This window comes from Kogia breviceps, chromosome 8 (assembly GCF_026419965.1).
Source record: "Kogia breviceps isolate mKogBre1 chromosome 8, mKogBre1 haplotype 1, whole genome shotgun sequence".
Classification (NCBI taxonomy): Eukaryota; Metazoa; Chordata; class Mammalia; order Artiodactyla; family Physeteridae; genus Kogia; species Kogia breviceps.
In genome coordinates, this window is record NC_081317.1 from 5,370,215 (window position 1) to 5,658,572 (window position 288,358).

The window sequence follows — 288,358 nt, forward strand, 5'->3', positions numbered from 1 at the left end:
TTCCTGGGGCTAAATCCGCAGTCCTCATTTGGTCTTCAAGGGCTGCTGGGACCTACAAAAGGTTAAGGACCACTGTCCTAGAATGGCTAGACCCAAGTAATTTTCTTGGGCTCGGGTGACATTCATGGAAGATTCTCACTTCGGAGAAGAGTCTTCTAAGACCCTTATTTCTCACCGGAACGGCCGCCAAGGTGGCTAGCGTGTATACGAGGCTGCGTCCTGGCCTCACCGCGTGTGAGCTGTGGCCGGACAAGAAAACTCCAGTCACAGGGCGTGGGGAAAACGGGACGACGCACCCTGCCCAAGAGGCCGCGGTGAGGATGCCGTGGCGGGGCCTCACGCCAGGGTGGCTGTCAGCATAACCGCTCTACGCCTTTCAGATTGCGGGCCGTCACTCAAGGGAAGAGCGCGCTGCCTGTGGAAAAGCCCTGCAACTCGGGAGGCCTGGCGTCAAGTGATGGTTCAGCCACTAACAGACTCTGCGGCCTGGGCCTGGGTCCCGCCTCTGGGAGGCGAGGGAAGACATGGGTCCCGGGGGCCGTCGGCAGCTCCGGCTCGAGCGCGCCGCCGGATGTGCAGCCCAGCCCGCTGCCGAGGTCCCCGGGGAAGAGGCTTCACTGGACCGTGCTCTTCAATGTGCTTTGGTGGACGGGAACTGTATCCTCTGACAAGGCTGCTGGCTTAATCATTATCATTATCAGAGGGTGCTACTCACTCCCCCCGACTTCCACTTTCCGAGCTGCCAGCTGGCGTTAAGTGGAGACCAGGACGAGGGCTCGTCAGCGCCCTCCTCGACGGTCCCCTTGGGAGAGGTCGCAGCTCGGCCCGGGGCCAGCACACCCTGCTCTTCCTCATCCACGCCAAGAAATAAGATGGCCGGTGCGTGGGACACAAGCGAGGGGTGCTCCGGGGACTGATGACAGTGGCGGAAAGTGAGTTCAAAGGTAAAGAGAAAGAATGCACTCGGGGAGGGATTAACCCTTACAGGCCAGAGAGGAATCCGGGACGTGACCTCCTTCCCCCATTTCAGTGACGCCGTGACGGCCTGACAAGTGGCACAGCCCCACTCTCGGTGCCGCCGCCAAGAGCCAGGCTGCTGGCAGGTAGGTGTCAAGGGCACAGGAAGGGCCTGAGGACAGGCTTGTGAGACGGCCGATGCGGGATCGTTCTACTCTGTAAGACCCAACACGGAGACCCCGGCCCCTTCAGGAAAGCCCGACTCCTTCCCTGCCCACACGCTCGCCACGGCTCCGAGCAACAGGGAGGAACCGCAGACCAAAGCAACCTGCCCACGTGCTAGTGTTGTAAACATTTATTTAAAAAATACTACGGAGGAGAGACGTGGATTCAAATAACAGAGTCACATACAGAAACAAAATGTATTGGACTGAAAAAAAAAAAAAAAAAAAAAGACACCATAGGCATTCCGGAAGGGAGGACGGTGGAAAACTATTTACACGTCATTTATAAAAGAGCAAGTCTATAAAAAGAGTGTAATACCAAAGTATAAATGCAAAATATAGTGGCACATCATGTGAACAAGAAGAGACCAGTACCTCACAGAAACAGGCGGTGGAGGGAACCTGGGCGGGCTTTGTTTTTGCTTTGTCTGCAAGGCCACTGGCGGTGTTCTGGCACCTCCCTCGGTCTGTGTAGCACAGCAGTCTGGGGGGCAAAGAGGTGACGTGCTGTGAAAACAGCATAAAACGACTCGGGGGACACCACCTCTACCAGAGAAATAAAATACGAATTCAGGTGATGAGCGTAAAAATCGGGCCTGTGCAGGTCACGCGGGCCCTGGGAGGCCTGGGGAGCGGAAGGTGGTTTCCTCCTGGTTTCTCCAGGGGGCGCTCCTGAACGCGGCGAGGCCCAGACAGGTGCCCGTCAGCCTGTTCTTCAGCAGCCACTCTAGGTCAAGGTCAAGGACACCGGGCTCCTGCCCTACGAGCCTGGTCCTGGACAGCCTGGGGGAGATTACGCTGCTCTCTGAGACCCTTCCTGGGGGTTCGTGGTTTTCTTCATCCCTGATGAGCCCAACCGAAACATTAGGTTAAGCGTTGCCCGCGGTAATTAAATAAGACATGTGCCCGTCAGGGTGCAGCCGACGCTGGCTGGGCTTTGGTGCTCCAGCCCCTTTCCTCCTTTGCGCGCACTGGCGCCCAGTGGCAGCTCCTTCTGTATCGGAGGCAGCCGTGCTGAGGGCCGAGTTCTGAAAGGCTTCAGGAACTCCAGAAAGCTGAAGACTGGCTTGCCACCAGGGAGAGAGCCCTGCAGGTACCTGCTCTGCCTCAGAGGAGGACAACAGAGCGGAAAGAGATCAATCGGAAAGCGAGACCAAGCGCCTCTTCAGGGCACCTGGAAATTCGGAAGGAAGGTAGCCCTGTGCTCACTGCAGACCGGCCCAGCCCCGGGCTCCCTCGGCAGCAGCTGCTCCCCCACCGCCCCGCCTCCCACCTCTGGAGCCCCCCCCCCACCCCGTACGCTGACCAGCGACCCTGCTACCCTTCAGACTCAAGCTTTCTATCCAGGATTAGCAGTGCGTGTCACGAGAGAGCCGGGAACTGGGCTCTGAGGACTCGGAGAGAGCGGATGACAAGGAGCTTCTCCCACATCACGGGCCTTCTCGGCTTCCCCACCTGTCCCGGCACCCGGACGCTGGTTGGTTTTAGCACCCTGTTTTACCCCCCAAATCAAGAGCTGTCCTTCACGTGAGGAAATGGTGAGGGCACCAGCCCGCGGCAGCAGTGGAGGGCAGGGTGGCCAGCTGGCAGCGCTTCCCAAGATGCAGCTCTGGAAACGTTGTCTTCGGCACAGGAGGCGCGAGGAAGATGAGGGCACCACCTCTCTGCGCGGGGTGAGTGGAGGTGACAGTTCCCAAGGCCTTGGTGACCCAGCTCCCAGGCAGGGTACTCGTTCTTGGGGTGAAATGGAGGTGAAGGCATAGCCAGGGGAGGTCCTCCAGAAAGACGGATGAAAAGGAGGCGCTCATCTGCCTTCCCACCTGCCCCCGAGAGCTCAGTTTTGAAGCGCGATGTGGGAAAGAGGCTGGCGTGCAGTCCACAGAGCAGGAACTCCACAGATAGAACTCGGACAGATGGCTCAGGGAGCCCGGGCTGAGGGGAAGGCAAGTGCAGGAGAACAGCGGGGCCGTGGCATAGGTAGTAGGGCTGCACTCCACGGCAGCCTCAGCTCTGCCCGGCGCCAAGCTCCCGGGCCCAGGCCCCAGCTCGCCGGTCCTCTCTCAGCCACCGTCACGGGCACGGGGGGGGCCCTCACGCGCTGCAGGCTCCCGGCGCCCGGCTTCTGCTACCTCTGTACGATGTCACTGATCTCTTTCACGGAGCTGAGGAGTTTGCTGAAGTCCTGGGTGGCCGCCGGGCCACCCCCTGCTGTCGCCGGGCAGATCTGAAGCTCCCGAAGATTATTCTCCAGTTTGTTGATGGCCTCGCGGAAGGCGAATTTGTTCCTCATTTGCTGGATGGAGTCCACATAGCTCACACAGAACGTGTAGAGGTTTTTGCCGGCTTCCAGCACGGCGCTGTGGCTGGCCATCTGCTCAGAGTTCTTGGAGATGGCCAGGCACAGGGCCTCGGTGCCGTCCAGGACCATGCCCTTGGTGATGGCGCCACTGGCAATCCGCTCCGGAGGCTGGCGGGTTTTCCGAAGAGACACGCGGGTCGATATGAGAGGGATGAAGGCAGTGGAGGACGGCTGGTCCCCTGCCAGGGCAGAGGATGCTGACGGCAACGCGGAGGGCGCAGGGGCTGGGCTGGTCGGGGTCCCCGCTGGCTTGGCGGACGACTGGGGCTTTGGCATGGACGGGAGCGCGGGCTTCCTGACGCCCTCTCCCGGCTGGCTGGGTTTGGCAGTGTCGCTGTTCACAGCATCCACAACCAGAGCCGTGGGTTTTGCTTTCCCACTGGCACCTGTCTCCCCGGCTGCTTCCTGGCTCGGGCTCTGGGAGGCCTTCCCGGCTTTCCCAACGGAGGCTGGAGGCGGGGGCGGCGGGGCGGGTTTGAGCTTGGACAACTTCCCCTTGTCTCTCCCTGGGGACTCGGAGGAGGGCTTGGGCCTCCTCACTCTGGACTCCTCGGCAGGGGCCTTGCCGGTCCCTCCAGAAGCACCCGGCGCCGCCCTGCTGGCGGGGGGCACCGGCTCAGCAGGCGCCCCCGAGGCCCCGGACTTCCCAGCCTCGTCCTTGTGGGCAAGGCTAGAGGAAGGCGTGACCACAACCTGCCTACGGAGGAGTTTGGGGGTCAGGCTGGGAGGGCTGGAGCCCGGGCTGGACTCGGCCGCGTCTTTGAAGACCTCGTCGGCCGCCTCCTCGGTCTTCTTCACCAGCCTGGGTGGGGGCGTGCCCGTCGTGCCTCTGGTCGCCTGGTCGGACCTGTTCTCGCTTGCCCGCTTCCGAGGCAGAGCTGGCTTCTCACTCTTGTGCCCTCCAAACGTGGACGAGTCAAACTGTCTTCCCGTGGACTGCAGATCCCGAGGCAGCGTGACCGACCGCCACTCGGTGTCCCGGGCCCCGTGGGGCACGCAGGAGGCGGAGCAGGACCGCAGGAAGCGCTTGCTGGCGCTGCCGCCGCCCTCCTCCTCGCTGGCTGCTAAGCGGCTGCTGGTCAGCGTGCTGGACTTTTTCCACAGGTGGGGCGACCGGAAGCCTGTACCCCCTGACTCCCGGAAGGCTCCATTGGGGACGCCAGCCCCGCTGCTGGGCTTTAGGGACTTGGCTGGCTCGGCTGCGTCCGTGGGCGCGAGCGCCGGCGCCCCGTTGCTGATGTCTCGGCCTTCTTCCTCAGGGGCCCCCTTGCGCTCTGGCTGGCCGTCCATCTCCCGGAAGGAGCTGCTGCGTTTGGGAGGGGTTGGGGCTGTTTTCTTCTTCTTCTTGATCAAGGCACTGAACAAGTTGGTCTTCTTGTCTTTGGGGAGAAGGCGCTCGTCTTCATTTAGGCCACCATCCTGAGGACCTCGTTCTTTCCGGGGGAGCAATGGAGACACAGCAGGCTCGTGGTCCAGAGGATCTGAAACACATGGGGAAGAGTTTAATGACTCCAGGCCAAAGGCGACTGAGAGAGCAGGGAACCTGCCTGGACGGGCCGGCCTGTTCCTAGAGAGCAGCCACGGGTCTGGGCGCTGGGCTCTGAGAGGCCTGCCTGCGGTCCTCCTGCCAGCCGCCCGGCGCGTTAGTTCTCTGCTCGGCCGTCTCATCTACAACACGCAGGACGTTAAACCCATCCACAGCGCCGCTGTGAGAACGTAACGCGATGACGAACGTGAGGCCGTCACAGCTCTTGGCACGAAATTTCTTGGTAACTGCTGTCACTGTTGTTGGTATTATTAGGAAAAGCTTAGGTCTCTTCTCCTTGAAGACAGCACAGCAAAAAGTGGGGACACCCCCAGTCCCCTCATCTCTTTGCTGGTTTCCTTTAAAGTAGCAGAGTCCCCTCAACACCACTATCTGGAGAGTACAAAGCAGGACAAGGCCAAGCACAGGGTCAGAACCTGTGCCTCTCAGACCCGTCAGCCGCTGGAGGCCCCCACGAGGATGCTCAGGAGGGAAGGGGCCACACACCACAGGGTGCAGGGACAGGAAACGAGATGGGTGACCTTTCAAAATTTTTAAATGGGCGTTCTTGAAATATGAATAATAGCTTCTAAGAAATTTTTCTGCTGTTGCCAAGCTCCCCGCGAGTGAACGACAGAACTCTCCCTCCGAGGGCAGCTGCGAGCGCGGTTGCCGTCAGCGCCCTGTAACTCAAAGCTGAGGTAGCGGGGGCCTTTGTGCGGACGCCAGGCAGCACACAGGGCTTCTGAATCAGGGGGAGCCAAGGGCCTCCCCGAACCTTCATCCAGCGGAAGAAGGTGAAGAAAGTGAAATTCTAATGAATTATGCACAGCTCTGTTTCAGGGCTGAAGAGCTAATTGACACTCTTGGCTCACCATGAGACTACGTATCAAAATACCTCTCAGATGAATACTGATGGGCATAAATGAACACGATTGCTTATCAATCAGTGGGCTTTTAATAAGCCGCAATTTTTCACAGCAGCCTCTCCTCCCCACACCGTTCCACGACCTGAAATCAGGACCGCTAACAGAAGGACGCAGGGGCCAGATTCTGGATAGTCTACATGCTATCAAAGCGGGGTGAGCAAGACGGTCCAAGGGCGCAGCAAGAACGCACTCTAACTTAGATTCATTTCTTATGTAAACCTTTCAAGTGTCTATATTTTTGCTATATTTTATGGTATACGTGTCTGTGCAGTAGTACATACACATCCCTATGTATAAGACCTGCACACTCAACTTTTTTTTTTTTAACATCTTTATTGGAGTAGAATTGCTTTACAATGGTGTGTTCGTTTCTGCTTTATAATGAAGTGAATCAGTTATACATATGCATATGTCCCCATCTCTCTTCCCTCTTCTGTCTCCTTCCCTCCCACCCTCAACTTTTAAGAATTAATATGGGTACATGATGAAAAAAAATTGGGAACCATGGGGTCTACAGAGCCTGGCTCTGTCCTGCCCCTTCCCATTCACCCAACGTGCGGTCCGTCTCAGCATCACCCAGATGCCGGGCCCACCTCAGACACCCCCATTCAGTTGGTCTGCTGTAGAACCGAGGCTTCTGTATTTTTTCTTTTTCTTTCTTTCTTTCTTTTCTTTTCTTTTCTTTTTTTTTTTTTTTTTTTTGTTGGAGGAACTGCTAAATCATAACAGTCTCGCTCAGAGTCAAGCCCGGCACATAGGAAGCACCGGATCAGTGTTTACTAACGTTACTCCGGATAACATCTCAAGAGCCCTTTTTCACCACTCCCACTGCCCTCGCTAGTCTAGGGAACAGCACCAGAAACAGTCTCTTCTCAGAGACCACGAGGGGACACCAGCTCCCCAGCTCTCCACAGGTGTCCCCTGGCTCCATCAGTGCCAGTGAGTTTTTCAAATCAGTGCTTTCACAACGAGCTGCTCTTCGTTTGGTTCAATGTTATTATTGCTGCATCTGCCACAAGAGCAACCACAAATGCTGCGAATAATACCTGAAAAAGTGGGTTTGTTCTTAGTAGGTTTCATAAGCACCACTGCCTAAGCCAACGGCTCCTCAATGATGGGGCAGGGGGTGGCGGTGGGAAAAGGAGAACCTTCCTCTTTCCGAAGCTGGACCACTAACACGGGGTCTGCCTGTCTGTCTGTGCAGTTTCTGCTCACTGCTTCCCATCTGCCTGCACTGGCCCTGAGGGTTGACTCCCCCAGGCTTCAGGCGGGTGCGGGTGGCGAGGACGTACCGGTCTCTCCTGGGCCCTTGGAGTGGGGCATCTCGGGCACGTCGGGGGCGTCTTTGTGTTCGGCAGCTCTCCTGGAGGTTCTCGTCTTGGTGGGCAGCTCTGGGGCCTGCAGCAGAGTGCCTGCAACCCCTCGCATGCCTTTCTTCCCCAATTCCTTTTCCACTTCTAAGAACCACCAAAAAAATCAACAACAAAACCAGCAGTCATCAGTAACGACGTCACTTTGGTATGTTGGTTTTCTTTTTCTTTTTAAGACAAGAGTAGTCATCTACACACAGTTACAGAAAAGAGATACACATCCTGAGGAAACAGTACTTGAGCAGTTTTCAGAACCCTGGCTGCAAGAGACAGACGGCCACCCGCTGCCTAGCTTTCTGGTCTCAGGTAAGCTGCTGGCCCATGCACTCTAGCAGGAAGTGGACTCAAGGACTGGGCTGGGGTCCCACACGGCCGCCCCTCCCATCCCAACCTCTCTCCGCACTGCAGGCACCCTAAGGACCAGCACTTTACCATCTGATATGCTGGATTCCTGGAACATTGTCTCAAAGGCTTGGTGGATTTCAGCGAAGGAGGGCCGGTCACAGGGATTCCACTGCCAACCTGGACAGATGAGACCCAAGTCAGACTACCCATGAGGCCTTGCTAACAAGCAGGGGATGAGAAATTCTCAAGGAAAAGCCTGGAAATTAAAGCAGCATTCCAATCCTGCTAACCATCTTTTGCTATGACAAGTCAAAGTGACGAATGCCACTGTGCCCTGTTGCAGACGATAAGAATTTGGAAAGACTTTAGATACTGGCAGGAATATGGATTATAAAATCCCAGGGACACGCTGACAGCAACAACTACGTTTGCAGATATATTCTTCCCAACCTGCCTCCAGCAAATGCGGAAAATTACTCAACCAAGTAGCCTGCTTCCTATCTCACCCTTACTTCATGCTTATCGAAGTCCGAATCCCTCATCAGTAAAGATGTGCTAATTAAAACGAGATTAAAATGAGGATTAAGGACTGACTGATAAGCCCAGTGTAGGTGAGGACGTAGGGTCCCTCTCACATGTTTCTGGTGAGAATACAAATTCACATAAACTTTTTGGGAAAACAGTTTGAGACAATCAAAACTTAAAATGCACGTGGCTCTCTGAACCGACAGTTCAACTCTGTAAGTACTAGCATAATATGCACAGAGGTAAGTATATATGAGGGTGCCGGTTCCCGTCTTGTTCATAATGGCAAAAATCAAACAAATGTTCATCAAAAGAGGACTGGATGGATGAATCAATCATGTAACAGATGCCAGTCAGCTATATAAAGAAAGACACGAGGCGAGAAAGCGGGAGAGAGAGCTAGAGAGACAAAGAGCACAAGCTCTAAATTACGGACATGGAAAGACATGCCTGTTAAACTGCTAAGTGCAAAAAACAAACAAAAAAAAAGTTGAGGGAATAAATTTTTATACATATACATTAAAAAACGAGAGTGGATAGGGCTTCCCTGGCGGCGCAGTGGTTGAGAGTCCGCCTGCCGATGCAGGGGACGCGGGTTCGTGCCCCGGTCCGGGAAGATCCCACGTGCCGCGGAGCGGCTGGGCCCGTGAGCCACGGCCGCTGAGCCTGCGCGTCCGGAGCCTGTGCTCCACAACGGGAGAGGCCACGACAGTGAGAGGCCCGTGTACCGCAGGGAAAAAACAAACAAACAAACAAAAATGAGTGGATAAAAGTCACCTGGAATATTTGCCTACTATACCAGAAATTTGTATTTATTAATAAGAAACCCAGGTTTGGTATCTATCAATCTCAGTCTTGCATTAAAAACAAACAAAAAACACTCACACATAAAATACTATGGGTAAATAAAGGCATACTGAAAAAAGTGGGAAAAAAAAAAGGTAGCAAAGTGTTACATCGGTTGCTTCTGAAGAAGGGGAATGAAGAGAGGAAGTGGATTACTTCGATCTTTTAACCTTACACACTTCCTCCCACCCTGGGTATAGGGAAAGTGCCCACAGAGGCTTCTAGAAGCAGCGGGGGAGGCTCACATGCGCGCATGAGCTCGTAGACCTTCTCCGGGCAGCCTTCCGGGCGCTCCATGCGGTAGTCCTTCTCTAGGAGCTCGTACACCTGGGACAGGTCAATTCCTGGGTAAGGTGACATGCCGTAGGTAGCAATTTCCCAAAGCAACACTCCAAACGCTAAAAGAAAAAAGAAAGAGCAGGATCGTTCAAGTTGTGTAAGATTTAACTACACTGCATTTAAAACTGCTTAACTGTGCAGCAGACATCAGAAGTTACACCCTCAGAAGCAGGTCAGAGACTGACGTTTTACCCGGCTCTTAAATACCAACAGCCCCGGATAGAACAGGACAGAACGAGGCTTTCCGTTTACTCACTCCCACCAACTAAAACAGAAGGAGAGAAGGGGCCTGCGTTGATCAGCCCCTCCAGGGTCTTTCAGGTAGCCTCGGCATCTTGTTGGGAAATGTGGTGGAAGGAACCTAGGACTGGAATTGAGGAGGCCATTACTACTCACGGCTCTGTGAGCCACTGGCCACGTGCCTAAGACAAGCCGCCTCTCCTTTCCGGGTACAAGACATTACCTCTCAGGGCCCTTCCAACTCCAAAAATTTCATTAAAATCTTATAGAATCTTTGAAATTCCAGGTCCCATTAAGGAACCAGAACTCCTTGGAGAAACAGGTGATTCAGGTCTGGGGCAGAGAATGAACCTGGACTATTTTATCACTCCGGATAGCAGAGATGCTATAGAAGACCACAGAGTTTTGTCAAAAGGACCAGGAACAATGTGAAGGCCCCACTGGCCAAAGATGAGACAATCTGAATATCAATTTAAAAAACAACCGCAGTGGATTAATCAATAATATACTCAAATATATTTAAATCCAAGAGCCTAGAATAATATCACAAAAGACAAACAACAAACACCTGGTCACCATTGGAGGGTATTCGGAAACCAATGTGTTATCGTGGAAACCGGTAAATAATGGCAAGGAAGCAAACATTTATCCTATCTTTCCTGTATGAACTGTACCCTCTACGATAAGCAAACAGTAGGGGAGAAGTTTCTTCTTATAGAAGTATTGAGCTAATAAATGCATAAGGAATGAGGATTAGAGAATTATCATTTGGCAACCCCTAATAAATCAGCAGATCTAGACAGAGAGAGAAAATCAAGAGTTATGGGCCTACTGATGAAACTGTACACCCCTTCCTATGAAGTGCTCTTGCTAAAAGAAAAACAAGTCAAACTTGAATGTGATCAAGCTGTCTCGATCCAAATACCCATTTTCTAGGGAGAGTGAAGACTGAAGAACATGACAAATGTCACCACAGGGGCACCGTGAGCAGAAGCCAGAGTGTGGGAGACTTTAAAGGACAAATGCCGGGATTTCTTCAACAAGTAACTAGCAAGGGACGCAGAGGGATAAAGAAGGAATTTACACTGTAGAGGAGACCTAAGGGCCACTGTCAACTAATAGCACTGTGAGATTCCTACTTCCATCCCAATTCAAACATACTGTTTAAAAAAAAAAAAAGGGCTTCCCTGGTGGCGCAGTGGTTGACAATCTGCCTGCCAACGTGGGGGACACAGGTTCGAGCCCTGGTTCGGGAAGATCCTACATGCCACGGAGCAACTAGGCCCGTGAGCCACAACTACTGAGCCTGCGCGTCTGGAGCCTGTGCTCCGCAACAAGAGAGGCCGCGACAGTGAGAGGCCCGCGCACCGCGATGAAGAGGGGCCCCCGCTCGCCACAACTAGAGGAAGCCCTCGCACAGAAACGAAGACCCAACGCAGCCAAAAGTAAATAAATATTTTTTTAAAAAAGAAAAAAAAGCATGACTTCTATGATTTCATTGGAAATTTGAACACTGACTAGATATTTGATAATATTCAGAAATTAATCTCAACTTGTGGTTATACAAATAAAAAAGTCATCTTTAAGAGACTTACATGAAATATTCACCGACAAGATATTATGCTGTCTGGGATGTGCTTTGAAATAACAAGGGGCGGGGGCGGGGCCGGGGGCGGGGCCGGGGGCGGGGCCGGGCAGGTGTACAGGCTGAGCGGCACCACGAGGTGAGGCCTGCAAAGCTGGGTGATGGGCGCCTGGGGCGCGCTAGGCCACTCTGTCTTCTTTAGTGTATATGCTTACAACTGGCATAATAGAAAGTTCTTTTCAAAAAAGTAAAAATAAAATACTGTTACACGAGGCTTCAGATGGTAATATTCTATCTGAATCCCAAACCAAACTATCCAGCATTCCCTCCACAGAGGAAGAGTCCGGGTGCCTGCAGGGTGGTCCGGCCGCCCCTGCAAACCTAGGCGGCAAACTAAGAGTGAAGACATAAAGATGGTGAGTGGGGAAAAAAACTTAATCTGAATTATTTTGGAAGAAAAAAGCTCACTTTTACTTCATTTTGGACAGAAAACGGGGGAGAAAAGATTTTTAAATGAAGAAGTAAGAAAGAGAATTAAGTAGTGAAAAAGAAATGAAAGAGCAAGAAAGAGGAAGTGAAAAAGCAAGGAGAGAAAGAAAAACAGGGAAACAGCCCCAGTCTGCACGGGCGAGGACAAAACCGGAGCAGCAGCCCTTACCCCAGACGTCCGACTTGATGGAGAACTTGTTGTAGGCCAGGCTTTCAGGTGCCGTCCACTTGATGGGGAACTTGGCCCCGGCGTGGGCTGTGTAGGTGTCCCCTGTCATTAACCTGCTCAGGCCGAAATCAGCCACCTTCACCAAGTGGTTTTCCCCTACCAGGCAGTTTCGGGCAGCAAGATCTCTGGGAAAGGAAAGAGTTCATCTGTGAGAGTTCCCGGCCAGCTTTCCAGCTTCACAAGTCCACCACCGTTGTCTATAAAGGCGCAATACCGTCAATGGGAAAATGGAGTCCGGGCCCCCTGGGGAGCAGCGCCCGTCCCTCAGCACCCACCGTGCTCCCACGCGTAGAGGGTGGCACAGGCAGCAGGCTCCCTGGCCCCATGACCTGGAGCAAGTTAATCACCCTCGGATTCAGTTACGCCAGCCATAAAATGAAGGTGATAATGACGGCGCTTACTTCTTAGGGTGGTTGTGAGTGGTAGTGAATTAATAGGTAAAGCACTTCGACTGATGCCCGGGGAACAGCGTCATCTACGCGTCTGTTCAGTTATTACTGCTCTGTGCCAGGCACGGGGCACAAACGCACAGGCCAGGTCTCGATCTCGAGAAACTTACATCAGACTGAGTCTCGCTTGTCCTATTCAGACTTGATAGGACAAAATTTAAAAAAAAGCCCACGGCATCCTTTACCCAAACGTATTTCCCACTGTCCCATTTCTTCCTGATGCTTATCCAAATGTGTCCTATAAATTCTCTCCTGTGTAATCAGCTTCCTCTCGCCTCCCGATTCTCCCTGGGAAGCAGGAGTCTAATCTTTGGTTCACGGACATTAACCATGAAATCGCAAGGCAAACTGGAATGAGGGATGAGAAGATGCACCAGCTTAAGGCGATGGCTGCGTAGCCAGCCTGCTCATCAGCCATCAGAGGGGAAGGCAATACAGGAGAGCTGCGCCTAATCGGATTTTGGTAAAGCACTTAAAGTTTGCTTGAATGAAGAGAGAACGAACCTAGTCGTGCAAGGCAAACCAGGAGTCAAGAAATCTCAATCTGCAGCCTCAGAGGGTGCTCTTTCTTGAGTGACAGGAGCATCTGAAGCAGGCTCTCACGGAGCAGAGAAAATCTGTCTTACAAGGAGCCGCCAGCATTTCACACATGCTACTCTTACTCCTCACTATGAAGTCTCCTGTACGGTTCTCACACTTGAGTTAATTGGGTAGGAAAGGTCACCATGGTGGCGGGAGAACGTCTTGTGTAGAAGACTCCGGCAAAGCCCATCAGACTCCGTCCTGCAGAGGCCGTCCCTTTGCTAGGAAGCCATTTCCACCAGCAAAGAATGCAAAGACCAAGATAACTGTGGCACACTTGAAGGTCAAAACACTCCAGGCTTTAAAGCAGCGAAGACGCTTAATTCAGAACCACGTATACACAATTCTGACAATCGTGGAAACATCCCTGAACCAGATGACAGCAAGTTAAGTGGAGAATGAAATGATAATGAAGAGAAGGAAAAACATGCAGCACAGAAACAAAACCCACGCACGGCTGTTACTGAGCAAGCGCTTGTGTAAAAGCAATGCCAACGGCTCCCGGGAAGAGGCCATAACGGATGAACCCCGGCCCTGGAGGAGCAATGAGCGCTCTACTCCAGAGGGAGCCGTGAGGATTAGAAGGGGCACCTTTTATAAACTTCATTCAATATCCCTCTTAGCCCGAAGCGCTTCGAAGCGAAACATTCAATACCTCTCAGCCTGGGGATGAAGCGCCCTGGCGGCCCAGGGGCCGGGCCGGGCTGCGTTGAGTCCCGGGTGCGCGCCCGAAGCCGGCGGCGCCAGGAACCCGGCGGCTGCCTGTGCTCCGGGCTCCGATGAGCTGCCAGCACTGAAGTGACAGGCTGAGCCAGAAGACCTCGCGGGTTGGGGCTTTTTGTCGAAGGATGCCCGCGCCCCACAGAGCTGTCGGGGGGGCAGCCTGGCCGGCCTCCTACCTGTGGATGAAGTTCTTCTTCTCCAGGTACTCCATGGCCGAAGAGATCTGGGTGGCCATGTACAGCAGCACCACGGCGCCCACCTCCTGCCGGTTACACTCCCTCAGGTAGTCCAGCAGGTTCCCATAGGTCATGAACTCAGTGATTATATAGAACGGGGGCTCCCGGGTGCACACCCCTGCCAACGAGACAAGGCTTCAGGGTGCCGCCCCGCTCCCGACTGAACGCACATCACAGAAGATGAGCCCTGAAGAACAAGGCTTCCGAAACGGATTCGGACTCTGCCCCTGCGCCCTGGGCCCAAGTTCTAAGATGGTTCCACGCACTGGCGGGTTGAGATTATGTGCCCGTGGGAGGGACGTGGCCCCGCTCTTTCCTTCCTCTCAAGCCAATGTGAACTTCAACGGGAAGAGGCTGCCGCTGAGTTCATAAGCAAAGGCCGGGCCACATCAGACAAACGAAATCTCTGTTAGTTTAACGCCCGCCGCCCACCCCCGACTCCCCGCAATTGGAGATGTCTTCGTACAGAATCACTCCCGTGAAGGAACTCTTGAAATTCTTAGGTTTCAGATGCCGATTTGCATTTGACTGCTTTTGGGTATCAGTTTAAAGTAATAACGTTCTCCCGCGCTCACGTGGGCACACGGACGGACACACACACGCCCCCCTCCCACACAGGCCTCCTTTCACCCAGGGCTGGATGCTGCTGGGGGACAGACGTACAAATGAGAAAGCTCAATGCAGTGAGCCACCCACCTCTTCTCTAACAGCACCTGTATCGCCCCAGAGGGTTTAATTAAGAGGCCCTCTCTCCAGAGCCACACACACTCACCGAGTAACTGCACTAAATTGGGGTGCTTGATCTCTTTCATCACTGCGGCCTCTTTCAAGAACTCTTCCACCTCCATGGTATCCTCCTGCAGGAAGAAAAGAAGCGATGACATTATCTCGGCAAGGGAGGCACTGAAGTGGGGCAGTACGGCCTGAACGGTTAACACAAGCTGGAGCTTCCACGAACAGCCATCCCGGCCCACCGGTCTCAACCACGCCATCGCCCTGGACAGGTCCCAAGGCGTCCCGAGCATCAGCCCCAACGGCACAAAGACTTTTCCACCTCAGTGCTGAGCGCTGGAGCCCTCACCCCGAACACTACACCGAGGCTGGCCGCACGTGCTGGCGACTCGCCCCGGCGGCTCTGCGCAGACTATACTTGTCTCCATCGCCCGTGGGGTGTGTGGGGAGCAAGGGAGACGTGTACAGGCAAAGCGCACAAACTTGGTGCCACTTCCCTAAGCAACAGCTGGCTTCCAGGGCCTCCCCAAATGCTTAATATATAAAAAAAGAAAAATCACTTGAAGAATCCGAAATGTACTTGATTTAGGAGAAGAGACCTTGATGGCGCAAAAAGACGTACAGCACTGCCAAAGAAGGGTGCCTCAAGATACGGCACAAAGAGAGGAGGACGTTCAACTTCTTAAGAATGCGGTCTCATGGGGCTCTCAGTGAAGCAATCACCGCTACCTGTCAGGTCAATTACTCACAGATTCTAAAATAATCTTCACCAGCAGCTCCCCTAACGACGGCTTCACAAGTGTCATCAGTACACATCACGTTTTAGGCAAGTTCACAGTATTTAAATGTCAAGGGGTGACAAAGATATCAGCAAACGCCCAGAGCAAATGCGCTAATGTTTCTGCATTTCCTCATGCATCAGTCTGGAGTGCTGTTGTCGGCTCTGTTTTCAGGAGCCTGGCTGTGGGTTTACGTCGGGTAAACCTCTTTTTGACGTAAAGAACCCACTGTCCTCTCAACTGACCATCAAAGCAAGAAGCGGGTGGGTGATACGTGACACAGTCTGTTGCTACAAAAACCAGCAAGGGAAGCAGGACCCCACCCTCCAAGTTTCAACATGGAGTCTGAGTCCGTCTGAAGGGCAAGACCGCAGGGGAGACAGGGAGAGAGCGTCTTGAAAGCTAGATTCCCCAAGAAAAGCTTTATCAACTGTACTTTACGTGTGGAGCTTTATTTACACTGTACCTGCCCCTTGGGGAAACAAAGAGCTAAAGCGTCCTACTCACTGTGGCTAGCCGGTTCCTACCCTGGCACGTGGGGAAGACTTCCAGAGGACGGGTCACCCTTTACTTAGTGCCGTCTTGCTTTGGTCGATCATGTTTACAAGCGAAGCGTGACCAGTGAGGAGATGTGTCAGCCCACCATCACTTAGCTTAGGGCTCGATGGGACTGAAACTCAGACACAGTTTATTGCTCTTTAAAAATGGTGAGCTGCTCCTAATGTCAACTAACCATCTTGGGTAGTCTCTGTGTCAAGCTGCACGGGCGGGCGAAGAACACATCCCTGCCGCCACCTCACTGGCTGTTCAATTCTTCGGAGTCCTCCCTGCTCCCGGACGCGCTCAGCACACCGTACCGTTTCTGGCGTGGAGTGCTCTCACCTACCAGGGTGACACGCTGCTGCTGTCAACGGCCGGAGAGCCAAGTGCCTGCCAGAACGAGGGCGTTCAGTGCTGTGCACGTAAGGACCAGGGCCTTTAAGAATCTTGCTCTGCCAACAATATGTTCAAAAAGTAGCTCTCAAATGAAGCTTTCTAGATTTAAAGCACCACATAATGAAACTCGCACAGTGAAATGGTTTCCTGTATAACACTGCTCTTACAGCTATTGACTCTTTTCTACAAGGACCACGTTCTAGGTCTTGAGAGGCAAGGACATGCAAAAGGAACACTATGGCTTTCAAAGGCGTCCCTCTTCTGCTTTTCTCTCTTCATTCACACACACACACGCACACGAACCGCACGCCCATGATGTGTGGACAGTATAAATAATTCCTTGTTTTTTCTTTCAGCACAATCAGTGTGAACTTGTCTCCCCCTGCTGGAATCAGACCTGGTTCACTTTATAATTTAAACTACTAACAGCATCCTACATTTCTAGCTGTGTTAAACTGGAAATATCCCTGATGCTATCCCTGTTATATTCCTTTACTTTTATTTTAAAAATTTCCATCATCTTTTTGAAGAGGACTCTTCCATTTACATAGTAAAATAAAAGTAATTCCGAATGATTAGGGCAAAGGCAACGCTCTGAATAATAGCTGTGAATCTCAGTCTTGTCTGTGAAGGAGGGAGTTGGGTCAACTGCCCTCTCCTCATGAGGACTGACTGGCCTGGCCAGATGTGGACGAATGCTTTGGCTGGCACAGAGGTTAAGAGGACGATTGTGAGTTATACTGACCAAGCTCTGCTGCTGTGGAACCATGATAAGTTACCTACATAATAGATAACAGATTATCTCTGAACTGGTTTTCTCATCTACCAAATGGAGAGCACGGCGGTATCCGCCGCGCGCACAAAGGGTGCCCAGCGCAGCGCCCAGAACACGGTCAGCACCCGCTCAGTGGGACTCACTTTTATTATTATTAACACAGTTGATCTCTACTCCTGAGAAGCAGACTAAACATATTGCTTGTATGGAAGACAGGCTGGTTCTTTAATTAACGCTGGCTTTTTGGTCTTTCTCAAAGATACGTTCTTCCAGACTCAACATCTCACAGGTGTTTTCTAACCCGCTTCGTCCTTTTTGCTCACTGGCCTCATCCCCAAGAGTCGGAATTCTACAGCATGAAAAAGAACACTTTTTTTTTTTTTTTTTTTTGCGCGGTACACGGGCCTCTCACTGCTGTGGCCTCTCCTGTCGCGGAGCACAGGCTCCAGACGCGCAGGCCCAGCGGCCACGGCTCACGGGCCCAGCCGCTGCGCGGCACGTGGGATCCTCCCGGACCGGGGCACGAACCCGCGTCCCCTGCATCGGCAGGCGGACCCTCGACCACTGCGCCACCAGGGAAGCCCCAAGAACACTATTTTAAAATACGGCTCAGCGGCCCGCTGCTGCTGCACAGCTTTTAGAGCTCTCCATGCCTCCTCTCAGCAGGGACCCCTGGCCGCAGTGCTGGGCTCGTGTCTAAGTCAGATCAGTTTCCACATGTTTCCGGTTCTTACCCCATGTCAGGGGAGCAAGGTTACAAGCACAGCGAAGTGCCACCCTGCACCTATCAGCTCGACCAGGGTCCACACACTGGAGAGATGGGGCAGTTTCCGAGCTAGACCGAGGAAGGCGGATGGTTCACCAACCAGGTGGGGGACTTGAAGCTCAAGTGAAAAGTCCACAGGAAACAATCTCACAGAGGAGCCCCCATGACTCTGGTCCCCCAGTACTGTGGCCGTATCTAGCTCCATGGCCAGAAGGGAAGCCGCTGGCCGAGCGACTGCGACAGGGCAGTGGCCTCTCTCCCCAGCACACAGCCCCCGTCCCGCCGTGAAGTGAGAGCCACCGCGTGCGACAGCTCAGCGTTCATGCTGTCCTGGAGCCCTTTTTTCCTGCGGGGGAAAATAACAAACATAAGACCCAAACCAAAACATACTGTGCTGGTGAGGGCAGAGAAAACAGGCACCTCCTCCACACCAGTGGTGGAGTGCAAACTGGTTCGAGCCTTGATCCAGCAGTTCTACCCTGAGCTGACCTAACAGGACACCCTCCCACGTGTGCAAACAGGAGGATCCCTGGGCACTGCTTGTGACAGCAAAGTAGTGGAAAGAAGACAATACTGAAGGCTGGTGAGATATTACAACATATCCACACAAAACCAAGACCACCTTACACGTACTGTCAAGGAATAGCTGCCAAGACACCTTAAGTGAACAACAGAGGGTACAGAGCAGCAGTGTCTATAGCACACTGCCATACGGATAAGAAAGATACGTGCCGGTGGACTGTTTCTGGAAAGACACCAAAATCAAGGGTAGAGGAAACTATCTGTATATATTACCTATTGGAAAAACAGGTAAAGAATGGAGTACAGTGCTAAGTGTTAACGTTTTTCAACAGTGTTAATTTCTGCTATTTTAGTAAATTGGTCAGCGAGCTTGTGAGTCAATTTTAATAACACAATTAGATTAACAGTAGACCTTTCCAAGTTCGATTACGTACACAACTGTTTCAAGAAAGAGCACTGACTTACAAACTCGCTACACAGCTCATCTGAAACTTGGGGCTTCTTGTACTTGACGTCCCCTGAGGCACACGCTGCCTTTAACAGAGCGAGTGCCCGCCTGCGACCTGCTGGACGGTGTCAAAATTCATACTAGCCGGTCCCCGTCAGGTCGCCTTCGTTGTCACTCCAGTCTCCCACCCCTAGGGGCCAACCTAGAGCTCCTTTTCTTCTCTTCGGGTAACAGGGCCCAGCGGTGGATAAAAGTAGGGCCTCGCTCCGGCTCCCGTGCTGGTTAAGGAGAGTCTGGTCCTGACCGCTGCGGGCCCGCAACACCAAACGCCCAGGACAAGGAGGCCCGGCCCGAGGAGGGGCTCAGTGAGAACCGGCGGAACCAACGAAAGCCTGGGCCAGAACTGCAAGGATTTCCCAAGTAGTTTCCAAGAGGGAGGCGGTCGTAGCTACAGCCTGTGAGGGAAGTGAACGGGGGGTTGGGGAAAGGGGATTTTTAAAATGCCTAACTGTGGCTTATGTATATTTCTCATGGTATATGAGAAATCAGAACCTGAGTCACAATTTAAACAAAGACCTGGGCTTTGGAGCAGGATGCCTGGGTTCAAATCCTGGCTCTGTCACTGCTAGCCATGTAACTAACGCTAGGTCAGTTACTTAACCTCTCCCTGCTTCAGTTTTCTCAACCTTAAATGGTGGTAATATCAGTAGCCTTCTCTTAAGGTGGTTGGAACGATTAAACGAGATGCTCTATGTAAAGCACAAAGCACTCAGCCTCAGGCACGTAGTAAGAATCAATAAATATGAGCCATCACTGCTATTTAGAACCCACTCAAACTCTCAATGTCTGTAGTGGAGATGAACACCCCAAATGTTGATACTCATCTTATTTGCCAAATGGGAAACATACCGTACAGATGTTTTTTGTGCAGGGTGGGGTGGAAGGAGGGATAATTTATTTAACAGTTGCTCAGTACCTTATTTTGGGTTAATATACCTCTAGAAAATGACACAGTCCATTGGGACTTCCCTGGTGGCACAGTGGTTAAGAATCCGTCTGCCAACGCAGGGGACACGGGTTCGAGCCCTGGTCCGGGAAGATCCCACATGCCGCGGAGCAACTAAGCCCGTGCGCCACAACTACTGAGCCTGTGCTCTAGAGTCCACGAGCCACAACTACTGAAGCCCGCGCGCCTAGAGCCCGTGCTCCACAGCAAGAGAAGCCACTGCAATGAGAAGCCCACGCACCGCAACGAAGAGTAGCCCCTGCTCGCCGCAACTAGAGAAAGCCCGCGCGCGGCAACAAAGACAAAAATAAATTAATTAATTTAAAAAAAAAAAAGAAAGAAAGAAAATGACACAGTCCCTTTTCCCTAATTAGCTACCACTTGGAGTGACTATTCACAGAAACCTATGCAACTATATTCTGTAATTTCTTTAATGAACTATGGGATCACAAGTTAATAAGGTTCTTAGGAAAAATCATTAAAAGTATAATAAAAAGCTTAATAACACATCATTAGAGAAGGATGTTCTAGAAGGCACCCACTTCCAGATAATTCTGATGTACTGGTATTAAAAAAAAAAACACCGCCGAGCTCCAGGGGGTCCCTCCTCCAGAATCATCTTCTTCAGTTGTTCGGAAAATAATGGCACAGCATCAGCTACTGAGCTACAGTTTCCCCAAGTGCAAACTCGACCTCTTTTTAAAGTTTTCCAACAAGCCTTTCCCGGACTGCTATCTAGTGTATTTTGTGCTTTTACTCTTGTTTTGTTTTGGCAAACCCTGGCAAATGTGTGGGTAGCGCCTGAGCCTTTAACAGTTCTGCACGCTGGTCAAGGCCCTGTTTCCCTGGGCCTGGTCTTCGGCCGTGTGCCGCCCTGGGACGCTGGCGCGCACACCTCCCCCTGCCCTGGCCTGGGCTCTGGGAAGTGGGGCAATAGCTGTTCAGCTCATTCGAGGGCTCGCCAACATAGGTGTCCCCGAGAACAGCGAATCTGACCACCTTATTCCCGTGCATCAAACCCTTCAACACGCCCCACTGCCTCCAGGATGGCGTCCCAGCTCCTCAGCCAGGTTTAAGGCCTCTGTGACTCGGCGAGCCCTCTCTGCCCTCTACCTTCCTCTCCTGGACCCGTTCCCTTGGCCAACTCCTGCTCGCCCCGCTCACGACTCCTGACCTGCTTTCTCCCTGCTGAGCAGAGCTCACCGTCCCTCCTCTCATCCCCACGCGGTGCCACAGCTCTGAGCTCGTGCCTCTAACACAGCCCTTGTCACACCACACCGCAATTACTGTCATACTTGCCTATTTCTCCTACTAACTAGACTACTACCAACCAGATGATTCTAACCACCTAGACTAGCCTGAGGTGAAGAACTCTGTCCAACTCATTTCCACAATCCCAGTGTTAAGCTCAGGGTCTGGCAAATAAAAGTGAGGAGTTTGATAAATGCTTATTAAATTAAAGAAAATCCTATCTGGAAAATATCCAGGGGTCCTCAAAACACCCATGCCACCACCATTCCCTTCCCCCCTCCCCAAGCGTCAGTCCTGCCCCAAGGACCAAGCTAAGGGGACACAGTCAACATGAAGCGCAGGAAGCCACCTTTGGCTTCTGGGACTAAAGAATGCAATCTTTTCTCTAAAGTGTCACTTCATATCACTCAGAAATCACAATTTCCAGTTTACTGTGCCTCTGAGTGAGGGCAGCGGGGAAATGGCCGAGTCCGAAAAGGCGGGCGTTCTGGCCGCGTGCTCCTGAGCGACCTTCAGGAGGCACGTGCACACCCGGGTCCGTTTTTCCCAGCGGTGCGTGTTTCAGTTCTGCTTCTCTGTTAACAGCTGCAAAACGGGGCTCCCTCTCTCAATTCCTGTGCATAGGTCAACATAATGGGAGTTCATTTAAGGCAGGCGAAAGCCACACGGGGCAACACTAGGGGACACTCTCACCACAGCTAACCACGCGGCCTGCAAGCGGAACTTCCTCCCCTTGGCTCGCCAGCAACCGCTAGAGACCGCGGACGCCGGGCGCCGGCCGAGGGCGGAAGTCGCAGTCATCGACAGCGGCAGGCAGGCTGTATCCGAGGCCCCGCGAAGCCCGCACGTCTCCTTGGTGCCTTCCTAGAGGAGGCAGCCCACACCTGTGCTTCCAGAAGTTTGGACACACGGTTTGGGGAATGGGAACCTGCTAGAAACACCCAATGCGCTTGCCTCTCAAATCCACCAACAAAAATCCACGGAAGAGTCAGTCACATGCATTTTGGTTACATCTCCTACAACTCAGAGACCCGCCTCCCCCCGCCGCCCCGCTTCTCTTAACTCAGTAGGAAGCGATCCAAATGCCACACAAACAGAACGGAAACCCACGGCTTTAAAACACCCTTGCCACAGAATGAAAAAACTCCTCCAAATGGCTGATCTTTTCACACCAAAAATAACCACAGCACTTCTCAGCTCTCGACATATGCGGAAAGACACTGAGAATAAGAGTCAACCCGTCGTACACGGAAACACAGACGGCTCGTGCCGAAGAGCGAGGCCCCGGGCTGTGCGCACAGGCAGGCGTCGCTGCGCCCCAGGGGACAACAGGCCACCCGGAAGGAAGGCGGCGCGCCGCCTCGGGGCGCTGTGAGCAGCGAGGCCCCCACTGGACGGACGGCGGGGCGGGCCCGGGCTTACCTTCAGGGTCTTCACGGCCACCGTGAGGCTGTACTTCTTCCACACGCCTTCGTACACCTCCCCGTACTGGCCTCCGCCCAGCTTGTGCTTCATGGTGATGTCCGTGCGCTCCATCTCCCACTTGTCGTAGTTAGGGGACACGCCGTAGACGGTGGGCTTGTTGCGTTTGGGGGCCGGGTAGTGGAGAGTGGTGATGAGCCCGTCGGCCACCGTTGAGTGGTGATGGACCAGCTCGGCCAAAGTGCTGAAGCGGCTCTCTGAGGAGACGTAGAGCTGAGGGGACAGGGGCGGCCTTCAGCCACAGAGCGACACACACGCCACCAACTCCGGAGGCCAGCTTCGCTGAGCCTTAATTTAACGCACAGCAGAACCTCAGATAAACGACTCTCCACACAGGGCCGAGTGTTCCGAAAACCACTGATGATGTTGTGTTTCTCCATGACCTCCTCCACCTGCCTAATTTTCCCACGTCTGGTTCTCTGCAGGCATTCTGAGCCCACCGTTAAGTGTCCACGAAGCAGCCCCCGACCACCCGATGTAGAGCCACCACCCGGCACCACTTAGCCATCCTATCACCCGTCTTACTTCTCTGCACTGTACTTACCACTAGCTGACAACTCCTTGTTTACCTGCCTGACTACTGTCTGTCTCCAGCTACTGGAACGGCAGCTTCATGAGAACAGAGCCCTAAGCTGTGTGCTTTTATCCCGTATCCTCAATGTCCAGAACAAGAAATGAGCACAGAACAGGTGCTCAATAAATACTGTTGATTAAATTAATAAAGAGTAGAACTTAATAAGCATTTGCCGACTGGAAAAGAGTAATTTTTAATTATTATTACCTAAAACCTATAATTATATAATCATCTAGAACTGAACAGTGACCAGAGATGAACATCACTACAAAACATAAATCTCCTTCTCACTCCTGCTCCCTCGATTTGGGCTGAGTAAGAAGCATCAGAGGGCAAGGCCTGCAAATCCCAGCAGTATGCCCACGTGCGATGCCCTCGCCAGCGCTCTCCCAGAACAGGGTGGGGACTGGGAGGGCTGCACAGAGGCCGTACAGCCTCCTCCGGCACAGGGAAGTCAGGAGAAGGGCTATGAGACACAAGTGCACGTGAGTCTCTAACTGGGACCTACAGCGGGTGAGAGCCTCCCTGGGTCATTCACGTCTAGACGCTGCGACGGGCAGGAAGGCAAAGGTGCAGGCTGGCAGAGAGCGACAATGTGAATGGTGACAGCTATCTTCCTTCTCCTCTCTTTTGCGTTTGGTTCGGTGATGTAGTTAGTGAGGGGATACTTCCTTACCAAACCCAATTCACATTAAAATTCACATAGAACATCTGGACTCCAGGCACATAACTGAATCTGTTGGCTCACTAAGGGCAGCCCATGATTGCTGATGGTGGAAAGGATACTAAGAATCGTGACTAGGTGTTCATTTAAGACGTGCCCAAACTGCAAAGACACGGGAAGGAGGAAACAGATTTGGGACGGTGGTGATGCCTGAGGCCAGAAGGACAAAAAGGAACAGGAGCAGTCAGCTGTAGCTGTAATATCTTACTACTCAAAAAAAAAAAAAAAAAAAAAAAAGAAAGAAACAGGAAGAAAAAGCCTGAAACACATATGGCAGGGCCAAGGCCTTGGCTGTTGGCGATGGTAGGCTCCATTACCTTCTGCACGTTTGCAATGCTAGGTAATAAAAATACTTCAGAAGAAGGAAATAACAACAAATATACAATCTGAACCACCCGTAAGTCTCGAGAGGGTAAAGAGGAATCTTTAACGGGAGATGTGTTTTTCCTTTTTTGCTTGGGGAGATGACAAACAAATTTTTACAAATCATGCAAGCCAATGGCAAACTCTGGCTTAGAGATTTATAATTTACAATCTTTCTGTAGCAATCCTACTAAAATAAAATTCTGAGCAACCCAAGAATTGTCCGGAAAGATTCTGCAGCCCCGGGGACCTCGTCCCTCTGGAAGACGGTGCCTCTGAACGGCAGGACCTTTCAGGGTGAGGAGGCAGCCCGCCAGGAGGCCCTACTTTTAGACCTCAGGCCACCGAGGAGAGACCTCTAAGTGAACCACTCTAGGGAGAGGCCAAGAGTGTCACTCGGGCCCCTGAACGTGCCGGGGGCTGGGCCGGGGTGGGGGGCAGAGGCGGGCACCGCTGAACCTGCCCTTGGCTTAAGGCCCGCACACTGACAACACGGCACCCTCCTCAGTGTTAGTCACCAATGCTCGTGCAGTTCACAAAGATGATGGGGAGGGGGTTGCAGGGAGAGCTCCAAACCCTCGCCCTCCCCCGGAGAAGCGCCCGCTGTCCGACTGCTTCACTGCGGGCTGCGAGTGCCCCAAGCCCTCTTCTCTCTGGCTGCTCAGCTGCTGGGCACTTTTCCTACTAAGGAGGGACGAGAGGAGAGAAAACCCACTCCAAGAAGGCACCCCCCGGAGCCACAGCACCCCTCTCGCCTTGGAAATCACCGGCACAACACACGCAAAAGAGCCTGTTTCACTTGCCGGGCTCCTGGGGCAAGTCGCCTGGGAGCAAGGCTCATTACCTCTTTCTCCCTGTCAGCCTGAAAGGAGCACTCCCCAACCCGAAGATCAAGTTCACTCAATCGCCCAGAATGCGAATGGCTCCCCGAAGCCCTAGTTTATGCAGAATTTGTTCTTGGTCTCAGCTGATTCCCTCTCAGGCTCCTTTATTAGAGGTATCAGAGTTATGGGAGGTTTCACGGAACGGGCAAACTTTATCTTTTTCAATAATTAAATTTACAGACCCCAAAACTTGGTTCATTTTTCAACATAAAATACCAACATACCAACACATTAAATATTGAAACTCCCTTAAAGGTACCGCACAGCCATCGTCTAACAGTCAAGTCTGGTGGCTTCCTCCTGATTAGTGCTAGTTTGTGAGCAGCATTTTGCTAGCGAACTGGGTAATCTTCATCGGGAATTCACGGCATGTTCACAGAAGACAGTGCAATTAGTGCTATGAATGGCATGTCATTACGCTGCGCACCCAGGTACATAAACACTGTGGGTGCTCCGCCAGGGTGTGTCTCTTCCTAATCACGCAGGGACCCGCAAGATAGGACTTGTCAAAGAAACACCAGAAACAGCTTTCCTCCTGACAGCCAGACTCACAGGCTTATCGGACGTGTGCGACCTTTGGCCGCCTCAGACCCTGGAGTCCCACCTGGGACGTAGTATTTAGTCCCACCTGGGACGCAGTATTTACAGGTTGCAAGGCCAGGAAGTGACCCCCGCCCCCCCCCCCCACGCAACCAACCTCCAAGCTACTCAAATTCCAGCAGGAAGGCAGTGCTTAATAATGAAGCAGTACTTAATAATAATGCCCCCGGTCCCCTCCACAAGGGAAGATCAGCTATGGTCCCCTCCACAAGGGAAGATCAGCTATGGTTTGGCAGGCTTTTCACCAGATGCCTGCACCTGCTGAGCCAGTGTCCTGCCACCTCTGCTAAAGCTGATGCCCGAACTCCCCTCCTGTCAACCCAAACCTGTCACTTTAGGAGACCGTGAAAATAAACGTCAACTACATATCTTGGAGAAAAGGAAGGAGAGGAAAGACTCTATCAAGGGCTATAATCGTGGGGGTTGGTGGCAGCATCCCACCCAGGTACATAAGATGCAGGCACAAATAACCAGAACAAGTGAAGAATGACTGGGGGTGGGCGGTGGAGGAGGAAAATCAGTCTTTAATTCCACTACGTTGGCAGAGGATTCCAAACTTTAAGAAAGCAGCAGGAATGCAAACCAAATCCCAGGGTATCTGAGGGCTGTTGAGACTCTCCGGATGCCTAGGAAACAGCAATGGCTCAGTCTGGTACGGTGCTTTCAAGAGTCTAGCCTGAAACTCCCAGAGTCCTAGGCTCTGGGCCCTGAGCCGGTGGCCCCGGGCTGACTGACCAACTGACAATAGCTGCTGAAAGCTCAGGAACATGGGAGGGAGGTAAACCAGAGCCAAGAGGGTGGAGGCAGAAAGAAATCCTTTGGGGCCTTAGAGAAGAATCTTCTAAATTCAGTTGTTTTCTAAAGATTAGCTAATTTGAAAATAAGAATTAAAACTTATTCAACCCCAGCCGATTCCTCCCACCAAACTTTAAATTTTCCCCTTCGAAATCCAAAAAGGATTGCCTCAAAGCTCTGCTATGTGAGCAGCTTTTTTCAATGCCGAGCCACACTGTCCCATGCGTCGTTATAATACCCCCCCCTCCCCGATTCTGACATTGTTCCACTCATTCCAGGAATATAATCCCACCTAACAGAGCCCCCTCGAGTGTGGCCTGATGACCCCGTGGGTTGAGACGTCTCCAGGTGCTCGGACAGCTGAAGGGAGAGTCTTTGCCGGGGAGGGAAGGAGGAGGGCAAGATGCCCAGGTCACTTTGATGAGTAGCGGATACAGCCTGATCAAATGGGTTCCTTGTGCTCTACCTGGAATGAAAGGAACCCACCTGGCACACGTGAGCTTTGAAGACAGAGGGCTCAGCTTCCTCGTCAGATGACTCAAATTCTGCAAATCATGTATCCACATAGGCTTTGCTCTCCCCCTTTTAACCATATTTTAGACCAACCCCCAGCTGATGAGTTGTCAAACTAGATCATGCTTGCCTGCATCTGTTCCAAGGACGCTGATTAAACAACTCCAGGGAAAAGGAACCATTATCCTGTTCAGTACAAACCTCAACTGATTACCGTGGTGCAGCGGGGCTCGCCCTGGATAAACGGCACAGATGGGAAGCAAGCTGTCAGCTCCAGGAAATCACCCCTCATGGGCGGTGCACTCTGGTGTTCTAATTCATTAAAAAGGCACCCTTGTGGTCTGAAGGGCCCAGCCCTGTGGGTCACAGGGCCCAGCACCCTGGAGTATATCCCACAGAATGGAGGACCTAGTTCCACATCTGGGATGAGAACGATGACCTGAAAAGCATGCTGATGAGGCCGATCTCTGGTGGCACATCAAAGGCAGACTATGCTGTCTGTCCTACAGACTACAGTGCTGGTATAAAGACATGTGCAATGACGAAAAGGATCAGATATTGGCAATAAGGACTTTAGCCAGAAGACTTTGAGACATGCGGAAAAAACAACAGATAAGAACACTGAAAAAAGAAACGTATTGTGCATTTGTATGGTGCAAATGAATGTGAGAGGATAGCCATGAAAATGCTAGCAAGATCAAGAAATGGGAACTAGGGACTTCCCAGTAGTTAGGACTCCGTGCTTCCACTGCAGGGGGCATGGGTTCGATCCCTGGTCTGTGGTGGTGGGGGCTAGGATCCTGCATGCCACCACATGGTGCGGCCAAAAAAAAAAAAGAAGAGGGAACTAAACTAGCCCTACCAGATATTAAAACATATTATAAAGCCATAGCAATTAGAAGTCTGATTCTGGCATATGAACAGACAGACCAATGGAAGAGAACAGACCTAAATACATATGCAAATCTGGTATACCTCAAATACACAGGAAAGGATGAGTTTCGTAAATGGCATAGGAAGCACAGGTATAGTAAACATAATGAGATTCCATCTTTACCAGTCAGTGACAGGGATGTTTTTACAAGTCTGAGAACAGACTGCTGCTGGTGAGGGGAAGGGGAAACACGCACTCTCACAACATTGCTGGTGTGAAAACACATCTGTACAATTTCTAAAGAAAGTAATTTGGCAATACCTACACAAGTTTTAAATACACATAACCTCCCATCAGTTCTAGCAACTTACCTTGTATATGCTTGGACTGTACACAAAGAAGTATGTGCAGTGTATTTTCAAAATGCCAGTCGTGACCCACTAGTGGGTCTATGAAATAAACTCAATGCATTATGACCAGAAGTTTTTAAAAAAATGCAACAGAACAGAAAGGTATACAAACTATCAGAATGCATTACGTACAGTAAGAGTAAGTAGGGTTTCATGAACCTTCTGTTCCTAGTGTGTGTACTGGGTGGTGATGTACAACTTTTTTTTTTTTTTTTTTTTTTTTTACAGTGGGCTGGTTTTTTTTTAAAGGTTTGAAATCCACTTTACAACAGCATTATTTATAATAGCAAAAGATTGGAAACAGCCTACAAGTCGGCCAGCAGGGGACTGCTTAAATAAATGATGGTCCATCCACGCTAGGCAGCCCCTAATAAGAATGAGGCAGCTCTAAATGTGCTGCCGTAAGACAACCTCCAAAATATATTATTCGGTGGGAAACGCAAGATGCAGAACAGTGTAGATCATGCGTCACTTGTGTTTTTTAAAAAATATAAACATACATATACTGAGCAACTCTGGAAGAAACTGGTCACAGCGGTTGCCTCTGGGCAGGGGAACTGAATTAGGAGACAGAATTACGTTTCACGGCAATTCATTTTTTTTCTTTAAACCATGTGCACGCATTGCATATTATTAAAAAATACGTACACCATCTGGGCCCATCTCGACAATCCACCTATCTACACCCTCAATGACAGCGTGGTGCAGCGGAGCAGACAGTGGAATCTGAGCCTAGTTCCATCAATTACTCACTATGTGATCTTCAGCAAGAAATTTTACCCCTCTAAGCCTTCATTTCTTTAATGCAAAAATGCAGCTGAAAGCAGTATCTGCCCTGAGGACTAAGGTGAGGTTTAAAAGAAATGAAGATTGAAAAACGCCCCAGCAAACAGTAGGAACTCAGTAAATGTTAATTTCTCCCTTCCCTTCATGGACCCTTAATGACTCTTTATATGATGATCACAAAACCATATACATCAACTCCTTTACAAAACTACAATCCGGGTTTGGAAATATACGGGTATGACGTGATCCCATTTTTGTTTAAAAACTGTGCGTATACATGTATTATACACACGCGCGCGCGCGTGACTTCACCTACGGAAAGAAAGCCACGTACCAGACTTGTTTTGGGGAGGTGCTATTAAGGTGGTCTTTCACTTTAAAAATAACCATCTAGTGTGTGAATTTTCCTCACCGAGGATAAATTACTTTCCTAATAAGAGATTTGTTTTAAAAGGAAGAGTCTTAGTGTAAGAAATATGCCCGAAACCCAACAGACAATCCACTTATCTTATGAAACTGCTAACAACCAAACTCCAGCAGGACAATTGGAGAGCCGCGTCAGCCTGTGGACGTGGAAGGTCGCACGACCGGTCCTCCACGGAGGGTCTTTACCCAGGCTAACGACCTTGTGGGACGACGCCCGCTGTTTCAAACATCTTCTTGGTTGAGCTTTGTTGCAGAAACTTCTCAACCTGGCAGCAGGACCTCTTGGCCCCGCCCTGGCCCACAGGCCCCCCTGCCTGGGCCCCTACCTTGCCGTCCGAAGCAGTGTTGATCCTGTAGTGGTACACCCTCCCTTCGTATCTCAGCGAGATGGACCTCTGCCCAGGGCTGCTCTCGCTCTCCCGGACCAGGAAGCTGCCATTGATCCCGCTGCTCAGCAGGTACTCGGCGGCGTTGCGGGACACGGGCCCGTGGTACCAGGAGTGTTTCTCCAGACTGTTGACCGGCGTGATGTAGTTGCTCGGGACCCACCCTTGGCCATTTTTAGTTTGGGCTTCACACCATTCCCCGTTGTGGTTGTAGCCTAAGACCCGGAGCTTTTCACCTTGGAAGAAAAGAACCACATCAGACATATCAGTTTTAAAAGCTAATTCGTTCACTCTCGTGTACTCGTCTATGATTACTAAAGACCTCCAAATTCCTGAATACCTATTTCATTTTAACAAGTCCACATAAATGTATGTATTTACAAGCGTATGAGTATGAAGCTTCCTGTGTATACTGAATATGCAGACACATATACAGCCCCAGTTTTTATAAATCTGTTACTCAAGTGCTTTGTTTCTAATATAAGGAAGCTTTTAGTGGAAAGATACTTTCTCTTAAAAAAAAAAAAAAAAAAAAAAAGCGTTTTCAGTGTTTGGTCCAGATGTCTTTGTCAATATAAAATAGGGAAAGCTCTGTTTTTGCCAAGAACTATGCAGGAACTCTTCTCCTTAAGGAAAAGTGACTCTTTAAGGATGCTGTGAGTTTTTCGGGCCTCTATGCATTCCAAACTAAAGCTGTTCTTTCCGCCAGCAAAGGGGCAGCCAGTCCGGCTCCGGCTTCCCTGGATTTCTGTCTCTTGCAACGATCACCAGCTGCCCACAGCTCTTTTACCTTTAGTTATGCTTAAAGTGTTATCCCCACTGGCCACAAAATCATACAGTGCAACGAAAAGGTTGGGGTCATTTTCGCTGGGACCAGCGAGAAGGTTTTCCTTAGAGTTCCAACGAGCTGCTTCGCTCAGACCTTGGGGCTCGAAGTCAGATGCTACTGGCCTCTGAAGGGCTTCTGGAAGAGAAAGAGAGAAACAGAAGAAAGAAACAGGGAAGAAAGGTTTATTCTCAAGAGCAAAAAAGCCTGTGTATCCAACATCATATATATTCTTAATTTATTTCATTTCTTAACATCTGCACGTATTATCTATTAATCAAAGGTGATTTTAAAAAATGGACTCTTCCTTTCCCAAATCTTGTGAAAAACCCTAAATATTTACATTCCAGAGTGGTAACTACCGTTCCCAAATGGTTTAAACTTTTTAAGTTCACTAATTCAAAAAACTCAACTAGAAGTAGAGACAGTCCATCCTCACGTCTTTGGCGTTGCTTATGATATAACATGGAGCAAAAGTTTCTAGCTTTAAAACTTTTTTTTTTTTTTCGGTACGCGGGCCTCTCACTGTTGTGGCCTCTCCCGTTGCGGAGCACAGGCTCCGGACGCGCAGGCTCAGCGGCCACGGCTCACGGGCCCAGCCGCTCCGTGGCACGTGGGATCTTCCCGGACCGGGGCACGAACCCGCGTCCCCTGCATCGGCAGGCGGACTCTCAACCACTGCACCACCCGGGAAGCCCTAAAACATTTTTAAATGTATGAAAGTTAATAAACGTGCATAATTTAAAAGTCAAATAGTGCTGAAGGGCTTATAATGAAGGACAGTTTCCATCCCGCTCCCCTCTACACCCAGAGGAACAGCTGTTTTCTTGGGGACCACCTCCATCTCTCTGAACAGAAGCTGTATCATTATAATCGCTGTTCCCTTTCCCTCCATCTCTCCTGCACCCGCCTCTACTGGTCACCTGTGCATTTTCAGTAACAGACTTACACTTTTATTTCTTTTTCTTCCTGCTACAGACCGTATCTCTCAACTATTTACCTCACAAGGTAAGGATATTAACATCCTCCCCTTCCTTCCAGCTTTCCCCCCTCTACACACAAAGTATGGCCTTCTTTACATTTTCTTCCACTTTGTGTAAAAGACATTCTGTTCTTCTATTCTTTAATAAAGTCTGTCACTTTTGTCTACAGGTAGATTCTAAAAGTTGAAAACCAATCGACATCTTTGATGTTAGGGACGTGTGACTATTACTCACTACAGGGTTAAATACAGTTCAGTATTTTTTCCTGAAGTTTCTTTTCTTGTCTTTTCTTTTTTGAACTATGTTCAAACTCTCCATGGGTCCTTTCATGCCACCAAATCTACTCCAAGTAGATCTTAACAGTTATAGAATATTATGGCTAAGAAATCAAACTCTTAAAAAGGAGGAAAGGGGAAAATTCTAATTGGAGAAGAATGGAAAGACCTACCATCTGTTTACACCAAACATAAACGGCAACAGAACAAAATTGCTTTAAATTTCCCTTCTTATGGATTTCGAGGACCCCCAAACATCTTTTCTTGGGCAATAACACCCATCTCAGGGATGGGCGTGATTCTGCAGTACTCACTTCAAAAAAGACACTGGAGGCACCTCATACACCTGAGAGACTAGCCTAAACTTCCAGAAACGCAACTGGAGAACTTTCAGAAACAAACATTCTCTAAACTATCTCTTTGGAATAAACCAATAGAACATAAAGAAGAAGGCCTCTCCATTCTAGCTTTTGTACTACTGACTACAGTGAACCTTCAGGAATTGCTTTTCTAAAAGAGAAAAATCCCAAATTACGTCACTACTGTGCTTGGTAATTTCACTTTATGAATCTTGAGGGCAAAGATAATTTCAAGGAGGAGCGTCTTGTAACACTACCACTTCCTGGAATGTGCAAAAGGCTTAGTGATACGTTAGGCCCTGTTCTCTGAGTACTTACTTACAGCAGCTCTAAAAGTGTATCTAGCGCCATCGTGATCACAGATTGACTGATTAACCAAAAAAAGCTGGTCAAAGCAGGGAAGTTTTGAAAATTAAAATCTGTGATCCCCTAACCCCACCTGAGTGTACACTGATTTGCTAGTCTCGACGGCAGGGCCAAGGACTGTCCTTCTGAGTGTGGGTATGTGATTACAGTTGGATGCTGTCTTACCATCCTACCTATAATAATGCATCATCTCACTTTAGCTTCCTACAGGTGGAAGAAGAAGCTGGAGCCATTCGATATGTCAGCCCAGTACAATCCCTTCCAATGTTTATAGGTGTGTCACTCACATCTAGTCCTGTAGCAATTTTTTAAAAAATTACCTGCATTTACAGAGGCTATCTAAAACATTCACTTAAATTTTCATAGAGACAAATCTCTGTTCACATTTGGATTTCAGTGGTTTCATATTAACCAAGTAATTAAAGCCACGAGTGTATCTGAAATAAAGAGGTGTAGAAAGAAACACAAGTGGCTCTGGGTGTGGCCGTGGCTCAGGAGGTGGGAGCAATGTGTGGCTGTGGAGCGGCTGCCCTACCCCATGGGCACCAGAGACACATGTGTTATGAAGGAAGCCGAGCCGCTGGTCGCTTCAGCAAGCCCGTTGGGTGAAAGTAAGTCAAAAGAGCTTCTACTGTCGTTACATCGATATTAAGTAAAATTATTAGTCAAAGGTTTCTTTTTTTTTTTTCTTCTTTACTCGTTTTTTTTTTTTAACATCTTTACTGGAGTATAATTGCTTTACAATGGTGTGTTAGTTTCTGCTTTATAACAAAGTGAATCTGTTGTACATATACATATGTTCCCATATCTCTTCCCTCTTGAGTCTCCCTCCCTCCCACCCTCCCTATCCCAACTCTCTAGGTGGTCACAAACCATTGAGCTGATCTCCCTGTGCTATGTGGCTGCTTCCCACTAGCTATCTATTTTACATTTGGTAGTGTATATATGTCCAAGGCAAAGGATTCTTAACATAAAAGAACTCTTGCATATCAAAAGGAAAAGATAAAACCCTCCTCTATGGGAAAAACAGACCAAAACTATGAATAAGCAGCGCACAGAAAATTTAAATTACCGTTAAACACAGAAAGCATGTCTACCCTCCTAATAATCAAAGAAATGCAAATTCTCCATGAACTTGGGCAGGGACATTTTCTTGAGGCTAACAGGGTAAAACTTCAATAAAATGGGCACTCTCATACAGTGCTAATAGTTGGTATAGATATTGCTGTAACATTTTAGGAGAAAAACTGAAAATGTGAACCGAACTGAGTCTTTAAAGAATTCCATCACCTTTGACATACTGCTAGGAATTTATCTCAGGAGACCCACACAATGATTTGTATATACTGATTTTTAAATAACAGCACAGAAAAGGAAAGGTACACAATATTTATCAATACCAGATAAGTTAGTTCGTGGTCCATTGATAAAATAGAATACATTCGTAAAGCCATTCAAAATATTTTTGGAAAAAAAATATCTAATAACTTGGAAATATACTATAACAATCCCCCATTTCATAAAAATTGAAAAAAGTCCAGAAGGCACTATATCAAAATGTGAACAGTAGTTAATGCCTGGTAGTATGTTAACAGTACCATTAACAGTAATTTAACTTGGGGTGGTGGGATGACAAACATTTTAAGTTTTCTTTATTTTGGCATATTTCTCACAATGAACATGGATTGTTTTTATAATCAGAAAACAATTACAAAAATAAAAAAACCTGTCATATATAGAAGCCAGCGCACACTTATATAACTGATCATCTAACATGAAAAAGTACACAGGGTGGGGAGGGAATCTCCTCAAGCTGTCCTGAAAAAGCATGTGTGCATTTCCCTCCAGTGTCCCAACCTCGTGGCCGTGAGCACACGACTTTCGCGGACCAGGCCTACACAGGAAATTAAAACAAAGTCATGAATACGGAAATGCTTTTCTTCTCAAATGCCATTTGACCTCTTCTATCAAACATTCTGCAGCATCTGGATTTGATCAAAGTTACATAATCAGGGGAAGTAGCCTGGAAAACACCTGGAATAGGCAGAACACAGATACTGGCTCGGGGTGACTGTCGACTTAAAGTATGGGTTAAAGAGGGACTGTCCCTAACACGGAGACAGATGCTGAGAATTTCATGTGAGGGGGTGAGGCCTTTGTCAGGAAGGAAAGGGCCTCCCACAGCTTTTTGATTCAACAGGACGTCAGGAAATCCAAGGCAGCCTTTCAATTTTCCTCTCCAGTTCTTGCTCCGTTCCACAAACTAATGGCCAAAGCCCAAAGGGAAGTATTGCTCATGCTTGCCTCTGGATCGAGACACTGAAGTGTAGCCACAGTCGAACACCAAAACCTTCCAGTCAATTCCCAATCCAGGCTGATGTCAAAATTGACTCACAATGTATAAAGGCCAAGTTCCTTGCTTCATTTCACAGTGAACTATGCTTGTCAACCTTAAAAATGATCACAGTTTACAAGGCCAAAGTTGCAGAATGTACTTAAATCTTCCTTGCTTAATACATGAACTTCCTGCCAGTCCCAGGTTAGACCCCCTAAAGAAGGTCAAAGGGTTCATTAAAAAAGGATGCCCCAAACAGCTCCCCTCTTCTGTTCTGCCAATGGATAAAGAAATCTTAGCATCTATTATTCTTAAAAATTTAGTTAACATTTTCTGCAGCATCCTGAGTTATATTTTAAAAATATTTTTTATATCTTCAAAAATGTCTCCCATCTCATTGAAAATCCTTTTGTTATTTCACCATATCTTTGATGAAAAGGTTCCTGCTCACCAACAAAACTCAGGAAAAGTCATATACCACGAATGGTGCTCTCTAAAAAAAATGCCTCCAAAACTCTAAAAAGCTATGGCTCCAACTATGAGAATAACAAACTGAAAATTCTGTAAGAACAATGCCATAGAATTCACTGGATCTGTGCGTGATTAACTTATTTGGAGAGTATTCTAAGAAAATAGCTTGGGTCTTTAAAGTACAATGTAAAGAGCATTTTATACAAAGATAATCCTTTCTTAAAGTTGTGAGTCACTGATCAAAAATGTTGACAAAAGATTCTCCCATACGGCATATCTGTCTAGACTTTCAGGGGCTGCTGCCGGAGCTGCCACGGCAAGCAGGAGGAAGTAACGTGCTACCGCAGTCCCCAGGGGCGGGGAGGGGCGACTTCACCTCCAGGAAAAACATCCCTGGGAAGCGTCCTACCTTCCTGTTGGCGCTCGTGCCCAAGGTCACGCACGGTTCCTGCTAGAGTCCGAGCAGCCAGCGCTGTGGCGGTCATTACTATCCACGCTGGGGCTCTCGGGACAGTTCGGTGTGGGGGAGGGGCGCGAGGGTGAGGCGTGTCGCGTGTGACAAACATTCCCTTTACTTTTGCTCACATTCAAGTATTTAAACCCTGGTTGCTTTAGTCTTATTTCCTTTGTGGGCCCTTCATTATTATGCTCCAGCTCAAGGAATCTCTGTCATTTAAAAATCTATAAAACAGATCCTTCAAAAAAGAAGGAAGCCTTCGTGTTTTATTTCATACTCGGTTCCAACTGATGAGATCATGCTCCGACTATTCTCAAGTCAGTTTTTAACAGTCTAATACAACTTTGTATGATATGAGCTTAGAGGAGAAGTATTATTTCCCACAATTTGAACTCGATGAAAGCCATTTTATCTACATTCTACATGGTCCTTTATTTTGTAATTTACACCCTCACCCGGAGCAGTTAAAATTATTTTAAAAAACAAGTTGAGCTGAATATAGCCTTGGCATTAAGTTCTCACTCTGAACAAAATGTTCCCAGCACCCCAAAACACTGTGTCAGCTGCTGGGGAGCCAGGGTAGGGCAACGTGGTAACGATGCAAGGAATCATCACACAGCCTCTGCTCCTTGTGGGAGAAACACAGTTCCTGAAAATTTACACACCCTCAAAGCAAAAGTCTAATAGAAGATGGGCGCTGACCTGCGGATTAAACCATCAGGACACAGACACTGAGGGCCAGGAGTTGTGAGGGGGGCGAGCTCAGGAGGAAGGAGGTGGACCCTGAATGAGACCGTGCCTGCAAGAGAAGCAGGATTCACACAGGGACCCAAGGCCAGCCTGACACATCAAGGCTGCTAAGGGAGGGTCTTCAGTTGGGCTGAGTTGTGGACCCTCTGGTGATGCCCAGGGACTCCTTCTCAGAATACAGTTTGTAAATGCATCAAATACACATGGAGCAAAGGAAAACAACTCTATTTAAACAGTCCTCAAAATATTTTTTAAAAAGTTATTTGTGATACGGTGCTTCTTTATTAATGCGTTAAATATATGCTCCTTTATTAACACCTTAAATAACAAGCTCTAGTAGTAGCTACTGTCATTTCAAAGTAGTAATGAGTGTAAGTAATAATTACACTTGTTACATGATATGAAAATATCTGATTTCTACTGGTGGCAAAGTCACAAGTACTGCTAATATTACTGTGGTTTGTTACCTACATTCTTAAAAGAATAATATACTAATTTTCAATTATGTTTAGTGAAATAAAGTTTTAATATTTTTCCATCCAAGGGCATGGAGGCTCCGAATTCCATGCCAGACCCCGAGGGCCTTGCAGGTTCACAACTGCTACACTACAGATTTGGTTCACTAGAACCCCAGTAACCTGACAGGGAGAGGGGCCTAGAAAGGGGGCTGCAATAAATTAGTGCAAAGCCCGCATTATTCAGTTTTCTTTTTAGATAAATGAAGTTTCATTACTTCCCACTTAGGGGCATTGTAGGTAATAAATTAAATGGGTTTCTTAGAGAAATCTCCTTTAAAAAATAAAAAGTTAAAAAATAAAGTTATTTAAATTAGCCCAAGGTCTAACTATGTCTGGGAATCTTTCTACATTATAATGTTCCTAGCCAATTTTAGAAAACAGAATTCTCCATCCTAACCTCTGTCCCTATCAGCAGTCCAGATACACAGTGCTCCCTTCTGAAGATGCACAGTGCCTGCCCCCCTCCCTCCACCAGAAAGCAAAAAAATAAAAGGAATTTTGTGTCACCTTCTAAGAATCTACTTTCAAAGAAGTCTGCAGTTACTGAAAATGAAGTATAAAGACCAATATAAAATAAGACCCTACCGTCTTCAAACCACTCTGAACCCCATCATTCACACCCCCTCCCTCTCCCTCCCATCCCAGAAGGTGCACACCCGCAGCCTGGCCACTTTCCCTCCTAAACCTCCGATCAGTCCCGTACTTTCCATGCCCCCCCCTTCATTGCACCTCCACACTGCCACCAGAGCAGACGTTCTAAAATGCAGATCTGACCAAGTCACTCTTCTGTTAAAACCCACCGAGCCGGCTGCTGGCCAAGAGGCAGAACAGAAACCCTGGGAGGCAGCTCCGCCTGTCAACGCTCAGTCACGTTTATCAATACTAGCACTGTCACCTGTGGCAACAGAAGGAACGGTGCTATCGTGTGCCTTGCAGGAGAGCTGGCGGTTGGCGGATAATGCAGGCGACACCGCTCCTGGTGAGTAAATCGGGCCCTCAGAAAACGGCTGGGCTTGTTACCGCCACCACCTCTACAGGGGAAGTCCGCGCTCCCCGGAAGCAGCCTTCCCCCCGACACCCACTCTTCACCCAGCCCCCCCAAACGCCTTGCAGTTACCCGGCTGCTGCCTCAGCTGTGGGCACCTGGACAAGGGCCAGTCACTCCCCCTGGAAGGCCTTCCCAGCCCACTCGGTATCCTGCGCCCTCACGCCCTCTAGGAAACCTCTGCCGGGTCCTTCTGTCTCCCTACCGCCTCTCCTCCCACTGATGACTTGCCCTCCACCCTCATCTGGGGAGCGCTTGGTGTCTGACAGGGACACAGTAAGGAATCTGTTCCCATGTCCCTTGCAGTACAGTAAGCCTGGGCTCCAGGGTGGACAAGCGTTGTTCAAATCTCAGTCCACCACGTCTTTAAGATATTAATTTCTGAGCCCCAGTTTCTCAACTGCACGATGGTTTCAACCTAGCTGGACCGTCAGGAGGGGTCGACGCATACCGCACGCTGAGAATTTTTGCACGAATGCGGAGTGGTACCTGGCACCAGGGCACTGCACTACAGGATAATTATCCCTTCTCTTGTTATTGTTACGATGATGTGAATTCCTCTGGGGCAGAGACCAAGCATTCTTATCAGAGTCTTCAGCACCTGCCTAATGCAATGCAGGACATACAGCACCACCGCTCAGTGTTTCTTAAAATGAACTCAATTGTAAGAACACCCTGTACTTGTTTGTCTTTAGCAAGACGGTAAAAATATTAAGTCATGATTGAAGAGTGCACCCTAATTATCTGTTAACCTGAAATAAGAAAAGCAGAAATGACAGACAGTAAAGATGAAAAGCAAATGCAACCTGACCAGGAAAACTTTTATAAAGAGCTAGGAAATACAGTAACTTTTTAATGGAATGTAAACCACGGCCAAGGTCCTAAAACAAGGTGTCACAGGAAAGTACACTTCTCTGTGCTTTCAGGAGAAACAGGATTTGTTAGAGTCTCCTAACAGGCAGACCGACACCCGGTGACATCCCGATGCGTCCACACACTTCTTGTCCGTGGGCGAAGACAGGTTCCGTGAATCCCCGTACTGGCCCGCATGCGAACCGTCCACGGTTGAGTCTGCTAACCGTGAGAGCATTTGTGTCCTGTCACAGGCCATTTGCAACAGACTGAACGCCTTCCCCGCCGCCTGCCAGGTCCGGGGCGGTTTGAAAGCACTCGTTTCACAACGCCTGTTCTCTCCGGAAGCACCATCAAGGCTCCTGGGCCAGCGCACACCCGACTGACTTAAGCGAAGGGGCTGCCCAATGGCAGGCAGGTTCCCCAGAATGTCTCGTTAGCCATTACTATCCCTGTTGCTAATTGGAGTAAGTGAACATGACCCCCAAACGGGTATTTTGGCTCCAAAAAGCAATGGCTAATTCTACTCACGGCCCGCCTTTAAATTAAATTTTAAGGTATTCAACGTACAATGCTATTAGGTAAATTTGAGGACTGGTGAGACTGAGCAGGATTGGGTCTCCAAAGAGAATTTAAGAGTAATAAGGCTACAGTTTATGCCACTGAACGTGAGTGAGTAACAGCTAGTACCAAGTGCACCTGAGAGGGCAGGAAGTGGAAGCAGAGGTGAAATGACTCACCTGCTCTCCCTCCCGTTACCCATCCATCAGCCACCTGTCTGTCTGTCAGTCTGTCGGTCTCACTCAGCCTCCAGCACTGCTCTCTCACGATCTGGCTCTTTGTCCTTCTCATCTCTGGATCTCTTCCCTGCCGCCCCCCATCCCCCCTCTGCCCCTGTCCCAGCCCCCACCCCTTCCTTCCCTCTTATCTTGACTTTTGTCTTTGTCTCCCAGTCTGTCTGTATCTCTCCCTTCTGTCTGTCTTCTCTATCACCACCACCCAACATACAGTATAACAAAGTATCGAAGGTGTGGATTAAGAAAGAAGGATTTGAGGGCTTCCCTGGTGGCACAGTGGTTAACAATCCGCCTGCCAATGCAGGGGACACGGGTTCGAGCCCTGGTCCGAGAAGACCCCACGTGCCGCAGAGCAACTAAGCCCGTGCGCCACAACTACTGAGCCTGCGCTCTGGAGCGCGCGAGCCACAACTACCGAAGCCCACGCGCCTAGAGCCCATGTTCCACAACAAGAGAAGCCACCCCAATGAGAAGCCCACGCACCGCAACGAAGAGTAGCCCCCACTCGCCGCAACTAGAGAAAGCCTGCGTGCAGCAACGAAGACCCACCGCAGCCATAAATAAATGAATGAATGAATGAATGAGTGAAAAAGAAAGAAGGATTTGAAAACCAATTTCAGAGAATAACAAGTGTCATTATCTGAGGATGGAGTTAGTCTCGCAAAAGTCAGTAACTAGCAAGCTATTCTTCCAAATGGCTTAGGCAAGAAAACAAGACTGACCATAAGTGATAAGTGTTAAAGATGGGCGATGAGTACAAGGAAGTTCATTATGCTGTCTGCTTTTGTTACAGGTTTAAAAGTTTTCCACTAAAAAAAGTAAAAAACAAAACAAAACACAACTAACCTGAGGATTTATTTTATAAGTCATTCTTCTGGGAGTTTAATTATGATTCACCATTACAGAGGAAAAGTTAAATGCTTCCAATGTCTCATCGGATCTTCAGCTCTTGTTATACATACTTTTGGTTTTACTTTTTTCCAGTTTTATTGAGATATAATTGACATACAACATTGTATAAGGTTAAGGTGTACAAATAATGATTTGATATATGTATATATTGTCAAATGACCACCACAAAAAATTTAGTTAACATCTATCACCATACAGTTACAAATTACTTTCCTTGTGATGAGAACTTTTAAGATCTACTCTCTTAGCCGTTTTCAAATAAACAGTAGAGTATTGTTAACTATAGTCATCATGTTATACAATGTTATGGATTTTAAAAACCTACTCATCAATAATTTTTCCTGTTTCTATTTCAGACCAGTGATTACACTGGCAAAATTACTATTTGATTTTGCAATAAAGGTAGTAAGTAGTATGAAATTTTCAGTTTTCATATGTTTGGAGCTGTGGAAATACTGCCTCTAGAGAGAAGAAACAAGATGCCAACCATGAACCAATGGGATTTTTCTTCCACAATTAAAATATTCACCATGGGAATAAGAAAGGGTCAGAGAACTTCCCTGGTGGCGCAGTGGTTAACAATCCTCCTGCCTATGCAGGGGACACAGGTTCGAGCCCTGGTCCAGGAAGATCTCAAATGCTGCGGAGCAACTAAGCCCGTGTGCCACAACTACTGAGCCTGCGCTCTAGAGCCCACGAGCCACAGCTACTGAAGCCCACATGCCTAGAGCCTGTGCTCCACAACAAGAGAAGCCACTGCAATGAGAAGCCCGCGCACCGCAACAAAGAGTAGCCCCTGCTCGCCGCAACTAGAGAAAGCCCACATGCTGCGATGGAGACCCAACGCAGCCAAAAAATAAATTAATTAATTTTTTTTAAAAAAGGGTCAGAGGAAGGGAAGATACGTTTCCTTAAAACCAAGGACAGGAAGTAATAATTATATGCATCAAAGCAAACTTGGAAACAAACTGCTTTCTTAACAACAAGAAAAACTATGGGTGGGTTTAGCTCTATTCTACCATCACACTTCAGCCATTAGAGAAATTGGCAATGCCAACATTTTAGACTGTGAAATATTGACTTAAAATAACAACAGCTAACATTTGCAAACATCTTGCTCTATGCTAAACAATTTAACTGAAATCTCTCGTGTGAATCTCCCAACTCAAGAAGGTAGGGACTACTATGAGCCTTATTTTAAAAATGAGAACACCGAGGCTCGGGGGGCAACACGCCCGGGTCACCGGCGTCTGCGCCCAGGCGGGCATCTGGGTCCAGGCGGGCATCTGCGCCCAGGCCGGCATCTGGGTCCAGGTGGGCATCTGCGCCCAGGCCGGCATCTGGGTCCAGGCGGGCATCTGGGCCCAGGCCGGCATCTGGGTCCAGGCGGGCATCTGGGCCCAGGCGGGCATCTGGGCCCAGGCCGGCATCTGGGTCCAGGCGGGCATCTGGGCCCAGGCCGGCATCTGGGTCCAGGCAGGCATCTGCGCCCAGGCCGGCATCTGGGCCCAGGCGGGCATCTGGGCCCAGGCGGGCTGGCTCCAGAGCTGTGTGCTTCACGTGAGAATGGGACCTTGGCAATACCCTAACCATAACACTGCCTTGATTTAAGGACATCTCAAAAGAACCTCACGTCAGTATAAATACATACATTGGGCACTTTATTGGTCTCAACACTTTCCCTTGAATCATCTCCTAGATCCTCAAAACAATCCTTGAAGGTGGGCTGGACAGAAAGTTTGTTCTCTTGGTCTTTAGAGGTAAGAAAACAGAAAAGCTGAGAGACGAAAACTGGGATCGCCTGACTCCGAATTCAAAAGTATTTCCAACCGAAGTGAACTGGGGCCCTTCTTCCTCCTCTTCTCTAGAAACCTCATAGCGTTGGTATGAGAATGAAGTGAGGATATCTATGAAGTGCTTGGTGCCAAAGAACTGTCACATCATAAATGCTCAACAATTTCAACGTAACCCCAAATGAAAAGGACTGACTGGCTTTCTATTTGGTTACAGAAAGAGCTTCAGATTTTCTTTGTTACTAAACAAGGGAAGTATTTGATGACCTCAGAAGAGAGTATTTAGAAAGAGAGCATAAGCTTCTCTGAGGCATAAGTTCTAAAAGTGTATCTGTGTGGCTGGCACCACATAAAGCATTCGCCAGAAAGTTAACTGCTGAAAAGAAGCGTTTAAAAGTGGGCCCTTAAAATAAATTTTGAAAGTTCAGGAAGAGTTCACTTCACAGACATTAGTTTTTGATTCCACAGTACAGAACTAACATGCCCATGTACAACTTTCATGCACAATGCATGCAAATACAAATACACGAACAAATAAAAGTAAACTGGAAAAAAAAAAGAATTCAACTGGCTAATGTTCATGTTTTCTTTCACACCTCTAGGAGAGGGAAGAAATAATCAGAAAATTCAGTGCTTGAAGTAAACCTAAGATTGTAAAGCAAAAGGTGGCCATGGTGAGTAGTTACCGCTATAAATATACACTTTCACAAAGTTGGAGCACAAAATTTAAACGCTATAAATGCTTATATATGCATAAAATGTTTCTAGAAGGACACACAAGAAACTCAAGTGAGGCTTCTGGGTAGGGAAACTGGATAAAGGACAGCATTTTCTTTTCGCTCTCCTATTTAGAATTGTTTAGGATGTACGGCTATTTTAATATACATCTACTGCTCAAGGCAATCATTTTTACCAGTATTAGGCTTCTAGAAGAGAAAAAAAAGAATATCCTTGTTTCAGGCTTTAGAGTGTTTCTGAAGCTACCATTTCAACATCCACAGAGAGTTCCAAAGGATATAAACAGTCACAGCTGGTAAAGCATATACTGGCTAAAACTGGGCTCTTTGGAGCCAGACAGCAAGGGTTCAAATCCCAGCACCACCACATGCTAGCTCTGTGACCTTAGACATGTTTCCTAACTTTCAGATGACTCAGCTTCCTCATCTATAAAATGCAAGTAACCAAAGGGCCATCAGGAGAAATAAATTAAATCATATAGAATGCTGAAACAGTGCTTGTCACACAGTAAGCATTTAATAATTGTTGCTTTGACAGCTAGGCCCAAGTAGCAATAGATGCACGATCAAGTTGCTTTTTTTTTTTTTTTATGGCTGAACTTTCTCTGATAGAATGGAAAACTTGACCATATTCACTTTTCTCCGTGACTCGGGATGCCTGGGTCCCTAGTGCATGTCAATTAAACACTGACTGATTGATTGAGGATGTTAGTAAAAACAAAAAGCCTGGATTACTTATCCAGATGTTGGCAAGTGTTTTCCCCAAGCGACTAATAGCACATCCAGTCTTTAAGAAACGATCGCTGAGGTCTGTTAAATTCTCTCAACTACAAAACAGTAATTCCATTTACTTTCTCTGATTAACCATAACAATGAAAGAAGGAAAACTCAGTCACAAAAAAGAATTCCTAGAGTGATACCTTCCTAGATGAAGCCTTAATGCAAGGCAGTCTGCTGTAATCAGAATTTTTTTTTTTTTTTTGAGACTTGACAGTCAACATTATTTCAAGACATGCTGGAATAAGACGCATTAGATTTTGTCTCCCCTCCCCCAAAACAATAATTAGACCAGCCAGGTAAGAACTAAATCTCCTTCCTGTTTACTCCCAGGAAAACAAAACAATGTCACAGCATTGCTGTGCCCTAACCTTTCTTCCATCACTGCAGTTACAAAAGCCCATTCATCTACTCTGCCTTAAGTATCCATCTGCAAAATGGAGATGGTAATGCCTAACACTAACTCGTTACAGATGTAAATGAGAATGTGTCCAGAATTTTGAGCAACTTGGAAAGTAAGCAACCTATTAACTGAAGATGATTCTGGCTGCTCAGATGCCAACTTTTAGGGACAAATAAACCATCTTCCCCTCTAAATGCTAGATTTTGTGAGCCCACTCCATCTGGATGCATCTTCTCCAAGGGACTGACCTTGGGCTAACAGTACACACATCTCATGGTAAGAGGGGCACCTGTATCACTGGTGTTCATGGTTTGAGCCGCACATGTATGTGACTTCAGGCAGACCCTCAACTCAAAAGGTTGGAAAAAAACCCAGGTTAGACGATTAACAAGGCCTCCGTTTATTTCGCCTTCATTAAAAAAAAAACCACATTACAACTTCATGGCACTACGGCAGCAGAAATTCTACTTGTTCTAAAATGAGCTTTACATTTCTATTCCTACTTCAAGTCCTAAATGAAAATGACAAACAAATGCAGGCAGGATTGTATCTCTGAAGCACAATTAGCCTTTCTGCTGAAGGCAAGCACTCTGGGACGACTAGTCCCCAAATCAGATAAATTTCAGATTCATCCTGAAGCTACAAAATGAAGGTCACTCATCATACTCAATTGGCGCTTTTTTTTTTTTTTTTTCAGTTGTCACCTTACTAAGACAGAAAACAAAGACAAATAAACAGGAAAGAAAAAAATGGGATTAGAGAAGAAAAGGAGAGTAGAATGGAAAGAGGGCGAAAGCGAACCGCTCCGGGCTCTGAGGCTTTATCCAAGGAACTTAACAGGAGGTTATCCTCCCTCCCAAGTACCGTGGGACTCATTCAAACTGCCTTCTTAAAATGCGGTGTAACTTTTCTTTTCACCCCGCAAAAATGAGAGAATTCCTAAGACCTCTTCGTGGTCCGTAGATAAGGGGGGTGGGGGTGGGGGAGTAGAAAGATCACTTGAAATTCTGTATCCATAAATGGTAGAGCCGTGTTCTCTTTGTACACGATAGACTTAATGAAAATCATATGTTTCACAAACACGGGTTGACCTTTTTTGACACATAATTCCTAATTAACGGTGGAAATTCCACAACGTGGGCTCACAAGGCCGTTGAGGCCTGTAGAGTTCGCTTTCCCCAACTTTCGGGTAGAGCCCCGCAGCCCGGGGCCCGCGACTTCACCCTCCCGACATGGGCTCTGCCGCGGTGAGCGCGCGGGGGCCGGAGCCCCGCACCCTCCCGGCTCGCGGCAGCGCCCAGGGGCGGGCGAGGGAAAGAAAGAGAAAGAAAGAGAAAGAGGCAAAAAGAGAAAGGGCGAGAAAGGGCGAGGGAGGGAGAGGGAGGGAGAGGAAGAGGAGGGAACGCGCGCGGGCGGGCGGGCGAGGCCTAGGAAGGCCCCGCGGCGGACACGCGGCCGCCTCGACCCAGTCCCGGCGCCGGCCCCGCGCTTACCTTCCAGGTAACAGCTGGAGGAGGACGAGAGCCCCTTCTTGGATTTGCAGCCCACCAACTTCAAGCAAATTTCCAACATTTTCGCGTGCCGGCGGCGTCGAGGCCGGCGCCCTGGGCTGGCTCCGCGGCGCGGCTCAAGCCCGGCTCTCCCGGCTGGCCCCGCCTGCCCTCCCGGGCCCCCGCGGCCCCGCCATGCCGCCTCCCCGCCGCCCCGCGCGCCCGCCCGTGGCCGCGGCCGCGTCTCGGTCTCCGCTCCGGACGCGCCTGTTAACAAAGGGCCAGGAGCCCGGCCCGCGAGGCCCGCCCCCCACGCCTTAACCCTCTCCGCGCCGCGCCGCGCCGCGCCCGGACCCAGAGCTTCCCGGCGTTCTCAAGGCCTAGGCCGGCCCTGGACCGTTACCGCGGTCGGAAACGGAGGCCCCGCCAATTTCTAGACTAAGGAAAGAGAAGGTGGTTATTTTAAGCGCGGCTTTCATGGGTTCTCAACGTTGGGAAGTGCGGTCCTAACACCCCATGAAAGACACCGACAACTACGGCAGTTGGGGAGGGCAGGCCTGCATCTCTGTGGCAGGAGGTGCCCCCAACCTGCACCACTTAAGGCCAAGCGCGTTCCACTGGGCGCGGTGCCCTGGCGAACCCTATGTCCCTAGACTGCTGGTGAATAATGCAAATTCCTCTGGAATTATCAATTCTGGTCTCATTTATACTCAGTGAGCTTACTGTGATTCAGGCTAACTCAATGGGTGTCTGAGGAATGAATAATCAGAGAGCTGCAACCCACATGACAACGACACAAGTTTGCAACACATTTGTCAAATCGTACATCCAGACTAAGAGACAAAAGAGATGAGGGAGTTCAAATTCAAACATAACTTCTGATAATTTGTAAAGGGAGCTTAGTCTAGTCTCCACAATGAGATCTCATCAGGGTCATGGCCTGTGCCCCTTCTTTAAGAAGCCTCATTTTCTTTCTTTTTTTTTTTTTTTTGCGGTACGCGGGCCTCTCACTGTTGTGGCCTCTCCCGTTGCGGAGCACAGGCTCCGGACGCGCAGGCTCAGCGGCCACGGCTCACGGGCCCAGCTGCTCCGCGGCACGTGGGATCTTCCCGGACCGGGGCACGAACCCGCGTCCCCTGCATCGGCAGGAGGACTCTCAACCACTGCGCCACCAGGGAAGCCCAAGAAGCCTCATTTTCTTCAACAGAGAACTCTTCCCTTGTTTGGTGTGTGCCGTGGGGGGCCATTGTTTAAAATCCATTTCACTGCTGTACTTGGCTCAAATCTTTTTATAACTAATGATAAGACAATATCATAACATATAACAACATAATAAATAACAGTAATCACAATTATGTGTTCCTTGTCACAAAACCGGAAATCCAGATCAGTGGGAAACTGTATGGAATCCAATCATATCAAATAATTTAATAAAAATCAGATAGGGACTTCCCTGGTGGCGCAGTGGTTAAGAATCCACCTGCCAATGCAGGGGACATAGGTTCAAGCCCCGGTCCAGGAAGATCCCACATGCCATGGAGCAACTAAGCCTGTGCACCACAACTACTGAAGGTGAAGCCTGCACACCTAGAGCCCGTGCTCTGCAACAAGAGAAGCCACCGCAAAGAGAAGCCCGTGCACCTCAACGAAGAGTAGCCCCCGCTCACCGCAACTAGAGAAAGCCCGCTGGCAGCAACGAAGACCCAATGCAGCCAAAAATAAATAAATAAATAAGATCAGATAAATTTCAGTAACTATAGGAAAGTGAAGTTATCTAAATAGTGTTAGATAACTAAATTGCAATAGGGAGAAAAATTAAGTTGTACACATCTTAGAGAGCACGTGAATACTAAAAAGCTGACATGTATTGAGTCAGACTCTTGTGAGAAGCACCCTCTGTTCATTACCACATTGCATTTGCACAACTATCCTGTGAGGAAAACAGAATTATTATCTGATTCTTCAGGTAAAAATCCGAAGTTTAGAGAAGTCAAACACCTCACCCAAAGTCCTATGGCTGGAAGCAGGCAGAGCTGGACTCAACCCAGGTCTACCCAGCTCCGAGGATCAGGCTCCTAACCAGTGGATTATGCAGCCCCTTCCCACCAAGAATAAACTCCAAGTAAATTAAAGCTTTGGATGTCTATATCTTTGGTTAAATAACTAAGGTTGTCATATGTTTCAGAAGCAGCCTTGGTCAAGAGACCCCAGCTACGGTAATCAGCTCCAGAGGCAAAGCTGGACTCGTTCGTGGTCTAGCCTAACCTGCAGTGACAAAAACCTGGGTATCTTCAGTACACCAGGAATGGCCTAAGATCTTCACTCAGATCTGCCGAAACTAGTACAGGACAGTTCAAGATTGGACTGGATGTGACTAGTGTATATCACAGGGTTTCTCAGCCAGGGCGTCATTAACTTTTCAGAGATGTCCTGTCAGATTCTGATTCATGTACAAAATGTGTTTCTACTGCGAGTAAGGGACCTATGGTTTGCGTTATAGTACCAGGTCAGGCCTCATGGGCACCTAAGAAGACACAGCAGTTCCCATTGCCTGGAGACACAGGGCTACAGGGCCACCAGGTGACAAGTGACTGTGGATGCTATCTAGATTCTGGGAGACACTAACATTCTGCTAGAGAGCCTGTTTGTAATGATAGTAGCCAACTTGTTTAGTGCTGCTTGCAACTTTCCACCTCCAGTGTAATGCCAAAAATAAAATCCCAAAGGGTGCCACCAGTACAAATAAGCTGAAAACTACTGTGTTGGTGCCATTTTAGAAAGTTAAAGGTCTTTGGACCAGACTATAATAAAGTCTGTCATTATATAGCATTTAAGATTTAATGGGCTATATTCAAATAGGCACCTTAATGCAAAGGGTCATATGTTAATGGACATTTTTGCAATTCTAACCATATCCTTGAATTCTACCAACTAATACAGGCCCAGGTATTTGTTTGCATGTGCTATACTTTATGTTAGGATGTAAGTTTATTTTTAAAAGCTAATGACTGTTACTAATATTCTGCTCTTGAGTCTAAAATGACCATATCCCTTTGGGAACTTGCCTGGTGGTCCAATGGGTAGGACTCCATGCTGCCAATGCAAGGGGGCCCAGGTCTGATCCCTGGTCAGGGAACTAGATCCCTCATGCATGCCGCAATTAAGAAGTCTGCATGCTGCAACTAAGAGAAGCCCTCATGCCGCAACTAAGAAGTCCGCATGCTGCAACTAAATAGATGCTGCATGCCGCAGTGAAGGTCAGGCGCAGCCTAAATAAATAAATAAAATAAAATAAAATGACTTTATCCCTTTAAAAACTCTTAAAATGAGTAATGCTTATAAACTGTGTCCAAATCTTTTAAAACTTAGTTATAAAACCATACATCAACAGGTCTGGCAAAACCCTCTGAATTAGCAGCAACGAATACTGAAAACACCGTCAAGCTGCACACCACCAAATTAAACCAGTACTATTCTTTCCAGATCTGGCTTTTGATGCTCTTTGAAGCTTATTCACAAGATACAAAAACCATTCTGTTACAAGCAAATAAGACAGCTTCAAATCCCTTACTAGAATGAAGAAAAGGCCTGAGAAGGATTCCCTCTAAGCAACCTTAAACCTAAAAGCCATTAACTTAAAGAAGAAAAAAAAAAAAAAAAAAAGGAAAACAAACAAAGAAATTAAAGACTGTGAACTAACGTGTTTGCTACATTACACAGTTTGGGAAAGGAATAAACTTTTTATTTATTTATTTATTTATTTATTTATTTATTTGTGGCACGCGGGCCTCTCACTGTTGCAGCCTCTCCCGTTGCGGAGCACAGGCTCCGGACGCGCAGGCCCAGCGGCCATGGCTCACGGGCCCAGCCGCTCCGCGGCATGTGGGATCCTCCCAGGTCGGGGCTCGAACCCGTGTCCCCTGCATCAGCAGGCAGACTCCCAATCACTGCGCCACCAGGGAAGCCCAGGAATAAACTTTTAATATGTGCCTAATACGTGCCAGGCACAAGCCTCCCAAAAACCCTATGAATTTTGTGTAGTTTAACTTCATTTCACAGGTAAGGAAACAGGGGTAAGCAGGGATTGGGACAGGTAAGTATTCTGTCCAGGTTCACACACCTAGAAGTAGTAAGGTCTAAAGCCCTTGAACTTTCCAAAATGGACATAATTTGCAATTTAAGTGAAAGGTGGATAACTGTAGCAAAGCCAGAGGATGAAATAAAAATCATTAACTATTGAAAAATATGTCTTAAAACAATTCAGGGAATTAGAACTATTGATATTTAAGAATATTTTAAAATATATTAAGAAAGAAAGAATAAAGGTCCTTAATTACATTAAAGTATGTGATCTGAGCTGTGTGTTTCTAAAAGTACAGTCCATGGACAACCTATTTTGAATCGCCTGGGGTGCTTACTTAAAATGCAGACTCTTGATCTGCATTCTAGACCTACACAATCAGAATATATGGAGTGGGCTGTATCTTAACATGTTCCCCAGATGATCTGTGTGCATATTTAAGTTTAGACATTTAAAAAATTATATTTATTTGCTTATTTTCTTTCTTTCTTCTTTTTGGCTGCATTGGGTCTTCGTTGTTGCACGCAGGCTCTCTTGCTAAGGCGCACAAGCTCAGTAGTTGTGGCGCGCAAGCTCAGTTGCCCCATGGCATGTGGGATCTTAGTTCCCAGACCAGGGATCGAACCCACGTCCCCTTCATTGCAAGGTGGATTCTTTACCACTGGGCCACAGGGAAGTCCCCACACTTAAGTTTAAAAACCACTGTTTTGGAAGTGGGAAGAGCTGCTTCTTATTTTCCCTGGGAATAGGACAAACAGGGACGGATATTTCTAAAATTTATTCATTTGAAAGCAATTTTTGAGTTAAAGAAATTGTATAACTCTAAACAAGTTACCAAAAGAGAACTCTTCTCTGAAAAATTTGGATACAGATTGAATTTTTTTCAAGTTTGGAGTTCAGTCCTTTTTTTTTTTTTTTTTTTGGCGGTACGCCGGCCTCTTACCGTTGCGGCCTCTCCCATTGTGGAGCACAGGCTCCGGACGTGCAGGCTCAGCGGCCACGGCTCACGGGCCCAGCCGCTCCGCGGCACGCGGGATCCTCCCGGACCGGGGCACGAACCCGCGTCCCCTGCATCGGCAGGCGGACTCTCAACCACCGCACCACCAGGGAAGCCCAGTCCTATTTTTTTAAAAGCAGGGTGGGCGGGTGGACAAGGGCCCACCACAGAAGTTGGTCAAGGGAAGAAAGCAAGCAGGACACAGATGCAGGATGCGGAAGCTCCACCTGAGAGCAGCAGGATGGGCGTGGGAGTTTAAGGCAGACAGGTGCATCTGACATGGTGCCTGGTTTGGGGCCCCCAGGACCAGATGGTCCCACATCTGACTGATCCCTTCACTGTTTCCAGCCCAGTTAATGACTTTAGGAGGAAAGAGCAAAGATCTTGAGGTATGTGTATGCTATTTCACATGCCAACAAAGCCCACATCCTCTGATTCTGTAGACGCTGCTCAGTGAGAGACGACCAGGCTCCACACTACCAGTGATGTGGGCCCAACCCACTGGATAATGCAGCTTAGAACATCACATCAATCATACCCACTTTTGCCCCTGTAAAGGGCATACATGCAACCCTTTAAGCAGTCACACGTTTTCAGTGAGATAACACTGTTTATTGGTCAAGTGTCAGAAAGGTCCAGGGACTCTGGTATGGGGAAACCAGGTGAGACGGGGAGGCAGCACAGTGGAGACTGAGTGAGGTATGACATCTTGCAAACTTATCCTCAGACTTGCCACTCACTGTGAGAGCTTGGGCAAGTGACTCAATTTTCTCGTCTGTAAAATTGAGGGATGGTCTTAAGAGTAGCTCTCTCACTGGGTTATGAAGATTGGAAATAATGTATGGAAAGTGCCCAATGCAGAGAAGCTGCTCAATAAACAATAAGTATTGTTACTTCCAAAAGAGGCCTCTTACTGTATGTATCAGGTGATGGTCTGTTTACCTGCCTAAGTCTTACTGCCACTAAGTCAAGAGCTAAAATTAACAAATGTGATATGTGCAAATGATTCCAGAAAACACAGTCTGAGGGAGTGAAAGCAGTCTGGAAGTTTTCCAAGGGACAAGGAAATCAACTTATTTCATTAAGGGAAAGAAACACTAGCTGTGGGGTAGGAGTAGCAACCAAGGTTCAAATGTCACACGGAGTCCTATCTTTAATCCTAAAGCCAAAGTTTTACAACCACAGCTTTGTGGCAGAACACAAACTCCACACCCCACATCTTTAGTGGGGGCCTGTTTCAGGCCCAGAACTTGATGTGCAGGCCACACATAGGACTGTCTTTCATATAACACTGCTTGTTTTGTTATTCCCTTTGGTATTTACAGAGCTACAATTCTCAATTGGGGGGAGGGGGCAAATCTAAACTGCTTTAGAGTAATTACATCCACTTTCTAGAAAATCTCATTTTAGTAAGATTTTACTATATTTTTTATAATCAACAAGTCAAACATAATGATTAAACAATTTTCCTCCCAGAAGAAACTAATATTGTTGGTATGACCTAAATATATTTTATTAATTTTTCTTAAAGTAATATATCAATACGTACATGGTTAAGAATCAAATAGTACTAAAAGTCTTATAACAAAATCAGTAGTCCCCTGACTCCATCCCCTTGTCTGTTTCCCCAGAGGCAGCCTTCTTCAGATTTTTAATATCCTCATATTGTTGTTTCTGGATTCATCAGCTTTCCACATTATATATTATCTTGTTATAGTAGTATTATACTATCACCATCTCCAACCTCCCATAACAATAAAATCACAATTTTTGGTTAAATCATTGGTCACTGTTGGCATTATTATGATGATATAAATATTGTTCATTGCCCACTAATAATATACTATGAATGTCTCCTTTATTATATTACTTTGTTTATCCTGGAGATATTAATTGCCTTGATTTTTTCATTTGATTAGTCTTCTCTATGCCTATTACTGTTTTTTCCCCAAACATTTCAAATATCTGCCAAACACCTAGTAGAATTTTTTCCAAATACTAAGACACTTAAAATATCCTCAGTTCTGTGTATTGACTTACGTCCTCATCTTGCTGGAATTCATCATCCAGTAGCTTCCTGGGGTGGGTGAGGGGAGGTGCATGTCTAAAAAATTCCTTTCCATTCCACTCAGTTTGGCTGGGTACAGAATTCTAGGCTGAAAATCATTTTCCCCACTTAATTTCAAAGGCAGTTCTCTACTATCTTCTAGTTTTCAGTACTGTTGTTTAGAAATGCAATTCCACTCTGACTCCTGATCCTTTATATACCACCTGCTTTTCTCTTTGGAAGCTTTTAGGATCTTCTAATATTCTTGGTGTTCTGAAATTTTACAATGATATGGCTTGGACTCAATATATACATATATACATATATATATATACATATATATATATATATGTATATATATGCTGTGTACTCAAGGAGCCAATGCAATTCAAAGATTTGTCATTTAACTCCAGAAAATACTCACTTCACTAAGCTCTGGAATTTTTCTGATATTTATTGTCTCCTAAATTCTCCTCCATTTTCTCTCTTTCTGGAATTCCTACCAGATGTATACTGAAGCCCTGGGATTGAGCTTCTAATCTTCTTATCTGTTCTCTTTTGTTGTCTAAGTCTTTGTCTTGTGTTTTGCTTTCTGAGATACACTATTTGCCAAGTCTTGTGTTGAATTTTAAATTTTAGCTATCATGTTTTCAATATTAAAGAGCTCATTTTATTCTGATTGTGTACTTTTTAATAACACTGTTGTTTGATGTTTGCCGTTATTTTTCTCTGAGGAGAGCAATGAATAGTTCTTCTGAACTCTTCTTCTGTTTCCTGCATTGTCTTTATTTCCACCATGTTCCCTTTTTCTGTGAATTTGTTTTACCCTCTATCTATCATGTAGAGACTTTTAATTTGGTGGTCCATTCATTATACATGAAAGAGGAACTAAAAAAATATACATGGAAGTGGCACAACATGTGGACTTCAGTGAAGGGAGGTGTTGAGCTTACTTTTCCATCAAGAGAACCCCCAAATGGGCTTTTCTCTGGGATCATTCAATTTTATTTTTTTGTTCTTTTCTCTAGAAAAGAATCTTCCCATCTCTTCTCTGTTAGGGCTCTGGCTACCAGGTATTGGAAGAGGCCTGAGAATCTCATTATTCAGCATGCAGACTTAAAAAAAAAAAAAAATCTGCTCTTGCCCACCCCACTGTTTTCAGCCCAATGGCTTACCTGCACCCCAGTTGGGGGTAATATCACTGAGTCTGGAGCCTTTATAGGGCAATTTCTCAATAATACTTCTCTCTCATGTAGGTGGGAAACAGAAGTGGTCATCTGGCTGTACAGGGATGGGGAAGGGTGTGAAGAATATAAAAAGTCCTTTACAGACTTTCAACTGATCCCCTCGATTTCAGTTAAGGCCTCACAACCCCCTGCTTTCTGTGGTACTAATGCCTCTAATTTCTGACTTTTTCTCTCAGGTTCTTACAAGTAAACTGGCTTACTTCTAATCAATGTCTCTCTTAGAAGAGGTTAGGCTTCAGCTTCTTCGATTCTGCTAAGTCTATTACCACACTTTTGACTGCCTCTCATTTTCTAAAAATGTGTTCACCTTTCTTATCTACTTTTCCCTTTGGGTTCATTTTGTCCTTATGCATTTTCACTTTTCAAAAAATTTTTTCATTATCATTCCAGTGGGGCTTGGGGGAGGTAATAGAAATAAAAACAGGTCTGCAAACTTTAATCATTTTCAATTAGAATCTAGTTTGGGGACTTCCCTGGTGGTACAGTGGTTAAGAATCCGCCTGCCAATGCAGGGGACACGGGTTCGATCCCTGGTCTGGGAAGATCCCACATGCCACGGAGCAACAAAGCCCGTGCACCACAACTACTGGGCCTGCACGCTAGAGTCCACAAGCCACAACTACTGAGCCCGCATGCTACAACTACTGAAGCCCGGGCACCTAGAGCCCACGCTCCGCAACAAGAAAAGCCACTGCGATGAGAAGCCCGTGCACCGCAGCGAAGAGCAGCCCCGCTCGCCACAACTAGAGAAAGCCTGCGCGCAGCAAGGAAGAGCCAACACAGCCAAAAATAAATAAAAAATAAATAAATTTATTTTTTTAATTAAAAAACAAAAAAGAATCTAGTTCGACCATTTTACAGATGAGACAACTGAGGCACAAAGAGGCTAAGAAAACTTGTACAAGGTCTCATAGCAAGTTAGTGGCAGAGCCAGGAAAAGAGCCCAGATCTCCAAACCACCTTGCTAGATTTTTTCGATTATGTGACACCCACTAGGCACCCATAATTAAGAGCTGACAGACTAGTTTTAGGATACTAGGCTGAAAAAGTATTTAAAATTTGTTGCAAACTACAGGTCTCAAATCTTAATATTGCTGGTGGTGAAGAAACAACCAAACCCTGAATTCTTAAATCCAGTCACATAACTTAAATTATAAACAGTTATGTTATTAAACAGAAATAGTTTGAGATATTCTTATTAAAATCTAAGTGCTTGAATTCAACTTAAAGAGGTTTTGCATGATTTCATGAATTGTCTTTGTCCCTTTTACTCTGGTTAACTTTTGAAATGAATGCCACAGAATTTTATTTTAAATCGTGGAAAGTCTTGTTTGTTTGTTTTTAATCTCAATACTGAATGAAGATTAAGATATCTACAAAACAAACAAGTCAAAAGTAGCAATGTTGCAAAAATCTAAAGGCGATAAACTATCATCATTATAATAAGGTAAATTTAATCTCACTTAAGTAGAACTCCTTGATAAAAGAAAAGCCCAAGCACTGGTTATTTACAAACAACACTTTAGTTTTCATAAAAGAAAAGCCCAAGCACTGGTTATTTACAAACAATACTTTTACTTTCAAACACTGCCACTGCTTTTGGCTTTTATAGTTTTGTTAAGTCTGAACTGGAAAACCAATGGTTAATTTTTTTCCTCTCTTTCTCTAAGACTAAAAGAATCTGCCAAAGCAGCAGACCAGGGCTAGGAGATCACGTTACTTTGGGGGTGGGGGAAAGAAGGCAGCTGGAGGGGAGTGTAGAGAGAAGGGCCAGAAGGGAAAGAAAGCAAGTTGTCTAAACCTCCCCACAGTGTAAGACCCAGCAGGGATTAGGAGGTACGTGGAGGAGCCCATGTTTATCCAAGTTATCTCTGGGGCAGCTGAAATGGGCTGTAAAAGTATGGGCTCCTTTGATATTAAAATCTTCTCAGCAATAGAGCTGCACCCGGGAAAGCAGATTCCTTGGTAATGTTACCAAGGCCTGAAAACCTAGAAATGAAACACTCAGAGAGCGTTCATGTTTGTTTCTTCAAAACATTCAGTACCAATTTGTTTTGTTGTCAGGGTTTTAAACATACAAAGGACAAATGGATCCAGAAGATTGCTTCCCTACACGTGTTAGAAATTACTGTTGTCCTTAGACAAGTAATGACATCTCTAAATGAAACAGTACTGCTCTTTTTCTTCCTAAAGAGACAGATCTGGCATACTGATCCAGAACTACATACTAACCAGAGAAGAACAGCTACAGTTAACATTGGAGAAACTGCTCATTAAATGGCACTGTCAGGAGGACAGAGCCACCTGAAAAGAAAACTACGAAACAAAGTCAACCTGGCAGAAGCTGTCCTCTTGTTTGCTACCCTTCCTACGAGCTGGTATATAAAATCTGTATTCAGTAAAGCAACTCCAGAATTGTATTTAATCACTAAGGTATCTTCACATTCCCTAAGCAATAGTAATTCATATTTATGGCTACTTCACCATTAAGAACATTCTAGTGCAATTCTAAAACAAAAGTAAAATGAACTCCCCCAAAAGGTTTAGGCCAGTAACCTCGTATCAACTAGACTTTCTCTGATGAAAAGGTAATGGGAATCCCACACAGACTAGTTACAGGAACTGCCAAGCCCAACAATGTCCCCTAACATCTGTTCTCCTCTCTCACCATCAACCCTTAAGTTTTAGATGGACATATGGCCCCAGAATAAAGACTACATTTCCTAGTCCCTCTTGTGCCTAGTCACTACCATGTAACTAAGTTTTAACCAATGATACGGCGGCGAGCAGCACCGATGCATGCAACTTCTGGCTCAGGTTCTTAAAAGGAATGAGAAGGCCCTCCCTCTCTTTTCTACTTCCCACTGCCTGCAAGGGAACGGGCTTGCTGGGGTGGCCATTTGGATCCTGAGGTAGAATCCACACCTTAAAAGTAACAACATAGCAGGTGTCTGATTCTGTGGAGTACCTATACACATGCAGGCGGGCTAATGTCAGCCTGTCAACAGAAGCGAGAAATAAACACCTAGCTGTTTTAAACCGCTGGTATTCTGCATCTGTATAACAGCCATCTTGTCTTTCCGGTAATACTAAAAGACCAGTTTTAACTCCGTAAATCGATGAATTTCCCAAATCAATTGTTTCTTTTCTTTATCTATTAAAAACTGTTCATTGGGGCTTCCCTGGTGGCGCAGTGGTTGGGAGTCCGCCTGCCGATGTAGGAGACGCGGGTTTGTGCCCTGGTCCGGGAGGATCCCGCATGCCGTGGAGCGGCTGGGCCCGTGAGCCATGGCTGCTGGGCCTGTGCGTCCGGAGCCTGTGTTCCGCGATGGGAGAGGCCACAGCAGTGAGAGGCCCGCATACCGCAAAAAAAAAAAAAAAAAAAAAACTGTTCATTGAAGAGCAAGCGTTTGAAATTATCCTATAACCTTTAGAAAATGAGAAAGTGTCTTAAATAATCGCTGTGAAACACACAGTCCAGTATCCAGCTCATAACAAAGACTCAAAAATTACACATTAATTATTATTGCTACCTTAATTGTCCCTTCCCCTTTCCAGAGCCTCTGGTACTGGTGTGGGGAAGATTAAAAAATTCTGTGTTCTATCGTATATCTGATAAAGAATTTGTATCCAGGATACAGAGAACTCTTAACACACAATAATAAGACAGTAAGCAAACCAATTAAAAGATGGATAAAAGATTTAAACTGACGTGTTACCAAAGAAGAAATACGAATGGCTAATAAGCACATGAAAAGATGCTCAGCCTCATTAGTCATTCCAGAAATGGAAACTAAAACCACAATGAGGTACTTCTTCACAGCCACTCAAATAGTTATGATCAAAACGACAGACAAAACCAAGTGTTGGTGAGGATGTGGAGAAACAGAACTCATACACCGCTGGTGGGAACATAAAATGGTACAGCCTGAAAACACTGCGGCAGTTCCTTAACAAGTTAAACATAAACTTACTCTAAGACCCAACAACGCTACTCCTAGGAATCTGCCCTAGAGGAATGAAAACATATCCGTACAAAGACCTGTACATGAATGTCCACAGAAGCATTATTCATAACAGCCCAAACTGGAAACAATCCAAATGTCCATCAGTTGATGAATTAATAAACAAAATGTACATCCAAAGAATGGAATAATATTCAATAATAAAAAGGAGTGAAGTACTGATATGTGCTACGATATAGACAAACCTCGAAAACACACCGCGATATGAAAGAAGCCAGTCACAGAGACTACATATTGTATAACTCCATTTATAGGAAATGTGCAGAAAAGGCAAATCTATAGAGACAGAAGGCAGATGTAGCGGCTGCCTGGGCATGAGGGTGGACTGACTGCAAAGGGGCACGAGGGATCTTTTGGGGATGATGGAAATGTTCTAACACTGGACTGTGGTAATGGCTGCACACTCTATAAATTTACTAGAGATCGCTGAATTGTACACTAAAATGGTAAATTTTATGGCATGTAACTCTTACCTCAAAAAATGTTAATAAAAAAGGGAGAAAGCAATGTGTTCTAAGATTTTGACCCCATTTCCTGATCGGATGTCATAGAAAGGATGAGACAGAGGATTAGAAACGCAGTAAGTTTGGCTGCCCAGTTCCATGCCGTGAACCTAAAAAGACCATGCTCTATGTGTTGCAGGTACGTGGCATCTTATTTAGAGATGCTTCTAATGAGAGCCACATTCCCGGAGAGGAAACATGCAACAATGCCACCCGGCCCTGCCACCTCTACTGACTCTCAGCGAGCTCCTGGCTAAGGAGTGTCTGTGAGTGGGGGGACTGTACGTACAACTAAGATGATCAAGAGCTGGGTGGAGTGGGAGATGTAGCTCAGGTTGATTAGAATAGAGACATCTGAGCCAGCCTGGCACATCAAAGACTGAAAGGCACAGAAACACATCTCCCACTCATAGGAAGCACCTGGATACTGTCACAAGTAACTGCAGCTTTCCAGTCTGCAGCCTTCACAGAGGGGTCTGCAGGGCTGCAACTTTAAGGGTTCCCAAATATACACCCTGGCACCACTCATCTTCTGGACAGACAGTCCAAACTGCTAAACTTCTCATAGAAACCAAGAATCAGAGTAAATTAGTTGAGATCAAAATGTTAAGAAGAATATTTAAGCATCTATTGTAAGAAAATGTCTAGGTAGTAAAATTTCTAGGTGGTAAATATTATGTTTCCAAAGTACTAGGAAAAGGGGAAGCAACCAATTAAATACTGGAACTACCAATAAATATTTCATGAGTCTTAGGCTTCTGATAAACAAATGAATTGCAAAGGTTAATCAGTCACTAATTCTCAATACTGTCCAGCGTTTTCTCTTACTTTTTCTTGTCTGATCTCCAAAACAACTCAAGGGAAGTAGGGAGCTGTATTCCCAACAAAGCCACAGTGACTGAAGCCCAGCATGAAGGAGTCCCAAAGGAAGAGGGACTCAAGAAGCCAGGCAGGCTATGAAGCTGAGATTCCACCAATAACCCAAATGTGCCTGGTATGACAGACCCACCCTTCGCGTGCCTGGCAAAACAGAGGTCACACCAAAGTAGAATAAGAAACAGCTCCTGCTTTAAAGAGAACAGGGTCTTGGGCTTCCCTGGTGGCGCAGCGGTTGAGAGTCCGCCTGCCGATGCAGGGGACACGGGTTCGTGCCCCGGTCCGGGAGGATCCCGCGCGCCGCGGAGCGGCTGGGCCCGTGAGCCGTGGCCGCTGAGCCTGCGCGTCTGGAGCCTGTGATCCGCGACAGGAGAGGCCACAACAGTGAGAGGCCCGCGTACCGCAAAAAAAAAAAAAAAAAAAAAAAAAAAGGGTCTTTATCTTCACTTCTTGGTCCTCATCTGACTGGTATAGCTCTCACAAAACTCTTCACTTGTCATCACTTGTCATCAGAGATTTGAGAATGGGCCATTCATTCAACGAACATTAGAGAGCCGGTGGTGGTGAAGGTGATAAAAAAGGAAGAAGACAGACTTCTGGGCCTCCAAGGATGCTTGGTCTTGAGAGAGAGGTGGGAAGGAGAGAGGAGCAAACCCTGAAACAAGGAATCTCATAAGGGTGAGAAAAATTCCATAATAAGTGTGTAATAGCTATAGGAGCCCAGGGAATGCCCTGGCAGTCCAGCGGTGAGGACTCCGCACTTTCACTGCCGAGGGAACAGGTTCAATCCCTGGTCGGGGAAGTAACATCCCGCAAACTGTGCTGTGCGGCCAAATAAATAAGTAAATAAATAAATAACAAGAAAAAGGAGCCCAGAAGAAGTGGATAATTCTGCCTACAGACGTTAGGAGAGGCTTCCCAGTGGAGAAATCAGTAGTATAGAAAGACTGGAAGATTCTTCCTTTTACCATTGTCCTTTCAGAATTTAGCAATCAGTTAAAAGCATACAAGTAGCCCACTCATATGTGCTGAATTGATTCTCCACAAAGGTGCAAAGACAATTCAATGGAGAAAGGATAGTCTTTTGAACAAATGGTCCTGGAATATCGTGCATCCATATACAAAATGATGACACTTGGTCAGTATGCGCCACATATAAAATTTACTACAAAATGGATTATAGATCTAAATGTTAAATAAAAACTTATAAAACTTCTAGAAGAATATCTCTGTGATCTTGGGTTAGGCAAAATTTCTTAGGTACAATACCAAGTATGAACCTTAAGAGAAATAACTCATATACCGGACTTCCATCAAAATTAAAAATTTATGCCATTCTTTTTTCTTTTGGCCGTGCCATGAGGCTTGCAGGATCTTAGTTCCCCGCAACCAGGGACTGAACCTGGGCCCACGGCAGTGAAAGCGTGGAGTCCTACCCACTGGACCGCCAGGGAATTCCCAAAATTTATGCTCTTCTAAAGACACCGTTAAGAGAATGAAAAGAACAAGTCAAAGACTGGGAGAAAATATCAAGCACTGGTAAAAATGTGGAGCAACTGGCAGGAATGCACATTGGTGGGAATGCGAAATAATACATTCACTTTGTAAAAACAGTTTGGCGGTTTCTCATAAGTTAAGCAGACACTTAACATATGGCCTAGCAATTCCATTCCTAATTATTTAATCAAGAGAAATGAAAATTAATGTCTACACAAAAACCTATATGTGAATTTACAGTGGCTTTATTCATAATCATCAAAAACTGGCAAGAGCTCAAATGTCCTTCAACAGCTGAATGGATAAACACACTGGGGAATCTTCATACAACAGAGCGCTCCTCAGCAATAAAAGGGAATGGACCGCGTTGATTACATGCAACAACACGGACGAATCTTAAACGCACCCTGACTCAGAAGGTTATATACCTTCTAATTCTATTTGTGATATTCTGTAACAGACAAAATCCTAAGGACAGAAAACTGAAAAGTGGTTGCAGGGGCTGGGAGGGTGCACTGACGACCAAAGGAATTAGGACTGGCGGGGGAGGGGCAGGGAGTGATGGACAGTTCTAGACTTCAAGAGTGGTGGTAGGGGCTTCCCTGGTGGCGCAGTGGTTGAGAGTCCGTCTGCCAATGCGGGAGACACGGGTTCGTGCCCCGGTCCGCGAAGATCCCACGTGCCGCGGAGCGGCTGGGCCCGTGAGCCGTGGCCGCTGGGCCTGCGCGTCCGGAGCCTGTGCTCCGCAGGGGGAGATGCCACAGCGGTGAGAGGCCCGCGTACCGCAAAAAGAAATAAAAAAAAAAAGAGTGGTGGTAGTTACATGACTAGAAGCACTGTCAAAACTCATACTCTAAAAGGGGGCAAATTTGACCATATGTAAATTATACCTCGATAAAAACGCTGTTTTCCTTCTCCAAATGTCCCATTTCTCAGGGGAGTCCACTCACTGCCAGAGCCCCTGCTCGGTGCGTCCCTGTGAAGAGAGCCCCCTGGGGCTGTGAGGGGGCAGGCACTCCACGGCTGGACTTGATTTGGCCGGTGAGAATGTTAGTGGTCCTAGAGTGAGGACAGTCTATACAATGCGGTCCCTCTCCCTTTGCTCCTTCTGCCTTACAAGACCCCAAGTGGAATAGAAATCAGAAGTACAAACAGCACTGATAAGTAGCTTTATCCACTGTCATGCCAGGTGGTAGAAATCCATGCTAAAGGGTCGTCTTTCTCTAATGCAAACCTCCCTGTACCTGGATAGGAAAGCACTGGTGACCGTGGAGGAGAGGCAGCTGGGGGCGGGAGAGAGAAGCCCTGCAAGAGAGCAGGGCCCTGGGTTCCAGTGGGAGGCTCGGGGAGGCACCTCCCCCACTCTGAGCCTCGTGCACCTGCAAAACGGAGGCTGAGCCACATGCCTGTTAGCATCTGTCTAGGCTCTCAGTCTGTGAGCTGATTCAAGGTCTAAGGTAAATTTTTCTCTTTCTCCTTGTCAAGGGCTTTTTAAAAATGACATTTTCCTGACTAGAAAGAGTAAGTTTGCTAACTTAACAAATGCCAGCACTTGTACCAAAAAACTGGCTTCCCTTGTCTAGACTGTGCCCACAACCAACCGATCCTCACAGATGGATTTAGGAGCCTCTGGGCCACCGAAGGCTGAGGGGCAGGTCTCCAGCAAACCACATCAAGAACACGGACAGTCAGCCCTGGCTGGCTGCAGCTGATTCCTGCCTCAACATTTCCAGAGCAAGTGAGCCAGAAAGCTTCATGAAACACAGTGTCCAGAGCCCTGGGTGTTCAACTTCCTGCCAGTGAGTTGTACAAAGACAAGGGGCGGGGGGGCTTATCAGGTTTGTACATGGTCTCCTAAGGACTGAAAGCAGTGTTTAATTAATTCTGCAGCTTTCCACTATTTAAGGTGACAAAATTGCCTTTAACTTTGTCCTACAGTTGCTAGCTCTTGACTCTGCCTAGGATTTGCGTATCTGATTTCTGGTTCTCAAAAAGCCCCATAAGTGAAATTTGGCAATATTCAATATCTCTCAGAACCTCAAATTTATTTACCCTTTGACCCAGCAATTCTATTTCTGGGAATTTACAGACTTGCCTACACATACACATACAAGTGAATATGAATACACATATATTCACTGTAGATTGTTTAAATAGCAAGGATCTATCATTTAGTTAAATAAACTTTGGTCTTAGCCTTCAAAATGGGGTACATTGATGCCTGGATGGGGGTTCATGTAAGCTTTCCAAGAAGTATGCAAGTATTTATTTAAAAAGGAATCAACTTTCAAAGCCTCAATTTCATACATCATCCTTTCTAAAACTGATCTGCCTAAGAAATCCTCCGTCAGTTCTCCCTTCCTCATGTTGCTTTCGTAATTACCCCTCTCCTTCCCCACAAAGGCGAGGAACACCTCTCGTAAATCCCTGGGTTTAAAAATTCCTGGTCATCAAACTATGGGACAATCTGAGAATATATCGCTTTAGACAGGAAGGTGGTTTTCTTTTTCTTTCTTTCTTTTTTTTTTTGAGAACAAAGCAAAGAGAGCACCATTAAGAGAGAAATATTCTGCAAATGTTTACAGATTACATACTAAGAGCTAGGTACTGTCCTACGCTCTAGGGTTACAACAGGTAGAATATGGGGAAAAAATCCCTGCCCCTTGATAGTTCACTTTCCATTGGGGGTAGGGGAGACAGACAACAAAATAAATTATAGAATACATAAGAGGGTAAAAACTGCTAGGGAGAAAAAGCAGGTAAGAGGGATGGGGTTGCTGAGGTTGAGGAGTGGGGACTGAGATGATAATTTTAAATACAGTGGTCAGAAACACCATCACTGAAGATGACAATTGAGCAAAGACCCAAAGGAGGTAGCGTGAACTACGGGGGAAGCACTTTCCTAGCATAGGGAACAGCAATTGCAAAGTCAATGGGGCAGGGAGGATGACTGGGGGAGGTCCAAGGAAGAGCAAAGAGGTCAATGTGGATGAAACAGAGTAGGTAAGAGGGAGAGTAAAAGGACATTAGTCACAAGTGGCAGGGAGGTGGGGAGATCTTGTCTGCCTAAGGTGATTGCCAGGGCTTTGGCTTTTACTCTGAAGGAGCTGGGAAGGCACTGGAGGTTTGGGGCAGAGGAGAGACTGGGATTTGATTATATTTAAAAGGATTACTCTGGATGCACAGGGAGAAGAGACTAAGAGGGAGCATCTGCACAGTAATGCTTACCTTGAAGAATGAGCTGGGAAGTGTTTGTTCCCTCTTTTTCTAATTTCTGGAAAGGCTGTATAGAATTTGTAATATTTCTTTCTTTAATGTTTGGTAGTATTCACCAGTAAAACCATCAGGCCCTGGCATTTTCTTTGTGGGAAGGTTTTTAACTACAATACAAACTCAGTTTCTTTAATAGATTTGGGCCTATTCTGGTTGTTTCTTCTTCTTTTTTTTTTTTTTTTTTTTTTTTGTGGTACGCGGGCCTCTCACTGTTGTGGCCTCTCCCGTTGCGGAGCACAGGCTCCGGATGCACAGGCTCAGCGGCCATGGCTCACGGGCCCAGCTGCTCCGCTGGATGTGGGATCTTCCCGGACCGGGGCACGAACCCGTGTCCCCTGCATCGGCAGGCGGATTCTCAACCACTGCGCCACCAGGGAAGCCCGGTTGTTTCTTCTTGAGTGAGTTTTGGCAGTCTGTGTGTTTCAAAGAACTTGTCTGTTTTTTCTAGGTTGATATTTGGTTTACTTATTAAAATTTTTGTCTTCTCTTTTTTTCCTGATTGGTCTGGCCAGAGGTTTATCAATTTTATTGCTCTTTTCAAAGAACTGGCTTTTGGTTTCATATATTTCTTTATGGTTTTTCTGTTTTCCATTTCACTGATTTCCACATTGACCTTTTTTCCTGCTTAATTAGGGTTTCACTAGCTTTCATTTTTCTAGTTTCTTAAGATGGGATCCCAAGGTCAGTTATTTGAAGTTTTTTTCTTTTCTAATACAGGGTTTTAGTGTTAAATAAATTTCCCTTTAGCCCCATCCCCCAAATTTTATGTTGCATTTTTACCTTCATTCAGTTGCAAATACTTACTAATTTCACTTTTGAGTTTTTTTTTTTCTTTGACTAATGGTTTATTTAAAAGTGTGTTAGGGCCTCCCTGGTGGCGCAGAGGTTGAGAGTCCGCCTGCCGATGCAGGGGACACGGGTTCGTGCCCCGGTCCGGGAAGATCCCACGTGCCGCGGAGCGGCTGGGCACGTGAGCCGTGGCCGCTGCGCCTGCGCGTCCGGAGCCTGTGCTTCGCAACGGGAGAGGCCACAGCGGTGAGAGGCCCGCGTACCACAAAAACAACAACAACAACAAAAAAAGTGTGTTATTTCATTTCCAAATAATTGAAAGCTCTTCCAGATATCTTTCTCTTACTGATTCCTCATTTAATTCCTCTGCGGTCAGAGATCATACTTTCTATGACTTGAATCAGCTTATATTCATTGAGACTTTTTTAATGGCCCAGAAAATGATTTATCTTGGTAACAGCTTCATGTGCACTTGTAAAGAATGTGTATTCTACTGTTTGGGGTGGAGGGGGTAGAGTGTTCTATAAATGTTAATTAAGCCAAGACAGTTGATTATATTGTTCAAATCTCCCATATCCTTATTGATGTTCTGTCTATGTGTTCTATCAATTGAGTGAGAGGTGTTAAAATCTCCAAATATAATTGTGGATTTCTCCTTGCAGTTCTATCAGTTTTTGATTCATGTATTTTGAATCTCTAATACGTATATAAACACTTAGGATTATATATTCTCATTGGATTGACCTCTTTACCATTACGAAATGACTCTCTTTATCCTTGGTAATATGCTCTGTTTTGAAATCTACTTTGTCTGATATAGACATTTAAGTTAATCTTTTGATTAATGTTGACATGGTACAACTTTTTCCACCCTTTTGCTTTTAATCTATTTGTATCTTTATATTAAAAGTGGGTTCAGGGCTTCTCTGGTGGAGCAGTGGTTGAGAGTCCGCCTGCCGATGTAGGGGACACAGGTTCGTGCCCCAGTCCGGGAAGAACCCACATGCCACAGAGCAGTTAGGCCCGTGAGCCATGGCCACTGAGCCTGCGTGTCCGGAGCCTGTGCTCTGCAACGGGAGAGGCCACAACAGTGAGAGGCCCGCATACGGCAAAAAAAAAAAAAAAAAAAAAAAAGTGGGTTCATTGTAGGTAACATATAAGTGGGTTTTACTTTTTTATCCAATCTGACAGTCTCTGTTTTTTATTGGGACGTTTAGACTTTTATATTTAACATAATATCAATATGGAATTTAATCTACCATCTTGCTATTTTATATTTATCCAATCTGTTCTTTTTTAAAAATTAAGTTTCAGATGTACTGCTATGTAATCTGTTCTTTGTTCATTTTTCCAAGTTTTTCTGTCTGCCCTTTTTTGTATTAATTAAATATCTTCATTATTATAATTTATCCTGTTGGCTTATTAGCTATAACTTCTGCTGCTTTAGAGTTTATCATATATATCTTTAACTTATCACAATAGACTTGCAAATGATATATCACTTCACATACAGTACAAGAATCTTACAACAGTATACTTCCATTTTCCCACTCCCATTTGTGCTGCTGCTGTCATGAACTTTACTTCTACATAAGTTGTAAATGCCAGTGTGTTATTTCTGCTTTTGTTTAAAAGACATATCTTTTAAAGAGATTTAAATAAAGAGAAAAGGGCTTCCCTGGTGGCACAGTGGTTGAGAATCTGCCTGCAAATGCAGGGGATACAGGTTCGAGCCCTGGTCCAGGAAGATCCCACATGCCGCAGAGCAACTAAGCCCATGCGCCACAACTACTCAGCCTGCGCTCTAGAGCCTGTGAGCCACAACTTCTGAGACTGTGTGCCACAACTACTGAAGCCCGCATGCTTAGAGCCCGTGCTCCACAAAAAGAGAAGCCACCGTAATGAGAAGCCCGCGCACTGCAATGAAGCGTAGCCCCCGCTCTCCGCAACTAGAGAAAGTCCGTGTGCAGCAACGAAGGCCCAACACAGCCATAAATAAATAAATAAATAAATTTAAAAATAAGTAAATAAATGAGAAAAAATATTATATATTTACAAGGTAGTTACCCTTCTCCAGTGTATCACTTTCTTTTTGTAGCTCTGGTTTTCACCAGGTATTTTTCTTCTGCTTCAAGGACATTCTTATACATTTTTTTAGTGCAAGACTGCTGGTAATGAACTCTTTCAGTTTTTGATATGTCTGAAGAAGACTTTATATTGCCTTTGTTTTTGAAAGATATTTTCACCAAGAAAATAATTCTAGGTTGATGATGTTTTTCTCTTGTTAAAGATGTTGCTCCACTGTTGCCTGACTTATACTGTTTTCAAAGAGAATCTGCTGTCATCCTAATCTTCATTTTCTCTAGCTGCTTTTAACATTCTTCTCTAGCACTAGTTTTAAGCAATTTGAGTATAATGTGCCTTGATACCATTTTTCTTCATGTTTCTTGTGCTTGGAGTTCCTTGAGATTTTGGGATTTATGGGTTTATTATTTTCATTACATTTGGAGGTTTTTTTTTCAGTCATTTTTTTCTTCTGTTATTTCTTCTATCCCTCACACTTCCTTCCTCCTTCAGACACTCCAATTACACATATGATTGGCCCTGCCCTTCACTGATGCTTTGTTCATTAATTTTTTTCAGATTTTCTTCTTTCTGTGTTTCATTTTGGATAGTTTACATTGTCTTCAAAATCACTGATCTTTATTTCTACACTGTTTATTCTGACATCAATTTCATTCAATGTATTCATCTCAGCAATTGTAGTTTTCATCTCTAGAAGTTTATCTTCTATGTCTCTAACACAATCTTTCCTCTAGCTTCTTAAACATATGGAATACAATTATAATAATTATTTTAATGTCCATATTTACTAATTCTACCATCTGTGTCATTTCTGGTCAGTTACTGGAATATCTCCTACTTCCTTACATACCTAGTAATTTTTGACTGGATGCAGATATTGTGTATTTTACCATGTTGGGTCCTAGATATTTTTGCATTGCTAAAAATATTCTTTAGCTTTGTTCTGAGATAACAGTCTGGAAACAATTTGATCCTTTTGGGTTTTGCTCTTAAACGTTGTTAGGTAAGACCAGAGTAGCAGTTATTCTACCATTAATTGGGGCAAGACCCTTGAGATGGTTAATTTTATGTGTCAGCTCAACTGGGTCATAGAGTATCCAGATATTTGGTCAAATATTATTCTGGTTGTTTCCATGAGGGTGTTTCTGGATGAGATTGCCCTCCTTAATGTGGGTGGATTTCATCCAATCAGTTGAAGGCCTGACTAGAAAAAAAAGCACTGATCCTCTCCCAAGTAAGACAGAATTCCTCCTGCCTGACCACCTTTGAATTGGTATTCTAGCTTCTGTGTAAGAATGGGATTTAAAAGTATAAGAATTCATTTTTGCTTGTATTTGCACAAAGAAACAATGGAAAGACATCTAAGAAACTGATTATAGTGTTTACTCATGGGAGAAATGAGAATGCAATAACCAAGTAGATATGCACAAGGGTCAGAGTAAGACTTCTCAATCTACATTTTTATATATTAATTTTTAAACTAGTGAATGTATTATTTTATTTTAAAAAAAAGTCATCACAGAAAATAGGGCTGGCCTGGCTTACCAACGTAAGAACAGGAATCCTAATATTCTGCAGCATGCTGGAATCCAGTAGGGGGGTTCTCTGGAATTTAAGTCTTATTGGTGGAACTATTTCACAGTAATTAAATCACCTTGGATCAATTCCAAGGCAGATTTATCCTACCATTAAGGCAACAACTTAAGCAATATTTTGCTCAAAAGAAGAGCTAGACTGTAAGCTCCCTAGGCAGCTGAAACTATGTCTTATGTCTGATCCATCTTTGCATATACCTACAGCCAAGTCCTGTATACAGTCGCTCATTATTGATTGCTTGGGTTGGTTGAATTAAGAACCTAATTCCACCGTTAAGCAAATGGTGTTAAAGTGAATTTCTACAAGCCCTGTTTTCTAAGGGTAGTGATAGACATCAATTGTTGGGGGGGTTCATTGGGACTCCATTTGGTGACTCCCTGGCCTTTGACCAGATTCTGAAGATATGAGGCTTGCATAAGCAGCCAAAAATAAATAAATAAATAATAAAATTTTAAAAAATTTTGTCATCTATTCATAAACACATACCTAAGAAGGTATATTAATTAATTCAAATGTTTATAAATGATAAAAGATACCAGAAGACAAATTTTTTTTTTTTTTTTTTTTGGTGGTACGTGGGCCCCTCACTGTTGTGGCCTCTCCCATTGCGGAGCACAGGCTCCGGACGCGCAGGCTCAACTGCCATGGCCCACGGGCCCAGCCGCTCTGTGGCATGTGGGATCCTCCCGGACCGGGGCACGAACCCGCGTCCCCTGCATCGGCAGGCGGGCTCTCAACCACTGCGCCACCAGGGAAGCCCCAGAAGACAAATTTGAGGATAAACTATTAATGGTAAATTTAAAGGGTCTGAGGAAAATAAACTGTTTGTCTAGATTTATAATGCCTACAGATAGAGAATTTGAAGAAAATATTGAATTGTATTTAAAAATACTGGAAATCTTGGCTCAATGTTAATAAATTTATTCATTAAGAAAAGGACTTATAAATCTTTATTGCAAATTTTTAAATGAATGATAGACGAAAAGTAAAATCAGAATTTGGGTTTTCTTTCTGTAAAGTGACCAAGTTATTCCACTGCCAGATAAAAGATTCCTTTCCTTTTTATCAACAAAATATTATGTTAACTATCTGAATTTTCTGTCATTACTCAAGAATCATTTTGAAAAAATTTCCCTTTTTTTTTTAAAGTTCCTATAATCAACAATTTCTTGTCTTTGGATACTATGACATGACATGTCATAAACAGAGGGGGTAGGAACATGCATAGAGAAACACAGCATTTCTGACTTGGTGAATCAGAAAAGTGAAGCCAGGAAACTACGAATGCCGAAGAGTGTAATCTTAGAAGGGACAGAGACGGGGTGATCTCCAAACTCTGTACACTCATCTCTCACTGACCCTTGAACTACTCATACTCATATGTGGGACAGACTCAAAGCAACTCAGCTAAAGACAAAAGATCTAAAGATAGAAACAACAACAAAAAAACTCCGAGTGTTGGGAAAAAACCCTAAGCAACACACAAAAAAGCTACTAGGACTAATAAGTGAATTTAGCATATTGCAGGATACCAGTTCAGTATACAAAAGTCATTCTTACTTCTATACATTAGCAATAAAAAGTTAGAGGCTTCCAAGTATGGCCGGCGACATTGGCTAGCGCTCGGTCTACTCTCTCTAACGCGGAAACAGCAGACTATAAGAGACTCAGCTGTATCTGCCTCTATTTCCAACAGACTCACGTTCAACTTTCGCTCACACACACACACACACAAAAGCCGGGAAAATTTTATTAACCATTTAAAAAAAAGTTAATATAAAATTATAGCAAAAATGGAACCTGAACTTTAGTTAACACAGCTGGAACAATCTGCAGCTGCGGTAGCAGCAGCGGGTGAAGAGATTTAATTTAGTTGATTTTCTGTGGTTGTTGGTTGTTCGCTAGTCTCACAGTGATGGAAGTTGCACATTTTTTCGAAGGGACCGAGATGCTGCTGGAGGTTTGGTTCTCCAGGCAGCAACCCGGCGCAAACCAAGGATCTGGGGATCTTCGCACCATCCCGAGATCCGAGTGGGACATACTTTTGAAGGATGTGCAGTGTTCAATTATAAGTGTGACAAAAACTGACAAGCAGGAAGCTTGTGTACTCGGTGAGAGTAGCATGTTTGTCTCCAAGAGACGTTTCATTTTGAAGACATGTGGTACCACCCTCTTGCTGAAAGCACTGGTTCTCCTGTTGAAACTTGCTCGGAATTACAGTGGGTTTGACTCAATTCAAAGCTTCTTTTATTCTTGTAAGAATTTCATGAAGTCTTCTCACCAAGGGTACCCACATTGGAATTTCCAGGAAGAAATAGAGTTTCTTAATGCAATTTTCCCAAATGGAGCAGCATATTGTATGGGAGACATGAATTCTGATTGTTGGTACTTGTATACTTTGGATTTCCCAGAGAGTCAGGTAATCAATCAGCCAGATCAAACCCTGGAAATTCTGTTGAGTGAGCCTGACCCAGCAGTTATGGACCAGTTCTACATGAAAGATGGTGTTACTGCAAAGGATGTCACTCGTGAGAGTGGAATTCGTGACCTGATACCAGGTTCTGTCATTGATCCCACACTGTTCAATCCTTGTGGGTATTCAATGAATGGAATGAAATTGGATGGAACTTATTGGACTATTCACATCACTCCAGAACCACAATTTTCTCATGTTAGCTTTGAAACAAACTTAAGTCAGACCTCCTATGATGACCTGATCAGGAAAAGTTGTGGAAGTCTTCAAGCCAGGAAAATTTGTGACCACCCTGTTTGTAAATCAGAGTTCTAAATGTTGCACAGTGCTTTCTTCACCCCAGAAGATTGAATGTTTTAAACGTCTTGATTGCCAGAGCGCTATGTTCAATGATTACAATTTTGTTTTTTTACCAATTTTGCTAAGAAGCAGCAACAACAGCAGAGTTGATTAAGAAAAATGAAGAAAAAACACAAAAAGAGAACACACATAGAAGAAGGTGGTGGCTGCTTTTTAGATACTGATACCAAGGGCCATGCTTTCCATAACCACCACCTAGTAGTTGCAGACAGCCCTCGATGTAATGATAGTGTAATCCTTTTGAATTATATGCATTATTATTATCAAGGAGTTAGGTATCTTGCACAAATGCTCTCTTCTGTGTTTAGGTATCCTATGCCACTCTTGCTGTGAAATTGAAGTGCATGTAGAAAAAACCTTTTATTATATGAAACTTTACAACACTTGTGAAAACAATTCAATTTGGTTTCTGTACAGTGTAATATTTCTCCAGGTACCATCCAAAATTCCCCACAGACAAGGCTTTCGTCCTCATTAGGCGTTGGTCTCAGCCTAGACATCTGGGACTATTCTATTAAACTGCTACGAGGATTTTGCATCCAGTTACCTCCACTTACTAGAACATACTCTCTACTAATGTTATTGGAACCAATTTCTACTTCATACAGATGTTTTTGCAGCACCAATCAAAGTTCTTCTTCCACGAGTCGAGTCCTCTAATGACCGCAGTTATCCATTTTGTGTATTACTATCTCACTGCTTCCTATACTTGTGTGACTTTAATTGGTTCATTCCTCACCGTGGTGTCTCCCTCCCAACCACACCCACTCCATAAAGCAATACACTGTTACACTGTGGGTGTACACTAACCTTATACCCCAGAAGGGGAACGGGGGGATGGACCCTGGGCTTAATTTTCTTTTAAGGTCAAGGGAGTTAGGCATTTTTCGTTACCATGAGCTCTTTTGGAATAAGCTGGTGTTGATTAGCAAAGAAGGTGTGGATTGATACTAGGGCATATTGGCAGAACCGTATGCCATTCTGTGCCCCCCATTAAATGAGGTTAGCTCCTCATGAATACCATGCCTTTATTAACCTGCTAAGTGGTAGTATAAAAGAATTATCACTAAATTTGTTAGCAAGGAGATACTAAGACAAAGGTTGTATTGGATTCAACAAGTCAAGTCAGCTCAGATGATGCACCTTAACTTTTACTTTTGCAGCCATTTCCACCTATTTCTATTAATGGTAATGCCATAAACTTTGGTTCAAAGCAAAATCGATGTCTTTGCCATCTTGTGACTTAAAAAGTTCTGTGACTTTGTGATGCATGTGACAGTGTTCTGACGGTTCCTCTTACTGGTATTTCTTTCACCATGGAGTAACATCAAGTGATGAATGAGAACTGTTCAGATTATTCAGACATACTACACAGTGAAGCAGAATGCTATCCATAAAACATAACATACAAAATTCCCAAATGGTCAATGGGAAATGACTAGAAATACAGGCTTAAAAGAGTTGGCATCTTTTAGCTGTATTTGCTAATACGGACATTTAAGCAGCTGAGAAAAGAGCAAAGATGACTCAATTTTGCATTTCTTCTTGTCTTCAAACAATTTTTGATTCTTTCTGGATTGATGCAGTGATGTTTTTGTTCCTTCTGTATTTATAAATGAAACACTTTTTTTTTAGTGTTTCTAAACATAAATTCTACTTGGTTTGAAATCAAGTGGTTGGAACACTTTTGACTTTTAAACATGTTGTTGATTCAGAGCTTCATTGAAGAAGCTTTCAATCAATGGATCAGTCCGATTCTGTAATTAGCGCACAGTACCTAATGTTTTGGTGCTATTATGAGGACCAATGCTCAAAGTGGATTTTGTTCTTGAATAGCGTCCCAGTAGATTTGATGAACATTTATTGGCTTGAGGTCTGATTCCCCCCCCACCCCAATAGAGTTAAGATTTCTATTTAATGTTGAAAAACTGCACAAATTTGTATGGAACAAAGCCTCGAAAAATGAAAACTAGATTGAATAGTAATCTAAATTAATCCTAGTGTGTATGATAGAGGAGGGAAAATTTTGGTGCCATAATTTCTCTCTTCATGGTGTTGGACTTAAATCAGTTGAAATGTATTTCTGTACCACAATTTAAGCTTCAATGAAGGTTTGCTTAATTCATTCTCTAGAGGAAAAAAGAAAGTTAGAAAGATTAAATAACAATTCTATTTACAATATCGTTTAACAATACTTTTTTTTTTTTTTTTTTTGCAGTACGCGGGCCTCTCACTGCTGTGGCCTCTCCCGTTGCGGAGCACAGGCTCCGGACGCGCAGGCTCAGCGGCCATGGCTCACGGGCCCAGCCGCTCCGCGGCACGTGGGATCCTCCCGGACCGGGGCACGAACCCGCGTCCCCTGCATCGTCAGGCGGACTCTCAACCGCCGCGCCACCAGGGAAGTCCCAACAATACTTTTTAATATACTTAATGAAAGATGTGCAAGCCCTGTACACTGAAAATTATTAAGACATTGGAAAGGGAAATTATAAAATACCTAAATACACTGAGAGACATACTCATGGACTGTAGAATATTGATTCCTCATGAAGCCAATATTAAGATGGCAATCCCCCCCAAATGGATAATAGACAATGCAATCTCAATCAAAACCTTAACTGGCTTTTTTGAAGAAATTGACAAGGTAATTCTAAACTTTATAAGGACAGGCAAAGACCTAGAATAGCTGAACGATTTTGAAAAAGAACAATAAAATCTGATGATGTATCTTGTTAATTCAGGATACATTATACAGCTACAGTAACCGGGATAGTATGACATTGGTAGAAGAACAGACAAATATCAACAGAAGCAGAATAGAGTCCATCTGTGGGTCCACATTTACACTTGTCCTATGACCCAGAAATTCCATTCCTAGGTATTTCTCCAGCAAAAATAAAAGCATATGTCCACACAACAACAAGTATAGGACTGTTCATAGCAGCAGTGTTCATAAGAGCCCCGGCAACGGAAGTAATTCATATGTTATCCACTGATAAATGGATAAACAAACTTAGCAAGGAGAAGAAAAGAGACAGTATACACAACAACATGCATGAATACCAAAAAATCATGCTATGTGGAAGAAGTCAAATATAAAAGTCTATGGTTTTTGTATTATTCCACTTACATGAACTTCTTGAAAAGGCAAAATTACAGAGACAGAAGGCAGATGGGTAGTTGCCTGGAACCAGTGGTTGGAGAAGGGAATTAACTGGAAAGGGGCACAGAAAAAAATGTAATAACGAGGGAACTGTTTTATAATCTCAGTTGTGACAGAGGTTCCATGATTACGCACCCAAATTCATCAAAACGTACACTTAAAATGGGTGGACTTTATTACATGTAAAGAATACCTTAATTTTTTTTTAATTACTTAAAAAAAATCTCCCAACCCAGGCCTTAATATTCTACACATATCCTCCCCTGACTAAGACTCTGTCAAGGTACTGTTCAGTGCTCTCTATTACTTCACCAAGATTTCCTTCCTTGACAGGCTTCCATGAAGGTCTGTGAGGAGCTGACTGTTAACAAATTTCAACTATATTTCACTTATAAAAACCATTATGTCACAGATTTTATCATCATGATATCAATAATGGTTGACACATAACTTTTTACTTACTGTATCAAGCACTCTATGTGCAATATCCCATTGAAATCCCATCAAACCCTTTAGGGAGGTGGCATTATGATCCACTTTCTTACTGAGGCCTTAAGAGTAAAGTTATTTGTCCAGGGTCACAGCTAATACTTGATAGAATCTAGATCAGGACTCAGACTGCAGTACGTGTACCCCTTGGAAGTAAATGAAGATTTTCCAGGGGTTATTAGACACGGATCACTTTTAAGAGAATAAACTCCCAAACCTCAGCCTTCCTGTGTACGCTTCGTACAACCAATCTGCCTGAGCCAATGCACCTGCAACCCTCCCAGTAATCCTTTCCCATGGCCCTTTCACTATCACCCGCCATGCACTTTACAAAGGCAAAGCTCACTCTCACCATGGAGCACTGCTTACCAGTACGAACACCTCTGGGAGGAAAAACACAGCTCCAAACATTGGCGTTAGTGAAGCCTCCTTTCCTTATGGCACCTTAAACCCACAGTTTTATGACTCTCCTGGCTTCATTCACATTACTGTTCAGTGTGAAGCATGGGGCTGGAAGAGGGGCCTTTGAGGTTGCTCTGAACTCATGTACATCACAGAATGGGCTGGTATGTGTAAAGACAATTTTTGTTTAACCACCTTGCTTCTTCAATCCCCCTGCTATTCTTTTCTTTTTAACTTTTTTTTTTTTTTGGCTGCATTGGGTCTTTGTTGCTGCGCGCGGGCTTTCTCTAGCTGCGGCAAGCGGGGGCTATTCTTCGTTCCGGTGGGCGGGCTTCTCATTGCGGTGGCTTCTCTCGTTGCGGAGCACAGGCTCTAGGTGCACGGGCTTCAGTAGTTGTGGCACGTGGGCTCAGCAGTTGTGGCTCGCGGGCTCTAGAGCGCAGGCTCAGTAGTTGTGGCGCACGGGCTTAGTTGCTCCGCGGCATGTGGGAACCTCCCGGACCAGGGCTCGAACCTGTGTCCCCTGCGTTGGCAGGCGGATTCTCAACCACTGCGCCACCAGGGAAGACCCCCCCCCCCGCCCCCGCTATTCTTAAAGAATTCATTGTTATTATAGGAAGAGGCAGAGAACAAAGTCAAGAAAGGGTTGGTAGGGGCTTCCTTGGTGGCACAGTGGTTGAGAGTCTGCCTGCCGATGCAGGGGATGCACGTTCATGCCCCGGTCCGGGAGGATCCCACATGCCACAGAGAGGCTGGGCCCGTGAGCCATGGCCGCTGAGCATGCGCGTCCAGAGCCTGTGCTCCGCAACGGGAGAGGCCACAACAGTGAGAGGCCCGCGTACCGCAAAAAAAAAAAAAAAGAAAGGGTTGGTAGGAAATACCGAAGGCACAGGTTTCTCATTTCATCCAGGTAACAAACCGTGGCAAAGTACTGTACAATTTTCAAGAAATAGAAAAAGCACGCTGGGAAACACCAATCAATCTCATAGCATGTCTCCTCTGTATTTTCACTATTCTCAAGTAGTGTGAAAGAGCTTGGTAATTATTCTTTTTTTTTTTTAGAGAGATTCTTATTTTTACTTGAAAAGTAAAAATAAAAACAACAACAAAAAACAACTAAGGTACACATTGGGAATTGAACTACTATAGTTTTTCTTTCTAGAGATGTGACATCCATGTTTTCTGGTCAGTAATGTTCTAGCAAATATTGTACTAAACCAGTGTACTAAATCCAAGCACACAGATGACCAGTAAAGCTGTTTGCTATTGGTGATCATTCTTGATTTGCCAAAAGATTCTTAGATGTTGTAAATCCACATTTATTTTTTACTTGGGCACAAGTCACCTGCTCCTTGTTACTTATCTACCTTTTCTGATTATTGGAATAATATACTTAGCAATTTGAGATTAATTTAACAGGAATATGTTACAGGTTCCATTGCGAGCAATAACTTAGTAACAATCATTAATATATGTTTTATAAGTTCCACACTTAATATTGGACCCAGTGTCTTCTCTGCCTTTCATTAATAACATCTACAAAGTAAATTAAATTGTACTCTGAGAAGCAGAACATCCACTTTTACATATGGTGTAGGATACAGTGTTTTCAAATGCAACGTTCTTAAACATTCAAGAAGCCAGGAGAAAAAGGTCTGATCAATATTCAACAAACAACAGGGGTTACTCCTAAGGGGGGTGATCAAGAGAAAGAGACATTTACTTATTTTAAAATAATAAGTAAATTGATTACCTTTGTAATCAAAACAATTACAAGCAAAAAGTATTCATCAGAATAAGAATTAAAAGGTAATCATTTGTTTACTGGAAGCTTCTGGAAGCTGTATCAATTCTGACCTGCTGAAGAGATGAACACCAAAGGGGGGGGGGGGAAGGAGAGAAAAAAAAGAGGGAGAAAAGGAAAAGGTACCTGGTCTAATCTCTTGATGTAGTGTTTGAGCTTTGAGAACAGGTCCATGGGTCCTGGCAACAGAGATTTGCACCTGGAATCACAAACGCACTAGTCCTGCGAGCGCAAGAACATCCTGTGTTCTTTTATTACCAAAATATTCCTATATGGAAAATGCCTGGAATAACTGTCAAACACAAATAAGAAAGGTCTTGGCAGCAAGATTTAAATGTTCACCATCACGCTGTTGAATGCTTTGTATGCAGTGACCACCCAATACTTACGGAGTATAGAAACACTCAGAACAGGGTCTGACATAGTTAAGAGTAATGTAAGTTTGCTATCGTTATCATTATACTGCACTCTAGTAGTACAGAAGTGTGAAAAGCACTTCGCTGATTCATTCATTCACTCAATACGTTTCTACTAAACATCTACTATGTGCCAGGTAATAGAATATGTACTGAGATTTAATAAAAGCACAAGATAGGCATGCTCCTGTGCTAAGGGAGCTTACAGTCCAGGAGGGGAGGGGCAGTGAACAAAGTATCACATTAATTAAAATTAATTATTTAAAATTAATTTTAAAATTAATTAATTAAAATTAATTAATTAAAATTAATTATAAATGGAAATAAGTTCTCCAAAGACAAGAATAAATCCTACGAGAGAATACAACAAAATGAAAGTTTATATTAAAAGTTCTTAATGACTTGCATATGTTTTATAAATTCCTGTTTTTAAAAGATTCTCTCATTAAAATTGTTTTGATAAAGTAAAGGTTAGAGTAGAGACTACCAGTATCTTATTCTTTATTTCTATTCAGTCTTTTTTAAAATTTAATTTTAATATTGTGGTATCATACCTAAACTAGAAATTTATATCCCACTTGAAAATATACTGATTGCTTAATCAGCCCAGCCATGGCTTTTTGTTAAGTATTTTTCATGTTTATAAAGTGAAAAACACTTATTCTCTAATTTATCTATTTAGTCAGTCAGTTGTGATTTCTAGACATCAGAGTCCCTTTAAAGAGAAATATACCTAAACAACAAAAAAATGTGGCCAGTTACGCAAAATAAAGGTACCAAATTAAATCTTTAAGCTATGAATACGATAATCAATATATCGTATCTGGACACCACTCTATTCATAAGTGCAATAACTTTAAGCAAAATTTTTATATCTGTCAGGCTCAGGCACTTATGATATCGTTGGGAAAACATTTTTAAAAATAAGAGCAAAGGAACAGCTACAAGGAACAGACTATTCCGAAACCACTTCCAGGAACAGGGTTTGTTTAAACAAAATGTATTAAGTGAAACCAGCTGCATTAAGGGTTGATGCCATCTGAAATGGAATTCTAAAACCACCCACTTCATAATATCTGGGTAATTATTCCTTCCTGTTGCTATAAATGAAATACTCAATGGCCAACGAGCTATAAGACAGCACAGCATGGCAAGGAGCAGTTCACCAGTGAACAAAAGGCCCAATTGTAGCACAAGTGGATGCTCACAAGAAACCCTTGGGTCTTCTATAGCTAGTCCAACTAGCTTTATGCTTCCTTACCACACATCAGACAAAGTGCTAAAGAAATGTGAAGGGAGTCGCTCTTTTGAGGGTACCAGGAGAGAGGTGCCTACAGTCAGGAATAATCATATTCTGCCAGTGGGTCAACTGATGACGCTTTCACACAAACTGATGATTAAAAAAAAAAAAAAAAAAACACTCCAGGAATTTAAAATATGCTCTAGGGAATTCTAAAATGCATACTTTTTCCCAATCTGAAAACTAAAACAGATCTGAAGAAAAATGGAGCCTGAATCATAACCAAGGTTTCATTATTTAAAATCATTTTCCTTAACTTATAACAAAAGCATACGAAAGGACTTGCCCCTTTGAAGACTTCCTGGTGGCAACATATCAGGGGAACCCTTCGGGAAGTCATGTGACCCAGTCAAGAACATCACCCATTTTGAAAGTGTTTCCCAGTGTATCATCAGTACTGGTGGTAGGACTGTAATCAAAACAATGCAGTTGAGAAATGCAGCCCTTAATCATTTTACTTTGGAAACCAATTAGGGGATGATGAAGGAAGAAAAAACAGTGATTCATTTGTTTTGATGAAATCTGGCCTTCAAAAGATAGAATGGGCCAGGAAACACATATTTTTATGTTCTAAGGTATCTTAAACTTGGCCTTTAAAACAAGATTCTTCCCAAGCTCAGTAAATGAACAAAATCAATCAGCTAGTTTATGAACTTGACTATGATAGATTCTGCTAACTTTATGGATGTAAGCTTGCAGGTAAAAAAAATATATGACCTAAAGGCAGTCACAAACTTTGCTGTTTGAAGCACCAAACTCAACAAGATAGCGATGTACCATGATCCAGTGTCACCTGCAGGATAATGGTAGCTCAGGTTTGAAACTGCACTCATTAGCTGTGTTTACCTGACTCTTTAAAAAGCAGGCAAAGCTCAGTACTAAAACTCAAGTCAAGATGTGCAGTTCACAACACAGCTTGTATGGACCAGATTTGTTTCTTAGAAGAAATAGTCTGAAACTTCTAAAATGCACGGAGAGGATAATATCAACAATGTTCTGAAAGGTTTGAGAACATTCCAGTTACAGGAAATCCGGATTATTATGACTACCATAAGCACAACTACGTAAATAGACAGTACAGTATTATTTGAAATATCTCTTAAAATATCCTTTTTTAAAAAAAATATCCTTTTTTAAGTTTTATTGAAGTACAGTTACTTTTCTCTTAAAATATCCTATTCAACATTTTCCACACATCTTAACCCATCTTATACCCTCCCCCATTCAATACTTCCACTTTTTCTGTTGTCCAGGACCCCACATCAGAAATCTTATTTGACATGGTTACTGGTTTGTTATAGAGAAAGGGTGCAAGAGGAGGGCTGGGAGGATGAAGAAATTCTTGAAGGACCAGTCGGTGCAGGAGGTAGCTGATGGAAAATGGAAAGGAAAAAGAAGAAAATCAAGAGACAAGCAGTGACATGAAAGGGGTCACCTCCCTGGAGAGGCTTTCGGTTACTGGTGGCCACAGGCTACCATATGGCCTCTGGTGTCAAGACTCAACCTAAGTGATGGTGTGTCCTCACACAAATGTAGGGCTTATCTCAGAAGTGAACCCCAAGGCAACCTAGGTCTTCTTCCTAGATGAAAATGCTATTCTGTTTTCAACTTTATTTCTTACTTTCATTCTGTCTGGATGGAAGAAAGATGATTTGGGGGCTTAAGTCCTGGCTCGGTTCTAAACCAACTGGGATCTTTAGGCAAGTTAATCCACATCTCGGGGTCTATTTAACTTGTTAAATTCTAAACCTTCTTTCTTAGAGTCATTTCCCTTCTTGAAATATATCCTTGAGAATGTCCTTTCGTGATGAGTTCTCAGTGGTAAATTCTTTTTGTTTTTATTTATCTGAAAATGTCTTTATTTCATTCTCATTCTTGAAAGACTGTTTTATGACTATACAATTCTAGGTTAATAGTTATTTTCTCTGCCTACTTTGAAAATATTATTCTACCATTTCAGGGCTTCTACTCTTGCTGTAGAAAAGCCAGCCGTCACTCTAATCCTTTGTAGGTGATCTGTCTTTTTCTCTCTAGCTATTTGAAGAGTCTTTTCTGTCTTTGATATCCTATAGGTTCACTATTTATTTAGACATGGGTTTCTTGCCTTCTTTTCCTTTCCTTTTTGACTGTGTTGGACTTTGATGGGCTTCCTGAACCTGAGAACTTTTACCTCTCTACCACACTTAGAACTTAGGACAAGAGAGGACCCTGTCCTCAATTCCACAATTTAACAGACTCCAGCTCTCCCCACAAGGCAAGGGGTCTGAAGGCTCAGGGGATGTGCCCACCAAGAGCCTAACTACCATATTCTAGGTATCCAGGACCCTGGAATTCCCTACCTAATCAGCTCCAAGCCCACATTCAGGGCTTACATGGATCTCTTCCCAGGTCTACTCTGAAAGTGGAATGCACCAGTAGTGTGTGGGCAGATTAAACATGCCAGAGGTGTCCTCTAGTGGCATGTTTGTGAGAAATGTGAACAGAGATTATATAGGCAGGCCGAAACATCTATACACGTGTGCTTGAGGCCCCTCACAGTACACAAAAAAGCTGGGGGAAGAAAGAGAAGAGGGTCAGGCCATAGGTCAGGGTCTGGCTCAGTCTGTGCTGCTAACATGCCAGTGCAAAACTCTGTGAAGTTCAAACACTCTAAATTTCTAGGTTACTATGGTATATTCACCAAGGCAGGAGTATAGAACATATTTTATTTAGTAGTTTGTTACACTTGTAACTTTTAAATATTTAGACATATAGTTTGTGGGCCTCCATTTATACTGATACCCTAGCTTCCACAAATGACAAGGGATGGCCTGATGTTAATCAATTATAAAAATTCTCACCAGTTATCTCTTTCAATATTTCCTCTTTGCCATTCCCCCTAGCATCCTCTTATGTTCTTGGAACTCCAATTAAACATAAGTTGGATCTTCTCACTATATACCCTGTCTCTTAACCAATCATATTTTCTATCTCTTTATCTCTCTAAACTGCAAGCTGTGTTACTTCTTTAGATTTATCTTCCAGTTCATTAATTCTCTCTTCAGCTATATCTATTCTGATATTCCACCCCTCCTTGAATTTTTTATTTCAAAGATTACACTTTTCACTTCTTGACATTATATTTGGTTTTAAAAATAAATTTGCCTGGTTGTTCTTGATGATATCTTTTTCTTTACTCATATTTTCAATTCCTTCTTTTGTTTCCAAAAATTTCTAAGTGAATTTATTTTATATTCAATATCCAATATTTCCAATATCTGAAATCTTTAGATGTCAGAGTTTACTATGATTTCTATTGACTCTTGCTCATGATATCCTGTTCCTGTGTGTCTGTGTATCTGCCTGTCTCCTTTTTTGGTGTGTTCATATTAGTTGGAATGATCCATGGGAATTCTTTGAGTGCAGAGAAGGCTTCAATTTGCTTCTGTCATGTGCCCACGGACACTAAAACCCTAGGTCCACTTTAAATCAAGATTTCCAACTTGCAATTATGGGCGGGGGGCAGTGTCACACAAATAGTATAAAATCAATTTCCAAACCCATGTGCGAGCTAGCTGGTCAGTAGCCACAAGTTCTCATGTGACTTTTTTTTTTTTTTTTTTTTTTACTTTGTCCTCCACCAAAAGCCAAAAGTGAAATGGAAAATTTTCTTTGCTGCTTGATACTGTGTAAAGTACTCCTTTCCTAGTCCACCTTTTCTCTGAGAGTGTAACCTCTCTGAAGTCTTGGGCTTTACAAGAAATGGTCTTGGATCGGCGACCCCTTTCTCTACCCTAAGAGAGCCCAAGCTTGTCACAAGCACACTACTCTCCTCCCTCACCCCACCAGGGCTCTGGGTCATTTGAATCTGTATACCCAGGGTATCATCCATTTCTGGGGTTAAAGTTTTGTGAGGAGCAGATTATTTACATGGTCAGGGAATGTCTTCCCCACAGACTGCTTTTTAGTTGCAAGAGGAAAACTAGCAACTAATTATCCAATGGAGGAACCAAACCACACCCTTGACTAGATAATCAAAATTAATGTCACTAATGAGAAGCAGAAGGACACTGTGTGCACCTGGATGTGATACCATGAGAAAGAAATAACATTACTGCTGTAGTAGTCTAACCAGGAATGTGTAACCTGAATCTAATAGTAAGGAAACATCAGACCAATACTGAAAAACATTCTATAAAATAACTGGCCTATACTCTTTAAAAATATCAATGTTATGCAAGACAGAAATACTAAGGAACTGTTCCAGATTACAGGAGATTAAAGAACATGACAGTGCAATCCATGATCCTGGGCTGGATCCTACACTTGGGGGTGGAGGTGGGGGGGATGCTATAAAAAGCATTACTGTGAGAAAACTGGAATATGGACGGTAGATTAAACAAAAATATTGTTATCAGGGTTAAATTTCCTAAAATTGGTAATTATACGGTAGTTAAATAAGAAAATATCCTTGTTCTAAAGAAATACATTTGAAGCATAAGTGACAAAATGTTACAACCTCTCTCAACTGACTCAGAAAAATGAATTTTCTATCCACATACACATACAGAAAGAGACAGAGGAGGGGGGGAGAATGATAAAGCAAATGTAATGTGGCAAAATGCTAAAAGTTGATGACTCTAAGTAAAGAGAATGTGGGAATCTCTACTATTCTAGTAAATTTTGAAACAATGTCAAAATACAAAGTAAAAAACACGGGTGGTCAAACTTGAGCCAATGGTAGATGTGGAAAACAGAATAAACAAACACACAATGTTTGCATTAGCAAACTATACTGATCTGTGAGGAACCTAAAACTCCATTTTACCAAATATTTCTGCTGAGGAACAGGTGAAGAAATAATATAGACTTCTGCTCCTGTTTAAGACATAGAAAGCCGTAAGAGAACATCCATCCCAACCTAACAAGAAAAGTCTAGATAATCTATAAAATCATAACATTTCTTGAGCTAATCAGAGAGCTGAGGTCACAAGGTAACCAAGTGAACAGAATTCTAAAGAGTGACAAGTCCCTCTAAAGAGTGACAAGTCCCTCCAAAGAGAGACAAGACATACAATGTGACCTTTCACAGAGCACAGGAGGAACAGGTGGCTGCCATAAAATTAGGTAAGAGGAAAACAGCTTAAAGTTTAATAAATTCTTATAAAGCCGAGTGTGGCTTAGTATAACATATCGAATCCCTGGGAGTTCCAGACATCACAGCTGTCTGAACTGACTTGCAAGCTCTTTTCCATGGGGCCTCTACCAGATGCTCATGATAAAGATTGGGAGCAGAGAAGGAGACTAGAGAGATCCCCCCAATACTGAACTGGGATAAAATCTTGCCCACTTCCTGGACCATTCTCTCATATAGCGTGAAAACTTTAATCCATTGGGGGAAGGGCAAGAAACCCTCCCTGTCCCCCAGGATCCAGGCAAAGATCTACCGCTTCTGGGGGTGGAGGAGAAGCAAAGCCACTGTCAGCTGGATCATGCACTGATACAATATAGAGGTCTGCTATTGCTGGGAAGGAGGGGCCCATGAGAAATTCTATCCCACCCAACCAACACCCCGCCCCCAGAAGGTAGAGTTTGGGTGCCACAGAGCACCGGTGGAAGTGCTGGAATGCTAAGACAGCCCCACCACAGGACATGGCTAAGACTAAGGACTAAGAGGACCAAGAAATTCTCTGCCCCAACCAACCATGAGCCTGGCTCCAAGTAAAATGCTACAGCAATTTACCACTAGGGTAATAATAAAGGTAGGTTAAAAGTAAAAGAATGGGGAAAAAAATATTACGCAAGCACTGTTATCAAAAGAAAGCTGGACTGGCTATCAGAACAAGAAATATTACCAGGGATAAAGAGGGATGTTACATAATGAAAAAAGGGTCTATTCAGGGCTTCCCTGGTGGCGCAGTGGTTGCAAGTCCGCCTGCCGATGCAGGGGACGCGGGTTCGTGCCTCGGTGCGGGAAGATCCCACGTGCCGCGGAGCGGCTGGGCCCGTGAGCCGTGGCCGCTGCGCCTGCGCGTCCGGAGCCTGTGCTCCGCCACGGGAGGGGCCACAACGGTGAGAGGCCCGCGTACCGCAAAAACAAACAAACAAACAAACAAAAAGGGTCTATTCAAAAAAAAGTCTTAACAATCCTAAATGTGTATGTACCTAATAACAGAGCTTCAAAATATAAAAAGAAATAATATAACTAAAAGTAATTTAGTCTTCTCTTTAATTCTGACTAGTCATTTCTTTGCTTTTCCTCCATCCTTACTGGTCCAACTTTTATTACTTACCATTATATGATAACCAGCTTTTAAAGCTAATTATTTACATAATTGTTTACTTTTTATTATATGATAACCAGTTTTTTGTTTTGTTGGGGTTTTTTTGCGGTATGCGGGCCTCTCCCGCTGCAGAGCACAGGCTCTGGACGCGCAGGCTCAGCGGCCATGGCTCACGGGCCCAGCCGCTCCGCGGCACGTGGGATCTTCCCGGACCGGGGCACGAACCCGCGTCCCCTGCATCGGCAGGCGGACCCTCAACCACTGCGCCACCAGGGAAGCCCGATAACCAGCTTTTAAAGCTAACAACTCATTTCAAAATATGCCATATTTTCACTGCAGCACTGTTTGTGTTAGCAGAATAACTCAAATGTCCTTCTATGAAAAATTGGCAGAGATGTTTACTGCATTAGGGAAGAGGCAGAAAATTATATGAGAGGAGCTCCATCCCACCAGAATGAAGTAGAAGGTCCAACCCTTCCATCATATCAAAGTATGAAGAGAAGAAGAGAGGAAGAAGCAAATAGTCAAACAAGTGTCATTACTTCCCCTCCCTGCAAAATTTTGAGGGAAGAGATTATGTATCAGTCAGGGTCCAGTCAAGAGACGGAAACCAAACCAGTAATTTGTCCAGGGAAATTTTAATATAAAGAATTAACTAACAAAAAGTTGTTAACTAATAAGAGGATTTTCTAACTGTGTGCTCTTAAGAGTCCACATTTGTCTATTTGGCCTCCATTAACTACAGGGCCAACTTGGTTAGATGTGCCCTGTGATCCAGAGCCAACACTCGAGACCACCCCCTTATCCGAGTCTCAAACACTCAGCCAGTACCTCCCCTGCCCTCAGTCATCCCGGGCCAAGCGCCAGACAGCTAGGGCTGAGGGAAAGCAAACAAGGAAGGAACTAAAGAACTCAGAAGAACCTCCCCTCCACTCCAAAGACTAGGTTTGGACCCTGCAGAGAGGTCGTGCTCCACAGGAACACACAGCCTGCCGGCGGCAAGGACACCTGCCAGAGCGAGTAAGCCACAGAGGTCTATGCAAGTGGCCCACCGTGCAGCGGAGACATTTGTTGGAGGGTGTGAACGGGCTGCGCTAGTCCACAGTGCGGCCTCCTGGTGGTCTGTGAGGGACGCTGAGTGTCACCGGGCATAGCCCACTGAAGGACACACCCCACTGAAAGCCAGCACACCGGAAATAGGAAAGGAAACCCCTTCTCCCTCGATGGCCTTGCAGTGTCCCTTTAACATTGTCCCTCCGTTGACAAAGCCTAACATTAAGCCGGCTGGCAAGGGAGAAGTGCTTACAGAGTCCAGATCCTAGGTCACAAAACAGCGAAGACAAAGGGATTTGGAGATGAAGGGCAGTAAACCAGGCACTGGGCACTGGTACCGCGAGGGGAAGGGAGGGCAGACTGGTAGACTGGGGGGAAATAACGAGCTTTTGGCCCAGCTCCCAGCTGAAACTCTGAGAGAAGACCGCCTTGCGGGCTGCAGCCTCCCATGTGCACATGTGCACGGATGGCCGCAGAATAAAACCCGGAGTCGCACGGCAGCATAAGGCAGAGAGGGCTTGGTGATCGGCTAATTGACACACTTCTCTTTACTTCTCCTACTGCAACGTGGCAATCTATGCGGAAGGCAGATTGGTGATTGTTTTTTTTTTAACACTATCATATCTCTGCACGGTGGGTAGTAGAGTAGTACACAAACTATGACTCTTCTACATTACTATATGTCTTAAAAAAGAGGAAAACACCAAAAAGAACACACAAACTTATAAATGCACAGAATATTGTACTTCATCAAATCTAAGATGCCCCTGTGAGATACACCTTTACTTTATGTTCCATTAAACCATGGCACTCTATTATATTAGAATTATTATAAGATCCATCCTGATTTTAGAGATTTTTTTCTTCTCAATTTTTTATTTTTTAACTATTGTTTTAAACTGAAGTATAGCTGATATATGTTCCAGGTGTACAATTTCGTGATTCACAATTTTTAAAGGTTATATTCCATTTGTAGTTATTATAAAATATTTGCTATAGAGTTTTTTAAATGTGAAATAATGGACATTTTGGAATTAATTAAAGTAGCTTTGAAAAAATACAGAAGAAACCAGTAAGGTAGGCCTTACTTCTACTGAATGCCTGCCTTTGTTGCTTTAATTTTCTTACTGTGTGTGTATGTGTATTTAAAAAACACACATGTACAAACTTCCATACTATTCACCTTAAATTCTCTCCTTAAAATACATCCTTGTCATCCTCAATTTGAGGGAAGAACTTAAATTCCTACCTAGACACATCCTAATTCAAACAAATACGTGTTTCCAATTCACAGCCGTTTAAATTCAAACGTAACCTACTGCTCTACCGCTTTTCATTCTGGCGGGTGTCTTTTTTTTTTTTTTTTTTGCGGTACGCGGGCCTCTCACTGTTGTGGCCTCTCCCGTTGCGGAGCACAGGCTCCGGACGCGCAGGCTCAGCGGCCATGGCTCACGGGCCCAGCCGCTCCGCGGCATGTGGGATCTTCCCGGACCGGGGCACGAACCCGTGTCCCCTGCATCGGCAGGCGGACTCTCAACCACTGCGCCACCAGGGAAGCCCGCGGGTGTCTTTTTGGTGCCTCATTTTATTACCAGGACACATCTGTGTGAACTGGCAAAGTAAAGGATGCAATCTCTAAAGCGGTGTGTTGACCGTCCCCCACAGAGGAGACAACCACAACCTCCATCTCATCTCACCAGCTCTCTAAGGTTCCCATAAAAGGATGACAACAACTGATTTACTATTCCACATGAGAGTTACACATTTTTCACTTCACAGGAGTCTTCAGCTCCATGAGCAACTTCACAGGGCATCTAGTTCATCCTAAACTCTTTGAATGGTCCATGTTTAAAACAGTACTGAGAGCTGGGGAATTCTGAACATGGACTGCATGTTGAACAATGTTATTGGATTAATGCTGGTTTTCTTACGTGCGGCAACGGTGCTGCGGTGGTGTAAGAGACTGTCCTTATCCTTGGCTGTCATGAGTCTACAGCCAATTTCCAGGTGGTCTGGTAAAAGGGAAGTGTTTTATGTAAAGAGAGATGGAGAGCGGGTGGCAAGTGTTAAGAGGCGGGAATGAAGGTGAGGGATAGATTGGCAGTTCTTTGCACCATTCTTTCAAGTTTTTATAGATTTGAAATTTTTCATAATAAAAAATTAAGAAAATAAAATAAATGCTCTTGATAAATACAATCTATCCTTCTCAACATCTTCAGGAAAGGAAACTCCACGACTTCCCATGAAGCCAATACAGCTACAGCACCTTAGTAAGGACAGTCACAACTACCACTGCAGCAGCTACAATTACTGGGGGTTCTCTGCAGGCACCGTGCTAACAGCTTGAGTGCACTGCCTCTCCGCATCCTCTCAAAAATCCTTTGAGGTGGGTGTGGTTATCTCCATTCCTATCTCACAGGAGTCAGAGCCAAAGCTTTCAAGGGCTAATCCAGTAACTGTGTGATCCCACTCAAGTTATGGTAGAGTCAGGATTTCTGGATAGAGAAACTCTGGAGCCCACACTCTACACTACCATCTCTTCAAACCTACATCAGGACTCATTCTTGGTCATGAAATCCACTAGTAAGTCACAGCCAGCATTTTTCAATATGAAATAAAAAAGAACAATCACTGTGCTGTATAACGAGGGTATGTATTCATTCACAGACTTTCTTCAGATACACACACACACACACACACACACACACACACACACACAGAGTCATAGTAGAGTATGTATTCCCCACGCAGGCTACAATGCTTGAAAACCACTGCATTATTCTATATTGCCTCCTTCCACCTCTTTCATTTCCTGCCCAGAAGGCTCACTGTTTAGGAGACTAGAGGAAAAAAAAGCAATGCCGATTTGGATAGTTAAGGGGAAAATTCTACTGCGAATTCTCTAATCTCAGAGTAAGCCAAAGTAATATACTTGTAGTACACACTCTCGGATGATCATGCAGCTGGCAAATTTGCTAGGTATAAAAGACATTAGCAAGTAGGAATTTGGATAATCCCCTTGATGTTTGTTATAGTAAGATGTTATCTGCAATCCTATTAAATAATATAAATTTCAAATTCTGGCTGAAATAGTACATATAAATATGGTCAATTGTTAAAGTTAAGTGAAGATTCTTCTCTGGTGATTCTTCTCCACTGAAAATCCCATTGCACGTCAACATGACTGAGGTCAAGAATGACCAGGGAAAACTATACTGAGAAGTCCAAGTTGAGGAGTGTATGTATGCGTCTGTGCTGTTTGGGGGGGGGGGGGGAGTGGGCAGGGCAAGTGAGCGGTAGAGAATTATATCAATAGAGTCTCCCCAAACCAAGCACCCAACTAGACGTCCTATTTTAAAAGGTTAAATGACAAAAGTGAAGGAAAAAAAAAATTCCATATGTGTTTAAGGCCCACCGTTAAAGGAGGGTTATCTGAATTAATCTTACCATTACCAAATGAAGTCATAGGAAGAAAGTACTATGTCTTTAAATCCACAGCAGTTTTTCATTCCAAGTTTCTGTTTGAGGCCATTACTGCTCCCTTGGGACTGTGTTGACTCACTGCATCTTCAGAGTGACGCAAGTGAGCTTCTCTGTACAACTTGAAAACAGACTGTGAATCTACCCAGGCAAAGGCTGTCTTAGGAGCCAAGAGGTCAATCAGGCACCCATTCACAGAGCTGCTAGGACCGGGCAGGTGATGAGACGGCTCTGCTCCTCATCTTCAGTTTCATCATAGTCTACGCACTTTCTTCAACTTGTCAAATAGCTTGACCATTTTTTCTAAATCTTTTCTTAACTTGCCCATCCTCTCTGGGACCTCACATCCATCTTCACTGCCCATTTAGGGGCCAATCTACTTTCCTGGACTTACTTGATCATGTGGTAAGAAAAGAACGAAAACAAGAAATCCACTTCAAATTTCTCCAGTGCTGGGTATCTCACACATCTCCAGTTCCCTCCTCTAATTTTTTTTTTTTTTTAATCTCAAAAAAGAAAACTCATTGTGGGGAGTGGGAGAGCAACTTAAATTATCCATGCTCTCCTGCCCCATTATTAGAAATAACTGAGAGCTGGCTATAACTCAGTATTTCTTCCAGTACTAATAGAGATGACACTGAATGGCTCACCTCATCTCCTAAATCAGTCCCCATCTGCATCCACCGACCATGGGCATAGTGGCTAACGGAAAGGACTGGCAATGGCAGACCTCCACCCAGCCATTCAAAATGAAGAGCATCAGCCCATGGCATGTGCCAGGCTCAATGCAGGCGCTGGAGACAGAGCAGACTGACTAGACAGTCACAGCCCTTCCCTGCGCAGAGCTGACGGTGTAGCGAAGGAGGAAGGCTTTAAATACCTGCCACACTAACAGGGCTCATTATAAGTATGGAACATGCCAACACAGACTAACACGAGTGCTAGAGAATTTGACTGAGAGTGCAAAGGTCTCTGTGAAAGTGACATGTAAGATGAGGCCTGGAGGAAGAGGTGATGTTAGCCAAGGGAGGAAAGTGTGAGATACGGGAAGTGGCGGAACAGTTCACCTAGCAATAGCAGGTACAAAGGCCCGAGGCAAGGAAGGACCTACTATGAGAATCAATATGAGGTGAACAGAATCCAAAACTGAAGCTTCAAGAGGTTTCATTTGGGGATTGGTCAGATACAGACAGTCCCAAGATCACCACCAATATGACAAAGGCAAATAAGGCTACACCCGCATGGCCTGTAACCAGATAACTCTGGTGTCACCTGGTTCACCACATTTCCAGCCCTACAGCTTCCTTCCCAAAACACACAACCAAAAACCAGAGACTGAACCAACATAAAATGTGTCTGCTTTTTAAAAAAGTAGTTACATTTGGGGCTGATCATTTCCACACAGCGTTCTTTTGAGAACACTCAAATTATAAAAGGTATCATCCGTGGTGCCAGAAAGCAGAGTGGGCTCTATTAATACAATAGCTGAGGAGCTGTAAATAATAAAACCTCTAGTAATCAAGCTAAATGCCGGGCTTTGCCAGTAGTATCTCAAAATCAAATGCAACTTCACTGTATTTCTATTTTATCCTTACCAAGACATTAGCCACCTAAAAGTATCAAAGATATGACATTGTTTTAAACCCAAAGTAACTCCCCACGTAACAGATTACTCATATGATATACATATTGTTGGTTGCTTAGTTGAGGCATTTCACTATCAAACGCACCACTTCAAACTCATTTCTCTATATAAATTGATAAGCTCCCCCTCTTCAAGCATAAAGGGATAAACAGTACAAGATCCTTTCGTGATTTACTGTTGGGGACGAAAGTCTTTAATGTACCTCGAGACTTTACAGACTTTGTTTCAGAGGTGAAATTGTACCACATTATGCCATAAATCAGCAAGCTCTAACATAAAGTAAAAAATGGCGGAGGGCCGCAAAGAGGCAAAGGAGGATGGAATTTTTATAGTAAACAACTTTGCCATTGTGAATAATGACTGTTACTAAAATGTACTGCTGCTTTTCCAGTGTCTCTCTTTTTCCCTCTGTTGATCTCCGTTGCCATAACTACCATTTGAATCATCTTAACAACTGCAGACACATCTCCAGTGCTGTTACAGCCACTCTGTCACTCCAGTTCAGCTTTCATTCACCTGGCAGCTGCTTAGACCAGAGGCTGTTATCACATCACACGGGGTGGGGGGGGGGCTGTTTTGTGAACAAGTAATTGGAAATTAATTCTTAGATTTTTTTTAAAAAGTCGTAGTTCTCAATATATGATAATATTTAAATCTCAATTAATCATAATTCTCAATTAACTAGAAAGTTTTTTCCTCCCAAATTACCATAAACTTATTTTTTAATTTTCAAGGAGAAAATGACAAATTTTCAAAATATAAGGAACTTAAAAAAAAATTCTAAGCTCTGGATAATACCCTAGAGGTTAATATATATTTGGCTTCATGGCCTATGTTTTCTCTATCTGCAGTAATCCATAATCATCAAAGGTGTTAAAATAATGACTGGGTTTCTGGGGAAAGATGGTGGACTGAGCACATGTGCTTATCCCCTCTCCTGACTGTGACCCCTTTAAATTACAATAAAGGAATTTTTAAAGAGTCTAAACCCACAACAGTGAAGAGAAAAGAAAGGGGGTTGTCATCATACAACAAATTTTTTGGAATCTGAAAGTGGATGTGTGCACATTTCCTAGTGAAGCAGAGCAGAGGAAATCCCTGCTGAGGAGAGTCTTGAAAGAGTAGAGTGATAGAGGGAGCCCATGTGCCAGGAAGAGCTCCGAACATGAACACTGCAGGTAGAATGCAGGTGGAAGTGAGACATAGGGGTGAAAACTGATGATTCTACATTGGTACATGAAATGGTCGACAGCCAAAACACACACCTGACCCACCTCTGCATGCCCAGACATTTACCACTGGTAAGGAGGAATCTCCTCTAAAAAGAGGGACTTCCCTGGTGGCGCAGTGGTTAAGAATCCGCCTGCCAATGCAAGGGACAGGGTTCGACCCTGGTCCAGGAAGATCCCACAGGCCGCGGAGCAACTAAGCCCGTGCGCCACAACAAGAGAAGCCACCGCAATGTGGAGCCCGCACACCGCGACAAAGAGTAGACCCTGCTCGCCACAACTAGGGAAAGCCCGCGCGCAGCAATGGAGACCCAATGCAGCCAAAAATTAATTAATTAAAAAGAAGAAATTAAAGGAAAGTCTGGAAAACACTAATGCAGCATGTTGGTGCCCCAATGTCATATAAGCCATCTGAGAAGATTTCTTAATTCCCCTACTCGTTAATCCAGAAATGGAACCAGTCAAGCTACAATCCCACCCACATACATAGAACTCCCAATCAACCTTCCCATTTCCCACTTTCTTAAATAGGAAAAGACAACAAGGATCATCAGACTTTCAAGGAAAGCATAGAACATGACAGAGAAAGACCAAGACAAACAGATTAACCCTGAAGGAAACAGATAATTTCAGAAATTGAAGAAATTTTTTAAAAACCCCAAAAAACAAACCCCCACAACTCCTCTAGTTTATATCCTCAGAGGGACTCATAAGGATTATATGTTCAGAAATCAAGAATGTCATGTTCTGAGAAAGATTTTTTAAATTAATAATTTAAAAAAACTCTCTGGTAGTTAAAAATGTGACTGCCAAAATAAAAAATTAATTTAAAAAATGAATGAAAAGTAGTCAAGGAAATTTCCCAAACAGCAAAGGAAAAAAGGCAAAGGTCCAGGAGGGCAAATATTAAATTAATACAAACAAAGAGCGCCTTCTAAGACACATGACCCTGTTTCATTGCTCTGTAGCTGCTGGCACTATATCCCTGCAACTCTGCCCATCCCCTCCAGGGCCTTCTCCTGCGTACCATCCTTGGCCACCAATGCGCCTGAAAATCAGTTACCAAAACTTCTTAATGTGGGTTAACTTGAAGCTCACTTGATCCAAATTTCACAGCAGACACCTAGAGCAGACTGACAAGAGGACTCTCAGGTTTAACTCCTTTATCTCAGAGTGGCTTTATCATTCAAAAGCTAGTCTCCCGGGTATTGCACAGACATTCTCTTTTGCATTGCAGACATTCTCCCTTTTGGGGTCACTTTCCCTTTTTTTAAAGTATAAAAGTTCCTTTGTGAGTCTGTTGGAGGTAAAAGCTCAGTTTTTGTTTAACTGAAAACGTTATCATTCCCTCGTTATTAAATTATATTTTAGCTGAGTTTAAAATTCTAGGTTGGCGATAATTTTCTCTCAGCACTTTAAGATACTATTCCTCTGTATTCTGGTTTCCATCGTTGCTGCAGAGAAGTTTCCTTGCAAGGAAGTTTCCTTCCTTGTCAAATAACATTCCTTGGGAGGTAATCAGTTTCTCTTTGATTGCTTTAAGATCACCTTTATGTCTTTGGTGTTCTATTATGCTCCAGTTTGTCTGGATAAGGTTTTTTAAAAAAAAATTCTACTTGAGATTTACTCTGATTCCTAAATGTAAAGATTTCTGGTTTTCAATATTTTTGGAAATTTTTAGCATAATTTCCTCAAATACTGCCTCTCCCCTATTACCTCTATCATCTTCTGCCTCACCATTTAAAAAAAAATATTTATATATATATTTATTTATTTATTTATTTTTGCTGCGTCGGGTCTTAGTTTCAGCATGCAGGATCTTTCATTGTTGCGTGCAGGCTCTTCGCTGGGGTGTGAGGGCTTACTTGCCCTGTGGCATGTGGGACCTTAGTTCCCTGACCAGGGATGGAACATGCGTCCCCTGCACTGGAAGGCAGATTCTTAACCCCTGGACCACCAGGGAAGTCTCTCACCATTTATTTTAAATCATCTCATTCTGTTCTGTTTCTTTAGATTTAATTTTCATAGTTTTCATACTTTGGCTTTCTATACTGCATTCTGTGTAGTTTCTTAAGCTTTATCTCCAAGTTACAAAATCTCTCTTTAGCTGTGTCGAACTCATCGTTTGACCCATCCATTAGTGTTTAATTTCACTGATTATATATTTCTGTTTTCAATTCTTCCAGATCTTTCTTCATAGGATTTTAGCCCTTACTTATTTTCTACTTCACATTTTACTTATTTAAATGTTTTTAAGCCATTATTTTATATTCTGAACCTGATCATTCTAATATCTAAAGCTCCACTCTAGTTCTGCTTTTTTTTTTCTCTCTCTCTCTCATTCATGGTTGTTTATTTCCTTGTGTTTTTAAGTTTTGGATTATGAGCTCATGTTTGGCGAGGATTTATCTGTGGGGATCCTGGGCTAAGGCTGGATAAAGGCAGGAATATCCAAAAAGGCTATGTATTGACTTCTGCCAATATCTGGGAACTCTATCAACCTAGGATCTCTTTAAGATAATTTCTCTTCAAGATAATTTCTCTTCTCGGAAATACCCATACTACATAGGTCAGGTAAATTCAAACAAAGTGCAAGAGAAGGCAGACCTAGGGTAAAAACTACCTGAGGAGACTTTTTTCCCCCATTCAAAGTACAGGCCAAATCAGACAAATTAAAAAAGAAAAAATCTGCCAGTGGGCTTATTTTTTCATTCTACCATTTTGCTAGAGATATGGATAGCACTTCAAAAGTCCCAGCTTTATATGGTAGTCTCAGTTCCACCTCCATGTTTAACACAAGCCCAAGACTTTGTCTCCTGTGCCCAAATAGCCTTTAAAACCCAAGTCTCAGGGCTTCCCTGGTGGCTCAGTGGTTGAGAGTCTGCCTGCCGATGCAGGGGACACGGGTTCGTGCCCCGGTCCGGGAAGATCCCACACGACGTGGAGCGGATGGGCCCGTGAGCCGTGGCCGCTGAGCCTGCGCGTCCGGAGCCTGTGCTCCGCAATGGGAGAGGCCACAACAGTGAGAGGCCCGCATACCGCAAAAAAAAAAAAAAAAAACCACAAAAAAAACCCCAAGTCTGACAGACACCCACCATATGACTGAACCATTCCATTCCTAGCTCCTTACCAAAGGGAAATAAAAGCATATGTCCGCACAAAGAATTGTTCACAAATGTTCTGGCAGCTTTATCTGTAATAACCCCAAAATGAAAACAACCCAAATGCCCACCCACAGGTGAACAGATAAAGTATGGTACATCCAGACAATGAAATAGTACTTAGCAATAAAAAGGAACAAACTATCGATACACACAACAACGCAGATGAATCTCAAAATAATTAGATCAGGCAGATAAGAGTATATAGTATATGACTGCACTGTCTAGAATTTTATATAGACGAAAACTTATGTATGGGGATAGAAAACAGCTGAGTGGTTGACTGGGGATGGAGGGGTGCAGAAGGTCATAAACTTGATGATTGGTATTTTCATTATTTTAATTATGGTGATGATTTCATGGGTATACACACATCATAATTTATTAAATTGTACACTTTAAATATCTGCAGTTTATTGTATGTCAATTAACCTCAATAAAACTATCTGGGGGGAGAAAAAGCCTCTTGGTTACTGAAATAAGCAAATGACTCCAAGACAGCTGTAGTTTGAGCTTGCACCTCAAACTTCCAGTTTGTTCTCTATTTTTTAGGCCTTGAGGAGTTCCCCCTTTTCTTGCAAGTTCAGCTATTCATTAAAAAGATGTCATAGTTTAGGCATCACGTCTAAGTGTTTTTATCAGGTGGATTTTCAGAACGGTTAATCTGTCATATCGCCAGCAAAAGTCTCCCTCATAGCTGTGTTTGAAGGCAATGCTAAATTTCCCCGAAGTTCTGCCACACGGTCCCCATCCCATCTCAAATCCTTCAACAACAAAACCCCTTGGGCGATCATACAGAGTTGGATCACAACCTAATTCCTAAGCACCTTGTAGTTTCCTTTCCTCAGACTCTTGTACAGGAAGGATATGCCCTCTGCCCGGAATCTGTGTCACTGTCCTGTACCCTTTACTCCTTTCAATAGTCAGCTCTGGGGTGGGGTGAAATTCTACCTCCTTACTCCTGGCCTCTTCATATGCCCAAAAGCTCTCTCTCCTCATCTCCCCCCACCAAATACCACTCCCAAGTTTCTCCCTGACCATTCACCCTAGTGAAGAGCAGTCTCTCCTTCTCTCAACCACTGTAATTCTTCTTACCTGTATTATTAATGTGAACAAAATAAGGCCTAGCATTTGAATTAAACGTTTGGGTGTTTCATCTTCTCAACTTGATTCCTGAACATCAGGACCATCTTTGAATTTCCCACAGCTCTATAGCACAATGCCTTGTGCTCATGTGAGCAAACAATAAAAACCCGGCAAGTGGATCACTGAACACCCACAGGAATGAAAATCCTAAAGGGAAAGTAGTATAATGGGAGATAGCTCCCAAAGGTGCAAAGGTCAACCAGCCTGACATTCTGATGTAAATGTCCTAAATCCAGACAGTCACAGCAAGAACTGCTTAGAAGCATCCATTTCAAACCTACAAGGCACGTACACTTTGCTTCAAGAATATCACACCGAAAATGTTAAAACTGCACTCCCTACAGTAATTATCAGGCAGCATTTTTAATACCAATTTTTAAAGGAGAAATATTGGTGATATTTTCTTTACAGATGTATTTTTTTCCTGCTAAGCACACAAGCTTCTGAGTGAAGATATTTGCAACATTTTAAAAGTATAGCATTGGTTAATGTAACATGAATATGTCACACTGTTTAAGAAAGAACAAATGCTCCTATATTCTGACATCTGCATGATTTCCTGAGCCGACAGAATGAAAGGATTCTATGCTCCTATTTGTCCCCCAAAACTCAAGGCACAAATGTATAGAACATAAACTGGCACTCTAGCTGCCTGTACTCAATTCCATGCCCAAACCTGTAAAGTTTTAAATTTCATTTTTTAAGGGAGTGCCACCATGTGGTGACTAACTTTAGTACACTTTTAACATAGATACCAATAGGATGTGTTATGTACTTGAAACAGTAGGGGAAGGAACAAATTACCCAGGCCACATTTTATAGGATATTTTATAACAGATTACTTTCACAATGATCAAACTTTAGAGTTAAAATATTAGAGTTAAGATATTATCTGCTCCTTTCAGGAGGATTCAGATTGGGACACTTATTTCATGTCAGTGACACCCAGGGTCAATTAATCACCCACGGTACCAAAGCCTGCAACTGGGGCAGGGGTGAGATGGGGAAGGAATATCGCCAGGGCCTACCACCCTGGTCTCCCGCCTCTCTGTACTATCCCACAGCCCCGCTCTTCTATATAAAATGCAAGTTATTTGGCAACTTTAAATTTTTTTATTTATTTAACAAACATGTATATAGCACTTACTATGTGCCTGTAACTGCTGTAAGCACTATATGTGTCAAATAAACAAAAAATTAAAACCTCCAAATAATTTGTATTTAATGCAACTCTTCTCATCTGAGGATTCTGAAATAACAGCCTATATTATAAAATCTCAACAATCTTCTAGGGTTAAAAATATAAATAGAAAAGGAAGCAAAATTGGTAGAAATAAAGCTGACAGCGAAAGCCAGAAGTCTGTTTGTGCTCCAAAGGGCTGGAGCACTGTCCTTCAACTGGTGACTGGAGAAACAAGCAGTGGTACATCCACACAAGGGGACAGCACTCAGAGATATCACAGGACGAACTGTGATAACATGTAACACTGGGAATGACTTGCAGTGCATGATGGTAAGTGAAAGAAGCCAGACTCAAAAGGCCATATACTGCATGATTCCATTATATGTCATCGTGTACATATAAGGACAGAAAACTGACTGTGGTTGCCAGCAGCTGAGGAGGGATCGAGGAAGGATGACTATAAAGGAGGAGCATGAGGGAATGTCGGGGTGATAGCGCCGCTCTGTATCTGAGTGAGGTGGTGAGTTCACAAATGTATGCATTTGTCAAAGTCCACAGAACTGTACACTAAAGAGTAAGTTTTATACTATATAGAAATTATAACTCAATAAACCTGACTCTAAGTAATAAGATAAAATACAATAAAAGACTAGGTCCATAGTTTGGCTTTCCAAATTAAAGACTGGTTATGTTTTCAGAAGCTAAAGAAGTTGCATTCCATAAAAGTTAAACACAACCTGATTAGATTTTTTTCTCTGTAAGTGACCTACTCTAATTAGACCTCTAGCCTTTATTAACTTTATAACTACCCTTTATAATAGTTATAATTTATTGAGCTAACTATGTAACAAGTACTAATCTGTTTCTTTAGGTTTACTGCTTAATTTCTATGTCAGTTACAGATGTATGTAAAATAAAGGGGGAAAAATGCCCCCTCACCTCTCCACACCACACTCCGCCATCCAATCCACTCCCAAGAGATAACAACCATCAAGAGACTTTTTTCTACACGCGTACAGACCCACAGTTTCCCCTGTAGTACGAATGGGATTGTAGTACACTTGCTTTTCTATTGGATGCTTTAAACATCTCTCCGTGGCAATCCACATAAAGCTACCTTCATCTCTTTAACAGCTGCAGAATGTTACACAGAACCCTGGCCACAATTGATTTAGCCATTCCCTAATGATGAATATTTAAGTTATTCCAAATGCTCTAAGTTAGGTTCCTCACAGAGGGTTTAATTCCCCCAATGACCCTGTAGAGTGGACCTGTTACAGAGAAGCCCCCCGAGGCTTGGAAAGATGCATGATTCGTTCCTTCAACAAATACGACTCTGTGCCAGGAACACAGCGGTGCACAGGGTCAGACGCTCCTGGCCGTCATGTAACTCACTACCTTTCTTCTTCACTGGCTGTAACAGGCAACAACCCTCTCAACCCCCCTGACTGTACAAGTCCGGGTTGATGCGAGGAGGGCTCTGCGGGCCTGCAGAGGGACTCTCAGCCCGGACCGGGTGCAGAGTGACCACCGGGGGAGGGCTTCCTGTTTCCGCTACTTGGTGCTGCCTCTCCTCCATCCCCATCAGATTAAGGACACACCGTGAGAGTCAACACTGGCTGTATCCTAGAGAGCCTTTGCTCTTGAGACGAAAGGAAGAATAAGCTGCATGTTGCTGCTAAATGCCAGTTCACACCAAGCCTCCGAGGAAGCTGTACACTCAGCAAACCGTGAATTATTTCACGTGTTCACAAATGTAGCCACCAAGTAAATCCTTCCACCAATCTTTCTATCAAGAAGGAAACTTCCCTGGTGGTCCAATGGGTAAGACTCTGCGCTCCCAGTGCAGGGGGCCTGGGTTCAATCCCTGGTCAGGGAACTAGATCCCACATGCATGCCGCAACTAAGAAGTCCACATGCTGCAAATAAGAGTCCACATGCCACAACTAAAGATCCCACACGCTTCAACAAAAACTGAAGATCCCAAGTGCCACAGCTAAGACTCGGCGCAGCCTGCCTAGATAGATAGATAGATAGATAGATAGATAGATAGATAGACAGATATTAAATTTTTTTTAAAAGGACACAAAAAGAGGAGATCGTAAGCTCTGACAATTGTACACATGAATGAAATGTACAGGGAGAGTGCTCCCATTTTTTTTTTTTTTTTTTTTTTGTGGTACGTGGGCCTCTCCCATTGCGGGGCACAGGCTCCGGACGCGCAGGCTCAGCGGCCATGACTCACGGGCCCAGCCGCTCCGCGGCACGTGGGATCCTCCCAGACCGGGGCACGAACCCGTGTCCCCTGCATCGGCAGGCGGACTCTCAACCACTGCGCCACCAGGGAAGCCCGAGTGCTCCCATTTTAAGAGATGCTACTTAAGAGAAAAGCAGCCACTCAGCTCCAGCAGACAGCTGCAAGTAAAAATGCAGGCGATAAAAATCTCCCAGTTAAAAAAAAGGATTACGGAATTTAAAAAATATATCTCAAAGCAGAAGAGCATCAGAACCTCCATGCACTCCACATACCCCACGTACCCAGGTACCCACGTCCTACTCTTCCTGGCTTCAAAAAGCATCAACTCAGAGCTCATCGCCTTTCACCTAGACCCCCACCCACTCCTCCGGCCCAAATAATTTTGAAGCCTGTATCTAATATTATATAATGTATGGATTTCCACCACCCCAATTTTTGTACTTTGTTTGAATTCAGATCTTAATAAGCTCCATATATTGTGATTATGTCTCCTGTAATCCATAGGTTCCACTTAATTTCTTCTTCCAATTTACTCATTAATTAAACCAAGTCATTTGTTCCAGAGTTCCCCTCTGTCTAAATTTTGATAACTGAGCTTAACATGGTAGGAGCTATATTTTGATGTTTCCTTTCGTGGGAAAACTTGCTCGAATGCAGGTGACAGTTTCTGTTTAAAAGAGATGTCTTAGGGCTTCCCTGGTGGCGCAGTGGTTGAGAGTCCGCCTGCCGATGCAGGGGACGCGGGTTCGTGCCCCGGTCCGGGAGGATCCCATGTGCCGTGGAGCGGTTGGGCCCGTGAGCCGTGGCCACTGAGTCTGTGTGTCTGGAGCCTGTGCTCCGCAACGGGAGAGGCCACAGCAGTGAGAGGCCCGCGTACTGCAAAAAAAAAAAAAAAAAAAAAAAAAAAAAAAAAGAGATGCCTTACTTCTGCGGGAGGTGGTGGAGGAATGGGTGTATGTGTGCAGTTTATTTTGGAAGGCTGTGCCGTGGCTGGTTTGAGGAATCAAATGTGTTTCTCATACAACCTGCAGCTCTTCCGGAACTAAAATTTGGTATTTCCTCATAAGGTCAGACTCCCCAGGGCACTCTGAGGCCGAAGAACAGGAGTATGAAGGGATCCTCGGCATTCTAGTAAGAGTGCAAACAACTATATCCCTAACTAAACAAGGTGATTTCAGATGGCATGAACTGCGAAGAAATCAAAGGGGGAAAGCAGCGAAAGAGCTGGCGCTGGCATGGGTGCTCTGTCAGCATAGGTACTCTGGATTAGGTCGTCAGGGTAGGTCTTTCCCAAAGGTGTCACATGAGCTGGGGCTTGCACCAGATCTGGTGAAACAGTACCCAGCAGAGGGCAGGGCAGGGCCTGGGGTGGGCCCTAACAGAGAAGAGCACCCCAGTAAACAAAGGGAGTGACGGGAGGGGAAGTCCAAGAGGGAAACCAGGCCCAGACCACACAGGGCCAACAGGCTGTGGAGAGAAGTTGGGAATTCTATTCTTAGATGAGTACCCAATGGAGGCTAAAAACTGGGTAATGAAAAGGTCTGACATAAATGTCCGAGGAAAAGTCTCTCTGCGGGCAAGAGAGCAGACACAGATGGGAACAAGACCAGGCTGGAAGGCTGAGAAATTTTTCCGAACAGAGATGGCGGTGGTGAGGGGCCAGGGTGGTACTTATTTACTCTAGGGTTTTTTCTAGGACCCCAGGGTTATTCTAAGATTTACTGTAGGATTCATTATTCTGGAGTGTTTGTTGCTGCGTCAGATGTCGAGGAGGAGTCAAGGATGACACCTATGGGGGTGACAGGGTACCTGGGGATATGATGCCATGGTCACAGGCTGTCACCCTTTCCCCAGGTCCTAAGCCATCCAAAAAAGGACAGGATGACAATGTGAAGACCAGGTTTGGTGAGAACCCATTAATGCGGAAGAAAAAGCCCCTGAAAGATCCGCCCTTCCTCCTCGTCATAATCATAGGGCACGTTCTCATCTGTGCCCTAGTGAGCCACGTCCAACACGGCGGCCCCGGCAGCCTACCTACTCGGCCCCACAAGTGCCTGTCAGAAGCCACTGTTGGCTGGGGCTGCCGTTCACAACGGCTTTTCCATTCTGTTCTCAGAACTTTGTCTAGGATCATCCCTTCTCTCCCTGAGCCAACAGTAAGGCGTCTGTCCTGCCCGGCCGGACCCACTTTCCATGCTGCGGTCGCACGGCTTGCTCTGGTTATTCAGCCTGACCGTGAGCAAGTGGCGGGAGGCGCCGGGGGAGGCCAAGCACACTCGGCATGTGCGGGTGGAATGCCACGGCCACGGCCGCGTTCCTCGGAGCACACCAACGCACTGGAAGCCCCGGGCAGCCCTTTCTCCACAACCCTGGGAAACTTGTCGTGGGCGATGACCCGCACCCACTTGGTCTCCATGCTGCCAAATGCAATCTGATGAATTTACCCAATCCTTTGCTTTATCTTTTCTCTCCTCGGGGAAGTGCTCAAAAGGAGACCAACACCCAGTCCTTGTGACAGTCTCCTTACCTAACTCTGCTGACGAATGGTTTTTCCACCAAGCCACCTCATACAAATGATTTTTTGGTCAGTTTTTCCCAGGATTGGGAAAGTGTGCCAGACTGTGATGCCCTATTGCATTTATAAAACTTTCAAAAATTTCAACATTTGTTAAAGCATTAAGCTATGGTGTTTAAAAAAAAAAAAAAAAAACAGCAAAAAGGGCTCTTGGTGGCCTAAGAGACAGATCAGAAACACAGGGGCTGTCGGGTGGAATTATGGCTCTACGCCACAAACTGACTTGGATTTCCTCCTCGATAAAGAGAAATACATACTGATCTGTCCTTGTCAGCGTGCAGGTAAACTGTTCTACTAGACACACATTCCAGAGGGGCAGTTCGCAGTATGTCTCTAAATCCTTTAAAGTACCTATTATTTTGATGCAGAAATCCCACTTCTAGAAACTTATCCTAAGGAAATAATAAGAACATACAAAAAGGTATCATGAAGAAGATTCTGGGGAGAAAAACTGCAAACAACGTTAAGTGCTCATGAATAGGGGATTAGGAGAATAAATCATGATATATCCACATCTCTCACATGGCAGACTTCCATCCTGCCACACGTTTGTACGGCACTCCCTCCTCCTGCAAGAACTCAGCAGAGAAGCAGGTGAGCAGCACGCAGGTGGCCCCAGGCTGCTGGCGGCAGCGCGCCAAAACCTCGCCTAGGGGCTTCCCTGGTGGCGCAGTGGTTGAGAGTCCGCCTGCCGATGCGGGGGACGCGGGTTCGTGCCCCGGTCCGGGAAGATCCCACGTGCCGCGGAGCGGCTGGGCCCGTGAGCCACGGCCACTGAGCCTGCGCGTCCGGAGCCTGTGCTCCGCAACGGGAGAGGCCACAACGGTGAGAGGCCCGCGTACAGCAAAAAAAAAAAAAAAAAAAAGCCCGCCTAGCACCTCCAACAACCACCTTGAGAAGCCGGTAAAGGCTATGGACCTTCTCACCAAAAGAATGGTCAGCAACGGAGTTTAGTCTGAACCAGAAGACCCAGATATCCCCCCCCCCCCCAGTGTAATGAAACAAAACCACTTAAAGAGCTCTGGGGAGATGCATGGTACACAAGAACCTCACTTTGCAGGATAAATGCAATCCAGAAAGCTCGGCTCTTATTTTCTCCACTGGTTTCTGGATAGAGAAGAAAATCTCCCTAAAGAGCATGGTGATGACCGCATCCTGGCCTCGGCAGCTGGGCGTGACGTCATCTCTGCCCCCTCATGGCCACTCTGCCCTCTCCACTCAGCAGCCTGCCCACTCTGGACCTTCGCATATACTGCCCCTTGGCCCGGAACGTTCTTACTTCTCCAAAGCCTGCCCCTTGGTCCAGTCTCGGCTTAAATGTCTCCTCCTCTTCCCCTCCCCCCCCCCGACCCCATTATGTTAGGTTCGTTTCCCACTTGGGCCGGCAGAGGAGGTAGTGGTGACGGCAATGACAACACACAATTGCCACTAAGATTTCTGGAGTGCTCACTAAGTACCAGGGCTTCTCCTCATTCACTTTACATGTATTTCTCACTTAACCCTCCTTATAATCCAGGGCTGTGGGTATCACCATGGTGGTCACTGTACAGCTGCTATAGTAGTCAGCCTCCAAGATGGTCCCCAGTGACTCCCATCGCACTTGTCTGGTCCCCGCCCTCATTGACTAGGGCCGACCTGTGTAACCAATAGGATACTGCAGAAATGACAGTATGCCTTCTGCCGCCAGCTCGTAAAAGACATAGTGGTTTCTGCCTTGTGGTCTCTTGGATTGCCTGCTCTGCAGCCACTCAAGCAGCCTGTGGAGAGGGCCGTGTGGCCAGGCACTGAAGCCTCCTGCCGACAGGCAGCATTGCCTAGCCAGCCCTGCAAGTGAGCCTCCTTGGAAGCGGACCCTGCAGCCCCAGTCAAGCTGTCAGATGACTGCAGCCCCAGCCGACATCCAGCCTGCAATCTCGGTGAAGACCACAAGCCAGACCCAGCCAGCTAACCCACTTCTACATTCCTGGCCCACAGACACTGTGAGATAATACATATTTGCTGTTTTAAGCCACTACATTGTGAGGTGATTTGTCATGCAGAAGAAATAGATAATACTGATGGGAAAACTGAGAGTCAGAGTGTAACTGGCTTACAGTTAGTTACACAACTTATAAGTAGTGGGACCAAAATTTTTGAATCCTGCTAGTCTGACTCCAGAGCCTGAGTTCTTCACCATTACACCACGCAGCCTTCTCCACAGCAGGATTAATGCCCCAAAAGACCTCACAAGGCAAGAATCATGACAGTCATTTTAATGCTGTGACCTCACCAAACACTAGTACAATATACCTGGCATATAGCAGATATTTTGTCAAAAGAATGAATAAATGGAGTGAGTGAAATGAAAAGAATCACAGAAATGTTAAGAGTCAATGGTGGGATTATAGGTGACATGTTCTATTCTATACTTTGCTATATTTTAAAATTTTTCTACAAAGTACATGTATTATGGGGTTCACCTCACTTGAATTCAATTTGAACTGGGATCTGAAAGGAAAGAAAGTCAATCATCCAAATGCCCCAGGGCAGAAGAACTAGAAAGCAGTGCAAAGACCCTATGGCTGAAATAGATTTGTCATATTTAATGAATAGAAAGATGGGCCAACGTGGCTGTGAGGGGATGCCGGGGACATAGGCCAGATCTCAGTTAGGCGTTTGGCTTTTAGTTGAAGTGAAATGAGAAGCTACTGCAGCGTTTTTAGCAGAGGAGCAATATGATCTCATTTGCATTCCTGAAAGATTATTCAGGTTTCTGTATGAAAAATAAGTTGTAAAGCAGAAAGTCTGAAAGCAAGAGGAGGCCATTGCACAAGTCCAGATGAAGTGAGGATCTGATGAGATGATTCCTATCTAGTGCTTAGCACAAGGCCTGGCAGACTTTAGGCAGCCAACTGTTATTTTTTCTTTGCAAATGCGCTCAAGTTGAAAGTCACTATAAATGTATGCAATCACTATAAAGTACACATGCACAGAATAAAAACTTACCATATTCTACATTCAATGGCATGGAAAAATGTTTACAATATATTGTTAAAGGTTTTTTAAAAAGCAAATGAACAGTTTCTATGCATGAGGGGCATGGCTCTAAGCAGAGAAATAAATCTGAATGGTTTCCACAAAATAAACAGTGGTTATCTCTAAACAGGATTAGAGATCTCAGTGCAGTTGTGGGTGATTTTTACTTTCTTCGTTATCCCTTTTTATACTTCTGAATTCTCTTTTTAAATAATGAACATTTATTTAATAGAGATAAATATAAAATTGTTTTCATTTGTAGGAAAACACGTAACTTTTCTGTATACTTAAAGAAAAAGAAAGAAATCTGAAGAAATGGCTGGATAGTCCACTAAATGAAGATGTATATTATTTCAAAGGAGAAAGAATATTAACTGGGAGAATCTTCTGATCACATTGCAACAGCGAAATGCAACGTTCATGACAGAGCAGGGAAGAAATGATGCTCTCAATGTTGGATAACAGTGAACGGCTTCTTGTCTGTTAACGTCTAACGACGACTTTTTAAAAAATTAAAGGGGGAGTTGGTTAAAACAGGATATTTCAGCATTTCTTGATTTTTGTTCTCCTGGTCCTAAAAATGCTTCAGAACAAAGACCTTTCCTTCACAAAGAAAAGAGAAAAGGCTGTGAGAGGCTTCAGGGTGGGGAAGGTTGGAGAGAAGATAGATGTCACTTTGCTAACCAGAAGTCAATTATCAGATTTTAGTAATATGCCAAAGACCGTGACTAGTCAGAATAGTAGAGAAAAATACATTTAGCCACCAAAAGAAATTTATAAGAGAAATTTTCTTCCTTAAAACATAGAGAAGCAGTATAATGATTTATTATCCTAACGTTTAAGCAGGAAAAAGTCATGTCCTAATATTTTTGGGTCTTTTTACAAGGATCAGTTATGCAGCCCCTTGGAAAAGATCAGAATATTTCCTGCTTTCAAGAACCCCTGACATTTGTAAGACTGGGAAGAGTGTATGTTAAGTGAACAGGAAGAAATCCAGGAACAACAGGTCTCTTGTTACAGGATGGTAGTGTCTATTACAATCCCAAGAATACCAGGAATCCATTCGATAACAATGTTCCAGTCCTCAATAGGGCGAGTCCCCACACCAAAGGACTGACTGCCTTTAAGGAGTGGGTAAGGGACCAAACACAGCAATTGCTTCTCCTTGGTACAGCAAAATGACATCCCAACGGCACCAGGATATGCAAGCAAGGCAATGACAATTGGTTTGTGACCCAAGCATAAGGAGACCAATTTCAACCCGGTTAAATCACGAAAACTAAACAACTGCAACGTGGCCTGGGGTGAGCCTTCCAAGTCTGCAACAGGAGCCTGGGCTCCCGTCCTGGCCTCACCACCAAGTGAGAAGCGTGGCTAGTGAGTAATCCCGGCCCTGCAGTGCTGTTGGGAGGCTTAAGCAAGAGACTAGGAGAATCCCAGACACACAATATACTCAACAATTACTCCGATAATGGCAGATATCCTGGGAAACGCTCACCCCTTTGCTCCCGTGCCTGCAAGTTGTGCAGCTGCCCCCAGGCCCCCACAGCTCTGGAGAACGGTTGGAAGGCACCTTACCAGGCCTCGCTCTCCTCTGATGAATGAGAGAACGTCCTCTTAGTCAACCTCCCAAACCCAATGAAACAGGTATGATTTGGGCCGAAATAAGTATAGTTAGGTCTGACAGCTAGTAAAGACAGAGTCAGAACTCCATCCCAGGTCTGACTGCCTCCTGCGCCCAAACTCTGAGCCACTCTGCAAATCACAAGGGGGACAATATGTCAAGCCCCCAGCACAGCACCTGCTCAGAGTAAAGCACTCAGTATAAGTCGGCGAATCACCTAAGTAGCATTAACAATTTCCCTTCAAGGAAGGTATTACTGGTCCCAGTTTCTAAAGGAACTGAGGTAAAACTCCTGGGGGAGGAAAGACAGTGCCTGGGGGATGCCCTGGAGGGACCATAGCTTCTTAAGCTTTCTCAGAACCTTCCTCAAACTCATCCAGTTTCTTGTATGAAAGGTGGATTCTCAACAGGGCCTGTATGCTTCCCAGCATCTGGCGTTCTCCTCCAGGAGGCGAGCAGCCCTTCCCAAGGGGGCTGATCTCAGAGCCTGTCTTAGAGCAACTTGTTCTGAGCTCTGAGAATGTACGCTTGAGCCAACCTCAGTTTCTTTACTTATAAAGCAAGCTTCTAAAAGGGCCCCAAACTGCCTTCCCACAAGGTCAGAAGAGCATTCTGCAGAATAAAATCCAGTGTTCAGGATTCCCCCCCTTCCCTGAGGTCAACTATGTAGAGAGGACAGCAGGCAGCACCAAGAAGAGCCCAACTCGGCCCAGGCTGAGGGCCTGGAGGATTCCAAATGCCCACATTCCAGAACCATGAGCGCAAGGCAAGAAAGAGCTTTGTTTTCATTTCCTTTTAAAACGCCCCAGACACACACACCTCAAAACCTTCTTACAGTCAAGTCAAAGTGGACACGGATCAGTTATCACATATTAGAACGCAGCCAGCCAGCGCTGATGCTGCAGAGGCCAGCAGCCGGCCTGCACCGCACCGCGGGTACAAAACTTCCTTTAGACATCCAAAGATGATTCGGCAAGTAGCAGCAACAGAAACAACACCTTCCCTTCGCTCCCACAGCCCTCATAACTTCTCTTCTTTGCCCTAGACACTGTCAAGATAACTCCAAAGGTGAAGAGACAATGTTAGGGTAAAATGCATTTCAATGGCTCGGAAGAGAAAACCTTCCATTTATAGCAGTGCTGAAAAATAGCTGAAAAAGGCACCAACTTTGTAGTGTTTGAATTTGTAAAATGTTTTAAAAGTTACGAAGAACTACGTGACCCACTGAATTAGCTGACTGGAAATCTAAAGACTGCTGCAATTTCAGGTGGAAAATCTGAGGTAAGTGTCTTTCATTTGACCAAATAAAATTAATTAAACTCCCTATCCAAATGCAGAAAGCCCAAGAAGCAGCTTTCTGCAGGAGGAGAACTGGGGGGGAAGCCTCAGTGTGAACCCAGTGTGTCAAAAGTCAAGGAGAAAGGAAAAAAATGCAAAGCCTCCCGAATTCAGCTGCTTTCCTAAAGCAGTATAAATATGGAAGCAGTTTACAGCAGGGAACCAACTTCTATTCGTTGATCTTTGCATTTCTAAACTTATCCTTGGGACTTCCCTGGTGGCGCAGTGGGTAAGAATCTGCCTGCCGATGCAGGGGACACAGGTTCGAGCCCTGGTCCAGGAAGATCCCACATGCCGTGGAGCAACTAAGCCCGTGAGCCACAACTACTGAGCCTGGGCTCTAGAGCCCACGAGCCACAACTACTGAGCCTGTGCGCCTAGAGCCCATGCTCTGCAACAAGAGAAGCCCCCGCACCGCAATGAAGAGTAGCACCCCTGCTCCGCAACTAGAGAAAAGCCCGTGCACAGCAATGAAGACCTAAACACAGCCCCCCAAAATTAAAAAATAATAAATAAATAAATAAACCCATTCTTCTTCATAAGAAAAGCAGTTGCCCCTTTTCTCACGGAGAAATATTATACTAAATGGCTTACGTAATGGGCCAACTACAATGCTTACAAATCACTTTTAATAAATGAGAAGTATAATCAACACTTTTCTGTATTTTGACAAAAACTTATCCTGACACTAACGAGTGTTCTTTCTGCACAATGAAAGTCCTGAAAGGCATAGGTCCTGGAGCGTGTCCTGGTCCTCCTCGGTCACCTGAAGCGGACATCTACAGATGGCGGGTCACAGACCCCATCTCTGGGGACCAGGCAGAGCAGCATCCAAGCAGAGGCCCCTCGTGCTGGGTTTGTGCAGAGCGCCCTTATTCCACAGCCCCACATGCCCAGGGAAAGGACCTCCAGGGCTGGCGCCAACGACTCAACAAAACAGAGCTTTGTTTGGCTTTTCCAAGATAGCAAAAAGGGGAGGGTGGGTCAAAAGGGTCTCCTAATTTACCCGCTACTATAGCTAACACATCAAATACACCTTGCGAGTGAACACGAAAACCACATGAAGGGGTGTGTCTTACTGAACCTACAGGAAATAAGTTCTACCAGGCACTTATCCTCATCATTACATTTGATCCTCTCTAGAGACCCAGACTTCCAAGTCACGGTGAGAACCGTGAATAACATGGAAGTGAGGAGTGAGTGACACACGCGCACAAACCACAGTGGGAAGAGTGGATAGACACTGTCAACTCAACACCATTACTGACGCATGTCCAGAACCAAAAGCCTTGCCTCTGCTTACGTAAGAACTACAAGGAGCCACCCTATTTCTGTGACTGTCACTCCCATTTCTGGTCACCAGACTGAAGTTCAGAGAATCATTTTTCCCTCTTCCCCATCTCTGCCCACTTGGCCAGTCCATTCAATCCCATATCCAAATGGCTCTTGGTGTCATCTTCCTTTCTCCAGGCTCTCCTTACTTCTACTTAAATGTCCTCCCTTCCACTTGCAACCTAAACTTAGATTACAGATTAATTTTGCTAAATCATGGCTCTAATCTTTTGACAAACTCTTTCAACAGATATTTATTGAACAGGTACTATCACTGTTCTAAGTACTGGGGATACTTTCATGATGCTAACATCTGTAACTTTCATTGGCCACCAAATATCTCTGGAATCTTTGGCTTGGCACTCAAGGTCATCACTGAAGTAGACCAAACGTGCCTTTCCATCTTAATCCATGTTCTACCCTGAATATCCCAGCCAAACTATTCCTAACATACTTTGCCCTTTGCCACCTGAAGCTATCGTCACTCCCTTACTCGATAATCTCCCTGAGACTGTTCCCTAGTGTACTCAACAAAGATATGCAGAGAAGGAAGAGTCCTGAGAAGCCCCACTGTGTTCAAATCCCTCCTTATTGTCATATCTTGCCTCCTCTTGAATATCCCCAGTGACAGAATAATCATGGTCTTCCAAGGCACTCATTCTATTGCTTGACTGCTCTCCTTGTCTGAAAGCTCTTTCCACGCTAAGCTCAAACATGTCTTATTTTGTGACTGCCATCCACTTCTCCTAATTCTGCTTTCCAAAGCAGTGCAGGGTGAGACCAACTCCCTCTTATATGACCATCCTTTAAATATTTTCAGACAGCTAACACATCTTCCCTTAGTCTCCTCTTCTCCAAGCTCAAAACATCACCCAGTTTCTTTAACTATTCATTATGCATGCATTCATTTAATATTTACTGAACATCCTATGTGATAAACACTACCACACAATCTCTGCTCTAAAGGCATTTAAGAGGAAGTGACAGGGAGGCAATTATAACACAGTGCGATAAATACCACAGTGATAAGCAAAGAATGCTGTGGGAGCAGAGGAAGTGATACCTCTTTGGAGGGGGCGGATTCTGGTAGGTAGCAAGGAAATGACATGTAATGCCATTTTCTGAGCCATGACCATTTTTAGGTTAAATAATGGGCTGTTCAATTTTCAGAGACTGAAACTTGGTACTACTTATTTATATTAAACCCCAAATGTCATATTAAAAGGAGCACAATTAGAATAACTTAATAACATAAAGATATGTCATTTACTCTGCATCAGTTCATTTATTCTACTCTGCCATGCCTTTCTGAACCAAGGTTTTTAATTCTCAGATAATGGTTACCAGCGTTCATTTAATTGCCCGTCATAACTCAATAAGAACTCAAGCATCAGGAGCTACTGTGTTGGACTCAATCAAGGACCAAAACACAACTTAGCACAATTTATTACTATAAACCACTGCTTCAAGAAAAGATAAATGGTCAGGACTTCAAATCTAGTCTAAGTGATGATTAAATGTCCCTAAAAGTGATCTACAGCAACATTAAACCAGCGTGAACTGCAGCCTGACAGCAGCAAAAAGATAAGCCCATATCATGCTTGGGATCATGGTGGTGGTGGGGCTTGGTAGAGATTTTTCATTTAAAAAGATAATTTGGTAGAGACTCAGCATGATTCAGATTTTTTATTATTCATTAGAAAACTATATAACACTTGCCTCTTAAAATAGAACCAAGCATATCAACAACTCAGATAATACTTTATTTTAAAAATTTAAATTAAAGAATTTTAACAGAAGACAGATTAAATGGAATAAAAGAGACTTGGAACGTGTTATGGTACTGTGCTGTGTGACAATGCGGTTAGGCGAGATTCTGCTGTAAGACTATAATGCTCTTCCTGCTTTTCTTTCTCATACTTATGAAGGCAACAAAAAGACGAAAATTAAAAGGCATGAAGTTTTCTTTCTTTTTTTAAAAATAAATTTATTTTATTTATTTATTTTTGGCTGCATTGGGTGTCTGTTGCTGTGCGCAGGCTTTCTCTAGTTGCAGCGAGCGGGGGCTACTCTTCGTTGCAATGCGTGGGCTTCTCATTGCAGAGGCTTCTCTTGTTGTGGAGCATGGGCTCTAGGCACGCGGGCTTCAGTAGCTGTAGCACGTGGGCTCAGTAGTTGTGGCTTGTGGGCTCTAGAGTACAGGCTCAGCAGTTGCGGCGCACGGGCTTAGTTGCTCCGCAGCATGTGGGATCTTCCCGGACCAGGGCTCGAACCCATGTCCCCTCTGCACTGGCAAGCAGATTCTTAACCACTGAGCCACCAGGGAAGCCCCTGAAGTTTTCATATGAAAAGATGCTCAACATCATTAGCCAGCAGGGAAATGCAAATTAAAACCATAATGAGTACTCAACAAGAATGGCAAAAATAAATAATAATGATAATACCAAGTGCTAGCAAGGATGCCAGGAATTCTGGCATGGAAAGGTGCTGGTAGGGATGTAAAATGATAGCCACTCTGCCAAACAGTTTGGAAGTTTCCCATAAAACTAAATAAACTTATCACAAGAGCCAGTAATGTCTATGCCCAGAAATAAACCCATGCACTTATGGTTAATCTACAACAAAGGAGGCAAGTATATACAATGGAGAAAAGTCAGTCTCTTCAAAAAGTGGTGCTCAGAAAACTAGACAGCTACATATAAAAGAATAAAATTAGAACATTTTCTCACACAATATACAAAAATAAACTCAAAATGGATTAAAGACCTAAATGTAAGACCAGAAACCATAAAACTCCTGGAAGAAAACATAGGCAGAACACTCTTTGACATAAATTGTAGCTATATTTTGGGGATCTGCTTCCTAAGGCAAAAGAAGCAAACAAACACAAACAAATGGGACCTAATTAAACTTAAGATTTTTTGCATAGGAAAGGAAACCAGTGACATGAGAGGACAACCTACAGAATGGGAGAAAATATTTGCAAATGATATGACCGATAAGGGGTTAATATCCAAAATATATAAACAGCGAATAAAACTCACTATCAAAAAAACAACCCCATTAAAAAATGGAAAGAAAAACTGAATAGACATTTTTCCAAAGAAGATACATAGATGGCCAACAGACACATGAAAAGATGCTCCACATCACTAATCATCGGCAAATACAAATCAAATCCACGATGAGATACCACCTCACACCTGTCAGAATGGCTATCACCAAAAAGACCACAATTGACAAATATTGGCAAAGATGTAGAGTAAAGGGAGTTCTTGTACCTTGTTGGTGGGAATGTAAACTGGCCACAAGGGAAAACAATATGAAAGTTCCTCAAAAAACTGAAACTAGAATTACCATATAATCTAACAATTCCACTCCTGGGTATATATCCAAAGAAAACAAAAACACTAATTCAAAAAGATACATGCACCACAATGTTCATTGCAGCATTATTTACATTAGCCAAGATATGGAAGCAACCTAAGTGTCTATCAACAGATGAATGGATAAAAAAAGGTGTGGTATAGGGCTTCCCTGGTGGTGCAGTGGTTGAGAGTCCACCTGCCGATGCAGGGGGCACAGGTTCGTGCCCCGGTCTGGGAGGATCCCACATGCTGTGGAGCAGCTAGGCCCATGAGCCATGGCCGCTAAGCCTGCACATCTGGAGCCTGTGCTCTGCAATGGGAGAGGCCACAACAGTGAGAGGCCCACGTACCGCAAAAAAAAAAAAAAAAAAAAAGGTGTGGTATATATACATACAATGGAATACTACTCAGCCATAAAAAAGAATGAAATTTTGCCATTTGCAAGGACATGGATGGACCTCGAGGGTATTTTGCTTAGTGAAATGTCAGAGAAAGATAAATACTGTATGTTATCATTTATATGTGGAATCTAAAAAATAAAATAAGCGAAGGAATACGACAAAACAGAAAAAAAACAAGAGGGAGGCTGAGGGAAAATGTGACTACAAGACAGGAGAAGAGGATGTAACAGTGGAAGTGAGAGGCTGGAGGGATTCAAGGAAGGGGTCCCAAGTCAAGGAATGTTGGTGGCCTCTAGGAGCTGGAAGAGGAAAGGAAGAGGTTCTTCCCTAGAACCTCTGAAGGAGCAAGGCCCTGCTGACACCATGACTTTGGCCCAGCAATACTAATTTCAGACTTCTAGTTTCCAGAATAGTGGGAAAAGAAATTCCTCTTGTTTTAAGCTACCCAGTTTGTGGTAATTTGTTATAGCATCCACAGGAAATGAAGATGCTAAAGTGAAATGAAAGTGTGTATTCCCATAAAAACTGTACACAAAGATTTATAACAACTCTATTCATAAGCACCAGTAACTGGAAACAACCCAAATGTCCTTCAACAGATGAATGAATAAACAAACTGTGGTACATCCATACAACAGAATACTACTCAGTAATGAAAAGGAACAAACTATTGTTATACGAAACACTTGGATGCATCTCAAAGGCCTTATGCTCAGTGAAAGAAGCCAGTCTTAGAAGGTTATACACTGCATGGTTCCATTGATATAACATTCTCAAAAAGACAAAATACAGCGACAAGAACAGATCAGTGGTTGCCAGGGGGCAGGGGTGAGGAGAGGGAATGACTGTAAAGGGATCACTTGAGAAAGGTTATTGGGGTTATGGAAGTGTTTCACGTCCTGTTGTGATGGGTGGTAGTTACACAAATCTTTAAGTTTTATTTACAGTCTATTCTATATCTTCCCTACTTAAATCAGCACTAGCACAGTAACAAAGGAGAATGAAATAACTTCTGAGCCAGAAGAATTATGCAAAGACGTTTGGGTCAGCCCACTTTCATTGCACAATTAAATATAAACTTAAGGACTATAAAGTCAAAAAATGCTCCTATAGGGGATGAGCCTCAAAGAAATTCACCTGTTCCCTTCATCGTACGGGTAGTGAAGATGCTGGCAAAAAAATAACATGGCTAGGGCTGCCCTGGTGGCACAGTGGTTGAGAGTCTGCCTGCCGATGCAGGGGACACGGGTTCGTGCCCTGGTCCGGGAAGATCCCACGTGCCGCGGAGCGGCTGGGCCCGTGAGCCATGGCCGCTGAGCCTGTGCTCCGCAACGGGAGAGGCCACAACAGTGAGAGGCCCGCGTACCACACACACACAAAAAAAACGGGCTTCCCTGGTGGCACAGTGGTTGAGAATCCGCCTGCCGATGCAGGGGACATGGGTTCGTGCCCCGGTCCGGGAAGATCCCACATGCCGCGGAGCAGCTGGGCCCGTGAGCCATGGCCGCTGAGCCTATGCGTCCAGAGCCTGTGCTCCGCAACGGGAGAGGCCACAACAGTGAGAGGCCACAACAGTGAGAGGTCTGCGTACCACCAAAAAAATACATAAATAAATAACATGGCTAAATGGCATAAGAATGGAGGAGACGGAAAGCAAGGGCCTGGAAGACCAATCTCCAAATAACTGGCACAGAGTGTAAGGTTTACTTTAAATTCCTATAAATTTCTTTAAATTGACAGATTCTCAGAAAGTCATGAGGAGAATTAGCCATCACAACATAAAGAAAAAACGCAAATACTCTGATAGACCAGTAAATTTCTTAGGCTTTCGTCCACACAAGAAATCCTTCGGACCAAGGAAAATTAAAAGCTTGCTGGGTTGGTGACCACACATACTTATAAACCTCAGAACTCACCTCTAGCCAACTAACCACAATATATTACACCAAACCGTGCTTCACGAATCTGTCGTCTACACAGGTTCATAAATAAAACCTATGCAAACTGTGAGAAAAGAGCTGAAAAAACGTGTGCTAAACAAGCAGCAGGAGATTTAAGGCTTAGACAACTTTGTCCTGAAGAAACAATAAATTACAGGAGGAAAAGCAAAGCAGCCATCTGGTCGGAGGACGCTGCCTCTCACAGCAAGAACTGCCTGAAGGCCCAAACGACAAGGAACTCCTCAGGGCAAGTCAGGCGAAGCCCGGATGTCAAGCAGCACTGGGTGGAAAGATCTCTACAGCTCACATCCTCCAATCACCCTATAGGAAGTACTTCGAAAAAAAAAAAAAAGTATTTACAGTTTAAGCAGGGGTTTTCTCTAGAATTTTCTTGAGGAGTTGCATTCCAGTGTCATCAATGTGTTCAGATATAACCCATGGATTTTACAGATAATCCATAATTACCAACACTGTAAAACCTTGTCTCAGGCAAACTGCTCATCACAATGTCATTACTACTAGAGTTTATTTCTTAATCTTTCTCCGGTGTAGTCTCTTTTGGCCTGCTCCTTATTACTGGCAGGTATATTATTCTAGAATTATAAATAATAATAGCAGCAATAATTAATATTTGTTAGAGGCTAAGTGCCAGGCATTGTTAGACATTTTTTACTTATTATTTCATTTAATTCTCTCATCAACAGCACAGTCAAGGTAAGTACTATATTCCCATTTTGCACATCAGGAACCAGAGACTCCGAGGATTAAAACGACTTATTGCACTGCCAGTTGCTAGCAATGTGCTCAACTAGCATCTACTATGTCAGTCCTGATGCCTACGGTCACACTGTTGGTAAGTGGTAAACTGGGATTTGAATTCAGATAAAACCATGATTTCAGTATCACCCCTGTCTCCCTGTTGGACTAGGAGAGAAACACAGAAGCAGGAAATTGTCAAGGGACAAAATAACTATACATTCTACAGTCTGTACTTTCATTTCTGGGAAGGTTTGGTTTAACATATACTGTCACTGTCAAGCCTTACTTTTCCAGGTCCAGTTTTATTTATTAATTTGATCTTCAATTTGCTGGGAGCACATTCTACTCTTTTAAAAACAGAATTTAAAAAAACAAACAAACAAACAAAAAAAAACACAGAATTTAGCCACAACCAAACAAGCAGGAATTTAATAATCAGCCAAATTGGGAGTTTTATATAACCAAAAATGCTAAATTTCAACATTAATAAACATTTTTCCACATGCACTTCAAAGAACAGAGCTAAGGTCTGTTATCAAAAGCGTTCAGGCTGAAATCTGAGGGAAAGAACTTGAGAATGAGAAACCTAAATGTGAAAGTCATTTCCCCGCTCACTCCGGGAGTTTCCATTTCCTATCATAAGCCAGAGTATGTAGGCAGAAGGAAGGGAGAAGCGAGGAGGTCTGGTTTTTTTTTTTTCCCTTCTACGGAAAACTGCAAATCAAAACAGCAGGGTTCTCTATTAGGTAGGCCAACAAAAACCACCCACACACTAGACAATTAAAGGTCCCAAGGAAGGGTAGTACCCTCTCACCTCCCTACTTTTACTCCTTGCCCACTTGGTCTCCATAAAAGCAAACAGGTGAGAAAATTCAACTCCAAAACTTTAAACACAACTTTGGCAAAAGAAAAAAAAAAAAAAAATATATATATATATATGGTTTGCTTGCTCAAAAAATTTTCAGATGAGTACATAATTTGGGGGACTTTCCTGGTGGTCCAATGGTTAAGACTCTGCACTTCTACTGCAGGGGGCGTGGGTTCAAACGCTGGTCGGGGAACTAAGAGCTCACATGCCACGTGGCAAAGAAAAAAAAAAAATAGAGTACATAAATTTTTATAAAAATAGAGACTGCTGCACTATATAATGGGAACCACCAGAAGTTTTTGAGCTTCAAAACACCAAACAGATTGCAACTTAGCATAAGGGCTCTGACGTTAATTGGTAACTATAATTTGCCTGCTCGAAAAATTTCTAGGGATAAAGGTTCGTGATTTTTTACAAAAATAGAGACTGTTGCTCCACACAGTGGGAACCACGAGAGGGTTTTAAGCTACAAAACCCCAAACTTAGATTGTTCTTAGCATAAGGGCTCTGGCATTGTTTGGTAACTTTTAAAAATAATATGCCAAGGGCTCTGCACAGAGTCTAGCACAGAGAAAGCACTCAAAGGGCAGCTACAACAGGTGAGGAATGTATGACAACACCTGGTGTCTAAGATGGGTTATTTAGATGCAACCCATTGTCTGTGAATCAGGGACGGCCTCCAGTTTTCCTAACGCACTTCAGTAGAGATGGAAGTGCTTTTGCTGAAATAGGGCTCAACCTCCAGCCAGCAGAGAAAAGCTTTTAAATGTAGTCACCAGTACTTCTCAGAAGTCAGGAGAGTGCACTGTATTGGGTTAATAACTGAAAAGCCATGTGTGCATACCATCTGACTCACTGCCAAGCGTACATCCTCAAAATGACATCCACTGCAGCTGGAGCACATAAGTGGTAAAATGTACCAATATTCCTCACAAATGGCCATCCCTTGAGTTCAGCCAAAACCAAAGACAACCAGAGAACACACACGACACTGTAAACTTGGTGGGCCTGGGAATGAGACTCACACCACAAGAGAGGACTTAGACTATGGGGCAAATGGCCAAGTTCCTCCCTCTTGTCTGTAAAGCTTTTGATTTCTCCGTGGGATCTGAATGAGACCCTTGCCAGGTAGAATAATCTTGGTTGTAGGTTCTTCCCTTTCATCACTTTAAATACATCAAGCCACTCCCGTCTGGCTTACAGAGAGTTTCTGCTGAGAAATCAGCTGTTAACCTTATGGGAGTTCCCTTGTATGTTGTTTGTCGTTTTTCCCTTGTTGCTTTTAATAATTTTTCTTTATCTTTAATTCTTGTCAATTTAGTTACTATGTGTCTCAGCATGTTTCTCCTTGGGTTTATCCTGCCTGGGACTCTCTGTGCTTCCTGGACTTGGGTGGCTATTTGCTTTCCCATGTTAGGGAAGTTTTCGACTATAATCTCCTCATATATTTTCTCGGGTCCTTTCTCTCTCTCTTCTCCTTCTGGGACCCCTATAATGCGAACGTTGGTGCGTTTAATGTTGTCCCAGAGGTCTCTTAGGCTGTGTTCGTTTCTTTTCATTCTTTTTTCTTTATTCTGTTCCGCGGCAGTGAATTCTACCACTCTATCTTCCAGGTCACTTATCCATTCTTCTGCCTCAGTTATTCTGCTGTTGATTCCTTCTAGTGTAGTTTTCATTTCAGTTACTGTATTCATCTCTGTTTGTTTTTTAATTCTTAGGTCTTTGTTAAACATTTCTTGCATCTTCTCGATCTTTGCCTCCATTCTTTTTCCAAGGTCCTGGATCATCTTCACCATCATTATTCTGAATCCTTTTTCTGGAAGGTTGCCTATCTCCACTTCATTTCATTGTTTTTCTGGGGTTTTATCTTGTTCCTTCATCTGGTACATTGCCCTCTGCCTTTGCATCTTGCCTGTCTTTCTGTGAATGTGGTTTTCGTTCCACAGGCTGCAGGATTGTAGTTCTTCTTGCTTCTGCTGTCTGCCCCCTGGTCTGTGTTCCTCTCTCTTGACAACTGGTCTGAAAAGGGCACAGAGTCCCTTGCTCGAGAAGGTCTGGGTCAGGTGTACTGCAGCCCCCAGAGCCCCGGTGCTATGCAGTGGCAAGTAGGTGGGCATCACCAATCCTAACCAACCTACTTTATCCCTTTTCTTAGGCCCTCATCCAATTTCCTTTTCACTACATTTGTCTTACCTCTCTCTTATTTTTCTCTGTACTGGATTGTAAATGCCTGAGGACAGGTGTGGTCTTGCCCTCTTCTGGGTAAGCCACGATTCTTGGCCAGAGCATGCTCTCCAGTGGGTTAACTGGCACCCCTGCTCATGGGTCTGCGACGGCACCTGTGGGCACAGGCAGACCCATGACTAGCACTCATACAGAGCAGAGCAGCCGCCCACTTAGCTTAGGAACTTTGTACCTGAGCACAGAGAAGGGGGCAGTTTCCAGCTCTTTCCAGCCCTGCAATGCAAGGACATCCCAAAGAGCAAGGACATGGCTCTTTGGACTGTGTATTTGTGACCATTAATCATGGGATTCATTATGAATTTACCGATAAGTTCTCCAACAAGCCAATTTAAACCAAAACTTCATTTCTTTTAAAGAATCGTAAGTTACTGGCCCTTCTGACTCACTATCAACATCATGATTACACATTCTTACAAAGCAATGATGTGAACTTACACAGAAAGTCACACCAGGATTTGATCAACTTATAAAAATCCATGCAATAACTATGACTTCATAAGTTGGAAACACTGTAACCCAAATGCACCCTGAAAATTGCTCTTAGGACACCTACATTTTTCTTACTTTGATCATGTATTACTCTTACTAGGAAATGATTACTTTTCATTTGAACAGGAATTAAAGTAACACTGAATCACGCTGACTGAACTTCGAATGACTTTCTGAATCAAATCTTCTTTGAATAATTTATAGAAATGCATGTTTTTTTAATAAAAAAACAATGTAGCTATTTAAAAAATAATACATCTTTCTTATATTTCCTGAAGGCTTTTCTCTATTATGCCCATATCTTAATTAAACTTAAAAAAAAAGAGCCCTCAAAAAATTTTTTTTCTGGAAACACTATGCATTTAATTTAACTGACAATAACATGATGGCATGTTCGTGAATTAAACAATACCAAGGAGGGTGCTACTAATTAAACGTCACATGTCATGGCTCAGCTGAAGTAACACGGGGCTACGCAGGCAGCTTACTGCGAACACATAACAGAGGCAATGCACTCTTCTGTATTTCAAGAGCTCTATTTTCCCTGCTAGACTGAAAAGGCGCACATATCACCCCCCACCCAAAAAAAACAACACATTTCTCTAAGGGTAAAAAGTTTTCCTTACCTTGTAGCCACTGAACAATGTATCTTGCTTTGAATAGTGGGGGGTGGAGAGTAGCAACTGTCACTATTACTCATAATAGCACGTTTTAACATTTTTATGTGTTACCCTCCACCCACGCAAACCACCGGATCCCAGCAACTACCTCAAATGCGATTCTCAAGCGAAAGCAAACCTTCCACATGTGCTAATCATGATCACGTCTTAATTTCCATTTTTTGGTTGCTGTTAAAAATATCTGATATTGTTGTTGTATTAAATAACTTAATTTATTACAAGTGATTGGACTAGTGCCTGAATATAGTACGCACTCATCAAATGTCACCTGTCAGTATTGATAGCCTCCGGAAGGAAGGGCAATTGAAGGACAAACATTATCATGACATTTCTTTCCCCTTAGGCAATGTTCTCACTATATCTTAGGCTATGAGGTTCTTAGCATTGGGATTTTTTTTTTTTTTTTTGGTTTTCCTCCTAATTGACGGTCATTCCTCAAGAACAGACAGTGTTGTGAGGTAGAAGCTGTTTTAACATTTAGGCAAACAGTAGCCAGAAGCATTCTTCAAGGGAGATACCGGAACTGAGCTGAGTCCTTGACCAGTCTTTCCCCCTGGGCACTCAGCAGGCTTTACCACTCTCCCCGTGGCTTCCTCGCAGCACAGTCTGGAACAAACATAAAAGGTCCTTAAGCCAGAAGTCCTGCATTCTTTAAAGCGGCCCAGAGTTCAGCACATTAGCTGGAGGTGCCAACTGCAGGACAAGCCAAGCTGTAGGGGCACAGGAGGGCTGGTAGTGGCTGATCCAGTCAGTCCCCGAGAAGTGGCAGCAGCCAGGCTGCACTACCAACCCAGGACTGGGTTTTAAGATAATATAAATAACGCATTATCCTTAACAAAGTGGTGCTATAACATGGCAGCCCAGCAATATACCTCAGGGATATAATTAGTACACTGTGGTAGGGAGAAGTAAGAATATCCTTATAACACAGGATTTTGCCAATTTTACAAAACATAAAAACAAGTGTGAAAGCAGTATGTAAATTAAGAGCCTAACAAATATAAAGAATTATAATATCATTTGTCAATGGAATCTGTCATTTTTCTCTCAAAAGATGGAAAGATGAAATAATTGATCAAGTTAAAATGTATTGCTTTTTCAGCGAGAACGCCGGTGGTGCAATAGTAAACCCAACACAAAATGACTTAAACTATAAGGAAACATACGTCACATGATTCAAAGTCCAGAGGCAAGCTGGCATAGCAGCCCCACGTTGTGCCCACTCCCTCCCCCCACTCCACCCCCGCCACCCCACCACCACCACCACCACCACCAAGGCTTTCAGGCTCCAGCCTGAGGCTGGCTGCCCTCTAGGTTTACACTGACGACCAGAAGCAAAGATGGTCCACCCCCAGCTCCAGGGAAGAAAAGGCCTTGCTTTCCATCAGACTGGGTCAACTTCAGAACGCTATGATTGTCTCAGGCAGGGGGTGCTCAATCCTGGCTGCCTGTTAGAATCACCTGGAGAGTTAAAAACAAAAACAAGGGGACACTCTGCAGCCCTTATGGTCAGAGCGTTCTCTCTATTTCAATAGTCCCTTACCCTCCCTCGCAATAATCTTTTTGAGTAAAACCTCTCATTAATAGAAAACCAAGCAAAAAACTGATGCTTGGGCATCTCCCCAGGCCAATTAAATCCTCCCTAGGGGTGGGTCCTGGACAGAAGTCTTTTTAAGCTCCCGAGGAGATTTTAATGTACAGCTAGGGCTGAAAACCACCTAATCAGGCCCCCTCCAGAGGCTGGGATGGGGCTGTTTCTTGTGAGATACACGGGCAGTAACGGATCAGAGGACAGTGGATGCTGCGCAGGCAACCAACCTGGCCCTGCACAGTCCCTACTTCAGCATCTGCCGCATGATGAACCTGGTGAGAGGGTTCACAGCAAGATAAATATGTATGTCCATTAAGCATGTTCAAAATGCTCAACCTTGCTCATAGGAGAGCTACTAATTAAATCCATAGTAAATCCAAAATACTATCACTTACTTAAAAGTCCCCAAACTTGGTAACACTCTCTCAGCTAGGCTCTGGGGATATAATCACTTTTGTGCATTACTAGTGAAGGAATTACTAGTAGCTATCAACATAGTATCCATATTAATATCTATCTATCTGCTACTACTATCTACTAAGTAATATCTAGCTATTAATAAAAATTACAAATGCATTTACCCTTTAGCCCAGTACTCCCACTTTTAGGAATCTCTCCCACAGCTATACGTGCACAAGTATAAAATGACAGATATAAGGTTATTCTTGCAGCTTTGTCCGTAATAGCTAAAGACAGGAAACAACCCAAATATCCAGAAACAGAGGACTAGTTGAAAACCCAATGGTACTTCCAAGGCAGTGGGATGCAACAGAAGCCAACGGAAAGAATGAAGATATCTATATTCCAATGTGGAGAGATCCTAAGGATACATTAAGTGAAAAAATTTTTAAGTACAGAACAGTATATACTGCATGCTACCGTTTGTTTAATAAATATATATTTGCTCATATTTGCAAAAGAAACACTGGAAGGATAAGAGAAACTAATAAAACTGGCTTCCCAAAGGGAGTAGTGGAATAAAAAGGATAGAGACGACTGGGATAGAAGCAAGCTTCTCAGAATAGACATCTGTAATATAGTTTTATAGTTTAAATATATGTAACATAGTTTTGTAGTGAAATCAGAAATTATATTGTCTATTTGAAATTATTAAAAATTTTAAAATAAAATTTAAAACTGTCACAAAGCATGGAAAATTTATAGGTTTCTAAAATTATGAATAATAAAATTAAATTTATTAAAGCATAAATTGTAAGTTATAAATGCCTAAATAAGATATTTTGTTATGTACTACCATCCCCAAACACCCAACTACCATAAGGTAAGAATACTCAATACAGTGTCAAAAACATATTCCACAAAACAGTAAAAAAATAAACTTCTTGATTAGATGTATTCTAAATCTAAACACCCCCCCAACCCCATTTCAACGTTGTGAAGATTTTCAAAAGGCATTAGTCCATCTTCAAAAAAGTAATGTTTTTGACAGAAAAAATACTCAAGTTATCAAAAAACACTTGATTTCAACCCCAGCTCTATAATGAATCAGCAATATAATCCTAAAAACACTACTTCGCCACGCTGAACCTCAGTTTTCTCTACTGAAAAAGAGGAATAACATCTATCCTATCTACATTATAGATTTCCCCCAAAAAAGTATATGAAAGTGCTTTTAAACACATCCACAAGAAACACCCTCTGTAATTCAGGATTCTACAGAATCACCAATAAAACCATGAATTACTAAATGATATTGCAGAAGCAGAAAGTACAGCAGTTGATGTTGAATCTACTCAATACCAGGGCAAATTCAGGAGTTGTTTGTTTTGACAAAATTCTTAATACTGGATTGGCTGCCTTTCTTTCTTTCTTTCTCATAAAAGTGAAAATGCCAAAAGATAAAATCTATTTAAGTGAAGGTTCCAATTAAGTTTAGGTATTTCTATAAATTCAGCCCAATACTCCTGTGCTATACTGTATTCCCAGATTCAGTTAGTGGCCACAAGCAGCCCTTGGCATAAAAAGATGAGAACCTAGGTGAAAGGTACTGTTGGCTCCAACAGGGGTCTCCCCACCACTTAACCACCAAGATCAAATTGAACAAGTACCCCCTTACTTCGGCCCGTTTATTGGACCCACCCCACACTGTTGATTCAAAGGCAATAACCACTTTCCCAAGCAGATGGCCAATGGTGGTCCTCAGGAACTGTAAACTGGACACAAAGAGTCTTTTGTTGGCTAGCTCCCCTGTCCCCTTGTTCTGGGGTAGTCTGCTGTCCTACCCTTGTTCTGGGGTAGTCTGCTGTCCTACCCTTGTTCTGGGGTAGTCTGCTGTCCTACCCTTGTTCTGGGGTAGTCTGCTGTCCTACCCCAGACCGACACAGTTCATGATACAGAGGGGGAATTGGGAAAATCACTTAACTAGATTCAATTCCATATTTACTGAGCATCTAGTCTGTAAAAAATATAGTGCTTGACCTATGAAGATGTATGAACTTGGTCTCTACCATAAAGGAACCAAGTACTAAGTATCAAAGAAAATTTGAAAGAAAATTTTTAATTTAAAAGCATTTTAGGGCTTCCCTGGTGGCGCAGTGGTTGAGAGTCCGCCTGCCGATGCAGGAGACACGGGTTCGTGCCCTGGTCCGGGAAGATCCCACATGCCGCGGAGCGGCTGGGCCCGTGAGCCATGGCCGCTGAGCCTGTGCGTCCGGAGCCTGTGCTCCGCAACGGGAGAGGCCACAACAGTGAGAGGCCCGCATACCGCAAAAAAAAAAAAAAAAAAAAAAAAAGCATTTTAGGACTTCCCTGGTGGGGCAGTGGTTAAGAATCCACCTGCCAGTGCAGGGGACATGGGTTCGATCCCTGGTCCAGGAAAATCCCACATGCCACAGAGCAACTAAGCCCGTGAGCCACAACTACTGAGCCTGTGCTCTAGAGCCCAAGAGCCACAACTACTGAAGCCCCTGTGCCTAAAGCCAGTAATCTGCAACGAGAGAAGCCACTGCAATGAGAAGCCCATGCACCACAACGAAGAGTAGCCCCCGCTCGTCACAACTAGAGAAAGCCTGTGCACAGCAATGAACACCCAATGCAGCCAAAAAATAAAAAAAGAATGCCCCCTAGAGTAAGGGCCATGACTCTGGACTAAGAATAAATCCAAAATAGACTCAATCTAACAAAACACAAACCAAACTTCAGGGTCAAAAGAGTATGTCAGTAACTTAACTTCCTGTCAGAACAAAATGAAAACCTCTCTAAAGTAAGACAAGACCCAAAAATCCCTACAATGTAACATCCACATGTCTGACATATAATAAAAAATGATTAAACATGCAAAGAAGCAGAGAAATGTGACTCATAATGTAGGGAAAAAGCAATCAATAAAAATAGACCCCAAGATGATGTGGATATTTAAATTAACAGACAGATCTTTATGATAAATACCTTTGGGCTTCCCTGGTGGTGCAGTGGTTAAGAATCTGCCTGCCAATGCAAGGGACATGGGTTCAAGCCCTGATCTGGGAAGATCCCACATGCCACAGAACAACTAGGCCCGTGAGCCACAACTACTGAGCCTGCGCGTCTGGAGCCTGTGCTCCACAACAGGAGAGGCCGTGACAGTGAGAGGTCTGTGCACTGCGATGAAGAGTGACCCCCGCTCGCCTCAACTGGAGAAAGCCCTTGCACAGAAACAAAGACCCAACACAGCCAAAAATAAATATAATAAATAAATAAAAACTTAAAAAAAAAAAAAGACTTGTTGAGAAAAAAATTTTAAATAAATAAATACCTTCAAGGATTTGGAGTAAAAGATGGACCTAATGAGTGAAAAGATGGTGAATCTCAATAGAAAAATGCAAACTATAAAAAAGAACCAAATGAAAATTTCACAATTTAAAATGACAATATCTGAAATGAAAATTTTAAGGAAACTTAAGACTGTTAACTGCAGAACAGTTAGTGAACTTGAACATAGATCAACAGAAAATATCCCAACTGAAAAACAGAAAAAAAAATTACGTTTTGGTTACATAACAGAGCTTCAAAATACATGAAACAAAAACTAACAGAATACTTATAGTTATATTTTCATTCTCAATATTGCTTGTGTACGCCTTTTCTTTTTCTTCATCAATCCTCCTAGATGTTCACCTAATTTACAAATTTCTTTCCAAGTCAGCTTTTGGTATTTTTATCATTTCCATTTCTCGTTTTTTTTTTTTTTTGGCTGGGTCGGGTCTTCATTGCTGCACACGTGCTTTCTCTAATTGTGGCGAGTGGGGGCTACTCTTCATTGTGGTGCGTGGGCTTCTCATTGTGGTGGCCTCTCTTGTCGCGGAGCACGGGCTCTATGTGCGCGGGCTTCAGTAGCTGTGGCATGTGGGCTCAGTAGTTGTGGAGCACGGGCTTAGTTGCTCCACAGCATGTGGGATCTTTCCAGACCAGGGCTTGAACCTGTGTCCCCTGTGCTGACAGGCGGATTCTTGACCACTGTGCCACCAGGGAAGTACCTTAATTTCTGTTTTTATTTTTACCATTATCTTCCTTTTGTGTACTGTGGGATTACTTTGTTTTTCTAGCTTCTTTAGTTAATTGCTTAGCACCCCCACCCCTGCCATCTTCGTTTTCTAACAAACACTTTAAAAGCTAAAAAAAATTTTAAGATAGAATTAAAAGCAAAGAAAACCCCAAATCTATCATCACAGCTGTGATTTTTAACACCCCCGCTCAGTAACAAAAGAGACCAAAAAGAAACCTAGCAAAAGTACAGATAAAAAAGTATACAAAAAATAAGTAAGGCTGTAGAAGATTTTAAACAGCACTGTCAACCAACTTGATTTAATTCACATTTATAGAAAATTACAACCAACAACTGCAGAACACATATTCTTTTCAAGTACAAATGGAACATTCAGTAAGACAGGTCATAGGCTGGGCCATAAAATTAATCTCAGTAAATGTCAAAAAACTGAAATTATACAGATGATGTTCTCTGACCACATGGAATTAAGTTAGAAATCAGTAAGATATCTAGACTCTCCCAAACATCTGGGAAATAAACACTCCAAAAACAACATATCAAAAGCTCTGTTCAAGAAGGAGGTGGGACCCAAGCAGAGTTTTGAAAGGCAGGTGGGTTTTGAACCCACAGAAGAGTGATGTCAGGGGCTTAACCACCAAAAAGGCAAGGAGTCAGGGAACGGCAGAACAAGCACACAGAAGACCTTAAGGGAGGCGCTTCTTTTTACTGACGCTCATCATCTAAGTAGCAATTTTAATCTTTTACCCTGTAGACCCAGATAATATGCCTGACATACTCCTATGGGTATAATTCCTAACTCATTAACTCATCCTTTTTCCTCCCACTCATAAAATGTATCTCTTTGCAACACACTTTACAACACACCAGTCGTTATCACACGGAGATCTCAAGCACAGATCTTAACCAATACAAAATGATTTCTTGTTTTCTCCAATTTCTGTTATTTTCTTTAACAGGATGTTTCATTTCATTTAAATAAAAACTCTTTTCATTAAATCATCTTTGATCATCCTCCGTTACTTATCCCATGACTGAAATTTCTGTATTCTTCTGTATTATAAGAATATTTCTTAAAGTGGCAGTAAGATTTCATGAAAAACAAGAAAGCCATACAAAATGTATTAGACTATGGAAAATAACAGGATGCCTTTAAAAAAATGTACATATAATTTTGCATTTTCTTAGTTCATGTACCACAACCCAATACCTAATAAATACAGGGATATAATCTTTTTTTTTTTTTTTTTTTTTTTTGTGGTATGCGGGCCTCACTGTTGTGGCCTCTCCCGTTGTGGAGCACAGGCTCCGGACGCTCAGGCTCAGCGGCCATGGCTCACGGGCCCAGCCGCTCCGCGGCATGTGGGATCCTCCCAGACCGGGGCACGAACCCGTGTCCCCTGCATCGGCAGGCGGACTCCCAACCACTGCGCCACCAGGGAAGCCCCAGGGATATAATCTTTCCAAACAACCTCTTTAAGGATCGGATTGAACTTTAATACCTCTAAGACTCAATAGCTGTATGTTCTCCCACCTCCTGATGTGTTTGAACGCTTAGTATAATTTAATAGTTATGAGAATTACAGTGTTGATCTATCAAGTTCCTATTCGATTACCCTGAATAAACTTTTATTTGAAAAGAGTAGTTTTAAATTGAGAGTAAACAATTTCTTAAAATCATTTTTCAGTTAAGGTCATAGCAAAACATCTGATATAAACAAATTAAATAAGTAATACCTTGAAGGACATAGATATACTAAGTTAAAGTTAGAAAATCCAGAAATAATTTGTAGAGAAAAAAAAAGCTTCAATTTTTTTAAAGCATTAACTAGAAAAGCATTACAAAACTTTAAAAATTGAAATGATTTTATATTAAAAATATTCACTACCAAGAAAAATAGGAAAAATTGTGTGCAATTTTTTTTAAACTCTGAAACTTTCTGATTTAGGGGGAAAAAATCCACAGAGATATAGGATTTAAAAATCATTCCCACGCAAAACTTGAACGTCGTCACCCCCCGCAAAAAAAAAAAAAAAAAAAAAAGATTCAAACTAATCCTATATAAAAATGTAAAGTCTTAATATCATAAACTACTGAATAGCACATTACTTATATGAAAGACACATACATGGAGATTTCCCTTGGGGATGTCATCCATTCTGCTAGCTTTAAATACCATCTAGAACCTGGTGACTCCCAGGTTCTCTCACCAACCTGGATTGCTTCCCTGAATTCAGACTTGTAGACTCAACTGTGGATCTGTCATATCCACCTGGATGTCTAACAGGCACTTCAGCTCCAGATCTTCATCCCCCAACCCATTTCCCCACACCCCGCTCCTCTAGTTTACATTTCAGTAAAAGGCAACGCCATTTTTCCAGTTATTCCCAAAACCCCTTGACTTCCCTCACATCCCACAACCGTCTCATATCGAATATAAGAGCAAATCTAGTCTGTCGTGCCTTCAGGTATTCACAGAATCTGACCCCCTCACCACCACCACACCCTGCGCCAAGCCTTCACCATTCTCATCTAGGGTAGTGCCATCAACGGCCAAGTGGAATCCCCCCTTCCTCCTTTGCTTTCCTTCCGAACGTAGCAGCCAGAGAGATTTTATTAAAGCATAAATCAGGCCCTGTTACTCCTCCCTCAAAATTCTCCCAACACCACATGAGTAAAAGTCAGAATTCTTGAGATGGACAAGGCCACATTCCTCCCCAGGCACCGCCCATTTCATCCCCTACCACTCTCCTTCAGCTCTCTCTGCTGCAGCTACTCTAGGCTTCTCCGTGAACCTGCTAAGCAAGCTCTGCCTAGGGCCCGGAGCGCCCTGGTTCCCCTCTGCCTGAAAGCCATTATTTCCAAGGCTTGCTGCCTCACCTCCCTCCTCAGGCCTTTATTCAAATGCCACCTTCTCAGTGGGGCCTCTCTAGCCACCCTAACGAAAATCACCCCCCTCCAATATTCCCTGCCCCCTTTTCTATGTTATTCTTCTCCTCAGCACCTACCACCACCACCTCATATACTCTATATTTTACTTATTTAGCTTATTTATGGTCTGTCTCCACCGACTAGAATGTAAGTTTAAGGAGGGCAGGGAAGTGTTTTTATTCACTAATGTATCACCTATGACTAAAACACTACCTGGAACATAGTGTGAGCTCAATAAATACTTGCTGAAGAAAGAAGGACACACTAAGGTAAACAGGTTTACTAGTGAATGCTTTCAATCCTGTTTTACCAGCTTTCATAAAAGTGAATTTTCTTAGTCAAGACACCGAAATTTGGAAGGAACATATGGTCCCTGAAATAATATCATGGTTTCCTTTTTTTTCCCCTGTACATACGACCAGCCCTTTGACCCTGAAAGATCCTAGCAAAAAGCTGCCATCTGCCCACTCCTTTCAGATTCACCACCACCATGCAACATTGTTCTTGGCTTCCAGATTCATGTCTGTTCAACGTTGTATGTTATGGCTGTGAGTTTTTTAATCCAATCTATATGGATGTTAACCAACTCTAGAAAGATCAGCCTGTGAGAGATCAAGAACCATTTGTTCCCCTAGAAAAAGTATACCCGAAGTCCAAAGAAATTGATTTGTCTTCAGTAAAACATGATCTAGGCAACTTCTTTCATTAAAAGGTGCTACAGAGAAGTGATTATTTGGTTGGGCTCCCATTAATTTGGTTTTTAAACCCTCATAATTTGGGTATTACAAAATAAAGCAAGTTTATTGTAAAAGGTCTGGAATATCACAAATGCAAAGTAAAAAGTGAAAGTTTTCTGCTGTTCCACCTAAATCCCAATCCCCTAGAGATTAACAACTATGTCAGTCTAAATCCTTCCACACTTTTTTCTGTGCATGTACAAATAAATAGTTAATTTTTGTTTTACAAACTAAGGCCACACCATGCAGACTGATCCCCAAATTGCTTTTTTCCACTTACCATTACATGGACATCTTTCAGTGTTGGTACTTTACAGTATGCTGGCAATAAACATCCTTATATGACTTTCCTTTTTTTTTTTTTTTGCGCACACCCTTATATGACTTCTTGATAGACTTTCTGTAGCAGCAGTTCTAAAACTTTCTTATCTCATGACCACTTTACTCTCTTGAAAATTATATAGGACCCTAAAGTGCTTTTGTTTATACAGGTTATCTCATCAATATTTACCACATTATAAATTTAAACTGAAAAAGTTAAATCATTTATTCATTTGTTCACTGGAAAATAACTTGTTTTCCCCGATTTATACATAATTGTAGGTATTGTTCTTTGAAGCTACACCAAACTCGCTAAGTGGTAGTTTCTTAAAGATTAGTTTTGAGTAGAATCTAAAACTCTATCAATTAATTTTTGTATTCTGTTACATTAAAATCCAATGGTCCATCTTGCACCTTGAATGAATCTTTTTTACCTGTGCCTGATTTTATAACATCATGTGCTGATCATTTAGAAAATATCGGTTCACTGAATTATGTAGATTTTCCAAATAATACATTCCATTATAAGATATCAAAATAGCACATTTGTAAATATTACCACCAATCTCTACATCACAGTAGCAGATACAAGTTATCCAAAATCCTAATTTTCGCTGGAAAGCAAAAATTTTATCAATGACAATAGACACTACCAGTTGTCTTCCTTGAAAGACTCTGTTATACATTTTTTAATCGGAATAACCATAGTTTGTCGGTAAAAATGGTTGTCCATGAAAAAAGCGGCAAGTTCAGCTCTCAACTAACCAGTGCCCAAGCACTCTTCCTACAGACAGCCAGCACACAAAATTACTTCCCCGTTCATTCACAGAAGATTAACTAGATATAAACATAAGAGTCAAGAGTTAGTAAAATTAGTAATTTTTGCTGCTTCACCAGGAACATTCTTAAGTGAAAACCAAAAAAAAAAATGTGTTTTGTTTTTTTTTTTTTTACTATGAGAGCCTGGCAGGAAGAATACAATGGCTACTACAGTCAGTCGCCACAGCCTTGATTCATGCTTAGGAGCCTGCATTACTTTTGCACCAATAGAGCAAAGAGTGCAAATAACGTCTTAGTATTGTGTTAATACAAAAAGTTTTAACCTCTGGACCCCCCGAAGGGGTATAAGGCACATGTAAGGCACTACAGTGTTCTATACCAGGATAGTTTCCTAGAAGTGAGATTACTGGGTCACTGGTATGTACATTTTAAATTCTGATAAGTTTGGCCAAAGCTCTCCAAAAAGTCTGTACCAATTTTCACTAAGGTTGCATGATCATCACTAATTAAAAATGTAAACAATTCACTTTATAAATCCTGAATTTGGGAAGCGCCATATTACTGTATTTGCCTGTCTAAAACCAATGCTAAAATATCACTAATGTTTCAAGGCAAAGTAAAATCCAAGTACTCAGATTATTGAGATGACGATTTCCGTTAAGAAAATCAACCTCAACTGTCAAATGCAAGTTCACTGAATAGAGAACTTTGTTCACTGTAGTCACCCATTGTTAAGGGTATTTGTGACTGAATTTCAAAGTATATGCTACTTGCACACGTCCTACATTTGCTTATAGGGTGAGTGGGCTCAGCTGATATTTTAATGTAAAGTACACAGTCTGAAAAATGTCAGGCTGTGACAGTACAAACAGGACCCTAATTAATTGGTGCATGGCTGTCCCCTGTCCCAGACATCAGCCCAAGTTGACCCTTAGCTTTAAAACTTCACACAGAATTACTGGACGTGACCAGTATAATACGTACTGTCAGCGCTCAAATGCCAGTGACGTTCATAAAAATGTCAAAGACCACCTTTCTTGTCCCAAATGTCATATGAAACAGGGAGAGAGGAGGAGGAAAAAGCTCCATCCATGGCAAAGGAATACTCCTGGGGTAAGGTGAAATAACTAGAAGCTGGGGATCCTCAATTCACAAGGAGTGCTGCCTCCCCCGCCTCGACTGCTCTCACATAGCTCCAAAGTGAGTATTTTCAAGTTCTACTTATGACTGAAATGGTCAAGAATATTAGTGTCAACTAGGACCTGTGGTTTTTAACTTTGAGGGGAGCACAACCCCTTTGAGGATATGGTAAAAGCTCCCTGTAGATAAAGCAGTAAAAGATCCACGCACCGCAGGGGAAGGAAGAGCCCATGCGTTGGATCAGAGCAGAACCGTGGCCTATGGATCCTGAGAAGCCACTTAAATCCAACCTCCTCAGGAAGGTGGAATAGTAAAATGGCGTGTCCAAGGTCAACAGTGAGTTAGAAGGGGAATCGGGCAAGAAATAAGCAACTCAAAGGGATTTTGAATAAAGCCATCCAGTGTCACCAAGTAACTTTTTCTTAACACAAAGGAAGTTCCACCAGAAACTAAGAGATAACTACAGAAAGTAAAACTGGAAAGAACCGACACAAGTGTTGTGGTTCAAAAGTTCCTTAGGCATCCCGAAGCTGAAAAGAGGACCAGAAAGCGTGAAAAGCACTCACCATGTTCCACAAAAACATTGCAGTGTGGACCCCCATGCCTCGATGATTCTTTCTTCCCTGCTCCTTTGATAAAGTGCAGGGCAGGCAAACTTGGCCTTCTCTGGTCCCCAAGAACTTTTCCAGGCTGCTGCCCCATAAAGTAACGATAGGCACCCCTTTCCAGAAGAGGGTTCAAGATCTTTCAGAATGATCAGTGAGCTTAGAAGGAAAATGATCTATATGTGGGATTTCACATTCACCGCATCTCCACAAGTCAGTAATTGAGGTCAATCACAAGACATCTTCCATAATGAAAGGAAGCGAAGATTTTAGGTTGACATATGTAAACAGAGGAGTTCAGATTATATTCGCAGTTTATCAATTCGAAGTAATGTAATTGCGATGGGATCCCAAAGTTTCTTGATTTTAAGTGTCTTTTACTGGCTGAGTTAAGTTTCTTCCCTTTCAAGGAGAAAAACCTAAACAAACATATTCACAGGGTATGCTGTACAAGGGTCAGTAAGGCTAAAGTCATGTCGATTTCCACACATCAAGGAAACGTTGATTGTGTTTGGATGCTCCTCCAGAACTTTTCCTGGGGAAGTCACCCAAGCCCTATCTTGGTGTCTTCGTCTTCCGACAAATTTCCTGCTGCACTAGCTGCCGCTCCTGCTTCTCTACCCTGCTCTCCGGAAAAGGACACGGGTCACCCCGACTTCAGCGAGAGCTGGCTCTCCACTCAGACGAGAAGGAATGCATTGCCAGCAACTTTTAGGTCCGCTTTTTAAAAGGCCTGTGAAACCAGTCCAAGCTTTTCCTTTGCATTAAAGTTTTTGGCTGGGCTGAGACTAAGGGGGCCGTAGGTGACATTGGAAAAAGTCAGGGCATTAGAGGCTCACGGGAGCAACCTGGGGGGAAGGGGAGGCCCCTTGACAGCAGGGACGGGATTTGAATGGGGGGCTCCGAGGCCAAACCTGGGGCCGGGAGTCGGAGCAAGGAGAGGCTCGGGGGCAAGAGGGAGGCTGCCGGGGCGAGGCACGGGCGGCTTACTCCGGGGGCGACGCTCCTCCACGCCTCAGGAAACGGGGTGTCCCAGGTCTGGGGAAAGAGACCACCCCGAGGGTCCCAGAGCCGGGGCGGGGCTGTAAGGGACGAAGGACTCTCGCGGCCCCGAAGGCGGGTCGCGGGCGGAGCGGGGGAGGAGGCCCGGCCGCCTCAGCTGCTCCGAGCCTGGGGGTCTCTGCCCGAAACACCCCCTCCCCCGGCCCCGGCCGTTACTACGGCCGCCGCCGCCAGGCAGTCACATCCCCCGGGCTCCGTCGCAGGACCCGACCTCCCCCCGCAGATAGGGGCCGTGGACAACGGAAGGGCTCCTCAGCCGCAGGACCCGGGAACCGGCTCCGGCTCCAGCGCTGTTCAGGGACGGTCACCGACCCCCTCGGCCGCCATGATGGATTACGAGCCGCTGACAACGAGGCCAGGCCCCGCCTCTGGCCCCGCCCCCGGTGACGTCCGGTGCGCGCCGCGAGGTGACGGAACCCTCCCCGCGCCGCTTTCTGGGACGCCGCCGCACCTTCGGCTCTAGTCTCCCTGCCCTCCGGAGCCCAGCCCCGCACGACCTGTTAAATGTGGTTTTTCCGAGCGCAAGGTGAGTGGTAAGGCAGCTCCCGCCTCCCCTGTACTGCCATTGGTCTCCGAGAATCCGGGTCAGATCACTCTCCTGCATCCCATTGGCCGGTAGGGACAGTACGGCTAGAGCCCCCAGCCAACCACTTTCGGCGTGGCTCGCAGGGCGTGCTGTGGGAGTTGCGGTCCTGCGGCGCCAGCCCCTGTCAGCGCTCGCCGGGGACTTGTCTTCTACTCCCAGCTCCTGAGCTTCGGTCCCGCCCTCCTGGGAGCCGGTGGACTCTATCAGGCCTCGCGTAGGGCTTGGCCGATGGCTCCCCGGAGCGGGTAGTTAAGACCGGCGAGGAACCAAAGCAAGGGGAAATCTGCGGATTGGATTTCCCCAGAACTGGAGTTGGATTACTTCCTTGAGCCTCTTTAGGAGAGAAAATTTAGCTCGCTTCTGGAAACCGAGGTATTTGGTGACTTCACCGCCGCCCCTCACCCCCATCTTCCACCTTTACTCCAAGAAGCATAAATATTAGAACTAGCGAAAAATAGACAACTGGAAAGCGTCCGACATTCTGCTAACGAATTCTTTCTTTGGAGTATCAGGAAGCTCACCCATTAAAGAAACAGCATTTAAGAACCTTTTGGAGGCAAAACCAAACCCAATCTTAGATGTTTGGGTGAGAAGGAACCTTTGAGATTAATCTTAAATTCATACAGTGATGTATGTTAACTTCTGGGGGGGAAAGATTAAACAATCTAATTTAAGAGGTGTACACATATTTACATGAAAACATGTTAGCCGAGATTGTTGAGTAGGCCGATGACAGAGCTAGCCGATGACCCGGACACACCAAACCCACACCTGCCATAACCCATTTTATGCAACTGAAATGTACCCTTTTCCCCAGTTCTTCACTCCATGTCTCCCCAGGGCAGTGCACCTACCTTCCCCGGATAGACCCATTTCTAAGGGGATCCACTCATCACAACACCTAGTCTATACTATGCTGTTATGCTTTTCATAAACTGTATTCTCATTTAATCCTCACTCTAGCCCAGTGAGGCATGGATTGCTATCCCCCATATATACAGATGGGGAAACCGAGATGTGACTTACTCAAGGTCACTGGCCTAGTGATGTGACAAAGTCACTATTTGAGCCCAGACTGATATTGCTCCAAAGCCCGTGATTTTCCCACTGTACCATTCAGTATCAAGTAACTGTTGACTTAATGTCAGACAGTTGATTTTTTAGAAGTTGCTACTGACAGTAGGGGGAAACCAGTTGCATTACAGGTGCTGTACACTCAGTTACTGAGTTGTGTATTTTAGAAATACTTTTGCTGGATTGGGAAATGGTGCTAATTTTATAGACATTGGCTTGAAGAAAAAAATAGTCGCTTGGAGGTACTGAATGTGAAGCATATGAAAATGTGTGCCCAAATTTAGAAGTGGAATTTATATTTAGATGTTAATGGGTTAGCTTTGCTCTATCACTAAATAGTCTGGCTGACAGACTTGGTCCTGGCTTGTAGATCACTCTTCAAACTTAAACAACTTTGTTCCCTTTAACTCACCCATTCTTATCCTGATTATCACCCTAATCTTTCTCTTTGAATTTTGCTTTTTATTCCTATTAATGCTTTAATCATTTCTACACATCTTCATTCTCCTCTCTAGTTTAGCTTAAATTTGAGCAATCAAATCAGAACTCTTACTAACCCACACTTCTTAAACTAATAATTCATTCACAAGCATTGTTGAGCCCCTGTGTACCACTGTCCTAGGTGCTGGGATAAAATCGAGTGGGGGACACAAATGGATTCATCCTTGTCCTCCCAGAGCAGACACGGGAGGGACAGGCAATAAGTAAAATGAGTAAAATCCAAACAAAGTATTGGTCTCAATGCTGGAAATAAAATTTCTGGACCCCATAACCTTTCACAATCAGTCCAACCCATTCTCTAAAGGGCTGATTTATGACACCTCTCTAGAGCTTAAACCTACTGATTCATAGTTGCTAATGAGCTTTAATGAAGTCACTTTAATTCTGTGAATGGCTTTCATTTATAAATGGGGGTCATATCAAACTTTACAAGGTTATCATGAGGATCAAATGGGATCTTGTTTCCCACAAAGATTGAGACTATGCTTCCTAAAGTCTGGGTAGAAGCCAACAGCACTAGTTTTAGGTGAACCCCAAGCCCAGACTGTAATATTTTCTTCCACAAATGCACTAACACTGTAGAATGATACTCTAAAGGACTTAAAACTAGAATCCTGAGCCCAGCAAATGCCTGACAGTCAGAAGTAAATAAATATTGCCAAATTTGAATAAATCCCTTTAAGCTCATATATTCTATTAAAAGTGATTCAGTTCAGTCTAATTTTGTCCTCATGTTTATAAAGCAAAGCAACCCACAAGTCGCTACAGGGATTCAGTACCAGTGTAAAAACTTAAGCTTTTTTTAAAAAAAAAAAAAAAAAAAAAAAACACCTACTGGAATTACACTTAACAAGGGCACCCTCTAGTGGGCCACAGAAAGTGGATAATCACCAAAAAGTGCTTTCAGACCTTTATATATTTCCACTTAGTAGGTAATCACTATTCAGAATGTACTGAATGAACAGCAGAGGCTGGCAGCTTGGGAGACCAAGTGAGAAAGATAAACTTTCAACGAACCTCCATATGGTCTTGGTCAAAACCAACCCAAACCAGGGATGCAGGCTCCCATCATTCCCCATTCCCTTCTCTTAAGAGGCACACAACCTGGAATGTGTTTCAGAAACAAGGGAGCAAATCCAAAGTTGCAACAACAGTATTCAGTTGTCTGCAAACTCCTCAAAACAGGTGATACACTTGGGATAGGAAAAAAAAAAAAAAGAGAGATAAAATTTGTCTGAATAATGTTATAAAGACATACAATTTAACAAGAAAGAGCTGAGCTATATTTCAAAACTGTCAAATGCTCCACCTTACTCCTGAAACTGTCCTAGGTTTAAATTTTACTAGGTGACTCGAGTAGTGAGGTCTCTGTCAGAAGAATTCCTACCTCCCAAGCCGTCCTTCAACTGTACTCAGCTCCCAAATATTACACAGAACACAAGAACAGAAACAGTGATGCCACATTTATAAATACAAAAAAATAGTTCACCAAATAGCACTCTCACATACTGACTTTAAAAGAATGTGTCCCAAAACCCAAATCAGGGCATCATTTTTAGATAGTCATCCGAAAAACAATGCAGACATTCTAGCCCTTCCCACTGAGAACTTCAACATCTTGTTTTTACCTTTTAATCCTGAATAATTGAAAAGTTAATGTATTACTCCTTCAATTGCAGGAGGAAAACACCTTTTCTTTTCCCATCTCCATTTTTCTCACTTTGTTTTCATGTTTATCAGAGTACCCAAAACATTCATTCTCTTTTATCAATAATTCAACTTCTTACAAATCATCCTTGAAGGCAGGACAGATTAAGGCAGCCTGGCGGGAATATACTCGCATCTATCACCAGGAGGAACATGCAATGGGAAATAAGATTCCAACCAAGCCAAAGGCTGCTTGGTCGCTTTATTCTTCCACTTGATTCTTGGGTTAACTTTACCAACTATATTCTTCAGTGCTGTACTCGCACTGTAGAAGAGGTGGGAATGGAGGCCAAAACAGACAATGTGGGGGTCAGGGAGGCCATGTTTTTTATACAGGCAATTTCATAGGGCATTGTGCCTGGTGAATTGAGTACAGGACAAAAGATTCCTTGTATTATTCCAGGATAGGAGTCCACTCGGCTGGAACACTGAGTGCTTTTAAGGCCTGAAACTACCCCTAGTACCAAAACTCTGTGGGCAATCCAAAGGGCCGGCAGTGCTGTTCACCTTCCCCCAGGCTTTGCCTTAAAACAGGAGAAAGCAGGTCTTCAGGGTGGAGGCCGCCCCTTGTAGGTAAAGTGATGAGCTCCCCAGGTCTTCACTGAGCTGCACACGGGGACCACCAAGCAAACTGTTCACTTTCAAGGACTGCTCTGGTCAGGTACACACAGTCCTGTCCTTCAGATGCTTCTCCTTATCCCTCCTGTTCTAAAAGCCTCTGGCGTGTTTCCATCACAATTTCCTCCATTATTTCTGGCTTTAAGATGTCTTTGATCTGAAAAAGAAAGGAAAAAAGGTACTTGTTCAATCAATAAGCACACCATCAAGCCAATCCAAATGCAGAAACCAAGCATGGTTAACATGAACCTTCTGTTTTCTTTTCATGTATCGGAGGCTAAGTATTTGCAAGATATGATCTGCTAGAACCAGCTTAATAAATCAGCAAGATTCTATGGGATATAGCTGACAACAAAGATGTTACTCTGGCAGTCACTAGAAAGACAGCTAAAGCTTGGGATGGGCAAGATGAAGTCCAGGGGGTTGCTGTTGTAAATTAGCCCCATCTGGCACCTCCAAACGCCCACAAATCCTTACACTGACATTAGACGTTGAGAATACTACTAGCATCTCGGCGAAAGCTCTCCAGACACTCAACAAGGCTGTCCACCAGATCAGTTCACACCGATGGACATGGTTAAGGTATGTGGGAGACGTGCTTGCTGTCTGAGGAAACATGGAGCAGATGACACTTAAGGCTGCTCACAGATCAAAAGGAAAAGGGAAGCCCCGGGTAGAGTACCTGATGTGGAAGGGATGCTTCATAGCAATACAGGATACTGGTATCATACAGCATCATTCTCTGAGTTGCCAGCGAGACGATGCAGTTCCGAAGCCGGGAGATCACCTCTCGATCAGCAAGGGAGACAGGCTACCAGGGGATGCCAAGGGGAAGGGGAGGGAAATAGAATCAGGACCAAAAGAAGCAAATGGTTACAGCAAATCCCAGGAATCATTTATAACTGAGGCAGTAGCACTCTGGGACTCCAAACCAATCAAACAGCTAGCTCCAAGGGAGATTAAAAAGGACAGCTTCTTCAGTGGCTCTTAGGCTATTACCCTGCAACTCTGCCATCTCTGCCGACAAAGATCAAACCAGGCGCTGATTTCATCTCTTCAGAACAAGAGAGGGCGACACAATGTTTCGACGGAAATTCAAACCAACTCAAACTATAGCAATGCGGCAGATAGAGAGCGTGCCCACCTGCCACAGAAGCACAGCACCGACTAAGTGCCACTCCATCCCAACAGTGACAATGGCGTTTACTCACCTCCAGGTTTGCAGTGAAGCCCCCTGCATCCTCTTCTTTGTGCTCAGGTGTTGGGTAGATCCAGATGAAGCCGTTGTTGCCCAGAATCACTGAGGCACCGCATGGCAAGTCATGGAAGTGAGTCTTCTGCCGTTTCACCAGGGAGGGGGAGACCTGAACCAAAACGCCCTGACCTAGCTAAAAAAAGTATATCGTAAATTAAGTCACTGTAGGATCGTCAGTGAGGTAACTTAAAAGCAGAGTACAGGATGTGTCCTAGTTAGCCTGGAATCAGGGTCCTTCCTGTTGATAACTGCCCCTACGTGCACATACATAGTAAATACAGAGAACACTTCCGGATGCATTAAGTTGTTTACACATCCCAACAGAAGGTAACTTTCCATCTCTTCTCTACCATTTATTTTCCTTTGCAGTCGTCTTCATATTCTAATCCAGGGCTGGTGCCACAGCTGTTAGAGAAGCTGGAGCCAATGAGGACGTGGGCTCGAGCCTCCTGTGGGTCGAGGAGCACTATTCTGTGCCACCTTGACCTCAACCACCCATCCTGCCCACGAGATACGCCACTGGACAAGGCGACTGGCCTAGGGCTGGGTGCAAATCCATCCCTGGTCCTGGCAGGTCAGCTCAAGCCCCACATCCCGCTGAGGGGGCGTCTATTACAGGACCCGGGCCCGCGAAGGTCAGCACATACAGTGCAGCTGTTTCCTCTCCTACTTCAAGGATGTGAGCATGATTGGCTGTAGCCACTCCACTGAGGAGAGAGGTTTTTGTTCCACCCAGAAAATGAGAACGTCCACCCAGAGAAAGGCAAGAGACTGATAAATCATAATTTGTTTTGGAAGTATGCCATCATTAAAAAAATAAATAGCCTCCAAACTGTCACCTTATATTAGAAAAGCGGTAAAATTTCATTTAGAGGCTCAAGTGACAAGCCCATCTTTCCTAACAATAATATCCATTTTATTGACTGGACATGTGTCTAAGGGCTGAGGCCATCCTACTTCATCAGTCCATGACCTCCCTTTGTTCTCAGCACAAATGCAATGCAAAGCTGCCACGCCCCTTGGGAGAGAGCAGAGACAGCAGGGCTGCAGGGCCTGGGGTCCAGGCTCATAGGGGCTCTTCTGCCAGAACAATCTCCATAGAAAAAGGGTTAGGGTTGTCATCCTTTATGATGCTACTGGCCCTTGACTGTGTGAATCAGTGTGTAGGATGCGGGCCTGTTAAGGCTTGACTTCTGGGGGGCTTTAGGTCAGAATTCCAGAGAGCACTTGGGATTGGGAAATGGATTTGAAGTCTCAGTCAACAAATGAGAACAGCCAGAGCCCAACTTACTTTCCCATATTTGAGACTCCTCGTGTGTAGAGAGACAGCTCCATCAGAGAACACTGCCTGGACCTCAGCCTGGCCGGGTGATGAAGGAACAAACACTTTCACGTCACCTGCGTCCCTGGCTCCCCCCTCCATCCTTTCCTCTAATGGCCAAGAGTCCCGCGCAAAGTCGTAGACGGACCCGAGGTCACACTGCTGTGACCTAACCTCTCCCCCTTGGCTGTCATGAATACTGACATGAACACCACCTTTTCTACTCCCTCAGATAAAAGTTAACATCACAGGTGGGGTTAATGGAGGACTCTGGGAGGGCTCACACCAAGGAGTACTTCCCAGAACTTCTGCTGCCAGTGTCCTTGTCCTCACTGTGAGACACAGCCACCCCCCGCTTCTACAGGAGACCCTCCAACACTAGCAGATTGAGATAGCCTCATCCACCAGAGGGCAGACAGCAGAAGCAAGAAGAACTACAATCCTGCAGTCTGTGGAACAAAAACCACATTCACAGAAAGACAGACAAGATGAAAAGGCAGAGGGCAATGTACCAGATTAAGGAACAAGATAAAACCCCAGAAAACCAACTAAATGAAGTAGAGATAGGCAACCTTCCAGAAAAAGAATTCAGAATAATGATAGTGAAGATGATCCAAGACCTTGGAAAAAGAATGGAGGCAAAGATCGAGAAGATGCAAGAAATGTTTAACAAAGACCTAAGAATTAAAAAACAAACAGAGATGAATACAGTAACTGAAATGAAAACTACACTAGAAGGAATCAACAGAAGAATAACTGAGGCAGAAGAACGGATAAGTGACCTGGAAGACAGAATGGTGGAATTCACTGCTGTGGAACAGAATAAAGAAAGAAGAATGAAAAGAAATGAAAACAGCCTAAGAGACCTCTGGGACAGCCTAAGAGACCTCTGGGACAACATTGCACCAACACTCACATTATAGGGGTCCCAGAAGGAGAAGAGAGAGAGAAAGGACCAAGAAAATATTTGAGGAGATGATAGTTGAAAACTTCCCTAACATGGGAAAGGAAATAGCCACCCAAGTCCAGGACGCGCAGAGAGTCTCAGGCAGGATAAACCCAAGGAGAAACACACTGAGACACAGTAATCAAATTGGCAAAAATTAAAGACAAAGAAAAATTCTTGAAAGCAGCAAGGGAAAAATGACAAATAACATATAAGGGAACTCCCATAAGGTTAACAGCTGATTTCTCAGCAGAAACTCTACAAGCCAGAAGGGAGTGGCACGACATACTTAAAGTGGTGAAAGGGAAGAACCTACAACCAAGATTACTCTACCCAGCAAGGTTCTCACTCAGATTCAATGGAGAAATCAAAGCTAAGAGAATTCAGCACCACCAAACCAGCTCTACAACAAATGCTAAAGGAACTTCTCTAAGTGGGAAACATAAGAGAAGAAAAGGACCTACAAAAACAAACCCAAAACAATTAAGAAAATGGTAATAGGAACATACATATCGATAATTACCTTAAACGTGAACAGATTAAATGCTCCAACGAAAAGACACAGGCTTGCTGAATGGATACCAAAACAAGACCCATATATATGCTGTCTACAAGAGACCCACCTCAGACCTAGGGATTCATACAGACTGAAAGTGAGGGGATGGAAAAAGATATTCCATGCAACTGGAAATCAAAAGAAAGCTGGACTAGCGATACTCATATCAGATAAAATAGACTTTAAAATAAAGAATGTTACAAGAGACAAGGAAGGACACTACATAATCATCAAGAGAGCAACCCAAGAAGAAGATACAACAATTATAAACATATATGCACCCAACACAGGAGCACCTCAATACATAAGGCAACTGCTAACAGCTATAAAAGAAGAAATCAACAGTAGCACAATAATACTGGGGGACTTTAACACCTCACTTACACCAATGGACAGATCATCCAGACAGAAAATTAATAAGGAAGCATAAGCTTTAAATGACACAATAGACCAGATAGATTTAATTGATATTTATAGGACATTCCATCCATAAACAGCAGATTACACTTTCTTCTCAAGTGTGCACGGAACATTCTCCAGGATAGATCACATCTTGGGTCACAAATGAAGCCTCAGTAAATTTAAGAAAATTGAAATCGTATCAAGCATCTTTTCCGACCACAATGCTATGAGATTAGAAATCAATTACAGGAAAAAAACACAAACACATGGAGGCTAAACAATATGTTACTAAATAACCAAGAGATCACTGAAGAAATCAAAGAGAAAATCAAAAAATACCTAGAGACAAATAACAATGAAAACATGACAATCCAAAACCTATGGGATGCAGCAAAAGCAGTTCTAAGAGGGAAGTTTATAGCAATACAATCCTAACTCAAGAAACAAGAAAAATCTCAAATAAATAATCTAACCTTACACCTAAAGGATCTAGAGAAAGAAGAACAAACAAAACCCAAAGTTAGCAGAAGGAAAGAAATCATAAAGATCAGAGCAGAAATAAATGAAATAGGAACAAAGAAAACAATAGCAAAGATCAATAAAACTAAAAGCTGGTTCTTTGAGAAGATAAACAAAATTGATAAACCATTAGCCAGACTCATCAAGAAAAAGAGGGAGAGGACTCAAATCAATAAAATTAGAAATGAAAAAGGAGAAATTACAACACGCACCGCAGAAATACAAAGCAACCTAAGAGACTGCTACAAGCAACTCTATGCCAATAAAATGGACAACCTGGAAGAAATGGACAAATTCTTAGAAAGGTATAGCCTTCCAAGACTGAACCAGGAAGAAACAGAAAATATGAACAGACCAATCACAAGTAATGAAATTGAGACTATGATTAAAAATCTTCCAACAAACAAAAGTCCAGGACCAAATGGCTTCACAGGTAAATCCTATCAAACATTTACAGAAGAGCTTACACCCATCCTTCTCAAACTCTTCCAAAAAACTGCAGAGGAAGGAACACTCCCAAACTCATTTTATGAGGCCACCATCACCCTGATACCAAAACCAGACAAAGATACTACAAAAAAAGAAAATTACAGACCAATATCACTCATGAATATAGATGCAAAAATCCTCAACAAAATACTAGCAAACAGAATCCAACAACACATTAAAAGGATCATACACCATGATCAAGTGGGATTTATCCCAGGAATGCAAGGATTCTTCAATATACACGAATCAATCAATGTGATACACCATATTAACAGATTGAAGAAAAACCACATGACTATCTCAATAGATGCAGCAAAAGCTTTCGACAAAATTCAACACCCATTTATGATTAAAAACTCTCCAGAAAGTGGGCATAGAGGGAACCTACCACAACATAATAAAGGCCGTATACAACAAACCCACAGCAAACACCATTCTCAATGGTGAAAAACTGAAGGCATTTCCTCTAAGATCAGGAACAAGAGAAGGATGTCCACTCTCACCACTATTATTCAACATAATTTTGAATGTCCTAGCCACAACAATCAGAGAAGAAAAAGAAATTAAAGGAATACAAATTGGAAAAGAAGAAGTAAAACTGTCACTGTTTCCAGATGCCACGATACTATACATAGAGAATCCTAAAGATGCCACTGGAAAACTGCTAGAGCTAATCAATGAATTTGGTAAAGTTGCAGGATACAAAATTAATGCACAGAAATCTCTTGCATTCCTATACACTAATGATGAAAAATCTGAAAGAGAAATTAAGGAAACACTCCCATTTACCATTGAAAAAGAATAAAATACCTAGGAATAAACCTACCTAGGGAGACAAAAGATCTGTATGCAGAAAAGTATAAGACACTGATAAGAGATTAAAGATATACAAACAGATAGAGAGATATACCATGTTCTTGGATTGGAAGAATCAATATTGTGAAAATGACTATACTACCCAAGGCAATCTACAGATTCAATGCAATCCCTATCAAATTACCAATGGCATTTTTTACAGAACTAGCACAAAAAGTCTTAAAATTTGTATGGAGACACAAAACACCCCGAATAGCCAAAGCGGTCTTGAGGGAAAAAAACAGAGCTGGAGGAATCAGACTCCCTGACTTCAGACTATACTACAAAGCTACAGTAATCAAGACAATATGGTACTGGCACAAAAACGGAAATATAAATCAATGAAACAGTATAGAAAGCCCAGAGATAAACCCACGCACCTATGGTCAACTAATCTATGACAAAGGAGGCAAGGATATACAATGGAGAAAAGACAGTCTCTTCAATAAGTGGTGCTGGGAAAACTGGACAGCTACATGTAAAAGAATGAAATCAGAACACTCCCTAACACCATACACAAACATGAACTCAAAATGGATTGAAGACCTAAATGTAAAACCGGACGCTATAAAACTCTTAGAGCAAAACATAGGAAGAACAATCTTTGACATAAATCACAGCAAGATCTTTTTTGATCCACCTCCTAGAGTAATGGAAATAAAAACAAAAATAAACAAATGGTACCTAATGAAACTTAAAAGCTTTTGCACAGCAAAGGAAACTACAAACAAGATGAAAAGACAACCCTCAGAATGGGAGAAAATATTTGCAAACGAATCAACGGACAAAGGATTAATCTCCAAAATATATAAAAAGCTCATGCAGCTCAGTATTAAAAAAACAAACAACCCAATCCAAATATGGGCAGAAGACCTAAACAGACATTTCTCCAAAGAAGACATACAGATGGCCAAGAAGCACATGAAAAGCTGCTCAACATCACTAATTATTAGAGAAATGCAAATCAAAAATACAATAAGATATCACCTCACACCAGTTAGAATGGGCATCATCAGAAAATCTACAAACAAATGCTGAGAGGGTGTGCAGAAAAGGGAACCCTCTTGCACTGTTGGTGGGAATGTAAATTGATACAGCCACTATGGAGAACAGTATGGAGCTTCCTTAAAAAACTAAAAATAGAACTACCATATGACCCAGCTACTGGGCATATACCCAGAGAAAAACATAATTCAAAAAGACACGTGCACCCCAATGTTCATTGCAGCACTATTTATAATAGCCAGGACATGGAAGCAACCTAAGTGTCCATCGACAGATGAATGGGTAAAGAAGATGTGGTACATCTATACAATGGAACATTACTCAGCTATAAAAAGGAACGAAATTGGGTCATTTGTAGAGACGTGGATGGATCTAGAGACTGTCATACAGAGTGAAGTAAGTCAGAAAGAGAAAAACAAATATATTAACGCATATATGTGCAACCTAGAAAAATGGTACAGATGAACCGGTTTGCAGGGCAGAAATTGAGACACGGATGTAGAGAACACATGTATGGACACCAAGGGGGGGATGTGGCGGGGTGGGGGTGGGGGTGGAGGTGTGATGAATTGGGCGATTGGGATTGACATGTATACACTGATGTGTATAAAATGTATGACTAATAAGAACCTGCTGTATAAAAAATAAAATAAAATTCAAAAATTTAAATAAATAAACAAAAATATAGATCAGTGGCTTTCAAACTTTTCCTTATACAACCCACAGTAAGAAGCATATATTACTCAGAGTACATGTATGTGTGTTTGTGTAAGCAACTGAAACAAAAAGTTTTACCAAACAATATCTTTCTTATAGTTTCATTAAAAAAAAAAAGTTAACATCACTAAGAAAATTTGAGCTAGCTTAAATCAAGGGCCACCGTAAGTTACAAGACCCAAAGACATGACTGAGTAGCAGCAGGTCTGAACAAGAGTTGGAGGGTCAGCTGGGTTAAGGAGACAGAGAAAGCCTGTAGCAGAGCCCTTCACACTCAGTCAAGGACTCAGATCCCTGCCGGGATTACATGTTTCTCGTGTGGGAGACCTACAGTTTAAGCCCCAATTGCCAGCTCCACAGCAAACATAAAGATGCTGGAATGCAAGGTACAGGATACACTGATAAGGTCCCCTTCCTGCAAGAAACCTCTCATCGCCAGCTCATCTTCTGCAGATCTTCTCCTCTGAAATACACAAAGAGATGGCCACATTATGGAAGTCAGATCCTAAAGGAAGATCTCTCTCCATCCATCTCTTCTTTCTCTTTCACTTCCTCCCAAGATCTCTGAAGGCAGCCACAATGTTCACACACCAGAGTAGGTAACCTGTACCACTGAAGGAAGACAAAGTGACAACCACTGCTTTCCACCTTACAGACCTTCCCACGGCTCCTCTTCTCCTTCCTCTGAATAATATTCAAACTCCTTACGTGATATTCAAAACCCTCCCAATCCAGACCAGGCCCCTTTTCTGCGCTTACCTTCTGTGGCGGCCCTCCACGCTAGAGCAGGACCGGACTACCTCCAGCTTGACTGTATCTTTGCTCACACATTTCCCTTTATCTCAGATTCCCTGAACTCATCATTAAAATTCTACCCATCCTTCAAGGATCAACTCCAACACTCATCTTTCCTATGAGCTTCTCTCTGGGAACTTAATCACGCCTTTTGTACAACCACACGCTTGTTTATTCTTGGACTGCCGGGTATTCAGACCAGTTATCTCATATCCCCTGCTAGTCTACGCTCTTTCAGGAACTCAGTCGTGCCTCCTGGATCTTGGCATTCTCCAGAGAGCCTAGCACAGTGAGCCTCTCTATAGATAGATGCTGGCCTGAAGGTAAAGCTGAACCACTGCATTTTATAAAAGGAGGCAGCTTAGGTCCTGTGGTTGTCTGCAATAATCAAATGCCACTCAATTAATGAAAAGCTAATCTAAACACAACTTTTCAAGGAACCCTTTCACTGAGCAAAGCTGATACACACAGAAAAGGAAAATTATTAGCACCATGCATCTGAGAGCTTCTCTCAACTCTCTTTTGGGATCCCTCCCCGTGGACATTCCAGATCCTACCATATACCACTTGCTGCCTAAGTTGGGAGGCCTGGGCCAAGTGAAAAGCCTATGTGTACATCAAGGCAGCAAACCTCACAGCAGACAAACAGGAGGAAAAGTGGCAACCTCAGGGTAAAGCAAAGTTCTCTGGTGGAGCAAAGGACCCCAGAGCTCTCACCAGCAAACTACACAGTCCCAGCCGGAGACCCTTACCAGCTCTCCTCCGGGAAGGTTCATGGATGAGAGAAGCAAGACTGAATCCAGCCTGGAGTTGGTCTCCACCTTCCACCTCTTCTGTTGAACCTACAAACAAAGAAACCCCACACCTGGACACATACGCCAGGGGCCAGAGCTCACACTGTGAATGACCAATAATTCCAAATGTAACGAACTGTTTACATCAAAGGTCACATGAGAGCCAAACACAACGAACGCCTAGTTCGCATAAATGCATGTAGAATGACTATGCCAGTCATTAGATCACCCGCCTGCTTTTACTTTGTAAAAACCCAGCAGACAGACTTTACCTCTGTGATTCTCCCCACTACAATGTCTCCCACTTCACCATTATATCTGAAAGATAAAACAGACGGTCCTCCATCAGTGAAGACTTCATTACAAGACCAAGTTACCATTTGAGATTTCAGTTAAACAGGGATGAAGGCCTTGATGAGGCACCACATTTAGTAAATTCACATAACTATGCTGTTTGGACTTATTCTCAGGAACTGATAACTTCAAATATCCTGTATGTATAAAGTCTCCATTAAGAGAGGGTGATGCAAGGGGGAAGAGATATGGGAACATATGTATATGTATAACTGATTCACTTTGTTGTAAAGGAAAAACGAACACACTATTGTAAAACAGTTATACTCCAATAAAGATGTTTAAAAAATAAATAAATAAATAAATAAAGTCTCCATTAACTAACTATTCTTAAACCATTTATTGCAAATAGTTCATTAAGCCTGAAACCACTATTTTGTTAATTACATGAAAATGAGGGACTTCCTCTGCTGTCCAGTGGTTAAGACTCTGCCTTCCAATGCAGGAGGCGCAGGTTCGATCCCTGGTCGGGGAACTAAGATCCCACATGCCGTGAGGTGCGGCCAAAAACTTAAAACAATAAATAAATAAATAAAAAGAAAATGATAAGCATGGAATCTTTTCTGGTGGGCTCTGGAACACAGACGGGTTCTGCATCAGCCAGAGGAGGAGAAAGGAAACTGAGACAGGACACTGCCCAAACCAGTCTGCTCACTGCCCCCCCCCACCCACTGGCTGCCTATCTCAGGCCCCTTTGCTAGTTCCTCATCCCAATTCTAACGATGACGTGTTCCATGCCGAAGGCGCAGTCCTTGGACCTCTTCTCTTTTCAGCCCGTAATCACTTGGTGAGCTCATCCAGCCTAATGGCTTTAAATACCACTGATGAGTATACCACTCCCCTCAATTCCAGACTCTAGTCAACTGCTGGCTACCCAGCACCTCCATTTACGTGACTAATAGGAATTTGCAAAAGTAACACACCTACAACAAAGCTTTCCAGCAGCCCCCTTCACTCCCCCATAGCAAACTGAAACTCTCCCAGTTGTCACGAGCTCAGGAAATGGCAACTCCACCCCTCCAGTTGCTCAAGCCACAATCCTTGGAGGAATCCTTGATCTCTCTCAGTCTCTCGCTCTCTGTCTCTCTCTTTCATGCTCCAGGACAAGTCCAGCAGCAGATCCTACTACCTCTACCTTTACAATATAGGCAGAAAATAAAAGGCATCCACATTGGAAAGGAAGAATATCTCTTCTCACAGACATGATCCTATATATAGAAAATGCCAAAGAATATAAAACCCAACACATTTTCATGATTAAAAAAACACTCAGAACACAAAACATACTCAAAACAGTACATTAATCTGTCTCCCTAACCCTGTCCCTATCCCTCCACCTCCCCGGCCACCCACAGCAGCCAGAGTGTTTTTATTAAAACAGAAGTCAGGGGCTTCCCTGGTGGCACGGTGGTTGAGAGTCCGCCTGCCGATGCAGGGGACACGGGTTCGTGCCCCAGTCTGGGAAGATCCCACATGCCGCGGAGCGGCTGGGCCCGTGAGCCATGGCCGCCGAGCCTGCGCGTCCGGAGCCTGTGCTCCGCAACGGGAGAGGCCACAACAGGGAGAGGCCACAACAGTGAGAGGCCCGTGTACGGCAAAAAAAAAAAAAAAAAAAAAAAAGTCAGATCATGTCCCTCCTCCGCTCCAACTCCTCCAGTGGCTTCCTAGATAACACAAAGTGCAAGTCGAAAATGTTTACTGTGGCTCCTAATGTTTATTGTGGCCACCTCCTCCAGTGGCTTCCTAGATTACACAAAGTGCAAGTCGAAAATGTTTACTGTGGCTACAGATGTTTATTGTGGCCACCTCCTCCAGTGGCTTCCTAGATTACACAAAGTGCAAGTCGAAAATGTTTATTGTGGCTACAAGGCAGATGGACTGCCCACCTCACCTCTCTGCCTGCATCTACTCCTGCCCCTCGCCTGCTCACTCTGTTCCAACCCCACTGGCCTACATTCTGGGGCTAACCTTCATTGAGCCCTTCTAGGTAGGAGGCTCTGTGTAAGTACTTTACATGCACTGTTTCAATGAATTCCAATGAAAATCCCACAAGGTAGGTCATGCTAGGTCTCATTTTGCAGGGGAGGGAACCAAAGTCTGGAGAGGTCAGGAAACACAGGGAAACCTCTGAAGCCCGTGCTTACCTGTAGCCATCTATACCCTTCCTATAACCACGTTCCCCAAACCCCAGACCTACAGAACGATACAGCAGGCCGGGATGGAGGTGGAGGGTATGTCGTGGCAGAAAAGACCTGGCCGTGCAACTCGGATGCCACAAGAGAATACACACCTTTTGTTCTCACCTGGTTTTCAAAGCTTTCACACAGACCAACTTGTTTACTCTTTCCACAGAGCCAGCCACAGATGCAATGAGCTTCTCTTCCCCCATATAGGTCCCATGGCCCCTGTTGCAACAGGAAGATACAAAGAATACCAGGGTAACACTTGAGGTGACCTCTCGCATCAAGACCAATGTGTTCCTCAAACCTAACAGACTCCTCCCGCCTTAAAGGCAGACTTTGGCCCTGGTTGCCACCTCTTCCCAAAACATCCCTTCTTTGGACAGCTACATGGACATCTCCCTCACTCTACTCAAGTCTACTCAAATGTCACTTTGTCCACCAGGCCTTCCTCGACCATCCCATTTATAATAGTCACCCACCCTGCTGCTGCCACCACTACCATATCCCAACTACGCTCCACTCACCCTGCTTGGCTTTTCATTTCTTCTATTGCATTTATTGCCAAACATCCTGAATAATGTATTTGCTTGTGTGCTTCCTGTTTCATCTGTCTCTCCCAAATGGAATATAAACTTCACCAGGACATTGATTTCCACTTTGTTCACTGTGTACCCCAAGCACACATATATTGAATGCATGAATAAAGGACTGAATCTTAAGATTTCCTGGGATCCAACAACCCCAAACTAAGAGGTTAAAGGGCAACGGTATAAATGCTGTACCTCTCCTGTATGTACAAGTGTACCACCACCCCCCCCAAAAAAAGGCTGAGATAACCACTAGTGTTTCTCTATGATGGTGACAGAACAGTGAGTTTTGCTTCTTTTCGTAATCATTACCTAATCTAATCCTCACAACCTTATCGAATAGTTAATGTTATTATCACTAGTTTACAGATGAGGAAACTGACCTCGGAGAGACGGTACAGCCTATAATAGTGATGGCAGCAGGACTGGAACTCCAGCTGTCCAACTCGAGAGCCTGCCCTCTTAACGACAACATACGGTACTGCCCTCAGATTCCAAGGTGGATATTTGGGTACATATAACCATGTATTTGTACGCCCTAAGCCCAAACAACGACTCGTTCCAAAACCGTAACCCCTGGCTAGAAGACGACGCTGAGGGATAAAGGGGCCAAGTCAAAAACTTCCACCGTCTCCCCACCGAAAACTGTTAAGAGGCCCCAGCTCCTAACCCACCCCAGTTTTCCAAGTCCTCAAAGAGGAAGGATCAGAATCTGGGCCTCAGGCAGAGGACCCACGAGTCGCGGCCACCGGGGGTCAAGAGAGGAAGGTTTCGGGAGACTGGGGCAAATGCAGACAAGGACACACAAGATGCAGGGGGTAAGAAGTCCGAAGCCTAGAAAACTAGGCGACTGAGATGCTCAGCAGATGTGCCCCGGTACCACGGGAACTTAGATGCAAGGGAGCACAGGCCCGGGTTTCACGTGGAGAGCAATGTAGCCGCCCCTTGTGGCCCAGGGTCCCCCACGTCCCCACGTACCGCATGAAGCCTGTATCCGTGGTGATCGTGTCCCCCGGCACTACCAGGTGTTTTTTCGTCTCACGGCCCAGGCTCTCGCTAAGAGGCTTGCGAGCAACGGGAAGCCTCATCTCCATCGCCATCTTGACGCCAATAGCCTGCGCAGGCGCAGCCCGACGCGGACTCGCAATATCCGCCTCCGCACTTCCCTCCCTTCGCTCTTAGGGGCGGGGAAGGGCGGGGCCTCAGAGCAACCGCCAATGGGAACTCACGGTCTGGCTGCCATATTGACTATTGTCAACCCTTAGGTTAACATGAAGGAAAGGAAGGAGTCGAGTTGCCATTTTTATTATTGGCAAGGCTGACTTTGTGGAGGAATAAAAATCTCACGTTGTATGATGTATTGACTTTTCACCAAAACTCTCTTGTACTCGTCATCCCAGTTATTGTTTTACAGGGTTAGAGATAATTGAGAAATGGGCCTCAGAGTTTCCTTCCAACTCTAAGCTGCTAAAATCTAATTTTGGAAGGACTTCCCTTGTGGCACAGTGTTTAAGAATCCACCTGCCTAATGCAGGGGGACGCAGGTTTGAGCCCTCGTCCTGGAAGATCCCACATGCCTCAGAGCAACTAAGCCCATGTGTCACAACTACTGAGCCCGTGTGTTGCAATTACTGAAGCCCGTGAACCTAGAGCCTGTGCTCCGCAACAGAGAAGCCGCCGCAATGAGAAGCCCGCGCACAACAATGAAGCTAGTTGGAATTAGAGAAAGCCGGCGGGCAGCAACGAAGACCCAACATGGGCCAAAAATAAATTAATTGATTAATTTTTAAGCAGTCCTTATCTTTAGAAAAAGAAAATCTAATTTGGGGGGTATGAGATTGCCCAGGAGGATCAGGAGGTGGGATATACAGAAAACACCATTTGGACAGAGAGAAGAGCCCCTTTTCACACTGTTACTAGTGGCCCCTGTGTTCTACGTACTGCTGCCTCGTGGGCGCTGGTTCAGCACCAACCATCACCTACACCCCCAAACAATGCTCCAGGTGCTGTTTCCATTCTTTCTTAAGTGAGCTGATTTCCCTAGTATTTCTTTTGAAAAAACAAGGAACCATCTAAGAAGACATTCAAACCTTGCCAGAAGGGTGTATTTGGCAGGGAGGACAAATGCACACATAATACGAAGATCTTCGCTTGGATTTGCTCATACAGTGAATTGAGCCAGGAGCTGTTCTAAGGGTTCCGTGATGAACAGATAGATGGATGTGTGGCTTTATCTCTGGGCCGGGAGCATTTCCCTTGTTTCTCTCCCTGCTTCCCACTACCCTCTCTTCCTCACCTTTCCCCTGCATGGTTTATAGCATCCACAACAGACTGAGTTTCAACCTCAGGGAATTGGAGATGATAATTCTTCATGCACAGAGGCTCTAAAGAGGATTCAATGAAATAACGTGTGTCAGCGCCGCACATTGAGCCCAGTAGATCAGGTCTGCTGCCTCCTGAAGGTCCAACAGACCAATAGATTGATAAATGTCCAAAAGGACAGCATTTCTTTCACCCAAGCACGGCTCACAACTACGCTTGTCAAGAAAGCCAACCCTGTGAGACAGTCAATGATATAAATTCTAATGGCCCACAGGTCATGGGTAAGTGGACAGGCCAGACACTTGCCCTCCTCCTTGCCTGGAGGAAGGGGATAGAGCCAAGAAAGCATGAGAAGGGTCCATATGTGGAGTCTGGCCTCAGCCAGAAGAGGGCGGTGCTGTTCTTTGAACCAGCATAGCTCAGTCCACTAGGCAGCTAGGCCTGGGAGTGCCCCTAGCCCAAGGCTGGGGTATAGTCTCTTGACGTTATTCAGTTTCCAGGAGGGATGGACATAACGTTAACCCCTCCCATTCTCACAGCACTTACGTTTAGGGAGCTTGTCACAACGTTGGGATTATGGATCTGTCTTAGTGTAGTGGTGGATTCAGTGTCTGGTGAGAGCTCACTTCCTGGTTCAGATAGCTGTCTTCTCCCTGTGTCCCCACATGGTGGGAGGGGCTGGGGACTCTCTGGGGTCTCTTTTATAAGGCACTAATCCAATTCATGGAGGCTCCACCCTCATGACCTAATCACCTCCCAAAGGTCCCACCTCCTACTACCATCACCTTGGGGTTAGGATTTCAATATATGAACTTTGGGCGGGGGGGGGACATAAACATTCAGTCCTTTGTAGGTACCTTTTTAAAGAGGAGGAAACCGAGGCCCAAAGAGGACTAGAATTCATACAGCAGTTGGTAGCAGGGCCATGTTCCTCCAGACTGCACCTGCTTTACCCTAGAGCCTGCACGTCCTGCGGAACTGGTCCTCTGCTGAATGCTTTACAAACGTTACGTCATGAATTCCTTATACTCAGCCCATCTTGGACGTAGGCATTGCTATCCTTGAGGGACGTTTGGGGCCACTGAGTGCACATCCTTAAGGGGTTTGTTAGAAATACAGATTCCTGAGCCCAGATTTAGGCACCGGGGCTCTGCAAAGTGGGGTGCAGAAGTCTGTGAGGGTGTGTCTTAACTCCCAGTGTGATTGTAATTGCTGGTCAGCTCTAACATTCACCACTTCTTCCCATATCCTTCTACCTCGCCATCTGTGCATTTCCAGGGCCGTCTGCCCAAGCCGATCAATGCCATCTCTCACCTGGGCATCAGCACCTAACTCAGCTCGCGAATTCTGTGTTTGCCCCTCCTACCACCCAATTTCCACGCAGCAGCTAGAGGGAGCTGAACTTACCTACGAAACAGAAACAAACTCAGACATAGAGAACAGACTTGCGGTTGCCAAGGGGGAGGGAGAGTAGGAGAAGGATGGATTGAGAGTTTGGGACTTGCAGATGCAAACTATTATCTATAGAATGGATAAACAACAAGGTCCCATTGTATAGCACAGGGAACTACATTCAGTATGCTGTCATAAACCATAATGGAAAAGAATAAAAATTAATAAATAAGTCTTTTAGGAGATTCATAAATAAATAAATATATAAAACCAGATCCGATTAAACCACTTCCTTGCTTAGAACACTTCTGGCAGCTTCCCTGTACACAAGAATGAAACCCAAACTCGCATTTGCCTGGCTCTGCGCGTCTCTGCCCTAACCTGCTCTATTACTCACTACAGACGCTGCAGCCAGAGGCGCTGGCCCCAGGACCTGCGCGCTTTCGGTGCTCTCTGCATGGAATGCTCTTCTCCCAGTCTTTGTGTAGCTGGCTGCTCTTCCTCACTTAGATCTCTGCTCAAATATCACCTCCTCAGAGAGGCCTTCCCTGACTACCTTATCTGGAATAATCCTCAGTCCCTCTTTTACCACTTGATCCTGTTTAGTTTCGTGTCACTGAATTTTCTTATTTGTTTCTTTGCTCGTTTGTTTATTGCAGTCTTCCTCCACTAGAACGGGAGTACTCTGAGAATAGAGCCTTTATCTATTTTGTTCATCTGGTACCTAGAGGGCAACCGTAAAACATTTGCCGAAAAAATGACATATATTTACTCACCATGTATCTTCCCCACGGGGTATAAGCCTCGCAAATGCCCAGACTTTCTGTTCACTGCCCAGTCCCTAGTACTGTCTGGGTACAGAGTAGGCCCTTTTATTAACCATATCTTCAATGGTCGTCTGACATTCGGACATTTGGGGGCCTCCCAGAGCCTGGAAGGACTGCCCCTTCCAGCGTTAGCTGATTCCTAGAAATGGTAAACAACTGGCCCGGGAGTGGGCCTTTTGAATGCAAACCAATCAATCCAGAGCCCATGCCCCCTACCACCTCTTTTACGGGGCTCTCAGACTCTGGACCCCTATGCGCCTGCCCTAATCCCCCCAGGGCCCCGTACCAGACAACTAGGGACGGGCCCTGTGCCTCAGAGCCTACTGAAATTATTCAAACCAGCCAATCCTAAACCTGCTTCCCCCGCTGCCCCTGGTCCTTCCTGTTGGAAACCCTAGCAACGGCTCTTTCCCACATTTTCTCCTCATTCCCGCTACCTTCTGCTCGGCCCCCCATGTGCTTCCCCATGTGGCTCTGCGTGGCGTGCCGTGCCTCCTGTTTCTAGGCAATCTTTTTGTTGTTGTTTTTTTTTTTTTGCGGTACGCGGGCCTCTCACTGCTGTGGCCTCTCCCTTTGCGGAGCGCAGGCTCCGGACGCGCAGGCGCAGCGGCCACGGCTCACGGGCCCAGACGCTCCGCGGCACGTGGGATCCTCCCGGACCGGGGCACGAACCCGCGTCCCCTGCATCGGCAGGCGGACTCTCAACCACCGCGCCACCAGGGAAGCCCTAGGCAATCTTAAGTACGATGAGTTTCTCCCTTCAGGACAGTCATTTCCATGTTTGCATGTCTTACCATACTTGATTAAAACAAATCCCGGGTACCCTTAGAACAGCACTCAATAAATATTTGCGGAACAAATGAATAAACGTATTGGGCAAGCATTTCTGGAGCATTTTCTGCCCCAGGCATCAAGGTGCTCAGGCAGGAGCTCAGGGATTGGGGGGCGGGTGAGGGGAGGACAGAAAAGGCCTCCTGACAGCAGTGGCATATGAGTGAGCCTTGAAGGAAAGGAACTATTGACACTTGGGAGTGGGTTGAGAAGGACAGATGAACTTCAGGTGAAAGTAAACAACAAGGAAATCTTGAAAAGTGTGAAAACAGAGGCAGCAGGAACCCTCTGGCCCTGAGCTCTTGCCCAATCCTGATCTACCCACTGGCTTCACCTTGTGTTCCATGAAATGATAAAAGTAACTGCAGAAGTTTTCTCTTTTGATTTTTTTTTTTTTTTGGCCGTGCCACGCGGCTTGTGGGATCTTAGTTCCTCAACCAGAGATCGAACCCGTGACCCTGGCAGTGGAAGCATGGAGTCCTAACCACTGGACCACCGGGGAATTCCCTTTTTTTTTTCTTCAGAAAATTTCTAATCAGAGATGTGCACAAAGATTTCTGCCCAAGGACCCTCATCAAAGTATTGCCTTCTCCTGAAAACATAGAACTAACCTTGATGTTTGTGGCAGTTTTTATACATGTCCACAGAATTTTTGCTATGTCTTCAATTAAGAAGTGCAGTCAGTGCCTCCTTGTCTTGCATCTGGGCAGGCTTGTGACTGCTTCGATAGCTAGCGCATGTCAGCAGTGCCTCTACGGGACTCCAAGGACTGGTCAGAATAGACCATGCAGCTTCTACCTGGTTCTCCTGCAGCACCTGCCCTTGAAGCGCTGAGACAACATGCACGAAGTCTGACTTCCCTGAGGCAGCCATGCTGTAGGAAGCAGTCAGGATGGGCGCTCACCAGCCACCATCCATAACCTTTCCCACCCCTCACGGCCACACATCCCAGCAGACCAGATCCAAGGTGGGAAGGAAGCTGAAAGCTTAGGATATCTGTTCTTCCATTTCAAGAGATCTGAGGATAATGGCTATAGGAAAGGGCAGGAGAAGAGGAGATGGACAGCTGCCTTAGATGCCCTCTGGGGGATGTCCAGTGAGGTAGGTGGTAGAAGCAGCTACAACCCTTCTTACCCACCAAAGGCATCCATATGTCAACAACAGCTGCCATTTATTGAGCACTTACTATGTGCCAGATACCAAGCCATGTACTTTATTCATTTATTTATATTATCCCACTTAATCCTCACAATATCCTCAGGAGCTAAGTATCACCTCATTTTTCATTTGAGGAACTTGAGACACAGAACCATTAATTGACTTGCCCAAGGTCACACAGCTAGTGAATGGCCGAGTGGGGTTTCAAACACAGACCAGTGGCCTCTATCTCGAATCCTCTACACCTGGAGGTCCTGAACCATGCAATAAAAAAGGCATAAAAGGCATCTTGATTGAAAAGGAAGAAATAAAACTGCCTTTATTCACAGACAACATGATCATGTACATAGAAGTCCTAAGGAATCTACCCCAAAAAGCTACGAGAATGAATAAGCGAGTTTTGCAAGATTGAAATATACGAGGACAATTTACAGTGCTGGTCTACACTGCATCCCTATGGGATAAGCAGCAAGCCCTTCTGGCCGAATCTGCAGGCTGACTGGGGGGTGTGATGTGGCCTTCCGGTCATGAGCATGGCTTCTAAGGTCAGTTGCCATGGTGAAACTTGCTCTGCCACTCATTGGCTGAGTGACACGGGCAAATGACTTCCTCTCTGCCACAGTTTTCTCATACTTCAAATGGACTTTAATAGAGCACGGGGGAGAAACAAGAAAAAAAGAGTACCAAGCCCATGGGTTCACGGGGAGGATTCCTGGAATGCACGCATGTAAATATCTAAACCCCAAAATGACTGTGGCTGTGTTTGCATGCCTTTGTGGAGAGGAGGGGGCGTGCACTCTTGGGAAAGGAGCCCGAAGCCGCTTCTGGAAATGGGAGCAAGGTAGATTAGGCTCTGAGTACCAGGCCTCCCACCAGCGTGCAATTCCTCAGAATGATGATACCTATCTGCTCATCCTAGCATCTCCAGCGCCAGCACACTTCTGGAGGAGAAACGGGTCAGCAGCCGGCAGAGCACATGCACTTTCGCCTGCAATTACAGCCTGCTGCCACCAGGTGGGTTCTGGAGCCCGCGCTGCGGCCCCGTGAACTGTAGCTGAAACTTCACGGAATTACCTACTGAGAGCGATTTAGATTTTTGATCAAGGGCCCCACTGACTTCTCTGAAGTCTGACACCTGCACTGCAGTGAGAGAAGGGTAAGGCCAGGGGCCACCAGAGGCATCGGAAGCCTCATGGTGAGGAATCAAAGGAGAGGCAAGATTTGTAATGGGAGGAGGGGGGAGTACCAAGGGTGACATCCCCCATTAGCCCAAGGAGGAAACCCCAGACCCTAGATGGGACCTACAAGTGAACACATCAAGTGTACATCTCTGCCTGTGCCCCCATCTGCCAGGGTGCAAGACCAGTCCCCCAAAGTATGCGGTCTTTGGAAATACCTGAAGCTCCAAATGCGGATGGCCTGTGTGTACAAGTGTGAGTTCCAGTGTCTTCAGGTGTTTGTGTTTGTGTGTGTGTGTGTGTGTACAGCTAGATGAGGGTGCACAGAGAGGTGTGCCTGAGGGATGCCAGTGGGTTGGAAGGGTGACAGACTCACAGCCTTACATGCCGGAGCACAGGTGAGAACTCACACTTCCCAGTTTGTACATCTCCTCCTGGTCAGGAGGTCCTGCAGAGGAGAGCCAGGGCCGGGCCCTACATTGATGGCCCCCTTGCTCTTTGGTCTTCCTCAAGGAGGGTCTGGAAATGGGTGCCCAGAGCATTTGGAAATTCTAGGCTTTGGGAGTGCACTTGTTGTCCATTTTGGTCCACCCACACCGGCTGCTTAGATTCCTCAAGCTGTCCATGAAAATGAAAAAAAAAAAAAAAAGTAAGTAAAGATTTGGGGGCAGTAACAAAGCAAGACACTGATATTTGAGAGTCAGCTGGAAACCACGAGGAATCTGCCCAGCCCCTTGGGAGATTTCTGATTGCTTTGTACTGTGGTCATCTCTCTGGGAGCTGACACCCAGCTGTGACAAGGGTGACTTTCAAAACCAGTAAGTGGAACAACTCTTCCTGCCCCCTCTCCAACTTCTAGACATTTTTCCTTTTCCTTTTCCATATTTCATTTTCATGCAGACAAAAGCGTCAATCCATTCAGATGCTAAGTGATAAATGTTCCAGGTAATTTTTATTTTAGAATACAAGAGAGGTACAAATGTATTTACAGTTGTACATATACAATCAAATAATATATATCACAGTTTCGTAAATATCATTTTAGATAAATATGTACAAAGTTAAAGTGACCGTTTTCTGGAAGTAGAACACAAGTTTTTGAAAATTCTATACATTTTGTACTTTTCATTAATATTATTATAGTTTATTTTACAAAACGCCCTACGGGAATTCTAGTAAATGACTGCAAGGTGGGAAAGGCGACACCAGAGGGCGCCCACGGCCGGAGCGTGGGGAAACTTGGGTCAGAGCAAGGGCGGAACCTCCCGGGATCCCGCACAGCTCGGAGATGTTTTCCGGGCTGAGAAGCCAGTCTTGGCCTCCTCGGGTCGGAGAGTGGCGAGGAGGGGCGGGAAACTTCCTCTTTCCAAGCTTGATGTCAGAGCTGAAGGGGAGGAGGCATTGGTCCAACTCTCTCATTTTACAGATGGGGAAAGGGCAAACGGAGGCCCAAAGAAGGGCAGGGCCTTTCACGGGGTCCTCATAGTGGATTTCCGTTTTGCCTTCATTCTCAGCCTACCTGGCACATTTGTGCCTCGTCCACCCCCAAGGAGCCGACCTTCGGGGGAAGGTGGCCCGAAGGAGAGAAGGGCCCGCTTGGCAGGGAAGGGCAGGTCTCTCCGGCCTCTTCTGGCTGCCCCTGAACCCCTTCAGTCCCCAACCCTCAAGGTCGCGTCCGTGAGTCCTGACATTGCAAGATACCAGTCTCAGAGGCGGGAGGAGGAGGCTGATGCGCGTACTGCCCGGGCCCGCTGCCCACACTGGGACAGGGAGCTCCATCCCAGCACGCAGCCCTCTGTGGGGGTGGTGAGGGCCTCCTTTCCCCGCTGAGGGCCCTCGGAGACTTTCGGTCCCCTCTCCTGACACCCACCAGGGGGCTATCAGCCTGGGCAGCCGACTCCACAAGAGGAGGGAGGCTCAGGGGTGAGGCCAAGCATGGGGATCCCCTGAAGAGGAGGCGGCCGAGCAGCTGCCCCAGCTGGGCGGCCCGCGAAAAGGACGTCGCCCCTCAGTGTCCTCATCTGCGAAACGGGGCGAAGAGTGTGAGTCTGGGCGTCATTTCTGGGGCGCACCCACAGCGCCGGATCCGGCGGCCGCGTGCCGCAAGGAGTGCGAGTCGGGATGGAGAGCAGCCCCGCCGCGCGCCCCGGCGGGCTGGCCGGCGGAGGCGCGCGCGCGGGCGGGAGCGGCCGCGCCGCGGCGCTCACAGCACCATGGCCGGCAGGTGGTGCGCGGCGGCGGCGGCGGCGGCGGCGGCGGCGGCGAGCGCGGGCGCGTGCGCGTGCGGCGCGGGCAGCGCGGGCGAGTGGGCCTGCAGCGCGGCGCTGGGCGGCCGGTGGCGCGCGCTCTTCTGGTGGGCGCGCAGGCCGGCCAGCTGCGAGTAGGCGCTCTGGCACACCTGGCACTTGTAGGGGCGCTCGCCCGTGTGCAGGCGCACGTGGTTGCGCAACGTGGACGACTGGCTGAAGCGGCGGTTGCAGAAGCGGCACACGAAGGGCTTGTCCAGCGTGTGGATGCGCATGTGCGAGCGCAGGTTGCTGCGCGAGTTGAAGCCGCGGTGGCAGATGACGCAGCGCATGCGGCCCGAGGTGCCAGCCGCCGGGTCCGCCGGGTGGAAGTCCTCTGGCCGCGCGGGAGGGGCCCGGGGGGCAGGCGGGGAGGGGGAGAGAGAGAGCAGCCTCGTTAGAACCCGCGCGGCCGCGGCCTGGTCTCCCCGTAACCCCGCCCCCACGTGCGCCCCTCCCAGGGCCCAACCGCCTCCGATCGTCAGGGTGGCCACCGCGCAGATTGCTGGCGCTGGCAGAGGGGTGGTAGGGGCAGCAAGAGCCCTGGCCTGGGATCAAATAGGACTTGGACTCCAGACCATGCTGCGAGATCTCAGGGACTTAGTGACTTAGCTTCGGGAAAAACCTCAACTTTCTCATCCGTAAAATGGGAACCTACTACGACCTCACGGGGCTATGCACGACTACACGAGATGATCACAAAAAACTGACGTCTTTGGGGCTTCCCTGGTGGCGCAGTGGTTGAGAGTCCGCCTGCCGATGCAGGAGACACGGGTTCGTGCCCTGGTCCGGGAAGATCCCACATGCCGCGGAGCAACTAAGCCCGTGAGCCATGGCCGCTAGGCCTGAGTGTCCGGAGCCTGTGCTCCGCAACGGGAGAGGCCACAACAGTGAGAGGCCCGCATACAGGAAAAAACAAAAAACAAAAAAAACTGACGTCTTTGAAGATTACTCTGTGTTGATCACTTTACCTGCCTGAGGCCGGACATGGGGAAGTACCAGGTTTATAGTAACCTTCCATCAATGGTAGTCACTGTTATAACTCCTCCTCTCCCCCCAAAACCTTTCATTTATTCATCCCACAAATATTTACTGCACTTCACTTTTCTCATCCCTGAAATGGAAGTAATAATAGCATCACGCCCAAAAGGTTGCGGTAAGGATCAGAGAAATGGTTTGTGAAACATTAGCTACAGAGCAAGCGCTGGATAAACAGTAGCTCCTGAGCCTCAGATTCATCCTCTAAAAATAAGGATAACCAAATATCACAAGGGTTTTATGAGGACCCAAGTGGGATCACACCTGTAGAAGGTTTAGCCCCATACTGGGCAGGAAATAGGTCTTGAGCAAATGGTCTCTACCATGATGGTCAGCGCCCTACCCCACCGCGCTGCAACGCACACACAGGCACACTCTGCTCTGCCTTCATTCAACAGGTTTATCCTGAGCACCTACTCTGGGCCAGGCTCAGCCCCAGGGACAGGGCAGGGAAATAGAGATTGCGGAAGCTGTACGGGAGCTTAGAGATCATCTCGCCCAACATCCTTTTACAGGTGGGTAAACTGAGGCACCGAGCCATTTCCTAAGACTGCACAGCCGAACTGGAACTCAATCCAGTCTCCTCCTGCCTGGCCCGTTGCTGCTCCACCCAGTCTGCCCCCAGACAGTCTGTCTTGTCCAAAGTCAGAACTGTCTTCCATCTATGCCTGGACCATGGCAGCGGCTCCAGGGGCATTGGCCTCCTTGAACCAGTAAGTCTCATGTGCTTGATGCTGCTGGACGTGGAACCAGGGTCCCAGAGGCCAGGAGCCTCCCTGCCAAGTGCAGGCGCGCGCGCACACACACACACTCACATACACTCACACTCTTTTTCTCTCTCTCTCTCTCTCCCCGGCTTCCGTGGCCCCCTTGCCATTGTGGCCTCACGGGGACTGCCTACCATGCTTGTTCTTTTTCTGCTCCTCCTCCAGCCCGGGCACGCCAGGGATGCCCAGGAAGGTGTTGTGTGAGTTTCCATACCACACCAGCAGCTCCTGGTCTGGAGGGATCATCTGTAGGGAAGGAAGCAAAAGGAGATCAGGAAGGCAGCAGCCCGGTGGGGCGGGGGGGGTGGTGTGTGTTCCCCTCACATCTGGGAGGGGCTGTCCGGGTGCCCACCGTGGAGATGTGGATACGGTCTCAGCCCCAAGAAAGGCACACTTGGGTCCCTTTCCTCCAAGCTATCCCCGGCAAGCTTCACCGACATGGAAGGCCTTGGGTTGCTCTGCCCTCCTGCCCCCCTCTGCCTGGATTTCTCGCTCTCTCTGTCCTGGCTCTGCTGCTGGGACCAGAGCTGTCTCCTGGCCACACAGGAGCTCCCAAACTGACAGCAATGGGACAGAAACCTTGCCGCAAGCAGAAGTAAAGGAAGAAGGGAAGCGAGAAGACTTTTCCTTTGTCTCCGAGGGGACAGTCAGCCAGCTCTCAGGTCTGTGGGGCTGAGCCAGACGTTCCCAAGGAGCATGGCCTGCGGGGCACCCTGTGGTTCTCGGGTACACGCTGCCTGATGACATTCTGGAAACATCTCTCATCCAGAGCAACCACAAGGCAGCGCCACGTCACATACCCTTCTCTCCCCATCACAGGGCTCTGCCTGACTCCTTGCACTCAGCTAAAAAAGAAGCATTCAGTTCAGTGAACACCTCCACCTCCGAAACACCGGGGCACACAGCCTTAAACAAGATCCGTTTGCCGTGTCCTAGGTCTATGGCAGAGAACCCCACAAATGGTGACAGGGCTCTGCTGCTCCCAGGGGAGGACCTGCCCCAGGGACACGGTGCCGGCGGTCAGGAGAGAGGGCTTTGCAGTGACAATCCAGGGAGGCAGTGGAAGGCCTGCTCCAGAGGTGGCGCTGACCCCGCCCTCTGGGACAGCGCAGGGGCCCGCCACACCTTTGGTGGAAGCCAGTCATTCCTCAAAGCAAAGAACCTTCAGTCCCCAGCCAGCTAGAGCAAACGAGAGAGGGGAAGGCCCATCGCCTCCCGAGGCCTGCACCCCGGAGGAGCTAGCTGTGGCCCCCACCCTGGGGGTCACTCTCTGATCTGCCCAGAGAAAGGTGGGTGCCTACCCCCCGGGCAATGGCCGGATTGTCTTCCTGGTGAGTCTTCTTTTAGTGGAAGTACAAAGGATCACACAGGACTCCATCTAGGGCTGCCTGAAGTCACACCAGAATAGGGCCCTTCTCCTTGGCCTCCACGGTCACAGAGAAGGCCCCCGCGCCTTCCCTTTGGTTCTGGCCCGCAGACCCCCGATCTGCTCGCCACACCTTCCTTCCTTCCTCTGGTCAGAGCCAGGAAGAGCCTCAGAGCATCAGAGCCAGCCCTGCTGGACCCTGAAAGGAGAGGGAAGCGGAGAGAGGAGGGGGTGGGAGAAGCAAAGCTCCAGGGGGCCTAGGCAACGGCCGTCCTCCTAAGACTCAGCCAGGGGTCACTGTGCCCCTTCCCAACAGACCCCACAGCCCATGGGGTGTCGCATCAAGCCTCAGGGACAGTGAGTGACGAGGAGCCGGGCAGAGGGTGCCACACCAGCTCGGACTGACGGGGTTTCAATACGGAAAAACCAAATGCAGTCCCGGAACCCAGGGAAAATGAGGCAGTGCATCAAAGAAAGCAGGCAGGTTAGAATCTGGCACCACAGCAAGAGTCCTCGAGGCCTCTCTGGTCATTCATAGTCACGGCCGCTGTAAAGGAGGCCAGCAGGGGTCAGAGCTGCAGGCCCTGCTGGGGAGAGGGTGGAGCTGAGAGAGTTTTGTGAACCCCTTAGAAATGAGGGTGATGGAGCTAAAGTATTCAAGATAAATTCCCTGTGAAGGAAGCTGCTGAGAGACGGTGGGGGTGGGCCCTCGGTCACCAGGTCCCTGGGTGACCTTAGACGAGCACTCTGTCTCTCTAAGCTTGTCTCCTCAAGTGAAGGGGGTGGGCAGCCTGTTCCCTGAGGCTCCCCCGGCTCTAAGACTCTGATTATGTCACCTCTGACATTGTCCCAACGCCTGGCTTCAATTCTCAGGCGACACCAGGTGTTTACACATCACGGTTCTTCTAAAGCAACCAACCCCTTGTCCAACTGTCTGTACACGCCCCTCCCTTCAGGAGACCGTACTGCTGAGGTCACTGGCTCAGGCCCTGGGCTCACACACATCGGGGTCCACTTGGGCTCCCCACCTGCTGAGCGTGCCACTTTGGGCAAGGTGCCTTCTGTCACTTGTCCTCAGTTTCCTCAACTGCAGAACAGGGACAGCCCTTTCTGTAGCCTCACAGGGAGCTTGTCCGGGCTCAGCGGAGCCACGCACTTAAAGCTGTTTGTACTATTTTCCAAGAGCTCATCAACCGCTCAGAGAAGCTGGCAGGCATCTCTGGGACATGGGGTCCTTCAGTTGTCCCCATGGAGCGTGAGGGGTGGCCCAGGAAGACCTGAGGCATTGCCTTCAGTGACCATCAAGAGCACAGGCTGGGGACCTCCCTGGCGGTCCAGCGGTGAGGATTTGGCGCTTTCACTGCTGAGGGCCTGGGTTCAATCGCTGGTCGGGGAATTAAGATCCCACAAGCCGCACAGCGAAACGAGAGAAAAGAAGCACAGGCTGGGCCCACATGCTCCCGGGACACCAGTGCCCCTCCGGTGCCACCGCTTCCCTGGCCCACCTGCCCAGGGGGAGCACAGATGTGGAACGAGAGGTTCAGCAAGTCACCCGTGGGAGCTGCATCTCCATCCCGAGACACGCAGTCTGGGAATCAAATATCTAAGTCAACACCGGCCTTTTCACTTGAATTGACTAACAATTCTTATTAAATATAAAACAGATATAACAGCGACAACAATCATGGTGGTGAATGAGTAGCCAAGAACAAGTTCTAAATATTATTATTTAAAATGGTGGTTGGGAATCACAGTTTTAAAATAAGAGCTTTAATACTGACTGCTTCTGTGTGTATGTATAACTGATTTAGTTTGTTGTAGAGGGAAAACTAACACACTATTGTAAAACAATTATACTCCAATAAAGATGTTAAAAATAAATAAATAAATAAATAAATAAATAAAATAAAAAAACAAAAAAAAAAATAAATAAATAAAGAGGAAACAAAAAAAAAATACTGACTGCTTCAATATAGGCTGAGTCATGTATTTACTAACACATTTTTCAAATGTACTAAAATTAATTTTACTAATGCATTTTAAAAATTAAAACAGTGATACAGACACAAAGGAGTATATAAGGAAAAGTAACTCTCTCTCCCACTCAGGGCACCCAGCCACTGTGGCCGGTTTTCTGCACATCTTTCCTCAGAAGGGTTTGTCCTTTTGAGACCTTTTTTTTTTTTTGGCGGTACGCGGGCCTCTCACTGCTGTGGCCTCTCCCGTTGCGGAGCACAGGCTCCGGATGCGCAGGCTCAGCGGCCATGGCTCACGGGCTGTGGCATGTGGGATCCTCCCGGACCGGGGCACGAACCCGTGTCCCCTGCATCGGCAGGCAGACTCTCAACCACCGTGCCATCAGGGAAGCCCCCCAAAAAAATTTTTTTAAGAGAGAAAATCTATTAAAAAGAACCTACTAGAATTGAGAATAGCACACATCCCCAGACAGCAAGAAGCCTCCAGCCGTAAGGCAGCGCTGGGGAAGGCAGCCTCATCCGCACAGAGGCCGGGCACTGGAGTCTCTCTCTGCCCTTCAGAGCTCTGGGGAACCAGTAGCAGCTCCTGGCCTGGACCTCTGGCATCTGTTTGCTCCCAAACACCCCCTGTGGAATGACCCCAGAGATGGAGACCAGGAGTGCCGGGGACACCCACAGCCTCTTCCCTGAGGTCTTAGTACCATTGTCCAGAGGCTGCCAGGGTCCCATCAGCCAATCACCTAAGAGCAGAGAACGGCCACGGTCCCCGGCCGGCCTCCTCAGTAGCCCTGTTTCTTTATGGCCAACACTCTGGCCTGGCCCGGCCAGGGCTTTCCCCGGGGGCTCGGAGAAGGAGAATCAGCTGCTCATCTACTTTTCTGGGGATCCGAGACTGGCTCAGGATACACAATAAACAAAGCAATTCCCAAAGAAATGAATCCTGTACCATAAAATCCACATCATTAAGACACGGGGTGAATATCAGCGCCTGACTCCTTGGTTGACACATTATATAATCTCCCAACTGGTGCCTCTGCACCTCCCCTGTTGGCCCAGAAGTTCTGTCCTGACCCATTTCTGAATTTTTATTATCAGTTGAAAACGTTTGGGGGTTTGGGTTTGTTTTCCTAATACAAATTCATGTCACAGTATTGAACATGCTCCCAGGAGGCTCTGATGTCCTCCCCATCCCCCGGTGGTACAGAAGCCCTTGTCTAGAAGGACCTCAGTGTCCTCTGGACGAATATCACTTTCCATTGTACCACAGATGTCCCCACACACCAATTAATAGAGTTCCAGCAAATAGATATTGGCTAGGGAGATCCCACGGCATGGTGACCAAGGGCTCCACTGTGGGGTCACACAGGTCTGGATTCAAATCACAGCTCAACAATCTCTCAAGATCTCCCTGAACCTTAGTTTCAACGTCATTAAAACGGGGATAGTGATAGCACCAAACTGAGTGGATTCGATTTTTTCAAAGTTGCTAAGGCCTTTAGCACGGTGCTGGCACATGGTAACTGCTCCACAGATGATAGCGTCATTAATGAGGCTGATTATTAATAATCAAAGGGCCTAAGTGCACCCACCGGTGAGCAAGATCAAAAGGAAAATGGGGGGCTTCCCTGGTGGCGCAGTGGTTGAGAGTCCGCCTGCCGATGCAGGGGACACAGGTTCGTGCCCCGGTCCGGGAAGATCCCACATGCCGCGGAGCGGCTGGGCCCGTGAGCCATGGCCGCTGAGCCTGTGCGTCCGGAGCCTGTGCTCCGCAACGGGAGAGGCCACAGCAGCGAGAGGCCCGCGTACCGCAAAAAAAAAAAAAAAAAAAAAAAAAAAAAAGGAAAATGGTGCTTGCCCTCCTAGAGCCAAGAAAAAGAGAGATGGGGCTCTGAGGCTCTAGGAGAAAAAAAAAACCCAGAACAAACCTCAATTGCCTGATATGAGAAGAAAAGCAGCTGAAAGAAAAAGCCCACACTTCAGGGCACAGTCATTTGCCAAAAACTCAGGAGGGGAAAAGCCTGTGAATTTTCTTCTCAGTTCCCAAATCCAAAATTTTCATAATTTATCCCTAAATCGTTTTCTTGTGTTGAGTTTTGGGGTCAAAGTTCTTGCTTCCCTGGGGCAGCTGGTTTCTTTGCCGGTTTTGTTTTCTTGGGAGAAAAGGGTCCGTGTGTCCTCTTTCAACCCAGCCCCCGCCACCCGGAGAAAGACTCATTCGTTCAACATTTAGTGCCCATTTGCTATGTGCTGGGCAGTTTCTAGAAATGTCATTTTAGGCACCTGAGGTTACAGTATGTTCTTCTGTGGTTGCAGACAGCGAGGGGAGAGCCTGGGATAACACGTTGGTAGATCCAGCCAGATGCAAAACCCCGCCTAGGGATTCTGCACAGACTGGCCGGCCTGGAGACCCGTCACCCACATCTCCGTTTGGACGGCTGTTCATTTTGTATTTGGGGGAAATTTTAGAGCAGCGGTAGTATATTCTGCTTATTGAATGAAGATGTTTCTTCTCATTTTTTTTTTGGCAAGTAATGGGTTACTGTTATGAGATATACACAGTGCGTCTGAGTGACGGAAAGATTAAGATAACAGGTCATGGCACAGACCCTTCTTGGCCCACTCACACACACGCCCAGGACAAACAGCCCACGAATTCGAGAGGCGTCCGGGGAGTGGCCTGGAGCAGCGACAATTTCTTCTGGCCGAGCCCTGCTGCACGGTGGTCACACACACCTGGACACACAGTTGGTCCGGTAAGTGGCGTCTGACATTTTGACACATTGCTTTAAGAAAATCGCCACCACGAAAAATGTATCTAACTTCACTTACTAAAAGTAAAATGGGTGATATTTTGTGTTTCCTTATTCCTTACTCCAGCACTCGGCTTGCTAACTCGGTAAAAGCATGAATAGCCGAGCCGGTGATATCTACTTCCCTTGATCATATACGGTAGATTTTCCCGATCCTCTTTTTTCAACTTAAATCCCTGATCAAATGTAGATGACTCCTAAAAAATCTTATATAATCTTAGATTCCTCCATGGAGGTACACTTCAGTCACCTTGTCCTGCGACTCTGAATTTCTGTATAAACGTCTATTCGTATTTCCTGACTCTGTTCAGCTCTCAGCCGGTGTGACCTGAACAGCAAGATGAGACTCAGGCCTCCGCATCTGACACCGTGGGGAGTCCTTTTGCCAAAATCATATCAGCATCCTTACCCTCTCTCCTGTGTGTAAGCACGTGTGTGTGTGAGCGTGGAGGGATGGAATGATTGTGTGGCCCCCGTCTCATCTGTTTCAGGGGGCCCGGGAAGCAGTGTGCAAACGTGAGACGCGGGTGAGGTTGAGCGGGTAAAGGGGGGTGCTCTCTGCCAGAAGTGAGGTTCAGCCACACGTGAGGCTGATCCCAGGATGTCTAACGGGAGGCCCTTGCTCCCACAGGGTGGCAGCCCAGCCAACAGCCACAAGAAACACCTCTGTCCTCAGCCGGGGACACCGTCAGTCCTATCCTCACCCTGTCCCACCTCACTTGAACCCCAGTCCGAGAACGGCTCACCTTTCTTTGTCTTTTTTTTTTTCTTTTGTGCCGCACAGCTTTCGGGACCTTGGTTCCCTGACCAGGGATGGAACCCAGGCCCCGGCAGTGGAAGCGCCGAGTCCTAACCACTGGACCGCCAGGGAAGTCCCAACCTTTCTTTACCCTTCTTGGTTCTCCTGAGGTCCAGCCCTTGGCTGGACCACACCAGGGCCCAGGCAAAGGCCATTCTCTTGTCACTCCTGGAAGATTCCCAGGGGCCTGGTTATTGAGGGACAACTGTCCAGTGCCCCTCGGGGCCTTAGAAAGACATGGGGCTCTGAGTTACAGGAAGAAAACAGACTAAAGGAAAGGAGAGTCATTCTCTGGCCTGGGGCGGGGGGCTCCTTCAGAACACCCCCAAACTCAGCCAAGCCTAGCTGCACCCCAAGGGGTACCGTGCTTCTCCCTCCACAGACGAGCAGAAACGTAGGGTCCAGAGGACTGGGGGGGGGGAGCCCCACCCCCCGTGCAGAGCACTTGCCACCAACCTGCCACAGGGAAGCCGGGCTGCCTGCCCCCTCCTGGGCGGGACGCTGAACAAATGTCCTGCCAAGAGACAACGTGCAGGGAGGGTCCTAAGAGCATGGCTGCCTCAGCTACCACCGCCCGGCTACCACCTCTCGGCTTGCCCTGTGCTCTCATCGTCTCCCCAAACACCGTGAGCCTGCCTGCCTCCGCCCAAGCGTTTCCCCACTGGGGACACCTTTTCCCATCCCGCCTGAACCTCTCCCTGCCCTGGGCCTGGCCTGCTCCTCTGACGGCCCCTCCCAGCCAGCATGGGACATGCTATTTAACGTCTCCCCTTCTCTCTCGTCTGAGAAGCTTCACCCAGCTCAGACATTAGCGTCACCGCCCCTCACAAATGCCCATGAAAGCCCCTGAGTCCGCCAGTCTCCAAGTGAGACCCAGAAAACTGCAGGTAATCACAGAATCCTCCCTCGTGGATGAAATACGTGAGGATGAGATACAATGACGCACATGCAGTGTCTAGGAAAAGCCTGGCGCCACAAGCGATCGGGACGTGACAGCTGAGATTAGAGTCACGCGTGCTCCACCCGTCACGGGTGACGGGCAACGCACAGCCAAAATGCTGCCGACACTACGCCCTCTCTCCCACCCAAAGGCTTTCCCTGGGCTGCCTCCTGGTGTCCTTCTCTCTGTATTTCTATGGCTTCTCAACCCCAGCACCCCCTCAGCAGTGATCCGGGCACCCCAGTCGAGGTGCTCACGATATTCACGATGGCATAAAGTGGAAAGCTCTGTCCTCTCTGATCTACAGCAGAAAGCTTGCCCTGGAGGTCGTGCTCCCAGGGACGGTGATGCATGGGCCTCGGTCCTCCAGCCCGGGCAGGGCCCGCTGGGCCAGCATCTAGGCCCCTCTCTCCACCCCAGCCCCCGCCAGCCGCACCCGCCGCTCCCCGCACGACAGCGCACACACCCACCTCGGTGGCTCTGTAGAAGATGCTGGTGCCGATCTGGACCACCTCCAGGTTCTGTTCCTGCTCGTTCCGCGCGCACTTGATGTAGGTCATCCAACTCCGGTGGTCCTCCTGGCTGGCGTCGATGAAGTAGCGCACCGTGCCATCCTCGTTGAACACCTGGGCGCAGGTGAATCGGGGAGCAGGTGAGGCAGGGCTGCGCCCCGCGTGCCGCCCGTGGCCAGGGCTAGGCCCCGGGCTGGGCACATCCACACGCTCTCTCTCTCTCCATGCTCACAACAGCCCCAGGAAGTGGACGCAGCTATTATTGTCTTGGTTTTCCAGCCGATGAACGGGAGGCTCAGAGCAGCACAGTGAGTTGCCCGAGGCCAGCTGGCTCGAAGTGGCCAACAGGGAGTCGGTCTCCAGGGCCCCGCAGGCTCCTGCTGCCGTGTCCCCCCCACCCCCAGATGAGAAGCATCTCCGAGAGATCACTGAGCACACAAAGTAGCGTCCACTCCAGCTAGTTCTCCGGGGACGCAGAGGTGCTCCCCAAGGCGGCGGAGAGCACTGGCCAGGACCTCAGCGGGGGACACAGAAGAGCCTAGAAAGGGAAGGCTGGCTCACTGTGTCACCCTGGCCTGGCCTAGGCCCCCTTTGTGAGAGCTACCAAAAGTACTCAGAGGGCTTCCCTGGTGGCGCAGTGGTTGAGAGTCCGCCTGCCGACGCAGGGGACGCGGGTTCGAGCCCCGGTCCGGGAGGATCCCACGTGCCGCGGAGCGGCTGGGCCCGTGAGCCACGGCCGCTGAGCCTGCGCGTCCGGAGCCTGTGCTCCGCAACAGACGCCGCGATAGTGAGAGGCTCGCGCACCGCGATGAAGGGTGGCCCCCGCTCTCCACAACTAGAGAAAGCCCTCGCACAGAAATGAAGACCCAACACAGCCATAAATAAATAGTTTTTTTTTTAAAAAGTACTCAGAAACCAAACTGGACCCCAACTTCCTAACCCAGCAACAACTGGAGATGGGAACCACGGCCCAGGCCTCCAGAGGTGGGAGGAGGCAAGGTTAGGAGAGGCCTCATGGCCCTCTGCTTCTCTTCCTTTGCTCCTGTGACCAGGTGCAGGATTGGTCTGCCAGCTGGGGGCTGTGGCGGGGAGCCATGGGGGAAGGAGGGGAAATAACATTAGGGAGAGGGTGCCTCAGCCTGGCCTCCTCAAGGTGAGAGCCCCAAGAGGAGGAAGGGCTCTGGGAGGGGCTTTGTCCCAAGGGTGGCCCTCCCTGGCACCTGGCACTGTTGTGGAGGAGGAGGGTCGGAAGAGCCCGGATGGGAGGTCAGTTTCCTTCTGTGAAATGGGAATAATAACTCATGGAGCTGCTGAGATCATCTGGTGGAACGCAGGCCCAGCAGCGCTCAGCAAGCCGACTCGGTGCCGGTTAAATCGGCGCTCATTTCCAATGTCATTATTCCGCTTGCGTTGAGAAGCGGACTCCCAAGGAGCACAGGCTCCCTTCATCCTTCCTTCCAGCCACCCCCACCCCAAGGCCAGGGCTGGCTTTGAGGGGCTTTCCTTGGCTGCTTCTGGAGGGAGGGAAAGAATGCAGGTGGCTGGGCAGTGGCTCCCAGGAGCGGCTTGCCAGCTCTCCGTGGGACCCTGGGCAAAGGGCATGGCCTCTCTGGGTCTCCGTGCCCTCCTCTATGAAGCGGACCTAACAAGGGACGTGATCCCTAGGGCCGGCCAGAGGAGAGCGCCTTCGCCCCGCGATCTGGGGAGGAACCTCCAGGCGTCAGGCAGCGTAGGATCCGGCCTCAGGGAGCGTCAAGGCCTGGCCCAAAGCGCCCGCAGCTTCCAGCGGGGGCGGAAGTAGCGGCCGGACGCCAGGGCCCCGCGCGCAGCCCGCGCCCCGCGCAGCCCGCGCGCGCGTACCTCCCACATGAGGTTGTTGTTCTTGCAGATGTCCACGTGCTCCGGGGCGATGACGCGGCCGGTGAAGGGGCCCATCTCGGTGCCCGCCTTGATCCACGTCTTGGAGAAGATGCCCAGGCCCTCGCCGGGGATGGAGCTCTGCGCGATGATCACCTCGGCCGGCAGCACCAGGCTGGACAGCTTCTGAACCTCTGTGGCCGCCAGGCATGGGGACTGGGTCAGAGCTTGAGGCAGGGGAGGAGGCCCGGCTCTTACCCCGGGGTGGAGGCTCAGCGACCCGAGTCTCCTCCGATTGCAACCCGGGGACCCTCCGAAAGCAAGAGGTGCTTTGGGACTCATTTCGAGGAGAGTTTTTTGGTTTGTTTGTTTGCATTTGTTTTTGTTCTTAGTCTCTCCACGAATTCTCAAAGCATCCACGACCTCCCCCGCCCTCCACCCCGGCAAAGTTGAAGAACTACTGAGCCGACCGCAGCGCGTGGCTTTACCACTGGGTAAACTGAGGCCCGCTCCCACGAGGGGGTGACGGCCCAGCCAAGGTTCTTTCGCCCTGTCTGGTTCTGGGCCGATCGTGCGTCGCTCGGCGCTCACTGCGCGTCGCGGCACCGCCGGGCACAGGGCACCGTCGGAGGACCCGGGACGCGGTCAGGGCTTCTGACTCCTTTCGCGGGGCTGGGGGGCGGGCCTCGCGCCCGGGGCGGGCTGGCAACGCCCGGAAAGGAAGTCTAGTTTCGAGGCGGCGGGAGCTCAAAAGAAACGCGGGCGACGGCGGGCCGTGTCTCGCGCTCTCTGGGTGACCCCGGGCGCGCCCGGGTCCCTCGCTGCCGCCAGGATCCGGGGTGCCAGTGCCCGGATCGAGGCGAGCCGCGAAGTCTCCTCTCTGGGCGGACAAGAGCCGGGGCGGCCCGCAACCTCCGGGGGTCCCCCCGCCTGGTCGGGCAGCCGGAGTGGGAGCGGCGAGGCGCACAGGGGCGGCCTCCGTGTCTTACAAGGTCCCCCTCTAAGCTACCTGGGAAAATACCCGGCCAGCGGGCCAGCTGAAAGGGGGGGTTAAACGGTGTCCATTGCGGCGCGGCCGGCAATTTGTCACGCTGTTAAAGTGATCGCATTCATTCGGCCCCATCCGAAAGAAATTGCTAATTCTAAATTCATTAGCCCCGGAAGAATGCCTGTAGCAGTAAATTGTAGCTCAGTGCGGAGGGGACTTGTTTAAAAGGGGCCGAGGAATCCCCCTTACAAAAAGGGGGGATTAGATGGTTGACATAGCGTGAATGGAAGTGGAATTAGTCTGCACGGTAAATTAAGAGAGGAACAGAAATCGTAAAGGGGGAAAAGGGGGCGACGCGCAGAGATGCCAGCGCCGGGGAAAGATATTGTTTGCGGGTTGATGAATGAGGAGTAAGAACTTGAGACATCTTAAAGAAAAGAAACTTTTCTTGCTCTCTCTTTCTCTCCGTCGCTCTCTCCGCGGCTTTCTCTCCCGTCCGCCCGCCCTCCGCCCCCTCCCCGGCCCCCGCCGCCTTTTAAAGCTCTTGGTTTAAGTGGGAACTTTCGCGGGTCAAGCCCAAGTTAACTAAATGAATTTAAAACCCCTTCTTTTTGAGTCAACTGCTATTACACGCCTAGTAAGGCTTTAAATGCCGGGAACCCGCCGGCTCTAAGGGGTGAGGGGCGGATGGGGAAGCGCGGGGGCGGCGCGCCCGGCCGCCTGGACGCCGAGATCTCTTCACCGAGCCGCGCGGGCTGGAGGTGCCCCCCCACCCCACCCCCGGCCCCTCCCCGCCCGGGCTTGGCTGCTCGCTCCCTGGTTCGGCTCGCGGGAAACTGAGCCACACGCAGCATCTGGAACGCCCAGATTGGCGCGAGCTGCTGGCGACGCCCCGTGTCCCCGCCGCGTCCTGCGCGTGTGAGCCCGAGAATCAGGGGCCGCGGGCAGGAGGGGATGCGATGGGCCTCGACGGCGCGACTCACCGCCCGAGAAGGACTGCGCCAGGACCTCGGCGGTGAAGGCTGTCTTGGGGCTGGCGTGGTGGCTCTTGTCTTCGAAGAGCTGCTCGCCCAGCACGTTGCGCCAGCGGCCGTACAGGAAGCTGTGCAGGATGTCGGAGGTGATGACCTCTGCCAGCGCCAGCCCCGGCGCCTTCAGCCCTGTCTTGAGCACCAGGGCCTCAGCCGGGAGCACGGAGCCCATCATGGGCGGCCCGGGGCTCTCGCCGGCGCCGGGGACGGCGGGCCGGCCGGGCCGAGGCGGGGATGTGGTGGTGGGCGAGTGCGGAGCACAGGGGCGAGAGGAGAGGCCTGTGATGCCTCGAGGAGGAGAAGGAAGAGGAGCAGGGGGAGGACGAGGAGGCTGAGGACGAGGTCGCTGGAGGCAGTGGGAGGCGCGCGGGGGGGGCGGTGGCTGGGAGGAAAGTGAACGAGGGGGAGCGAGGCAGAAATGAAGAGAGAGATGGAGAAATCTGCGGAGATGGCAGAGGCGGCGCGGAGGGCTGGAGAGCCGGGGGTGGAGGCGGAGGCGGGTGCGGGGAGGGGGGCGGTGCGGGGTGGGTGGGAGGCGGGTGGCTTCAGAGAAACGGCGGGCGGCGAGGGGCTCTCGGCCGCGCGCTCGCCTCTCGCACACCCGGCCCGGACGGTCTTCCCCTTGGCAAAATCTCAGCGCCTTTATAGGAGCCGCAGTGACCCTCCTAATTGGTTATTAATGACCCCCTGACGTCGGAGGACAGACTTGTACCCGGCCCGGCTCGAGGAGCCTCCGCCGCCGCGAGAGCCCAAGGGGCGGGGGCGCTCGGGCCGCTCGCAACGTTCCCCTGCGCACCCCCGCCCCTCCCCGGCCCTTCCACCCCCCTCCTCTTCCTCCTCCTCTCCCCGTGGGAAGTGCCGGGCGGGGAGGGAGGCTCAGCCCGGGGCCAGGAGAGGAGGGGACAGAGCAGGGCAGGGGGCGCGGCGAGGATCGCTCGGACTCCAGGGACCAGACCGGGCCGGAGGGGACGCCTGGCCTCGGGCCCCGCGCTCAGCCGCTATCCCAGGCCGCCTCTGCGCTCCGCACCCCTGCCCGGCCGGGCCGGCATTCACCTGCCCTGCGCTCCCCGGCCCGCCCGGCCCGCCGGGCCCCGCGCTCCCCCGGGCTCCACGCCCCACGCTGCGGAACTCGCCCCGGAGCCAGCAGGCCCGGCGCAGGCCGCGCCGACCTCCTGCGCAGACGGCGCTGCGGAGGCCTCTGCCCTTCGCTTCAAACGGGCCGCTGCAGCCGCCCCGCTCGCTCGCTGCCCGCGGCCGGCGCTCAAACTCCTCCCTGGGCGGCCAGGGCTGCGGGGCGGGGCTGCCGTCGGGGCTGAGCCCGGCCCGAGACGGCTTCGTAGGCGACCGTCTCCCGGTCCTAGGGGGCTAGGTCGGGGTCGGGAAGGGCAGACCGAAACCCGAGAGAGCCGCGGGTCGCTTGCAAAAGGCTTTCCTTACGGAGGCAGGGGGGCCGAAAGGGGTCTCCGGACCGTCGGGAAATGGGAGCAGCGGCTGTGCCCTGGAGCGGACGCCCTCCGAAAGTGCAGGCAGCCCCGGGCCAGGCCGCTGTGCGCCGTCGGCTTAAGGCTCGAGCCTCCAGGCCCCTTGGCTCAGCTGCGACCTAGGGGGCCCCGCTGCGCCCCGCACTCTTCCTTCTCGCCTCCTAAGCTCTCATCCTCCCTCTCCTGGCCTCCCTGTGCCTCTCCCGCCTCTTCCCTACTCGCTTCCGCGCCCCACCCCACCCCACCTCAACCTCGTCCCACCGGTAGGCTTTCTTCGCGGAGGTTCCGAGGAACCCAGAGCGCCAGCGCGGTCTTTCGCCCGGAGACAGGGAGCTGCTGAGCCCAGAGCCAAAGCGGGAAAGGTCACGGCTTCCTACGGGCTTTGCCGTCCGTCTCCCGGGGTTAGCCTCGGCCCCACCTCGGCCCCAGACAAGGGGTGGGGAGCACAGAGACATCTCCATCTGCTGAGCTCCTCAGCCCTCCCCCACCCCACCCCCTCCCCGCAACGTCAGATTCCTATAATGGAGCCGGGTTTTCTGGACGTCCAGGGCAGTGCGTTGGGCTCACGGTTAGCTGGAGGCATCGGACTCCCCAGGCCTTGTCCTCAGAGAGGGGACTTGGGTGGAGGGGCAGGGGGCCTGGCCTTCCTACAAGGAGTACCGTCCTCAGGCGCCTTGGCAAAGTGCTCCCTCCATCGCGGGATCCTGCCTCTGCTAAGCCAGCCGCACACCTGGCGGCCGCAGACACCCGGCCTCTGCGTACCCCGTTCCGGCCAGTGGTCTCCTGGCATCCCGGGGTCCGCATCGGGGCGTAGAGTAAGGAAGGCAGCAACCACTGGCCTTCAGACCCAGAGCCCGGGTCACCTCGAGTCTGATGCCCGGGAGAAGCCGCACTGGGCAGCAGGGGCGACCGTCGGGCCCGGCGCCAGCAGAGGGCAGAGCTGCGGAGGAGCGAGGGCAGCCCGCGGGTTAGGGTCCTGGAACCTCAACTTTCTTCCAGACGCCACCGCCACCGGAGAGTCACACTGGCTCTGGCTTGGGCCCAGAGATGCGTCTGAGGAGGGAGGATGGAGTCTGGGCAGGGGAGCCTCACCCGCGCCTGGGCCTCGGCTTCCACAAAGACTTGATGGAGGGGAAGAGAGTCACCAGGAGCCGCAACCAACCTCAGCGCCTCCGGGAGACCCAGGGGGGATGAGGACTGCTGTGTGTCCTTGGGTCGGCCCTTCCCCTCTCTGAGCCTCAGTGTCCAGACGTGTGCAATGGTTTGGGCTGGACTTTGTGAACTGAGGTTTCTTCCCGACTCGTCTCTCTGGGTCAGGTCACTTTCCTCGGAAAGCCCCGAGGCTTTCCAGCCCACACCCCACTGAGAAAAAGTCCTCAGCTCTGCGCGGTCCCTCCGTCCTGGGGGGGGGGGGTGCGGCATGTGGGTCCTGGACGCTAGCTCGGCGTCAGAAGATGACAGGATCGAGGGTCCGGACTGCGGCCAGGGAGCCCTCTTCTTTCCCCTGGACCCGCAAAGCCCGGGAGAGGTGCTGCGGACGGGGCGGAAGCGGAGCCGGCCCCCAGCGTCTCCTCTGCGCCCTCAAGTTTTGTGCTTCTGTTTTAGCCGCAGACCCACCCGACCGCGCCCCAGGGAAAAGGGGATCTGTAGGGAGCGCCCCGGTCTCAGGGCCCATTGCAATCGGGGAGCAAGGCCCCCAGCGCTGGCATCTCCCCCCGCTGAGACCGCGAGGGAAAACACTGCACGTTCCGGGGTTTCGCCGCGGATGAACCGTGTAGTTCTCCGCGGGGCCCGGGGCGCGGAGCCCCCTCCCCTGAGCCCCCGCAGCCTGAACTCGCAGGCAGCGCCCCCCTCGCGGCCGAGGGCCGCCGCTCCGAGCTCTCTTCAATATTCATGGACGTTAATAGAGAGGCCCCCGGTATATCGGTCCATTGTGGGCGGCTCGTAGGGCTTGAATAGGCCCCGGCCCCCTTTCTTCGGCGCGGCTTCCCGAGGGGCCAGGCCAGGAGTGAATGGCCCCGCTTCCCGCCGCGCGCCCCCTCCCCCTTGCGGGAAGAACATCTTTATCCCCGCCGCCGCCGCCGCCGCCGCCGCCCGGGCCCCCATTCACGCGGCCCGGGCTCCGGGCGGAACGAATCAATCGGCCGCGGCTCTTCGGAGGTCAGCCTCAGAGCCCTGGCACCCCCCGTCTCCTCGCGCCCACGGGAGTGGAGAGAGGGAGGCGGCGGCGGGCCGACGGACCCGCGGCCCGAGGGGCGCTGGGTGGGTGGGGAGGTGGCAAGGGCACGGGGACCTCGGGAGGGGTGGCCGGGCCGGGGCCGGTGAAGAGGGACTCAGTGCCCCGCGGCCGCTGGAAGCCGGCTGACCTCTCCTTGTTGCCCTGCGCAGGGCGCACCGCGGAGAGAACCGGCGCCGCTGCCCAAGCCCGGAGACCTGTCCTACCTCCCCTCGAGGCACCTGCCCTGGGCCCTGCGGGTCCGGCGGCCGCACCCGCAGGGCCCAGGGCACGGGGTGGGGGCAGCCTAGGGCTCCCCCGGCCACGCTTCTCGGCCCGCAGGGCGCTTTCGTTCTCGCCTGTGCGCCCAGGTCCGGACGGCGCTCTTCCAGGGCCGTTCGGAGGGGAGGCCGGGCTCCTGGCTTCCGCGCCCTCGCTCGGCGTCCCGGCCCGGGCGGAGGGGGCGCTCGTCGGTCAGGCGGGGCCAAGGCGCACGGGTCCCCGCCCCTCCCGCCCCGCCGGCCCTACGAGGCGCAGAAAGGAGCCCATTGTCCGCGGGAAATACATTTTTTGGGGGCCGAGTGAAAGCCCGTCTTTCTTTTGAACTTTAGAAGAAAGTCTTCTGCCTCGGCCCTCGGAGGGAAAGATTTGTTCCCACCTCCCGGGGGCCCCGCGCGCCTCCTCCTCCCGAAACATCTGCCAGGGGAAAATCCACCCTGGAGGGCAGATCGCGCTCGCTCTAAGCCCCTCGAACTCATTAAAAAGTTATTAGCGGCGGGGGCAGGTCCCGCGCAGGTATCGATCGGCCAGAACGAGCCAGAGGAAGAAAAGGCGAAGAATGCGGACGAGCGGCGCCCCGACCCCCTGCCCCGGTGCCCCGGCCTCCGGCGCTTCAGCCCCAAGGCGGGCGTGGGGCCCCTGCGCCGTCCGCGCGTCCCGCGCTCCGCGTGTCCGACTGCCGCCGGCGGCTGCTCGCCCCCCCGCCCGTGCCCGGCGCCCCCGCCCCTCCCGCCGCGCGCGAGCTCCCGTCCCCTCCCGCCGCCCCCCTCCTCCGCTCGCTCGCCGCCGCCGCCGTCGCGCGTCCGCCATGCACCTCTCTCCGCCTCTCCCTCCTTCCTCTGTGCCCTCTCCTTTCTCGCCTGCGCTCCGGCTCCCGCTCCGGCTTTCTCACACCCTCTGGGCTTCCTCCTCCCATTTCCCTGTCCTGCTGCCTGAGTCTCAAAATCTGTCCGGTCCCCACGCCCTCGTGGCCTGGGGAAACTCCTTCCCCGCGTGGGGCCCGTGTGTCCCCTCCCGCGTCCCCGCGGGACGATTCGGGGCTCCGGGGGCGCCCCGGCTCGCGCGTACAAAGGAGCGACCGCTGCCGAGGTGGGATGCGAGGCGCGGGCCGCAGAGACGGTTTCCGTCGACGTGACTCGGGCCGGCCAGCGCAGGGCCGCCGGGTGGACGGGGCGGCCGCAGCGCCGTGTAGGAGGACAGCGCCCCTTCCTCAATCTAATTAGCCTCCGCGGCCGCGGAGAGACAAAGGCGCGCCCCGGGGGGCCCACGTGGAGCGCGTGGGCGCGGAGCCGGCGCCCCGGCCCGGCAGGTGACTGACACGCGAGCCTCTCTGGGCGCTGCGGCCCGGGTGCCCCCTCTCCAGCGCCTCCCAAGCCCGGACCCCCAGGCCCGCCTTTGCCACCGCTAGAGCCCTGGCCGATCAAGGCGGCGGGACGGAGGGATGAGGCATCTGGGGAGGCTGGACCTCCAGGGGGACGCGGCACGGCGGGAGAGGAAGCACAGGCTTCGGGGGTGGCATAGAGGGGCCGAGATGGAAGGATCCAGATAAAAATCGATCTGAGACGTGGAGACACAAGGACACAGAGAAATGAAGGAAGCGGAGGCAGGGGTTCCAAAGGAGGCCGAGGCTTGGGGAGACTTCTTTGAGAGTCAGAGAGACGGCGGAGAGGCAGGAATGGGGAGGAATGGGGGGGTCTCAGACACAGAGATTGGGGGAGGGGGTGGGAGTGGGGGAGGGGTCGACGAAAGCGGGCAGGAAAGATGAAGAGGGGGGGTCGGCGGGGTAGGTGGAAGACGGGCGGGCCCCTTCCCTGCCCGTCTTTCTCCAGGCCCTCTCGCCTGGCCCCTCACCCTCACCAGCTCTCTGCCCCTCCTGTGAGTCTCGGGGCAGCCAGAAGGAACCATCCGTGACTCACTCATGCCCCTTCTTTCCTCCCCAGGCCCTTCCCTCCCCACACTCAGCCTGCTGGCCTTCCTCCTCCATCTCCGGGCCCTTGTACCTGCTCACCCTCCACCTGGGACGTCCCCAGAGCAGAGACGGTTGTCACAGGGAGTTGTGCCCTAAAGGTGCAGCTCCCTGACACCACCACTGCCACCCACACCATCTCCGGCCTCATGGGGAATCCTGGAGGCCCTGGTCATTCCTTTGTTCCAGAAATATTTATTGAGTGCCTACGTGTGCCAGGCTCTGGGCAAGGCCCCGGGGGGAGCAGGTGACCAGGGCAGACCCAGTCCTTGCTTCCTCTGACCAGCTTCCAGGGGTAGGGCACACTCTGGTGGGTCCAGAGGTGATGGCAGCCTCTCCCAGGCCAGCCTGGTGGCTGGCACCTCTCTGGCTCTGATGCTCTGTCCAAGTGACTTTGGCCTCATCTGTAAAGTGGGGAAAATCACCCTGCCTGTCTCATGCAGCCTGATGTGCCCGGTGCATGAGCTGACACTGAGGAGGTGCCTGTGGCTGTCGACCACACTCTTGTCCCCTCTCCAAAGACAACTTGGCCCGTGTACGGGTCCTCTGGCCCCATCAGGAGATGCCCCAAGCGCCAGGGACCTGAGGATGCGAGTCCAATCCTGACTCCAGCAGGTACCGTCCAGGAGCCAAGGCACTCACTTTCCCTCTCTGAGCCTCAGTTTCTTTATCTGCAAAATGGGGATAAGAATAGAAACTCCTTTGGGAGAGCTGTCATGAGAGATAAAAGACATCATGCATGGAGAGGTCATAGGATAGAGAATGTACTTGATATATCGAAAACATTAGCAAATTTATTACATTGAAAAGTAACGGGCTTCCCTGGTGGCACAGTGGCTAGGAACTGGCCTGCCAATGCAGGGGACACGGGTTCGAGCCCTGGTCCGGGAAGATCCCACGTGCCTTGGAGCAACTAAGCCCGTGCGCCACAGCTACTGAAGCCCACGCACCTAGAGCCCGTGCTCTGCAATAAGAGAAGCCACCGCAATGAGAAGCCCACACACCGCAACGAAGAGTAGCCCCTGCTCACCGCAACTAAAGAAAGCCTGCGCGCAGCAACGAAGACACAAGGCAGCCATAAATAAATAAATAAATAAACTAATTAATTAATTAATTTTTTAAAAAGTAACACATGTTCATGCTTGAAATTTTGGGAAATATAAAAGTACAAAAGTGGGTACCAAATATCGCCTCCAAAGGGACATTGGAAACCATATGCTAAGGAAGTTGATCCGTATGCTAAGGAGTCTGTGTTCCAGTCCATGTCTTACAAAAAGTAGTTGGGGGCTTCCCTGGTGGCGCAGTGGTTGAGAGTCCACCTGCCAATGCAAGGGACGCGGATTCGTGCCCTGGTCCGGGAGGATCCCACGTGCCGTGGAGCGGCTGGGCCCGTGAGCCATGGCCACTGAGCCTGCGCATCCGGAGCCTGTGCTCTGCCACGGGAGAGGCCGCTACAGTGAGAGGCCCGCGTACCGCAAAAAAAAAAAAAAAAGTAGTTGGAATGAAAACCACCACCACCACCACCACAATAATATAATTAACATTTGCTGGGCACTCACTAAGTATCAGTACTTTTAAGTACTACACATGGATTTTTCTCAATCCATCCTCACCCCAACACACTGAGGTAGCTGCTATAGTTATCTCCATTTACCAGAAGGGCAAACAGGCACAGAGAAGTTTTAGGTGTCTTAGGAACACTTCTGGTCCCATCAGCAGTGGACCTGACCTCAATGGCTGCTGTAGGAAGGGGGTTATTTTCTCACAAAACAGATTGCAGAGGTGAGTAGGTATAAGTTTGCTTAGTATGTCAAGGATGAGAGACTCGAGGGTTCCTCTGTTCTCATGGTCACAAGGTGGCTGCTGCAGCCCTGCCATCACAGGTGAAGGTGAAGAGGGCAGTGTCACTGACATGCCCATGGTCACACACAGTGAGCAAAGAGCAGAGCTGAGACTCAAAACTCAGGCAACCTGACTTCCAGGGCTAGGCCTCCACCACTGACCCGTACAGCCACCTGGCTGGGGCTGCTAAGTCACAGTTGTGACTTAGGCGGACCCGTGCACTGTCTGCCAATGCCAAGAGACTGTTCCCGTGGTCAGGGAAGCACCTTCCATTTGCTGCAGAGGAACTAGGCATGAAGTGTACAGAGATGAATAGGCATGCTTCCAGGCATGATGGTGTGAACAAGCTTGAAGGACCATGAGGCCTCTGGACTTGCTTACCTTCTCTGGGCGGCATGAAGGAGCTTCTGTGTCCCAGCAAAGTGACATCTGGGGACCTCCAGCCCCTATCAAGCTGGCACAGCCAACAAGCTAGGGGGACCCAGATCCTCTGAACCCTGGGGCCCGGTTAGGATGTGGGAAGAGAGGCCAAGGCCCAGCCACAGACTCTCCCACCTGAGTAGACATGAGCCAGTGGGACGGGTGTCCTCAGGCCTGAGAGGCTGAGCCAGAGGGACCCACTGCTGGGGACCAGGCCCGCCGAAGGCTTTTCTTTTCCTCCCATTCGTCCCAGCCTCAGACTCCCTGGGCCTCCCTGCCTCCAGTCTGTATCCTGTCCACAGAGAGACGCCTCTCCCATAGCACCTGATCACCACTGCTGTCCTAGTTCCAAAACCATCGACAGCACTGAGGATAAAGTGGTGCTGGCTCCCGCTGTCTGAGAGCTCCTTTTGCTCCTCTGCTGCACTGGATCAGACACACGCACACGAGGCTATGAACAGCTCATATAGTAACTCTGCAAGATCGGTCCCAACTTTCACCCCATTTTACAGCAGAGGAAATGGAGGCTACGTAAGTGTAATGGATGCTCTCCAAGCCTGGGCCCTTCCCTTCTATGCCTTCCTGGCTCTCTACAGCCAGAGAAGAAAGCCCTCCGGGTTGTATTATCATATCCGTGTGCCCCATGCAAGCCAGACAAGAAAGCCCTCCACGTGCCCCCATGCAAGACTCTAGAGGTGTCAGGAAATGAATGTTAAACTGGGCTGGATGGAGATTTTTTAAAAATTAATTTATTTTATTTTTGGCTGCGTTGGGTCTTCGTTGCTGTGGGCGGGCTTTCCCTAGTTGCCGCGAGCAGGGGCTACTCTTCATTGCAGTGCGCAGGCTTCTCATTGCGGTGGCTTCTCTTGTTGTGGAGCACAGGCTCAAGGCGAGCAGGCTTCAGGAGTTGTGGCACGAGGGCTCAGTAGTTGTGGCTTGCTGGCTTAGTTGCTCGGCAGCATGTGGGATCTTCCCGGACCAGGGCTCGAACCCATGTCCCCTGCATTGGCAGGTGGATTCTTAACCACTGCACCACCAGGGAAGGCCGAGATTTTTTAATGTTAGACTCATTTACATCCTCCCACCTCTTCCCTCCTCTTTGTCCAATGGCAGACTTTGGGCAATCAGGGAGGACAAACTCACCTGAAGACCAGTTAAATAAGGTATAGTTACAATGAAAGGGAAATGTGCTGCTCCAGGTGTCCAGTAAGTCACAAATTGTATTTATTCTGGAGGCTTCTGGACACCCCAGACTCTCAGAGCATCATGTATTTATTTTAATTATGCAAATATTTAATGCGCACCCACAGTGTGCCGGGCAGGACCTGGAGCTTGGAGCGTCAAGCAGGGGAGTGTCATGTCCTGCAGCGTCAGTCCAACCCTGGTAGCTTCCAGTCCCGGAGACTTTAGTTAAATGTTGTCTAGTTCAACCAGCATCTACGGAGAACCTGCACTGTGCCAGCCTGTCCGAGCATTGAGAGGCTGAAAAGGACGCAGCTGGTCTCCACCCTCGAGATGCTGATGTTTCCTGAGCAAAGCCAGGCACATCCTCGTGCCCAGGCTGAGAGATACTAGCTGGAGTTGTAGAATTCTTCTCCATGGGATTTCAAGGAGAAAAGCCTCGCCTCCTTGATCTCCAGACGCTTGGAATGTCCTCTTCTTCCCTGCAGTTCTCGCGAAGGGGGTGCTTGGAGACACCAGCCAACTGTGCCCGGTTCTGTGCCAGCTCTGTGTCCCCACCATGAAGTGAGAAGCTGCGCTTTCACATCCCTGGATGGGGGCGGGGGGGCTTCGGATGCTGGGTGAGCGGAGAAACGCTTTCTTTGGATGAGATCTTAGGAAGGAATCCAATTAGAAAACAGCTATAGGACTTCCAGGTACAGCTCCACCGTGTAGAAAACTTGGAGGTCATCACCCTCACCTTTACAAATGGAGAATCAGCAGTTTTTCTTGGACCCATCAGAGAACTGAGGTTGCAAGGCAAACTGTCACGCTGCCATCTGGAGGGAATAGGGACTCTGGAGGATCACAGCTGAGATCTGTTCGCCTGGAGCAGAATCCCTGGAGTCACAAACTGGTAGGAACACGGAATGGCAATTCTGATGAATTTGCCGGAAGGCCGAGTATGGACTGGCCTCAGGGTGAGAAACTGCTGGGGTGCCCAGTCTTGGGGGAGAAGGCTGGCACTTTCGTGGGTTTTACCACCAGGAACCCCACCAGGCTCTCCAGGAGAAGATCTGAGAAGACCTCCTAGTGTCCTTGGTAGGGGGACAGGGGAGAAATCCTGGTGAAGTTCACCCAGAGCCTCATCCCAGTGGGGGAAGGGAATTCCTCTCCCTCCTGCCCCCTCCAGACTTCCTGTCTCACCTCAGGGAGAAACAAACACACACACAGGGAACAGGAACTTGCTTGGAATTACTGCAGCCAGAGAAGGGAGGGGGAAGCAGAGGGAAAAGCTCTACCACTGGCGAAGCAGCCCTGAGACACAGGCGCACTTAAAAGACTGACATTTAATTGGAAGACGATAGGATACTCCCCATCTCCTGCCCCCCACCACGGCACCAGCAGGGCCCCAGTATACTAATGGTGCGTTACAGCTGAAAGAGCCGCAGGTCTTAGACTCTATCTGAGGAGGAGCACGTAGGGAAGCCCAAAGTCAAGGGAGGAGACACAAAAAGACACTCGAGAATTTGAAGCTTCGGACACCTACAGCTACAGACTCCTAGGCAGATTAACATACATCTAAAAGCCTATTAACCTCATTTCCTATCATCTCATGTAACGTGTGCAGCTTCCAACAAAAAATTACAAGGCATTCCAAAAGGCAAGGAAAAATACGATCTGAAGAGACAAAGCAATGATCAGAACCAGACTCAGATAGGACACCAAGCCTGGAATTATCAAAAGGGAATTTAAAATAACTATAATTAATATGTTAAGCGCTGTAATAGAAAAAGCGGGTGCCATGCAAGAACAGACGGGTAACATAGGCAGAGAGAAGGAAACTCTAAGAAGGAATCGAATGGAAATGCTAGAGATTGAAAACGCTGTTACAGAAATGAGGGATCCTTCTGATGGGCTCATCAGTGGACTGGACACGGCTGAGGAAAGAATCACTGAGCTTGACAAGACGTCCATAGAAACTTCTCAAACTGAAGTGCAAAGAGAAAAAAGAATGAAAGAAAAACAACAGGATAGGTAACCAAGAACTGTGGGACAATCTCAAAAGGTATAACGTTTGTGAAGTTGGGATACCAGGAGGAGGATAAGAAAGAGAGATGGAGCAGAATATTTGAAGTAATGATGGCTGAGAATTTTCAAAAATTAGTGATAGGCACCTTATTTATCCTTCCTAATTTAGGAGCTTGGGATAAACAGCTACACACTACTGTATATAAAATAGATAAATAACGAGGTCGGGGGCTTCCTTGGTGGCGCAGTGGTTAAGAATCCGCCTGCTAATTCAGGGGACACAGATTTGAGCCCTGGTCTGGGAAGATCCCACACGCTGCGGAGCAACTAAGCCCGTGCGCCACAACTGCTGAGCCTGTGCTCTAGAGCCCGCGAGCCACAACTACTGAAGCCCGCGCACCTAGAGCCCGTGCTCCGCAACAAGAGAAGCCACCGCAATGAGAAGCCCGTGCACCGCAACGAAGGGTAGCCCCCGCTCACCGCAACTAGAGAAAGCCCGCGCGCAGCAACGAAGACCCAATGCAGCCAAAGATCAATAAATAGAAATTAAAACAAAACCCCAAAACAAAGCAAACAAAAAGAAACAAAACATTTATAGAAAAATGAATGAAATAAAATTTAAAAAAGAAACAAAACAAACAACTATAAAAAAAACAAACACACAAAAGGCGCCACACTTCGGCATCACATATTCAAACTGCAGATCGGTTGCACAGTGTGGGTGTGACCTTGATTCAGACAAATAAGCAGTTGCTAAGGACAACAGTATTAAAACTGCTTACCTTGTTATTTTAAATAGTCTTTAATAAAACAAATTCAGAAGATTCAAAGAGAAGGTGTAGGAAGAACTTTTTGTCTCAAAGCTGAGTTGCTAAGTAGCCACTGCCAGGCGTAAACGAACACCTTTCCTGGATGGCAAGCTACGCAAGGGGAGGAGTGGCTTTGCTTTACCCCCCAGGGCCAAGCACAGCGCCCTGAGTATGGCTGGTGCTTCAGCGATATTAGTTGTGGGTGTTAACTGCACAGTGACCACTGGCCATGGTGAGATGATCTGCCTCGCTTCTAACTGAGCATGGAACTCAGTAATAAACTGAGTGATGAACGTTTTGGGTGGGTTAAATTATGGTGTAGATTAGAGACTGATTGTTCTCATGAACATACATGCAAAAATCCTAAACAAAAATATTGGCAAATCAATCCGATGATACCAAGAAGGATAGGTAATACATTACAACCAAGTGAAGTTTATTCTAGGAATGCAAGGCTGGTTTAACATTTGAAAATTCATCAATGTGATTCACTGTATTAAAATTAAAAAGGAGATTATTCATGTGATGCTGTCTATAGATGCAGAAAAAGCACTTGAAAATTTCCACGCCCATTCATGATAAAACTTTTGGCAAACTAGAAACAGAAGGCAATTTCCTTACCCGATAAAAGGTATATACGACAAATGAACAACATATAATTAATGGTGAGTTACTGAACGTGTCCCCTTAGAATGCAAACAAGACCAGGATGTCCACTCTCACTGTTTTCAGTCGACAATGTACTGGCAGTCTTGGGACTTGCAAGGAAGCAATAAAAAGAAACAAATGGCATAAAGATTGGAACGCAAAAAAATGACACCATCATTATTTATAAATGACATGATTCTGAACATAGAAAAGCCAAATGAATCTACAAGTTAAAGGAATTTAAGTATGGTCATTGGAATCAAGGTCAATGTGTAAACGTAAATTATATTTCTATCACCAGCAACAAAGAAATTAAAAATGAAATTTAAAAACACCATTTTCTTTTTTTAAAAACATCTTTATTAGAGTATAATTGCTTTACAATGGTGTGTTAGTTTCTGCTTTATAACAAAGTGAATCAGTTATACATATACATATGTTCCCAAATCTCCTCCCTCTTGTGTCTCCCTCCCTCCCACCCTCCCTATCCCACCCCTCTAGGTGGTCACAAAACACCGAGCTGATCTCCCTGTGCCATGTGGCTGCTTCCCACTAGCTATCTGCTTTATGTTTGGTAGTGTATATATGTCCCTGCCACTCTCTCACTTTGTCACAGCTTACCCTTCCCCCTCCCCATATCCTCACGTCCATTATCTAGTAGATCTGTGTCTTTATTCCCATCTTACCCCTAGGTTCTTCATGACCTTTTTTCTTTTAAATTTTATTTATTTATTTCTTTATTTATTTTTGGCTGTGTTGGGTCTTCGTTACCGTGCGAGGGCTTTCTCTAGTTGCGGCGAGCGGGGGCCACTCTTCATCGCGGTGCGCGGGCCTCTCACTGTCGTGGCCTCTCTTGTTGAGGAGCACAGGCTCCAGACGCGCAGGCTCGGTAGTTGTGGCTTACGGGCCCAGTTGCTCCGGCACGTGGGATCTTCCTGGACCAGGGCTCGAACCTGTGTCCCCTGCATTGGCACGCAGATTCTCAACCACTGTGCCACCAGGGAAACCCCATGATCTGTTTTGTTTTTTTAAAAAAAAATACCACTTTAGATAACAGCAAAATATCAAAAAAAGCCCGGGAGTCAATGGAAAGAAAGATGTGCAAGACCTCTATACTGAAAACTACTAAAATTACAGAGAGAAATCAAAGAACTAAACAAGAGATAGGGATATACCACATACATGGATAGGAAGACTCAATATTGTTAGGTTGTCAATTCTTCGCATAGATTCAGTGCAATCCCAGTCAGAATCCCAGTAGCTTTAAAGTCATTTTTGTGGGGAGTAGGGGATTGATAAACTGATCCTCAACTTTTTATGGAAATGCAAAGAGCTGAGAATAGCCAGGGCAATATTGAAGAACAAGAAAGTTGAAGGACTCACTGTAAATGTACAGTAATTAAGATAGCATTGCACTGAAACAAAGATAGACAAGCAGATTGAACAAATGGACATTCAGCATATAACGTACTTGAGTGCATGGTGTCTAAACGGAAAATGTTTAAAGACATTTAATGCATTTTATTGGAATTGGAATTGAACAACTGGAGAACACGAACACAATTTGGAAACCACTGGTGTGGTCTGGTTCCCGAAGACCAACTGAGACGAAGAGACAGGATCTGCTCAAGTCACAGAGCAAGTCAGACATCCAAGCAGGAAACAAAAGCCAGAACTCTGGATGCTGCAGCTGGTCGCTGTCTCCCCTTGACTGAGGAAAAGGCAGGTCTGGGGAAGAACCTTTCAGTAAATACGCTCAGACAGGTGACCTCGTGGCGTGACACCAAGCCCCAGGACAAAACTATGGTCCCTGTGCTGTCCGCACCCAATCTTGATCGTCACCCTTCTCTTAAACACAGAGCTGCAGCTGCAAGCATCTGACCGCACCCCAGTGAGTGGAAGGTACGTGGGCTTTGGGGGCTTGGTCTGAATGCAGCAGAGTGGCTGGCAGCGAGGGACAGCTGGGGTAGGTGGAGGGCTCAGGGGCCAAGGTACCTGCTTCCCAGCAAAGTCAGGATTAGAGAATCTGACGCAAGAGGGAGAGACCAAAGGATACATATTCCTTTTCTATGTGCTTGAAAAGGTTTTCCTTGGGGCTTCCCTGGTGGCACAGCGGTTAAGAATCCGCCTACCAATGCAGGGGACACGGGTTCGCGCCCCGGTCCGGGAGGATCCCACGTGCCGCGGAGCGGCTGGGCCCGTGAGCCATGGCCGCTGAGCCTGCGCGCAACGGGAGAGGCCCGCGCACTGCGATGAAGAGTGGCCCCCGCTCGCCGCAACTGGAGAGAGCCCTCGCACAGAAACGAAGACCCAACACAGCCAAACATAAATATAAAATAAATAAATAAATTAATTTTTTTAAAAAAAGGTTTTCCTTATTATTTAAAAAATTTTTTTTGGCTGCGCCGTGCAGCTTGCGGGATCTTAGTTCCCCGACCAGGAATTGAAGCAGGCCTGGCAGTGGCACCGACGAGTCGTAACCACTGGACCGCCAGGGAATTCCCGTAGAGGGTTTCCTTAAACAGCGTCTTGTGGGCCAATACTGAGCAGCCTCGAATCACCCAACAACTGGCCCGAGCCGTCACCCACCCATCTGTGTGTTGGGGTCGGGGGTGGGGGGTCCTGGTCCTCATCTGCCTCTCGGGGGCAGCTCCTTCCTAATGGCTTAGCTGCCCGGACTTCAGGGGACCAGCGAGCTGGACCTGGGATCATGTGTCCTGGGGAGACCGAGAGAGCCCAGGAGGAGCTTAGAGGGCTCGAGCTGAGGCTGACATTTGTTTCAGATCACACAGTCCGCCCTGGTGCTCAGACGGGGCCAGAAGAAGCCACCAAAGCAGTCAGAAGCCCTGGACTCAGTTACTACTATGAGCTGCCACTGTCTGAGAGCTTACGATAAGCCAGACGTCAAGGGCTTTACATACGTGTCACTGAATCCCACCTCAGCCCCGTGATCGGGGAGGTGGTTATTGTTCCTGCTGCAGATAAGGAAACTGCTGAGTAGTGGAGCTTGAGTTTGTACCTTTAAATCTTGCAGTCTGTTCCCCCCGGTGGGCTGAACCCATTAGGTCCCTCTAGAACCAGCTTAGGTGTCCCTCGCACGTGTGTCCGTTTCTGTCCTCGGAGTGGCAAAGTGGGCCGCTTTTGCAGTCTGACTGAGGTCTGAGCCCTGCTCGGTCGCCTCCATAGCCAGGACTCTGGCAAGAACCTGTTCACACCTGTTTCCTTATCTCCCAGCTGGGCCCCCAGGGCCATGAGGCTCTTACGGGAAAGCAAGGTATTGGGATTGGCCGTTCTCGTTACTTGTAGTGTGATGCTTCACAAAGTTGCAGAGAAACTGGACCAGCGAATACTGAACCCTTGCTCTTCAGGGAGATACAGGCTCACCGCATTTTTTCACCAACCAACCAGCACATAACTTTGCTTTATGTGTGTTTCTGTTTAAAGCCATCTTATTTAAGATCTATTGTCGATTCATTAACGTTGAACTCACAGCCAGCAGCACTGTAAAACATGCTCGAGCGAAGCTTATCTGACACCTGTATCTTCTCTGTAAAGGACATCATTAGACAGCACTACGCTTAGGGGTCATTTTAAACGCACAAAAATGCAAAATACACGGCACTAAAGAGACCGCCGGGAGGACCCTTGCGTGGAACAGGAGCTGGAACAGGAAGGCAGACTGTTTGCCGGGTTCTTTTCAGCTGGGAACATGAACAGCGGGCAACTCAATTTTTTTTTTTTTTTTCTTTCCTGGGACTGACCACGAAAGTGTGGTGAGTGTTGATTTTAAGGTTATAAATAAATTTTAGTGAGTAGGTGAATTTGCAAATACGGAATCAGAGATGATGATTGACTGCAATGCAGTGACAGGGCCTGACCCGTGGTTGGCACACGGCACTAACTTTTAGGGCTGTGTCCTCATCCTATCGACTGTCTCACTTGGTGGCGGCGATGGCCGTGTCCCCATGCTTGACCATGAGCCCCCTGTGGGCAATCGTGATGCTCTCTGTTGAAGCCCTGAAGGGCAGCACAGAACTTGGTCCAGAACCCCACGTACTTGTGTGGATAAGGACAACTGACTTAGCTTTGGACTCTGAGCCCTCCCTCGTCTGTAAAAACGGGAAGAACAGACCTGCCTACCACCCTAGGTGTGGAGAACCCCAACAAAGGAGATGCCTGGAAAGGGCCAGAACTTTCTCGGTAGATGCTACTAAAAGGCCCTCAAGACAAAGGCCAGTGAAGATTCCCATTGTTTCAGGGCTGTCTTCACTTGCCCTCCACCCACCCAAGATGCGGACCCGGGACCAGCACGCCCCGTGGAATTGAGCGTCGACCCACTTCCTGGCCATTAATCTCGAAGAGTCTATCAGGGCCATTTGCATTAGCCCATCTTAAAAACCCCAGCTGGGCCCCAGTGGGCCAGAAGTGGGCTCGGGAAACAGTGCTGCTGTCGCCAGCTAGAGGCCGAGGCCCCGTGGCGTCCAAACTCCCTCTTGGACCAAGCCCTGCAACGCGCCATCTGTACCGCAGCCAACCTGACCGCGGGGGCTGCGGGAGGACATCGTGGATGGTCACCACCTGAGAGGGACACTGGGAAGACTGCACCTCCTCCCTGAGACCAGGGTTGGTGGTGGAGGCACACTGGCTGGCGGACTCCCCGCCCTCAGCCCAAACTCTTGGGTGGGTTGGGAACAGCCCAGCTGGGTCCTTGGATGCTGAGCTTGGGCGGCTGGCAGAGCCCCAGCATGCAAGTGTGGTGGAGTATGGGAGGTGGGGCGAGAGTTCTGCAGACAGACTGTGCACCCGCCCTCCTCCCCCGCCTCCCCCAACACACGGCCTGGCCCTTCCGTGATGACCATGCAGCTTTCTTAATGGAACACAATCGCTGAACTTGGTACATTTCGAGCACTTTAGCCTTCCAGGACACCAGACTGCTGATGAAAACCATCTTCCGTGGGCGCCATGTTAATGAGAGGCCAAATTTCATATGCTTGCAAACTTTCCCCCTGCCTCCTGCTGGACTGCACCCCGCCTCTCCTCCCCCATGCCTCAATAAAAGGCTGCATCAGAGAGGGAGAGAGAGACAGAGAGACAGAGGAGAGAGAGGAGAGAGAGCGAGAGAGAGCGAGATTTCCATAATTTATAGTATGGGCATTTCACTGGGGACAAGTGCTAATCTGTACTCACCGATACATTTAAGAAAATGCATCCTCCTGCGAGCCTGCACCATTTATGACTCCTGGCACAAACCGCAATGCTCAGTCTTCAATTAAGGGACACCTTAGGGTTCATTATCACACAATCGCTCCCTGTGAACCGTGCCAAATGCTGTTTTGGCACAGAGCTCGGAAGATGAATTAGAAGGAAGCCTTCTCTGTAATGCCCTCTCCCTAATTCCCTTTCCCGTCATCAGCGTTTATGCCCTCCTCTGGCTCGACCCCTCCTTCCTTCCAAGTGGCTTTTACTATTCAATTTCTCAACGTCAAACTCGATTCTCTAGAGGTGTAGTTAAAGATGCCACATCTCCTTTTTGTCTTCCGGCTCTCAACAGGCCTCAGAATGGCTGCAGATGGGCTGCTCTCCATACCCCTTTTGGGCCTAAAGGAGCCACAGATGCTTTTTTTCCCCTCCTCTCAGAGCCTGGGGTAGAGAAAAGAAAAGGGACCAGAACAGGAAACACACACATGAGAACGCGCCATAAGGAGGGTTCTAACAGGATCCTCCTAGCAGCACTGTGTCTGCATGAAGAGATGCCTCCTTGTACAGCAAGCGGCAGAGGCAGGGCACGTTCCCCGCCGAGGGGAGAGCTGTGCTCAAAGCCGGCTGCTTCCATCCACGGGCAAGGAAGCAGCAAAAAAGGAGTCGAAGGCCGATCTCCTTTGCTCCTCAATAACCCTGCCGTCCAGGGCCCACACTGTCCCCGTGTGTCCTGAAACCACAGGACCCTCCATGGTGGTTTCAACCTGTGGCTAAGGACACCCCCTTCTTGTTTCCTTAATGAAAACAGTGAAACAAGATGAGCACAGTCGCCGGCGCTTTCCAGCTCTCTCAGCAGCTCAGGGTCCCAGAGCCGGCCCAGGCCTGAGAGTAAAGAGCACCCACACGGGGGGAGGGGCGTGGAAGGGAGAGGGCGAGCCGCGGGCCCCACTGCCTGCCTCGGGCCCCACTTCTCAGGCGCACGCGGGGGGAGGGGCGTGGAAGGGAGAGGGCGAGCCGCGCCGGACCCCCTCCGATGCATCTTCCGGCTCCACCTGGGGCGGCAGCGCCTCTGCGCAAGGAGCCTCCTGGCTGACTTCTTGGTGTCACACCCACATCAAGAGATGAGCAGATGTGACAGGTAAGAGGGGCCGAGGTAAGCGAGGCTCTCAAGTTAAACTGTTAGATTATACAAAGCCATGAAGACAAAATTAGCTTAACGAAGTAGCTACAAACGTAGGCTGTGCACCAGCGAGGTCGGGCTGACACAGCGTAAGACGATCGGCCAAGAGCGGCCAGAATCCTCGCCTTTATCTCAGGGGGCAGCCGGAGGAACAAGCCAACAGAGCAAACAGACTAAAAACACTTTGCCCACAAGATGTCTTGTGGAAATTTTATTATGTAGAGTGTAAAATGAATTGTCAGTCCAATAAAAACAACACTTTTTTAAAAAAACAACATGCATAACATTTTCCAATTGCCTTTTTTAATAGTTAGACATTTCAAGCATTATACGGAAAATAAGGAGAAAAACCCCAGACACTGTAACTTCAGTATGTCTCAAACGGAATGTCCCCCAGGTCAATTGAAAAACGCAAGAAAAAATAGCTTCAATTCCGTTTTTCTTTCCTTTAAAAATACATGTTATCTGTACAAGATACACTACAGTAAACACTGGAAATCATATTATCCCTTTTATTAAATCAAAATTATTTAATTCATATTGTGGTTAATGCTAGATTTATTTATTCATCTAGTTAATCTGACAAATATTAAGAAAATATTTAAAAGAAAAAAAGCAAAAAACACCTTGGAATTAAAAAATAGTTACTACATTTTTATGCGGTTTAATGTTCCACAGTGTTTGTTAAAAGTTATATTGAATTTATTTTTAATATTAAAAATAACAGTATTTATATTTCTGAGAGAATAGAGAAAGGTTTTTCTGTTTTGTTTTTAAAACAAGCTTGGAGGTCTTAGATACACAATTGCAATCGGTAGGTAATGGAGACAAGAAAAAACGTCTGCTAAACACACAAACACATTTTTATATTATTACCCCTTTAGAACTCTAGAAATTATACAAACCCTATAAAATGCCCCCTCCCAATCCCTGTTGGACAGCAATACAATTATCTGTCTCAATTCAGAATTCACATAATTAATTACAATACATAACAGTTCCGTTTTTTAAAAAATGCAATAAAACCAGACAGCCAAGATACAAGAAATTAGAAGTAAAACATTCAATGAATTTACACATTTAAGAATATTTAAATACTGTTTAAAATTTTTTTAAAAGAATTTGTTACAAGCCACCTAAGACTTCCAAGCCACTTTCTGTTGCAACAGAAAAAACGGTAAATAAAAAGACATGCAAACAAAACGAAAACACACCATATGTTGAAATGTCACTGCCCCGTGGCACATTCTGGCGCCCGAATCCGCAGGTGTCGCTCCAAAAAGAATCCCAGAGCTTACACGTTTGAAGTAACAAACAAAAATAACAAAACAAAAATTATCAGCAATTTTTAGTAACTGATTTTCCCGATTTTTAGAAAAATTCTGTTAATCTAAATATAGTGTTTCACAGAACAAAACAAAGGTTCTTCATCAAAAGGTTTGCACATCTAAAAACCTCTGTTACAAATAGGTTTTGCTCACAATGGTTTGGGGCGGGGGGAGGGAGCTGCAGGCCACTGTCCTACTGTTCCTGTGGAAGGAAGGGGGAGAACAGTTAGTCTGACGGTGAGTTCTCAAGTGCTGGCCCGGGGTCGGGGGCTCTGTCTGCAGGGAGGTGACAGGAGCTGACACGCCCGCACGCACGCGGGCACGCGCCATCCTTCCGGGCCTCGTCATGGGATCTGGCGCAGACAAAGCCTCTCTACAGGAGGCCCCAGGGCACCTCCTTCCACGGGGGATGCTGGGTGGGGAGAGGGGAGTGAGCGAGTGATGTTTCTCCGGTCACCTAGCACCCTGACACCTGTTCCCACCAGGCCCAGGCCCGGAGGGCCACTTTGGCAGTGAGACGAACGACTGGCCCTGGGTCCAGGGCCTGTGCTGACTGACACACTGTCCACAGGGACCTGACTGGCATCGGGTCGCCTGGAAAACGCACCTGAAATGTGAGCTGCGGGAGTAGCTGGTCCTCTTCCCTGCATTTGTAAAAAACCATCCGGGCCGCCGATTACAGAGCCCTCCAGGCAGCGCCCGGCCTTCAGAGGGTGTGGGCGAGCCCTACTCCCGCTGCTGCCCCTCACTGCTGGCCGGGGACAAGCGTGACAGCCCGGCCACACCACCTTTTACAAGACCAGGCTGGGGAGCGGCCCAATGCTAGCCCTACGCCCCAGTCACAGGGCCGCGCTCGCCCGGATCAGCTGAGCCTGGCGCGCTCCTCTAGAGCTGGCGGGCCTGGGGTCCAGACGCAGAGACCCAGTGCCGCTCAGCACTGTGCTCCGCGTCTGGGTTTGAGGGAAGGCCAGGCCCGTCCTGGTAGGGGCTGCCCGAACGATTCTTCCACTTGGCTCAGACCTGTCCTGTCCGGGGTGAGGAGGGGGCCGGGGAGGCCGCCGCGGGGCACTCTGCAGACGGCGGCCGTGCTGAGCGGCGCCGGGGCCCAAGCAGTCCCTCCACAGCCCAGGGGCCCCGTGCTCTGACCCCGGGGTCAGGCACACACAGAAGGCTTGGGAGGGGGCTCAGGGCTGGTCTGGGAAGTCTCGGCAGTGCTGGCGATGGGCTACAGACCTGGCTGTGGGCTTGAGCTTGCCCCAGTGTCTGCCCGTAGAATGCGACCTGCTGTCTGTAATACTCCGCCCAGGCCACTGTGTAGTCCGGCGGGGAGCTGGCCTGAGAAGCGGCGCTGGCGGCGTGGCCTGATGGACAAAGCGAAGCGCGGGTTACCGGGGGCAGGGACGCACTTGTGGGAGGCAAGGACGCCGGCAGCCAGAGGGAGCCCCTCCCAAAGCCTCGGGGGCACCCGGAACCAGTGTCCCACGCCCATGCCCTCCCCCCAGGCCCCTCGCGAGCTGCGCCAGGACTGGAGCGCCCGAGCACTGCTGCAGAAAGCGCGTAACCAGCCTCTCCTCGCCCGGTCCCCACCCCGCTCCTACAAGACCCTCCGGCCTGCCTTCTCTCTCCAGAATCACACTCTCTGCCTGTCCTGCCAGCTCCCAGTCAGTGCCCCAGGCCAGAGGGGGAGGAGGGAGGGCGAGAAAGCGGGTGCCCCGGCACGGGGGTGTGTGCGCCTGCGCAGGGCATCCCGGCCCACGGGTGCCTGGGAATCCGGATCGGGGGCTCTGGGAAGACTTTCACCAGGTGCTCCAGGCGACGGTGACCTCCCTGACCCCCACCCTGGCCCCCAGAAGGGTACTGACCTGGTAAGGATCCCAAACACACAGTGAACATTTCTTTGACGGCTTATGACCTGAGCTCTTCCAACTAGCAAGTAACACCCTTCAGACTCAAGATACGTGAGACACCTCCTTCCAACAATACCCGCACATTCTGGTTCAGCAGTTTTGGGATTCACACCAGAGACCTTAGTACTAATTTTAAATGATTCACTTAGGGTATTTTTTTTGGTTTTTGTTTCTTGTTACTAGGTTTCCTCCTCTTTTTAAAAAGACTGGTTTAGTTAAGAAAACTGGCACAGTTAAGAAAAGAGCTTACTCTGGAAGAAAAACAACTCCGCACCCGCTCGCACCCGCTCGGCCCTCGGACTCCCTGCTGAGTCTCACGAGGGGTGGGGGGGGGGGCGGGCCTGCCTCTTCACCTGTCCTGAAACAGCCGAAAGAGCCGGGCAGCGGCAGGACCGCAAGGCAGTCAGGAAATGGCTCCCGGCTGGACTGAGCCCTAACCAAGCGGTTCTCAAGGGAACGGCCAAGGCCAGGACTGTCCCTGAGGGTCGGTGCCACGGCCTTTCGGGCCCTTCGGAGTCCAGAAGAGAAGCGCAGGTAGAGGACGGTAGAGGACGGTAGAGGACGGCAAAGGCCGACTGCACATCTCCCGACAGGCACACGTGGGGAGAGGGCGGCAAAGGCAGACGCGGAGATCCGACTCACACAGGGAAAGCGGCAAGGGAAAAAAGGGGTCAGGGAACCACGGACTCTCAAGTCTACAGTCTTGGGGGCTCTGTGGCTGGGGCGCTGCTTGTTAAGAAGGCCAACGCACTCACTCTGTTTTTTGTAATAGTCTTCCCAGGCCTTGCTGTAGTCGGGCTGGCTGCTCTGCGGCTGGCTCTGCTGGCCTGGGCGAAGAACACAAAAGCAGTCAGGCCTTCGGGCTCCCGGGCCTCGGCCCCCAGCCCGCAGGCTCCAGGCCCTGCTCTCTGCACTCACTCCCTTGCCCCTGGGGCCCGCGGTGGGTGGGTGGGTTGGGGGGAGAGGAGCCAGGCCAACCCCCAAGAGGGCCTCCACCCAGGCCGGCGAGGCTGGGGCTGGCACACAGCTGCCCCGCAAGGGCGGCCAGCAGGCAGGGCCTCAACTCCCTTCAGTCGGGGACTCTGGGCTGCCACGAGCAGAGCCCCTGGGGGCCAGAGTGCTGTCTGCGGCTCCCTGGATTGGCCTGCAAACCCGCAAACCGACAAAGAATCCAAATGGCGCTGACCACTCCCTTTCCCTGGCTGGCCCTTCTGTTCAAGGACTGATGGCTTTGCCTTTGCACGAGGAGAATTACAGGGGACACACAGGGATCTGTCCAGAGACTGTGCTCAAGGTGACGACAGGAGACGGCGTACACACCTGACCCCCAGCCTTGCGCCTGTACGGGGTGAGGGCGAGGACGTGTTGGGGGTCGTCCCCGCCCTCCTCTCCACATCGCTGGGGGCAGAAAGGCTGGGCTGGCGGGAGCAGAGCAGCAGCCTGCCCAGGGGCACGGGCACGGGGGGCGGGTAGTGTTTAAAAGACTTGACCACAGCTGGAAGTCGGGACCCTCCTTCCGCCTGCCGAGGGCCAGCCCCCCCCCACCCCCCGCCACGAGCTTTCTTCGGTTAGAATCACAGCCTGCGGCAGGCAGGAAGGACGTGCTCAAAAACACATTTCATGTCACAATGCTTTCCCCAAGAGTTAATTTCCTCAAGGCTGAGGAGGGGCGCAGGCACGTGACAGTCGGTGTGCGTGTGTGTGGGGGGGGCCCTCCTCCCCGCACTGTGGCAGGACGGGACTCGGACCTGGACGTTGGCGCCAGGAGAAGGCAAAGCCCGGGCAATGCGGCAGCAGGAACCGCCCCCTCAGACACGGAGGCCGTGGGCAAGTGGGACTTTCCTTCTGACCAAAACCAATTTTCCATTCCCCCGAACGAACCAAGCGACACCACAGGTGAAGGCTGGTGCACGGTGCAAGGGGCAGGCGCTAGCTGCGTTTTCTCTCGCTCAGCCCACGTGCCTTTGCCAACTCCTCACCCGCCTGGCCTGAGGCGGCAGTGGGGCGGGCTCTGCGGGAACCGCCCCCCCGCAGCTTCAACGCAAAGCCTCCCCGCAGTCTAGGGCTTCTCCCAGGTCCTCTGTCCTGGGCGAATGGGCACCGGGGAACCCTATCTGGGTCGCCTCCCGCCCTGGGGGTGCCCTCTGATGGAACAGGAGGAAACAAAACACACCCGGGCTGCGGGATAAGTGAGCACAGTGAAATAGGGAGGGTAGAATCTGGGTGGTGTGTAGGTGTTCGTGGTGAAGTTCTTTAAGATATTGTGCACGTTTAAGGTATTTCGTAAGAAAATAAGAAAGGGGGAAGAGAGGGAACAAACACAACCGTGCAATTTCAGAGCTCACAGTACTTTAGAAATCAAACCCAAACCCTCCATTGCACAGACGACAGAACCGGAGCCCCAGAGAAGCGGGGACGCGCCTCAGGCTGCCCGGCGCCGCTCCAGCCGCGTGGGGGGCTTCTCCAGCTGTGAGCCTGACCGGGCGCCCCGGGGCAGGGTCCCACACACACCCGGCACTCTGCTCAAGGGGAAAGGGCTGGAACCCCAGGCCCATCCTCTCGTGGGCAAAGCTGCAGTGTGTGTCCTGCAGCCTGGCGCTCCGAGGGGAGCCTGCAGACGTGCCGAAGAGCGCTTTCCAAACACCACGGGGCTGGCCCTTCAGACGTCAAAAGAACCCAAGGTATTTGTTTTGTTTTTGTTTGGAAGGCTGTGCAAGATGCGCTCTACCAGCAGGAAAACTCAAGAAGGACTCCTGAAGCTGGTGTGGGGGCCGGAGAGTGGGAGGGGGTTTAATTCCAACGAGAACCTTCTCTGTTACAATCAGTTTTCTCTAATCGTGCACTTCCTGGAAGTTCAGGAGATAGAGAGTCCCTTTCTAAGACGGTGCCGGGGAGGAGAGAGGGAGAAGGCCACTTTGAGGCCAGAGGAGGGGAGCAGGCGGGGCACCCATCTGGCGGGGCTGCTTGAAGAGGCTGCGGCAGTGGGAGGGGCCGTGGGGCAGGAGGGGCTCAGGTCAAACCACACTCTCAGGGCCCACGGGCCTTTCGGACCCATTTCTGGGGGACCGGAGTGACGGAAGGCTGCAGCTCTGAGAAGGACAGCAGGTGGGAAAGAAAGGCCTGAGAAGGTGGGCCAGGAGAGAGGCGGGCCCCCTGTCCCCGCCCAGCAGGCCTGTCCCGGGGAGGGGGGGGGGCACCTCCTCCCGAGTCACTTACTTGGAACCTGCTGTGTGGGCTGCTGCCACGCCTGGTAGGTGCTGCCCCAGCCCTGGGTCAGGAAGGCCGGAGGACCACTGCGGAGGACAAGAGGACTCATTCCAGGGCAGGCCGCCCCCACCCCGCCCCCGGGCGAGCACAGCGCCCTCTGCTGGAGACACGGCAGGGCGGAGTGAAGGCGGCCCACCCACCTCACAGGTGCGCTGTGAGGGCTTCCGTTCACTTTAGCGGCCATGTTTGGGAAGCACCCTGAGCTCCTTGGAGGAAAGGTGCTGAAAGAAAGTGGAAAACAGATAAAGACAGCGGCTGGGGACCCAACAACGGCTTTGGCAACAAACAAACAAACAAACACACACACACCCCTCCCGCCACCCAGCCCCAGGGCGGTGAGCTCTCCTTGGGGATGCTGGCGGGACCAGAAGACCCTCCGCCCTCTGGGAAGGCTCTCGGCCCAGCACTGGTCCCTGAGCAACAGACAGGCCAGAGGGACCGCCAGTGAGAGAGGAGGAGAGGAGTCCTGCCCACGCCCAGAACTTGCGGCTTTTGGCTGGCCTCCCCTGGAAGGAGCTGGAAAAGGAGGGCCCCTTGGGGGCAGTGAGTTCTTCCAGTCAAGAAAAGACTCACTTCTGATGCGGCGCGGCAGGTGGCTGGCTGAAGGGGCCCTGTGCGAAGGCTCCGGGCGCTCCGAGACCGGCACCCTGTCAGGGCACAGAGGGAACTCTCACCTCCTGTCGGCTGCGCCCGCACCCTCTGCCCAGGCCCGCCCCGAGGCAAACCACAGCTTTCGGGGAGAGAGACAAGGGAAGTAAAGGTAGCCTACGGCACTCGCACTAGCCTTCCTTGCCCACCGTGGGCTTTAGTTGCAGAAACAGCTTCTGCCCCCTGAGCGACCGATACCACCACACAGCCAATACTGGCGCCACCACAACTGCCCTGGCGTACGTCACCCTGGGGGTAGGGACCAACCTGCCGACTCTCCCGTCAATCTAGGCGGGCCCAGAGCTTTCTGCCATTCTACGTCCCCTTTGAGATGAGCAGTGGCCAATCTGTCCTCCATCAACACTCCCTTTCTTTATCTGCTTTGAGGTGCCTGAAACTAAAGCCAGAGTCAATGAACGCTGCCTGCAGGGCTGGCCGCCAGGGCGATGCCAGCGGGAGTCCAGGGGCAGTGCGGGGGGAAGGCTGCCGCCCCTGGCTGCTCATCTACGCCTGCAGGGCCAACGGCTCGGGGCCTGGGCAAGCTCTGCGCGTCTGGGCCTGGCCCTGGTGTCCCTGCGCCCCGACCTTCCCCTCAGCAGAGTGGGAGGGGGCCGTTGCCCTCACATCACGTGAGGACCGAGAGCCACAGGAAGCACAAGGTTCTGGGGAGAAACAGGTGCCCTGGACACCCAAATGAAAACCCAGCTACTATCAGGCCAGGGGGGGAAAGGTCCCTGTACGTACGCCGACTTTCTCATCTATGAGATGCCTGGCCAGCTCAATCTGTTGAGGAGCCCCCCTGATGGTGAATATCCGCAGGTTGGGGTCCGTGTTGGGAGGGGGGTTCCGCTGCAGTTCCACGTGTGCTCCTGACTGCTGGTTTATGCTTTTGATGTTCTCGCCCCCTGTGGGCAGGAGGACACAGAAGAATAAGTGGCTACAGTTCTCTCCTCCAGAGGAGGGGTGGGTATTTTCTGCACACCAGCGCTCGTCCTAAGAGTAGACAAGTACTTTCCATTTATACTTTAAAACGGCTCTTGTAAAAACTAGAGCCGTCTCATTTGTGGAGCCAGACTAGGGAAGCAAAGCTGAGGCGCCGTGACACCACGTGGCACCAGCTGGTCTCCGTCTCAGCGTCCCATGCAGAGGCCTGGGGTGGCCTGGGCCTTGGCCCACAGACGGGCACACAATGAGCTCAGCTCTGGAGAAGGCACTCCATGCTTCTCAGCACGAGAATGGTGACCTGATGGCCCCTCCATGGCACAACATGAGGGCCTTCAGCCCCGGTGTGGGCCGCCACACTGCTGTCTCCCGCCCTCCGCGGGCCACACAGACGCGGCCACGGGCCCCAGCGATACCCAGAGCCCACTCGGGCCCTTAACATCCCATCCTGTCTCGCCTCAAGTCTCTGCTTCCTCCGTGGGTGGGGGACAGGTCCAGACAGAGAACGGAGGCCCGAGAATGGAGGTCCCAGAGGCCTGGGTGGAGCGGGGCTAATGACAATGTAGTTGGACTCTTTGAAAAACCTGTGAGAGTCCCAGTCTCTTAATGAAATTTGCGTAACAAAAGCTCCACCAGGGTAACAATGGTTTGATTCTTCTCTTCAAATTTCACAGAACTTACAGATCAGCTCTGCTCAACTGGGGTGGTGGAGCCAGAATTCAAGGAAAGCTTGGAGCACAGAGTTTTGCAGAACTGGAAAAAGACGATGTGTATAAAATCTGGTACAAGGTACCCGGGAGCCCCAAAGGGTCAGAGCGAAGACTAAAGGCCAGTCTCTGTGTCACCCCTCCCCACCCAGAGTCAAAACTAAGCTGCAGTGACATTTCTCGTTTCACCGCAACACGTCCACAATCCTTCGAACTCCCAACCTGCCCTCCACCCGCCCTGCCGGAAAGCCACGTCTGAACAAAAGCGTCGAGGAGTGGGCAAGTAAGGGACCCCAAGAGCAGGCACGGCTCATCTCATCCAGAAAGCATGATGGGATTCTAGAGGGTCAGGAGGCGAAGACGGAGCCGGAGTCCGGCCATTCCATTCTTCCTGGAGGCAGTGTAAGCGGCCCTTACGCCGCAGCAAGGAGACCAGGAGACTGGGGCACTCAGGAAAGCCTGGTTCAAGCGTTCGTCTGGGTACGATGTTAGCTTGGTTTAGGGTAGTTTTAAATTTAAAAGCAAACTGAAAAAAAGAAAAGCCCAGCAGACCCAAGTGTTGTATGCATGGTTTTCTTAAAGATCTGCTGCAGTTTAAGGGAGGTGTCCCTATGTTTTCTACCTTGAGCAAACGCGTGGTCTCAGGGGCAGCACCAGCCAGGGCAAGAGAGCCGCAGGAAGCCTTGCGCAGCCTCACTGCTTCCGGGTGTGTGCGAGCCCCTCCCAGCTCCGCAACGACCCACCTTTACTCAGGTCGCGACCCTTACCTCCTGTGCATCTTGAAGTAAGCAGCTTCGCCCCTAGGCAAGCGCGCTCTGGCGGAGCGGAGCGGGCGAAGGGAGCGGGCGAAGAGCTAAGAATAGCCGGAGACCTTCCTACTGCACACCCAGCACTTGAAGGGACCCCCACCCCACCCTCTGCCCAGACCACTGGGTCCCGGAGACAAAAGCACAGAAGGGCGCGCGTGTCTAGAACGGAGAAGCCCACGGGCCCAGACCAGCTCCCCTCCATCAGGCACTTGGACCAGCAGCCCCAGACTCCTCGAAGGCCTCAGGCCCACGTTAATAAGGCGAGAAGGCACCGTAAAACTGCACGGGGCCGGAAGGAGTTAATTTAAGTTCACCTTCCTTCAAAATGAGGTCACCAGCTTGGCACATGGTGGCTGTCTACAGGCTCATTCAGCAGCCTGCTCCATTCTTCCACCTGATGGGGGGCAGAAGCGACCCACCAGTGGCCCCCGGCTGGATGTGAAATCGTAAAGCAATTAATCAAACCTGCTAAAAGGCCTGGCTGACAAGAGCAGGGCTGGCCACACTATCTGTCACTATTGCTGTATTTATCATGGAAATCCAGCAGGGGCCCAGGGAGGTGCAGCGTCTGTCCAAAGGGCTGCAGGGCCTGCCTGCGTGTGGCTCCCCTCACCCCGCGCCTTTCCCAAGAAACAGGAAGACCTCATACCCAGCCCCTGGGGTGGGGAGTTACAGAAAGACCCCTGCTCCTGCCTAAACGAAACTTAGCCCGGCTTCCCAAGGCTGCTACTGGAGCGCCAGGACACAGCATCGGTTACTGCTACGTCCTGCTGTCTCTCCCCTCTGGGGGTCACTCGGGATGACTTTGTAGAGCACAGACGGTGAGCGACTGTCCTGTGAGCGCCGAGGTTTCGCTGACTAGGAGGAACTGTCACAGTGAAGCCAGCGAGGCTCTGCCAGGTCTAGAGAAGACACTGCCCGTGAAAACCCCGTTGACAGAACAGCTCTCAAAAAGCACAGAAAAACCTAGATCTGATTCTTGAACTCCGGGCACCAGCTGGATTTAACCTCCTGGCAGCAGGCCAGCGGATGCTCTGGGCAGCAGGTCTGACTTATCACAGCATTTGGGCAGCCAACAATGCCCATTAAACACCTCCAGCATGTACGCCCTGCCAGAAAATTAAAACAAACCTACGTCGTTCCTACCACCTCTGAGAGGTTAGCCACCAAGACACAACACAGATACAGGAGATAAACGTCTTAAAAGAGCATGAAACACACACTGTCCAAGAGTGGGACCCAGTGCAGATTCTGGGAGGTGAATGAGGGGGAGAGGAGGAGCTCCAGCCCTGTGCCGGCTCGTAAGGACGTGCCACGGCAGCCTCAGCTTTCTGCTGGTGAAGAAGACGCTCCCAGGTCAGGCTCCCCGGGGTGCTAGCACCCCTCCAACAGCTAAGAGATGTCTGGTGATCACAGAAATTGGGGAAACTCCAGGGAGAAAACTGTATTTATTTCTTCCATATGTTGTCAAACACATACAAAGGGAATAAACAGGCAAATACAAAACCCAGTGCTGAACATGAGTTTCCTGCCAGGTCAAGGGCTCTGCTTAGAGAGCAGAGAACTGAACCCACCGCGCCGGGAGCCCCACACCCGCTCTCGGCAGCCTTCCTCGGTCAAGGCCAGCCCAGGTGAGCCAGCAACAATGGCCTAGAAACCTGTCTGCTCTCTCCCTCGCTCTTCACTGAAGGACAGGAGGGAGCCACATTAGCCATTAATGAGGGTTTCTACCTAACGTTCTCTAAAATGCCTAGAAACAACTAACAAATCAATTTTTACTTCCCTCCACAGGGTGCCTGATACTCATGGTAAATACGCTGAAAAGATAAAAACCACTTTTCACGTGTTGTGTCAACAGAGAACAAATACCCAAATCCAGTACGGAAAAAAGCGACGCACCTGTCAGAAAGCAATCTTCGCTTGAGGAAATGACCTTAACGTTCCTCTAAGCTCCCTGGAGGTGAGTTAGTCACCAATCAGTCGATCGACAAACACCCAGAGGCCCCTCACCTGTTCAGGGTGCCTCCTCAACAACCTAAGCTGCTTCCGTAGGCAGCGGGTCTTCCTGACCATCTGTTCACACGCTGTAATGAAGTTCCGGCTTTGCCCCACTCATGAGAAGGCCCGTGCAGAGGACGGTTCCTGCAGAAGGCAGCTGATGCCTCGGACCTGGCCCCTCCAAGTCAAGTGCAGCAAACAGAAGGAACTCTGTGCTTCAAAGGTACTGGACGGGGCCTGTCTGCTCTCAGGTCAAACACCTGGAAGGGGAACGCCGCACTCCAGCAACCGCCTCTTACCTTTGCCTATGACGAGGCCGCACTTATCTGCCGGCACTGTGTAGGTTATCTCCTGGATGCCACCAGGGGTTCCCACGCTCCAGTCACCGCGGCCACGGCCTCTTCCTCTGGCTACCGCCAGGCCTCCGAAGCCATCTCTTTCCTGGGAAGGAAGCAAAGCTCAGGTGACATTTCTGTCACTGCCACCAGCACTATTTTTCATCTCCGTGGAGGAGGTTAAGTGACAGGATGTAATCAACGCCACACATAAGAACCTGAGCACCTTTCCACATTTCAGATTCTGAAGTGCTCTTTACAAGTAGAATTAACACAAATCACAGGCGCGTTCAAGAAGACGTGCGCGGATAAATCACGTGGTTACGGAAACAGCACAAACACACCCAACTAAAACAGGCAGTCAGATATAAATTCCTAAGTCTGAAGCCCAATGCCCTTATCCCTGGAGTTTTAATTACTGGGCCTTAATCTACAGGCATCAGGAGCTGGTTTTCTTCTCAATGCTGAGCCTACCAGAAACCAGATATTAGATGCCAAAGAGCTATGAGCTTTTGAAAGTGACACATGAGTAGCAAGGATGACTTCTGACCCTCCCCTGACAAAGTTGCTACAGAGAACAATTCAGACACCACTCTAAGAGTCAGAATACCCTGCAGTTCAACCAGAAAAAAAAATGGAAGGGTTTTAAAGAAAAATTGGTTGTCTCGCTCCCCAAGAGAGGGAGGAACAAGCCAGACCCATCCGCCCATGGTCCGGGGCTGGAGAAGTCTCCCGACTTATTCTCACAGTTTCCCCACCAGAGACCCACATCCAACACCTAAGCAAGGAGGATTCCTTTCACTCGAGGGCGAAACACCCCATTCCAGCCTTTGTCCTTTGAGTCACTTTGGAGCAGCAACATTTAAAATCTTGTAAAGGTTGAGGGCAAACCCGGTCAAGCTGCGGGCTCCTTCACGGAAGGGAGAAGCTCAGCAGGCGTTCGGCACGGCCTGCTCCTGTCCATTAAGGGTAAACTGAATGTTTACCCAGAATCGAAACCAGCAGAAAGCCGAGCTCACTGGAGTGCTTTCTGTTGCACTCTGCTTTCATGAGCGACAAGTGACAAATAAACAAGGTGATTTTAGGGATTTACGTTAGAACACAAACACGCGGCCAACTTTCTGGGTGTGCCACAGATTCTCAAAGGCAAGCTGTCCCCTCATCATCTACACAGCCTTTGCAGTCCTGGGATCATCAGTTCTTACTACTAAAAAGGATGTCAGAGATGAATTAGTGACGCTTCTCTGAACTTGTCTCATCCTAAGAACTGCCTGCGGCTGTGGGTGAGACCCAAGCCACCCTCTCGGATACACTGATTCAGGAGATCTGGGGCAGGGGGGTGGGGTCTATAAACCTGTAACCACAGCAGGTGCCCCCAGATGACTTAGGGGATCGTGTGGGGTGCATCACCTGGTACAAACCCCTTGGTGTGCTGTTGAAAAACCTACGCCAAGAGGATTTCAAAGGCTCGCTGAAGGTCACATGAAAAGCGGCAGAGCTGGGAGGGTGATTTCTAAGCTCTGGCTTCTTTCTTCAGCTCCTACCGTTCTCAGACTTTTCCTACAAGCCCGGGGGACATGATGTGCCAACCTGCCACCAGCTGCAGAAGTGCTCCAGAGCAATTTACAACGGGGGCAGGTGTATCCTAACAGCATCACACAAGCCCGCTCACATTCCAGGGAAAGACGTGCATGGAACGAAGTGCGTGAAGAACCGCGTTAGGATTCTGGCAGATCATGAAGTGCCTTCTAAAGCTGAGATTAGACTTCACTTGCAGTTTTATACTAGGTACACTGAACTGTTTGAAACCTGGCAATCTGCACTGTTACATCCCACAAACAGTTTAAATATAGTCAGGAACTTTGTAAAAAAAAAAAAAAATCTAGATTAGAATAATAAACTAGCAGGAAAACAAAAACAAAAACGAAGGCGGGAAAGAGACAGATGTAGAGGAGCCCACGGCTATAATCTTGGAGGGAGGTAAGCGACAAGAGTACTGGTTTCCAAAACCGTGACTTGAGAGGGGGTGACTGCTCCAGGGTGCTGCCCCGAGAGCCCCAGGTGGCACTTGCTGCTTCTGCCGGTGAGATACTGAAGCTCCAGAGAGCCAGACCCACCTGGGCGGTAAGAATAAGCTCGTTGATGACGTGTGCTGCATGCTGGCATCGCTCTGGGGGTCCCATGACCTGTGCAGCCCTCTCTGGACTAATACCATCATCTGTGGAACAAGGAGAGAGATGGGATTCGGAAAAGCCCGACTTCAGAAGGAAACAAACGTCAATCCGATTTGCAATCAATGTTCCTGCCGGTGCCAAAGGGGTACTAAGAACAGCACCACCTCAGGGACTCCTCCGGACAGGGAAACGGGTACGGCTACCTCTTTTGGCAGGATCCACGTCAATACTCATCGCTTATGCAATTACAGCCATTTAAAAAAGATATCACTATAGAGACTAGATTGAACTTAAAAAAAAAGTGCCAAGGAAAACAGAGTTGAGCTACAGCAGTATTTTCCCAGAAGTAGTCCATCACGATGTCTTCCCATCTTTAGAGAAATGAGGGAAATAAAGACATTGTAGATGATTTTGCTCATAAAGGTAAATTCATAAAATCTAAAGAACGGTCCTTGGTTTTACGATTTTTTTTTAATGGTTTTAAGTTGTCTTTAATGTTAAGAAATCAAAATAACAGGTTTTTCTTAAAGTCTTTACTTGGCCAGAATTAAAAGTTGGAACTGCAGTGTTGATTCCCCCCCGTTTTCCTAGTCCAAGGAAAAAAAGAAAAAAGCCTGGGCGCCCCCGGGCTAGAGTGTTCTGGCACAAGAAGGGTGACCCGGCCAGCAGATCCACAGAAAGAAATGAGGGACCAGAGGACAGACCTAAACTGGAAATCTGGTAACAGAACGTTGCAAAAGAGAGAGAGGGTGAGGGAGAGCAAAGAACACACAGCGGGCTGCTAAGAAAGCCCTTCTTTTGTGAGGTGGCCTTTAATTCTTCATAACGCCGAGGACTCTTGAGAACCATGAAAACCTACCTGGTTTGAACTGAATTCTCACACCGGCGTCATTCTGGATCTTTTTGATCATTTCCCCATTTCTTCCTATTACAATCCCAACTGCAAACCTAGGCACAGACACCTAAGCACAGAGAAACAAAACATCAGAGTTTTCCTGCAAACCTGGTGTGTGCGTGCGTGTGCGTGTATGTGTGTGTATACATACGATGATTTTTATCACAGTGCATTTCTGGAAATGATACAATAAAGCATTTTTTTTTCCTCTTAAGAAAAACACTGTGGTTGATGACTGCATTCCTGTCCATTAAATGCATCCAAAAGGTCTGAGACCTGATCAAAAATAGTTATAAAGATGAAGTAAAGTAAGAATAAACCTCATAGATAAAAGATTTAAAAAAATTTTTAAGATTAAAAATGTATCTTCCAAATTCTATGAAATAAACATAAATGTACCATACACATTGATTATACTACGGTCCTATAAAATGTTTTTCTTTTTCTTCACTCTTTTATTGTAATAAAATATATATAACATAGAGTATTAATAATTTCAACCATCTGTAAATACACACTTCGGCGGCATGAAACACACTCACAGTGTTGTGTGACCACCACAGATGTCTACGCCCCAAACCTTTTCATCATCCCCGATAAGAACTCCTGTGAAACCACAGTGCTTCCTTCCCCAGCCCCTGCTAACCTCTACTTTACTTTCCATCTCTATGAAGGTGCCTGTTCCAGGTGCCTCATGTAAGTGGAATCGTAACTATGTCCATCCTTCTGTACCTGGCTTATTTTACCAAGCATAACGTTTGCAAGGTCCACCCACGCTGCAGCGGACATCGAGGATATATTTCGATCCCATTCTACCTCGTCAGTAAAACAGGCTTAGGAGTTTGATACCGTCACAACATGGATCACCACGAAAACCGGGACTTCGGTCTTCATCCGGGCAGTGGGGTACACTGTGAAGCACAAGCCCCGACCGGGGGGACGGCCCCACCCCCTGAAATGCACGCAGCCGGCACTCCTCCTACAGCTGACTGTCCCACTCCTTCTTCACACCCACCCTGGGAAGGGAGTGTACTCCGAGGGTTTTGCAGGTGAGATAAGAGTTAAATAACTTGTTCAAGGTTAAAGAGCTAACAGACGCGTGCCCTACAACCTTAAACTTGCCTACCAACCTGTAACTCAAGCATACCTCTATACTGCCTCCTCCCATTCGGGAGCTGAAATCACCGCGTGCACCTCGAAAATCAGCTTGGTCTTTTTCTCGGATGATCTCTAATACCATTTCTCTTGCTTGCTGCATAAACACAGATAAAAGGCATTAAGGAAAACAAAATCTTGCAAAAAGACATGACACCCGTGAAAGACCAAACCCTCTTAAATTGGGCTTAAAGCCTCAGGAGGTGCTCAGCTGTGGGAGAACTCACTGTATTATGTTATTATTGTTACATGGGACACGGGCAGGCTGCTGTGGAGCAGTGTATCGTGTATATCACATCTTAAATGATGTGTTCTTTACACTGTCCAAAATGTCCACACAGATAAGGGTTCACAATCTTCTAAGCCACAGCTGGGTCAGCACATCGGTGCTGGGTCAGAACTTGATGATGGTCACTCCACTGTATTTCTGACGTGCCAGTCCTTCTTTCTAGTGGGCAAGGGTGGGTCTGAGAGCTCTGACAGTGGGCAGTCTCCACGGGAAGGAAGACATTAACAGTGCATCCCAAGGCAGAGAAGCTCCAGGGAGGAAAAGGGAAAAGGCCAGCCTGGGAGCCTGAAAACACCTTCTGGCACCCAGGGCTCAAACGTCTTGCCAACTGGCAAGACCGTCCCTCACACCTGACTGTCTCCAGGGCGCATTCAGTGTCCTCACCCCCAAGAATGCACTGGGTCAGGCCGTCCCACCCACGCCAGCACTGGCCCCACAGGAGCCTGTGCTAAGGAGCAACTGTGCACGACTCCAGGTCATGTGAGAACTGAAACTGAGTCCCAGTTCTGGAAAAATCAAACCAAACGAAAACAAGAAAACCCCGAACAGCAATGTCTCGTGACATTTGGAGAAATCGGAACATGGACTGACTATAATATGACGTTATGGGATTACCGTTATTTTCTTGGGCCTGGTTTTATAGAAGCAAGTTTTATTCTTAGGAGACACATACTGCAGGATTTGGAGGGAGAAAGTCACAGTATCTGACATTTACTTACAAATGGTAAAGCAAAAAAATAAAACATAAACACACAAACAAAACAGTAAGTAGGCTGAGGGTACTCAGATGTTTGCTGCACTATCTTTTCAACTTTTCTATATATTTGAAGTTTTTCATAATAAAAAGCTGGGAAGAGGGAAAGAAACCACCCAAAGAACAATATACCCTAAATGCAGCAGAAAGCTTCTTCATAATAAAAAATATGGAATACACAGTTTTAAAATAAGAAAAATATTGAACACCTTTCTTTAAAATAATTTTCCTGCAAATTCATGAAACATCAATGAAATAAGCTCTTTGCCCAGGTATCTGTTCTACAAAAGATAAAGCCAAACGTTCCACTGGAGAAGGCAAGAGTGGAGGGCTTCTGGGAGGCAGGCTTTCTGCGTCCAGCCAGCTCTCCCCTCCGTCCAAACAGCTCTACAACACACAGCAGAGGAGTCCCAGGCTGGACTGCATGAGCCGAGTGAGGAAGATTAGGTGCAATCTGTTTTTTAAATTAAAGCCCACCTGTTTACATCTGAAGAGGTCAGAAACTCTGGGGGACCCGACGGGGCAGTAGATAGTGAAGGGCTGCATTGCTGACGAGAGCCTAAGCAAAGCAGCCATTGTAATCACCGGCCCTCAAACCTGTTTTAAAATCATCATTAATTTTACATATAGAAACCTTGACCCAAAAAAACTACCAGTGATAGATATCATTTGAGTTCAGCTGAACGAACGACAGCATTAAGAACTACAGGAATTCTTTTGCCAGAGACTGGTAACCTCTGCTGGATCAAAGCCCCAAAGCCCCTGCAGAGGCACAGCTGTCGCTGACGGGCTGGCTCACCAAGGTGTGTCGCTCTGGAGCTACTCTAAATGCAGCGAAGGTCAGGCAGGCTGCAGTGGGCAGAAAAAAGAGCACTGGTGTCTCGTGGGGACACACACACTCCCACACCCACAGCGCACACACATTCCTGCTAATAGCCCAGGCGCTGAAAGATGGAGCACCTGGGTGATTCAGACCTAAGCCCCTGCTTTCAGCACCTGCGGCTGTCCTCTGAGGCACACAGCACGCTTGCTACGAGGGCACACACGTGCCTTGTGTGGTACTGGCACCTTTGGTCACCTCCCACCTCAGCCAGTGATCTCGTAAAAATGGATTGAGAGAACAAACAAATAAAAGCCAGAGGGAGCCTGCGCCTGAGCTGGCCACGGCTCAACATCGAAAACTGCATCTCATCAGAGCTGTGCCAGCCAATAAAACCTTCTGCGTTTATGGACAAGTTCTGTGCCTGGGCTGCCCTGACGGCAGCCACCATCCACGCGTGGCTCTGAGCGCTCGGAGCACTGCAACGCGGCCGCTATAAAGGAGGAGCTCACTCTGTATTTAATCTGAACAAATTCCAACAGCCACGCGGCCAGCAGCTCTGGTTCTGGGCAGCACAGCCCCGTTCTTTGCATTACCAACCTTGGTTTGGGAAAACGGCTCAAGGAAGACCCAGTTTTATAATTTCTTGAAAGACATAAAAGCTCTACAAGTACTACCAAGTGATACCGCCACACCCAGGACCTGCCTCATCCATGGTTTCTCTCCTACCTGTACTTTAAACGGGTCTCCGGTGATGCGAAGAGGCTTGTCCGCTCCCGTGGGCAACGGGCCGTCCTGGATCATGACCATCTTCACACCTGTCCGCTCCTGTGAGGGCACACACACCGGTACAGCCCTCACTGTCAGGAAGAGGCACGCAGGATGGCGCAAGCCGCGCGGGTCGGGCCGTGTCCGCAGTAAGACGCGCCCCCCGCTACCAAAGGCACTGCCCTCTGATCCGGCCCGTGAGGCTGGCCTCCGAGAATGCTGAGGTACGCGCCATGCTCGAGGGCGTCCCAGCCTGACAGAGAAAACCGTGCCCCCAAACTCTCCTCCCTTTCTGGTCCCTGGAATATCTAAATATGAATGCGCTACTTTTACAAAACGCTAAGCGCTGAGCTAGACAATCTATTTAACGTCACGTGGTCAGAGCTCACGCACAGCAGTGCGAGGGAAGGGCCACCGCTTCCCGACCTCGCAGAGGAGAGCTCTGAGTAAGCTACCGAAGGCTCCAGAGCCGGTGAGAGCGGCACCAAAATTAGGATTCTGGGATTCTAAGGTCCGAACTCTTAGGAGTCCACAGTAGAACGCCTTCCACAACCGAGGACTGGGCTATGTGAGAGCACACAGGCAGGCCGCAACCCCGACCCGCAACTCTGAAAGCCCAGAGCTCGGAAGGAAGAGTTTGCTCCCAACTGGACCTGGCAGCAATGCTAACCTGAACCCCCGCGGGCGTACTCGCGGCCCTCCCTCCTGGAGCGTGACCGTTAGGTTCAGCCGTGGAAACCTGCACTTGGTTACGGGACGCAGCCCCAAAGCTTGCTGGGGGTACTAAATTCTACAACACGTTTGGCCCAAGTGTCTCACGTGAGGGATTCTGGAGCTCAGAGCAGCAAATGTTCACGGAGCATTTACTCAGTGGCGGGCTCTGCACTAAGGGTCTCATGTAAATCCAAATAACGGGTATTAGCTCAGCTCAGTACAACAGCGAGGCCGGCACCTCCCCGCTCTTAACAGACGAGGACCCTGAGCCTTAGAAAAGTACACGAACATGACTCTGACCTCACAACTCACGAGCAAGAGCGCTCCCGGCTCAGGGCCCCTGGCTCTGGACACAGGACTTTTATCTGAGAGTCCTAACAGGGCTTCACCGCCACAGTGGATGCTGCCAGTTCACGGGGACCCCAAGCCTCGGCGTCACAGCTGGCATCAAGCCTGGCCACGGAAAATGTTCAGAACCGCAGAGGCACTCGGGCAGAGGTTTCGAGGGGAGCTCTGCTCCGTGGTGCACAGCCAGCCCAGCTGGGACACGCCAAAGCCGCGACAGAACCTCCCAACCCGGGAAGACGGAGGAGGATGAGGGCTGTCAAGTGCCGCTTTGCCAAGGGCTCACGCACCTGCAACTGCTTTATTGTCTCCCCTCCCTTGCCGATGACCAGCCCCACTTTAGACGCAGGGATGAGAATCTCCTGGATCGTGCTGTTGCCGTCTATGTCATTATGAAAGCCAGGTCCATTCCGACAGCGGTCCACAATCTGTCCCAGGAGCCGTTTGGCTTGTCTTTGGGCGGGAAAAGAACCACAAGAGAGCCAGCATTAAATGAATGCGCTAGGCGCCCAGGAAGGGGAAACAGCACCAGGGGAACACGCGAAGGAGTCAAGGCAGCCCTCCATCCAGCTCCAGCTCCTGCCCTCACAACCCGGGAGGTCTCTGCCATCCGCCACGCTACTGGGCTGGAATTTAAAAGCAACGCACACGCAACAGCAACGTTCCAACACAGCCCCTCCACGTCTGCCCTCTGCTTGCACTTGTGTCCCGCGTGCAAGCCACAGACACGCCTGTCTCCGACTCGAATGTCAGTGCCCTGGTGGCAGTGTCCACCTCTGAGCCCTCTGCATCTCCTGCTGCTCCCCGATCCAGCGTAACCCCTCTCACAGAGCATACGCTCAACAGACACTTGTTAAATAAGGGCAGGAGAGAAAGCAATGAGAAAGACGGGAAGAGAGAAAGCAAGGGTTAGTAATCATCATTTGAATTCTCAAACTCCAAATTTCTTCTCCACAACCAACCAGACTGCTCGATGACTCCTAAGCTACGGCTACGAATCACCAGTTTGGTTTCAAGGGGTGGGAAAAAAAGGAGGCAGGGCCCTGGTGCAGCTGTACAGTCATAGACACCTGCTTCGTGCTTTTCATGTCAGATTGTCAAGAGCCTGCATTTCACACGGGATTTTATGCTCGCTGACCTGGAGACTGGGGAGGGAAATGGCAGTGCTGAAATAGCACCACCCAGCCTACCGAGGTCATCTGTTGGGCCAATTTCCTTTTCTGCACCAGAATTTCCCCTGGCCGTTGTTTGCAGTATTTATTCTTTAAATCACCACGCGCAATCTACTTTGCGGTTCTTCTAACAGGGAAAAACGCAGCTCCTAATCAGGTTGGCTGTGCTGCGCGCTGAAGCACAACTGCCCCCAGAGTTATAACCCCACCGCCGCCGCCGCCCGGGTGGAAGAGGAAGTGTGGAGGTCGAGAAGAGCAGGAAGAAAGAAGCGAACGGCAGGACATAGACGTTGCCTTCTGTAGTCTTGAGCCTTTGTGTATCTTCTCAGTTACAGCAGCTTTTTAATATTTTGCTTGTGTACTAGATTAACCTGTGTTGGAAGAAAAGTGCCTTGACTGCAGCAAAAGCATCCTGCTTGCCCTATAATGCACACCTGCCAGTGATATTTTTTCTGGTTCACTGCTTTCAATGTTACAGCAGAACAAGAAAATTTAAACTCATCTAGACTCCCTGTGAAATGGAAACAATAAAACAGCCCTACCTATCGAGCCAGACATAATCTCAGCGCCCCTGTCCCCAAATGCAACGCTACTCGGCAGACTGAAAGAGGAAGGAGAGCAGACTCTATAAGTTAGTACCTCCCCGTTCCCCAGGGGCTTCTTGGATTTACGAGGCCTGCCTCTGGCACAAGGCTCCAGACATGCGTGCACCAGGAGAGCAATGCTAGTCCTAAGGCTGCAGCAAGGGCCCCCAAAGTCCAAACACCCTCTGGCCGGTGCACACGGCCCTCTGGGTGGAGCAACGGCCACAAAGACTAGGTTCACTTGGTTCACAAACATCACAAGGGCGACGGGATCAGCCCCAGGCAAAGGCCTGACGCCAGGACTCTCAATGCTTCCCAAAGCGAGAGGCTTACTGCTCCAGCCCTGCTCAGGTAAAGGAGCTATTAACACGGAAGAAGCCAGTTGATGAGCGTTCAGGCAGAGGGTGAAAGTACACTCTCGAGGACCTGGTTTATGAATCAGATGTCATAGGACAGCTGTGAGAAATTCTGTGGGGTTTGAAAAAAAGGTGATACCTTATGTGTTTAAGGTAACAGAACAACTCCCCTGGCGTGGCAACCTCCCAGATCCTTCTCTAAGGAAGCACCTGCTTTCGTGGCCAGATTGCAGCACAGATCGACAGTGTTCAGTAACAATTCTGCCCTTCCATTTCTCCCCATCTGGGGAAGGAGGAAGAAGAGTGAAAGGAAAAAGTAAATAAAATAAACTTACTCAATACTTTCTGGGGTTCCGGTAAGTACACAGGGCCTCTCTGGAATCCCAGAACTCTCTACAAGAAGAATCAAGAAGATGAGGTGTGTTGGTGAGCAGCAGGCAGCCGTGCACTTCGCCTCTGTGCACAGACTGTCTCGTGGGCTGGTTCCTACGCCAGCCCCACAGCAGGCCCGGCTCCCAGAACAAGACAGCTTGCTTCCACTTGTGGAGACAATATCAAGCTGCTAGCTCCACCCTAGATTCTCCAAATGAAAACAAGTCCTGCAGGGGAAGCTGGGAGGACGCAGCAGAGGTCTCTGAGCTGGTCCTGATTCCCAGCCTCGGCTTCACATCTGACCCGCTTGCGTGCTAGAAAGCGCCAGAGTCACTTAACCCACTGTTCCTCGGTTTGTCCATTTGCAGTGCAGTTTAATGGTCATCTGTTTGCAGCTCTGAGGCACACTCGTAAGGAATTTAATGGCACGCACATCAGAGTTATGGCCAGTAACTGCACGAACACTTCAAGAGAACAGTGACACCCGCGTGGAACTGGTTCCAGGCCGTTTGACAAGAGAGGGAAAAAATCTTACTTTCCAACTCCACACACGACGCTTTATTTTGTTCCTAAAAAACAACTGCCTCTGAAAACTCATATTCAAAAAAAATTAAAGAGAAATAGCTAACAGCAGTAACTGCCTTCAAGACACTGTACTAAGTATCTTTTAAAACGACAAACATTTCTGTGGTCGGATGTCCTCCAAATCCCATCCTCTGCTGTGGAAAGAGGTCAAACTCAGATGATGAAACTTATAAACGAAAGTAAAAACTCTTCTTCCTCAGTTTGTCTCTCTCCATATCCCATGGTCAGAAGGCAGCAGGCTGGGAAAGGTCCTGAACTGTGTTTAACACATGCTAATTTAGCCAGAACCTTCAGCTGGCCTCTTTCCACAAAGGGCAGGGACGGTCTAATCCAGGGGAGCTGGCGAGCAGTCCCCAGGCGTAAGCCCAGAGCCCCAGGACCCGTCCAGGCCCCACTATGTCTGGCATAACATTCTGGTGCAGAAAACAGAGGTCCTGGACCAGCAGGTGTTTGGGAGGGGCCGCACCGGGCCCAGAGCGGCAGAGGGTCTTCCCAGAGGCCAGGCGGGCGGCATCATCTCTGGGCCCCACTTCTGCTCTGGTTTTTCTGGTTCTCGACTGGGAGAGGTCAGCTCCAAAAGTGCAAGGAAAACAGCAATCACATATACTTACCCAAGCCCCTAAACTTCTAAGCAACAAGCAAAGGTACTAAATATGAAAAACTCTGGAAAAAAAAGACTGATTTCTACCAAACTGAGATCTATGAAAAAAAAAAAGTAGCCCTTACCCGAGGCAATCTGAATTTTGCAACCAGATTCTGCTTGAATTCGTGAAATCTGCTCACCTCCCCGGCCGATAACTGAAACAAATTAAACAGGGTGAGAACGTGCCCCCTTCATTCCATATTTAACCACACATGCGTGACAATTAATTCAGCAAACATTCACACTTGGCTCACAGCACAACAAATCAGGTTGGCCTCAGCGAGCCCACAGGAACTGCATGTGAAACAGCTGACGACACGGGGTTCTCTAGCTCAAGTGGGGGCAGGGGGGACCCAGGGCCCAACCTTCCGGTCTCCCCCTCAGCCTGGAGAGTCCTGCAGCGCCCCAGGGCTCCAGAGAACACCGTGTGCAGAGCATTCTACCACGGGTGACGCTCAGACTAAGAGATTAAAATGAAAATAAGGGACAGAAATGAGGGGAAAAGGAGATAATGTGGATACTTACTAAATCCAACCATTTTATCAGGCACTTTGAATTCTTCTGTTATTACTGCCCTAAAAACAAAGAACATTTTGGAAAAATACACAGAATAAAGAATTCTGCAGTCATTTTCGGTTCCCCGAATTTCCCATACTGGCCATGTTAGAAGATAAAGGCTTAAAAGAAATCATGCCAATTTGGCTAACAAGTCCACAGCCACCCACAAAGACTGTCATCTAATGAACCTTTTGGTCCATCACTCCTTGAAAAGATCCAAGCCCCCCCTTTCCTTGTGTCAGAGGAGGAAACCTCGATTTTTCTCATTAAACCAGCAACCGCACTAACAACTGCCTTTGCTTCCTACAGCTCCCCCCTCAACATTGCTGAACACCTGAAGGTCCTCTGGGGAGTGGGGGGCGTTGTACACGTCTAGTCGCGTCTCCCTAGATGAAGAGGGACAGCTGCTCTTCAACAGTCCTCGCTTCCCAATATTTTCACTGCTTTCTGGCCTCCCTCTTAGTGTGAGGCGTCCCAAATGGAACCGGTATCCAAGCGAGGCCTAATCACTGCGGACCAGTACAGGATCACTACCTTGCTTACTTGGCAACATACTCGTGTTAAATGCTACACCATCCATTACATGCTTTTTTTTTTTTCTTTAAAAACAAAAACAAAAACAACTACTGCACTGGCTCTTTCAAACAAATCTTCAGATTTGCTGTATAGTGTATTGTGGACAATATCCAATTTGCCCAACACCCCAGAAAGCAATTAAATCTAAACATTTACCTTAGGAGGAAGCTAAATGCAAGTAGTTTAAAAAAAAAAAAAAGGTAAGCATTTTTAAACATCTCTCACGCAGCTGGATATGTACCCATCGTGGAGAGGAGTGAATAAAGTGCATGTTTTCAGGGCAAGCGCAGCACTCAGAAGAAATGCAATATCATAAACAGCACTGCCACTGTATCATTCTGATGCGAGCAACAGTCTTCTTGTGTTTACATCCTCAGACTACATATGCACAGGGCTTATATCTCTACCTCTTGGGATATCCAAATTCGCACCAAAATCAGGCAATTCCCGGCTTCCCGATCAGTAAGAGTGTGGCTCTTAATGCCAAGGCTCAGCTGGCCTAACAGTACGTCGTACAATAGACAGGGGGTCCCTGTTGGGATGTTTCCTGATGGTGGTGAAGGGTAACAGTGCTCCTGTATGTGTAGCCACCAAGCTGCTGCTCACACGCAGCACAAGCTGTCTACTCTCAGGAAACAGTACTGGGGAATTTACTAGAAGGGGTTCAACACCAGCACGACTCAAAACTCAGGCAGTTCCTCAGCCCGCAGGAACAATTTCAGCAGACTCTCTCTGAGGAAAAAACGTATTAGGATGAACCACTTTGGGCTTCCTGGAAGACAAAGCTCTATTCTAAATGCAAGGCTGAAACTGGTCTAATGCACAAAGTATAAACATTTTGGAAAGTAAAATCCTGATTAACCATGGCTTTATAGGAAAGTTACGTTTGATACTGACACAACCTCATTTCCACGACTATATTTTAATTCATTAAAAAACAAAGCAAACAAAGAAACAATAACTAAAAAACTCCAGAATAGATCTTTTGGTTATCTGATGCCTGGTGATTTCTAGAAACTCCTGAACATTTGCACAGAACACAAGAGGATATAACTGTATCATTGCTGATGAAGGTTAAGGATAACATGTTACAGTAACAAATACACAGCATAAAATTTCACCCCTTAGGGAAGAGAAGCCTTCCTGGCTTCTTGTATATTTTTTATCCTTTTTTGAAGGAGAACATTGTGACCACAAATATTCCATCTTACAGACTGGTCTTTTTAAAGCCCAGAGGTCTTTGTCTCTCTCTAAATCCTCAGTGTTTAAGGGAACTCTGTGAGGGGAAACTAAGGAAGGGAGTCAACCGGGCAGCCATCCAAGGTTCCGCGGCGAGGCCTCTCACTGCAGTGGGGGACCCGGGCTCCCGCCTCCCACACCGTGATGACTGGAGCAACACAAGCTCCATCTTGTGAAAGCCCAGCAAGTCACACTTCTTCAGCACAGCTTTGCTCAAGCAAAGAGGCTAGGGTCCATAAAACAAATACTGGGAAAACCATCCAACCAGGAGGACAATTCTCACATTCTCTACGTTTAAATTCCACGTATGTGGGCAGAAAGAGCAGCGCCAGCACCCCAGCAGTCTTCTAAGTTTACAGACGGTAACGGCTGCTTTTTAATACCTCGTATTAGTTTCTCCCTTCAGCTTACACTGTCTTGGAAAGGACTACAAAAAAAGTTGAGTCTTAAGGAAATCTGGCCCATGTTTTTTCACACTCTCAACCTCGGACTTTCTAACACTCTAGTACAGATGGTGGATCAATAAACAATTAGAAATGATCAATAAATAATAAAACATAACCCACTGCTTACCTTTGATGTACCAAGGCCCCTAACTGGTTACCTACTGTGGCAAAGAGAAAGAGAAAAGAAAAATCAAAGCATTAGCACGGATAAACTAACTTCATCCTTACACGAGTTCTTACCATTTCAGGGGGGAAGAAAAAGAAAGGCAGAAAGAAAGCAAACAGTAATTTAGGCTCAGTGGCTGAAATGAATGCATTTTATGATATGAAACAGGAGGGGACGTCATGATCAACACAGTCTCTAACTCAGTGTACAGCTGAACGCAGGATAAGAAATTGATCTGTGTGTCCACATGCTGAGAGGCCTGGGAGAAAATCCTGCTCGCCTAAATCCGCCTCTCTTCCTACCTCCCTCCCGCTTGGAATCCAAACTCGATGTAAAGATGGCAAGGGTCCCTTCTTTCTCTATTTAAAACAAATGAGAAGATTTAACCACCCAGCTCGGAAGCATTGCTAAAGACTGCTCCGTGGCAGCTGCAGTCACTAAGAAAGTGCACATATGTTCCCGCCAGCCGTGCCATGGGGCACCCCCCCCCCCACTCTCCCTACCCTCTCAAGAGCGTGAGCATCTCAAGGAGAGGATCTGGCCTCCTCCCTCCCCGGGCCTTTTCGCTGAGCCACCACCGCCGTCTGTATACAGTGGATACTAAGAGTGAGCAACCGCCTTTCAAGCCCGTTTTACAGAGACAACGGTGCCCAACAGGCTCTAAGGATGAAAACCAACTCTGCAATCACATCCCCACAACACCATTTCATCTACGCTTTTTGTTCGTTTCTCCTCTTTCAGCCATTGATGAGTGTCTCCACCAGCCATCAGCAAAAAAATGATTCTGTGGTGTTCCCCTTTTGGAAAATGCAGCCCAGGAAACACGGTCAGCAGACAACAAAAAAGTATAAATCCTAACTGTCTTACAAGGAATTGAATGAATCTTACAATATGCTAACAAGAGCATTCAAAAATATGTCTCTGGGGAAAGTTATAAGAAGGACAGATATGCGATAAGTGGGGAAGGATCAATTACATCAACCTCAGAACAAAGACTGAAATGGCTCGACATCCGAAATCCAGGTCTACAATATAGCTCTTCTTTCTGCTTGAACTTAACCCTGTCATTCTCTGACCGGGGAGGAGCTGGTCATAAAAACGACAAAGGAAAAGAAACCAGATCATGATGTTTTAAAAGGAGAATAAAAAGCACGGAGAAACATGCTAGCAAACAGTACATGAAGCTATTGAGTCAATACCATATTTCTCCTGGATCAACAGCAACATAATGGTCTACAGCCAAAATACTGACATTACATACTATTAACCTGCAATTGTTTTTTATTGAATCTTAAAATTTTCTTTTTGCATTTCCAGTTTGAATAGGACAAACGCCCTCACCTGGGATAGGCAGTGTTCATGATTTCCATTCCACGTGAAAAGTGGACCTTGTGAGAGGAAACGCCCACACCTAAGGCAGTGGGTATGAAAACAACAGACTGAAGGAGAAGGTCCACGACAGAGTGTTGCCGAGTTTGGCTGGCTCCCTGTTCCTACTGAAGGGTCAAGCTCAGCTTCCCTGCTGACTGTCAGAATTCTTCTCTTAGGGGTAAAGAATCCAGGGAAGACAGAGGAACTAAAATGTCCTGAAATGATGCAAACACAGAGGAGAGGTGCCCAGTCCCCAAACGCAGCAACGTGGCCGGACCTTGGCTCCTGGTCTCCTGTGCTATTTGGTAAGAGGTGTCAAAGGGCTGACGACTTTCTGATATTTCAGCTGGAAAAGCCGCAGAAACACAGTAAAGGGCTTCACTACCATAAAGAACTTCACGAGATTCACGAGAACATTCAGAGGGCTCGTGGTCAAAAGCCATTTGAAATTTTGTGCTCATCAGAAAAAGGAAATTCCCTTTTGTTGGCAAAGTACGTGTGACGGGTGTCGTGCACACCGTATCATTTCTGACAGCCAACTGCTCTGCTGCCAAGTGGAGGTGCCTACAGAGATCGAAAATAAAAGCGCACACACCACCATCCCACAAATAGACGGACTGCTGAGAGCCACGGCAGCGAAGAATGAAATCAAATTCAAATCCAGATCCAACTCTTTGAGTTGGTGGACTCTTAAGCAGGACAAATTGTCTCCCTCCTCCATGCAAATGCTGTAGCCTGAGGCTGCAACACCATTTAAAGTTCCATTCCCTTCGGAAACATTCCCATTTGATGCCTAAAAATGAAAACCAGCAGTTAGATAAGGGGCACTGGGCACTCGTACAGCAAACCGCTGACGTCCGACTGACTCCACGAATAGGGGGCCTTCTCTGCGTCAGGATGAAAAGGGGTCAGGCGAGGGAGGCACGTGGGAACGCCTATCAAGCTCAATTTATGGTAACTACTGTCATTTTACTGTAAAAAAAGAAAAGTGCTGAATAAAATCAGTCCTATTTCCTGTTAATGGCACCTGCTGGTCGACCCTGGTTCAGCCTGCCTCCGAAGTTCCCCTCGGTGCAAACGCGCACAGGTGTGGTTCTCATGTATCCTGCGCGCTATGTAATGGGAGGCCAGCCAGGCGATGGGAAGATGAGCTTCCTAGAGAAAATATTCACGCTACAATATGAGAAATCCTTTCTGAAGAGTAATCCTCTGCCAGTTTCAATCATGATCTTTGAAAAACATAAGGCACTGGACACATGTCTTCCCCATTAGTGAGGAGGAAAAAAAAGTCTCCATTTTCTTCCCCCCCAAAGAAATGCTATCGAAAGATCGCTGGGGAACACACCCAGCTTTATAATACACAACCATCTTAATGGTTATCCCCTCCCACTCCCCTTCAAAAAAGCTCAAGGGACAGAAGCGTCCGTAATCCCTCGTCACAGTGCAGACAACAGGCCAGCCCCCCCGCACAGAGCAACAGACCTGCGGCAGGTGAGCAGGCGGGTCCGGAGAGGAAGTGCCGGCAGTTCTTACGTGATCCATGACCAGCAGAGCAAAGCAATAAAACCAAACCTTCCTCTTCAGCCTCTGAACACAGCCCTCCTGCGCCTGTGCTTGGATTCCAGTCTCCTCGACTCTGACCGATGCCTTTCCAAGCCCCGGTTAAGGGCAGTGAGACTTGCAGTTAGCTGCAGGGACATCTGCAGTTTCCAAGGCATTTTTAAAAAGCTTTTCTGCCAAGGACAATACGAAGGCTTCCTGTGTTCTAAGGCAGCAAGCCCCATCCCAGAGTCACAACACACTGACATGCTAAATTCAGCTGAAAGTCCCCAGACACATAATCTGTAACTAATTTGGCAAATTATTATTTTTTAAAGGAGAGTAAATCCAAGTTTATCTCAGTAATGTCACTTTCACTTGCAGTTGACATGCTCTGTGAGTGGAAAAAGACCACGACTAGCTTCAAAGGCTGCTCCTCTAGGTGCCTCCCCTGCAAGAACCCACTTAGTCCTACGAGAGCCCTGCGAGGCAGATGCTGTTACTACCCGTCCCACTTGACCGATGGAGGCGCGATCACACCCAAGACCTCAGAAAAGGGCACAGGTGAGCGAGTGCCCGTGCCCACGTGACCTCTGCACCGTCACGCCTTTCCGGCGCTGGGCACTGTGCCGGGTCCTGGGCGTGAAATGGTGAACGAGGTCATCTTTGCCATCAAGGTGAGAGTCTCGTGGGGAAAGCAGACGGCTCTGTGATGAGCAGCAACGTGCCCTGGTCCGCAGGAGTGCAGAGGTGTTAGGAATCCCACCTGCACCGCCCCCCGCAAGTTCCAGTGCTCACCCAAGGGTCTCAGGAGAAAAGTTAAGAGGCAAAATAAAGGGTATGATACTTATTGACAGCACTTTGCCTTATTTTCATTTCATCCAGCGGTTATGAAATCAGTTTAGGGGGTCATGACCAGCTTTATTAAAAAATGAAATAGAAAACAGAAGGGACCATGTATATTAAGGGTATGTATTTCATTAAGTTTTAATTTCAATTACACATGTGATTTTAGTATGTGTGTAGTAACTAGTTCTGCTGGAGATATGAGTATTCCTTACATTGTGAGTAGTATTTTAAAAGTGTGAAAATAACTTCTTACAATCCTGATGATAATTCCATGAGGTAAATATTATCTCCATTTTACAGGCGAGGAAACAGACTTAGAGAAGTGAAGCAAGCTGCCCAAAGCCACACAGCTAATAACACGCACAGCTGGGATTCAAACGCCCAATTCAGACCCTGGAGTCTCCATTTTCAAGCATATACCCTATTACAGCGAGTGAGACAGAGACCCGGGTTCAAGCCTGCCTTCTGCCACCTATCAGGTACCCGCCCTTGGTCAAACCACTTCTCCAGACACCTCTACAATAAGGGGCTCAGGCTCCAGGGCTCCTTCCGGCCTCTTCTTATTTTGTATGGGCCCTCCCACCACTCCATCTCTAAACCCTGGCGATCACTAATCTATTTTCCGTTGCAAAAATGTCACGTAAGTGGGATCATACAGTATGTAACCTTTTGGGGTTGGCTTTTTTCACTCAGCGTAATTTCCTAGAGATCCACCCAGGTGGCTGCAGGTAGCAACAGTCTGTCCCTTTACACTGCTGAGTGGTACTCCACAGAGACCGTGGAGGTACCAGGTCGTTAACGAGTCACCTGCTGAAGGACATCTGGGCTTCAGTTTGGGGCTCTTATGAATAAAGCTGCTATGGAGATCTGTGGGCACGTTTTTGTGTCAACACAAGTTTTCTTTTCTTGCGGATAAATGCCCAGGAGTGCAACCGTGGCCTGAATGGTAAGTGCATATTTAGTTTTGCAAAAAGCTCATCAGGGGGCTTCCCTGGTGGTGCAGTGGTTAAGAATCCAACTGCCAATGCAGTGGACACAGGTTCGAGCCCTGGTCCAGGAAGATCCCACATGCCGCGGAGCAACTAAGCCTGTGCGCCACAACTACTGAGCCTGCGCTCTAGAGCTCGCGTGCCACAACTACTGAAGCCCGTGCACCTAGAGCCCGTGCTCCACAACAAGAGAAGCCACTGCAATGAGAAGCCCACGCACCACAACGAAGAGTAGCCCCCGCTCGCCGCAACCAGAGAAAGTCCACACATAGCCATGAAGACCCAACGTAGCCAAAAATAAAAACTAAAAAATAAATAAAGTAATAATAATTTTAAAAAAGCTCATCAGGTGGTTTTCACATACAGCCAGGGTCAAGAACCACTCTGGGTCATATATTCCCTAAAAGAATTTTGAAAAACTATGAAACCCTTTTGATTTGACAATTAAGTTATTTTCCTAGGTTAATGGGTGCAAATAGTACATCAGGTATTGTATATGGCTTCAGTTATATCTCTGCTGCAACACTGATACTACAGATTTAGCTCACTTATTTTCATGGAAGATGTCTACGATTTCATCTACTTGGCTAAGCCAACTGTCAAACCAACCAGTCAGATCATACTTTGCCAGGAAAAAAAAAACTCACTTCCCTTTTCCAACTCACACATGTGTTAATATGCACTCATGTGACTACAACTCACTTCTGAATGACAATCCTAAAACAGATGGATCAGATGGGAGCAGAGGAGGGGACAGCATGAGCCTTTTTGCCATGAGCTGTTACCTGGATAAAATAAAAATCAGATCCTGACCCCTTTAATATTTCTTACCAAGACTCTCATGCTTTTATCATCTTGGGATTCCCCACTCAGAATCCTGGACTCACCCCCTTTGAGGCATCTGAGGATTTTACCGCTCTTGGTGACGAACCGCCATAAACTAAGGAAGGGCGATGTGAAAAGGGGCACGGAAAGGAGAAGGCCCACGTGGCACCCCCAGCTGAGGCGCAATTCTCAGAGAGATCCATTTTAGGGGAGAGGGTGCACAGAAGTGTAAGAGCTGGAGAAGGATCCCGTGAACCTGTCCACACCCACCTAACCCTGGGAGGACAACATGCACCCCAGCTTGAAGACTACTGCTTGACAACACCCCTGATTTACTTTCCCTACTTTGTAAAAGGCAGATCTTCCCCCACCCCCTCCAACTCTCAGGGACCAGGTTTTAGTCTGGGCTCTTCACCCCTGCAGCATCATTATTACCCCCCACACAGGGCGAGTATGAGCATCTCTGAGATGCATTTTTCTCTCTTTCCAAAGTAGAGGCTCTGGCCCTTGCAGGCTTCTGCCTGAGGTGGTGCAGGCTCCGTGCCTGCAGCTAGCTGCACGGATGCCCCTGCCATGCAGCTGCAGGCACACTGGCCCGCACCACTCCCGAGCAGGGGCACCTCTCATCCCTCTTCTCTCTCTGAACGTCTGGAATTTAAAACATTCTTTCCTCCTCACTCTTTTTCCTTCTTCTCCTTGCCCTATGCCACAAGTGCTGAAATAAAACTTGGAAAGGACCGTGGAGATATTCTATTCCGATCTTCCTGTAAATCATTCATTTGGTAGTACCCCTAAGAATTCTCCTTCCTTCATTCCACAAGAAGACCAGAAAGTGTGGTAAATCTAAGATGGTACTACGTGTAAGTATCAAAGGTAAGTCTCTGGTAGAAAAGGCAGGTGTATTTTCAAAGTCACTAGCGTCACACTCTCCGCCCCCCCAACCCCGACCCTCTGCACTGGCAGGAATGGTGGTGCTTTATTCACCCCAAGTTCTGATTTTGGTGCCACTCTTTACAGAGAAGACGGGAAGAGAGTGTGGTCTGTTTGAACTAAAAAAGCTCAAGGGGACGCGATTACCTAAAACTCTCCCAGAGTAAAAAAAAAACTGGAGAAGATGCCCTCATTGCCCCTTGCAATACGGCGGGGACAATGGGAAGAGCGCCTTTTCCATCTGTCAACCAGCTCTACGTAAACAGCAGAAACCACTTGTTTTCTCCAGCAGTCTAGACAGAGAGTGGAACCTGAGACAAGGAGATTTGTTTAAGGAAATTAGGGGAGGGGGGACCCTCCGTACACCCTCCTAACTGACGATTAAGCAAATGTTAGAGTTAATCATTTGACAAGGCCGATTTGAGATCAGAGGTTGGCAAACTACGCCTGAGGGCCAGCTTTCCACTTCTGTAAACAACCAGTTATCGGGACACAGCCATGCTCGTTTGTATACGTACTGTCTAAGGCCGCTTTCGAGTGCCAATGGCAGAGCTGAGTGGGTGGGACAGAGACCATACAGCCTGAAAGCCTAAAATATTTACTACATGGCCCTTTAAGAAAAAGCCTGCCAACTTCTGATTTAGATTAAACTTAAACTTGCATTTCTAAATCAGTTAGCTAATACTATCTTCTTAAATTTGGAGCTTCCTTTTCACAAAATTTCCTAAATGCTAATCATAGGATACACAGAGGGAGAACTTAGGTATCAAGCATTTATTCACTCACTGCATGAGGTAGGTAGGGAAATAAACTGTCTTTATGATCATGGCACATGGAATCTGGTAGGAGAGGGATGTGACGTTCCTGTCACCTGCAGAGTAAAGAAGATGAAATGTGCCCCAAGAAGGGGACAAGTGAACTGCTGTCGAAGTTCAGAGCAGAGTGCCATTTATTATTTCCCGATGAGGTGGGCGTGTGAGAACAGGAGGAAGAGGGGGAACAGGGAGGGAGGAAGGAGTAAAGGGACGAAGGAAATGAAAGAAGGGAGGGGGCACGCAAGCGGGGCACTGAAGAAAGTCAAAAGGTGAGGATGAGAACCGGTTTCCAGGAGGAAGTCACATCACGTCCGAGACTGAGGTGAGCAGGAGTCAGCCAGGTAAAGGGCTGGGATGGGGAAGTGTTTCTGTAACCGCAAAGAGAAGAAAGCTGGCTAGGCTGCTGCAGAGTACAGAACGGGCGAGCGAGGCGAGAAGGGCAGGAGGCGGAGGCCAGGTTAGGGAGGGCTGGGCCCCCCTGGTTACCGGAAGTTGCCACAAGTCACAGAGCAGAGGGACGGCACTGGGTCGATGGGCTCCAGCAGAAGCATGAAGAAAGTACTGGATGGAACCACTGTCACACCAAGACCAGCAGGGAGCTTCTCGAATCCGTAGGGTGCACCTCCAGACCCGTGAGAAAGCATGAGCGCCAAGACGAAGATGCTGATAGTTAAAATGAGCTGACCCAGAGGGGGAGGGCACCAGAATGACAGCCCTTCCCAGATCAGCGACCAAGGCAGGCTCTGGAAGCTGGGTGCGAAGCTCTTGCTGGGTTCCAAGTGAGCTCGTGAACTGGCAGTTTGACGGACAACTCACAACTGCCTTGGAAAACAACTAACCCAAATCGCTTTCTACATTAGAACACAACGAACTCAAATGGCTTTCCTCCTGTTTCACTGCCTGGCACTTTAAAATTCCTCCCATTCATACACGCGTTTGCACATCTCAATGTCCTGAATAAGCCCTATGTTAAGCTTCTTTATGGCTGACTTGAAGTACCTTTAAACAGACCCAAATAACACCTCCAAAAACTTCTAGGGGACTGAACTTTAACCTCCCGGAGGTCAAAGAACCTGGCTTCACGGGACAGTCTGCAAGTTCATATTGCTAAAGGAGTGATCTGATGAACGTCCGCCAAAAAATCCCAAGCCAAAACAAACAAACAAAAAACTGCAAAGCCCTCGGAAATCTCTGTTGCTAAGAAAAAAGTGCCGGCATTCCTGCTTGTTGTTCGTCTCTGCTTTTCTAAACTTTCATCTCACAAACAGCAAGACTGTGACCCTTAGAAAGCTGTCGGGCAAACACGAACATCACTTTCCTTGACAGGATGTTTATCCACATATTTATTTAAGAGAACAGAACTGGCCCAGTGACCTCAGCCCTGTCAGGAGACAACTGACAAGAGGCTGGGGCAGGCCCCAGATGCCCAGCTCTCCTTAAGGTCCACAGCAAATCTCAAACTCTACACGAAGAGACCAACTTGGAGAAAAAAAAAACAATTTGTGTAATTCTGTTATTTAAAGAGAAGAGAGGATTAACTTTAGCGAACCGTTATGCAGAACACAAAAAGCCTGAGAGAAATTTCTCATACTTCAAATACAGTCTGTCGTCATGGTAAAACACAGGCCTGGGGATGACAGGAGATGCGGTTCAAGGAGGAAAGGGTCTCCCTCAGTTCCTTCCTACTAAAGGAGACAATGTTTGGGGGGAGGAAAGAGAAAAATTGTATTTATTCTCTAATCACAAGAACCTAGTCCCCCAAAATGCAAAAAATTATGGTTCTCAAAAAAAAAAAAAAAAAAAGGTGACGATACACATATAATAATGAACTGGAGATTCAAGTGAGATTCTGGACTTACTGGTGACTTAATGAGCCACATTCTTTCAAATGGGTGTGCAAAGGATTAATGGGAGAAAAAAAGTCTGCAAGATGCCAGAGGTTTCATTTGCAAATTTTTAGGCATTCATTATGCAAAGGACATAGTGATACTATTCTCTGTGGGCACAAGTTTTACACTTCAACTCCACGCAGTGGGTGAAAACAAGGCTGAGAGCTGTGGAATGTACTGATCTCAATTTCTGGAAATGGTGGGCCAGAGAGACACACTGTCCATTAATGAGACATATGCTCAGAGCCAGACAACTTAGTGTTATTTTTATATTGATGTCCCATAAGAGGAACTGAAACATGATTGCCCCAAAAAGGTAAAAAAGGTCGCTTTGCATGACAGCTTTTTGCTAAGGCAAAAATGCAGATAATGCAATCACTCATGTTTGGTCTAAGAAATCACTAATGCCAATCAAATATAAGATGATCACAATATACCGTTTCAGAGTAGCAGTGCAGGGCTTCCCTGGTGGCACAGTGGTTGAGAATCCACCTGCCAATGCAGGGGACACGGGTCCGTGCCCCGGTCCGGGAGGATCCCACGTGCCGCGGAGCGGCTGGGCCCATGAGCCGTGGCCGCTGAGCCTGCGCGTCCGGAGCCTGTGCTCCGCAACGGGAGAGGCCACAGCGGTGAGAGGCCCGCGTACCACACAAAAACAAAACAAAACAAAACACAACAACAACAGAGTAGCAGTGTAAATGGTCACCTTAGTTCCAGTGGCCCTGTGGTAGACTTTCTGTGAGTGACCATAAACATTAATAATTTTTTAAAAATAGATAAGAACTTTTACACCCAAATTGCGGGTTGTTCCATTAAAATCTGTACCGTGTGAGTCTATATAATTATTCCAAAAGGGTTCCCACTTACAAAAACGATGGTGATCTCTCTTTTAGAATCTCCAAAGAGACCAGAGCAATTAGTCATGCCCAATTACATTTTTTCTATGAACATAAACACGCACTTTCTTTGGGAAGGGAGATTACAAAATATATACTGTTGTATACCTTGACTGTTCTTCACTTAATAATGTACCACCGAAATAGGAACACACATACGTGGCTGGGCGCACACGCAGACTGAGCACAGGAAGAGAAGACACTGGCCCACCCACTATGTGCATAGTCACGTGCAATCTAGTGTATTTCAGAACCCCTTTTACAGAGCTACTTTGTGGGAGATGAAATATGATAAAGGAAGTCCAAGTTCTCTACAGAAACACATCTGATACTCTTTGCCAAAGTGCTGGTAATGACGCACCTCTAAGTGGTCTCAAATTCTTTTGGGGATGCGTAGGGTATATAAACAAACCAATGAAATAAATGAAGGAATGAATGAAAGAAAAATGGATGCTGCTAGAAAGAGCCTGTTATAAACGGGAATGGTGGGAAAAAAACCAGCAGATAAACTGAAAACAGGTCATCACTCTCGTTTCCTTTCTTTAAGGTCGGTATGTAGCCACAGCCTCCCCAGAGCCATGTACCAAATCTCAGCTTTTCTTTGGAGAAAAGTGGGAACTTCAATTCCCACGTGTGCACTGAGGAATAACTGAGGGCTAAATCAAGCAAAACTCTTGAATCCGTCAAATTATTTCCAAGCTGATGCTCGAAGACTGTCTTTTACCTTACAGCCCGGCCAAAAAGACTTCCTGTATCATCAAGGCAAGTAAGAACTCAAATGCCATAGAACTGCTGAGGAAAATCATCTCAAATACTTCCCCGCAACCGTTCTTCTTCAGAGAGTGACGCTGGAGAAAGCTGTTAAGGAAATGGCTGACACAGACTCCAACTTAACTGGCAGGTTCACTACCACCTGAAAGGCAAAGATATTTACAGCAACTTACCTCCATCATCCAAGGGCCGTTTTTGTACTCCATAGCCATACACTGAGGGGTCCACTAGAGGTGTGGAATTATTCAAGTGAGGAATTGAATCAATTTTAGCAGCAATCTACAGAGAGAATCAGATTTAAATACTCAGTAACAAATCATGGCTCCATCGAGGGAGAAAGACAAGAGTCTTCTTTAAAGGGCTGTTACCCCATTTCTCCCCCCAACGGAGATTAATGTAAAGCAATGTCGTGACAGGACATGGACTTTGCACTACTAACTGAGTTCCCTTTTGGTCTTAGTAATAATGTGTCTTTAGAAATGATACTTCCAAAAACTTGTCTTCTACAAGCAAATTTTTAAGTCATCACTTAACATACAGGTATACCACATTTTAAGGAAAAAAGCAGGCCAACAATATGAAGAACTTTGTTCAAAAGGTTTTGGCAAAGGATTCCCTTAAGGAACAAACTCCCCAGCAGTATTTAAAAGGCCATGTTTGCTGAAATGTTGACAGCTCTTTAGGAATATATTCGTCCTATTAACTTTAACCCCTATAAAGTGACGATGTGATCTACAGAAACATAAAACAACAAGCTGCTCTTCACTGGAAGTTCAAACAGCAGGGGGATGACCAGCTGTCCAGACTAGCCTGGAAGGATTCCTGCACTGACTGGAGAAATGGAGATAACCTCTGAGAGCCAGTCTAACTTTTAACATTTATCATCAAAGAACAGAACATGGCTATTAAATTTTTCCCCTAGAAACAAATGCTACGTAGAGCTTCCTACACTTATCTGCTCTGTTTCCATTAGGAATTAAACGTGATTTTCACAATAAATTAACTCTTTGATTTAATCAAAAGAATATTTACAACTGGTCTTGATGTTAGTCCCTCAGTTAAGCCTAACAAGCAAGGGTGGATTAGGGGCAGCCAGCATACACGTCCCAGACCTATGTCTTCAGTGGTACTTTTCCTGAGGTTGTCCAAATGTGCCCAGAATTCTGAGACTTTCTGGGACCAAGAGAAATTACTTTAAACAAATAACAACCAAAGACAATCATGATACTGAAAACCTAAGGCAGAATTTAAATGTCAGGTATCCTGGGTCAGGTCTCGTCCTTTCCACTTCCTAGTTCTGTGGTGTTGGGCAAGTCCCCTTCCTCTCTGCCTAAGATCCTCTGGGTATAATACCATCTGCTTCATAGTTTTTGAAAAGATAACAACATACTTTGAACACAAAGGAGCTCTGTACATGAGAAAGCACTCCACAAATACCAGGACTGTAAAAGAAGGCAACTCACCCAACAAGTGCTGAGTGTCTACTATGTCCTGGGCTCTGCAGTGAACAAGAATAAGCAGGTCCTTACTCTCCCAGAGTCGGCAGTCAGTGGGGAGTCACAGGTACACAAGCTAATCAGTAAACTGATCATTTCTGCTGGTGATAAGCATGATACTAATAAGAGAAGACAAGGACATACAGGGTCCTCAGGAGAGCTACTTGAAACAGGGTGATCAGGGAAGGCTGCTGTGAGGTGAGATGTGATCTGAGACCTAAATGATGAGGAAGAGCATTCTAGGCAGAGGCAACAGCTTGTACAAAGGCCCTGAGGCAAGAGCAAGCTTGACAGGTAAGTTGACGTCACTAGAATAGAAGGAACTAGATGTGTTCCAAGGGGTGGGCAATGGCAGTTCACATAGGGCTTCAGAGGTAATGGGGAGGGGCTTGGATTTACTCACATACTTATGTATATATTTAGCTGCACCTCGCAGTTTGCAGGATCTTAGTTCCCCGACCAGGGATGGAGCCTGTGCCCCCCTGTGGTGGAAGCATGGAGTCCTAACCACTGGACCGCCTGGGAATTCTGGGGCTTGGATTTTATATGAAGGGTGATGGAAAGCAACTACAAGGCTTAGTAAGGGGAGTAACCTGCTGATTTATGATTTTAAAAAATGCCCCTGGACAAGGAAAATATCAATAGATTCTAAGGGGACAAGAGTAGCAGGACCATTTCAGAGGTATTCTAGGCCAGGAGTCAGCAAACCCCAGTTGGTGAACTACCTGCTTTGGTAAATAAATTTTATTAGAACACAGCCATACCCATTCACAGAAATCATATGGTGTGCAGAGTATATATATATATATATATATATATATATATATATATATATAAAATTTACTACTTGAACTTTTTTTTTTTTGGCCACACCACGTGGCTTGTGGGATCTCAGTTCCCCGAAAAGGGACTGAACCTGGGCCCCTGGCAGTGAAAGCACAGAGTCCTAACCACTGGACCACCAGGGAATTCCCACTATCTGGACTTTTGAAGAAAATGTTTGTCCTATCTAGGATACAGATGATGGTAGCCTGGACAGGTGCTTGTTGAAAAACACTATTTTAAGTTAAATAATTAAAATACTAAGACTGCTGACAGAAACCCCATCTCTTAGGCAAACGGGCATTTGCTCTGAACAGAATACTGCATAAATCTCGCCTAACAGCATTCTACCACCAGCTTTCAACCTTGCTCTCCGTATTTGTTTTGGATAAGCTTGTGGTGGTTGGCTACTTACTTAAGATGCAGAACTTGTCTTTAAGGACTCGGCTCCGGAAGCGGGCAGATTAAAAGGTGAGAACACCGCAGTGGCTTATGCCCCACCGAGACCCTTCCGTCTGCCCAATAAACTGAGCAGTAAATGGCCAATGCGAGGGTTTTCAAGATTACTGGCCCAGTTGTCTGTTTGAAGACAGACCAAAACATTGGCAAGAAACAGTAAGGACGACCCCAAAACACAAGAGAAAAGGCTACGGTTATCAGTGGGGTCCCCCAGTACTGTGCATGTCAGATCACCCCCAAAGACAGGACCCTAAAATGGAAGCTCTACGTATCTGGCACTCTCTCTACCCTCTTCTGATGAGACCTCTTAGCTTCCAGACCTTTCCCCTTCCTTCCAAATTAGCTCAGATGTCATTCCTGAGTCCTTGGCCTTCGTTATAATTTATATGGTATGTTTCCTATGTGGCTGGAATGTAATTTTTTCCCCAAAGCTGATATGCCAGAAGTGTTACAATAGTTTTCTATTCCTAATTTTGATTAAATCAACAAGCGACCTAAAATGTGACTGAGGAGTTCAGCTTTGTTTTTAAATCATGTTTGCTTCAGGTTATCTATAATCTGGGAAATTTTCACTAAGAGAAAAGCAGTACAGGATAATGGTTAAGAGGTGTAGCTCTGAAGTCAATAACTGCATTTGAACTGTGGCTAAACAAATGTTAGATGTGAGTTTAACATTATCATATACAATTATACCATAACGTACATTGATATCACATTATATATTACATTACAATATGCCATAAAGAAGCAATGTATTCTTTTATTCATACAGACGCAACCTTGCTCTAAGACATGATTTTAAATGCCTACTAAAATCGTGAGTTAAAATTCGGCGAGCGCTTACTATGTGCGGGCGCTCTGCTAAGAACGTCTGGAAGGCGCTATCTCATTTATTCCTCACGACGATCCTCTGGGAGGTCAGTAGTATTGTTTTCACTTTAGGACAAAGGAAAAGTGAAGCTCAGAGCGGCTGAGTGAGCTGCGCAAAGTCACGCATCTCATAAACGGCAGGAAGAGCACTGAGGCCCAGGCCTGCCTGACGCCAGAGTCCACGCTACCGGCCACAGCACTAGGCTAACTCCCTCTTCTCCACCGAATACTTTCTTAAACAGTCACTTCCCGAGGACTTAAAACCTAATGATTTCCAGTACACGGAAGTCAAGTAATTCCTCACATCCATAACTGACCGTTCTGAACAGTAGCTGCTTAAGGGAAGTGAGGTACATTTTCAGTTAATATGGCGTGGGCCAGAAAATAGTCACAGAAGCCACGATATTCCAAGAAAACCAAGGCCACTCCAGTGCTTATCTGAAAGCAAGACCTTGAGGGGCCGCTGCTACTGATTTTCTACTACTTGATTCACTTTTCCCCCCTTTCCGGGGGGAGGCGGCAAGCACGGGTTACCTCACTACCTGTGCTATTTTAAGCACAGCTAATAGATGAAATATAAATCAACGCCATAGACATGTAACCTCCACTGCCAGCAGTTAGTGCAGGAGGGGAGCACGGGACCAGGCATCAGCCAGGAGTCCTGGCTTTCCAGCTGACTCTTCCGGTGTATGACCCTGGGCAAGACCTTCAGTGGTCTTGCTCCCTGTGAAATGCAGGGATGAACGACACCAGTGTTTTCTAAAGAGTACAAAGCAATTTGGGGAGGTGCGTGGATGAATGTTCAAAAATATTTTAAATAAATCTAAATTTAAAATGATTTTAAAATACAAAGTAAACAATACTGAGGGTTCACTGATATGACAAAAATCATAATCAAGGGCTTCCCTGGTGGCGCAGTGGTTGAGAATCCGCCTGCCGATGCAGGAGACACGGGTTCGTGCCCTGGTCCGGGAAGATCCCACATGCCGCGGAGCAACTAAGCCCGTGAGCCATGGCCGCTAGGCCTGCGCGTCCGGAGCCTGTGCTCCACAACGGGAGAGGCCACAACAGTGAGAGGCCCGCGTACCGCAAAAAAAAAAAAAAAAAAAAAAAAAAAATCATAATCAAGGTGGCACATGATTCACTAAAGTTAGGAAACATGGCAATTAATTATTCCCAGGGCACATCTTTAAGTTTTGTAATCAGAGCAGCTCACCCCATAAACCCGAACAGAAAGCTGTGACTATTGCCACAACCTCACATTTAATAAACCTTGGCACTAAATGGCAGCAGGCAAAGCCGTCTGAACGGCGGCAAGTCACCCACACACCGACTGGGTCCATGTCATCCAACACAGTCACGGTCGACCCTCAAGTAGAAGGTGAGAGCTCACCCCACCACTTAGGGAGGAGGAAGCCAACCCGCTACCCTGGAACCTCTGCTCTCAGGTCACCCAGGGTGGCCCCGCCCTGGTGAACTGGCAGACTGGACAGAAAGTCTCTACTCCCCACAGCAGGAAGACACAGTATGTGGCCAGAGGGGCCGAGCCCAGCGGCTGAGAGTGGGCAGGTCTCAGAGGGCAGGTCTGGAGCCGTGGTGCACAGAGGCAAGCGCTCGCTCTGCATCCACTACCTAGGTCACTGGGAAGACGGCAGTGCATCAAACTTATCGTGCACTTACTAAGTGCCTGATGGTGCCCTTGGGTCATCTTCGCGGTGACCTCAGACAGTGGCTACTGGTCTCAATTCTGTGGGATCTGGAGCCAGCCTGCCTGGAATTGTACCCATGGGGATAGCGAGGTAACAACGTAAAGCACCCGGAACACCGCTGGGCGCGTCGTTAAGGAACAAGAAATGTCTGCTATTTTAACCTTCTACCGAAAAATGGTAAAACAATAATACAAAAAAAGTACATGGGTGAGTTGAGAGCTTGAATTTTCATATACTAAAATGCCCGTGCAACTAGCATCCAGATCAAGAAACAGAACATAACCAGCACCCCCGAAGCTGGCCTCATGACCCCTTCAGTCACGACCCACCTCCACCTCCCAAGGGTAACCTCCTAACTTCTAACATTAGCTATTCCAAAAAAACCCCACAAAACTATCTATCTATCTAGATAGATATATCTAGATAGATAGATAAGATAGACATAGCCACCATCAATGATCTCCCTTTGTATTACAGATGAGGAAACTGAGGTTTAAAGATGTTAGATTACTTATCCAAAGTCACTAAGCTAGTAATTGGCAGAACCAGAACTTGAACTCATGTAGACTGAATACAAAGCCTTAATAACCACTTCACTATACTACCTGCTGGGTATTCTGCACCCATTAAATGAGAGAACTTATATGAAAGTCCTTGCCTGGCACCCAGCACAACACAAGCTCAATGAATGGTAGCTATTGTTGTCATTAGAGATGGGGCCCTGGCTGATTCTGCCCCATTAACTGGCATTAACCAAAACAAGGAATTCTATATGTCAATCGAATAAGATATCAGCTCTTCTTAGTAGCTTTTGCTGACAACTTCACGCCACCCACATTTGGGGAGAATTAAATACTCCCTTATCTGTTTGCAAAGCACTTTACAAACTACCTTGAAGTAGCGTGACCTCACTGAGGAAGTTGCTGGTTATACTGTCTCCCCATTACAGGGAGCTCTTTGAGGTGTGGACCTGTCTCAATCATCTTGGTACTCCCAAGACAAAGGTTCCTTGACTGGGAGCTCCAGGGATTAGCTGTAGAGAATTCATGAACCTCCTGAAATTACATACAAACTATTTAAATATTTCTGAGGAGCAGTTCAAAGTTTTCAAGAGTCTTAAAAAGGTCTATGCTCCAAAAAAAGTTCAAGAGCTTCCCTAATGCACAGCACAGAGTTTGACACGTAGAAAGTACTCATTAAACGTCTGCTAAAATTAAAGTGAATACGGAGAAGCCTGTCGGGAAAAATGCTAAGATGACCAGCTAAGGCTCCAGGCTGAAATACTGTTCCAGCTAGGATCCCCGCCTCCAGAGACCCTCAAGAGGACATGACCATTAGTTTTCTCCCCTATGTCCCATCTAATTCCACCAGCATCCCTTTGATGCTTTGAAGATTCTGCTGCAGAATTCTCACTGAGATGGAAAACTACCCAACTGCCTCTGCAAAGGAACCGAGTCCCTCTTAGAGTGCAGAAGACGTGGGTCCAAGAACTACTGCATATATTAACCGTCTGTGTGCCTCCGCGAATACTGCTTTGTCTCCCTTTGGCTTATTATTTTCAAATATAAAATGAAAATTAGAACCCTTGTCCTGACTATTTCACTTGGTTGTTGTGAGGATCTAATTCCACGGTAAGATAAAACCAGCAGCAAACTTGTCTTATTTATCTTTACACTGGCCCGGCATCCAGCAAGAGGCCTTGGACTCAGCAGATCCTCAAACAATAGCAGGCAATCCCCATCACATCACAATTTCCATGAACACTACTCAGTCTTGCAAGTGATCTGTTATCATCTGATACTAGGGTAAAAATGCAGTTCATGCCTCCAAAAGTATTGGCTATTCTTTCCCAAGTGTCTTTAAAACAAAACTCTAAATGCAAAACATTTTCAAGAGGGATGATTAACAGAGTAAAAGAATTGCACAGCAAAGCTAGGGAGAGGGGAGCTTGAACAGACACCCAACACAACACATTAGAAAGTAAAAGAACCAAAATAATATGGCCAAAACTTTTTTCAGATCTAGCTAGATGGAAGCTCTGAATGTTGGTGAGCTTGAAGGGACCACTGAGATTATCTAGATTAATATCTCCTGAAGTTTGATCCACAGACGGTGATTTGGTTTTATGAAAAGAGGGTATGAAGTGACAGAACTTGGGTATATTTACAATGCATATCCCAAACCCTAGTAGGACTTAATGCACAGAAGCATACTAAGGGCTCTGAGAAGTCCTGCAGTAAAGAGGCCAATTCACCTTTATTTAACCCTGTATCCCCCAAACTTCTCTGTCCATGAGCCCTTTTCCATGGAAGACCTGTGAACAGCTTGTAGATCAAATGCTGGGAAAGGCTAACCTAGCCCAAGGTCATGCAGCTACTTGCAGGAGACTCAGATCTCTTAACTCTCCACCAGAGCTCTTTCCATTAGAAATTTAAATTATTGTATGGGCCCACAATTTGGAAAAGGATGAGGAAAAAAAGATGCTGACTAGGCATCCCGATGGGCAGTGCAGAACAAAAGCACAGTGGTGAGAACAAAGGCAACTCGGAGAGTCAATGCCCCGTGCAAAGGGGCAGCTGCTACCCAGCTCCTGCCAAATAAAGTCACTGCAGAACGTGGGAGCAGTATGGCCAAGTATTAGATAAAAACCTCACTTTTTACGTGAAATTGTTCTAGTTTCTAAGTGTTGGCGCCGTGTGGTCAAACAAAGCCTGCCTGCAGGCCCGCTCTGAGCCTTCTCCAGCCCACAAGCCACCAGTCTGAAAACTCTGGTCTAGGCAAATTTGCATTTGGGACTTAAGAAACCTTACTTGGATGACACACATGGGTTATCAGATTTTAAATGCAAGATAAAGAAGTCCCAGCTGAATATCAGAAAAGCGTTAGAGGCATACAGTGGAACGTACTGTTCATTTACCATCTACTTGTCAATACCAAATATGAAGTTCAGTGCTTCCGTTAAAGTGCGGTGACCCAAATGGGCTCAGTCACATCATGAAAACCCTTAAACAAGAACTCGCTCTCTGGAGGGTGCGCTACTGGGTCCCATCAAAGCAAAGACACAGAGCAACCCACAGAGGTCCTGCAGACACTGGTTTTCTTCAAGTGTCTGAGGAAGTTCAAATGAATGTACACGCAGGAGTTAGTCCCTCGTGAAAAGACGATCTGAGCTACTCAACCACTGGGCACGTCTGAGACAGTCTCGGTGGAGTAAACTTACAGCCAGTGAACATTCGGCACACGTGACTCTGCCATGAGGCACTAACATCACGTACGAGGTGCGCAAAGGCAGCACCCCTCAAGGAGTGCCCAACAGCCAATGAACCCTGGCCTTTTCTTTAAATGGTGGAGGCACATTCTTTTCAAGGACACTTAGTGTTTCTATACAGCACACGTGCGAAATCATCGACTGCTCAGGCTTGAAGTGTGAAAGAGCAGCACTGAGAAGCATTTTCTGCAGGACTGTGGAACTTCAGAGGCCTATCACCAACCGACAGTTACAAAAAACAGTGCTAGTAAAGAACAGGCTCTAGGCCTTAAAATCTGTCAAAGGTTACTGTCCACTGACGCTTCAGTGGCTTTTCGGTCACAATCATTTGGGAGCAGAATCACCACGATGCCCAACTCCATGAGGCACCAGTTAACACTGTGTTTATGTGAATAGAACACTCTGGAATTATGCAGTGCAGAGGCACTGACTGGGTCCAGGTCAAAAGAGGAGCTTAAAGTCCTGAGAAGCCCTAGCAGTTTGATCAGAGAACGTCTATTTGGGTGATGACTGGCAGGCGGGGGGTCCAGCTCGTGGAAGGAAGGCTGCTGGGAATGTGAAGTACACCGCGGTGAGTGACATCGTCCTGTTAACATGCGAACGGGTGCACCTGGTGATGGATGCTACTAAACTATCAGCAGCGGGCTTTCCAGGAACTCTTTTACATTTTTAGAAAAGCTGAACAGAACAAAAAACAGATTTGTATCTTCTCATCCATAATCTCCGTGAGGTCCCCTTGAAAGCCTGACAGACAGTAGTCAGCGGAGAGGCCAGTGCGGCCACCGAACAGGATAGCCTGGCTTCAAGTCCACGTCCCATTCTTATTAGGATCCTGCGCTCTCTAAACAGCGAGTTGAAGAAACACTTTATTTTTGCTAACCAGCCAATGACTTCAGAGAACTGGACATGATTTTTTTTTTTTTTTTTAACACCCAGGAGTTTTAGATCTTCACCAGTGGGACTGAATCAGATCACATTTCTACATTTGTGTTCCTCCCTACAAAATAACAATGTTATCCCTTTGGCCAAACACTCTTAACTCACTGGACTTCACACTGCTGCAGAAACTTTAAATTTTATATGACATTTTCAGAGACTCCCTTCAGATCTAGGAATACCATGCTTAGAGTGATCTAACAGCAACAACTGGTTCCCTTTGCTGGAAAGAGTCCAAAGGATACAAAAGGAGGCTTCAAGATGCCAGGAGGGAGGCTTAGCGGATTAAGTGCTGGACTCTACACATCAGACTTAACAGAAACTGCAGGTTCAAATCCCATCAGGGTCAACTCACCCTCTACTGTGATATTCTGGATAAACTGAGCACCAGACAGCTTACTGCTCCCTGACAAACTTATGAGGGCCTTACACACGGTCCCTGGTGTTTATGAGGACACCTAAAAGGAGAGAAAGCTTTCCAATCATTTAAATAAAGAAATGCACTATCTCTTATCTCCAGCTACTGGGGGGGAAATCACATTTTCTGCAACATGCTGTGGATACAACGGTGAGGTAGAACCACCATCATCAGATGCCCAAATGATATGAGACCCTTTGAGGTAAGCTTTACTATTGATATAAGCACACAATATTTTAGATTTCTAACATTCCATTCTTGCCCAATGCAAATCTATAAATAAACCTAAAATTACCCACAAACCTGTGTTTTCTTTAGTTTTTAAAGGCCATCAAATCCTTGGAGATAGTATCGCCCTCCAGCTGTTAATATTCGGAAGTAATACACTTACAGCACTGTCTCCATTGGGCTTACAACTGCTCCAGTCAATGGTGCATTTCAGAGCTGGGAACATTTCCAGTGACGTTTCCTCTGCTAGTAGTAAACACCACTGCTTCAACAATCCACATTAGGTCAGCATTTTACAGAGGATCTCCCTCCCTCTTGAGCAGGTTGTCCAAGAATATGAGTTCAACCACCGGCTCAAGAGAAGCAGAAAGTCTTCTCAGTGGTTCAAAATTCATTTTACGTTCAACTACAGGCCTTCTGCAAACTGAGGATCTGGGCTCTTTAGGGTAGTGACTATAATTCTTCCTGGACACAGAGGCCCGCAAGGTGACTGCCACACATCAGCACAGAGTGAAAGGCATTACATGTTAGTAGCCAGTGAGAGACAAGGTCCAGGACCCTGCACTGTAGAGGAGAGCAGCGTGGCACGCCGGCAAGCAGAGTGCTGGAAGGGGGGCTGGATGGCACCGTTCATCCATTACAGCCACTGGCTGGCTCTGAAGTCTAAGTAAGATGGGTACTCACTACATATTGGTTGGTGCCTAGGCAGTAAGTAACAAGTCATCGCATAAAATTTTAGGCGGAGCCACAGGTTTGGAAACTTCTGGGATCCAATGTAATGTCTATAGGAGCATCAGTATTACAATGAAAAGTCAGTATCTGGGAAACAGGTAGGGTTCCCTCCCCTGGAATACTGGAAAGAGGTGTAAAGACCATATCTTCAAGCGACCGAGTGGAGGCTTTCTTCTAATACAATGAGTCCTGTAGCTTTCTGTTAGGAATCAAGCAGTAATTAGTTATAGCCCAACTTTTAAAAGTATCCGTTAGTAGGCCTACAATTAAATAGGAAGAGACGATGAGTATAAGACACTCAGCAGAAGAAATTTAAGTGTTAGAGCTAACACTTAAGTTCAGTAAGTTTCGCACACAATACAAGGACATGTTCTGTTCTAAACATCATACCAGAAACCAAAGAGTATTTCTGGCAGGTCCCATATTCATTCTCCAGGGAAGCTTGCAACCTCTTAAAACTCAGTTTATTTAACTCTGACAAAATGCACGACATTGTCAGATGGTCAAGTTTCACTGTTGGAATGACTTCATATCACATGCTCCCTGAAAGAGGAAAAACTATTGCCCATAAGGAATTTCTACGTCTTACGGACCACCCACACCTATCTAACATCTTTCTTTCTCTCCTCTCCCAAAGCACCCTCAAAAGTAAAATACCCTCGAATTCCTTCCACTCCACCCTCAAAATATAATAAGTCTGAAAAGGATGTTTTCCAAGTTTTAAAAAGCTATTGGACCTGAGACAGCCCCCTTCTGTCTAGACCGGGTCCTCGCCGTGAGCTCCCCTAGCCCCCTACCCTCGTAAACCTCAGAACCCCACGCTGGCTGCCCTGCGGGTCCAGCCCCGGCGTGGGGACGCGATAAGGCCAGGCGTCCGGGACAAATCTTTTCCCAGCGGCTGCGGCCACCTGGGAGACCGGCCCGACAGGCTGGGCCTGAGCCTCCCAGTGGCGCCTCATCCCTCGGCTCCTCTCGGCTGCAGGAGCCACAAGGAACGGCCGAGCCCAGCTGGGGCGTCAGCCCAGGTTACCTCCCGCCCCCAGGCCGGACCCCCTCCTCCCCATCAGGCCCGACCCGGCCCCGCCTCAGGCTCCCGTGCTCCTACCAGCCGGCCGCGCCCGTACCTGCCGGACCCGGTGCAGGGCGTCCACGAAGCCCTCGGCCTTCATCCCCACCGGAGCGCTCTGCCCCTGCACCAGCTCCGCCATTACCGCCCCCGCCGCCGCCGCCGCTCGGCTCCCCCGTCGGGCCTCCCGCTCCGCTTGGGGACCCGTAGCCGGAAAGGGAAAGTCGCCCCACTTCCGGCGGAAGGGAAGCCGGGACGCTCGCCGACGCGAGAGGAGCCGCGTCTGCGGGGCGGGGTCAGGGCACGTGACCGCGGTCCGGCCGGAAGTGGGGGGCGGGCCCTGCGAGCGAGGCTGCCGTCTGGTTTCGAGGGATAGGTTGCGATCCCGCCGTTACCAGACGCGGTTTGGTCCAGGGCCGTCGATGATGTCGTGACAAGACCCTTGAGGCGTGTGTGTGTGTGTCCCGAGGTGTCCCGCTGTCGACCGTTTGGAAACCCAGAGAGGAGTGACCTGGCTTTCCCTAGACGGCACCCTGGCTGCCCCTCTCAGAAATAACAATCGATTAGGAATACTGGGACTGAGCGTTTTGAAATGGCGCCGTGAGGACCCAGAGGGAGGCTGGAGGGCAAGGAACAGCACCATAAAATAGTGCCCCACGTTTGCAGAGTCCTGGGCCCGAGTTCTTGCATCGTAATCAGTTTCCTCGAGGATGGGCTAATGCCCCACCTGGGGTTGCCTAGCGACACAGCCTAGGAAGGGCGGTTCTACTGGAAAGCCAGCGTGGTGTCTTCTTACACATTCCTTCACGAACTCTGGGACTCTGGGGATACAGGAAATACCACCGGACCATCATTGCTTCCTTGCCTGCTGAGTCAAAACAGTATTGCAAGAGGGCTTCTTGGAATGCTTCAGTAAATTTTTTCAATGATGGTAACTAGACATAGATATTTCAAAGTAAGGGAAGGAATCTTAACGCTGGAACACACTTGAGCTTTTGAGGTGGATTTTACAAATGAGCAAACAGCTACCCCCCGCCCCCACCAAGAAACAAGACTTAGGGACTTGACACACATTTTGTCAGTGGCAGGTCCAAATAGAGGTGCCCCTCTTTGAATTAACAAGATTGCCCTCATGATTAATATTTCCAAGCTCTATGGTGCCAAGGAATCGAAGTTAATGGAGAGTCATGTTGTCAACTATTTTATGCCCATCTTGAAGTTATGAAGGAACATGAGCACTAAGAAAGGGGAAATAAAGAAGTAAAATCCAATGTGACTTCTCTTGAGCTCTTGTGTCAGCATGATAGGAGAACTTTAGATTTTGGAAAGTAGTATGAGCAATAAATGGCCAATAATCAAAGAGCAGTTCTTCATTTGTTAATGACTTCACTACTAGACTGTGAGTTCCTTTTAGAGCAGAGACTGAGTCTTATTTTTCCCTGTATCCCTAGGTGCTTAGGAAACTTATTTTGAATTGAATAAAGCCAAATTGGATTAATTCCTAGATTATGGTAAAATAAAAGAATTTGGCAAAATTGCAATATTGGAGAGTTTCGCTTTTGGACAAAATGTTTCGAGCCATGTAGGAAAGCACACAGTTGGCGGTGTTGCCGTTGTTGAAGTGCTATTGTGAGGCAGGACCAACACATGCCAACATATCTATTTGTGGTCCAGCTTGGGTGTGTTGAGTGTTTTAATTTGCTCTCCTTGTAAAAATCAAGGATATGGCATCAACCTTCCCAAACAGGGATGATTCTGCTGACCCAGTATCAGTGATACTTGAGTTTTGAATACTTTTAAAAATCTGAGGTGAGTATGTTGATTCATCCAAATTCCAGCTGGCTCTGCCTATGAGTGAAAACAGGGTTATTGGCCCAAATATAAGGCACAGTTCAAGGTTTGGTCCAAAGATCACAGAATGCCTAAGTAAAAGGATGAGGTTCTGGTTCTTCCCCCTTTTAGTTGTTGAGTAACTTTGGGCAACTCACTTATTTCTGGGGGCACCAACGAGGAGGAGGGCCCAGACCCAGTCAGGTCCAGTGTTCTATGTTCTACTAACACTGTCGCCTTCGTCATCTTAGCATTTATCGCGACTGTTTTTAAATCACTGTATAATTATTTGTTTATTGTCTGTCTTTTCCACTAGAATAAAACCTCTGTTGAGACAGGGACCGCACCTGCCTTGTTCATTCCTCTTCCCAGAACCTAACAAAATGCCTGGCACTTTGTTGGCTCTCAATATTTCTGAAATGAATGAATGAGAATGATTTTGCCCAAACTGGATAGGAAAAGATTCTCAGAGGTTAAAAAAAAATCCACATACTCTGGCTGTGACTCGCTTTGCATGTGAGACTGTCACCTAAATAAGCCATCCCACCCTGGGATTTAGAGGTACGTTACTGATGACGTTGAAATGCTTCCTTAGGTATTACCAGCTAGAAGCCACTCTAAAATGAAATTTTATTTGTAAGAGTCTAGGTTATGCTTCAGTAACAAACCTCAAAATATCCGTGGCTAATACAAGAAAGGTTATTTTTCACATGAACGTGAACGTTCACGCTACATGATGAATATCGCTGATAGGCTGTGCCTCTGCTACACATTGCCTTCACTCTTCAACCAAAGCTGATAGAACAGCCTGTCTCAAACATTAAACATCACTGAGGCAAAAGGAAAACAAAGTGTGGTAAAGCACGGGCTGTCTTTTAAAGCTTCTGCCTCACCTCAGAAATGCTATGCATTACATTTGCTCACACTTCATTGACCAAAACAAGCCAGTGGTCAAGTATTGGCCAAATGGCAGAGAAATATAATCCACCTCCAGGGAGAAAAGGCGAATATTTCTGAACAGTGATATGATTTTCTAAAGAAATTAAGAGGAACAAAATATATATGGGGAATGTTGTATAGTAGACCCTTACCCTAAAGGATATAGTATGGGTGTTTCCAGTATTCATTATGTTAAGGATCCTTGACATCTGCTCATTTGTAATTTGGGGAAGGCTTGCATTCCTATCGCAGGATCTGCACTGTTTTTCTTTCTCTCTGAGGTAGAACGAATTCATAGCCGTGACTCTTTGTGAGTGGGGTGTTCTCCATTTAGAGGTTTTCATAGACCCCCTTTTCTATTGTCAAACATCCAGTGGAATTTCAAATGCAGACTAAAGAGCATGTCAGCATCAAATCTGAAAATAAAGGAGAGTTACTAAGAATCTCCAGCACTGATGAGGAATAAGGACATTCCTTAGAGCAGTGTTAAGACACAGGTACCCTGTGTCTTACCATAAGAGTAAGAGTACCAGTCTTGCCCTCATACCACCGTACTCTTCATAGAGTAGTGCTACATCCTCAAGCAAGTTCCTATGAGGGTACATGCAGTAAATATTCTGGGACCATGCTTGTCCAAAACAGTCTTTATTATGCTGTCTCAATTAACAATTTAGAGAGTTGTAGAAGTTGGTATTGCAAATAATTCTCCTTTAGGACACTGAAGTCATCATTCATTGTCTTCTAACATCCAGTATTTTTTTACAACAGTTTTATTGATAAAATTTGATATATAATAAGAACAAAAAATTTTGATATACAATAAACTGCACATATTTAATGTGTATACTTTGACACTATTTTACGTATACACCCAAAGAAACCATCATTACTATCAAAGTCATGAACATGCACACCCCCCAAAGTTTCCTCATGCCCCCTTGTAATTTTTCCATCCCACCCCTCCCCGTTCTCCAGCCTCCTCGCCTTTGGCCTCCTCATCCACTGAAATTCCATGGTGATGTGTCTTGAAGTGGGTCTTTTTTCATCCATTATGCTGGCCACTCAGTTACCCTTTTGATGTGGAAATTAATGTCCCTCAATTCTGGGATGTTATCCTGAACTATTTAATTGAGGATTTCCTCCATCATTTTCTCTATTTATTTCTCTAGAGCTTCTATCATTTGCATACTGGACCTCCTTTACTGGTCCTCTAATTGCCCTATCTTTTCTGTTTCTCATCTCTTTGCCTTTTGCTTTTCTTTCTGGAGAAAAAAAGAGTATTCCCTCAATTTGATCTTCCAGTCTTTCTGTAGAGTTTTTCATTTATTCTGTCATGTTTTTAATTCCTAAGAGATCTCCTTTGCTCTCCCAACAGTCCTTTCTTTAAAAAGTAGCTTTCTGTTCTTGTTTTGTGGATGGAATACCTTCCCTTATCTCTCTGAGGATGATAAACATCGTTTTTTAATAAAAGTTTTTTCTCCCTGCACAGTTCACGTTGCACTGATCTCAGTTGTTTTCTGTATGTATGTATCTAAGTAGGTAGGCTGTATGGTCCCTATCTTTCGTGTTACAGACTTTCCTCAGATGTTTGGGAATACATGGTGGCCTGTTCATGCTTCTGGGTGGGTGAGGATAGTTGATCGTGGGTTTCAATGTAGAATGGTCCAGCTGGGCTGTTTGTTGCGCATCTCCCAATGTCAGCATCTTTAAGTTGTTTCTCTTGGACCAGTTAAACCCCTCCATAGAGAACTCCCAGTCTCCTTCCTGGAAGTCAGAGCACCTATTTTAGTTTAAGTTATACATTCATTCACCTGATTATCTGATTAAAACTTGTCTCCCCCACAAGATCATCAGCTTCAGAGACAGCAGCACTGTATCTATGTTGTTTGCCATTGTGTCTCCAGCATTGAGCCCATAGTATGTGTTCAATGAACAATGATTTCTATAAATTAATGCATAGACCCTTTTGGCAATGTCCCATCATATTCTTCCAATCTCTGATTTATTATTTTTTATTATGAAATATTTCAAGCAGAGAAACAAGTACATAGAATAATGTAATGAATAGCCATGTACCCAATGCCAACAGAGGAAGTCAGCACTGCAGTTACTAGTGAAGAGCCCTGTGTAATCCTCCACAATCCTAGTCTGTTCCTTCCTCTCCAGTGGTAACTGCCTTCCTGAACTTGGTAATCTGCATTCTAATGGATGCTGTATTCTTGTGTGTGTGTGTGTATAACGCTTTTAAACATTACATTGATATAAATGGTATCACGCACTATGTATCCTTCTGTCATTTGTGTCTTTTTAAATTTTTTGACCCCACGTGTATTTCTGAGGTTTATCCAATTTCACCCATGTAGCCTTATTTCAGTTACTTTCCCTGTTATTCCACTATATGAATAAACTGGAAATTATGTATTCTTTCTCCTGTGGATCACCATTTTAATTGTTTCCATTTTTTCTCTGCCACAAACTGATGTTGCAGTAAGCTTTCTTGAACCCGTCTCCTTATGCAGTGTTTGGCAGATTCTCTAGCATATACCCCAGGCTTGAAGATGCTGGGGTGGGGGAGGGTGGAAGGGAATATGCCGCCTCAGCTTTGCTAGAGAAAGCTCAGTTGCTCTCCAATGTGGACAAAATATCTCCAGAGTGGCACACACATCCCACCAGCTGCAGATGAGTTCTCGTTACTCCTCAACCTGGCTGACACTTTGTAATACCACAATTTTTACTTTTTGAAATCTAATGAGTTAAATTTTTAAAATAAGTATTTAAATTTTAATTGTTACATTGTGAATATATACAGATATTACCATTTAAACTGTTGTTAAGTGTGCTGTTCAGTGACATGAAGTACATTCACATTGCCGTGCGACCGTCACCACCGTCCATCTCCAGGACTTCTCTCATCGTCTCAAACTGAGACTCTGTACCCCTAAAGCAGGAATTCCCTGTTTTCCCCTCTCCCAGGCTCTGGATACCTCCACTTGACTTTCTGTCTCTATGACTTTGGCTACTCTAGGTACCTCATGTAAGTGAAATCATACAGTATTTGTCCTTTTGTGACTGGCTTCTTTCACTTAGCATAACGTCTTAAAGTTCCATCCATGTTGTATCGTGTGTCAGAATTTCCCTCCTTAGAAAAATGTTTTTTATTGAAGTACAGTTGATTTACAATGCTGTGTTAGTTTCTGGTGTACAGCAAAGTGATTCAGTTATATATAAATATATATCTATTTTTTTCAGATTATTTTCCCTTCCTTTTCAGATTCTTATCCCTTTTTTTCAGATTCTTTTCCTTTTTTCGGATTCTTTTCCCTTATGTCTATTTTTTTCAGATTCTTTTCCCTTTTGCAGATTCCTTTCCCTTGTTGTTATAAAATATTGAGTAGAGTTCCCTGTGCTCTACAGTAGGTCCTTGTTGGTCATCTATTTTATGTATAGTAATGCGTATATGTTAATCCCAAACTCCTAATTCATCCCTCCCACTCTCCTTTCCCCCTTGGTAATCGTAAGTTTGTTTTCTACGTCTGTGGGTCTATTTCTGTTTTGTTTGTTTGTTTTTTAAAGGAGACCAAAGAGACAAAACAATCAGATATAGTTCATGCACCTTGATTCGGTCTTTTTAAAAAAAATACATTTATTTATTTATTTATTTATTTATGGCTGTGTTGGGTCTTTGTGGCTGCTCACGGACTTTCTCTAGTTGCAGAGAGCGGGGGCTACTCTTCACTGCATTGCACGGGCTTCTCATTGCAGTGGCTTCTCTTGTTGCCGAGCATGGGCTCTAGGCGACCAGGCTTCAGTAGTTGTGGAATGCAGGCTCAGTAGTCGTGGCGCACGGGCTTAGTTGCTCTGTGGCATGTGGGATCTTCCCAGACCAGGGATCAAACCCATGTCTCCTGCATTGGCAGGCAGATTCCTAACCACTGTGCCACCAGGCAAGTCCCTCAATTTCTGTTTTGTGTATAAATTCATTTGTATCATTTTTCTTTTCGATTCCATGTATAAGTGATATCATATGATGTTTGTCTTTCTCTTTCTGACTTACTTCGCTTAGTATGATAATCTCTAGGTCCATCCACGTTGCTGCAAATGGCATTATTTCCTTCTTTTTTATGGCTGAGTAATATTCCTTTGTATAAATATACATCTTCTTTATTCATTTATCTGTCAGTGGACATTTAGGTTGTTTCCATGTCTTGGCTGTATATAGTGCTGCAATGAAAACTAGGGTGCATGTACCTTTCCAAATAGGCAAAGAATTCAGACACATTCCAAAGGAAGATGAATAAATGGTCAATAAGCACAAGAAAATGTGCTCAACATTATTAGTCATTAAGCAAATGCAAGCTAAAACCACTACACACCCACCAGAATGGCTGAAACTAAAACTGAAAAGATACCAAAGGTTGACAAAGTATGCAACAACTGCAACGCTAACACGTGGTTCTTAGGAGTGTAAAATGGTACAGCCACTTAGAAAAAAAGAGTGGAAGTTTCTTAATAAACTAAAAATATACCCACTCTTTAACCCAGCAATTCCACTCCTACATATTTCCCGAAAAGAAATGAAAATACGTGTCCATAAAAAAAGTTGTATGGTAATTATCACAGCAGCTTCATAATAGCCTAAAACTGGAAACAGCCCAAGTGGAAAGATCAGAACAGTAGTTACCTCTGAAAGTTGAGGAAGGAGATTGAGTGGAAAGGAGCATGAGGGAACATTCTAGATATTGATAGGAATTTAGGTTACACAGTATATACAAAATTCAGCATATGTCAAGATTTGTACATTTTATTGCATGTAAACTTTATAATGAAAGAAAAAACATGCAGACAAATATTGTACTCTAGTCAATGATACACATTTAGGAGGAAATGTACTGATGTCTGCAATTTACTTTGAAATGCAACAAAAATAAGATGGATTAATTGCTTGACGGAGGGGCAGATAGGTGGATAGACATGAGATAAAGTAAATGTAGTGAAATGTTCATAGTGGAAACTAAGGGGTGGGTTAATGGGTGTTCACTATTGAATTCTTTCAATTTTGCTCTGCTTGAAAATTGCATAGTTATATGTTGGAAAAAAGATTACATAAGCCATCTTGGGGGGAGCAAGTTGAGTCATGGATCTCAGCCATAGATCCCTGAGCTCTCAGAACCATAGATATTGAGAGGGAATGAAGGGATGGAGGAAAATATAACTGTTACCAGAAGAAAAGTGGATACAATGGAAATAAACAACTCTTGTCCACTAAAAATGGTGACACAAAACCAGTTTGAGGGTGTGGGAGAAGAAACAGATTTGGTTGAAAGAGGATACATTCAAATGGGTCATGCTCAGACAGCATTCAAAAATATATGTGCCCTCAGGGAACTATATTCAATACCTTGTGATAAACCATAATGGAAAAGAATATGAAAAAGAATATGTATATATATATATATATGGGAGTCACTTTGCTGTACAGCAGAAATTAACACAACATTGTAACTCAACTCTAACTTCAGTAAATTACATGTGCCCCGCTGGTCACACCCATCCTCCCCCATCCTTAGCTAAGACTTGGATGGACTTCTCTTCTTCCCTGGCTAGACCAACACAAAATCATTTGATTGCCTATGAAACCGTTTCTTTTCCTTCTGCATAGAGAGTAAATAATGACTGCTAGGGATTGTTACATTAAACTTTCTCCCTTCCAACCATCCATCTAACCATCTATCCATCCACCCGTCCACCCATCCACCCATGAACCCTTCACCCTCTATCCATACAACCATCCATCCATCCATATGTACATACATCCACCATCCATCAGTCTATCCACCATTCATCCACGCATGCATGCATGCATGCATCCATCCTTCCAACAAAGGCTCTTCCTGTGGACGGATTATTGAGGTATGGTCTCTGAAAGGCCCTTGTCTTCAGTAATCATCCTCACCAAGAAGGCATGATATCAGGAAAAAGATAACTAGGATGGGGGCTGGTAATGAAATCCAGGAAGGAGTTGCAAGGAACACAAGATAATAACCAAACCATAACGAAAGCCTGCAGGGGCTTCCCTGGTGGCGCAGTGGTTGAGAGTCCGCCTGCCGATGCAGGGGACGCGCGTTCGTGGCCCGGTCCGGGAGGATCCCACATGCCGCGGAGCGGCTGGGCCCATGAGCCGTGGCCGCCGAGCCTGTGCGTCCGGAGCCTGAGCTCCACAACGGGAGAGGCCGCAACAGTGAGAGGCCCGCGTACCGCCCCCCAAAAAAGAAAAGAAAGCCTGCAATTGATATCTGTGACAGGAAAGAGACATGAGTCAGCAGACAGAAATGGGCTGGAGTGGTGGTGGTAGCAGTGACGAACACTGCAAAGAATAAACTAGGCGCGGAGGCTGAGTTGCTTGTTATAATGGAAAAGAACAGTTTCTATCAGAACATATGCTCTATTTGTTACACAGAGATTTCTAGAGATTCTCAAGCCTTTTGGTCCCACAAATTAGGGATAGAGTTAAAAGTGTGTGTTTGTGTGTACGCGCGTGTGTGTGTGCGTGTTGAATCTGGTTGAGCCTGGAAGTATCTGGAAAAGAGAGAGGCAGGTAGGCAGGCTTCTCTCTCCCAGTCACATAGGTGTCCTGCTTCTGTTCTATGTCCATTTTAGAAACACCGGTTTTCTGCTCTGCGGCTTGGTTTTTTGTTTTTGTTTTTTTAAAACTTTTTTTGGTTGTTGTTTGTTTTTTATTTATTTTTATTTTTAAAATTAATTTTTATTGAAGCATAGTTGCTTTCCAATGTTGTGTTAGTTTCTACTGTAAGCAAAATAGATCAGCTATACATGTATCCCCTCTGTTTTGGATTTCCTTCCCACTTAGGTCACCACAGAGCATCAAGTAGAGTTCCCTGTTCTGTACAGTAGGTTCTCATTAGTTGTCTATTTTGTCTGTGGCTTGGTGCTTGACTCGGCTCTGGACCTGGGCCAGGGAGAAAAACAATGACTACTTCACTAGAACCAGGCTGCCGTGAAGCAGGAAAAATGGGATGCTTCCAAAGAAACTTCTACCCCATGTGGAAGCAGGAAGTCACCTGGCTGCATTTTCAACAAAATGTCACTCTTGGTTAAAGGCCTTTCATCTCTAAGACAAAATCAGTGGCTGGGATTGCCTCAAGGGTCAAAAAGTCTTAAAGGCCAGGTGGTGGGTTATCCTTTCTCATCCCAATGCCTGGGACAAGGTCTGATTCCAGGGTCAGATCACAAGCTGCTTTTGTAACATTCGGGTGTGTTTTCCATGCTTCGCAGTGACACATGTCTTTCTGGTTTTTCTTGTTGATGATCACAGCTTCCAAAAACTTGGGGCTCAAGAAAAGAGGCCTTGACAACAGGCCTGGGCCTCGTAGCTGCAGACCCTGAGCTGTCTTTTCATAATCTTGTAAAGAAAGCCTCCCTCCCACTGGCTGGGTTTGATGGATACTTTGACCTGACTGAGTGGAGAGAAAGATGTTTTCATGTTTTAGAACCTGAGGCTTGCAGGTGATTCAGACAGAGAACAACTGCCTTTTGCAAAGATAAAACAGATAAGCCACAGGGAGAGCAAAGGTGAACCCAGCAAAATGACTAATCTGTGAGTTGCAGTCTTTGGTCTTGAAGTTTCCAGACCTAGGATGCCCCTCCTTCTTCCTTTTTCACTGATGTTAATAAATTGAAAGAGGTGTTATTGACTAAAAAAAGCAAATAGTAGAAAGATATGATTGGTCTGATCCCTTTATGTAAAAAGAAAATCAAATGTACTGCACACACATAAATTCATGTGCTGGCAAATGCAGAGAAAAAAAAAAAAATGCCCGAGGCAGAGGCAGCAAATGATAATAGAGATTACCTTTGGAGAATGATGGGGAAGAATGGGGTGGGGAGGGAAGGTATGAGAAGATGGCGGAGCCTATAGGACAGGCACTCAAAAGAGACTTTAGTCTTACCTAGAAGATGTGGCACATATATACACAATGGAATATTACTCAGCCATGAAAAGGAACGAAATTGAATTATTCGTAGTGAGGTGGATGGACCTAGAGTCTGTCATACAGAGGGAAATAAGTCAGAAAGAGAGAAACAAATACTGTATGCTAACGCATATATATGGAATCTAAAAAAAAAAAAAAAAAACAGTGCTGATGAACCTAGTGGCAGGACAGGAATAAAGATGCAGACGTAGAGAACAGACTTGAGGACCCAGTAGGGGAAGGGGAAGCTGGGACGAAGTGAGAGAGTGGCATGGACACATATTCACTACCAAACATAAAATAGCTAGCTAGTGGGAGGCAGCCGCATAGCACAGGGAGATCAGCTCGGTGCTTTGTGACCACCTAGAGGGGTGGGATAGGGAGGGTGGGAGGGAGACGCAAGAGGGAGGGGATATGGGGATATATGTATACATATAGCTGATTCACTTTGTTGTACAGCAGAAACTAACACAACAATGTAAAGCAATTATACTCCAATAAAGATGAAAAAACAAGAGACTTTAGTCTTATCTATAACGGTAGTTTTTTAAAAACAAGTAGTATGTATTTGTGCATTGCTCATATAATTAACAGTCCATTAAAAATTTTCCTTTATTTTTTAATTGAAGTATAGTTGATTTACAAGGTTGTGAAGTTTCAGGTGTACAGCAAAGTGATTACGTTTTATGTATATATAACTGAATATTATATATATATTCTTTTTCAGTTACTTTTCTATTATATGTTATTACAAGACATTGAATATACTTCCCAGTTAAAAATCAATTTTGAAAAAAGATCTTATTCTTTAGTGCATAGTGAGAATATCTAACCGGGTGAAAAATATATTGTAGGTCAGATAAAGGAAGTCTGGAAATGAACATTTGCCTGTCGTTTGCCCCTCAGCATAACAAGTGACAATGGTGACAGTGGTGAAGATGATGTCAAGTTTATTGAACTAGGGGCAGCTTTATCTAATTTAAGTTTTGTGACCTATGAGTTGGGAACTGTTAATTATTCCCATGTTACAGATGAGGAACCTGAGACTCAGAGAGCTGAAGGGATCTGCCCAAGGGTTAGTACATTGCAGAGCTAGATTTCAAGGCCATGTCTGCTGGACTTCACAGCCTCAAAGTTTAACTACAATGTTACACCATCTGGTAAAAATTTTCCCCTGCTACTCAGACTCGCTTATCTTCTACGAATGTTAGGAGAGTGATGGGAGTTGGGGAGGCAGGAAGAAGAAGGAAGAGAAAGAGAGACAGGGCGGAGAAAGGAGGTGCTGGGAGCCCTGTGGGGTGAAGCCTCAAGAATCGTGGGGTCCTGAACTGGTTGGAAATTTCCACCAGGTGCCACACCTGGGCTGAGGCAGGGTTGCCCAGTGGCTAGGAGCACAGGTTCTGGAGTCAGTCCCGGCCCCAATTCCAGCTCTGCCACTTAGTAACTCAGTCACCTTGAACAAGTCCCTTAATTAAGTCTCTGACTGAGCCGAGCGATCTCGCCTGGAAAATGGCCATGTCCCAGGGCTGCTCTAGGATCGCACAGGGGATGCACGCAGAGCACTCCGGCAGACGATGGCAAGAGGATGCTCGGAAGTGCCCGCTGTTAGGAGAATGGGAGCTTGAGGGCGGGGACTCTGCCTCTCTAGTTTGCACTGTAGCCGTATGCCTGGAACAGTGTCCAGCGCACAGTAAGTCCTCAGGGATTATTTTTAGCGGAGCAAGAAGGGTGGGCACTCCATTGTTTCCCGTGTGAATAAATAAATGTATGAGTATATAAATGAAGACTTCTCTGCGACAGCCCAGTCCACACAGCCTCCCCCTCCTCTCGGGAGGTCTCAGCATGTAACACCCACAAAAAGGCACGTCTCTGAGTCTTGCTGGTTTATCTTTGCAGCCTTGGTTTTATCTCTAAGCAGTAAGGGGTTCCCAGTAGCGCCTGTGCCTACAGGAGCTGAGCTATCACACGAACTTCATAGTTCACATTTTTATATCCCTCCCATGCTTTCTACATAAAAGCACTGAACATTCAAAAAACATTTTTTTTTGTACAAATGAACCTATTTGCAAAACAGAAATAGAGTCACAGATGTAGAAAACAAACTTACGGTTACCAAGGGGAAAAGGGAGGGGGAGGGATAAATTGGGAGATTGAGATTGACAGATACACACTGCTATATATAAAATAGATAATCAACAAGGACCTACTGTATAGCACAGGGAACTCTGCTCTATACTCTGTAATGACTACAGTACATGGGAAAAGAATCTAGAAAAGAGTTGGTATATGTAGATGTATAACTGACTCACTTTGCTGTACAGCAGAAACTAACACACCATTGTCAATCAGCTATGCTCCGATAAAAATTAATTTAAAAATTTTTGAAGATGAATTCCTGATTTACACATGTAGCAAGCTATTAAAGGAAAGGTAGAAATGGCTGTTGCCAAATCCTTATTCTGTGACAATGATATATGGATGGATTAAAATTGCCAGAATTTAATTCATGGCTTTTGCATCTGTATTTGTAAGACACATGATCTGTGATTTTCTTTTTTTGTGCTGTGTTACCGTAAATTTGGCAATGAAGTTATGCAAATTTCAAAAGATAAGTTGGGACGCTTCCGTTCTTTTCTCTGCTGTGGAAGAGTCTGAATCTTGGGATTACTTATTCCATGGATGTCTGAAATAATCCAGACATAAAACTATCAGGGCCTGGATACTTTCTTTGGGGAGGGAATTCTTGGAGAAAATTGTCTACCTCTTCCATAGTTAATGTATTATTTGGTTTTCCACTTCTTTTAAAGTCAATTTTAGTAATTTTATAATGTCTTGGAAACTGTAAATCATTCATTCCATCCAGATTTTCAGTGTTACTGGCCAGACCTATACATGGAATCCTCTATTCGTTTTTGAAATCTCCTCCATCATTGTATTCTCTTTCCCATTCCTAATGTTTATATTTGTTGCTTTTCTCTTTTCTTCCCTTTTAGTTTTTTTTTTAACGAAGCTGAGTTTTCTTTCTAATGTACAAAAAACTTAAACTGTAGTGAAATATACATAACATTTACCGTTGTAACCATTCTTAAGGGCACAGTTCACAGTTCACTTAAGTGCCCAGTATGAATGTACTTATGAATTAAGTACATTCATACTGTTGTACAACCATCACCACCATCCATCTCTAGAGTTTGTTTCATCTTGCAAAACTGAAACTCTGACCCATTAAACATTAATTCCCCATTCTTCTTTCCCCTCAGCCTCTGGCAACCACCATTCTACTTTCTGTCTATATTCATATTCAACTTCTTTAGATACCTCATATAAGTGGAATCATACAATATTTGTCTTTTTCTGTCTAGCTTATTTCACTTAGCATAATGTCCTCAAGATTCATCCATTTTGTAGCATGTGTCAGAATCTCCTTCCTTTTTAAGGCTGAATAATATTCCACTGTACGTATACCACATTTCGTTTACCCATTCATCTGTCAGTGGGCACTTGGGTTGTTTCTACCTTTTGGCCGCTGTGGATAACGCTGCTATGAACATGGGTGTGCAAATATAGAAGCTGACTTTTGAAGCCTTTGTCATGGCGGGTGGTGGGAGGAAAACCAAGAACTCCCCCCCGCTGGTTCTTTGCTGGGGAAATCAGAATTAGGGGAACACCTGGGTGGCAAAGACCTCATCACTTCTTCCACAGATGAAGAACTGAGGCTCAGAGGGGACAAGTAACGTTACTGAAACCACACAGCCAGGAAGTGGAGGACCCAAGGTTTGGAGCCAGAACTGCCACAGGAAATGCTGCTTCCCAGCCAGCTGGCCTCTCTTGTCCATCTTTCCGGGCCCTGCTGGTGTCTGCTCAGCGAAGGGCCTGGCCCAAATGTATCCTGGGGAGAGCTGCTTCTCAGCGCTGGGCAAGCTGGCTGAGGGAGTCTGAAACCCATTTTGTTCATTACAAATTAAAAGCAGATGGGACCTTAAACGTTATGCTTTGTCTGCCAGTGCTGCGTGGAGCAGGGCCCCTGTGAGCAGTCACACCAAATAACACATATTGTTTAGGAGTGATTGGAAGGCAGACAAGCTGAAAACACTGTGCATGGAAGGACTGCCGCTATCTGCTCACGAGCCTCAGAGCCTCTTTCCCCAGGCTTGCCTGTGGACTCACACTTAGGGCAATTTCCCTCGTGGCACCACAACTCCGTGACTAGACTTGGACTTGTGGACAAGTGATTTCCCAGCCACATGGCTTCCAGCCCCAATACAGAGCGTGGGGCTTGGCTTCCTGGGTCTGCTCTGATGCTGCCTGTGGAGACGTCATCTTAGCACTCGAGATTCATCCTCCCAGTTTCTGTTGAGAAGAGAATGGTGGGCAGAGCCTTGACCCCAGACATCGGCTGAGCACTTACTCTGTGCCCCGTAACCAGCAGCCTGGCCCTAGGAGCAGCAAAGCAGGAAACTGAGGCTCAGAGAGGCTAAGGCACACATGCAAAATCACAAAGCTCCCCCGAGGAGCTCCTAAATGGTAGGAAGGCAGGGCTGGCTAGCAGGTGTGGTCCTGTGTGGTATTGGCACCCCTCACACAGACGTTTAGAGAGAGGAGGTAGGGTAACACTGCCCAGCTTATGGCATCTGACTACAGGGGTTCTCGGGGCCTCTGAAGCCAAATCCCGGGAAGGCTCCTTAGAGCCCTGCGTAGGAACTCTGAGCCTGGGTTCTGAGGCACGGCCATAGTTTGGGGAATCCAGCAGTGGATGTTGGCATATCTTTCTCACATCGTGAGTGGAGGCAGGGCTGAGTCTACAGCTATAGGGAGGAAGGCTACTGAGGCCAGGAGCCACCAGATTGAGGTAGCCCTCACAGAATGACAGGGAGCCCAGCTCTTAGAGACTGGAGGCCTGGGAAGGGAACGCTGACCCAAATGCTGGACACAGGTACACAAGGCATCTGATGTGTATTTATGAGCGTCCACTATGTGCCGGGCCCTTGGAGCTCACACTCCAGCAGGACGGAGCTGTGGAACAATGGTGGTAACTCATTAACCAGAACTTCATAAGCACCAAGTGCTGTGCTGAAACTTTGGAGAGATTCACCCTTCAGTCCTCATGAGACCTAGATGGGGAGGGTGTTCATAAGAGCAGGCTAACTATGTTAACAAATAACCCCACAATAAGAGCTCATTTCCTGCTCATTTCATAGTCCAATGTGGGGCAAGGATGTTGGGTGGGGACTCTGTTCCACACGGTCATTCATGGGCCCAGTGTAGGGAGTGGGAAGAACGGCACAGGACGTTTCAGGAGCCAGGCCTAGGAGTTGTGACATCACTTCCTCCTACATTCCATTGGCCAGAACTCTGTCACATGGTGCCTGCAGGGGAGCCTGGGAAACGTAGTCTGGCTGGGAGTGCTTGGGAGGAAAAGAGAAACAGCTTGGTGGACAGCAGCCAGTACTTGCCACTGGTAGGAGCCATGAGTGTTCCAATTTTGCATTGAGGAGACCAGCGCTTGGAGTGGTCCCGTGGCTCGGCTGGGAGGGGATGGAGCTGACATTCAGATGTGGGCAGCCTGACTCCAGAGACCATGCCCTAATCACCAGGTACACTGCCTTTCTGGAAGTGAGTGCTGAGTTAAACAAATGGGTGTTGTGGGGGGCCGTGTGTGCTGAGAGTGAGGGCTCAGTCCCAAACTTCCTGGGTTCAATTCCCCGATTCCACCTCTTACCAGCTGCGTGATTTTGGGCAGGTCATGTAACCTCTCTGTGTCTCAGGTCCTGGGGAAGGGCCCTGGCCTTTTCTAGGCCCTTCTCTGTTCTCTCTCAGGGACAGCAGGATAAGAGAGGAAAGCAGGACAACACAGGAGAAAACCAAGCAGCTCACACTAGGAGCCTGGGTGGACCAAGGAGGAGGAGAGGGGATTGAGAAGTAGTGGCTGGCCCTCCACCTCATCCACGTCCGTCCTCATTTGGTGACTCTGGTCCCAAGGTGGCCGCTTCTCTGCAGCCTCTGTGCTGACACACCAGCTGTGCAGTGGGATGTGTCCCACAGTGGATGTATCGTCACTCAGCCCCCTCAGCTAAACAGGGTTCTGTGCACCAGGTGCTCTGTGAGGGCCATTAACCAAGGGGGCAATGGGGGAGGAGCTGGGGAGCCAGGAGCTAGCTGACCTGTTTCTTCTTTCGACAGACTCTGGTGGGGGCCCATGAGGGACAGGCTGCATCGTGAGCCCCAGAGCCCACTGGTGAGTAAACCAGGCCTGGCTCTGGAGCACGGGCTGAAGGGCAAGAGAAAGTAAGGGAGTGGGAGAAAAAGGACGTCTCACCCCCAGTGCTTTCTTTGTACCCAGGGTGTGCATTTAACAAAGCTCATCCCGAAATGCAAATCAAAACTACAATGAGGTACCACCTCACACAGTCAGAATGGCCACCATGAAAAAAATCCACAAATAACAAATGCTGGAGAGGGTGTGGAGAAAAAGGAACCCTTCTACCCTGTTAGCGGGAATGTAAGTTGGTGCAGCCACTGTGGAAAACAGTATGGAGGTTCCTCAGAAAACTAAAAATAGAATTACTGTATGATCCAGCAATCCCCACTTCTGGGCACGTGTCTGACAAAACTATAATTCAAAGAGATACATGCATCCCAATGTTTATAGTAGCACTATTTACAATAGCCAAGACATGGAAACAACCTACATGTCCATCAACTGTTGAATGGATAAAGAAGATGTGGCACATATATACAATGGAATACTACTCAGCCATAAAAAAGGAAATAATGCCATTTGCAGCAACATGGATGCAACTAGACATTACCATACTAAGCGAAGTAAGTCAGAAAGAGAAAGACAAATAACATGATATCACTTATATGTGGAATCTAAAATATGACACAGGGCTTCCCTGGTGGCGCAGTGGTTGAGAGTCCACCTGCCGATGGGTTCACGAACATGGGTTCGTGCCCCGGTCCAGGAGGATCCCATGTGCCGCGGAGCAGCTGGGCCCGTGAGCCGTGGCCGCTGCGCCTGCACGTCCAGAGCCTGTGCTCCGCAACGGGAGAGGCCCGCGTACCGCCAAAAATATAAAATAAAATAAAATAAAATAAAATAAAATATAAAATAAAATATGACACAAATGAACCTATCTACAAAACAGAAACAGACTCACAGACGTAGAGAACAGACTGGTGGTTGCCAAGGGGGAGAGGGCTGGGGGAGGGAGAGAGTGAGAGGTTGGGGTCAGCAGATGTAAGCTTTTATATATAGAATGTATAAACAACAAGGTCCTACTGTATAGCACAGAGAACTATGTTCAATACCCTGTGATAAACCATAATGGAAAGAATATTTTTTAAAAAGAGGGACTTCCCTGGTGTTCCAGTGGTTAAAAAAAAAATCTGCCCTACAATGCAGGGGATGTGGGTTTGATCCTGGTCAGGGAACTAAGATCCCACATACCGCGGAGCAACTGAGCCCATGCGCCACAACTACTGAGCTCGTGCGCCTCACCTAGAGCCCGCGTGATGCAAAGCACAGAGCCCGTGCGCTCTGGAGCCTGTGCACCGCAATTACAGAGAGAAAACCCGCACGCCACAGCTAGAGAGAAGCCCGCCTGCCACAACGAAGAGCCCGTGCTTCAACGAAAGATCCAGCACGCCTCAACGAAGCCCCCGCATACCCCCAACGAAGACCTGACACGGTCAAAAATAAAATAAATAATAAATTTATTTTAAATCTTAAAAAAAAAGAATATGTATATGTATACCTGAATCACTCTGCTGTACAGCGGAAATTAACACAACACTGTAAATCAACAATACTTCAATTTAAAAAACTGAAAGAAAACAATGCTCATCCCATCCCACCCCCTTTCTGCTTAAAATGCTCTCATGCCCTCCCAGCACGCCCCACCCCGTCCCCGCTCTCCAGAAAATGTCTCCAGGAAATGTGTCCAATTTTGCAGGATCTGGCCCTGCTGTACTCCAGCCCCGCCCCTTTCAAACTCCCAGCACCCACCTTGCCGAATCACACGCACTTCTCAGAACATGCTGTTTCATGCTCTCCAGGCATATCAGTTTACTGGGGCTGCTGTCATAAAGCACCACAAACTGGGTGGCTCCAAGAGCAGCAGATCTGGAGTCCAGAAGTCGGAGATCAAGGTGTCCACAGGGTTGGTTCCTCCTGAGGGCTGTGAGGGAGAACCCAGCTTCTGGTGCTTTGCGGGCTGTCGTTTGCACTCTTGGGCTGGTAGAAGCGTCATTCCCACCTCTGCCTTCATCTTCACGTGGCCTGCTCTCCCTGTGTGTCTGTCTGCGTCATGTTGGATTAGGGTCCCCTCCTACCCCGGTGTGACCTTATCTTAACTAATTACATCTGTCAGGATCCTATTTCCAAAAAGGTCATATTCCGAGGTACTGGGGGTTAGGACTTTGGCACATGAATTTGGGGGTTACAATTCAACTCATAACACTAGGCTTTGCCTGTACTGTTCCCTCTGTGTGGAACTCCCTTCCCTTACTTGTCTGGCAGGCAAGCTTCCATTTGCTTGCCAATGTCAGCTCAAGCACTGCTCCTTGGCAAAGGCTTCCTAGTAGCTGAGCTACTGTGACCTAGCCTCCACTGTACCCCCACGGTCCTTGCACAGCCACCGGCCAGCACATCAAATGCTTTGTACCAATCTGTCTGCCTTCCTGACTCTACCAGACTGTCGTTTCCTCAAGGGGAAGGATGGTGGGGCTTCCCTGGTGGCGCAGTGGTTGGGAGTCCGCCTGCCGATGCAGTGGGACGCGGGTTCGTGCCCCGGTCCGGGAGGATCCCACGTGCCGCGGAGCGGCTGGGCCCGTGAGCCATGGCCGCTGAGCATGCGCATCCGGAGCCTGTGCTCTGCGGCGGGAGGGGCCGCGGCGGTGAGAGGCCCGCGTACCGCAAAAAAAAAAAAAAAGGGGGAAGGATTGTGCTGCTGACCTTCATGTGTCCGCACCCTGGCAGGACGGGCACACAGGAGGCAGCCCTGGCTCAATGCCCCTTGAATTCATGCATAAATTAAGAAGGAAAGAAAGATGAGAGAAAAGATTAGAGAGATGGGGAAGAGTGGCTGAAATCAATGTCTCTTGTCCCCTCTGGGCCTCCCTCTACCGGGGGAGACGGGAGTGGCTCCCGCGCTTCTGATACAACCTCAAGCATCCGTGTTGTGTTGGGGGTCTGGGTTTTCTCCGGTGGATGGTTGGGGCTGGGGTGGGTGGCGAGACGAGAGTGGTGAGGGTCCCTGAGGGCTCAAGGTGGCGGACCTGGGGGTGTGCATGGGGGATGGGGGGGGAGCTGGAAACCTACAAGACCAGGCCCAGTTTCCCACAGAAGCAAACCACAGTCCTTAAACACTCCCCAAACACATTTATGATGTAAATCTGGTTTTGAAATAGTAACGATAATGATAAATAAAAACAGTGAGCGGATGCAAGAGGGAGGGAACGGGGGTTCAGCCAGGCCCCTCTCCCGGGACACTGAGGGGGGGAAAGCACATGGAAAAATTGAAATTAGTTGTGACAGCTGAAATTCTCTGCTCTGCAGACGACATTTGACAGGGTACTTAAAAAAATAATAAGAAAAGGGAAAGTGGATTGGGCTGCCCGGGGAAGGGGGAGATGGGGGGATTTCAAGTGACACAAGACGCATAATTCAAGCTTCTTAGATTGCAAAAGCTCTTCTTACCTAAGGGGCCTGCTGCCTTTATTTTTATCCAAATGGCTCAATTACCTCAAAGCCCCACAGAGAAAATTACGGATGTTTGCCTCTATTTTTCTCCTCTTGTCTCGACAACTGTAGATATTTTGTTTTCCTTCTTTCTCTCGTGCTCTCTCTCTCTGTTTTTTTTTTTTTTTTTTTGTGGTCGGGAGTGAAGAGAGTAGGGGGGTGTTCAGATGGGCTAAGGGGCTGGAGGCTTTTGAAATTCCTCCTCCAAGCCCGCATCGCGCACGCACACACACACACACACGCACACACACACACACACACACCCCCACAGTCTTAGGCCACACCACAGCTGGTCTTTGTATGCGTGTCCATTTTGACGTTTGTCTCCTTTCTGTCTTCCGATCGTGTCCGATCGTGCTGTTCCATTATCCTCCCTGTACCTCCTTTCCCTCCTCGACCTCCTGCTCTGCACCAGTGGCAGCAGTTCCCTCTGGCCTCCCAGCTGCCCGGTGGGCACCCCGCCCTGTGGCTCTCTTTTCATCTCAGCTATTTCCAAACCCTGCAATAGACACAGGGAGGCGCCAAGGTGCCCATTTTCCAACCTTCTTCTTGGGTCTCCATTTGTCATTTTCAGAATTGGTTCTCCGGGGAGCCGGGCCTGGACGCTGCAGCGCTCACCCCTGCCTGCTCTGAGACTTGGAACCTGCTTCCCGTTCCAGAAAGTTCCCTTTGGGGCTCTGGGGTTCCAAGGAATGATGTCTGAGCATCAGGCTCCAGGACCCTGGTGGGTGGGCTATATGGGGGATTTGACGTCTCATCTGACCTCTCGCTTGACTGGGGCCTGTGCAGTTCACTCCTGTCCGCCATCAGGGCGGGACCTCAAAGCTCTCTGTAGCCTCTGCACCTGGGGGTACCACACAAAGTCCTGAATGGCCGCATGGACCAGGTACAGCCAATCACAATGGGCTCTGACTGCAGCCCTGCAGCAGGGGCCTGGAGACCCCCAGGTGGGCAGGCTTTAACTCTTTAGTTAGTGGGCCTGGTGAGGCATGTGCGGTGGGTCCCAGGGGACGGAAACGGACAGACACACCCCCATAGTTCAACCACCATTCCTGCCAGTGAATATCAGCTTGCCTGTCCTTGTCCAGCGCGGCTCTCCACCCACAAGTCACTCTTGGTTTGACGTCCATCACCTCCACGAGCCGTAAGCCCCGGGCGGACAGACCGTGCTCCCTGCGCAGGGCACAGCGCAGGTGCTGGATAAGTAGCTGTGGGCGGGGACTTCCCTGGCGGTCCAGCGGTTAAGACTCCGCCCTTCTAACGCAGGGGTGCGGGTTCGATCCCTGGTCGGGGAACTAGGATCCCACATGCCGAGCGGCATGGTCAAAAATTTTTTAAAAATTAAAAAAAAAGAAAATAGCTGTGGATGGACTGAAAAGCCGTTGGGACAAGGCCCTTTCTGGGGAAAACCGATTTCTGTGCCCACCAGTCCCCTCTTATGCCTGCATGTAGCTTAGCCGCGTGTGAGCAGCCGAAAGGTAAGTAAATCAAGTGGAACAGGACATGGGTAGGACCCATGGCATCATACTTCTTCTTCAAAGGTTCAGGGTCAAAGGGCCTAGATGCAAATTCCAGCCTCAGAGCTCTCTCTCTCTGAGTGGCCTTGGGCAATTGATTGAGCCTCTGTGCCCTCACCTGTAAATGGGCAGGGAAAATGCTATTGTGTGTAAGTTACTTAACGCTTTGTGCCGGCTTATAGCATTTTGATTATTGAATTAGCTTTATTTCTTATTTTCTTATCCTTTTGTCTTCCGTAATCAAGAGGGATCCCTGGTGGATCCCTGCTTGCCTCTCCAATCCACTGTCTACTTCTCCATTCACTTGACATGTATTTACTGCCTGTCTGTTATTTCCGGGTGTGAAGATTCAGCAGTGAGCAAATCAAGCAAAAAGCTTTCCCTCAGCAGATACCGTCCATGGAGCGCCCACTGCATGTGGGTCCTGGGCTGATGGCTTCACACAGTGTCTGTCTCAGTGACTCCTCTCCACATCTCTTGGTGGTAGAACCTATGACTGTCCCCATTTTATAGCTGGAGAAACTGAGGCTCCGAGCTTGAGCAATTTGCCCGAGGTCGATGGTTAGTGTCAGAATTGAGATTTGAATTCAAACCCTTCTGAAGCCGGACCCTGAACATTCCTCCACTAATCACGCATCCGATTGGGCCACTCCTTTGCATAATCCTCCTCCATGGCCTCCATACTCCTGAACTCGGCCCAAGGGTACAGCAAGACCTGACCCCTGCCTTCATCTTCTCCCTCAAGTCTCTCCTGTCCCCCTTGAGGCCCTTCACCCTGGCTGGGTACTTCCCTCCAGCCACACGGATCTGTCAGGTCCCCAGACAGGTCTACGGCTCTCTGACCTCCTAGCCTTTGCACAGTGCTGTTCCCTCTGCCCAGAACACCTTTCCCCTCCTCTTGGTCTGGTTAACATTTCTTCTCCTCCAGGTCCCAGCCAGACCTAACCTCCTCAGGGATGCTCTCCTCCTTTCCCTGAGGCTGTTATACTAACTGGCTAATCCCTCTAGTAGCCTGTGAGTTTCCCAAGGTCAGGGCCTTTGTTTGCCCTTTTCAAAGTTATATCCTGAGCACGGAACACAGGGCCTGCCTGGCGCACAACAGGAACTCAACAATATTTGCCGAATTAACAAATCAGTGAAAAACTGCAGAAGTCACTCTCCCGGCTTCCTCTTCTCACCCACGTACTGCAAAAGTGAGCTGTACCATAAACATAGGGGACATTTTTTCATGAGAAATGAAGATGGTCAGGTGTTAACAGGCTTATTGACTGCATATAAACTTGACATATCTGGGCAACAGGAGAATGAGCATTCCACTAGATTTAAAGAATGATTTTCCCCTTAAAAAAGAAAGATGTGGACAACCTGGGAAAGATCAATGAGCTCCCTGTGCGGAGAGGCTATTCCATAAAAGCGCCCACGACGACATACTTTGTAAGACAGGGCATGGGCTTCCCTGGTGGCGCAGTGGTTGAGAATCCGCCTGCCGATGCAGGGGACACGGGTTCGTGCCCTGGTCCGGGAAGATCCCACATGCCGCGGAGCAACTAAGCCTGTGAGCCATGGCTGCTAGGCCTGCGCGTCCGGAGCCTGTGCTCCGCAACAGGAGAGGCCACAGCAGTGAGAGGCCCGCATACCGCAAAAAAAAAAAAAAAAAAAAAAAAAAAAGACAGGGCAGTGCTGAGAAGCGGAGCGGCTCCTCCGGAGGGGAGCACACTCCCCAGTCGTGGTCCCCATGTGGGTTACTGCACAGCTTAATCCAGCATCAGTGCTGCAAAACAATGTGCCGCAGGGGCAGACTTACGGGAACTCCGTGCCTAACCACGCGGCAGCTTTCTCGAGCTGGGGCTGGATCCAAGACATCAGGGGTGTCAGGAGGTGCCCTGCAGAGCAGAGGGAGAAGAATTGGGGGTCTTTGGGGCTGGGGGTGAGGAACAGAGGTACGTGGGGAGCACGGGCCTCAGTGGGACCCCCGAGCCCAAGCATCTCCGGGAAAGGCCACAAAATCCATAGATGCTGGTTGTGAGCGACTGACTCTACAGCGGGAGATGAGGATGGAACTGGGGCTCCTCTTGTAGTCGCTGTGAGAGAAGGTGGACCCCCAGAGGCAGAGCAGGAGGCCAAGAGGAAGGACCCCTAATGCTGCCCCCAGCACAGGCATCCTGGGCAGCCTCCAGGGCCCACGTCCCAAGATTGGAAGTGACCGCCCACAGTCAAGGGCAGAGAAGCAGCTAAGTTATTTTCATTTGCAAGATTGTGTGTGTGTGTGTGTGTGTGTGTGTGTGCGCGCGCGCACGTGTGTGCCTCTGAAATCACACGCACCAAGGACAGTTAAAGTTTGCAAATCAGAAATAAAGGAGACACATCAGAAGCAATGGTGAAGAGGGTGGTAATTATACCAGGAACCTGGGAAGAGTGAGTTACTTTGACCAACGGTTCACTTTGATTTCGAGCTTCCAAAGACAAGGCCAAAAGGGAAACCGGCAGAAGCGAAAGACCGGGTGATAATAATAACCAGCACCTCGCAATGTAGCAAGGCAGGCGAAAGAAGTGGGGAAGATGATAGCAGCTCCGGTGTGCTGGGCACTTCCTTGAAGCCTAGGACCCTGCTGAGACCCCTCCATGGCCTCCTGGGGAGGCTGCCATCACCATTTTCACCGTGCAGATTGGAGAGCTGAAGCTTAGAGAACTGAGCGTCATATCCGAGGTCCAGGAGCTGCAGAGGCGGGCTTCAAACCGGGGCTGCTCAGACCCAAGCCCGCACGTGCTGCCTGCACCCGTGGCTCTCCTGCCTCTGGGGAAGCGGCAGGTGGAGGCTGCAGCGTGGACCGGCGGACAGGGCTATCTTCACACGCAGGTGCAGTGGGGTAAGGACTTGCTGTCCTCCAGAGCCCTGGCCTGACAGCTGCCAGCCAGCGCCTGGGCCCACTAATGGAGCCCTGATCCAGTGCACGGCGGCGACAGTTGAGCCCAGAGACAGCAGGGTGCGTCCCACCTGTCTGACAGAAGAGACAGGGTACCCGCAACCCTGTAGTCCTCTGATTTCAGCAAGGCTGTGGCGCTTAACCCCTGCCTCCCAACTCCTTCTCCACCTGGAAGCCAGTAGGGGTCTTTGAAAAAGAGAAATTTTGCGAGAACACCTTGCTGTTCTCATCCCTTCCGTGGCTCCCTATCGCCCTCAAGATAAAGCCAAGCTCCTTACCGCGTCCTGCAGGGTCCTTCTGGCCCGGTTCTTGTCACTTCGCCAGCCTTTCCCCTGGGCTCCTTTCCGGTCCTCCAGTTCAGCCCTGCCTCAGGACCTTTGCATATACCGTTCCTTCCAACTGCGATCCCGCCCCACCTCACCTCTGCCCACACGGTGTGCAGGCTCAGCTCTTAACCCTCAGATCTCAGCTTAACCTGCCCGATTCCTGAGATTGGGTCAGGGTGCCCTGTAATGGTCCCCAGCAGCCCCCATCCTTCAGACTGCGATTCTCTGAGGGCTGGGGAGGGCCTGTGCTCACGGCTCCAAGATCCAAACAGGCACCACCTCAGTGAATCGTCGTAGCATCCGGGAGGGCTGACATTGCCACTATCCTGTTTTCCCCAACAGGAAAGCGGCTGGGGCTACAGGTCACGTGGCCCGTCCGGAGCAGAGTAAGGATTTGAACCCGGGTCTGTCCGAGGCTCTGAAGCACTACACCAGGCGGGCTTTGGGAGCTGGGAGAGACCTTAGACGCCACAGTCCCAAAGCCTCCAGGGCTGTAGGCGGAAACTGAGTCCTAGAGTTGGGCAGTGACCCCTCCCCCTCCCAGGGTCCCGTCGCACGTTGGTGGGGTGCTGGGAGAGAACCCTATCCCCCCACCCAGGCCTGTATTCTTCTCTGCCCCCCACCCGGTGAGCCCCGTCTCTTCTCTCCTAGCGAGAGCCCCCCCCCCCGGTGCAGAGGCAGGAGAGGGGGGCGATGCCTGGGCTACGACCCTTCCCTAGGAGCTGGGCCGGGAGCAAAGGGGCTTCTCGCAGAGGCCCCCTCCTCCCCCCTCCCCCCGCCCTGCCAGCAGCTGCTTAGCACAATTAGCCAACAAGTGGCTGTTTTGTGGAGTTACTGCTGATGTGTTTTAAGTGGCTTTCTGAGTGGGAAACGTTCAGTAGGAGAGTCAGGCAGACAAAGGGGCGCAAATGCATTAGGTTTTATCGGTCTGTTTTGCACACATCTGACAGCACTCTTGGAAACAAGTTCTCTTTAGCCCTGGGAGAATGATAGAGAGACAAGAGGGAGCGAGTGCGGACAGGCAGGCACGCTCGCTCGTTTGCACACGCACCCGTCCTCCAAGTGGAAGCATAATGGCCGGAGACACTGGAGCGAACTGTCCAACAGATGGGGCCTGCCCTGCTCCGAAGGAGAGGCTCGGGCAGCAGAGACAGTCTTCAGGTGAAACAGAAGAACTGAATTAGCCAACCATTGTGCGGTGAGAGGGTAATGCGTCCGCCTCTTCCTAATGGCCACCCAGTTGCCAGAGAACGAAACCTCTTCTGATGGCGCAGAAGATCCAAGGACAAAAGTCACCGAGAGGTGGCAGAGAGAGTGGGGAGGAGGGAGCCCCCCACCTGGGCTGAGGCTTGGACTAAGGGTCCATCTCCCGGCCACCCTCATCCCCAGGGCTTCTGTTCTAGGTTTGGTAAGAAGTAGTGAGCACGGAAGTAGCTACTTGCGAGGGGATGCTGGAGTCGGGGGCAGGGGTCCTGGGCGCAGGAAGGAGTGTGGCAGACAGGCAGTTGACACAAGGGTACAGAGACAGTGGGATGTGGTCTGGAGTTAAAGCAGTTCTCCTTAACCTCAAGTCAATGCAGCCATCTTTATTAATCCTCTTTTCTCCCACGTCTTGCTTCTTAAAAGGAGAGGATTTGATTTAACCCATCGTTCATCCATCCATCCACTCAATGATTCACCCATCCAGATGGACAGTCATTCATTTAACAAGCACTTTTGTTCAATAAAGGTGAAAAATATTTTAGTTTGCTGTACATACAGCTTTGAGTACTGAGGTTGACCTATACACTTTCCTACTATCATTCCTTGTTCGTGGTGAGCTCTCTCCCTGGAAACCCCCATCTTTCCACCTTTGTTTTTGTTTTTTTGTTTTTTTCTTTTGCGATACGCGGGCCTGATAAGCTGGTTGAGGCTGGGTGTAGTGGGATTGGAGAGATGCATCACTGTGAAATATTTCTAAAATGGGGCTCATTTTATTTATTTTTTATTTTTTATTTTTTTTGTGGTACGCGGGCCTCTCACTGTTGTGGCCTCTCCCGTTGCGGGGCACAGGCTCCGGACGCGCAGGCTCAGCGGCCACGGCTCACGGGCCCAGCCCACATGCTCCGCGGCATGTGGGATCTTCCTGGACTGGGGCACGAACCCGTGTCCCCTGCATCGGCAGGCGGATTCTCAACCACGGCGCCACCAGGGAAGCCCTCTACCTTTGTTGATTGACATTTTATCTACTTTCAAAGTCCATTTTGCATGCTAGCTCCTGGGTGGCTCTTTTTCAGATTCACTCATCTCTATTTGAGTTGTAGATCATTTAACAAGTATTATTTGAGCCTGGATTATGGGCCAGGCATTCTGCTAGGGGCTGGGAATACAGAGTGAACGAGAAGCTCACAGGCTAGCAGAGGGACAGATGATAATTTAAAATCCCAGAGATAATCATTAATTACAGTTGTGATGTGTACTCCGTGGAGAAGCTGCACGGACCTGTAGGGCACCTTGGTGGAGGGTCGGGAGGACTGCCTGGAGGAAGAGACCTTGGGGGGGGGAGGTGCTGGGAAGTGGGGCAGGACGAGGGGGATGGGGGACACTGAGAGCCTCAGATGGGAAGGAAAGGAGACATCTGGGCAGCAGAAGGGCAGTGAGAAGGCTCTGAGAAGGGACAGAGTCCTGAGGAGTGGGAGGGGACACACTGAGGCCCAGTGAGCCCATGTGAGCCTGGGCACAGGGGTGAGACCAGGATGGGTCTCTGTTCTCCACGTTTCAATGGTAAACACTGGCAGTGACAGAGGGGCGGATGAAGGGAGATGCCAAGGACAGTCCTTGCCCAGGAGGAACTGGCCTTGGAGGGGAATCCAGTCTGGGCTGGGAATCTAGTTGATGGAGGAGAAGGACGCTCTTTTCATCAAAAGCAAGAATTTCATTCAACTCACCAAAACCTTCTTGCTGCGCCCGTTCCTCACCCCACCCCACGTCCTCTGTCTGGGCCTTCCTCTGCTTTGTGCATCCCTGCGGGCCTTGGTCAGAGGCCGGAGGACAGGAAGGGCACAGAATGAACGAGGAGAATAAGAGACCGACTTGTGTAGCGGGCAGGTTTGGACCCGCCCTGCTTAAAGTTCCCTAAGTTGGATAAACCATCTTCAAGGGGCACCTGGGGAAAGATGGCGCCTCCTGTAATGCGCTCCCCTCAGGATCGCTTTCAACGAGGAGGATGCTTATTTCTCCCTTCAGTAAAAGATGGACTTTCTTTTTTCTTTCTCATTATAATAGTAACAGGTATTTGCTGAAAGAAAAGGTCAAAAGTCACAGAACTCAACAGTCCAGAACCTTGGGCCCCCTTTTCTCCCACCCCCATGTCCAGTCCATCAGCTAATCCGGTTGGCTCCACCTTCAGAATCAATCAATCCGGACTCCAACCCTGGCTATACCACTGCCACCCTATTGCCTGGCCCCAGCCCCCATCATGGATCTTCTAGACCTGGCAGTAGCTTCCTAATGGTCTCCAGACTGAGCTCCTGCCTCAGGCTCCTCACTCAGCAGCCAGTGGAGACCATGCCACTGTAGCAGGGGAACAGCGAGGGACCATATGACACATCTCTGCCTAAGAGCCTCTGGTGCCTTTGTCTCACTCAGAGCAAAAGTCAAAGTCCTGGGACTTCCCTGGTGGCGCAGTGGTTAAGAATCTGCCTGCCGATGCAGGGGACACGGGTTCGTGCCCCGGTCCGGGAAGATCCCACATGCCACGGAGCAACAAAGCCCGCGAGTCACAACTACTGAGCCTGAGCTCTAGAGCCCACGAGCCACAACTACTGAAGCCCACACGCCTAGAGCCCGTGCTCTGCAGCAAGAGAAGCCACCGCAGTGAGAAGTCCGTGCACCGCAACGAAGAGTAGCCCCCGCTCGCCACAGCTAGAGAAAGCCAGCACACAGCAACGAAGACCCAACGCAGCCAAAAAAAAAAAAAAAAAAGTCAAAGTCCTCTTCTCTACCCACAAGACACTATATGATCTGCCCTCAATCTCTCTCCTCTTCTCTCCCTGCCTTCCTCCCTATTCTTTCTCCCCTTCTGTCCTCTACCCACCCCCTTCACCACTAGCAGCTTCCTTGCTGCTCTTTAAACCCATGACCTCACTCTCGCCTCAGGGCCTTTGCACCTGCTACTTTGAACATCCCTCCCCCAACCCCCATCTGGAGGGCTAGCTCAGGTTGCTCCCCAAATGTCACCACTTCAGAAAGGCTTCCCTCACTGCCTTGTTTAAAATAACCCCTTCCCGGGCTGAGGGGAGAGGGAAATGGGGAGTTACTGTTTAATGCGCACAGAGTTTCAGTTTAACAAGGTGAAAACTGTTCTGGAGATGATGATGGTGATGGTTGCATGACAACGTGAATGTATTTAATGCCACTGAACTGTACACTTAAAGATGCTAAGATGGTAAATTTTACATTATATGTATTTACCACAATTAAAAATAAAAATTCAATCAGGTATGCAAATACAGCAGATGGTACTCCCGTGGATAGAACTCATAGGCGGTATAAATACCTGAAATGCAGCCTCTAACCTATGAGCAGATATTTTCATGCTTTGGGACTCTAACGTGGAAACAGGTGGATGGTTTAAATGCTATTTTCAATTACCAAGTAATGTAATGGCTCTAGGGGAGGGGGCACTGCCCGCATTCACTGCCATGGAGCTAATTATAATAAAGCAAGTCCCAATGAAAGAAAAAAAAAAAGTCCCTTACCATCACTCTCCACCTCTTTGCTCTGCTTCATGTATCTCACCAGCCCTCATCATCATCTGACATTTTATGCTATATTTGTTTCCAAGTCTGTGATCTGCTCCCCTGCCCCTTGAGCGTGGGCCCCATGGGCATAAAAACTTGGTTTGCCAACCCGGGCATCCTCAGTGCCTTGTGGAGTGGAAGTTCACAGAATGACTGTGGCTGGACCAAACGCTGACCTTCCACCACCTTCCTTTCCCTCCTTCTCCATTCTGGCCGTCAGAGCAGGAAAGGGGGTGGCTTCTCCAGCCTCGTTGGTTCGTTCTTTCATTCCTTTATTCAGTGCATGTTTATTAACTCCTGCTCTGCCCCAGTTGTCCTCCCCTTTAGGGTCAGGACAAGATCTTATTCCTTTCTGTCCCTTCTGGTTCCCCCCAGGGTTAGCCCAACAACTGGCGCACAGCCCATCAGTGCCCACTGTGTACAGTGCCTTGTGCCACAACTGAACTCCCTCCCGTTGGTCTCTGCCACCCTGGCTTCTGAGATGAGCCTGGCTGTGATGGGTTCCTTGCTATCATCCAGTGTGAGTGAGATAAGGAAGCAAGGCGGTGGGTAGAGGGAGATGGACAGTTGCAGAGCTTGCGGGTCAGGGAACACAGGTTTTATTTTTCTAAGGGTAGTTTGTCCAAATGAATCAGGTGTGATTTTATTTTCCTTCTCCGTGGCCTGACTCTGGTGATGCAGGAGAGATTTAGAACAACAAGGACAAAAATTTGGGGTTTCATCTGAGGGCACCGACTCCAGCCCATACTGAGGGAGAGACAAGAGACATCAGGGAGATGGAGGCCCTCAAGGGCCCTGCCCAGCAACCTCCTGGTAAAAACTCACAGGCTGTGGAGCCCAGAGCTGGGAACTGATTGCCCCTTGTAGACACATTAAAATAGTCTGAAGACTAGGGGACAGGCTGGGTTTGGGGTTCCTTTCTCTTAACCTCTCAAGCAGCTGAATGAATAATTTTAGTAAGACAACAGTGAGACCCAGCAATTCCACTCCTGAGTAATAATAGATGAGTGCCTATGAAACTAATGTACAAGAATGTTCAAAGGAGCTTTACACCTGTGCCTCTAGTAATTTTTGATTATATACTGGACATCGTAATGATACATTGTAGAGACTCTGGATTCTGTTGTCTTCTTAGGAAGACTATTGGTTCTTATTGGAGCAGGCAGTTTCATTGCTAGGTGATCACCTAGGCCTCATGCATGCTTGGTTTTGTACCTTGTTAGAGCAGATCTGTAGAGAGCCCAAGGTGTTTCTCAAATCCCTCTAACTTGGCAGGTCTGAAACTCTTAATTTTGCTTCCCCTGTGGCTCTTGTCAGGGCTTGTTGTTTTGTTATTGGGACATGTAGACCTTACTGTAGGGTACAGTCCTCATTCCTAAGGAGAGACTCTTCTGATGTCAGAGCTGGAGGCCCACAATGTTAATGAGGTCTCTCCTCTCTGGCTGGACCAGAATGCCAACATCCCCCAGCATTGCTTGATTTCAGTATCTCTGTTGCACTCCCCACCCTATAGCAGCTACTCTCTGGGAAGACCCAAGGGGTCTCGTCCTGAGCACATACAGCCCAGATCTGGACCAAGGACTTGCTTAGAAACCCATTGCTGTGCAGCAACCTCTGCTCCAGCCCCACAGATTCCGGCCGCTTTAGCAGCCCCAAACTCTGACCTCTGCCTCCCCAGCTCAGTAGGATGACTGTATTCAGCTTGGACCCCAGCTCTCTGATCTGTGGTTGGGGCACTGGCCCCAGGCAGAGGGCCAGGTGAGTGCGGAGCTCACCTCACAGGTTTCCCTTCTCCCAGGGATTATAGTCTGGTACTTCCTGAAAATAACTGCCTCATAGATTTGATCCAGTTTTATGGATGTTTATAGTGGGAGGGTTAGTTGGTATCTATTACTCCACCATGGCCAGTAGCAGATGGCTGCTAGCAGCATTATTCATTTGCTTCTTAAGTAAAATGTTTATTTTGGGATAATTTTAGCTCTAGAGATAAGTTTCAAAGATAGTACAGAGAACTCCTCCATATGCTTCACCCAGTTTCCCCTGCAGTTAACATCTCATAGGTAACCATGGCACCTTTGTCAAAACTCAGAAATTAACATTGGTCCAATATTATTAAATCAGACTTAGATCTGATTTTACCAGTTTTTCCATTAATGTCCTCTTACTGTTCTAGAATCCAAACCAGAATCCCAAGAGCTAGCAGCTCGATTTGACTAGCCAGAAACTAGGAACAACTGAAATATCCATCAACAGAGCGTGGGTGAATAAATCGTGGTACATTCATGTAATGAAATACTATGTAACAGTGAAAAGAAACAAATTGCTATATAGGCAACAACATGGATAGATATCATAGACACAATGTTGAGTGAAAGGAGCCTTACACAAAGAGACACTGATTCCTTTAAAGTTCAAATTGATGATGATAGATAGAGGTCAAGAGAGTCATTACCATTTGTGGGAGACAGATCCTAGGCTGAGCCCCATCATTCCTGGTGTCTACATCCTGTATAATCCTCTTCTCTCAACTATGTGTGGGACCAGGGATCTGCTTTTAGCCAACAGACTGTGACAAAGGGGAAGGAGTTTTGTGGATGTAACTAAGGTCCCAAATCAGTAGGATTTTGAGTCTACCCAAAGGGTGGGCCGGACTTAAGCAGGCAAAAGCCTTAAAAAGAGAGATTCTCCTTTTCAAGCACGCTTCTGTGTTGTGAACTGCCTGTGTGAGGGCCACATGGCAAAAGCAGCCGCAGCTGACAGCCAGCAGGAAAACAGAGACCTCGGTCCTACTGCTGCAAAAGGACCTGGACGCCGCCAAGAGCCATGAGCTCTCAGAAGACAGTTCTGGGCCCCAGAAAGGGACACGGCCTGGCCGACGCCTTGACCGCGGCCGTGGGAGATCCTGAGCAGAGGATCACGAAGCCGTGCCCAGACTCCTGACCCACGGAGACTGTGAGATCATAAACGGATGTTGTTTCGAGCTGCTAAGTTTGTGATCATTTGTTGTGCTGTGATAGGCACCTCATACACCCTTGGAAAGGAGAGTGACTGCGAGAGGGTATAAGGGGGCTTCCAGGATGCTGGAAATGTTCATATCTGGATCTGGGTGATGGTTATGTAGGTGTATTAAGTAGTAAAAATTCATCAAGTACACTTAAGATTTGTGTAATTTATCGTATGTAACTTACACCTAAATTAAAAAAATTTTTTTTTCCCACTGTGCTCGCCAATGGATGGCCAGCCCTGGTTTCCTATCCCTCCCTCCCTCTCCAACCCATCATTTTCTCATATCTCTCCAGGCACTCAGGACCACCAAGGCCTCCCTCCAAGTGTCAGACATCCTCTCTCCTCTTTCCCTACGACTCATCACTTGCAGAAAATCTCACTTACTTGGGCAGCATTTAGAGAGCAGAGGCGGTAGCCCTTTTCAGGTGACCATCTTTCCAAAAATTTAAATCGAAACATGTCACGCCTACTCAAAATCCTCCAGTGGCCCGAGACTCTGAGTGACTAGGGTCCTGCCCAAACTCCGCCCATCTGGGACCACCCTGTCTCAGCCACCCCACCTCTCTCTGCTTTGTTCGGGTGGGATCTAGTTGGTTCTTCTTTTTTGTTTGTTTGGCCACACGGCACGGCTTATGGGATCTTAGTTCCCCGACCGAGGATCAAACCTGGGACCCCGGAGGTGAAAGCACTGAGTCCTAACCACTGGACAGCCGGGGAAGTCCCTCCCTATTTTGTTTTTCTTCAAGTGAGCTGCCATGCGCTGTTCTGAAGTTACATCAAATACTTTTGGACACAAGAGTATCCTCCCCCCACCCAAGCCCCCTTCTTCCCTCCCTTCTTTCTTTTTTCATCTTTAGACTCTCTCTTTAGGGTAAAGATCTTAATATGCGCACATGCCCCCTCCACACACACGCCTACTTATTTAACTTTATGACACCAGCACCTCTCATTCCTTAACATGTATGTGAATCAGCTGAGGACCTTGCTAAAATACAGATGCTGACCAGTCCATGCTAGGGAGATGGGCCCCTGATTCTGCTTTTCTAGTAAGTTTCCAGGTGACCCCTTTGATCCACAGATCCTACTTGGTGTAGGAGACTGGAGAACCACCCCCTCTTCCTGCTGGCCCCACTGGTGAGGGTGGCAGGCCGCACGATGACTGAGGAAAATTTGGACTCAAGGCCCTCCAGCTTTTGGTAAACTTCCTCCCTAAATAAAGGTCACTGTTCTCTCTGGGGAGTGAGAGGGTCTGAACACTGGGTGGCTCGGTGCCTCTGGCCTCTGCCCTTGGTGGGATGTTTCAGCTGAGACGGAAGACTGTCCTGAGGTCTGGTTTCTACACGTGGAGTCAAGGGCAGGGAGCTCCATCCTGGTGGCACTGAGGTCCGATTTGAAGGCTGCGGGAGAGACAAGCTTGGCCTTCCAAGGTGCCAGTGACACCCCAAATACCAGGACTGCCACCCTTGCCCCCAGGAAAAGGCAGAAGTGCTGAGCAGGGAGAGGAAAAACCAGACCTCCTTGAACTTGCTCTGTGGCCTTGTGGAGCTCCCTCAGCCTCAGTTTCCCCATCGGAAACCTAGGTGGCTGGGCTCAGTCATCTCCAGCTCTGGCGGGCTCATGCCTGAGACACTTCGGTGGATAAGCCTGGAGCGGTCCTGGGCCCACGTGTGCACACAGGCCTCAGCTCAGTGGCTGCCACGGTGCGGCTTCTGGGGGAAGGGGTCCTTCTCTGCTGTCCTAACTGGCCCACTTGGGGCTGTTTTTCACAGCACCGCTCATCCAGCTAAACCAGGGAGATGCATTACATCTCCTCCCGAGGTCGGGGAGGGGGGGCAGCCCAGCTGGTAAATCGCCCAGGGGCAGTGTTTTAAAGCTCTGCCCTGTGTTTTGCCTCCTTGGGGCCTAGCTTGGGAGCAGCGAGGCAGGCCGGGAGGCTGCTGAAGTTTGATATGGCTCTGGGGGCTGGCAGGGGCAAAGGGCTCCAGCCAAGGGAGGGGCAAATAGATCAATGGGAAACTGCCATGACCTCATGACCTCAGAGATGGCTTCAAACCATGTTCCTAACATGCCCTAGTAAATCTGGGAGTGGATCTACCTCCCCTGGGGACAGTGGGGGACTGCGTGGACAGCGGCAGCGGGGGAGGTGAGGCAGGAGGTGCCAGAGAAGAGACAGACAATGGCCCAAGTGGCTAGATGCCCAGCAGTCCTGGGCAGCCTGGGTTTGTCTGCTCTCCTTTGTCATCATAGAATGGGGTCACAGCACTTTACAGTTTGCATTGAACTCTCCACGCCCTGTCCTTGTTGCAGCAGACTCCGAGGCGGTGGGGTTCATGGCCTCCTCTGACAGTGGGGAAACTGGGCTCAGACTTGGCTCAGCTTGCTGGCGGCAGAGCTTTTGAGGAGCTGCAAAAGGGCCACTTTGGCTGGAGGACAAGACACAAGGAGGTCCAGACAAGTGGGGGTGAGGCCCCAGAGGTGGCCAGAGACCAGCTTCACTCTTTAAGGAGCCACAGGGGGATGTCAGCTCAGGGTGGGGAGGGACACGGCGTGACGCGATTACTGTTCTGGAATGCTCACAGGGCGTGGGTGTGGCGTGGGCATCCGGGGGCTGGCGATGGATGATGGGGTCTAAACTTCCCTCCCAGCACCACTCCTGGCCCCCACCATCTTCCCAGGCAATCACCCCACAGTTCCCGGCCACACCTGAGTTCCGTCTCTGCCCCTGACTTGCTGCGTGGATGTGGGCAAGGGACGTCGCCTTCCTGAGCCTCAGTCTCCCCAAACTTACCTCTACGAGTGTGAAAGCTTTAGCAGCGCCCGGGGTGGAGAAGTGAGTATGGCTGCTGTCTTTATCCCATTTCCCCTTTCGTCGACCTCACCATCCCTCCCCCAGATGACTCAGCGTTCCTGGCCTTGGACTTCTCTGGCTGCCCTCCAAGGGGGCCTCCGGAGGTAGACACCTCACCTGCAGGTCCCCGGTGCCCAACACGGTGGGCTGAGGGCACAGATGCAATGCAGAAGACTGGGGCATCTGCCTCCTGGCGGCACTGACTGTCCTTGCTGGACCCTCCAGGCCTCCGGGAGAGGTTCATCCAGAAGCCAGTGGGCCCGGGTTCCAGCCTAGGCTTTGCTACAGCTGGTCCTGCACTGCATCTTCTCTTTGGGCCTCAGTCTCCCCATTTGTATGGTGACTGGTGTTTCCCCAAAACAACAGGCACAGCTGGAGGCTCACAGCTGAGTTAGGATTTTGCACGTAATAACATCGGACCCTGTTGTGATAAATATATTGTCCTTTCAGTTCTCTTCCAACCCTTCTCATTATGTCAGGGAGACTTGGGTTGGTGTTGATTTGTCTTTAGTGGCTTTTTTAAAAAAAGTTTTATTTTATATTGGACTGTAGTTGATTAACAATGTTGCGATAGTTTCAGGTGTAGAGCAAAGTGATCCAGTTTTACGTGTATCTATTCTTTTTCAAATTCTTTTCCCATTTCGGTTGTTACATAATATTGAGCAGGGTTCCCTGTGCTATATGGTAGGTCCTTGTTGGAAATCCATTTTAAATATAGCAGTGTGTACATGGAAATCTCAACCCCCCTAACCATCCCTCCCCCCTACCCTCCACCCCTGGTAACCATAAGTTCGTTCTCTAAGTCTGTGAGCCTGTTTCTGTTCTGTAAATAAGTTCATTTGCATCATTTCCTTTTGGATTCCACATATAAGCGAGGTCATATTTCCCTTTCTTTGTCTGACTTACTTCACTCCATATGACAACTTCTAGGTCCACGCATGTTGCCGCAAATGGCATTATTTCATTCTTTTTAATGGCTGAGTGATATTCCATTGTATATATGTTTAGTGCCTTTTTAATCCTCGCTAAACTCCCCTTTAAAAAATGTTTGGGGCTTCCCTGGTGGCGCAGTGGTAAAGAATCCGCCTGCCAATACAGGGGACACGGGTTCGAGCCCTAGTCCGGGAAGATCCCACGTGCCGCGGAGCAACTAAGCCCATGCGCCACAACTACTGAGCCTGCGCTCTAGAGCCCGCGAGCCACAACTCCTGAAGTCCAGGCGCCTAGAGCCCGTGCTCCGCAACAAGAGAAGCCACCGCAATGAGAAGCCCCCACACCGCAACGAAGAGTAGCCCCCACCCGCCGCAACTGGACAAAGCCCGCGCGCAGCAACGAAGACCCAACGCAGCCAAAAATAAATAAATAAAATAAATAAAAAACTTTTTAAAATTTAAAAGAATGTTTGAACATTAAAAATTGTTTTAAAAAATGTGGTAAAATGCATATAACATAACATTTACCATTTAACCATTAAGTGTACAGTTCTGCAGGGCTAATAATCTCCCTTTTTATCAGAGAGAGCAAAGAGTCCCTTAAAGAACTAAGGGCAAGTAAGTAGATAATAGCAGTAAGTTGGTTCCCTGCGGGGCGGATGACCAGGTGTCCTCCCAATTCTTACACCCGCTGTGTCCACAGATGGAGCTGACGTGGGGCTTCTCCACACGCCTGCAGAAGGCACGAAACATATAGACAAGAGAATATCGCTCAGCCAGTAAAAAGAATGAAATAATGCCATTTACAGCAACATGCATGGACCTAGAGGTGGTCGTAAGGAGTGGAGTAAGTTGGCTGGTGGGCAGACCCAGCTCAGCCGGGAGGCCCGGTGTTCAGGGCCTGGGCTCCGGCCTCTGACAGTGCCGGGTTCGAATCCTGACTCCTTCTCACCAGCTGGGTGGCTTTAGGCAGAGAGTCTAAGCTCTCGGCTGCTGTAGCCACACCTGTGAAACAGGGCTGCCAGCCCCCTGCCACAGAGGGGATCGTGGACCTCGGAGGTGAGCTCCGAGGAGGCACGTCAGGGACGCCACGGCTGCCGTGTCAACGTTAACCAGGGCTAAGCGGGGGTGACACAGGCAGCTGGAAAGCATCTGTTTTTCTGATTCGTGTCCTCATCTCCAGACTGCCCGATGGCGGCTTAGGGCACAGGTCTTTCTAGAGGCTCCTTTCCATTTGGAAGACGGCCCTCCTTGACGGTTGTTCCCAGGACCAGAGAAAGGGAGTGGGGAGCAGGCCCGGGAGATCTGGTTCCAGGCGGCTCAGCCTCACCTGTCTCCCTTCTCCCAAAGGGCAGGGGCTGCACAAAGGGCCACGTCAACGACCCGTGTGATGGAGTGACCGGATTGCAAGAGGGTGCCTGTGTAGTTCTCTTGTCCCTCTCTGAGGTGCGGGGACAGCTTTGACAGGCTGCCCCCCCCACCCCCGAGGGCATTCGTTTGTCCCCGGCCTCTTTCTGCATCTGCGGCCTCAGGAGTCAAGGCTGAGGCTGCCGCCCGGCTGCCCCGAGACACACATAAAGCCGCCTTTCAGAGCTTCGTGCAGGCCGCTGCAGGGGGCCAGGGAGGAGTCCTAGGGTCCTGGGAGCCGGCAGACAAAGCCGCCTTGTTGGGAGGGTTCAGAGAGAGCAGGGACCCCCCCCCACCCCCGCCAACCGCTCCGGTGAGACCCTTCCCCTCAGGGTCTCTCCAGGGTGCACGGGGCCAGCTGCTCCCAGGGGCAGGGTATCGGCCTCACTGAGTCCTGGGCGCAGGAGTGCAGAGAGGGTGGGACTAAGGGGCCTGGATCCCTGAGAGCAGCGCTCCTGGATTTGGGGGTGCCCTTCTCAGCCACATAAGCCACCCGTTACCCTGGATGCTCTGAGAGCAAACCCAAGGCCCACGAGGCTGTGGGTGAGCCGGCTGAGCCCACCTCCTCAGGCCCTCATCTCTCCCTCTCCTGAACCCACTCAGCCCTTTCGGATGCTTGAGCCTCAGGTCTTGGAACGTGCTGTTCCCTCGGCCTCGAATGCCCTTCCCAGCACTTCTCACATGGCTGCCCCCTGCTCACCGTCCTCAGAGGCCCCCCGGCTCCCCTGTCCAACCCCGCTCCCACCTCAAATCCCATTTATTCCCCCTCTCGACGTCCCTCCGGGACACAGTGGAGGTGGGGGCAGCTTGTTTCCTTCACCTACAACAGTGAACAATCTAGAACAGCCAAGCACCTAGGACATGGGCAATAAATAAGTGTCGAATAAAAGAAGCAGCCCTGTTTCTGACTTACTTACCATATGACATCACGTATATGTGGAATCTAAAACACGGCACAAAGGGACCTATCTATGAAACAGAAACAGACTCACAGACATGGAGAAAACACTTGCGGTTGCCAAGGGGGAGGGATGGACTGAGAGTCTGGGTTTAGTAGATGCAAACTATTACGTATAGAAGGGATAAACAGCAGGCTCCTGCTGTAGAGCACAGGAAACGATATTTAATACCTTGGGATAAACCATAATGAAAAAGAATATAAAAAAGAATGTATATATGTGTATAACTGAGTCACTTTGCTGCGCAGCAGAAACTAACACAGCATTGTGAATCAACTATACTTCAATTAAAAAATTAAAAAAGAAAAAAAGAAGCAGTCCTCTTCCCCGAGGGGGTGTCACTCAGCCAGTGGAAGCAGTGGCCAAGGCCTGGAGCCCGCCCGTGTTTATCCCGAAGCTTTTTGTTTGTTTGTTTGTTGCGGTACGCGGGCCTCTCACCGTCATGGCCTCTCCCGTTGCGGAGCACAGGCTCCAGACGCGCAGGCGCAGCGGCCACGGCTCACGGGCCCAGCCGCTCCGCGGCACGTGGGATCCTCCCGGACCGGGGCTCGAACCCGCGTCCCCTGCATCGGCAGGCGGACCCTCAACCACTGCGCCACCACGGAAGCCCCTAACCCAAAGCTTTTCTAGGGCCTCACAATCTCCCACCCACAGCTGTAGAGTGTCACCCGTGGGCCCCTCCCACCCCAGGAAAGGGGAGCTGTCCCTGTGCCCCTACCTCTGTCTCACCCCCCACCCTGTCCCCTGAGTGGTGCTGAAGGGCTGGGGGCTGCCTCTCCACGGCCATGGCCGGGACATCTGTCTTCATGATCGGGGCCTGGCAGGGGCGGGGCGGAAGACCAGCAAAGACAAAACTGGGGTGAGAACCGGGCCCGTGCCTGTGTAACAAGGACGTAAATAAATGATCACACCAGGTGTAAACAGCCGGGCTGGGGGGTTTGGAGTCCCCACAGTGATTTCTCAAACCTCAGGCAGGAGTCGGGTCAGCCGGGGTCCCAGATGGGAAGGCATCCTGTGTCACAGCCGCTTCATTACCAGCTTAACTGAGGGGCCGGCTGGGCCCCTAGGAGCCCCCGGTGGAGGTGACTGACGTCGTGGTTAGTCACAATTGGCGCCTGCGCCACCCTCAGGGTCAGGGTGTGGGAGAGGGGGAGGGGGGCGGAAGCAAGTGTGTGGGGTGCTAGTGGAGTTGTTATCATTAATAATAACAGAACAACAGTTCTCGTTTCTTGGACAGTTACGAGGGGGCCTGGCCTGGTTTAAGCTCTTTAAGTGCGTTATTTATTCCTCAGGCCAGCCTCAAAAGGTCCGTACTATTATTGGACCCATTTTACAGATGAGGAAACAGAGACTCAGAGAGATGAAGTGATCGGCTCCAAATCCAGGTCCACCCGAGTTCTAACTGGAGTTTGCAGCCACTGTGCTCTCCATTGTTACCGTGGCTCTGCAGGGAGCCCTCAGAGGCCCTGGCAGCTCTGGCCCTCTTCCCCAGGGAGGCTGGTGAACACGGCCAGTGTCGGCTGAGTCTGCACAGTCCTGGTTAAACACACAGGTACTTGGCCCCACCTAGATCCTACGGAGGCGAGATGGGTAAAGAGGAACCATCACAGAACACATTTATCAAGCCTCCCCCTCGGTGGATGCAATCAGCCACCATCTCTCCAGGCCTATGGTTTTCAAGTTTCAGTGAGCATCAGAATCACACAGGTAGCTTGTTAAAAAGGCAAGAAGGGCCCAACTCAGGAATCTGTCTGTTTATCAAGAAATATCACACCACCAGCGGCAAAACACAGCTCTACCATCTCAGAAGTCACAAAGGAAATGAGCCCAGAGTGCTGTCTCATTGGCCTCCCTGAGCTCGTCCCGAACGCAGACCAGTGGGCTGGAACCACGTCTAAAATTCTGACTTGTCCTCACTGAGCTCTCCAGGCTGTCACCAGCTGGGACCCTGGAGATTCATGGGGAGGATGCTGGAGTGGCTTTCACAGCCTCACAAGCTGTAAAAAGAACATTTGAAAAGAAAGGGAACCTAGAGGTCGTGAAATCTAAGCCCTTTGTTTTTACATTTGGGGAAACTAACCTTAACTTTAGGGACCTACCTAAGGCCACACAGCACGTTAGTGGTAGAGTCATTTCAACAATTTTCCAGGATGTCAAGCTGCTTGGGGCGACAGGTGTCTGGGGTTCCATCCCTGGAGGGCTAGTACTTACTGCCAAGTTCTCTCAGGTGCACATGAAGCCATTAAAATCAAGGGCTTTGTGTTAGCTGGGCTGATGTGTTCCAGCCTGGCACGGGGCCTGGAATATAGAAATTGCTCAGTTAATAGTTTAGAAATATGCACTGAACATCATCCACGGCAGTGGGCAAAACAGACGCAGCCCTTGCTGTTACGGGGCTCATAGCCCGTCAGGCCTCCGTGGCCTGTGAGCCGGGGTAAGGAAGATTAGGCAGTGGCTCCTCTTTTCCAGGGGAGAAGGCTGATTCTCTTCCTTCTCCTCACCCCTCTATGCCAAGACCTCAGTTTCACTGATCCCAGGACAGACAGGGAACTAAATGTATGAAGCGGGTGGAGTGTGAGACATTAGGGAGAGGTAGGGACTGTGGCCAACAGTGATGGCCTTTGAATCCTAGTTTTTTTCGAGAAGCATCGAGCCAGACAATGGAAAACACTGACATACCTAAAGGCCAAGTATGGCCCATGGCCATGGGTTTGCCATGGCCAGCATGCTGTGTAGTACTGGATCAGGAGTCTGATGACCAGAATTTATTTCTGGTCCTTGGCTGACTGAGTGACATTGGGTGACTCACTGGCTTCAGTCTCCCCAACCATGCCCAGAAGGACTGGGTCATGGTCACCTCTGAGGCTCTGTGCCAGGAAGCTGCCAGGAAACCAGGACGGACACCAGCATGCGGCAAGGCTGCTGTGGCTTTAAAAGTGCCTGGACAGCCCCAGTGGCAGCAGCTAGCTGTGCGGGCCACCTGCGGAGCCCGCCACAGCTGGGAAGATTAGTCTCTTCCACTAGACAACACCCATTACCATGTTCCAATAGCCATCACTTCCGCTAGGAGAGCTGCAGATGAGATATCGATTGCACTGACCCCAGGTGAGCCCTTTCTGCAGCCGGAGAGGCGTGCAGATCAGCTCTGCACCCTGCCAGGCGGCTGGCTGCCGGGGCCCTGCCGCCTCCTATCTGCAGCCCCCACCCCCACCCCACCCCCTCGGTGCGCTCAGCATCCAGGGGAAGCTGACGGCAGCCCCGCCAGGTGTGCTGATCTGGGTTGGCCAAGGCCTGGGCTCTACAGGTTCTTTGCTTTCAAGAGGGAGATGGGGAGGGGACAGTTCACATGATCAAAGGTGAGAAGGTGGGAAAGGATGGTCAGTGGAGAACCTCGAGAGTGAGGTCTGGCTGGGCACCCGGGAGAGGGAGAAGCAGGAGGCCAGGCTGCAGGCGGGGGAGGACGGCCCGATGCCAGCATTTGGGTGGGCAGTGCAAACTTTGGGACAGGAGGTGAAACGACCTCAACTCCACCTTTGCCCCTTGAGAATCCAGCCTCCTCTCCAGGCAGCCTGGCCTGCTGGCAGCTCCTAAGTTCTGTTCCTTCTCCCTCGGTTCAGGTACTGGAGCACCGGAAATGGAAAGGGGATACCCACGGGCCTGGGCCCTGGAGGTGGGCTCCCTGAGGGCAGAGGCTGTGTCTGCCCCTCCCTGCCCACCCCGCCACGCCGCCCCCACCATGGCACGGGGCTGGGCGCATTGCCCACGTGAGAGGTGGAATGTCTTAGTAGAAATCAGCTGAGCGTCAGAGGCAGGTGCAGCCTCCTTCACCCATTCCCTCATTTGTGGAATCCTGCAGGGCAGTAACCAATCAGAGCTCAG

General features: G+C 47.5%; 5 protein-coding genes, 1 long non-coding RNA gene and 1 pseudogene across 15 annotated transcripts; 2 read left to right on the top strand and 5 right to left on the bottom strand.

Moving 5' to 3' along the window:
* Nucleotides 1-1,297: 1,297 nt before the first annotated feature.
* On the bottom strand, nt 1,298-135,029 carry ABL1 (ABL proto-oncogene 1, non-receptor tyrosine kinase). Of its 5 annotated transcripts, none has more exons than XM_059072527.2 (11): nt 134,175-135,029; nt 30,775-30,948; nt 29,925-30,220; nt 22,590-22,862; nt 14,725-14,809; nt 13,893-14,070; nt 11,903-12,087; nt 9,326-9,478; nt 7,797-7,886; nt 7,287-7,451; nt 1,298-5,021 (listed from the first exon to the last, which is right to left on the bottom strand). In XM_059072527.2, exons 1-11 carry the CDS (start codon nt 134,308-134,310, stop codon nt 3,307-3,309), a joined length of 3,450 nt encoding a protein of 1,149 aa, XP_058928510.1. In that variant the 5' UTR covers nt 134,311-135,029; the 3' UTR covers nt 1,298-3,306. The 5 variants fall into 5 exon arrangements, with proteins under 5 accessions (XP_058928510.1, XP_058928511.1, XP_058928512.1 ...); XM_059072528.2 differs by lacking the exon at nt 134,175-135,029 and adding an exon at nt 46,134-46,309; XM_067040466.1 differs by lacking the exon at nt 1,298-5,021 and adding an exon at nt 6,321-7,040.
* Nucleotides 71,062-72,164, top strand: LOC131761619 (S-adenosylmethionine decarboxylase proenzyme pseudogene; annotated as a pseudogene).
* On the bottom strand, nt 134,925-135,023 carry LOC131761625 (uncharacterized). The gene has a single exon (XM_067040488.1). It carries the CDS (start codon nt 135,021-135,023, stop codon nt 134,925-134,927), a length of 99 nt encoding a protein of 32 aa, XP_066896589.1.
* Nucleotides 135,030-138,884: 3,855 nt separating the features above from the next.
* EXOSC2 (exosome component 2) lies at nt 138,885-153,713 on the bottom strand. The gene is made up of 9 exons (XM_059072537.2): nt 153,518-153,713; nt 152,073-152,174; nt 149,688-149,733; nt 149,374-149,463; nt 148,224-148,289; nt 142,308-142,376; nt 140,973-141,149; nt 140,444-140,572; nt 138,885-139,918 (listed from the first exon to the last, which is right to left on the bottom strand). The coding sequence occupies exons 1-9, from the start codon at nt 153,637-153,639 to the stop codon at nt 139,838-139,840; spliced, it is 882 nt and encodes a 293-aa protein (XP_058928520.1). The 5' UTR covers nt 153,640-153,713; the 3' UTR covers nt 138,885-139,837.
* An 8,737-nt stretch (nt 153,714-162,450) lies between these two features.
* PRDM12 (PR/SET domain 12) lies at nt 162,451-176,791 on the bottom strand. The gene is made up of 5 exons (XM_059072535.1): nt 176,569-176,791; nt 174,601-174,791; nt 172,699-172,854; nt 164,472-164,583; nt 162,451-162,869 (listed from the first exon to the last, which is right to left on the bottom strand). Exons 1-5 carry the CDS (start codon nt 176,789-176,791, stop codon nt 162,451-162,453), a joined length of 1,101 nt encoding a protein of 366 aa, XP_058928518.1.
* Nucleotides 176,792-196,018: 19,227 nt separating this feature from the next.
* Nucleotides 196,019-245,508, bottom strand: FUBP3 (far upstream element binding protein 3). Of its 5 annotated transcripts, XM_067040490.1 has the most exons (20): nt 245,336-245,475; nt 243,643-244,410; nt 233,447-233,552; nt 222,361-222,394; nt 219,940-219,989; nt 219,498-219,569; nt 218,150-218,207; nt 215,993-216,155; nt 214,605-214,703; nt 212,005-212,109; nt 210,822-210,924; nt 209,906-210,006; nt 207,753-207,894; nt 203,742-203,902; nt 202,923-202,996; nt 202,490-202,570; nt 202,299-202,375; nt 199,838-199,909; nt 198,409-198,536; nt 196,019-197,377 (listed from the first exon to the last, which is right to left on the bottom strand). In XM_067040490.1, exons 2-20 carry the CDS (start codon nt 243,703-243,705, stop codon nt 197,369-197,371), a joined length of 1,698 nt encoding a protein of 565 aa, XP_066896591.1. In that variant the 5' UTR covers nt 243,706-244,410; nt 245,336-245,475; the 3' UTR covers nt 196,019-197,368. The 5 variants fall into 5 exon arrangements, with proteins under 5 accessions (XP_066896591.1, XP_058928515.1, XP_058928516.1 ...); XM_059072532.2 differs by lacking the exon at nt 243,643-244,410 and having other exon boundaries at nt 245,336-245,508; XM_059072533.2 differs by lacking the exon at nt 243,643-244,410 and having other exon boundaries at nt 222,361-222,391; nt 245,336-245,505.
* A 15,933-nt stretch (nt 245,509-261,441) lies between these two features.
* On the top strand, nt 261,442-263,766 carry LOC136794639 (uncharacterized). Of its 2 annotated transcripts, none has more exons than XR_010841711.1 (3): nt 261,442-261,631; nt 262,218-262,272; nt 263,443-263,766. It is a non-coding gene; the product is annotated as an uncharacterized lncRNA (long non-coding RNA). The 2 variants fall into 2 exon arrangements; XR_010841712.1 differs by having other exon boundaries at nt 261,461-261,650.
* The last annotated feature ends 24,592 nt before the right edge of the window (nt 263,767-288,358 follow it).

What these genes read in the sequence shown, in the direction of transcription:
- ABL1 (XM_059072527.2), bottom strand. Translation starts at nt 134,310, where the DNA reads ATGGGGCAGCAGCCTGGAAAAGTTCTTGGGGACCAGAGAAGGCCAAGT. An exon ending in ACACTGCTTCGGACGGCAAG is followed by an intron (nt 22,863 to 29,924) that starts GTAGGGGCCCAG and finishes CTGTCCCCTCAG; the next exon opens with CTCTACGTCTCCTCAGAGAG. An exon ending in GGAATCCAGCATATCAGATG is followed by an intron (nt 7,452 to 7,796) that starts GTAAAGTGCTGG and finishes GGTGGTTCTTAG; the next exon opens with AAGTGGAAAAGGAATTGGGG.
- EXOSC2 (XM_059072537.2), bottom strand. Translation starts at nt 153,639, where the DNA reads ATGGCGATGGAGATGAGGCTTCCCGTTGCTCGCAAGCCTCTTAGCGAG. An exon ending in TAGTGGGGAGAATCACAGAG is followed by an intron (nt 149,464 to 149,687) that starts GTAAAGTCTGTC and finishes CTTTGTTTGTAG; the next exon opens with GTTCAACAGAAGAGGTGGAA. An exon ending in GCTTCACTGCAAACCTGGAG is followed by an intron (nt 140,573 to 140,972) that starts GTGAGTAAACGC and finishes ATCCCCTGGTAG; the next exon opens with CCTGTCTCCCTTGCTGATCG.
- LOC131761625 (XM_067040488.1), bottom strand. Translation starts at nt 135,023, where the DNA reads ATGTCACCTACGGCCCCCTTAGTCTCAGCCCAGCCAAAAACTTTAATG.
- FUBP3 (XM_059072532.2), bottom strand. Translation starts at nt 245,419, where the DNA reads ATGGCGGAGCTGGTGCAGGGGCAGAGCGCTCCGGTGGGGATGAAGGCC. An exon ending in ACGGCCCTTGGATGATGGAG is followed by an intron (nt 222,395 to 233,446) that starts GTAAGTTGCTGT and finishes TCTTTGCCACAG; the next exon opens with TAGGTAACCAGTTAGGGGCC. An exon ending in TCATAGATGAGAAAGTCGGC is followed by an intron (nt 202,997 to 203,741) that starts GTACGTACAGGG and finishes GTGCCCTGACAG; the next exon opens with GGTGCCGGTCTCGGAGCGCC.
- PRDM12 (XM_059072535.1), bottom strand. Translation starts at nt 176,791, where the DNA reads ATGATGGGCTCCGTGCTCCCGGCTGAGGCCCTGGTGCTCAAGACAGGG. An exon ending in ACAACAACCTCATGTGGGAG is followed by an intron (nt 172,855 to 174,600) that starts GTACGCGCGCGC and finishes ACCTGCGCCCAG; the next exon opens with GTGTTCAACGAGGATGGCAC. An exon ending in TCTTCTACAGAGCCACCGAG is followed by an intron (nt 164,584 to 172,698) that starts GTGGGTGTGTGC and finishes CCTTCCCTACAG; the next exon opens with ATGATCCCTCCAGACCAGGA.